The sequence below is a fragment of the Vicugna pacos genome, chromosome 16, assembly GCF_048564905.1.
Source record: "Vicugna pacos chromosome 16, VicPac4, whole genome shotgun sequence".
Lineage (NCBI taxonomy): Eukaryota > Metazoa > Chordata > Mammalia > Artiodactyla > Camelidae > Vicugna > Vicugna pacos.
The window spans coordinates 32253533-32541890 of record NC_133002.1 but is presented as its reverse complement, the minus strand read 5'-3'; the positions used below and the strand labels follow the sequence as shown (position 1 = coordinate 32541890).

Sequence of the window (288358 nt, the reverse complement as noted above, 5' to 3'; positions counted from 1 at the left end):
CAAATCACTAAGTTGTATACCTAAAACCAATAAAATATTGTAAATCAACTATACTTCAACAAAATAAAATAATCAAACTCATACAAGCAGACAGAATGGTGGTTGCCAGAGGGTGAGGAGAGGGTTAATCAGTGAGGTGGTATTTGTCAAAGGGTACAAAGTGTCAGTTACGCAGGATGAATGATTTCTGAAGATCTAATGTACAGTATAGTAATATAGTTAATAGTGATGTATTGTCTATTTGAAGTTTGCTAACAGTGGATCTTAAGTATTCTCACCAAGGAGAAGGAGGAGAGAAAGGAGGAGGAGGAAGAAGAAAGGGAAAAGGGGAAGGAGGACGAAATGGGAATTATGTGAGATTACAAATGTTAATTAGCTTGATTGTGATGATCATTTCACAATATATACCTATATCAGAACACCAAGTTGTATACCTTAAATATATATGATTTTTGTCAGTTAAACTTTAATGAAACTTTTTTTTTAAGACAGTAGGAAAAAGGTCAGTAAGAAACTACAGTATTAACATTATTCCAGCATCATTATTTTTTCCACATTCTTTAAATGGCCAGGTATTTTTAGGTTACCAGTATGTCTTAGGTTTCCTACACGCATCTGTCTTTAATAAACGGGGTCCTGTGGTAGACACCTGCTGGGAACCTGCCCACCTCCCAGTGATCCTTTAACTGGTCTCATGATCCTCAAGGTTATCTGTGGTGGCCACAGACTCCAATCCCCTGGCTATAGTTGACTGGATGGGGAGGTTATCACCTGACCTTCTTAGGCCAATTAGAGTCTCCCTCACGGGGCTCTGATTGGAACTAAATTCTGGCCCTGGACAGACTCTTAAAGGAAAGCGGTGTAGACTTGTGTGCTATGGGAAGGTTTTTTTTTTTTTTTCAACCAGAGAAGATGAGAAAGCTGGTCTCTCAGTCTGGATGGGTCCAAAAAGGAGAGAAAAACCACAAAGGAGCCTGAAAACGGAAGGTTTAGTAAAAAGAATTATTAACTATAACAGGGGATTGGAGAAATGAGGGACTGGCTGCTGGGGAGTGAAGAGAACACTAAAGAATATAGGAAGAGCAGAAATAAAAAACAGCTACCACCCACTGGACTGAGATGTAGTGCCTGACAAAGAGGCTCCTCCTGGGACTAAGACCCAGACCCTGTTGGCACTGCGTCACTTGATGGGAAAAGAAAAAAAGTTAACGTGGTTCCACACCAGCAGAACTTGCTGGAAACCTACTGTCTGTTCTCAGGGAGGTGTCTCACTGGAGGCACAATGCTATAAACCACCAGGCACTGGGGAAGGCGAGAAGCAGGTGTTTAAGGAGGGCATGGAGAGGACGCAACCACTGGCTGACCTGAGAGCTGGACACAGGAGACCAGAGGCTCCTCGCCTGACCTTGGCATGTGCACTCTGCCCCACCCGCCTTCTCCACACTGGAAGCTGCCTTGAGTAGACAGCCTTGAAATAGTAATGTGTAGCTGAGACCATCTGGATATACATGTCTGAACCAGTTAAGGGCTGTATATAAACTTTTTAAGATCCTGGCAGACAGGTGTAGAGATCTACTCGTCTGTGGCCGCCCAAGATAAACCTCGAGAGTAAGTCCCCTGGCTTATTAAACCCGCACCTACCAGTCTTAAGTGGTCTGCCTCTTTCTTCGGTCTCTCCTTGCCCTCCACGTACAGGGGGCCAGTTTCATATTTCATCTGAGAAACTTCCAAGGTGAGGAACCAGCAGGTGCAAGAAGAGGTTGCTGCTGGGAGAAGTTGCTGGCCACAGGGTGCTGCCAGCCCTCGTGCACCGCAGACCGGGGACGCTGGGGGAGCTGTGCGCACCGCAGACCTCAGGTCCCGGGAAAGCTTCCCGTGCGGCCGGAACCAGACCTGGGGCCATGCATCTGCCTACGCTTCAGGAGTTTGCCCAGTGAGGCTTCCCAGTTTCCGAAACTCGCACGGAAAACCAGAAACAAAACTCCTTTCCTCCTGCAGTGCCTCTCTTGCACCCTCTGCTGGCAAGGCTTAACATCGTGCCAGCTGGCAAAGGAAACATTTCAAGGACCCAGATTCAGTTCCTAGTTTAGGCAGTGAAGGGGAAAGGGTGCTGAGATCAGCCAGTCTTCAGGGAGAGAAAAAAGCGAAACAGAAAGCCATCACATATCCGAAAGGAAGAGACTGACAGCCCAATAGGAAGACAACATATACAGAGAAACAGAGAAATGCAGAGAACACAGGTGAGAGGCAAGAAACCTAACGAAATGACTTTGTTGTCTTTCTGGTGGCCTAGATGCATCCTTGTCCTTTGATTCTAAGAGGCACTTGTCTCTTTTTTTCTCTCATTTTATTTTTTTTTAACAGAAGCATAGTTTATTTACAATATCAGCTGTACAGCAAAGTGATTCAGTTATATTTTTCCAGACTATTTTCCATTATAGGTTAAGATATGGAATATAGTTTCCTGTGCTATACAGTAGGTTCTTGTTATTTATCTATTTTTTGTATAGACCCCTGTCTTTTTTTAATAAATGCCTCCTTTTTTGTCAGCTTAAACTAGTTTGAACCGGCCTCAAGCTCTGCAACGAACTCATCCTAAACAATATTAGGGAGCATTAAGTGGTCCCTGATTTAAAATCTTAGGTAATAATGTTATAATTGCTGAGTTGTTGTAATCGTGTACAGTTCTTTGTATCTGCTGGAATTTTATCCTTTCTAATTTCTGAAAATTCTCTTCCTTAGTAGAAAATGTTATCATTGAAGATGGTAAAATCCTTTTCCGTAACATACACTATTACAATAAGTAAAAGTATCTTTGATGAACACAGATGCAAAAATCCTTAACAAAATATTAGCAAAATGACTCTAACAATACATTAAAAGGAGCACATATACGATGATCAAGTAGGATTTATTCCAGGGATGCAAGGATTTTTCAATATCACAAATCAATCAAAGTGATAAACCACACTAACAAACTGAAGAATAAAAACCATCTCAACAGATGTAGAAAAAGCTTTTGACAACTCACCATCTACTTATAATAAGAACTCTCCAGAAAGTGGGTACAGAGGGACCATATCTCTACATAATAAGGGCCTTTATATGACAAACCCACAGCTAATATGATACTCAATGGTGAAAAGCTGAAAGTATTCCCTCCAAGATGAGAAACAAGACAAGGATATCCACTCTTGCCACTTTTATTCAACATAGTTCTGGAAGCCCTAGCCACAGCAATCAGACAAGAAAAAGAAGGAAAAGGAATCCAAATTGGAAAAGAGGAAGTAAAACTATCACTGTTTGCAGATAACATGATACTATACATAGAAATTCCTAGGCACCACCAGAAAATTACTAGAGCTCATCAATGAATTTGGTAAAGCTGTAGCTTACAAAATAAATACACAGAAATCTTTTCCATTTCTATACACAAACAACAAAATATCAAAAAGAGAAATTCAGGAAATTAAGGAAACAATCCCATTTACCATTCCATCAAAAAGAATAAAATACCTAGGAATAAACCTACTTAAGAAGGTAAAAGATCTGTATTCTGAAAACTATAAAACACTGTTGAAAGAAACTTAAGATGGCACAGATGGAAAGATACACTGTGGTCTTGGATTGGAAGAATCAATATTGTTAAAATGACCATACTACCCAAAGCGATCTACAGATTTGATGCAATCCCTACCAAAATACCAATGGCATTTTTCACAGAATTAGAACAAATAATTTAAAAATTTGTAATGAAACACAAAAGACCCCAAACAGCCAAAACAATCTTGAGGAAGAAGAACAGAGCTGGAGGAATTACACTCTATGACTTCAGACTATACTATAAAGCTGTAGTTATCAAAACAGTATGGTACTGGCACAAAAACACACATAAATCAATGGAACAGGACAGAAAGCCTAGAAATAAATGCAAGCACTTATGGTCAATTAATCTATAACAAAGGAGGAAAGAATACGCAATGGAGATAAGACAGTCTCTTCAATAAGCGGTGCTCGGAAAACTGGTCAGCTTCATGCAAAAGAATGAAATTAGAACATTTTCTAACACTATATACAAAATAAACTCAAAATGGATTAACGATCTAAATGTAAGACCGGATACTATAAAACTCCCAGAGGAAAACAAGAAGAACACTCTTTAACATAAATCATTTACTTTTTTGGATCAACCTCCTAAAGCAGAGGAAATAAAAGCAAATAAACAAATAGGAACCTAATAAATTTAAAAGCTTTTGCACACCAAAGACAACCTCCACAGAATAAAAAGATAAACTACTGAATGGAAGAAAATATTTGCAAATAATATGGCTATAAGGGGTTAATATCCAACATATAAAAAGAGCTCATATAACTGAACATCAAAGAAACAAACAACCCAATTAAAAAATGTGAAAGAACTAAATATAGAAAACCCTAAAAGGTCCACACAAAAACTACTAGAGCTGACTGAAGAATTCAGGAAGGTAGCAGGTTACAAAATTAATGTTCAAAAATCAGTTGCATTTCTTTACACTAACAATGAATCAACAGAAAAAGAAAGAAAAGATACAATCCCCTTTAAAATAGCACCCAAAGTAATTAAATATCTGGGAATAAATCTAACCAAGGAGGTGAAAGAATTATACACAGAAAACTATAAACCACTGATGAAGGAAATTAAAGAAGACTTTAAAAAATGGAAAGATATCCCATGCTCTTGGATTGGAAGAACCAATATTGTTAAAATGGTCACACTGCCAAAGGCAATCTATAGATTTAATGCAATCCCTATCAAAGTACCCAGGACATATTTCACAGAACTAGAACAAATCATAATAAAATTTATATGGAACCACCAAAGACCTAGAATTGCCAAAGCATTACTTAAGAGAAAGAAAGAGGCTGGAGGAATAACTCTCCCAGACTTCAGACAACACTATAGAGCTATAATCATCAAGACAGCATGGTATTGGTACAAAAACAGACGTATAGACCAATGGAAAAGAATAGAGAGCCCAGAAATGAACCCACAAACTTTTGGTAAACTAATCTTCGACAAAGGAGGCAAGAATATACAGTGGAATAAAGACAGTCTCTTCAGCAAATGGTGTTGGGAAAACTAGACAGCAGCATGTAAAACAATGAAGCTAGAACACTCCCTTATACCATATACAAAAATCAACTCAAAATGTATCAAAGACTTAAACATAAGATACAATAAACATCCTAGAGGGAAATATAGGCAAAACATTATCTGACATACATCTCAAAAATTTCCTCCTAGAAGAAATAAAAGCAAGAATAAACAAATGGGACCTAATGAAACTTACAAGCTTCTGCACAGCAAAGGAAACCATAAGTAAAACAAGACAACCTATGGAATGGGAGAAAATTTTTGCAAATGAAACCGACAAAGGCTTGATCTCCAGAATATATAAGCAGCTCATACAACTTAATAAGAAAAAAATAAACAACCCAATTCAAAAATGGACAGAAGACCTAAACAAGCGATTCTCCAAGGAAGAAATACAAATGATCAAAAAGCACATGAAAAAATGCTCAATATCACTAATTTTCAGAGAAATGCAAATCAAAACTACAATGAGGTATCACCTCACACCAGTCAGAATGGCCGTCATTCAAAAATCCACAAATGACAACTGCTGGAGAGGCTGTGGAGAAAAGGGTACCCTCCTACACTGCTGGTGGGAATGCAGGTTGGTGCAGCCACTGTGGAAAACAGTATGGAGATTCCTCAAAAGACTAGGAATAGACTTAACCGTATGATCCAGGAATCCCACTCCTGAGCATATATCCATAAGGGACCCTACTTCAGGATGACACCTGCACCCCAATGTTCATAGCAGCATTATTTACAATAGACAAGACATGGAAACAGCCTAAATGTTCATCAACGGATGACTGGATAAAGAAGATGTGGTATATTTATACAACGGAATACTACTCAGCCATAAAAACCTACACCATAACGCCATTTGCAGCAACATGGATGCTCCTGGAGAATGTCATTTTAAGTGAAGTAAGCCAGAAAGAGAAAGAAAAATACCGTATGAGATCGCTCATATGTGGAATCTAAAAAACAAACAAACAAAGCATAAATACAAAACAGAAATAGACTCACAGACACAGAATATAAACTTGTGGTTGCCAAGGGGGCGGGGGTGGGAAGGGATAGACTGGGATTTCAAAATTGTAGAATAGATAAACAAGATTATACTATATAGCACAGGGAAATATATACAAGATCTTATGGTAGCTCCCAGAGAATAAACATGTGACAATGAATATATACATGTTCATGTATAACTGAAAAACTGTGCTCTACATTGGAATTTGACACAACGTTGTAAAATGATTATAAATCAATAAAAAAAGTTAAAAAAAAAGAAAACTTTGCAAAAGAATATATATGGGAATGGGGGTGGGTTGCCTTTCCAGAAAAAAAAAAAAAAGACCAAGTAAGATAAGAACAAAAGGTAAGCTGACAGAGGAGGGGAAAAAGAGGAGCAGGAAAAATCACATAACTACAGAAATCACTGGACCAGAGACAGACTGCCATCAAATATAAAATGATTGTCATAATTAAATCATATTTCATATTTTTATAGTATCTCTTCCCCATTTTTTTAAATTGATCCCCTACCTAAGAAACTACACAATCAAAACAAAATCCAGACCACAGAATACCCCCTGACGGAACTGGACCTCGAATGAAGTGAACTTAAGCTTTCCCAAAACTGTCCAACAGAAATGTTCAAACGATTTCTATTTGCTCCACTACTGGCCTATGAGCCCAATAAACGCCACCTCACTTAGACTGGCTCTTTTTCTGACTAGGAAACTTGTCACACGGTTCAGCGTTTTCCCAGTCATATTTCTCTATCTCCCAACTAGATTCTGTAACCTCTCCCATAGGCACCCAAAGGTGGTCTGGCAATCCACTGATACTTCCTAGGTCCGCAGTCATTTACCAAACTGAGTATTCTCAGTAAGGCTATGCTTGGCAACCCTATGAAAAATTTCACAGGCCATACCTCTACACACACTTATCTCCCTTTCTCAAATGCCTTTTTTTCTCTCTCTCTTCAGCCCTTCACTAACAAACTTGAACTTTAACTTCTGCCTCTGCTATTAGAACATAACCTCCGAAACGGCAGGGATTTTTTTCAGTTTTCATCCATTTGTTTCTTTTCCAGCGACCAGAATAATGCCTGGGACTCCCCATTGTGGAAGAAAATCCAAGTATAAGATAAAAAAGAACAAAAAAGGGATCAAAAAACTTACAATCAATCACGCAGGGATTTCATTGCCAGGAATGAAATCTGGCACTAAGAAGGCTCACAAATATTTGTTGAACACAGTCGTTCTCAAAAGCTAACCAGTCAACTACTTTTGAGAGGCTATTAAAACACAGACTCCCAGGCCCGTGCCCACGAATTCTCATTCCACAAACCAAGTGGAACCTCTGAATCACGGCAATGTATTGAGGCAGGCAACAGAACGGCCAAAAGGGAAGAAACACTGAGCCTAGGGAGAAGACTGTGAGGTTGAGCTACGAAAAGATGCTCACAACTACATTTCGGTAAATAAATGTACTGAGCGCCTGCTGCATACGAGGTTTAGCCGCTCCCTCGGGGACGGAGAAAGGCGCGGCCTCCGCCCTCCGGAGACTTTTGATCTGGCACCCCTCGACGCCCGCGTTCCCGGCTCCCTCCCACCTGATTGCTCCCCGGCTCCGCAGGTCGCCCAGGCTCCGCCCCCGAAGGCCCACCGCTCACCGGGCGCCCGGGACGCGCGCCTCGGCCTCCCTCACCTGTGGGCCCTGCAGACGCCGCAGCAGCGCGTCCTCGCCTTCCTCAAGACCAGCTCCTCCAGGCACCGCTCCACGGCCCGCTTGTCCTTCTCCAGCGTCAGGCGGTTCCGCTGCCGGAGCCGTCTCCCCTCCGCCGCGACTGCCACCCAAGCGGCCGCTACCCGAGGCAGTGCCGGCGGTTTCCGCTGGGATGAAAGAGCAGGCTTTCGGGCCGGCCCGGCCGGCCCCACTCCTGCTCTCGGGTCCGGTCTCATTCCGCTTCTCCGTTTCAGCAGCATCCTCAGGTTGGAGAAGGAACGCAGGCGCTCACGTGGAACATCACTGCGCCTGCGCCGGGGCCCTGGCTTTCCGCTGTGGACGAAGCCGCGGGGTCGGGGGGAGCGGAAGGCGCCTGCGCAGTCCTTGAGCACGTGACCAGCACTCGCTTCCCTGCGTAACGCCCACTCCCCTCACGAGCCCCTCCCCGTGTGGGAGTTCCTCCGGCGGGACCAGTCTTCCAGGTGGAGGGGGAAGCGGCGTGACTGGAGTGGAAAATTTTTCCTAGCACAACTTCGCAGCTGTAACTGATTGAACGGAGCACGATAAAGCCAGGGTATAAACTGAGACGACAGGATGAAACTTCTACTCTTCTTCCTGACCCCTTAACCACTCGACTTACACGAGCCCCAGTTGCCTTCTCCACCCCTGCGTCTTGGTACGGCCCTTGGAGTACGGAGCCTGCAGAGGGTCCCACGCTGGAAGACAGATAGGAGGGTAAGTAGGGAAGTGGGCCAATCGGGGCGCGGGTCACGGCGCAGGCGCGTTGGGGAGGGAGGGCTATGCTAATGTTGTTGATATCCTGGGGCCACCCGAGTTAAAGGGGGGAAATCCGGGGGCTGCCGCAGCCGCCACCGGTCTGGGCCCAGCTGGGGCCCCCGTGTAGTCGCCGTAGTCCCAGGGAGAGGCGCCTGCCCCCAGCTCGGGGAGGGGGCGCCGCGAGCCCGGGGAGCACGGACAGCCCCTACCCATGAGGCCCTGATGGAAAACACAAAGGATCTGGTGAGAGCCGAGCGCGGCAGCTGCTTTGTGTGCCAGGTGGGGGGGTGGCGCCTGCAGCTCCCCGACCCCAGGAACCCCTGCAGCTCCCTGACCCTGCTCCCCGGCCTGCTTCTCCATCCCACGCCCCCTCAACCTCCGGACCCCCCCTCCCCCTGGCGGCCGTTAAACGATTGGGGGTTCCCCTCCCCCCACCCCCCTCACTCCTCGACTCATCGGGGTTCTCTTTATCCCTCCGACTTCTGAAGGAAAAATTTTAGAAGAAAGTTTTTCTCTTCGTCCCGCCTCCCCTCCCCCTTCAGCTCTGGCTGGGGGGAAAGGCTGGATTTGAGACTTCCTTTTTCGGCCGCCCAGGGTGGGGGAATGGAGTCCTCACTTCTCCCAAGGGGGCAGAGTTTTGGTGCTTTGCAGGGGAAGGCGCCTATCCGCTGTGGGGCGACTGCCGCGAGGCGTTTCGCACGTGGAGGTGGAAAAATGGAAAGGGGGCGGGGTGGGCACGTGTGGGAGGGAGAGGTGGGAGTGGTGTTTGGGAGGCAGCTGCCGGGGCCGCCTATTTAAAAGGATTTAAAGTCGGTGGGCTTTATGACCGTTGAGTTCTCTTTTGTGAAATAAGAATCCTGACATTTCAGAGTCGGAAGAGACATTAGAGGTCACCCAAAGCGGCCGTCCCCTCTGCAGCCTCTCTGACAAGTGGTAGGTAGCCTGGGCTTTGCCTAAACCCCTGCAAATACTGAGCGCTCACTGCTGCCCAAGGAAGCCCTTTCCGTTCAGCTGTTATGATTATTGTTTGCCTACCCTTACTGGACTCTCGTCTCATTCATGTCCTTGTTAAGTTGATTCCCTTTTTACTTCTCAAATTTTCTCTCACATCCTCCTCACCCACCCACCGCTCATTGGCCTATATTTTGTGTGCCAGGAAAGAACAGCAGGGAAGTGGAGGAAGGAGATTCTAAGAGATAGTGAGGGCCAGCTGAAAACTTTGCTGGATCTTTTCGAATGTGCTGGCTTCTATGTCTGAGGATGGTTGATATTTTTCTACAGGAAGCTTGGGAATTAAGGTCTGGGGAGTTCATGGCTGTCTTCTCCCACTAATGCATCTTTTTGAAGTTAGAAATTTCAGTATTATCTCTGTAGTACTCCTGTCTCAAAGCACATTTCTTGTTTTCCTTAATCAGTCTCCCTAAGAATGCCTAAAATTGTGTCCTGGAGATTGTATTGAAGCTGTTAGAAGCACCTCCTGGTAGAGGGACGATCAGAAGAACTGCACTACTACCCCCACCCCCTTTTGACATCTGCTTTTCTGTCTAGCTGGGCTTCCTTCTCAGTGCCCCTCCTTTGCAATGTTTTCATTTATTTTTCTTTTTTTTTTCCAACTTTTTTGTGAAAGTTGAAATTTTTGCAACACTTTATATTTGTTTAGAGTTTGCAGTATTTTTCATGATCCTTACATTACTGTGCACCTATAGTTATCACTCGGTAGTGGAGGCAATTCAGTCTTTTTGTTACTTAGTGTTTTTCCAATGTTCTTCTTCATTTGGTGAGCTATGGCGCTTCCAAAAGTAATTTTATTGGCATAGGAATCTTGGGGGCACATATTTTCCTCTTCCTAAAATGGTGAAGTGGGAGTTAAGACAACAGATAAAATGTGTAAGTGATGAATCTGGTATAAAAGCCAGAGAACAAATTTTATTTTAAACTTTCAGCCCCCTATTTAAAATGTTAGAGCACAGACTTTTTTTTTTCTTCCCCTGTTTTATGACTTTTGCTCTGCTCTGATGTGCTTACACTGTGCTTTTTTTTTCTTGTTTGTTTACCTCAACACCAATGAGTGTTTAGAAAGAAAATAGCTTTTTTTTTTTGCACCACCTCCTTCTCTGAATAACAAGTAGCTTCTATTTATATAGAACCCCATACTCCAGGCTTATGGGTGCCTTGCAAATTATAGCAAAAACTGTCTTGAATAAGTATCTGTTTATAAGTATCTTATGTTGGGCCATGTTTTTTAACTCTTCCAATTTTTAATTTTGCACAAACTTTGACATACGATATTTTCTGTAAATCTAGTCACTAAAGTTAAACATGAGAATGAATACTAGGTACTGGTAAAAGTTAATAGAGCTGTGTAATTGTCTGGACAGTTTTAATTAATGTGGAGTTCCAAATCCCTGCTCCCTTTAAACATAAACTGTAATGACTTAAGTTGATGGACTTCGGAGACATTTGCATTCTAAACATACTAGACAGGAATGACTGGTTTTATTTTTAAAGAGGACACTATTATATACTTTTATGGCCGGTTATATGTTGACCTGAATAGTGTCTAAACCTTAGATGTTCAGATGCTTTGAATCCTCAGTTACATTGGAAATTAAAATAAAATAATTTAAATTGTTTTAAACATAACATAGTAGCCAAAGGAAGGTAAAACTGTAGCTTAGAAGTGAAAACAACGTATTAATGTCATAAATACTAAACCACTAGGTTACTAAAAGCCAAGAGTGCTCAGTGCTTTGAGTGACCACATCCTAAATTAGACAAGTCACTCTTCTTTTGGTTACTCCTTGTTTCTCGATTTTTATCTTTAAAATGTTTGGTAAATAAGATTTAACTTTTTCACAATTAAAATGTTAAGATAAGCCATTTAAAAATACCATTAGTTTCAGTGTTTCAAATCCAAAAGAAAGATAAAAACATCAAGATAAAAGACGAGAAGAGACTTAATAATTAGTTAAAACAAGCTAAGATATGCTTCTTAACACTAGTGGATTCTTGACCATCAAAGGCTACTTTTAACCTTATACAAGAACTGCAGGTTGTCTTGGATTTAATCATGATTTCTAAATAAGTCTTTTTTTTAGGATTTTTTTCCCCACAAATTTATAATTTCTTGCTTTGCTGCAACCCATAAGATAGAGTGGAAAGAAAATAATTCCCAATTGAATTTTTAAAAATTTTTTTTAGAGGAGAGGTAAGTAGATGTATTATTTTTAAAAATTTTTTTCTCCTTGCCCTCCCATTGAATTTGGCGTGGGATGAAGTGATATAGTAAAGGGCACTGGCAGACTAGGTTAGCATTTCAATTCTGCCACTAACTAGCTTCACAACTCATGTTGAACGAGATCCTGTGCCTCAGTTTTCTCATCCTTCGAGTTGAAGGGCTGATATAGAATCACCATTGTCCAATAGAACTTTTTGTCATGCTGGAAATGTCCTTTATCTGTGCCATCTATATGGTGGCCACTAGCCACACGTGACTGTTGAGGGCCCAAAATGTAGCTAGTGACTGAGGCACCCAGTTTTTAATTTGATTTATTCAGTTTTGATTTAAATAACCACGATGTCTGCCACCTTGGACATGCAGATACAGAACAGTGTTTTCCAAGCTTAGCTAATCTCTTGAATCACCCCTTGGGACTCTTGTAAAAGTACGAAACATCTGTCAGAGGTTATCATTCAGTAGGTCTGCAGTGGAACCTAGGAATGCAGGCCTTAGAAAGGTTTTTATTAGGTTGGTTAGAGAAACACTGCATTAGATTTCTGAGCTCCCATCTAGTTCTCATTTTAGTATTGGTAACTTAAAATGTAATGTAGTAGAAATGAGCTCTGGACAAAGTTGGCAGACTGGCCAGCCTCTAGCTCTGGCACCTCCTGACTGTGAACTTAGGCAAGTTTGCCTAATTTCTTCAACTTTCATTTTCCTCATCTAAAATAAGGACCAAACATCAGCCCTGCCTTCTTCCCAAGGTTTCTGTAAACCTCCAGTCAGATGTGATGACCACTGTATAAGAAAATGTGAGCTGCTATAAATAACTAAAATGTTGAGATATCTTTCCAAGGTCCCCTTTTCCCCCTTTTCAGTGCATTATCTAATTCCTACTTATATTATAGAACTAGCTGTAGATAATACTCATTAATTAACTTCGTGATTTCTTGTCCTCCCAACTATTTGGCCATAGTTTGTAGTCTAGTTTTAGGACATGCATATTAAATGTAATATTTTTTTAAAATTTCTGGTACTTAGCATAATATTTGCATATATTGCTGAGTAAATATTGGGTAATGCCATTTATTACTTTACTTGTAGACTTCAAAACTTTAATTAGCTAGTTTCAGATTATTTTATACACCAGAAAAATAACCCCCTTGCATACACGTGTGTTCAACTGTATTTTAATTGTTCCAATATCAGTACCCTATAGTTATTATTATTCAGTGATTGTATATCTTTTGAGCAGCCAGCTTCAAATGTATTTTTTAAAGATAAACAACAAGAGAATATCATCACTTTACATCAATATTTTCAGGTTTATCAAGTCAACATGATGCTAAAAACCTATTTAAATTATTTTTTGACATTAACATTAATAAATGATTTTGCTTGTTTGCTCACATTACATTTATACTACAGTCCCAGCCACAGTATAAATTCTGTTATTTGGAGTAGAATTAATAGCTAATAGTGATGTTTAATGTAGCCCCTCTAGGCTACTACATTTCAGACTTAATTTTGACATGGTCATCTTATTTTTAATTAGCTTTTCAGGTTCATACTTAAGGATCATAGCTTTCTTCTCTGAAGAATTGAAATTGAAAGCCCATTCATGTGAATTATTTTATTTTGTCATACATCCTTCCTGTGTGGTAAGTGGTGTTTTCCTTATTTGGAGAGAGGGAAACAGAGTCCTAAGTAACTGTTGCATCCAAAATCCTAAATAATAGAACTAGACCTTGATCCCAAAGAGATGGAGGTTTGTATTTTTATATATATCAAAGCATAGCTTCCTTTTGCTCACTAATGTTTTCTGTAATGTTTCTCCTAGAGAAATTTATGCTTTTACTGGACCCTTTGGGTGATTATACAAGTAAATTAATGGTTATACCTTTTCAATTCATTTATGAATTTCACAAGAAGGAAGGTTCATCAGGGTGACAGTCACAGTAGGAAAATGAAATTCTACTGTGATTTATGACTCCTTCCTACATTTTGTCACCATAAAAACCTTTTTTGTTTTATTTTTCATTATAGAAGTGTTAACATATTTGCTTTAAAAAAAATGAAAAATATGGAACAGTTAAAATTATCCTTCCATCCCATTCTCACCATTAATGGTTTAGCTATTTATTCTTTCTAGGATCTTTCTAAATATATATATAAACAAACATAGATATATCAATCTGTGCATATACCAGCATATATTGTTTCTTTTAATAAAAAATGATTCATACTGTTCATATTTAGCAATTTACTTTTTTCACCTATTTTACCTGTTGCTAATCATTCCCCTACTTATGGCTAGATTGCTTTCAGTTTTTCACTTGCTACAAGAAGTATCCTTCCACATAGATTCTTGTGTCCCGTGAGTGTATCTGAAGCACAAATTCCTAAAAGTGAGATTGCCTGTTGGAAGCATACTTACTTTTTTCAAATTTTCGTTAAGTAATAGAAATTACTTTCCAAAAAGATGGCGTACATTTGCCTCCCTACCAACTGTGTATGAATGCTGTTTCTCCACATATAAATTTGCCAGTGCGAGATATCATCAATCTCTTAATTTTTACCAGTTTAATGAATTTTTAGAGGTAATTTATACTTTATAAAAATTCACGTTATGTTTACAAAAGTAATATATTCGCTTGATAGTACCATGTAACAATAATAAAAATACCCGAAAAGGGGATCCCTTACAGCAATCTTTTTTTCTCTTCCCACTATAACTTTCATGAAGACAGCTATTTTTTAATTCTTTCATCTTTTTAATCTACCTCCATAATTCTAAATATTAGGCTCATGTTACTTCATGTATGAATTTTAGACATTATCTTTGACTTACTCTGTAGTGGATGAGGAGTCACCATACATGCCCTAGTATTAGGTAAGATTTCCCCATCTACAATCATCCTATCACCTATATTCAAGGCCTTCAGGAGTCACTTAACATAATATTTCAGTTTTACTTTGAGAAAGTGTTCAAAAAGGCACACTACCTGAAAGTTTTACTTGATCTTTGATTTCTGTACTTAAAGAAGTTAGCTGATAAAACCGTAATTAAGAAAAAAAGAGAAAGGAGGTTAAAATTGAAGATAGATTTAAGATAATTTCCTTGACTCATATTGCTAGTGTTCGTTTTAGCTGTGTGACCTTGGGCAAATTACTTAGCCTGTTTGAACCTCTACTTCCTCATCTGTAAAATGGGAATAACAACAGTGTAAGGATTAAATGTATTACTACATATTAAGTGCTTAGAGTGTCCTTGGCACGTACAACATATCCTGTAAGTTGTATTATTTATATTAGTTGTAGTCCTAATTATAACAGGCTTTTTATAAATCGTTAGCAAAAATAGTTCTTAAGGCTATCATGAAATTTATAAATAAAACTCATGTAGGGTAAAATGTGTTTCTAAACCAAATTGGATGAAAATAAAGAAGACTTAGTCTGTAAAATTGTCAGGTGAATTTAATGTATGACAGATGAAGTGTTTCAGAAAATGGAAAAAACAGTATTTCTAAAATAATATATTCTGATATACTACTTAAATGTGTATGTGGGCAGCATCCAATCTAGCAGATAGAGAAGAGCTCTGAAGAGCTACATAAGATGAGACATTTTTGTAGACCAAAGTGAGCAGGAAGAACAAAAGAATTGTACTGGGCATTTGCTGATTTGTTACAGTGGGGTAACTTGTGTTGATAGATTGACCTAGGCCTGTCTCCAAATCTGGAGAACAGTGGCAGAAGCCTGATGCAATTTTCCCACTCACCTACTGATGAACCAAACAAATCAACAAAAAGCACATAGAAATCACACACCACCCCTGCCTTCAGCTTTAAGAAACAGATTACCACAACCTTCAGATTACCTGTAAGTAGAGAAATCAGATTCTGCCCATTCCTGTGGATATGAAGAGTAGGAAAGGGTAGGCTTAACAGGTTCATTAAAAGAATTTAGGGGCATGGAAGGCTTAGATGAAGCACAAAATACCACTTCCCAAAGAGAAAAATCCAACATTTTAAGTTCCAAAATAATGAATATGGTTTGAAATATGATAGATCACAGCTCTAGCCCCAGAGAAGTGCTTGAAAGTAAGCAATACCAGAATTGGTACCCTGAAATTATAAGTTGTACTTCATAGGGAAGGAGTGAAGACATGGAGACTTGGAGTCATGGCCGTAAAGAGAATGAAGGAAAAGGAAAAAATAATCTTTCACAAAAAGAGAAACGTTAGAGAATTCTTGAACTAGGAACTCTGACCATAAAATGAATAGAAATAGAAAAGATTGGACCACATCCATACAGAAATTCTATAAGAAAAAAACAAATAATATGAATAATATGAAGAGAAACGTTAGAGAATTCTTGAACTAGGAACTCTGACCATAAAATGAATAGAAATAGAAAAGATTGGACCACATCCATACAGAAATTCTATAAGAAAAAAACAAATAATATGAATCAAAGCATATCAGCTGATGAAAATCTGTCCCTCCCGCTGGATAAAGAAGAATGTGAGGCAGAAGAAAATTGACATATTAATACTGAAAATGAAATAAAGCATCCTCAAGCCAGTATTTGGATAGAAATAATGATTTAAAAAAAATGTCATTCAGAAATATAAAACAACAGAAAGGGACAAAAGACAGGAAGAAATAAAGTCAGATTAAACTGAGAAAAGAGAAGAAAAAAGTCATACCAGAAATAAAGTCTAAGTTACAAGTTTCCCAACAAACAACAGAATCAAATGCAAATATAGTAAAAGACATAGAAGGAAAACAGAATGAAAATGAAATTTATTCTTTTAAATTGACTTTAAATGAAAGATGAGTCTAAAAAGTCTTAAGTGTAATTGATGTCTCTCAAGAAGGAAAAGAATAAATCTGTAATATTTAAAACCATAATCTAAGAAAACTTTCTGGAATAAAAGATCTGACTCTTGAATTTCGAATACATGTAAAAGTTCATACCAGAAGACAAACTCCAGTATATATTTTAGTAAAGCTATTTAGCTTTAAAGATACAGAAAAATTCTCTGGGCCTCCAAGCAAAATAATGAAGTGACGTACAAGGACCAGATAATTAGAATGGTATTGGATTTCTCAAAAGCAGCGTACAAAGCAAGACTATAGTGGTGCAGCATAAGGAAAGAAAATGCTAACCTAAGATTTTATACCCAGTCACCTATCCTTCAAGACTATAAAATAACAGTTTTGGACATGCCAAGAAGTCAGAGAATACTGTACTCACTAGGCCCTTCCTGGGAAAATTATTGAAGGATGACCTCATCTAAGAGATGTTTGTGAAATTTTCTGCAAAAAGTAACAATATTTTACTTATATATCTTTTTAAACTAAGATTAAAACCAAGAGTAGGAACATAAGGTAAAAGAATAATGCATAAATGTTAAGGTTGTGACAGAGCAGAAAGATTGCAGCTAAAAAATATGGGTGGGTAAAGGGAAAAGAGAAAAATTAGAATAAAAGTGATGACTTTAGTTTGGCTATTACAAGAGACTCAGAATATTATCTGAAACTGAAAGAAACGTTGGGTAAGAAAAAAGAAACCTGGAGTGGTAAAAGATACTAATTCAAGGATAAGCATTAGAAAAAAGGATACAAACTCTTCGAAATACTGAAGGAATTTTTTTAAGACCAAGCAAAGAAAACCATCATGAAGGAAAAAAATACAGTAAATATTGTATAATGCACTCAAAAATTAGAACAAAATAATATGACAATTGAAAACAAATACCGGTCATATCAAGGAGGATTCTCTCACCAATTAAAAATATTTTCAGATAGGCTTAAAAATCACAACCCAACTTTATAACATACAAAAAGCCCTTAAAACAGCTAAAAATAAAAGGATGGATAAAGATATACTAAGCCAATAGAAATAAGAATGCAGAGTTGGCAATACTGATAACAAATTAGAAGTCAAACCAAAAAGCATTAAACAAGACAAAGGAGGACTGTTTAAATGCTAAAACTACAGTTCACAACAAAGATACAACAATTATCAGCAAGTCTATTTAAATCAGAAGCTGTAAAAATGGAAACAGTCAAAAGAAACACTAAAAATGGAGACTTAAATGCTCTTAGCACAAGGTAGGTATAGTAGACAAAATATCAGGGTATAAAATATCTAAACAACATAATAAAGCAGATCTTCAGGTATGTCCATCACTACATTCTAATAGAGAATATGCTTTCTTTCAAACACAGAATATTCACAAAAGTTATTGATAATTAGGAAGACATCATTTTAGATACCATTCAAGAAAACAAAAGCAAAACCAAAAAGCAAAAGGACACTACCTTGATATTTAGAAACCTTCTATTATATGTTAGAAAGCCCTGTACAAGCATATTGATAGCAGTTTTATTCATAGTAGTCAAATCTGGGTTGAGAATGGTTAGACTAATACATTGATAAAGTGCAGTATTACTCAGCAGTAAGAAGCAATGAACCATTATACATGCAGTAACATAAGATAAATCTCAAAAATACTATGCTGAGTGAAATAGATACAAAAATGTATGGTTTTATTCCATTTCTATAAGATCCTAGCTATATGCAAAATTAACTAGTACTAAAATGGGGGTGGGGAGGGAAAAACTGACTGGGAAAGGACGTGAGGGAGTTTTCTAGAGTGACAGAAAAGTTCTATATCTTGATGTGCATTCCGAATTATGCTTCAATTTAAAAAAATAAACAACTCTTGGGTAAAAGGGAAATGCAAACAAATTACAGTTTCTAAAAAATAATAATAATGAAAATACTGCATACACATCATAATCTGGAAAACATTTAAAGCATTAGCTGAGGAAAATTCATACTCCTGGATACCTATATTTTCAGTTGTAAAAGAAAAATAATAAATTTTATGTAAGATCTTTGGCTTTATCAGTGATTGATAAATTGGGCAGCATCCAATCTAGCAGATAGAGAAGAGCTCTGAAGAGCTACATAAGATGAGACATTTTTGTAGACCAAAGTGAGCAGGAGGAACAAAAGAATTGTACTGGGCATTTGCTGATTTGTTACAGTGGGGTAACTTGTGTTGATAGATTGACCTAGGCCTGTCTTTGGGAGAGCTGAGTGTAGAAACCTAGCTACTAAATTTTGATTTGCTGACATGGGACTTAGCATGAGCAACTCCATCTTGGGTCTAATCAGGTTACTTTAACATAGTAAAAATGAAAGAATGAAAACAATCTCCAACTCAGAAATGAACAACAAAGTAAGCAAGAAGAAAACACAAAAAAGAAAGTAATAGATAAAAGTAGAAATTAATGAGTTGAAGAACAGAAAAACTACATATCAAATTGCAAGTCAATTCTAGATTTTGGGGCGGGGGGATTCACAGAATGCATAAACCACTAGCTAGTTTAATCAAGGGGGAAAGGAGAAAGCACAAATTCGCAAAATAAGAAATGACAAGGGAAGTGATTAGAAGAAACTGAGGAAATCATACACAACTATTTTGCACACCTCTATGCAAGTAAATTTGAAAACCTAGATGAAATGGATTATTTCTTAGGAAAATACAGTTTAAGAAAATTGGCCTCACTAGGGATAAAAAGAAAAAAACTATTTCCGTTGAAGAAATAGAGAAATTTATCAAGGAGCTATCCCACAAAACATGAGGCCCAAATGATTTCACAAGGAAGTTCTACAAAACCTTTAGAGACCACATAGTTGCAATGCTACATGAATCATTTCACACCATAGAAAATGAAAGGGGGGAGGGTATATAGCTTAGTGGTAGAGTACATGCTTAGCATGCACAAGGTCCTGGGCTCAATCCCCAGTACTTCCTCTAAAAATGAGTAAGTAAACCTAATTACCTCCACCCCCCGCCCCCCAAAATAAAAAAAGTAGAGAAAATGAAAGAGAACTTCCTAATTATTTTATAAAGCAAGAGTTACAGTGATTTCTAAACCTGATAAAGATAGCACAAAAAATGGAAATTAGATATTTATGAATGTCAATGTAAAACCCTAAATATTGTACAGTCTAATACCATATTAAAATGCATTGTGATGAAGTGAGCTTTATAGTAGAAATACAAAGATGATTCAGTATTTGGAATTCTGCTGATACAATTTACCATATTAATAGCTCTAAGGAGAAAAATCATATTCTCTTTCTAGATGCTGGGAAAGTCTGTGACAAAATATACCACCTGTTCCTAATAAAAGCTTTTGAGAAAACAGGAATGGATAAATCCTTCCTTAACATGATTTTTGTAAATACGTACACACACCTTAATTCTAAAGCCAGCATCTTAATAGGGAAACACTAAGATCAAGAAATGAAGTAAGGGTGTCTGTTGTCTCCACCATTTAACATTGTGCCGAAAATATGAACCAACATAGGGAAAAAAAACATTTATAGGCATAAAGGAAAAAAGATGAAAAGTTTCTTTGCAAGTAACATGATAGTTTGCCTGGAATGCCCTAGAAATTCAGTGATACAACTTTCAAAATAATTTAGCAAGATTGCAGTATTTAAAATAATCTTAATGTATTCAGTAACCAAGTAGACAATATAACAAAAGGGGAAATTACATATACATTAGCAACAAAAAATAGATAAAATACTTAAGTTCATAAGGATTTGCTTTGAACAAGAAATATTTAGGGGGGAAGGTATAGCTCAGTGGTAGAGTGTGTGCTTAGTATGCACAAAGTCCTAGGTTCAATCCTCAGTACCCCCATTAAAAAAAAATATATATATATATATATATTTATATACACACACACACACGCACATCCACACCTAATTACCTCCCCACAAAAACTGTTTTTAAATTTTTTAAATTGCGTGGCAAAAAACTCCATAATCAAGATCAAAATTTGCCATATGTAACAGACAATGGTAAATTCAGGATAGGTTCCTAAATACAGAGAATTTTGAAAAAACATTTAAAGATTAAAAACACTAAAGAAAAAAGAGCAGAAGATAAGAACAGACAATTTCACACACATACACAAGAAGATACAAAAATGGTTCAGTGTAGGACTATATTGATTTTTAATAGTAGTCCCCACTGAAAAGGATGAGAGTTCCTTGGAGGAATGGTTGATTTCAGGGATGAAGCAGCAGAGGTATAAAATGATCCTGGAATTTCTTGATATCCCAGAAAATAAGGCATTACTCTAAAGTTGACCATGTCAAAATGATGTAGGAGCCAGTTCAAGGGGATGCTAGTTGCCAAATCTGAGATTATTTGAGCCCCCAAATAATTAAGGGTGGTAATGAGTTATACAACATTAGGGGGGTGGAATAGGAGTTAGCGAATTCATACTGATGATGAGTAAGTAGGTAGATATACAAGTGAAATGATGAGGGAGTTCCCTGCTGACTGGTAAATGAGCACTAGAATTAGAAATCATTTTGCAGCCATCACAGTAATGTTTGGTTTGGCAGAAGTTATTTGATCCCTAATTTAGGGATGAAGTGGGTGGGATTTCAGTGAGAAACAGAATATTTGTATTTTTTAAGTGTCCCCAAGTTTGCTTATTAGTTGCAAGGAGAAATATGGTAAGTATACAGTGGAAAACTGGGCAACACCTTGGCAGAGTGATCAAAGTGAACATCACTAGTGAGGGGCAGATACGCATCTTGTGCCTCTGGATGTAATACTCTGAGAGGGATACGTCACTTAGGTAGTATTATGGGGATATATAACCTGAACGTGAGGAAACTTCAGATGAACCCCATGTGAGAAGCATTCTTTTAGAAAAAGGGGAGGAGGCCTGCATTCTCCAAAATTAATCTTCCAGATTAAAGGAAACAAATACAACATGATCCTGAACTGGAGGGAAGAAATGCTATAAAGGACATTATTGGGTCCATTGGACTACGGATGGTAAATTAAGGCAAAATATTGTTAAATTCTGAAACTGATAACTATGCTATAGTTAGAAGAGAATGTTTATATTCTTAGGAAATGCACATTGAAATAGTTAGGGATAACGACACATTGTATGCAACTCTCAAATGGTTCAGAAAAAAATATATTTCAAAAGAAAAGTAAAACAAATGGGGCAAATTTTTAGTAATTGGTGAATCTGAGTAGAGTGTACAAAATTTCACTATACTATTTTTCCAACTTTTCTGAAAGTTTGAAGTTATTTCCAAGTAGGATGTTTTAAAAAAGAAAGACTGCTAACATACCATTTTCATCCAGCATATTGGCAAAAACAACAACAACAACAAAAAACACTACTGCTGGCACAAATGCAAAATGGTAAAATTTCCATGGAGAGGAATTGGACAATACCTAACAAAATTACATAGATATTCACCCTTCTACCCAGAAATTCCGCTTCTGAGAATATACCCTGAAAGTATACCTCAAGCAATTTATATGTGTGTGTGTGTACATTGCAGCAATATTTGTAATTACATAACATTGAAAACTACTAAATGTCCAAACGAGAGATTGGTTAAATAAACATACACAGAATGGAGTACAGTGTAGCTCAAAAAGGAATGAGGAGATGTCTTTGCACTGAAATAAAGTGATTTCCAGGACATATTTGTAAATTAATGAAAGGAAAGGACAGAGGAATTTAGTTTGTGGCTTTTTGTGTAAGAAAGAAGAGGAAATAAAGAAGCATAAATACACGTATTTACCTTTTCATAACATACACAAGATGAGCCAGAGAGTAATAAAATTGGTCACCCAAGAGTTGATGAGGTAGAGAAGGAAATAGCATTGCTCTAGGTTATACCTTATGGTATAGTTCTTTATACTTGAAAGCAGGGTGATTTTTTTTGATAGTCCAAAGAGACGAAATTAATTCAATAAGGATGTCAGAGGACACTAAAACCAAAAACAGACCAAACTGGACTTACTTCAAATGAGTAACATAACTGCATTGAAGGAGGGAGAAATAACTAATCCAAGAAACTCTTAAACTCAGTACTCCTTCCCTCAGTTTGGGGAGAAAAGACTTCAAAGAAAATCTGAATTCAAAAGTTTACTTTTGTATCAGTATGGATGCTGTGCTTCTGAAGCTAGTTAAATGTGTAAGAGGGTGGAGCAAATGAGTAAATGTTAATTTTGTTGGAAGCCGGGTTTTTCACTGGAAGAAGAGCGAGACATACAGATGTGGGAAGGTAAGGAAAAGCCCTGTGGGGATGAATTGGAATTGGAGGTGTAACTGTGAACTCATGATTTTCTAAAATATATTGTATATACATATGACACATGTCACATACATGTGTACATATATATTCCAACTCCATGCACTGAAGAGCTCCAGAAGCAATGAGATACCCAAGAAACAGCACATGGAGTACCTCAATCATTATTTGACATCCCCCAGAAAAGAAACCGAGGCTCTTTGGTTAAATGGTTGATTCCAGGACTGAGACAGGAAAAAGTGTAAGCCTAGAGTGTCTTGGTAGGCCAGAAAGTAAAGGATGACTCAAAAAATACTAGGGACATGTCAGAATGACATAGGAGTTGGCTTGAATGGGCTCCCACTGGCCAAATCTGGCATAATTTGAGCCCCCAAGTAATTAGGACAATAATGAATTATAAACAATTGAAAAGTAGGAATCCGTCAGTTAATACCCATTAGAGAAAAAAGAAGGATCTTCCTTACAGAAGAATGCCAGCTGATGAATATGGAAGGAATTCTGGGGTTGGAAAATGATAGTAAAAGATTGGGTAAGAATCATCATTGGATGCTGAATCTGGAGTGAAGTTTTGAGGAGGAGAATATTTGCATGGTCTTGAAGTGTCTCCCTGTAGATTGCTTATTGAAAGAGGGAAAATAGACTCCAATGGAGAACCAGACCAAAGCTAGACCAAGTCTTCAAACTTACCACCAGTAAGGGGCAGATGAGCATCATGTAATCTGGATGTGCTATCATGAGAAGGGTAGTGTCAGTGATGTAATATTGCTGTGTACAGTGAATCTAATGTTGAGAAAACTTCAAACACAAAAAGAGGAAATTTTTATCTTAGAAAAGGAAAAGAAGTCTGCATGAAAGAATTCCAAATAATTTGTGTAGATATTTCACCCTCAAGGAGCAGTGCATAATTCCCCATTCCTTAAGTGTGGGTTTCAAATAGTCGCTTTCTTCCAAAGAGTACAATATGGAGAGGGGTGAAGAGTAATTTTTAAGTAGAGAATCCTGATGGCTACTTCCTCAGGCAAGTGGTCAAGGTCACCGTCAATAGGGATAAGTTATGTTGACAAGATGTATCCTTGGTGTATGATATACTACAGAGGGCATTTTACCTCTGATTTTCATCCCCAAAACATAACCCCAGTCTGATCTTGAGGAAGTTACGAGACACATCCCAACAGTAGGGACATTCAGCAAAAATACCTGACCAGTACTCCTCAAAACTGTCAAGGTCATCAAAAACCAGGAAAACCTGAGAAATTATCACAGTCAAGAGGAGCTTACATTACACTAAATGTAATGTGGGATCTTGGAACAGGAAAAAAAAATTGGGTAAAAATGAAGGAAATCTAAATGAAGTACAGACTTAGTTAATGACAGTGTATCAATATTGGTTCATTAATTACAACAAGTGTACAATACCAATGTAAGATAGGGGAAACATTTTGGGTATAGGAAAAGTACTGTATCTTCAAATTTTCTGTAAATCTGTTGGAACTTAATATAAATGCTATAAATAACTTGTAAATAAAAATTAAATATTTTACAGTAAAAAATAGCTATTTACTATTACCTTCCTTAAAGAGAATAGGGAGGACATAATCTTATAATAAAGAATAGTCACTTACATTTAATAAATTAAGCTTTATGAAAAGACGTGTAACTCAGACAATAAATGTAAGTTGACATTTACTCTTTTATCTTCATCCTCCAAGCTTTTTATTCAAATTGATCAAAAAACTTGCTTCTGTTATTTTTAATGTCATTGAGAAATGAGGAATCACCATATCTTTATAGCTATCCACTTCATTTAAACATTAATGTTTGTATAATTATATGAATAGTGTTTACTGCTGCTCAGCCTAGTCATTGTACTGTGCTCCTTTTTTTAGTATAACTTTTTTCTTGGAGTTAATTGTATCTTTTTTTGCATTTAATCATTATTTAAAATATCTTTTCAAATCCTCCAACAAACTCTGTCAAACACAAAAATTCATTTTATCCTAGAGCCCCATCAACCTCCATCCTTCATCCTCCTTCTCTCATATAGTCTGCTTGCTTTCCAGCCTCCGGCACACCTGTCATCCAAGGGGCATCCCTTTGTCATTGTCTTGGTAATTACCTTTACTTCTGTCCGGTGTTAGATCTTCTTTCTTCATTACTTTGATGTTATAATGAAGCACATCTTCTAGTAATTTCTTGAGTAAAGTGAACATGGGAGCTAAGTTTTTTGAGAGTTGGCATTATCTGAAAATACCTTTATCCTACCATTATATTTGGTTGATAGATTGACAGGCTGTAGATTTTTTTTTAAACAGCTTTCTTGAAGTAAAACTGACATGAGATTAAAACTAGACATCTTTTTTTCTTTTTTATTGAAGTATAGTCAATTTACAATGTTGTGCCAGTTCCTGGTATACAAAATGTTTCAGTCATACATATACATGCATATATTCCTTTTTGGGTTCTCTTTTTCATTATAGGTTACTACAAGATACTGAGTATAGTTCCTTGTGCTATACAGGAGAAACTTGTTTATCTACTATGTATATATATAAATGTTTATATAATGTTTATTTGTAAATATATAAATACATATGTATTTGTAGGTAGTATCTGCAAATCTCCCACTTTATTCCTTCCCACCCCCTCCCCCCCCGGTAACTATAAGCTTGTTTTCTATGTCTGTGAGTCTAAAACTAGACACCTTTAAAGTATACAATTTAATAAAGTTTTAACAAATGTATATAACACTCATGAAGCCATCACTATAATCAAGATACAGAACCCAGAAGTTTCCTCTGCTCTATAACCTTTTTCTCACCCCCAGCCCCCATCCCTTCCTGGGAAACTACCTGTCTGCTTTCTGTCACTATACATGAGTTTGCATTTCCTAAAATTTTATATAAATGAAATCATACAGCATGTACTCTTTTTTTTGTAAGATTTTCTCTCATTGTTATTGAGATTTATTCCTGTTGTATCATTAATTCATTCTTTTTTATTGCTGAGTAGCAAAATGGAATCTTGGGCAAACCATAGTTTGTTTATTCATTTATTTGTTGATGGGCATTTAGGTGTTACCAGTTTTGAGCTATTATGATCAATTATATGTCTTTGTATGGACTTATGCTTTCATTTTTCTTATATAAATATCTAGGAGTGGAATGGATGGTAAGTGGTGTATGTATAGCATTTTAATAAACTACCTGTTTTCCGAAGTGCTCCTACCATTTTACATTCCCATCTGCAATGAATGAGAGTTCCATTTGCTGCACAGACCAGAGAGGGTTTTTTGGTTTTAGGGGTTTTTTTTTTGGTCATTCTAATAGATGCATAAGAGCATTTTGTGATTTTAGTTTGTATTTTGCTAATGACCAGTGATGTTGAGCATCTTTTCATGTCCTTATTTGCCATCCATATACCTTACTTGTGAATTGTCTTTTTAGATCTTTGCCTGTTTTCCTTTTACCTGGGTTGTTTCCATTACTGAGTTTTAGTAGTTCTTTATATATTCTAGATACAAATCTTTTATCAGATACATGATTTGCAAATACTGTTTTCCAGTCTGTGGCTTGTCTTATTCTCTCAGTGGTGCCTTTCAAAGACCAGAAGTTTTCAATTTTGATAAAGTCCAGTTTATCAGTTTTTTCCTTTAATGAATCATATTTTTGATACTTGTGTACCTAAATTAAGATTGTGAAAGTTTTCTCCAATATTTTTTCTGGATGTTTTATAGTTTTCGCTCTTACTTTTAGATTTATGATCCATTTTGAGTTAATTTTTGTTTATGATATAAGGTATAGATCAAAGTGGTTTTGTTGTTTGTTTTTTGCATATGGTTATCTACTTCTTCCAGCACATTTTGTTGAATGCTGTATTTTCTCCACTGAATTGCATTTTCACCCTTATCCAAAAAATCAAGTGACCATATATGTATGGGTCTATTTCTGGGCTCTGTTTCTGTTGATCTGTTTGTTTGTCTTTATGTCAAAATCCCACTGCCTAGATTAATGTAACTTCATCATACATCTTGAAGTCATGAAGCTTATGTCTTTGAACTTTCTTGTTCTCAAAATTTATTTTGGCTATTCTAGGTCCTTATGGTTCCATATGAATTTTAGAATCAGCTTGTCAATTTTTATCCCAAAATCTGCTGTATTTTGACTACATTGTGTTGAATCTGTAAGTCAATTTGGGAAGAATTGGCATTTTAACAATATTGATTCTTCTGATTCATGAACACAGTACATCTTTCCATTTTTTTTTTAGATCTTATACTCTTAGAACAACATCTAATAGTTTTCAAGGTGTCAGTCTTGCACATCTTTGCCAGATTTATCCCCAATTATTTCATGTTTTTGATGCTATTATAAATGGTATTTTTATTTCAATTTCTGTTTTTTTATTGCTAAGAAATAGAAATACACCTTATTTTTCTGTATTGCTATTGTGTCAGGTGTTCTTGCTAAACTCATTTATTAGCCCAGGTAGCTTTTTGGATGTTTCATCAGATTTTCTGCAGTGATGCATTATATCTGGGAATAAAGATTTATTTAAATTTCTTTCTTTCCAATCTGGATTCTTTTCTGTTTCTTTTTTTTTTTTCTTTTTGCATTGGCTAAATTTTCTAGTACAATATTGAATACAATTTAGTGGCAAAAGCATATATACTCATTTTGTTCCCAGTCTTAGAGGGAAAAAAATCCAGATTTTCACTATTAAATTTGATGCTATCTTTAGGATTTTCCTAAAAGCTCTGTATCAGGTGAGGAAATTCTCTTCTATTCCTAGTTTGCTGAGGTTTTTTAATCAGGAGTACCTCTTGGATTTTGTCAAATGCTTTTTCTGCGTCTCTTGATAATCATATGACTTCTTTTTTAGTCTATTAATGTGGTAAATGTTGATTTTCAATGTTGAATTAGCTTTGTATTCCAAACCCACTTGGCCATCCTGTGTTATTTTTATGTACTGTTCAATTCAGTCTGCTAAAAGTTAGTTAAGAGTGTTTGCATTCTATACTGATGAGTAAGTAGCGTTCTGTAGTTTTCCTGTAATGGCTTTGTCTGGTTTGGGGATCAGAGTAATGCTGGCCTTTTAGAATGAATAGGAAGCTATTTCATCCTCTTCGGTTCCTGGAAGAGCTGATGTAGAATCTGTAGTATTTCTTAAGTAGAATTCCCCAGTGAAGCCATTAGGGCCTTGTTGATGTGAAAGTTTTTAACTACAAATTTAGTTTCTTTACCTATTCAGATTATTATAGTTATTTACCTATTCAAGTAATGTGTTTCTTTATGTGTAAGATTTGGTTTCATGTCTTTCAAAGAATTTGTCCACTTCTTCTAAGTTGTCAAATTTATTAGCCTAAGGTTGTTGGTAGTATACTTACTGTCTTCTTACTATCTATAGAATCTGTAATGATGTCACCTCTCATTCATGATATTGGAAAGTTTGTATCTTTTCTCTTTTTTTCCTTGTCTCTGATTTGAGGTTACTCAGTCTTATTGATCTTATCAAAGAACCAACTTTTTCTTTTTCTTTTTTTTCTCTTTTTTTTTTTTTAACTGATTTTCACTTGGAGTTTTGAGTATAAATTTTCTGGTACGAATTTTTTTCCTTTAGAAGTTTGAAGGCATTGCTTTTATTAATCGTGTTATTAAGAAGCCCACTGGTCTCCTAATTCTCTTTTCTTTTAATGTGACATAGTGTTTTTCTTGAAGCTTTTAGTATGTCAGAGTTTTGTAATTTTTATAATGATGTACCTTGGTTTTTTTTTTTTTTAAGTCATTAAGCTGGTCTTTCATAGTCTCTCATTATAGAAACTGTCTTTTGATCCTGGAATTTTGTGGTTGTATTTTTTTTCCTTTTTTTCCTGTTTTCTTTCTTGAATTTCTCTAGTCTTTGGATTTTGTATCTTTTGGATATAACTTTTATCTTTTTTCTTTTATTATCTACTTGTCTTAATTTTTTTTTTGAAGTTTTCTTTTGCTCTCTGCATTATTTCTGTCTCCTATAGATTTTTTTTTTTAAGCTTTGTTTTGTTCTTTCACATTCTTCAGGATTGGTAATCCTTGCCTTGTCGCTATTTTCATGGTTAGTTACTAAACAGCTGATGGGACTGAATGTGCCTAAACTGGGCTTGTCGACTAGTGAGATTCACCATTGTGATTGGTTACTTTTTAAATCTTCTCTCTGGTCTGCACTTTCACTGTAATCTGTTTACGTGTGGCTATCTTTTTGTTGTGCTTAATATATATTGTAGTTCCATCTATGAATTCATGTTTTCCTTATTTTTTCAGAATTCTCAGCCAATATCTCATTCAGCTTTACCTTTCTCCGTTCTCCATGTTCTTTCTTCTCTTTGAGAGAATTCGTCGTGACATGTGTTATTGGATCTTTACATTTGGTGCTCTTTTAACCTCTTATTTTCTGTTTTTGTTGTCTTTTTGCTATTTTGGGTTCTTTCTTAATGTTTATCTTCCATTTCCCCAATTATTTTTTAGACATGTTTATAAACTACTGTTTATCCCATCCATTGAGGTTTTTGGGTGTTTATTTTTATAGCAGTTAGGTTTTTCATTTACAGAAATTTCGTTTGGTTCTTTTCAAATCTGCCTGATTGCTTTGTATTCTTTGTTCATTTTTCAATAATATTTTTATTTCTTCTTAGACAGTTTTTATATGGTTATTTTATATTCTGTCTCTGGTAGTTCCAGTGCCTAACTATTTGGGATTCCTAATCTATTTCTGCTGATACTTGAGGTGAATTGCTTATTGTGTGTTTGATACTTGATACTTGATAAAATCTGTGCGAATGCTGAAAGGTCTGAATTGTAGGTGATTATTTTCTGAAATTGTTTAGTATTGCTATTGCTGGGTATCTAGGGACACTGGTAGCCTGGAACCACTGTAATCTTTCAATGTGGGGATTTTCTGACCATCTCGGGTAGAATAAGTTATAATCTCAGAGGAATCCAGGAGGGTAGGGCTTTGATTGCCAAATCACAGAGAGGCCTCCACCCACAGCATAGGCAGAGGGGCTCTCTTACATATCCCCTTTGCATATAGTCAAATTTTTTTTCCCACCCATTTTGCAGCTCTCGTGGAAGTTGCAGCCCCCTTGTGGTTTTGGTCTGATGCAGGAGTTTACAGTTAAGCTCCTCACAGTAAATAAATGGTAGGTTTTTACATAGGATAAATTGATTACTGTTCATATATATAGTTCACTAGCATTCTATCCTAATAAAAGAAAAACTACTTCCCCAAGTAGAATACAGCTTCCTAACTAGCACATCTTGGGTTACGTGTATGTCAAGATACTCATTCCTGCAACACTTGCGGCAGTCAGAGGCCTCAAGCTGTGTGCATCCAGGGGCTTATTTCCCTTATGTTGTATAGAGGATCATTTTCTTTGTGTGCAGGGACTGTGGAAGATATCAGAGAGCATTTCTCTAGAAAATTAGTCCTTAAAAATGCTTTGGAAAAGGCTACATACATGTCCCTCTTAAATTGTTATAATGTTCATAAGCATATTAAAGGTTCAAAGAGGGCTTTGAAGTAAGGAAAATTTCCCATATGTATTTGACCATAATACTTTTTTTTAATGTTAACAGCCTATAATTATTGAAACCAAAATGTTCGTAATCATTGGCCCTGTGAAATTTTAGGGTTATATTCTTTAAGAAGTAGAATCAGAATAAGATAGTCTGTGTTGACATTTAAGGGTCAGTGAATATGTGTTAGCTGCTAACCAAGCTGGCTGATGAGCTTATGTGTATAAAAGAGCATCTCTGCATGGAGTTAGGATAGATGAATTTATTAGAGCTTAGAATTCTAGCCAGTGTTTAATAAATGTGTATTTCAGGCATTGTAATAGATATTTCATAGTGTCTTTACATTGCCCTTGAGACAAAAATATATCAAAATTTACCCTGACCTTCAAGGACCCTGGTGATCTGGCAAATGCATCCTCCTCCAACCTTCACCTCCCTCACCTCTCAGACTGGGCACCAGCCACACTGGCCTTTTAGTACACCAGGTGTATTCCAGCCTGAAAGCCTTTGCCTTGCTCTTCCCTTTGCCTAGAATATTCCAGCACCAAATATTCACGTGGCTGCTTTTTTGGTCCTCAGGGTCTTTCCTCACCACTGAATCTCAGTTGACTACCCCTGCCTTGTTACTTTGTTATCACATGGCCTTGCTTGGATTTCTCCCACTAGTAGGCTATATAACCTTTATGAGAACCGTGGATCTGGTCTGCTCTGAACACCTCCTTTCTTTAGCCCCCGTTACTGTGAAACACACAAATGCTTGATCAATAATTGTTGAATGTTGAATAAATAAGAGATAGAAACTCATTACTTGCCCAAATTCACGTAAATAAATGACAAAGCTGAGTCTCAAACCTCAGTATGTCAGAATTCTGTGCTGTTAGCACCACACTTTAAACAAGGACTACCCCATTCCCTGCCTCCCACCTTATCAGTTCAAAATATTATTAGACTTTTCCTTTTGAATTGCCTTCAGAGTCTCGTTTATTCTTTTGAAATCTCTTGAGTGGTAGCAGATTTTGATTCTTTGAAGTTATAACTGATTAATAGAAATAACTAAAAGTTACTCAGAACCAAATCTGCTAAATAATCAGACTAGGGAAAACTATAGTAGGAGGTGGGAGAATCATTCTAAAATGACCACGGACAGTAAGCTTTTCTTTTTTAAATTGGGTCTAAAAGAGAGCTCTAAAGGAAAAATACTAAAAGATAAAGTTAGAGGTTATGACAATATTAGTAGAATATGTGTAGAGCCTCTCAAGGGGGCATCTTAAAAGACTGTATTCGTGTGAGTATATAATAGTTCCACTGTGTGGACTAAGAGACCAGTTCTGTTGCTTTCGTAGTTATACCTGATGCAAGTGAAAATCTCAGTTTCCTGTCTCAATGCAAATGTTTAATACTAGCGTTTCTGAAAATGACAGTTTATTCAATAAAACTGAGAGATGCGTTTGGATGGTTTTGTCTTGTCAATCTTGGGACAGCAGAGTTCAGCTTTGTTATTGGTCATGTTAAGATGTTAAACTAACCAGAAAAGAAATTGTGCATAAAGTGTAAGATGATGCCAAAAAAAATATTAACTGAAGCAAAAGAATACAGATAGGTGCCAAACTCTAAAGGTTTTTTGGTTGACAGTTTTCACCCTGCTTGTAACTTACTGTATGTTTAGTGATGGTTTGGGATTTTTATTTCAGATATTCCTTTCTTTTTTCCCTTTGTTATTTCCTATATTATTTTGATTTTCTTCTCACTAAACTTGAAATTTAGAGATTTATTTCAGGAAAAATTGGAGTGGTGGTATCAGTTTAGGGGTGTTTGTGTAGCTTGAATGAGGGAACATGTGAACATTTTTTACCGGAACATATGAGTAGCATTCAATGAACATGATACATAGAATCTTTGTGCTTTTCTTTTGAAAGAGAAATGTTTAGCTTGAGATGACTGTTTTTTCTAACCATTTATGTTAAAGAAAAAAATGAAATATTGGTCATACAGAAATGCTGTCTTCTATAATTTTTGAAATAGCTAATACCTTAAAATTGTCTCTAAAGTTTTAAATTTTCCGTCCTTCCTGAACTCTTAACAGTGATTTTTAAAAGCATCTATGTATTTCCTACATGCTCTAAATTATAATAGAAATTTACAATTCTAGAGATGAGGCAAATTAAGAAATCATCTTAATTTGTTATGTGTATTTTACCACAGTTTTAAAAAAAGAGATCATCTGATCTTATCTCATTTTCACAGAGAAGTGATGTATCTAGTTTATGGCAAAACTGGAATTACATGGTCTTGTGATTTCTATTGGGTGTTTTTTCCATCATTATTGTTACTCTTCTTAGCTAACATGGTAGCTAGTAGATTTGTGCTTCATTGAAGTGGAGGGCTCCAATTTGACACAAACATTCAGCTTTTCATTATAAAATAAAAATACCATTTCTCAGGGCTAGACTTTCATTTTTCAAACCCTCACTTAACTAGAATTTGAACTAAGATCTTTTTGGTGGTATATATGAGTGCTACGTCATGTGTTACTGATGTCTTCTACTTTTAAGACTGAAAATTCTTCACGATCCAAAAGGAAAAGAAGAGACTCATTCGGGATGTTTGACGGTTATGATAGCTGCAGTGAGGACACAAGTAGCAGCTCCAGCTCTGAGGAGAGTGAAGAAGAAGTTGCTCCTTTACCTTCCAATCTCCCAATTATCAAAAACAATGGCCAAGTCTACACGTACCCAGATGGTAAATCTGGCATGGGTGAGTAGGAGTGCTTCAGCGTTTGGGTGAACAGCCTTCACCTGTTACACACCTTCGTATTTGAGGGTATGTTTTGATTGCATTTCTTCTGTCATTTCTCTTAAAATTTTTAAAGAACAGTTTAAAGAAACACTGTCTGAAACTTAGAGTTCTAGGTAAGATCACTGGGTTTGTGTTAGGTCTCTTTATTTTGCCTACCTACCACCTCCTAGTGGAAAGCAAGTAGAACAAAATGAAAACAAAAAAGGCTGTTGAGAAACTTAATGTAGACTTAAATTCTGTAATTAAATAATAAATCCCTGTATAACTTGAAGTGTGTAAGATAATGGACTTACAGAGTTGAGACTTTCAAGGTAAGTCTCCCTCTGTAACAGTTCCTTATAAGAAGTTTTCTGTTCTAACACTTCCAGTGATAGAGTATCTTTGATTACCAGAATATTCTTTATATTGAACCAGAATTATCCCTGCTCTCATTTTTGTCTTTTGGTCTTAATTTTGCTTTTTGAAGTACACAGAATAATTCCAATCCTTGTTACAATAACAACTCCTCTCTTCACACCAGAACACTTATTTCTAGTGTGTCTCTAGAGCACACTAACCCTCGTTGCTTCTACTGTTTCTCATAGTATCACAGTGATTTAATTCATCAATATCCTGTTCTTCTGGGGACACTTCAGATTATGTGTTAGTAGGGTGACAACTTGTCCTGATTTGCCCAAGAATGTCTTGATTTTAGGAATAAAAGTTCCACATCCTGGAAAAAATCTCAGGCAACTGGTTGGTCACCATATGTGACTAGGGCAGAAGATAGTTCATCTTTTACCTTCCTTTTTCAGGACACTGTGTTTCCATTCAGGCCACCAAAATTGCTTTAACTTTTTTGAAACTAATACTGAATTTGCAGATAACTAAAACCACATGACCTAAAACAATTTAAACCAACCTTGTGCTTTTGCAGTTGATTTTTTAAACCCAAAGCTTAAGACTTTAAAACTCTCCATGTAACATTTTTCTTACTAAACTTTGGTCTTAGAAATTTTTTATTCTTAATTCTGTCATGTAATGTTGAATGCAATGTCATCTGATCCTGATTAATATATTATCAAATATTGCAGATTTGATAATAATGCCCTGTTATATTCTAGTCTTTTGATTAAAAAATTGAGCAGCACAAGCCTGGTAGAGAGTCCTGCAGACCATAACAAAGAACTTAACTTTATTTATCAGGACCCACTAGGTGTGATCATCCAACCAGTTAAAACCTACCTTAGGTGTCTTCTACTTCAGCTTAAATTTCTCCATCGTTATTGACAGAACTGCATGAGAAATTATATCAAATGTGTTAACTCTCAGTAATACACATTTTGCCATGGTTTAGTTATGACATATTAATCTGGTAATCTTTTCACAAAAAGGAGCTTTATATGTGCCAGACTCTGTTTTAGATATTAGAAATACAGATGTGAATAGTATAGAATAAAGTTCCTGATGGAGTGCACATCCTAGTCATGGGAATTCTAGTTTGACATGTTCAATTTTTGACAAAGATATACTGTCCCCTTGGGATCACATTTTTTATAACCTAGTTAACAAACCTCCTTAATAATGTGTTCTAGAATTTTTACAACAGAAAATCACTCAGGTTTTTTTTCCCTTGGACACCTTTGTTTATCTCTAATCCCTTGAACACCTTTGTTTATCTCTAAACACCTTACATTTTTCTATGATTTGTTATAATTTATTATAAGTACTGGTTAAACTATCAGTTCCTCTAGTTTTAACTGTTTGGGTGGAGATTTGATCCCACTTAATGCAGTTATTTGCAATGCTGTCTTTTTCCCTCCAACTTTATTGGGTAATAATTGACCAGCATAATTGTATATGCTTAAAGTGTGCAGTGTGGTGATTTGATATACATATATACAGTGGAATGATTACCAGGATCAAGATAATGAACACATCAATCATCTCACAAAATTAACCATGTGTGTGTGTGTGAGAGATGTGAGCACAAGGTTTACTCTTAGCAACTTTCATGTATACAGTACTGTATTACTAACTATAATCACCATGCTGTACCTAAAATCCTCACAACTTAATTCTTTTTAAAATTGAAAATTTGTACCCTTTGACCTTCACCTCCCCATTTTTCCCTCTCCCCAACCCCTGGCAACCACCGTTCTATGAAATGGGCCTTTTTTTTTTTTCCTTTTAAGGATTCCATGTATAAGTGATACCATACACTTTGTCTCTCTCTTTCTGACTTACTTCACTTAGCATAATCCCCCCAGTTTCATCCATGTTGCCAGAAATGAGAAGATTTTCTTCTTTTTATGGCTGAATAATATTCCATTATATATATGTGTGTGTGTGTGTACACCACATTTTTAAAATCTACTTATCCATCAAAACACATGTAACGTGTTTCCATAACTTGGCTGTTGTGAATAATACAACAGTGAACATGGGAGGGCAGCTGTCTCTTTGAGATACTGATTTAGAGTCACCTAATTTTTGATAAGTGCGCCAAGAACACAGAATGGGGAAGGGATAGTCTTTTCAGTAAATGGTGTTGGAAAATTGGATATTCACATGCAGAGAATGAAACTGGACCCCTATCTTACACCACTTACAAAAATTAACTTGAAATGGATTCAAGTCTTAAATGGGAGACCTGAAACTGTAAAGCTCCTAGAAGAAAACAGGAAAAAAGCTTCTTGACATTGGTCTTGGCAGTGATGTCTTGGATAAGACACCAAAAGCACAGGCAACAAAAGCTAAAATGAACAGTGAGACTACCTCAAACTAAAGAGGACTGAACAGCAAAGGAAACAAATTGAAAAGGCAACCTACACAATGAAAGAAAATACTTGCAAACTATATATCTAATCAGGGGTTAATATCCAAAATATATAAAGAACTTATACGACTCAATAGTAAAAAAAAAAAAAAAAGCAAATAATCCAATTAAAAAAATGGGCAAAGGACCTGAATAGACATTTTTCCAAAGAATAGACATTTTTCCAAAGAAATGGCCAGTAGGTATATGAAAAGGTGCTCAACTCACTAATCATCAGGAAAATGAAGATCAAAACCACAGTGAACTATCACCTCACACCTGTTAGGATGGCTAGTGTCAAAAAGACAGGAGGTAACCTCAAATGTTGAGGATGTGGAGAAAAGGGAACTCACTCTCGGTGATAATGTAAATTGGTACAGCCGTTACTGAAAAACAGTATGGTGAGTCCTCAAAAATTTAACATGTGATTACCATATAAATCAGCCACCCCACAACCTATTTATCTTTTTTTGAGCTTCACTTCTTGTTACCCTTGTTCTTCTAATTCTGCCTTTCAGATTATTGTCCTTAATGCTAATTTACAAAAGAGAGACACGATACTAGTGAGTTTTGTTGCCTTCTTAATAATACAGCACCTACCTCAAGCTTTGAACCTATCTTTTTCTCTCCTGAACATAACCTGAAAGAATCTTCATGTTGCCTTTAGCATTTTTCCAATAGTTGGCTATTTTTATGTTTCAATCTTTGCAGTGTTTTAAAGGCCTTTGCTGTACTTTGTATTAATCTTCAGTAGTGTTGCACTTCTTTTCATATTTTGTTTACAATCCTTTCAAACATTGGCGCTTACAATGTCTGGCATGAGGTGAGCACGAAGGAAATGTTAGTTGAATCTAACTTACATATGTATGTGTGTCTTTTGACCCTTTTCAGACCTTAAGCTATTATCAGACCTTCTGGAACCTGTATCCACAGCAGCATACCAGTCTTTTCTCTAACTTTTGTGTAGGCTTTTCTGTCATTTATATAACATAAAAAAAATTTCTATCTGGTTTGAAGGAAATGTCTTAAAATCTTTAGATAATTGGAGAAATTATTAAACTGTTAGATAAAAATTGGTTTTATTATATGATTATAACAGCAATGTTTTTATTTTGTTAATTAGCTACCTGTGAAATGTGTGGGATGGTTGGTGTACGAGATGCTTTTTACTCTAAAACAAAGCGTTTCTGCAGTGTTTCATGTTCAAGAAGTTATTCGTCAAACTCCAAGAAGGCAAGCATTTTGGCCAGACTTCAGGTAACGGTACAGAAACCTTCTTATTCTTTGTATCTGTTATTTCTATGGCTTTCACCGTTTATCTGTCATTTGATTGTGATTCACTGCACTCCACCTTGGCCTGATTGGCCAGTTATCATTTTATACCCCACATGCTTAGGAAATACGTGAGCCCTAAAGTTTGTTCATTCATTCTGTAAAATTGATCAGCTGTTATAAATAGAGAAGGCATACTATCCAAAATAAACTATGAATTGTTTGTGTGAGTTATTTTCTAAATAACTATAAATATAATTAACATCTTTTTATAGACATAATTGAAGCCATTTTTTCCCCGTTTTCTTTTGAGTTAACATCAAGGTAGAAAGTTTCAGTGTTGGGGGTTTGATTTACCCTTTGGTTTTATTTTTCCATCATCTTTGGCTTGTACTTTTGATTGCAACCTATTTGATACCTTGACCAAGTGTATTTGGTTAATCCAACTAACCTTTTTGAGAACATTCATGATACAGAAAGAAAATCATCTTTCTTTAAATGTACATTAGTGCCTGCAAAATGCCTAGAAATTTGACCATTTGACTAAGTTATTACTATTGTATCATATAAACGACTTTTTAAAGGCATTACATATCTGACTTTTGCAATATATTTTATTTGAATGATCGCATTTTTCTTATTCTTTATCTTATGTGATCATTACATAGCACTGAGAGGATTATTTAAATTCCCCAAATTAAGGAAATACATCACTTAGATGTATTTCTATATTTCAGATAGACAGTACCTAAAGATCCTGAGCAATGGTCTGTACCCAAATGGATGGCAGTTTGTCACACTGTGAATTTGGCCCATGATCATTTTGTCATTGATCTTTTGCGTTAGCACTAAAGGTATAAACCTCAGTCACTTGCTCTTTAAACATTAAATTATCTTCTCTTATATAAATAGCAATGCTTGGCAGCCTGCATGAGTGAATAACCACTGGTTTTATCTAGTGTAAGAAGGAATCAAGTATCCACCACAGCCTATGTTTAACATCTTATGGGATATAATTTTTATTAACATATTAATTTGCATATTGCTATTTTAGTCTGTGCCAGCTCTGCTACCCATATTAGAAATCTACATTGTAGCAGAACTCCAGAAAACACTTCTCATGTTAAAATTCCTCATATGTTTCCTTTGCTTTAATAATTTTCTAAACCCTCAATGTTTACTTAAGCAGAATGAGTAGTATGTAATCAAGTTAGTTTTTGGTTTTGGGGGTAGGGGTTGAAAAAGAATCCTATTTACTTAACTCTTCTTGTTTTAGGGTAAGCCTCCAACAAAGAAAGCAAAAGTTCTTCAGAAACAACCTTTAGTTGCTAAACTAGCTGCATATGCTCAGTATCAAGCTACCTTGCAAAACCAAGCAAAGACTAAAGCAGGTAATGTGGGTGAATGCAGTGGAAGTGAAATACGTGGTACTGTTTCATTTAGTTTTAATTAGTGACATTTGAATCTTGAGTTCTGTTTAACTAATCTTATTCTGTGCCCATTATGACACTAGGCATCCTGATAGCAGTTTTCAATAAATTAGAAGAAAATAGTTGTGTTCACAAGTTATAGCGCTTGTGGCAATCTCCTTAATATATAGGTGTTTTATTTGGCTTATTATTTTTGTGTACTGATTCTCTATGCTGTGGAAGGTGGGGAATATTGTGGAGATAGTGAGCAAAGAAATACGACATTTAGTAAGCTTCAAAGGGATTGGGGAGAAGAAAGTAATGAGAGAAGGAAATTGAGAAAAGGACCATTTTTAGCAGAAGATTCTTAACAGGATTGCAAAGACCAGGAGGTAAGTAGGGAGTGAGGCAATGAAAGCAGGGAGTGAGACAATGGACAACCCTAGCGAAGATGTGATACTGGATAGAAATCTCGTGAAGTTCACAGTAAGAGCTGCGTGGGAATAAAACACAAAAGCAGCCATAGCAGTGCGTGTTGTCCTGAACGTCTCTGCTCTCAACTGTTCTTTGTTTCTTATAACTGGAGAGCTCTTATTTCACTTCCCAAAGAGCATATGTTATATATAGAAGAGTAAACTGCTGTTGTTGGCAAACATGATATATACTAAAGTTTGTGTTTACTTAGAGAAGCTCTATCTTTTACAGAAAGAAAACTCCCTATAAATTAATAAATAAGTTAATTTCAATTCACATTTTAAAATAATAGCCTTCTTACAAATCAGAGATTTGAGAACTGTGATACATCTAAGTTTATTCTGTTTCAGCAGCAGTCTCCATGGAAGGTTTCAGCTGGGGTAACTACATCAATAGCAATAGCTTTATAGCAGCTCCAGTTACCTGCTTTAAACATGTGAGTATGGAATTTCTCACCTCATATTGAAATGCTTAGTCATTGTTTAACTCTGAAGGCACAGTAACATTTAAGTGTCTTATCCTTAGAAGGTCTTTATTTTATACATTGTAATGGAAATGTTACTTTTTCATTAATTACTATACTTATTAATAGCTAAGTAACTTCTCTAAATTTTATAAGTAAAAGGTTTCTGAAAAGGGTGCAAGTTGAAATTATTTTAAACACAGAAAAGCACATCTCATCCAATTTTCGCATTTAGTTGAATCATATAAAATTGCTGGTTTTGTATATCAAAAATAGTTGTGTATCAGCAACACCATATAGTTCAACCTAAAAGAAACCATCCATCTATATGTTACCTAAATTTTTGTGATTTGACTTAATAATTCAGAAAAGGAAATCTTTCTCTGGTTTTGTTTTGTCTCCAAATGTAAAATCACAAAAACAAAGAAGGAACTATTAATAATATAATATTGTGGTCTGAAATAACCTTTTACAATATGTTCTTTTTAACAGGTAGGTTATTACAGAGCATCTGCAGTAATTCAGAATTGTGTTAAAAAAATGTCTCTAATGATAAATTCTTTTCTTCTGGTTTCATTCATTTTGATTTGATTATCTCTGGTTTATTCTAATACTTTTTTTTAACCTGAGTACAGGTTTGTATTTAAAGGTTTTATCTACTGACCATGTATAAGAATAAAACAGAATTTAGAAAGTTAATAAATGAAATTTTGTTTATATTTAACATTTTGTTAACTTGGGTCTTTACTGATAAATAATAGCATGTGAACAAAACAGAGCTTGAGTTCTTGCTGTGGTAATCCAAATGAATTTTCATTCATTCTTGGCCAATAAAGGATCTTGATGAAGGCCAAGCATTTTAATTCAGTGGTAGAAATATAAATTAAAGCCAAGTTGATTCATTTGTTCGTTTTCTTTCTTCAAAGTGTAGATGCTAAGCCCTTAGTTAGCGGCATGCTGACTATCTGAACCAGCCCAAGTGGAATCTCAGATACTTTATTTCAGTGTAAAATAGTGGTAATGTGATATTGTAATGTTGATAGTAGTGTCACATTTGTGAGATACGTTAAAGACATAACAACAGAAGCTCTCAGAGAACTACAAAGGAAATTTTTGACTTTCCTCTCTTGGGATAGTTCTTTTTGGTCCTAAGAAGCTCACAATTAGATTAAGTTCTCAGTTATAATAGCTCTTTCATCCCAGATTCCTGGAACATTTTTCTGTAGTCTCCTGAACAGACTTTATCTCTTTTCCTATCTTTGTTTTATTATTTTGTTTTTTATGTTTTAATATCATAAGCTGTGTCAAGCTATTTTATGTAAGTAGGATTTTTTAAATAGCATTTCAGAGTCCCAAAGTACAATATTTTATTATACTTTTTATTTGTATCATGTCCACATCTTTGAATAGTAATACTATATTAAAGTTCTTTGTTAGAAAATTTGTTATAATAATGAAATTGATTTTTGTTTTCAGCTTTGCTTTTTTAAAGTTAAAGTGTTCTGTCACATAGAACAGAGCAGCTAGCCATGGCTGTATTATTAATAATGATACCATGGAACCTCCTCTTTCTCACTCAGAAGCAAAGCATCTGTCACCCAATGCCTTCCTGTTTCACTTATCATCTTCCTTTACTGCATGCTTCTTATCAAATAGGAAACATTTTATACTGATAGTGTCTTACTATGTTTTAGCACAAAATAAGTTTGCTTTGTTGCCTTAACCAGCATCTTCATTTGAAGTCGTTTGGTTTAGGAAGTCAGACTTCATACTATACTTAGTTTTGTCCTTTGAAATCGGCTCTTCATGGTTCTTCCCCTCAGATAGCTTTCACGGTCTCCAAGGAGAGTTCCTGGCTTTAGCTTTAGAAAACCTATTGCCAGGAACAGCTGCAAGTGCAGGATCCTTCCTTGAATCATCAGTCTTCTAGTCTTCTGACACTTGATGTCTGTTCTAACACTGGTTCATCAGTAGGGCCCCTTCCTCCAGACTGCATCTGCCTTGTCTCCAACGTGAGCACAATTCAGGAGCCTTTCGCTGCTGCTGGGGGATTCTTTGTTCAAACAGAATTTTTTGAAACATTCAATGTGTAACATGGAAACAGAGCTGCTCTGATTGAACCAGGATTTGAGGGTGGGGACAGTGTCACAGCCTTGACTGCCTTGCTTCTTTAACATAACTCAAACTCTCTTTGGAGTAAGGACCCCAGGTAAACACTATATTTTTCCAGCACTTAAATATGATTATGATTAGTTCTAAAATCACAGAATTTCAACAAAAGAATTCCTCTTTTCCATGGTCTACCTTTAAATTTCTGGGGAGTTTCTGCAAAGTGTATCATGGAACCATATTCTCTTTGATTACTGCTGTTACTATGCATAGTGGTTTATAATCAGTCACAGTGTTTGACCTTTTTTATAATTAGCAATGGAAATGGAGCCCAGTTGTCACTAAATATGTCTACTTAAGAATCTGTATATTATGATTGCCCTATATGTAATACAGCTTTTATTTTATCTTGATGGTAGTTTTCAGACTTTTTTTTAAGCATTACAATTTCCCTTTCCCTAATAAACATAGCTAGGATGAGGGGCGGCTGCATTGATTGATCTGGCTGAAGTAGGGTGTATGGCCAGAGCCTTGGCCCCTGATCTTTGATTCCCTCTTCTTTGGCAGTCCTTGAGGTTGGAAACCATTGAATTAGATAATATCACTTTTAATTAATTCCAAATCATATGGTTACAAAGCTGTAAGGAATCTTAAAAATTACCTAGCTCATCTCCATCTCTTATTATAAATGAAGAAACTCTTGCTCCCTTTTTTAGTAGGTGGATAGAAATTCTCAACTTTGGGCTTTAACCTGCTGATGTAGTCTTTTTTAACATAGTTTGTATTAAATACCTATAGGAAGAACATTTCTGTGTTTCCCCGTTATTTACACACTCTACCACACAATACTTCTGATAACAAGGTGTGTGAGTTTTACAGCTATCAAGCAATTCTTTGACATCAGCTCGGTGTCTTACAATTCAGTTCAGTTCTAACAGTATCTATCTGGAGTTAGCATCAGATACCACAGTGAAGGGCTTAGTCCCACAAGATTGCCCCCACTTCAAACACCTGTTGCAAGTCCCACATTGTCACCAATACTTCTAATGAATCAGCTATAAATCAGGGCTCCTGTGACCCCTTCTGTGGGCTTGATAATTTGCTAGAATGGCTCACAGAATTCAGGGAAAAACTAGGTTTACTGGTTTATTATTGAGGATATAATGAAAGATACAGATGAGCCCCAGATGAAGAGATGTGGAGGGCAAGGTATGTGAGAAGGGGCACAGAGTTTCCATGCCCTCTCCAGGCGTGCTGCTCTCCTCGCACCTGTACTCGTTCACCAGCCCAGAAGCCCTCCAAACCTTCTGTACTGGGATTTTTATGGAGGCTTCATCACATAGGCTTGAAGGGTCATTAACTCAATGTCTAGTCCCTCTCCCTTTCCTGTCCTGGAGGATGAGGGATAGGGCTGAAAGTTCCAAGCATCTAATCATAGTTTGGTCTATTCCTATCCGGAATCTCTCTAGGGACTCACAAAGAGTTGCCTGATTAGAACAAAAGATACTCTTTTTTATTTTTTCAAAAAAAAATTTTTTTTATTGAAGTATAGTCAGTTTACAATGTTGCATCAATTTCTGATGTAGAGCGTGTTTCAGTCATACATATACATAGATATATTCTTTTTCATTGTAGGTTACTACAAGATACTGAATATTGTTCCCTGTGCTATACAGTATAAGCTTGTTTATCTGTTTTATATATAGTGCTTAGTATCTGCAAATTTCTAACTCCCAGTTTACCCTTCTCACCCTCTTTCCCCACTGGTAACCATAAGCTTGTTTTCTCTAAGAGAAAAGATACTCTCGTCACTGAATGAATTCCAAAGAATTTAGGAGCTCTGTGTCTGGAATCAGGGTCAAAGATCAAATCTTAGAAGAGAAGATACATCTAGTTCTCTTATCACTTAGGAGATTACGAAGGTTTTAAGAGCTCTGTGCCAGTAACAGGGGCAGAGACCAATACATATTTTTTCTATTATTTCACAGCTTCTGAAAGCAGTAACCTTATCTATACTAACTGGAAAATCTCCAAAATACCACGTGCCATTTAGGTACACTGGTATTAATGCATATAATTATACATTAATGAAATTCACAGATTTTTTTCTCCTATTAATGATTTATGTTTGAACCCAAGAGAGCCTCTCATTAATCTGTGTGTATGCAGAACATTTAGCTTTAAAGCAGTCTTAATTTTTTTAAGACTGTAGTCTTTTAAATTGAAGCACTTCTGCTTCTCATTAATTGCATTATAAAATGAAGTAAAATATTTCTTTCCTAAGCATTACAGCACGAGCCAAAATGTACTAGTATCAAGTGTACGTGAATCATACAAAAGCTAAAATCATACTCTTTTAGTTATGTATTTATAGACTTAAGATTTCTTTTGTTTGGTGCCTAGATTATATATTCTGGTATCTTATTGATACTGTCATTGCAAAAATCAGAAATGTAATCATCCTACTTTTTTCTCCTTTGAAAAAAATTATAGTTATGTTTTTTTAAAAAGATCCTTTGTACACATGCATGCTGCAACTTTAAAGCTGAGTGTACCGTACTGTTTCATCCTGCCTCCACAATGTTACTCATATGATACTTTCTTATCCTCTCTTTGGTACCTGACCTGTATGCCAGCTGTTTTGAGGGTATAAAGTTATCCATATTTCTTTGTAACATGTATTATTACAAGTATATTTCTGAATCTTTAAGGACAAAAACAAAGGCCCTTTTGTTTGCATTTGTGCAGTAACAATAGTTGATAGTGAAATTCATGATCTCTTTTTTGGGTCTGTGCTTATTAGTAAAATAGTCTGTTTTAGATAGAATCATTCTTTGTTTTTCCCTAGCCTTAACCATACACACACACTTAACCACAGTTCCATTGAAAATAGAGAATAAATACAACTTCACATCCATTTTAATTAAAGTTAGAATCTTCAGTATGTCATTGTAGATTGCAGAATTTCTTTCCAATGAAAATAAAATTAGTTTCTGGCACTTGGTAGTGCTCCATCTGATCTACCTGTTGTGAGCATAGCCACAAAATAGATGCTCTGCAGGAAAATTGTTTTTAAAAAATCACCTGTTTTAAAAGAAGCCTAAATAATCTAGATTATTTTCATTAAATTTTTTTAAGTGATGGACTGTTTCATGCCTTTCAAATTAGTAACCACTGCTTCCTATCTCTTCTACATACACTAGCAGTCTCTCATTCTTAGTCTTACTTTTACCTCAAGCGTCCCGCCTTCCTTTTGTACTCCCCTTGTACTCCCCTGTACTCCCTTCACTCCCTGCTGTCATCACCCCAAAAAGTAGAATCTGTTATCAAATCAAAAAGTGAGTGGACTTTCTGGAGAAAGAGGGAACAGTTTTTGTTGTTTCTACTTCCTGCCAATTCCAGCAGACAATATTTAAGAATTCTGGATTTCTTTCTAGTTAATTTCCTATAATGTTTTCTCCCCTTTTTGGCCAAATAACCGCTTATCTTTCTCTAGTAGATGCACTTTAGTGACTGTATGCCTATTAGTCAAAGTATTTTGATGGTGGCTTTTTGTGTATTTGCTATATTATTCTTGGAATCAACTTTTGGTTATCTCTGTGCAACTTCAGGGCTAACCTCTACCTGCTTAAATTCTTTGTTACTATTGAAGATAGTGTGTGAATATCAAAAGGTATAGGTTGTCAGCTCTATGGAGGGAAATCTGTATTTCTGCTCTAATGCATCCTGTGTACAGTGTGTCAGCCCTCTGAGAGTCTAAATACTAGACATCTGGGCTGTTGGACTATCTGAGAATGTTCCTGAAGTGCAGAAAAAATAAGACATTTCCCACCCAGTGTTATTTTCTTACAGACAGTCAGTCAGGTGGAGGTTATCATACATTTGTGTTGGGGAGCCCTCAGCATTTGGATTTGGTCATGTCCTGCAGGACCTGATGACAGCTTACCTTGCAGGAAAGGAGATTCGCTCCCAGATAGCCCTCACGAGTGGCCCTGGAGCAGGAAGTGGTGAAGCAGATCTTCCTGGTTTGGGAGGAACCTGAGGTGGACCTCTCGTCCTGAGTCTGGAAGGTAAATTTGTTGTTACCTGTAAATTATGGTTCTGCTAGTTCATGCTATGCCAATCCAGACTTTCAGAGGAATCCCTCCTGCCAGCAAGAGAAGACAGATGACTTGGATGAAGATGGCTCTCAAGCCCTGGGTCATTTAGTCTTCCACACTTAAGAATATTCATTAAACAAAAGGGCAGATATATCTATGAAATTACCTTTTAAACACATTGAGCACATACTATGCAATGACTATGGTGCTCTTTTTTGTTACTGTTTTTGTTCTTCATTCTTTTTCTTAGAGTGAACCATATGGATTGGTTTAAGAGGGCCTAGCAGAACCACAACCTTACAGGCAAGAACAAATGTCACTTTCTGCTACTTTCTCCTATACCAATCCAGACTGTAGGACCAAAACATAACATCTCCCACTAAAGTGAACATTAACTTTATTTTTAAGTGATCATATTGATAACGTGTCTTCTTTTAAAAATATGACAAAAAATTATTTTCTCCAAACAGTTGTTAAGACTTAAAAAAAAAAAAAGTCAGTATGACATTGTCATATCTAGCTTAAAAGGCAGTCAGTCTTGTGTCCAAATTCATTTAGTAGTGTGCCAACCTAACCCCCAGCTTGTCAGCATAATCATGCCTCTTCCTTCTCAACAAAAAATAAACCCATTCCACAAGATTTGGCAGCCAAACGAAGAGGGATAGATATCCTACCTTAATTTAATGCATATACTTCACTGCATCTGTCTGCTCTTTGGTTCATCCTCGCAGAAATTAATACATGGTCTTTGTGTTAATATGTGGTGGCTTAATCTATGTTACCTATCTTCCTTCCAGCCTCTCCTTTTCTGATCATATCTGCTGGCAATAGGGATGGCCCTACAGTCTAGAATGATATAGGGGAAGATAGCAGAACCGGAAGAGTCCATTCTTTCCATTTAAAAACAGAAAGAGGTAGTCATAATGGATGTAGTATTTTTTGCACAGCTCAGAAAGATAGTTATTTGTATCCTTCCAGAATCACAAATGATTGAGATCAGCTACTGTCTTCAAGTGACTGAAGTATATTCATTGCTCGCTACTTAAAGCAACAGCCATAAGTTGATCCTATGTTTGGTTTGACATTTTCTTCCTCTTCTTCAGAAATTCTGTAAACTGTTGAGAGCATAGGGGTTCAGTACTGTTTTAGGCTAATGCTCCTGTTGGGTTAGCATCCACCAAAGTATGGGCAGCGTTGCACGGAAGACATATTTGCCCAATATTTAGGGGCTGATTTGTGTAATTCATAGATATCTTTGTTTACTCATCTTTGAGCTTTGAAGCTATTTTGTCTTTTCCTGACTTATTCATATTATCAGGTCTTTTATAACCTTAACTAATCCTTTCTCTGTGATCAAGGTTCTAAATTGTAATTAATGAGGAGCCATTATCAAGGGCTGCAGAAACTGGTATTATCAGCTTAAATTCCTAAATTCACTTATGTGGTTTAATTAACCATTGCATAAATTCCAAATAGTTGTAAATTGCCTCAAATTTAAGGATTAAAATGTAATGGAAACTATAATTTGGGAACATATATTAGATTTTGAAAAAATCCCTTTATGATATTCGTTTAATCGGTTTTGAGTCCCCATCTTAACCATTTGTGTGGAGGCTAGTTATTACTAAATGATTTAACAATTTACCACATTGCAGTTCTCCAAAACTCTCTAGCTCCATCTTTTTAATGATTTTATCTGATGCTTTTGCCATGCGTCTGTTTTAACAGACTATTTCTATTCTACAAATTTAAGTTATGTTGAAAATATAAATAACTAAGTTTTGTTTCTCTATGTTTTTGGAAACCACATTGCTGGTTGGAATTATCTTTCTTTCTACTCTTTGACCAGATCGTTTAAAATTAGAGGTCAAGGTAAAGTATACTTATTCAGTTCATATTCAAAGTAGTGAATTTCTTAATTCTGTCAACTTTGTACAAAAATTGCTACTCAAGTCCTACATTAGGGCAGTATTGAATTTTGAAGTCAACATGGATCTGTTTTAATATATGTGAATTCTCTTCATCTTGAGTTTGTGCCTAACACTGGCTTTTTCCAAATACTCTGTGAAATGAGGAATAAATTATTTTTAGAGGAAAAATGAATGAATTAAATGGTATTTTTTGTTTAATAATTCCATGATTAATGGTTGTGCTCAATTTTGAATGATGTGTTTTATTTAGGCTTTGTTTAATAAGATGATAATTTAAAAATTTTTATATGACAGGCACCTATGGGGACCTGCTGGGGTGATATCTCAGAAAATGTGAGAGTAGAAGTTCCCAATACAGACTGCAGCCTACCTACCAAAGTCTTCTGGATTGCTGGGATTGTAAAACTAGCAGGTGAAAAGCATGCATAATAATTTACTGAAAATGCCTATTATATTTGTAACTTGTAAGAAAGCATATTTGCAAATTTCCAGTTATGCGAAATAAGTATGATACAGGGCAGAGGTTAGCAGATTTTTTTCTGTAAAAGACCAGACAGTAAATATTTTCAGGTTTGTGGACAAGGCAGTCTCTGTCACAGCCACTTAACTCTACTGTCATAGCACAAAAGCACCCAGAGCAATACACAAATGAATAGCATGACTGTGTTCTAGGAAAACTTTTATGTATGGGCACTGAAATGCACATTTGAATTTCATACTATTGTTATATATCATAAAATACTATTTTTTCCTTGATTTTTTTTTCAACCACTTAAAAATGTAAGAACTATTCTTAGATGACAGACTGAAAAAACATCATGCAGTAGGCCAGATGTGTGAGCCATGTATAGTTTAGCAACTCCTGGTATAAGGAAGTACTTTTGAAAGTAACAGAAAATTGAAATACTAAAAAAAAGTGATAGGGTCCATAATATCAAAAGTAAACTGTTGTTGAAAATTTCACCTGTTTTGGGTTCTGTCTTTTTCTTCATTCTCGCTGCTTCCATGTACCCCAGCCCTTGTTACCTCATTGTTCATGAAGTAAATGAGCGAGGTTTCTACTGTGGCACTGTGGGCAGGGGATGGGCAGACGTGTGAGATTTGGTTTCTTTCCAGCAAGTTCACATCTGCTAAATGTTGAATACATTTTACGACAGGGTGCTCAGTGAGTAGTGTGGTAGGACACTAATGCTTCAGAGGGGGAGCAGCCACTCAGATAATAAAAGTTGTCCTGAGATTACTGGAAGAGGTATCTTACTCATCCTACTCTTTCTAGTCTTACCTCCAGCCATTCTCCTCAAAACACCCTGCCTGTTGCCACCAGTGTACTGCTGATAGACCTAATTTACCTAAAAATTACCTTAATTCCATTTTTCTGCTCGAACATCTTTAGTGGCTTCTTTGTCCTTAAAGGATCAGGCTGATCCACGTTTACAGTTACTGATGAGTTGCACCATACACCGCTGACCAAATTTTTTGTTGTTCCCCAACATAAATGATCTATTCTACTGAGATTAGTTTCCCTCCTCCCTCGTCCAGTGTGTCCTGGGTCACTCCATGCCTTTATTCACTCTCTCAAGAGTGTCCCATGGTCTGTACTTAGCATACTTAACCAAGTTCAGTTCCCATCTTTTCCTTGAAATGTTTCCCCAGCTATATAAACACTCTCTAAATGCTTGTTGTCTACACCTTAATTACAGCAGCAGTATGCTGTTCCTGTCCTCGATGTTTCAGTCAGTTGCATTTAAATAACTCTTAAGATCAATGCATTTAATCCAAGAATTATTTCTGCCTTCCATCTCTGATTTTACATTTCTGTTTTTTATTTGATTGCAACATATGTCTCATTAAAGCCACTTTAATGACATTTTAGAAATGAACCTGATGTTAATTGTGAACCTTAGAGCTCAGCATCAGTTAGCAGACTCTCATGTTCTATGAATTATTGCTTATAATAGATATTAACACATGAAAATGCTAACTGAACTTAGCTCCCAGCCTGAAATAGAGGTTTATTGGGCCTTGTTTGTTGCACTAAAGTCCTTGTATTAAACCTATCATCAATATAAGGTTTATTAACTTATAAACAGGATATATCATGTACTATTTCCAGGAAATCAGTCTTCCTATTTAGTACATACAGATTTCAAGTGATCTCGCATACCTTTGTTTTTAATTTCACATACTTTTATTTGTATTTATTGAACTTTTTTACCTAGTATTTTCAAATCTTATTTCCAAATAAACAGGACAGAAAAAACTCTTGAAGTAGCCACATCCAAAATATCCAAGAATAATTTAGTCACTTGATCAGGTGGATAAAACGGTTTATTTGAAATGTACTTTAACTGGATTTCTGTGGCTTGTCAAGATTATACTAACTTACTACAATTTTCTTTGTTTTAAAAACTACACTTTCTAGTAGAACTTTCCCACCCTTGTTTTCACTGAGAATTTTTCAGAATTTAAGAAACTGTGGGTAAAGTTGAAATATATTCAGACAAGGAGACCATGCTCTGAAAGCAGTTAAACTACTTGTATTGTCCAAATAGTTTTCAAAATTTGATCCATACACCAGTAGTAGAGCAGCTCTGGGAACTTGTTAAAAATGCAGATTCTCTGATCTACTGAATCCGAACCTCTGGGGTATGGGGCCCAGTCGTTCGTCTGTTAATAGATCTGTTGCAGATGCTCACTAATGTATGACAGCCACTACTAGCGGCTGTATCCTGTTTTATTTCATTTGGTTTTCTTATTATGTGGTGATTGATTTGTTGGTTTCAGGTTACAATGCCCTTTTAAGATATGAAGGATTTGAAAATGACTCTGGTCTGGACTTCTGGTGCAATATATGTGGTTCTGATATCCATCCAGTTGGTTGGTGTGCAGCCAGTGGAAAACCTCTTGTCCCTCCTAGAAGTGAGTAGCTTCTTTACTCTTACTGTAATTTAAGTTTGTTCACTTTAATGCAGTTTCACACTTAGTAACATTAAAGTGATGTAGAAGTTAAAATAATATTTTTTGGTTTTTTGGTTGCTAGCAAGACACACTTGTTTTCCTATTTTTGTTACTCTTCTTCAGAACTTAAATTGCAGGGAATTTTGTTACTTTTTTTTTTTAATAAATAGCTTATGAAGCAGTTCTACTCTTTGCCAAAGTGTAACTGGTTATTTCTTTTGTTTTAGCTATTCAGCATAAGTATACAAACTGGAAAGCTTTTCTAGTGAAACGACTTACTGGTGCCAAAACACTTCCTCCTGATTTCTCACAAAAGGTAAAGACAGGATCTTAGACAGGACTGAAGTAGCAATTGAGAGCTCTAAAAAAATGGAGTAACTTTGAAGTTTATTAAGGAATTATTTTAACTTAGCGAGTCAGATGACCTATGTTAAATACCAAGTGCACTCAGTATTTTTATAGTACAATATTAAAATTATCTGTAGACTTTTGTCATGAATTCCCAACAGTTTTTCTGCTTTTGTTTCAAGGTTTCAGAGAGCATGCAGTATCCTTTCAAACCTTGCATGAGAGTAGAAGTGGTTGACAAGAGGCATTTGTGTCGAACACGAGTGGCGGTGGTGGAAAGTGTAATTGGAGGAAGACTAAGACTAGTGTATGAAGAGAGTGAAGATAGAACAGATGACTTTTGGTGCCATATGCACAGCCCGTTAATCCATCATATCGGCTGGTCTCGAAGCATAGGCCATCGATTCAAAAGATCTGGTAAGTACCTGTTACAATAACTCCTGTTGAAATTGTCATTGAGGCCAAATTGTACGACTTGGTTATTCTCTACAGAACAACATAGATCAAAAATAGCATTCTAGTTGCCTGGGTTGCTTATTCTGCCTTAATTAAGGAAGCTTCACACCAGAATATTAATGTCCTAACTAATTCCTTTATATCCCTTCCAATTGTGCTCAATTGAAAAATAATGCACTTTTGGTCACAACTACATTTGTTTTCTTACACATTTTTATACAGCCCATTTGAAAGATTGAAAGATAATGTTTCCATTTCCATTCATTTAGTCAGTTAATTTAATAGCAGGATTAAATGTGGTTAGACTTAGTACTAAACACATTAAACATACTACGAAAGTTGTAATTCCCTAACTGGGGAATTCCCAGCATTCTAATTGGCTGAATGTATTTAATAGCACAGGTACTCTGAAGAGAGAAAGACTTTTAAAGAATATTATTCACCATAAATGTAGAAGGCATGTATTTTGCCATGTTTTAGAATATACATACTCTGTGAGTTTGAAACCTTCAAAGAAACGTGGTTTTTGGTCTTCTCACAAATGCTGACAGATTAGTATGTAACTTTTCCTTGTAGATATTACAAAGAAACAGGATGGACATTTTGATACACCACCACATTTATTTGCTAAGGTAAGAAGTTTTTATAAGAACCCTCATTTGTAAATTAGGTTTGAAAGAGGGTTGTGGGTTTTTTCCTAAAATTTTAGAAATCACAATTACATATGTTCACCTAAAAGGATTAAGACCTTGTAATTCATATGTGTCACAACTATTGATTATTGTTCTTAAATTCTGTCTGTTTGCCTGAATTCTCTCTACTTCCTAATGGAAGTTTGAGTTATAATATTAGGTAGATAGGAGAAGGCATTTGGTATTTTCATCTGGTAACCCTTTTCAAATTGGTATTATTTTCATTATTAAGATGATAACACTTATAACAGTAGATGTGCTTTCATGTGATTCTTTAGGTGAAAGAAGTAGACCAGAGTGGGGAATGGTTCAAAGAAGGAATGAAATTGGAAGCTATAGACCCATTAAATCTTTCCACAATATGTGTTGCAACCATTAGAAAGGTAAGAGAATAGGTTTTAAAATATAAAAATGCAGTTGTAAGAACTGAGTTTAAGGTAATAGAAGAAGGAAGCCCCTAACATACTCATTTTGGCATCAAATATGTGCATTTGGGTCTTCACTGGGGAGAATGTTACTAGTCATTTCAAAATAAATTTGAATTCTCTTACCAGAAGTTCTCTTTTTATATATCTTGTTGTCAAGATTGTCATCTTGAGTTTGCTACCTTTATTTCATGGAAGCATATCCTTAAATTAGAGAAAGAATATTTAAGTTACTTCCTGTTCGAAGCTTGTCCAACACAGAATTGTAGTAAGGCTGAGTGTATCTTCAGTTTTCTGTTTGTGTTTTGTGCCTTTTTTCCCCTTTTGGTGTACTTTATTTCTTCTTTTCTCTCTTCTGAAACTGCTTTTATGAAAAGATATAGAAGAATGGTTCTCATTTTAAAGTCCCCAGGTGATTCTTAAGTACAACCAGGGTTAAGAGCCATAGATCCAGAATCTGCTTACATAAAGGTGTACCTAAATTGTGATTTGCATTTCAGTGCAGTTTAAAACCTTAAGCCAAAAACATTTTTAACAAATGGGATGGCTGCCATGTCCCAAGCAACCCCTTGTGTTCAAGGCCACACAGCTAGACAAGACTACCTCCTTGTTCTTGCTCTTCACCTGACTGGTGGTCAGAACCACCTAGTACTGTTCAAAGCATAGATTTCCATAATCTACTCCAGACCTAGTCAATCAGAATCACAAGAAATGTTGCCCAAACATTTGTATTTGTTTAAAAAAGAAAGAGAAGAAAAAGTTCTCTAGGTAATTCTGACAGTTAACCAGGCTTGGAAATCAGTGCCATTGTGCCATGCCCTATATGAAATGAAAATGAACCTTCATTGAAAAAATACTTAATGAACTCTTGCCATTACAGGTTCGGTTTGGACTCTAAAAAGTTTAGTCTTGTAGGACAAGGTAACATGAGTAAAAATAACTTTAATACGAGATCAACTATGATTTAAGAAAAGTGGAAAGTACTGTTGGCAGTTCAAATAAAAAGAGATCACATCTTCCCGGAGGAATCAGGGAAAGCTCTGGAAGAGAGCACATTCAAAAACTTCATCTTAAAGTATGGTAAAAACAGGACCAAGCAGAGATGCAGGAGGAAAGAGAACGTGCACAAAAGCATCAAGATGGGAAAAGTATGGGCCACAGTGAGGAAGTGGCGAGTGGTTCACACACAGTACACATCAGACAGGTTGCTTTGAATATTCTGGGCCAGGTGGTTTGTTTATAAGGAACAGAAAGCCATTCAAGTGAACTCTAGGAAAGTTGCACTAAGGACACAGTGGGTACTCTCACAGACATGCAAGGACACAGGGATGAGCATTGGAAAGGCTTCAACTTAGTGTTATTCTCCACCTCTCAGGGACCTCTTTGTTCCATCTCTGCTCTGCGTCTGTGGCACTTCCCTTTCACTCTCTCTTGACTGGTGTCCTCCTCACTCAGTCTGCACATAGTAGCTAGCTCCTAGCCCTGTTTTGTATCATAGCCTTTCATTGCCAGCTCCAACCCATGGCTTGACCACAGTCTCTGTTAATAGTAATTACTGAGACAGAATCCAAACAACAGAGTCCAGCCTTTGGCTCCGTGCCTGAAGTCTAGATACTAGCCCCTGGTCCAGTCAGTTGTATTTAGAAAGGGAGAAAAGAATCCTATGTGAGTTGGGGTAGTCCTTTCCAGAGGTCTTAGAGCTATTAAGATTAAAAAGAAAGTTAGTGTAGGTTTCCAATTAAGTTGAAATCACTAGGAGAGAGGAACTTGGGGGCAGAGACAGAAAGATGATGTGGAACCAGGTTGTTCAGTCTTGAATGCTTGGTTAGGCTGTCTGAGCTTTCTTTCATGAACAGGATAGGTTGGTACAGGTTTCTGGCATGAGCAGAGGTCATACAATAGGAAAGTTTAACTGTGTAAGAGGGGAGTGTCCATGGAGGAAAGCCGAAAGCAGTGAAATCAAACAACATAGTGGAGAGAGTGAATGGCAAGGATAGAGATGCTGAATGTTAGAAGGGAGTTATGATAGGACCTGGTGATTGATTGCTTTTTGTAAGGAGTGGGAGAAGGAGTTGTTGGTTTGATGCCCAATACTAACTCCCAGAGGATGTGTTCAGCATACAGGTAAAATGCAGGCCTGAGACTCTGGAGGGGAGACAAACCCATGATGAAACTTAAGTTGTTGGCATAAAAGTCAGTCATTGAAGCTTGGGTGTGGATGACATCACCCAAACAAAAGAAAAGGGCTAAAATCAGAAACAAGGTTTGGAGGGGAAAGGGTAGCCACCAAAAGAAATGTGGAAGGAATTTGAGAAGGCGAATCAGTAGGCTGTAATGTAATGAGAGTCTGGGAGAAAATGTTTCAGAAAATTAAGAGTACTCAACAGATATCAGATACTGTAGGGAGGCTGAAGTTTGAGGAGAGTTTGTTGGGGAAGAAACACTGGGCTTGAGAAACTAGGAGGTGGTTGGTGAATTTCGCAGTTTAGTAGGGGAAGGACAGTCAGACTGCGAGGAGTTACATGGTACATACCTTAAATTGGGACTCTGGGTGAAAAGTATGAGTTCATTATACTGTTCTTTGTACCTTTCCTGTAAGTGTAAACTGTTTCAAAATAAAACATTTTTAATGTAATGGAAATTGGGAGACATTAGAGTATAAGAGATGGTGTTTTAGGAGCAAGGTGTCAGTGACAGTAGGACAAGATGGAGAAGTGTGTCTTGAAGGGGAGGAAAGGACGATGACAGTCTGAGATGTGAAGGACGGACTGTGAGGCCCCTCATGTAGCTTCTGTCCTAGAGGAGCATGGGTGTCCGTAGTGTAAGAGAGGTACAGCTGGAGCCTGAGGAAGGAGAACTGTCTGTGATAAATCAGAAGGAAATAGGTAGAGGTATTAGCCATGACTAGGGATTTGAATAGTAAAGGAGCACTCAGCCCGTTTTCATGGCGCCACCGCAGCAGACAGCCATAGCCACTGGCAGAGGAGCTCTTTTCCCTGGACCTCTGAAATCACTTGTGTGTAACCATGCTTTTGTTTCTGGTACACACTAGGGTTACATAGTTTTTTTATTATTATTATAATTTTGGTTATTTAACATAATTCAATAAAGAAGCATTTTTCACTTTATATGATAAAGATTTCCCTTTCTTTTAAACTGTCACTTAATTTAAAGGATTGTTTGTATAATAGTGGTACCTAATTTTAAATACTTAATTTAAAAGGTGCTGGCTGATGGATTCCTGATGATTGGGATCGATGGCTCAGAAGCAGCAGATGGATCTGACTGGTTCTGTTATCATGCAACCTCCCCTTCTATTTTCCCTGTTGGTTTCTGTGAAATTAACATGATTGAACTTACTCCACCCAGAGGTACTTCTTCCTTACGTATATATATATATATTTCACCGTTGCTTTCTTTTTACCCGGTACATGTTTACAACATTTACCACAGCCCAAAATTTCTTGTTGTATGAATATCTAATATGTGGTGTGTACACATACAAACATACACACAAGAGCTGCGGGGTACTTTAAAAACATAAAGCACTGTATCCTAGCTAGTGTTAGTAAATTACGTTGGTATAAAATTTTTTCTAAGCATCTGTGCCCTTACCATTTGAATTGGTATTCTCAAGCTCTGTTGAGATGGTGATGTAATTTCAAAAGGCTATCGCATACACAGACTTTTTTAAAAATAAATACTTTAGCCTTTGAAGGAAAGCAAGTTTCCATCTTTAGATTACCACGTGACTTTTTAAAAAAAGAATGTATACCCTTAAATAGCTTTTATGGCCTAATCAGTAACTTTTCTAATTTCAGTATCTAAGCCTTGAGTTTTTCTCTGGAGAAGAAGAAAAATCAGAACAGAGAACTATAAAAATAGTGTTTGCTCAGCCTGTTTTCTTTCTTACAAAGAAAGAAAAATGTTACTGAGAAATATTAAATGTTAGACTGTTCTAAACCTAGGATTGAAAAAGCAAAAGCCTGAGCAGATGTAGAAAACAAACTTACGGTTACCAAAGGGGAAAGGGTTGGGGAGGGATAAATCAGGAGTTTGGGATTAGCAGATACGAACTACTACATACAAGATATAGGTCCTGTTGTATAGCACAGGGAACTATATTGAATATCTTATAATAACCTATAATGAAAAAGAATATGTATGACTGAATCACTGTGCTGTACACTAGAAACTAACACAACATTGTAAATCAACTCTACTTCAATTAAAAATAATAAAGTAAAAATTTTGTGAAAAGCAGAAGTCTGTAGTTGTTGTAGACAGAAGAGTCACTTTGGCGTTAGAGTAAGTGGGCACACCGGTGTCTGTCTAGAAAAGGAGGAAAATCTATAAAATGGAGAAACTACTGTAGGCAACAATATTAGAGCTTGAGTTAAAAGTTTATCATATAACATGAAATCTGAGATTGTAGTGAGTACTGAATTACTTTATATCTACATTTTAATATTATGCTAATTTTAAATGAACTGCTAGTTAAACCAGTTGTGTTTTTCAGGTTATACAAAACTTCCTTTTAAATGGTTTGACTACCTCAGGGAAACTGGCTCCATTGCAGCACCAGTAAAACTATTTAATAAGGTAAATTTAAATGATTACATGGAATTTTTTTGATGCCTCACAAATGCAAATCATCATTGAGCAGATCTTTGCCTTATGTTAGAATTTCTTGGTAGAAATTAATAGAAATAAATATATATTAGTAAAACAATGTATTATCTTTACCTAGAAATTGAAGCTTTTTTCCAAACTTTGTTTCATTTTTAATCTGAGTAAAATAGAAATGAATACAGTTCCTAACTAGTACTTACTTGCTTTACCTTCATATGTTTCAATAATTAAAGAATTATTTGGGATTTTTTGGTCTAAACTGTTAATTGCTTATGTTGCTTCTTTTCTTTTCTTTCTTAGTGTGGAGTTATACGTTTTTTTCACTAGTATTAATGTTTTGCTTCTCCATGTTAGGATGTTCCAAATCACGGATTTCGTGTAGGAATGAAGTTAGAAGCAGTAGATCTCATGGAGCCACGATTAATATGTGTAGCCACAGTAACTCGAATTATTCATCGTCTCTTGAGGATACATTTTGATGGATGGGAAGAAGAGTATGATCAGTGGGTAGACTGTGAGTCCCCTGACCTCTATCCTGTAGGGTGGTGTCAGTTAACTGGATATCAACTACAGCCTCCAGCATCACAGTGTAAGTTGGTATACAGAAAAGGTGTCCTTTTGTAAAAATCAGCAGTTCTCCGAGGACTATCTCACATAATCATCTTGTGAGCTCACAGGACAAGAATATACCTATGTCTGATTGGTTGCCAGGTAAGATCTTAAGACTCAACAACAATATCACAGAATCAGACCATGTGTACCATGGCAGTGTGAACTCAATAGTCAATTACATAATTACTGTAGAAACACAGCATTAAGACACTCACCAAATTAAACTAGACTTACTTTAATGAGTTTAAAATTATAGGCTAAAATTTGCTGGTGTGTAGGAAGTACTTTTTGAATAAATAGTGGAATCTGTCTGGTATTAAGGTTCATGGTTTTGCAGAAACAAATACTCTTATTTTCAAAGCATCATGTACTTTTACAAGCATAATGGTCTTGGTAAAGATAGTTCATCTAAGTGGTATCTAGAGTTGTAAGCAATTATCCTAGTACCAATTTTCCCTTTTATTTTTCAGCATCAAGAGAAAGCCAATCAGGTTCATCAAAACAGAAGAAAAAGGCTAAGTCCCAGCAATACAAAGGACATAAGAAAAGTGGGTCACCACATGGTGTTTATATCTATTTCCTGACTTGTTAACCAGTTGGGTCTTGGGATTCTTGCACAGAAATGACATCCCTTGTGAGAGCTGATAACTTTGCATTCTGTATTATGCTTAAAGGTGCAGTATGCCATAAAAGGCAAGCCTCTTCAATAAAGAGAAACACTTAAATTTTGATTGACAGGAAAAATTACCATAATATTTAATATATGGTAAAGAATAGAGTGTGTGGATGATTCTTAAAGTAATATGTAAACCTACTGAAAATTAGTCCTTTTCTTAAAATACCTTTATTAAAAAATTTTAAAAGCAGATGCTTGACTTGGAGCCTAGTAAACCCATTATTCTTATATAAACCAAAACTCTTTCTAGAATGATACTTAAGTTCAAGTTGATGGCTAACAAAATCAGGCTTAAGAAAATTTTTCCTAGTATGTTTTCTATATTATACTTTACCTTACAATGAAAAATAATTGGCAGTAATAGCCAAAAATCATGTAAAATATGTTGCTAGCTCTGTTTGATTCTTTTGAAATCTTTTTTCCCCCACCATAGAAAGCCAGATTTTTCTCTTCATGAAACTTGTGGAATATTTCATTCTGAAATAAGATTATTTTTACTTAAAGATATTTTTAAAAGTAAAAAGTACATTGAAGGGTTAAAACTAAAACATATTTTTCCAGCTGACTTGCTGTATGTTCAAATAAGTGCTGAACTGTCTCATTAACAGCCAAGAGACTGAAACAGCATGAAGAATCAAATATTCTCTTCCCTTTTTGAGCACAGCTGTTTGTTTATACTTTTTTAAGTGGGGAACTTCACTTGCAGCAGCCACTGCTGTGGTGCTCTAGTCTCCTCCCCACAGGAAACCCACGTCAGCCTCACAGCAGTGATAACCGTCCAGCGTCCAGCCTGGCTTTTACCCTCTCTTTGATGTCATAGACATGAACCGCCCATAGACAGAATTATTTTGATGCCTAGCTGCTTGCCGTATTTGATATTCACCTAAAAGAACTTCAGAGAATATTTTCAGACCAGGCAGACCAAAGTGATTTCCAGCTTATCCGGAAGTGATTAGCAAGAGTTCACATGGTAACTTCAAGTCAGCGGACTAATCATAGCAGACGTGATCACTGAGCTTTCTGTGAGGCTGACTAACATAGGCTGCTTCGGACTGTCTTTTCACTTTCTATTGGACAAGTCAAAGATTTCAGAATTTTCTTTCCAATGTGTTGAATTTTAAGAATGCTTTTTATTACTCAGGGACTGTATTACATATATTTTGAAGAAATAATTTCTGAGCATTGTACACAGTTCAAATACCTCCCTCAGTGTGACTTAACAGGGTTTAATGATTTTAAATTAATAGGCTAGGGACGTGGGAAGAAATATGAAATTAATGAAACTAATATCTATCCCAGTTTTTAGTGACATTTAACATTACACAGATTTCTGGATTCACTGAAAAATGAATTTAGCTATAAATATAACATTTTCTTTAACATTTTAATAGCTCTTAATATTATAACATCATCTTTAAGGCCTTTAAATTGTCCTCTGGGCATAGGGAAAAAAAGAACTGTGGACACACAGTCCTTTGTCAGAAATCTTTGAGGCCAAATGTATCTTGGAATTCAGAATTTTTCGAATTTTAGAAAAGAAGTAGTGTTTGTAGCATACATCATGTAACACCTCTTGCAGACTCTGGAGCATTTTCTGAAGTAAAATATATGTAAGTAGTAATAAATGGACCAAGTAAAGATTATAAATAGTACCACCAAATGAGGTCTGGTTCTGTTGCCAAAATTTTGCCCAAAAAACTTTGAATTTTGGAGTTGAGGATAAGGAATTGTGCTGTATGAATGAAGAAGCAGTCTTCATTGTAAGGGTACTATCTGTTCCTTTTATTTTTCGCATTACTCAGAAAATAGTTTATTAGAAAATTTTCCCACAACACTTTACTTACCAAAATAAGAAAGAATTTGGGGTCCAGGAACCTACTGCATGCAGATTTACATCAATCATTTAGGCCACAAAACCTTTTACTTGTTCTTAAGTTTGTCTTCAGATTATTATATTTTGACTCTGTTGTTTCATCTAATGGCTCTTTCGTCTTTTTGTACTTGAAATCGTCCATCAGTGTGTTCTTTGTAGTGCTTATCTTTTACAGAAATAGTTGTTTGACTTCATTGTTCTAGCTCGGTTTGTAATGAGCTGTGTTCACACTGTAAAGGGATAACTAGTGCTTGTGAAAAATAAGAGTAATGTTCTGTCAAGAGGATCACGTAGACTGTTGTGTGCATGTAATCTATCAATCTGAAAAGCCTTTTTTTTCTCAAGGTTTAGTAATTCTAGAGCAGGAAAACCTGCACTGATTTCTGTACCATCTATTGTAAGCAATAGAGAGTTGGAGATTCTCCTTGCATTTTTAGCTCCAAGTAGTACATTAGACTGTTTCATCTAAAGGATTGCTGCTGATGGTTTTGGTTTGGCATTTAGAGTTGAATGTGTACACATAGGAGCTTAGTTTCCAGATGATTTTACATAGGAATACTGACTTCAATTTGTCTTTTAGTCCTGATTTTGCAAAGCGTAATTTCTGATTGCTCTTGCCTGTGTCATTTGTAAGCTCTGGAGGAAAACAGATATAATTTATAGTCACAAAGATATGCAAGTATCCTTCAGCTTTCAACCTGATTAAGGTGGTATGATTGGTTGTTCAGTATCTGCAAAGTTTAGAGTATTTTTTTTGTTGGTGGTGAAAGCATTGTATAAGTCTTTGGGGGCTTATATTTGCTTATGAAACTATAACCGAAAGGTATTTCAAAAGAAGTTAGACTGCTTAAGAACTTGCAGGCAACAAACCTTTAAATTTTAGAAGAGCTTTTCAGTATAAGAATTATAAATGTTTTCTAAAAGAGTGGATTGTAAACCAAAAGTTAGGGGAGCACATTTCATATCAGTAAAATCCTGCCACTCGTATAATACATTTATTAAACTGTTTGATTTCTCCCTGGAAAGTGTTTGGGCTTATGTGGGCAGTGAAATGCTATCCTATAGGTAGGGTTTTGAAACCTCTCTCTTCCGTTGGATTTTCAATCCCCCTGAAATTTTTCTTAAAGGTAATTAGCCAGCTCTTCTCCACACTCAATGCTTTCTGTTGTTCATTTTGCTTTGTTTTATTTTAATTTGACTTGAGAGTCAGGAACCAGGATTACTAGACTCTCAGAGGCTAGAAATAATCTCCCCCATCATCCACTCCCTAACACACACACAGACACACACGCCTTGTTTTCAGAAATACGAACCTTGCATACTGGGTTCTCTTTTCAGAGTATCCTGTGCAACACATTTCCTAGTTATGATGCACTTTTCTTACCACGCATGCCAGTGAAAGCTTACTTTAGTTTGACTTGATGTTTAGAGAGGAAGATGCCAGTTGAGAAGAAGCCTGTCAGTTTGTCGAGCCTGCCCATGACAGGTGAGGTGCGGAGGAGCTTCTCTGGTGACGAAGAGTTGACTCCTCCTCCATATCGAACCCTTCCAGCACAGACAGCCCCGGAGGCCTTCCCACCTCCCCGCACTAGCCGAGAGTTCAGTCCCAGCCTCAAAACAGGTAATCAGTCACGTCAGCACCTCAGGTACTGCAAGGGGCTCAAAGTCTGGGTTAGGGTGGTGGGAGACAAAGCATGGTCTGGCATGACAGATGCTGATTCATTCAATTTTTCTTTTTCTTTCAACTAAAAAATTCATTTTCACTAGTCCTTGGTAGTAGTCACTTCACTAAGATGAATCATCAGGGGTGGATTTTTATTTTGTTATAAACCACTTCTGAGCTTCAAATTCAAGTAAAGCTATAATTTCGGTTTATGGAATTATGAGATAATTTGTACTATTTCGTGGTTTCATTAAAATGGTTGAACATTCTGCATTGCAGAATTCTGTGTGACTTGAGCTGGGGGAGAAACAGGCCAGGAGTGATCAATCTGATTAATCAGATCCAAAAATGAGGCTTTGTTCGTAGCATTCCATAGTGTCTCATTCATTAGAAAGGATATGTTTTGTGTTCCTGTGTAATGTTGGTTCTGGTAGTAGCATTTACCATAGTCTTAGTTGAATAACATGGACTTGGAAATACAAGTAACTGTATAATTTTGGTGTTGAATTTGAGTGAAATTTGTTTCTATAATTTTATGTTTACGTATGTTCAGTTATTAAGTAAATAAGTTATATTTAATTTGAATTGGTTAGACCAAGCTGATAGAGGGAAAGGAAGATTGCCCTTTGTAATTGCTAAGAACAAACATGTTGTCATTGAATATCAGAAAAGCTTTCCTTGCGTATGATGAATTTTAAGCGTAAGTACAGATCAAACAGCTTCAAAGCCATATATATTCTGCCATATTCTAACTATTGCTTTTAAACTAAGATTTAAAAAATCTAATTAGCATTCTTTAGAATGTCTTTTGTATGTTGTAAATCCCAATGGAACTTAGTTCCTAGCTGTTTTCCTCTCATTCCTCTATTTGCTAATATTTTTCCCCTGAAGTTGTCATCAACCTTTTTTTCCCCCATTTTAAGATGTGTCCTTTAGCTTTTGCCTTCTTAACAGTGTATTAAGTGATCTTGATCCTTCCCAGTCTATTTCTCTGAAGATCACTCTCATATCTTTATATCTAAAGAAAATAACTACCTCTTTTGTATAAGAAATACATTAGGACTGCAAATCCAAGTTTATCTGCCCTGCGATGGAGATAACCTTCAAAGTGTATCTAAATAGCATTTCAGCTTCTTCTCTTGTTTGCCTTTTTAACTTTTTCTTTTTGTAGTTGATATTATGAAAGTTCTCTGTAACCTAAGTAAGTATAAATATTGTGAGCTCTGAATATACTTGAATTTTTTTTAATTGTAGTTGTATTTTTTTTAAGCATTAGACTGATTTTGAAGGCGTGTGTCATGTTTTGAGAGAGAATTTGACTTTTAGGATTGGCAAAACCCAGGAACTTAAGAGTAGATGAACAGGGTGGAAACTACAAGGCCTCCTAAGTGACTTCCTTTTCCACTAGTGTCTGTTGTGTGTGTTTTCTGAGCAGGGGACACAACTTGTGGGACTTGGTGTGATTTTACTCTGGCAAATCTATGCAGGGACTGCGTTGCTGTCTTAACTATGTAAAAGTTACAGTTTGATTAGCTTTTGAGAGAGTTTACTATTTATGGACTTCTAACTAGGAAAATGTGATTTCTGTCAACTTATCTCCTGAAATATTAGTGATTAGAATCAGCAAAGTGACTTCCTTTTAAAAACAGAGCCAAGAAAATGCATTTATATAGAAAGTAACATGCAGCCACAGGACCTATTTAATTTTATCCATCGTTCATTAAGAATAAGGCCTGTAAAGGAGAAATGATTAGTGTGAAGATACCAGACAGGCTTTATCTTAGGTTCCATGAAAGCAATGAAACTTTGCATTAAAACATTCCACATCTGAGTGAGTGTTTCACCTTTCTCTTGAGTTACTTTTTTTTAAGCACATTGTTTCCATATTTCAACATGAGTAGAAGCATAATTCAGAAATTTGTTGTTCATAGTAAATACAAATAGTTTCAGGCTGTACTAATTTAGAATCTCAACTTACTTTTCTTACATTTAAAAACAAACATCTGTTTGAGTGGAACATATTTGGTCTGGAAGCACAGTAATTCTTTCCTCATTCATTTAGCCATCTGATCATCATACAACAGATACTGTTTTAATCAACCTTTTATTGTGGGTACTGCACCTTTAATGAAACTTGGAGTTTTTTCTGTTTCCATGTGTGTATTTTCACGGTATTATTCAAATGTCTTTAACAATTAATGCATGTTGGTTTGATTTGAAGGATAACCATTATATGCTTGATATCCTCCATAAAAGCTTTTTATTAAGTAATTTTTTAAAGAAAGCAAGCACAGTTATGTTTGCTTTATCTTTCAACAGTTTGGTGTTTGTTTTGCTATTATTATAGGCTTAATGTATTCACTTTTCTGTGTTTGGGCTATTAATTTTTTTAACACCATTACCAAAACAAGTACCAAAATAAAATGAATTAGCATATCTCAAAATTTTATTCTTTAAATTATTAAATAAGATGTCAAAGGCCTTTTTTTAAAGAAATTTTTAATTGAGATACTGGAGATTGAACCCACGACCTTGTGCATGCTAAGCATGAGCTCTACCACTGAGCTATACCCACTCCCAAGACCACTATTTTTGAAACTAATCTTTTGTAACTAAAATCGAGATGAAGTATTTTTCTATCACTATTTGACTGTTAAAGTGTAGCCATTTTAATACTGTTCCACATGGTGACACTGTCGAGTTATTGCTCATGAAAACTTAATTGGCTTACTGCTCATCTAAATACTCTGAGTCTTAATTCTTCTCATAAACTGACATTTTTTCTCATATGAGCAGTTCCCAATTTACATTCCATATATATCTTCTTCCTCTTGGTCCAATTGTAATGAAAAGATCCATAGTAAAGAAAAATAATTATTTTCACCTTTCCTTTGGAACCAATGCCTGCAGGAAGCAGACAAGTTGGTTGCTCAATGAGTAACACAGCCAGTGTGAGTGAGAGTCACACATCGTGAAGAGGGAGGTCTTAGCTACCCAGCCAGGGTGTGGCAGCCAGTCGGTTCCCACTATAATAGTCCTTCAAGAATGCTAGTCTCTTGTTAACAAGTCTCCCTACTTTTCAGGGCTTTTTATGAAATCTCTTGTTGCAAAATACTCAGTCAAGTTTAAAAGAACCACAGGGCCGAGGTGTGGGAGGGAAACGCAGAGTCTGTGACCTCTGATTTAGTAGATCTGTGTGCTTAAGAAATTGAAGAAGAAGGTTAGCATTACTCACCACAGGATCCCAGTGAGTACGCGAGCATAAAAGACCACTTGCTTTTGAGGGGAGGGGTATAGCTCAAGTGGTAGAGCACATACTTAGCACGCAAGAGGTCCTCCAAGCAGTGTTCAATCCCCAGTGTCCTCCAAGCAGAAATTAGTGAATAAACCTAATTACCTCCCCCTCATCAAACAATACAAAAGAGATCACTTGATCTTTAAATTATTTGAAACTTTACCAACTCGATTTTGGTTAAACAATAATTTCTTAAGAAACCTAAACACATTCTCTGAGAGTTGGCAGTTACTAAGACTAATGTTTCATACCTAGCTGAGATCATTTTCATTTAGAAAGTAGGGAAGTAGTTCTTTTGAAGGGAGGAGTTTTATAGGAAGTAGGGGGTGGGCTCCAGGGAAAGAACTTATGGGCAATCTGAAGTTACTAGCTAATTGTGTTAAGGGACAGTAACTGAGATTTATAAAAAGAGAGAGGAAAATCTCAGAATTAAACAGCCTAATTTTTTGTTAAGACCAGGGCTGGAACTAGCAAAGAAAGAATTCCTTTCTTTTCTTGCTTGCCCATGCATTAGAAAAGAGCCCTCCTGTCACTACAAATTCCAACTAGCATGACTTCAGTGGATACCAAGAAACCTAAACCCCGCTGAAAATACTAGAAACTGAAAAACAGTTGTCTGTAAAAATAAAGACTTACTGGAACGTGCCCTGAATAAACTGAGGACTGCCTATATTGTCATTTGTTTTCATTTAAAAAGAAGTCATCAGATAAGAACTCAGACAGGCAGTACTACTGTTATGTGATCTTATTGGTAAAGTTAGCCATTTTATACCAATGATTTTCACATTGCTGATGTCAATCAATTTTTATTTTACCCCAAATGATTACTTAAGTTTTTCTTGATTTTAATTTTAATATAGGTGCTTATCTAATATCAGATTTATTATTTTTATGAATATACAAATTGTTTATATATTTGCATTGTATTTATATTATAAGTAATATATTTATGTTATTTATAATACTATTTTAATATCAGATTTATATCTTTTTTTTCTGAAGAGTCTTTTAACAAAGGTACTCCTTGGAGATAATACATTTAACACATATTTATTATGTTACTTATCCTAGTTCAGAGCCATCTAAGAAATAATGTCATTGTAGACCTTGACATAAAAGTGAATACGTAATCAGAAGAAAAATTCTAATTATTCTAGTAAAATTAGTGATCACTATTACCTTGAACATTTCATTGACGAGGCCCTTCATTGACAAGGCCCATTGTGCAGTGTTCAATATGCAGTATTGTTCCTTTTCAGAACTTTGCTTAACTACTAATCTACTTTGAAAATTAGAGTTAATTAAATGCTCATACTTCAGGGAGGGGGTAATTTTAAAGAGTTATTGAAGACATGAAGAAACCTTATTAACTGTAAAGCTGATGGAACGTGAAGATTAAAAGCAGTCAATATTCATTCCGGAAAGGCTTAATAGCATCTTGTACATTTATCTCTTTCTTGCAGTGACTACATTGCAGCTAAAGGAGGAGTTGATAGATGGAGAGGATTATAATTTCCTCCAAGGAGCATCTGATCAGGAAAGCAATGGCTCTGCCAACTTCTACATCAAACAAGAGCCCTGAGGTGGCTCAGAAACTGAGGGTGGGAGGGAAAGAATTTTACACAGGACTGATTTATAATCAATCAAGCTGTACAGCGGGGCTATTCTACTGGGACATTTTGCTAAACATAGAAAATTTCAGTTCCAGATTTTTCAAGTGGGTGGGGAAACTATTTTAGCCGTGGGGGGAAATTTTTCAATTTATAAAGATGGACAATTTTTGTGTTGTATTTGAAGCTTTTGAAAGAATTTTGTAATATTTTCCAAGTTTGGATTTATGTGCATTGTTAACAAGAACTGAAATTCTAACTTTTTTGGTAAGATTAAAGTTTAGGTAGCAGGATTGAAGGAAACGATTTAAGAAGGATATAGTTGTAAATGCAAATGAACTGTCATTACAAATGAACCTTTTTGGTACCTGTTGGGAGATTTTGGGATTTTAGAAGTTAGGCCAGTCACATCTTCAGCTTCCTCTGCTGCAGAATATGCAACTGAACCCCCTCGTGGAGGGCTTGTCACCACATAGATCACGGAAGGGTAATTAATTCTGCTTGTTGGCATTTTATTGCAGCCCATTTTAAATATTTGTACAGAAATGTTTTTCATTCTGTGAAAATTTATTTAGAGTTCTTTATGAAACTGGATGAACTCTGGATACTTTTATATGTTCTCTTTTAATTAAAAAATGATTAAAATTATCCTAACACTAAAGTGTTAAACTGGAATGGTTGACAAGATATACAAGATCTCAGTCTACATGTTGAGGGGCTGGGGAAAATGCAATATTGTCCTAAGTTTGTCTTATTTTCCTTACTACAAAACGCCCCACAAAAGGGATTCTGATCAGTTCTCTGCCATTTCCCTTCATCTGTGAGATAATACTTGGTATGACCACACCCAAAAACACGTGTTCTGTATTACCGGGAGAATCAAATTAACACTTGTTTAAAGTCAAAGTAAGTTTAGATTTCAAAATCATTCCAGCTGTGCTTTTAACTATCCTGGATTTGTTAGAAAACTAATTTGAAAGAGAATCTAATTTTCTTAAAATTCCATATATATATTTACACATATACATGTAGCATAAATTGTCTTATTGTATTCAGGATTAATTTAAACGGTAATGACAATTTGGACCATTTTGAACATTCCCTATTTTAAAATTCACCTGGCTTCCTTTAAAAAAAAAAAAGGATATAAGGGTAAATTGGTGAAAGGTTTGCTCTCTGCATTTTTCTAACTTTCTGAGTTGTGACTGAATGAGAGAGCTGTAGCATTTACCAGTGAGGTTCATAAACTAAACTCTCAGGAATTAATTGCATCCGTTCTAGAAATGCTTCTGGGTCTTAGCCTGGCCTCTTCAGAGCGGTAATTCCATCTCCTCTGGAATACAGGTAGGGCTAATTAGAAATTAATCAAAATGATTAACCTCTACAGTCCTTCAGCCTATGGAATGCTTTAAAAGATGTTTATGGAAAGCCCCAGGAGACCATTTTAGGTAAGATTTTTGTTTGAATTTTAAAATGCATAGAACATTAAAAACCAGCAATTTATTTTCTAAAATATTGCTCTACTTTTGGGAATAATAGCATTGGTAATATGCACAAGTTTACCTCATTCTATGCAAGAGGGGTTAATATCATAAGGTTTTGTAGTTGCTACTGGAAGTAAAATTTGTTACTTTATAGTATAAGAATGTATGGAATCGCATGTCAACATTTCTTAATACTGACTCTTTAGGGGCAGAAATGCAGATCATATCAACGCCGAGTTGATTCTCATGTGTCAAATATATGTGAATTCAGCTGTTAAATTACTGGATATTTATCTTAACATTACTGAGAGGGACCTACTGTAAATGTGACATCCTCACACTTCCCAGATCTTTAACTTTTAAGAATCTTCCCATAAACTTAAAGCCTGGAAGACTTCCAAAGCAAGGGTTACAACAGTCTTTATTCTCAGGCTCAGTGAATTAAACCCAGGACTCTGATTCCATGATACGGGCACGAGAAGCCAGTTGTATCGAGTGCTCTAACAATAGCCTTGGCTTAGGGGCTCTGTGGGGAACTGAATAAACCAAGAGGGATTTGATTTGGAGCCTGGTAATTAGTTCTGTGAAATGCTCATTTGGAGCCAGGTTGTTAAGCTTCCAGTTCTACAGCAAAACCAGGTTCTGAGTGTTTTTTAATTTCCCACCTATTTATGAAGTGTTTCTGTCTTAATCCCGTGACCAACAGTTAAAGGTTGGTAAGGACTTCCTACAGTCTAAACACAATCTGAAGCCCTCTTCATTACTTCAGACTCTTTAACTCCTACTGCCGATGAACAGAAAATGAGTTGATGCAGAGGAGACATAGTATGTCTTAGCCACAACTCCAAGTGTACAACTCAGTAGCCCCATTCTCTTTTACGGTTCAAATGTACTGCTGACCTTCGGTTTGTTTGTTTTTTCCTATTAGGATTATTTGGGGATTTTTGGTAGTTTAAACTCTTTAACCTTTTCCTTGCTGTGTATGAGGAAAGCTAAAGCTATTATCAACTTCTTATTCTACGGATACTAACACGGGTTTTCAGTGTTTGTTTGTTTTTATTATTATTAATTTTGCGTGATGTGAATACCCTCTCCTGTCAATATTTGTATTATGGTGCTATATATTTGGTAATGATCCTTTACTATTGGGAAGGGATTTTAAAAATACTGTGATTAAACTGGGTTTCTTCCTTTGATTTTCATATTTTAAATGAAGCCACAGTCATTTATACAAAAGAAAAGCATCTGTCCCTGGGCAAATCTTTTGAGGACAGAGGTCAAAGTAAACTGCATAAGGTTTTTACATCATTTCTGTATGTATTTGATATGTAGATCAATATCTGTACAAATTTAATCTTTTATTTTCTTGGTAACTTGTGATCATTGAGAAAGTGTTTGAAACTTTCTCATGAAAGTGTATATAATGGCGTGAAAAATTCCTTTGGAAAAATTTATGTTCCTTTCATTTTTACCAAATTGCAAATTTTCAGCATGGATGTGAAAAGCATTAAAATTATAACTTTGTGTACAAGATGAAAATAACTCACTAAATTTGCCCTTTTTTACACAAAATAAAACGTTAAAGTTAAGCTGTATGTGAGCAGTTCTTTAATATGCTTTGGTATTTGAAGGGTTTCCTTTTTTATTCAAAATAGAGTGCCTTCTATAAGCAACCAAAGGAACTGACTTTCCTGGGAAAGTCAGACCAGTTCCTTCCACACAAAACTTGTACTCTCATAAGATAAAGCCAGCACGACTGAGGAGAAATTTACTATGGGACAAGGAAAGAAGAGAATATGGGGGGGATCTATGGCCATCGTTGCATTTGAGCCAGGATCTCACATAGAGGGAAGAGGCAGGAACCACGGCAGGAGCAGAAGTGAGTGCCGACCACTTGTGGGGAAATGAAATCACTTAAGTCAGAACAGAACGTGGTGTTTCAGGGTTGGCATGCTTGCTCTTTGTTTTTTTCAGCTCTCATAACCTCAGCAGCAGAGTTCACAGGTTGTAAATGAATTATCCCAGCTGGCTCTTGCTGTTTACATTAAGAGGGAATGCAAAGACACCCTCCTTCACCAACAGCTGATTCTGTGGAAGATGATTCAACTTTTACTGCAAAAGGACTTTGTAGAGAAATTTTATGGCTGTTAAGTAGTAATGAGATGGATTGGGTCTCTTCAGGGGTTAATTTCATTACACTTGAGAAAAATATAACACATTCCAAGTAAAAGAGAACCTCATTTCTGCCATGCTTCCTAAATGGCTTGAACGGTTGCCCTAGTAAATTGCAATTCCCAAGTTGGCCTCAATTACTAGCCCATGAGCTTTGACATGTATATTCTTCTTTAAACCATTGTGTGCCTCTTGGGAAACTAGTTTCCTAGCTTGCTTTACGCCCAGAATGTTTTAAGAGGAAGAAATGTCTCCGCCAGACAAATGACTTCCTAGCCCTGTCCTGTTTATCCAGCCTTGGGAGACAGAACAGTTAAACTGCTTCCTTTCTAGACTGTTACTGAGACTGGGTCTTTTTGGCCTGTTAAGAATTCCAAGCCTTACAAGCAGGCCAAAGTAGGGCTTGCCTGTTGACACCACTTATGTAAAAGTAATGCATTTTAAATAATGCACTTACTATGTGTTCAAGATACAGTTCTGTTGAAAGCATAAAAGATTCTAAATGAGTTGTCCACTTTCACACACCCAGCTGATGCATATAAGATTAGGTCCCAAAACCCAGCCTTACTCCAGAGTGCTCTCTCACCATGGTCTACCCTTCCTCTCAGTTCTCCCAAATTAGGTGCTAACTCCAACATCCTTCTTCTCAGCTCTCACCACTCCAAATTTGACTTCATTCACCCCCCAAACTCACAGCTTTATCACATCATTCAGAAAAGTATGAAGGCAGTAAAGCATCATGGCCAAGAGATAGTCTAAAGCCAGCTGCTTACATTGGAATCTTGTTAGCTCTGTAACTTGGCTGTTTGCTCAGTTGTGAAATGGGACACTAGTACCAGCCTCATCAAGAGTTGTGAAGACTGCCCTGGCAGAGTAAGCCTGTACATAACTACTGCTGCTGCTGGTCACAGGTACCTCAACCAGTGTGCAGGGGAATCATGCCCACCCTGGCATTAAAATGCAGATCCCTAGGCCTGCCCCAGAATCTCATTTTAATAACCAAACTTCTACTTAATGTAATGAAAGTACATAGCATAAACACGAAATTAATTTGAAACAAAAATAATTTAGAAAATGTTATGTCTGGCCAATTGCTGACATGAAACTAGAATACTGACCTTTTTTGGTACCAAGCTGTTGATATATTTCATTGTCTTATAGTACAGCAATACCCATCCAAAATGTAACGTTGAGTCTTATATGGAAGTGGCATAAAAAGCTTTCACCAGTTTCTGAACAGAAAACAGGTAATCACAAACCCACATACTCCTATCTCCAGTTTTTAAGCCAGACTCCAGGTGATGATCATTTATATTGATAGGTGTTACTGACATCATTTTACAACTGTGCCAATCCAGCAAAATTAACCTTAAAAGCAGACAATGTGGATTTCATAACCACTTACTGCTTCTAGCCTAGGAAACAGGCATGGTAAGCATCTCCTCCCAGGGAACAGTAAGGAGGGAGGGAGGGTTGCAGGGAGGATCTGTGTACCAGGTATGGGCCAGGCACTAGGTTAACTACGTTATACACGTTCTTTCATTTAATCCGATGGTACTAGCTTCACCTTACAGATGTCTTTGGGCTTCCACTTTCTCATGCATAACTTGCCCAATTTGCAGTCAATGAAAATGTAAATCTAGACAACTTGACTAGTTTGTTCCACTTTAGCAAGCTTCAGCAAATTCTTGGTACACAAACGTGCATTTCTACATCAACTAAATGGTTGGGATACTTACTATGTTCATTATTTCCTTATTAGTTACCTTAGATACACAACCAGTCCCATACTTGTCCTCTTCAGCCCACCTCTTTCTCTCCTAGAGTCTGGAAGTATACCAGGTGCTGAGAAGATCAGATCATCTTTCCCTAACAAGCAGGATTAATTAGTTCTGGATAATGCTACAGTAGCCAAGAAACCAAGTCACTGCTTCCAGCTTAATAACAAGTAATCATGGGAGGCTGCACCCAGTTTCCAAAGGCTTTATTGGTAAATACGCTTTAGGAAAGAAAGCTCCATCCTGTTGCTTCCAAGTCAGTGGAATGAAGAGCTGTGTCCAGGGACACATCAAGTGATGCCAAAGGGGACTGATGCTCTGTCCACCTCTTATTCATAGATCCAGTCAAAAGCAGAAGACTTGTACTCAACTAACTCTTCAGGCTTAAACCACAGACTGATTTCTTTCTCAGCACTTTTTACTGAGTCACTGCCGTGAATGATGTTCCTATGAAGAAGAATGCAAACATCTGTTTAATTCATATAACAGGGCAGTCACTGAAGATCTTTTCCGCTGACTGATTGCCCCTTGAAGCAGACCACCCCAAACTATTTCTTCTTAAAAGCAACTATAAAAGTACTTGATCCAAAACCATCCCTTGGTTCAGCTTGCTTCCAAGTTTTCAAAACAATGCTTGTACCCAAGATTGCTGTGCCACAGAAACATTCCTTCTCAAATTTTGAAAAATACAGCAATAGCCAGACCAAATCCCAGACTAGATGTGACATATTCATTAACAAGGGCCATTTCTGCTGCTTTTTATTTTTTTTTTTAATGTTTTTGGGGGTTTTGTGGGGGTGGGGAATCAGATTTATTTATTCACTTATCTTTTAATGGAGGTACTTGGGATTGAACCCAGGACCTTGTGCATGCTAAGGTTGTTATACCCTCCCCACGGCTGCATTTTCTTGTAACACTAATTTGCAAAGCCCAAACAAGACACTCGTGCTTACTAACATTCCACTCTAATCTCACAACTCTATAAAGTTTGACACAGATTTTGTATGACTGAGGGAACCAAAAAGTCTAAAAGTGACATACCCATGGACATAATGCCACAAAGGGCAGAGCTAAGGCTCAACCCCTTCCTTGCCCGCCCCCCATATTTTCTGCTCTGTCACACAGGACCTACCTACCACATGCAGCTCCCTTCTGCAATGTCTTGGTTAAAATTTGAAGTAGCCTAGGGAATTAATGATTTAAGAAAGCTTTCATCCAGTGGTAACTACCACCTAACTTAAAAGTCTAAATTTTGCTAAATTCGGATATGCCAAAAATGTTTGTTTTAAACCCAATTTTCGTGACTCTAAGGGAAAGTCAGTGTCCCTTGAGACTTACCTGCCAACTTGAATGCAGAAGTCCCCACGAATGGTGCCTGGCTTAGAATCTGCTGGATTGGTTTCCCCAAGCATTACTCGCCCGGTCTTCACCACATTGAGCCCCTCCCAGACCTTGACAACAGGAAGAAGGAATTGCATCATTTCTGCCATTCAGGACCATTAGAAACACTCACTCACCCTTACCTAACAGCACACATCAATCAGATCAATCAGTGACATGATTATCAGCTAACTCCAGTAGTAGTAAGGGCAAATATAAAATACTCCATCCCGAGGGTATTGTTAGGATAGAGAAAAAGTCTGCACAACTTGGGGACTTCCCAGTCTAGCTGAGATGAAGATTAACAAGACTAAAGAATCCTTATGCAGCTACAAACTCTAAGAAACAGTGATGAAAGGGTAAAGAAAAGTGACCAGAGTGAAACAGGATCAGGGAAAAGGGCATCCCAGAAGACTGCTAGAGCAAAACATGGCAAAGACTGACATGAAAGAGGAAAGTGTATTCCAGGGAAGAGCAGAAAGACAAGGTCATCCTCAGGGAACAGGAAGTAGGTCATCTTTCTCAACAATTTCACTGCTTCCCTATTGTACCCTCTACCTCTTTTCATTTGCAATTGGACATTAAGGCCACAGGAAGAAGACCCTCATTTCTAGCACAGGATTACAGAGAACTTTTTGTAAGTTCTGCTTCTTGCTTCCTTTTTCTTCCCAAGCTCCTAGTTGCTCTGTCAACTAACTCCAGCAGGCTCCACTTGTAAAACAAGGAATTTGGAGTATCTGGGGAAGATATCTAAAAAGGGACAGGCAGGAGAGCAAGGTGGGGAGGGGACTCAGAAGCCTGGGGCGCGGGAGGAGACGGGAAAACAGAGTCAAGTCACTTGTTTGAGATGGAAATAGTCGTGTCAGAGCCAGGTCTTCTGACTCCAGGTGCACCCAACATAATCACAAGAGCCTTAAAAGTGGAAGAGGGAAGACAGAGCAGAAAGACATCAGCATGAAAAGTATTTCATTTGATACTGCTGGTTTTGAAGATGGAAGAATAAGGCTATGAATCAAAGAATGCAGGAGGCCTCTAGAAACTGGAAAAGGCAAGAAACAGATTTTCTCCAAGAACATTTGTAAGGAATGCAGCCCTGCTAAAACCTTCATTTTAGCCCTGGAAGATTTTTGACTTCTGACCTCCAGAATTTTTCTGTTGTGTTGTTTTCACTAAATAAATAAAAAGATAAAAAAAGGCCATGCAGGCACTGAGCAAACCAGGTTACCTACTAGCCCTTATTTTCCTTGGTTCCCCCTCGTCCACCACAAGCACTTACCATGGCCACGACTGGCCCCGAGCCCATGTACTTCACCAGCCCGGGGTAGAATGGGCGGTCTTTCAGGTCTATGTAGTGCTCCTTCAGGAGTTCCTCAGAGGCCTGGCATTGAAAAGGTACCAATCAGGTAGTAAACGAAAGTTTCAAACAAAAACAATGGGTTCTCCCCAACCTCAGAACCCCCGTTAACATGGAAGGTTCTCTAAAAGTCCAGTTATGTATTTAGCCCACATTCATAAGGTGTGAATTTTTTTAAAATCCCATCCAAACCATGAAACTGATGCTATTTTAGCAGAAGGCGCGTTCTGATCATGAAGGCACCCTCACGTCAATGACGTTATGGGTATTACATTCCTAAGAGCAGGTGGTTTGAGGATCTAGAATTTTAGGAAGTTAAGCGTTGGCAGCAATCAAAGGACATGCCAGACAGAAGTCACATCAGATGCTTTGGCCCATTCACAATGCCGTTGTAAATATTTCAGACGTTAAATGAGAACAACCTCCTCTTCACTGATGAGCTTGACTTAAATTTCAGTTCTTAGACACCCTTAAAGGTCCAGATTGGTGCCCCAAATTTAGTGAGGAAAATAAAGTTACTGCCCTACGCCAAATGGAGTCTGCAGAGAAAGGCCAGAGGAAGGGACGCTCCACCTAAATCCTCAACCATTAAGCTAAAGCACAAAACGACTCTAGCCTGCATCCCGTGGCTGCGTGGCCCCGCGTGGGCCCGGGGCGCGGCCTTCCTCACTCCCTGCTGCCCCCCTGCGGCCCGCGGCCCCCACGCAGCGTAGGCAAGGAGGCGGCCCCGCAGCCCAGGTCACGTTACCGCCGCTTAACCTTCCAAGGACGTCTGTCAGCGGCCCGAGGCGCCCTGGGGAGGGGGCTCAGGGCTAAGGGGTTCTCGCGGGGGGAAAAAAGCTAAGGGGGACCCCGACTTGGAAGAGAGACGCGGGACCGCCGATGCTGGGAAGGCAACCACCCGCGACCGGGCTCTTCGTGGGGAGGGGAGTGGGGCGCGTCACCTGAAGCAGCTTCAGGGCGACGAGGCGGAATCCCTTCTGCTCGAAGCGCTTGATGATCTCGCCCACCAGGCTGCGCTGCACGCCGTCCGGCTTGACAGCGATGAAGGTGCGCTCGGTGTGGGCCATGGTCCTGCGGCCGCGCGACACGCGGGTCAGGGCCCCGCGCGCGCCCGCTCACAGACCACGCGGGGGCCCCGACCCTCGCCCAGAGGCCACGTGGCGTCCGCCTCCCCACCCCCCCGCGCGTTCCAACGCCGCCGCCGCCACCGCGGCCCCAAGGACACGTGGCCTCCCGGCCCCCGCCGTCCCTCCGCCGTCCCCGGGCGCCCGCGGTGGGGGGGGGGGGGCGGTGGGGGAGTGTGATGTGCGTGGAAGGGGCACCGGGGGAGCTCAGGGCCTGCGGGTTGTGGCACCCTGCCTGTGGCCGGGACCCGCCCGACACGGCGCGAGCAGGGAGAGGCCCCGAGGGCAGGAAGGGGACAGGGCGGCCGCCTTACCAGAAAGCAGGAGCGCAGCGGGCGGCAGTGCGACCGGGAGCCGAGACCTGAGCAGAGACCGGAGCGACCCCCGCGACCAGGAGCCCGCGGAGGAGGGGCCCGCGGCGGCCACACCCCGGAGGGCCCGCCGCCCAACCGGCGAGGCCGGACGCAGCCGGAAGACTGTGTCCACGCCCCGGCTTTTCGGGAGAAGCCAGTGAAGGCTAGGGGCAGGAAGTGGTTTTTTCTCCACTGGGATGTTCCTTGAGTAAAACTGCGCGGGTCCAGTCCGACTCCCCTCTTCAGTGCCTCCTATCACACGCGCGCTTGCACACTGCGGCCTCGCCTGGTCTCGAGTCGGGACCCTGGTCAATACCGTCTGCTTCGCCCCTCCACCGAACACCCAGAGCTAGGCTTATCTCTCCTCCCCCTCAAGCACCACAAGTCCTTATCCTACCTGTGAAATTCGGGTTTCCCCTCTCCCTCCCCACTGCTTGAGCCCTGCTTCGAGGCCTCCACCTCCCTCAACCGAACTGCCAGCCTCCCAACGCGCCTCAACCTCACCTCTCCCCGCAGAGAGCCTCTCTCAACAACCTCCGCACAGACTCGCATTCTTACTTTGATGACTCCCCCTTGTCCGGAGGATGTCATTCAACGCTAGTTTAGCAAAATACGCCATGCTTTCCACAGCATGCCCTGCACCCTCCTGCCTGTCTCCCCACCCACCTTGCCAGCCCAATTTAGCTGCCCTGTTGCCACCCTGAAATGAGACCTCTGCCCCCAGCACTGTGTGCGATCAGGTTATCGGGTTCAGCCTGAGACACACCCTTGACAAGATTCTAGATTGTCTCAGAAATCAGGCCCCTCAAACAGGATTGCAGACAATCCCTATCTTCTCTCTGCCTGGCAAATCACTAACCACCCTTCGGTGGTGCCCAGCATCCCCTCCTGTCAGTAAGCGTACTGAGTCCGGCGCTTGTAACCTGAGGCGGGCTCAGCCCGTCTTTCTCTCCTCAGGACAGTGAGCTGACCAGGGGAATCCTGTGTCATCGCCCTAGGCGATCTGGCACTGCACCGATAACCTGTAACTGTTAGATGACATGAAAGTCCTGGCCTCGATTACACTTTGTTGGCTTTCCAAACTTCTAGTTCAAAGCATTAAACCACAGTACATTGGCAGTCTTCATTCTGGAGCCAGGGACACCGAGTGTTCCCTTGGGCCTCAATCTGTAGTGCTTTTATCTGGGCTTCCTTTTCAGTGTTATCAAATGTCAACTGTGGGAAAGAGAGGGAATTTCACTGGATATTTCTCCTTAGAGCTGTTTGCCCCTTGGTCTGGTCACTAATAGCTCTTTGTGGTACAGCCAGTAGCAGCCCTCAGCCCTGCACCTCTCCTTTCCTTCCTCTGAAGACTGTCCTTCCTTGAGGAAGGTTTAACACTCCTGCCTCACTTTACACATACTAATTCCCCCGAAGTCCTGGTACTCTCTCACCCTCCAAAAGAGGCCATGCTTTGCCTGAAACAGAAACGCATCTAGTCCTCAGCTGCCCCCCAAAAAAGTGGCCCTGATGGGGGAAATCCTTTCACAATGTACACTTATATCATCATTATGTACACTTTAAATATCTTAACAATTTTGTCAATTATATCTAAAAAAAAAAATCCAAGCAGGTATGTTGGGGCTGGTGGTGGTGGTAAGGCTCAGATCTTTGAGGTGGTCCAGGGACTCAGTTCCCTCCAACCAGCCCAAGTTACCACTGCTATATCTGCCTTCTGGCAAGTTGGGAAGTATGAGTATCGCTTCCATTTAAGGGTAAAACCCTGAATTTACCACCTTCACTTTTTTTTTTTTACCTTTTTTTTCTTTTATTGAAGTAGTTAATTTACAATGTTGTATTAGTTTCAGGTGTACAGCAGTCATCTACATACCTTCTTTTTCAGATTCTTTTCCATTATAGGTTATCATAAGATTGAATATAGTTTCCTGTGCTATATAGTAAGTCTTTGCTGTTTATCTGTTTTATATATAGTAGTGTGTATATATTAATCCCAAACTCCTAATTTACCCCTCCTCCACCACCTTCACTTTTTTACATCTCTTTGCCCAAAACTTAGTTTTGCGGCTGTATCTAGGTACGAGCTAATATAATCAAGCTAAAAGCTCATTAACATAACCATCATTTCCCATAGTTACCATTTTCTTTCTTTTCCCTTTTTTTCTTTTGTTTGTGGTGAGAACACTTTTAAAATCTTAGCAAATTTCAAGTAAACAGTACAGTATTGTTACCTATAGTCAGTGTTCCACACTAGATCTCCAGTTTGAACTTTTAAATAAATGATAAGTAAATTTCCATCTTGTCTCTGTTAAAGCAACCAAATCAATAGTCTAACGAATCAAATCTACTTATAAGATATTTCTTGCTTCTTTTGAGGTCATCCCAGAAATCCAGGCCCACTAACCCCACAGCTTTTCTGTTTCAGAGTAGTTACAACTTCTCACATTCCCTTATCCTGAATCCCTGAGAGCATCTCAAGGGCAGGGAGGATATCTTTTATTTTCAGTGAATCCTCAGTGCATAGTACAGTCTGGCAACCTAGCAGATCCTGGACAGATGGCTGTTGACTGGCTCAGGGCCAAGAGTGGATGCAATGCAGAGGGTAAGAGAGGGACAGGCAAAGAATGTGTGTGTGTGACCTCTTGGGGCAATATAAGTACTTTACATAGTACTTACACTCTCTGTTAGCTCAGGTAAGCCAGAGTACTTGAAAAAGAAAAAAAGAATACAAAGCAATACTACAATACAAGGTAACCTACTCAATGACTCCTTCCTTGAGACGAAACATTTTAATCCGATGGTAGCACGTAACACTGTACAGGGAGCCTCACAGCTCCGAGTTTCCCTCCAGATGAAAAGGGAAGTTCTCAGAAATAACTAGATTTGCTATAGCCTGGTCCCCTGCCCATGGGAGGGAGGGAAAACGATGTGGGAGAAGCACTGTGGTTGGTCTGCCTTCATGTCACTCATAGATCCAGTTCTGAGCACAGCTCTTGTAATCTGCCAGTTCCTCAGGGTGAAACCACAAGCCAATCTCCTTCTCAGCACTCTCCACGGAATCGCTGCCATGGATAATGTTCCTGAATGGGGAAAGAGATGGCCACATTACCAAGAGCAGAAGGACCAAACTGCCCAGAGGCTCCCCTCATTCCCATTGCCAGAAAGCCTACAGCTGCTGGAACAGAAAAAGCCAGAGCTCCATGTACACTATTCCATGTCACCCATGACTGCCATTAATGTAAGGATGAAGAGTGCCCCCCACATCCAGCCCTCCTAGCAATACTGACACAAGCAGTGAGAGCCTTCAGGAAGGACTCTGGTCAGCAAAGGGAGTTGTACCCAGTTCTATCCTCTCAGCAGATGTGCAGACATAGTGATGTTAACAGCCAGAGGCAGAGAGAGCCTGCAAAGCCAAACACCAATTTAAGGAGGAAAACAGGAACTCTGATTACAGATTGATCTGTATATGGCACCATGTCTATTCCTAGCTTCAGAAACCCGTATTCTTGTGGCACCTAACTTGGATTTTTAGAAAAGCGTAAAATGCACCAACTCCTACCTGCCAACTTGGATGCAAAAGTCCCCACGGATGGTCCCAGGCTTGGAGTCTGCAGGGTTGGTCTCCCCGAGCATCACTCGGCCTGTCTTCACAACATTTAGCCCCTCCCAGACCTCCAAGGACAAAAGAAGATATGGTCAAGGAAGAAAACCAGTCTCAACAGAAACCTGAAAACTATTCATTCAAAAAAAGAGAAGAAGAAAAATCTTCCTTAAAATGACATTCGTTCATTGAACAAATATTTATGGAGCATCTACATGTTCTAGCACTGGAATCCTGGTCTCCCTGCCCCCATTCCTGCCTTTCTATAATCCATTCTTTTTTTAAAATTTATTTGTATTGTTACTATTATTTTCTAATTTTGCTGGGGGCGGGTAATTAGGTTTGTTGGCTTATTTATTTATTTTTTTCTTATTTAACGGAGGTACTGGGGATTGTACCCAGGACCTCATGCATTGCTAGGCATGCACTCTACCACTGAGCTATACCCTCCCCTCCTTATAATCCATTCTTGACACAGTAGCCAGAGTGGCCTTTTTAAAACACCAAGTGTAAAAACCTCCCATAGCCTCCCAGCCCTCATGAAGTACAACGGGCCAGCACAGCGCTACATGTTCTGGCCTCTGCCTGTGCCTCTGAACTCATCTCATGAAACTTTCTCTTCCACCCACCAGGCTTCAGCTATTCCAAATTTCTTTCTGTACTTCAAAAAGTCCCCCACTCCAGGCCCTTTTGCACATGCTACTTTTTTTTTTTTACATTTTTTATTGATTCATAATCATTTTACAGTGTTGTGTCAAATTCCAGTGTTCAGCACAATTTTTCAGTCATTCATGGACATATACACACTCATTGTCACATTTTTTTCTCTGTGATTTATCATAACATTTTGTGTATATTTCCCTGTGCTATACAGTGTAATCTTGTTTATCTATTCTACAATTTTGAAATCCCAGTCTATCCCTTCCCACCCTCTACCCCCCCCCAGTAACCACAAGTCTGTGTTCTCTGTCCATGAGTCTATTTCTGTCCTGTATTTATGCTTTGTTTTTGTTTGTTTTTGTTTTTTAGATTCCACATATGAGCGATCTCATATGGTATTTTTCTTTCTCTTTCTGGCTTACTTCACTGCTACTTTCTTGGTTGAGAATGCTCTTCACTGTGAATCTGTGCATGGCTGGCTCCTTCTCATTCAGATCTTAGGGTGAAAATCATGTTCCTTGACCACCCAATCAAATGTAGTTACTTGTTACCACATCATCCTATTTCATTTCTGTGCACATCACTAATCATGTATTTTTTGGTTTCTTTATCATCTGTCCATCCTCTCTTTCAGGATGTGTAGACAAGAAAAGCTATGAAAACAGTTACCTATGTTGTCTCACTCATGACTATATCCCCAGTGTCTGGAAAAGAGCCCAACACAAAGATGATAACCAATACGTACTCAGAGAAGAATTACTGCAATAAACATGAAACCATCTCCCTGCCCTCCAAGAGCTTACAGTCAGGTAGATCTCTCCTGATCTCTCCCAGATGAGTCTTCAGTTCAGCAAGCAAATGTATTTTGTCTTTGTTGAGCTAGAAATCTGACTCATGTCCTAACCATCCAGTGCCCCAACCTCTGTATCCTCTGCATCAATGAGGACCTGGCATCAGAAGCAGGAATCACAACATCCCCTCTTCCCTCCCAATTGAGTCATTCACATCAACATCCCACACATGTACACTCACCATGGCAACCACTGGCCCTGAGTGCATGTATTTCACCAGGCCAGCAAAGAACGGGCGGTCCTTCAGGTCGATGTAGTGCTCCTTGAGAAGGTCTTCAGAAGCCTATTCCACAGGACAGAGGATGAGAACTGATCCAAACACTTCCTAAAACCCAGGAATCTAGTTATTTCCCACTCACCCATCCTGCTGTGTAAAACATGAGCTCTCAGCTCACTAGTTCTGTTATAACCCAATTCACTCTTTATTTTTTTTTATTAAAAAAATTTTTTGTATATTTTGTTTTGCCTTTTAAAAAAAAAATTTAAAGTGGCAGTTTCTATTTATTTGTTTGTTTGTTTATTTATTGGGGGGGTAATTAGACTTATTTATTTATTTTTAATAGAGGTACCTGGGGATTGAACGCAGGACCTTGTGCATGCTAAGCATGTACTCTACCACTGAGCTATACCCTCTCTCCCCAACCCCCAGTTCACTCTTGACTTTACCAGAGGGAAGAAGTGACAGGGACTAAAAGTGCTTCAGCTTTGTACCAATTTTCCCCCTATTGGCCTTGATTGATCAGAATAAAATTACAGAACATTAGAATTGAATCCAGCCACCGCATTTTAGACAAGAAAACTGACAATACAATGAATTTTCATTCCCAAGCAAGCCTCAACTAAAATGTTAGAGGGAGGTGGTCTAAGCATTGAATGAGTAGCAAATTGAACCAGGCCATTTCTCAGGAATACTTCACATTTATTCAGAGGATAAAGGCCCAGTGTGGGGAACCATGCAATTCCCACAGGTATTTACAAACCACCCAAAAGTGTATGACATCTAGCAATAAGTAATGTTACTGAAGAATGTATTAGAATCTTTCACATTGCAAGCCTGGTATGTGGGAACAAATCAAGTTAGCTAGAGAGAAAACCCCCTGCTTAGCAATGCCAGCCTGACTCAGCTGTGTTCTCTCTTTGCCACCACATACATGCTTGCCAAGGGTCCAACGAGGTCCCTTAGTTTTCCCAGTTCTCTGGTACTGCATCCCATCATTCGGCCTCTGGTTGATCGTCACTAGCCAAAGCAAACTTACACAGCCGTGTGATCACTCCGTGTTAGAGTTCACCCTGCCCCGTCCTCTCAATCCACAGGACTTGTAGTGGCAGTCTCTTAACACACCCTGACGACCTGCCCTTACCAGAACACTTTTAATTCTATTCATTGGTTCTGGTTATCTTTCCTCTGCAAAAGAGATCACAGGCTTTTTCTTTTTTTTTTTTGGCAGCAGGAGGGCTCAAGTTTTCCCTTGCCTCCCTCCACATCAGACCTAAATAACCCTACAGGTTCACGGCAACAATCCCCTGCCCCATGCTTCACCACGTCCAAGTCCTTGATGGGAAACTCAGTGTAAAGGACAAAATGTACGCACTGAGGGGTCATAGAGACCCTGTTAAAACCCCAGTTGCCTCAGTGACTTGGTAATCACACATTACTTAACCTCTCCAAGTCCTAATTTCCTCATCGCCAACCAAGGGAATAGGAATAAGTACCTCTCTGGGTTGTCATGAGGGCTGGATTAGAAAACACATATGCCCAGAACATGATAAATACCTGATCAGCAATACTTTGATTCACTTTACCTTCAAAACCTAATTTAATATGCAAACTCTCTGGAAAGCACTGCCTGTCCAGCTAGAATCATTCCGCCATGCTCTCCCCTCAGCACAATCAGTCTACACCCTTTTATATTAAAAGTTTTTCTAAAACATTACATAGGACCTAAATTGCAAATCGAACTAAATTTAATGTAATTTTTTTGTGTGTGGGGCAGGTTACTAAGTATTTATTTATTTATTTTAACAGAGGTACTGGGTATTGAACCCAGGAACTTGTGCATGCTAAGCAGACACTCTACCACTAAGCTCTACCCTCCCCTCCCGAACTAAATTTAAATTGTACTAGGGAAGTCCAAAGCTGGCTCTTAATAGAAAAAAAGATGATCCCCTGGTTTATTTGCTTTGAGAATTTGAATTCTTCTTTCCCAGGTCTGTTTGAAGAAGGGTTCTTGGCCAGTCAATCCTTTGCATTTTTTGAAATAGTGCTTTGTAGGTGTCTGCAGGCGTGTCTGCTCTCTGCTGTCTCAGGTGGGCCTCCCCAAGGGCAAAACCACAATTTTCCCCTACTTGCCCTGTGGTGTGTAATATATGCTAGACACTAAGTGCGTGGTAAATAATGATGGAAAGATTTCCTTGCTGAAAAACAACCTGCCTCAAATGGGGGTTGAGTGGGGAGGGGGTAGTTCTCTAAAATGATCCACTCAGGAAACTCAAGACCAGGAGCTCAAATGTGCTCAGGACTTTGAGTCAGCAGTCACCGTGCTGCAGCAACACGTGGACCTTTACATTGCTAAGAGAAAAGGGAGAAGATTTCTGAAAGTCCCAGATAACTTGGTTTGTTCCAAGACTCAGTGGAGATGCTAGGCCACCAAGGAGTTTCCAGATTTCAAGATATTTGTGCTCACCCTAAATGGAAGTCTAAAAAGGAAGAGAGGGAGAAATGGAGAAGCTGACATGCAATGTTCCCCTGTACTATGAAATAACAAAAATAGCAAGAATTAAGTCCACTTACCTGCATGAGTTTCATAGCAACGAGGCGGAATCCCTTCTGCTCAAAACGTTTGATGATCTCTCCCACCAGCCCGCGCTGGACTCCATCTGGCTTGATGGCAATGAAGGTGCGCTCACTGTTGGCCATGGTCCTGGGGATAGACAGGTGGAGGGATGAAACAACACTGAATATCCTGCCCACATCATTATCCTTCTCAAGCAGATTACCCCATAAAGCTGGTTTAAATCTGTCACGTCAACTCCAAGACTCTAGTAAAAATCTAATTCCTCCTCAGTCCCCACATCTATGAACTAATATCACAGAGTGGCGAAGGGCCCAAAAGCAGGCGCTATCATTTCTATCCCATTTGATTCAATAAGTTTCTATTAAGCTGTTGAAGGAGGCAACCAAGAGGACACGACTGCCAGTTCACCCTCGAGCTGGACACAGGCAATCTAAGGCTCCTGTTTGTGGAATGTACACTCTGTACACTGTCCCCACAGTGGGAGCTGTTCCAAGGATGCAGCCTTAAGAGAGTCAGGTGCTGTTGAGACCACCTGGACTGGATACGTAACTGAACCCAGTTAAGGCCTCTGTGTAAACATTAAGATTCTGATGGGTGGGTACAGAGATCTACTTGTCTTCCTTTTTCTTCTCTTTCTTCTTTTTTTTTTCTTTCGCTTTTTTAATGGAGGTACAGGGGATTGAACCTCGTACCTCGTGCGTGCCAAGCATGTGCTCAACCACTGAGCTGTTATCCTCCTCCCAGATCTACCTGTCCTGCAGCCACCGAGACAAGCCTCATATATATGTGCCCTTGCTTATTAAAACTGCCACCTTCCAATCTGGAACAGTCCGCCTCTTTCTTTGGTCTCACTTTGCCCTCTGTGTACAGGGGCCAGTTTATGAACTGACAATTGTCTACGCAGTCAGGAGACGGAAGAGATGGACCTTGGGAAAGAGGCATCCATGGAAGAAATCCCAAGTTGGCCATCAACCTCCAAGCGGGGAGGGCCACCACATGAGAACAGAAATACCCTGAGAACCGTGGCTGCTTTAAGGCATTTGTTTGAGAAACTACGCAGAGCAGCAAAGAAGGGAAACGACTGGCTGCCGCAGTGGGCTGGCCTTCACTGTGGGCAGCGGATGCACAACTAGAAGCTGATGCTCAAGTGAGATAGCTGGAAGAAGAGCTGAAGTTAGAGAAGAACGTGCAGCTGTCCACTGCTCGGGGCTGGCAGACAGGAGAGCCAGATGACAAGTTGGAGACCTTACTTAGCATGCTGTTTTGCAAAGCTAGGAGAGCATAAGCCGTTGCAGATTAACATCCAAGCACTGTGACAAAGCCTGATTAAGTCGCTAAGAGAAAGAATCCTTGGGAAAGTGAGGAGCGCAAATGGGATGATGTTGTGGTGATTGACAAAGAAATGGATGGGGCGCCCCAGGCTGTCCAACTCCTAACACAAAACTTTAAGCAAGTAATTACCCTAGACTTGATATTAGAGAAATATACCCCAAAACTCCTAGAAGAAAACTTGCATTCTCTGCCCCTGGAAGTTGTAAATCTTGTGTCTTTGAACTGTAAACACCCCAGGAAATAACTAAAGCACTGCCCAGTGAAGAAAAAGGGGTGGAGGATGAAAACACAGACTTGCTATAGGAGCTGCCTCGCACAAAATCTCACGGCTTCCCTATTATTCATCAGGGGCAAATACAAATTTAAGTCTTCTCCACAAATATAAGTAAAAGGCTTTAGCCTTGTTAGTGGATACCTGATTCATTGCTAAAGTTTTGGAGTGAAAGCTATGGATTCTCTGTTTGTGTCTATCTGTATGTTCTTGTATGTCTACAGATATATGTTATGTACAGGTGATGTTTTTCTATCTCCAGAGGGTACTGCCAAAATTAATTTGTTAAAGAGCTCTACCTAGTTGGCCTAAAGAACAATAAGCTTTGATATCAATAGTGTATTTATGTAAAACTGAAACAAGTTTCTTTCATCTGCTCAAAGCACAAAGTTTTCTTGGACTATTAGTCTGTTTCTTATGGAGCTATGAAAGGTTTTTCTTTATCTTTTGAATAGCCTGCCTACTATTTCTTTATTCATTTTGGGGTTTTTCTGGGGGGTAATTAGGTTTATTTATTTATTTAATGAAGGCACTGGGGATTGAATCCAGGACCTTGTGCATGCTGAGAACACACTCTACCACTCTACATACTATACCCTACCCCCTGAGTAACCTGCCTAGAAAAGAAAGATTCTGTGTTTTATCAAAATAATTTCTTGTGTTTCATGTTGTCTTTATCACATCTTGGACTACTTAGGAAAACTGAGTCTTCTCTATTAAAAGAGCTAAGTTTTGTTTTGTTTTGTTTTTACAACTATGTAATTCTCTGTATTTGCCTTTGAAGTCTTTATTCCTTAGATTAAAAAGATTGCTAAGTATTATTTCACAGTGATCTAAGATCCTATTTAATCAAGTGTTTTAAAAATTTTTGTTATTTTCAGTAAGCTTCCTAAAAATCAAACTCTAAATGAAGTTTTGTTGAATTTGAACTAATTTGGGGATTTTCCAGAGGGCCCCTGTAACATCTCAAAAGACGTATTCTCTATCTTTATAAAAAAAAGATGTTAAACTAATTAGGCCTACTTGATATGTTAAATTATATGGGAAACACTGTCAAATAAGAAGTGATGTTCATACACCAGAAATTGGCCCAACACTGTAAACTAACTATACTTCAATTTAAAAAAAAAAGTGATGTTCAAAGGGAACTATATTCAGTATCTTATAATAGCCTATAATGAAAAAGAATATGAAAATATATATATGTGCACAACTGAGTCACTATTGTATACACTAGAAATTAACACAACATTATAAACCAAATATACTTCAATTAAAAAAAAGAAAAAAGAAGTGATGTTAAATTTTCTTTAGGGTATATTTGTATGAAATCCCTAAAAACCTGATATGTTATCAGTTATAATTTTATTTTTTTGTTTTTAAAATTTTTATTTATTTTCCGGGGGGGTAATTAGACTTACTTATTTATTAATTTTTTAGAGGAGGTACTGGGGATTGAAACCAGGACCTCGCATGCTAAGCATGTGCTCTCCCACCTCAGTTATAATTTTAAAATGCATATCACAGAATAATCAAATTTCCTTGTCAATTGTATTATGGTGAGCTCTCATCAGCTCTTTAACCAAGGCCATTGTAAAGTCTTTTGTCATCTACAGTCATTGTTTTACTCTGATGTTTTTGCAAAACTGTTCCTGTAAAAGTACCTCATCTTCAAGGAGATTCATGGAAAAACTCCGACAAGCATAGGTTTATGATAATTAAGATCAGTTTGCCTTCATGTGGCAGGGGCAGTAATGGACCTTTCAAGCTTCCCCAAGGCTGCCTGAACAGCCCACCACAGGTCATGAGTTGGGAGCCTGAGACCTGTCCCTATTAACCTTCTCCACATCAGTAAAACAGGCCCATTACGTGGATGATACAATGTTGACACGTGAAGACTTGCCCCTGCTGCAGGACACTCTGCAGGCTTTGCTGGAACATCTGTGAGGGAGAGAATAGGCGGTGATCCGCAGATAATTAAGTCAAGGCCCAGGCACCACAGTAAAGTTTTGGGGAGTCATTTGATGGGGTTAAGATGCACATGGTCCCACAAGCTGTGATTGATGAGGTATGAGCCTATCAACCCTAAGAATGTGAAAGAGGTGCAAGCTTTTGTCGTTTTTGGAGGACTGTTATTCCCACCTGGCACAGTGCCTCCATCCCTTATATGGCCTGGTAAAGAGACGGCATGTGCGGGACTAGCGGACAGAGCAGCAAACCACCTTTGAGAAGACAAAAATATTAGTGAAGCAGATCAAAGCTCTGGGCATCTCCCCAGCAGGGCTACCATTTGGGTTATATGCATGTGTGACTCTAGAAGGTATGGGTTGGGCACAGTGGCAGAGACAACAGGAGAGAGTATCCACAGGATTCTGCTCCCAGCTCTGGAAGAGGGCAGGAAACCAGTACACCCCTACAGAGCAACAGCTCCTAGCAGAGTCCACAGCACTCCTCCGGGAAGATCCTCTCACAAAGGAACAGCACATCATGGTAAGAATGTCCCTTCCTTTGGAGGGGTGGGAATATATTCCACTGACCCACCTCCGCTGTGGTTTAAGCCCCAGCACTGACTAAGCGGCACATCTATTTGCAGCAGAGGAGCACCCAGGCCTAATCCAAGCTTTCCCCTGTCGCCTCTCAAACCAGGCTGCCATCATCAGGGAAGCAGAGACCACATATGGATACTTTTGGTGAATAGACAGTGATGGGTGTTACATTTCAAAGGTCATGATGTGCAAAACTGGGCAAAAGAATATGACACTGAATGAAAGTTCCATCTCCCCTATAACCCACAAGCAGGAGGACTGGCAGAAAGGAAAAACAGAATATTAAACCAGCAAATTAAATTACTAACAGGTAAAAACCACCTTGGCCAGGTGGACTAAAGTACTGTCTGAGACTGATACATTTGCATTATCAACCAGTAGGGCCTGTTGCCCTGTATGCCCGACTGGAGACCCCTGCCCAGACATCCAATGCCATAAATATAAGGAAGTCTTGGGAAACAGCCATTTCCCGGACTTTGTGGATCAACATGCTGTGTTGCTGAGAACACCAAGCCCCACCATGCCTGGGAAAGGAGTCATCTACTGAAATTTGCAATGGGATGACCCACCGGGAATTAGTTCACACCCCGAGTAAGGTGGAATTACTTAATCTTCACTGGGATCCAGTTGTCCTGCTGGAAGCAGACCTGTTGAAATGTGCTATACCTGGAATGGAACACGCACCTCTGAAAGAAGGAAGGTGGGGGTCTTGGTCTGGTGCATCCCGTCCCCAGTCCAACTCCTCACCCCTGACAGTGCTGCCTCCTCCGGTCACCATGTATGGTACATAAAACCAAGTCAAGTTCCTAGTCGCCAACCTCCCTCTCCTCAAGGCCAGATGAGCACATTCTGTTTTCCACTGTACAATCATTTAGCCCCCCATCTTTGTCCCTCCATTGGTCTGGAGGATATTATAGCATACATAGAAGCTCTTAATAAATTCACCCAGCAATCCTTAAATAACAACCAGCAAAGTCTGTCTTTACCAACCATTGAAATATCTCTAATGAAATAAGCTGTCCTCCAAAACAGAACAGCCTTGGACATTATTACTGCCTTACTTACTTTAGTAACTATTGATGATTCGAATTATGGGACTCTATATATATAAACTTTTAAAATTCCAGTGGAGATCCATTTGTCTTGCAGCCACCCAAGATAAACTTCAACTTCCCTTGCTTATTACACCTGCCACCTACCAACCCGGAGTAGTCTGTCTTTCTTCAGTCTCTCCTTGCATTCTGTGTACAGGAGCCAGTTTGTGAACTAACATAAGCTTCTGCCCTGGGCCCAACACTGTGGCAGAGCTAAGGCAGGGGATGTAAAAATAAGACAATATCTGTCTCAGTTCTCCAGATGAAGGAAACTACGGTGATAATGTGAAAGTGACAACTGGTACAAGAAAGTATAAAATACAGTTTGACCTACTGCCACAATCATGGTATCAGAAATGGAAGGAGTTTTAGACATTATTTTATTACAATCCCCTTCTTTTACTAATGAGGAACTAGATCTAAACATCAGAATGAGGGCCCAAATCCGAATTTCCCAACCCTATGCAACTTATGCTACATCCTAATATGTAATGAATATTCTGACTAACCAATAAATGGTGTACTGTGGGAGAACCATTACCATTAAGAATATCTGATATGCAACATCATGCTGGAGGGATGCCTACAGAGCATCTGTTCCAGAGGTTTCCTTTTACAGAGAAGACCAGGCTCAGGACCTGCTCTGCTTCCACAAGATGAGAAAGAAGTGCCCTCACCTTGAAAGACAATCCCTAATGTGGATAGCAGCACCACCTCCTGTCTCTATCTTCCTGTACTTTTAGTTAACCTTTTATTACAGCACCTTAACAATATATTTGAATTTTCTGTTGATCTGCCTCTCCACTGGCAAGCGGCATCGCCATGTACAGGGGATGGTTTACTTCTGTTTCTGTCCTTGGTACCTAGCCACAGCGTAAGAGCAAAGAAAATGTCTTAAATGATAATCACCTTGCACCTCCAAAAAAAAGAGACAAAGCCCAAGAACTGGCGGAGAACTCCGAATGGACGCTCGAGATAAGCATGGATTCCCCAGGAGAAAATGCGGCCAAAGAGCTGCAGTCCCTGTAAGTGTCCTCTGCTTCATTCATTCAGCAAGAACTTACTAAGTGCCAATTCCAAGCCCAGGACTGCACTCAGAAACAAATAAGCCCCTATGATCGCGACCTGATGGGAAAGGTAGGCAGGGACAAAGGCGAGTCCACGTGGCGTGGGGCCTGCACCTGCAGGTTTGCACCTGACAGGCTCTCCCCTGCCCTTTCCTCCCACCCAATCCCCCTTGCCACATCTCAGAGCGGAACCCACCCGACCTCTTCACCTTCCCCTCAGCGGCCCCCTTCCTCTCCCTTTCCTTTCAGGACCCCGAACTCTTCTCACCCCTACGGCTACTTGGGCTTCAACTCCGTTTGCTGCTGCCGACACCGGAAACGCGCCCTCGCTCCTCGTGGTTCCAGACACCCGCGGGCCCGGAACGTTGCTGCCCAGATCCGCGGCGGGAGGGCCCATTTCAGATAGCACCACTCTCCTGCGCTTCCTCTTGGCAGTCGGGTGTCATTCCAGAAAGCAACTTTCCCAAGTTTCAACTTCCGGTAGTGCTTTTCCGGCTCTTCCGACAAGCTCCCGCCATCTCCCCACTCCACCGCCCCACCCTTACCCCCGCCTTAAGATTCTGTGACTCGCTTCCGTATTTGAAGAGCGAACTGGCTTCCGAGAGGTGGCGCTCACACTTTGCAGGAAATCTGAAGGAGCGCCTGACCCAGAAGTAGACAGTCGCCCTCATTTTACATTTACTCATTCTTTCCAGCCTGTCAAGCAGATTATTTATTGAGTACTTACTATGTGGCAGGCACTGTTTCAGCGTCTGGTGTATAGCAGAAACTTTCTTGGAGCTTCTTGAGGGGTTGTGAATGGGGACAAACAATAAACAAATGAGCAAATTAATATGTAATAAACATATCACAGTATGTGAATATTGTCAAGAAAAAGCAGGGCAAGGGGGATCGAAGGAGTAAACTAAAGGTTGATTGGAGAAATTTCTCACAAGAAGAAGCACTAGAATAGAGCTGCATGAAGGGAGGGAGCAATTCTGGTGATTATTGGAGGGCCCAGCATTACAGTGGGCATTGAGTGCCGAAAGATACCATTGGAGAGCGGCAAGATTATGTGGTGGTGGGAAGCCAAGGGAAGGGTTTTGAATAGTGCGATACATTATATTTTTAAAAAATCATACTGATGGCTGTAGGAGGAATGGATGGAGTAAGGTATAAAGTAGAATAGTAACCTTCTGAGGAAGCTGGAGCAATTGGACATCTAAAGGCATAAGAAGGAAGGAAGGAAAGAAAGAAAAAGGAACCTCTACCTAAACCTCCCACCTTAAATAAAAATTCACTCAAAATGGATCTTAGATTTAAATGCAAATGTAAAACTGTCACCAAACAAAAGTTCCTGTGCCCCATGCTCAGTGAAGCCAAACAAACCACTTTTGTAGGAGTTTGGACCTGTTATTGCAGGTCCAAGCAAGGATGAGAGGCAAAAAACTTCTCAAAAAACTGGAACTCCTGGACGGTTTTTGGGGAAAAGTACTTATAGGCAAAATTTGAGGTGAGGGCTACAGGGTGTGTGATTTTCTTCTGATTGGTTGCTGGTGAGGTAACAGGGCAGTGCCCCAGGAGTCTTGTGCTTAGCTTTAAATTGCTATCCTCCATCTGGGTGGGGGCCTTAGTTCCAGAAGAACTCAAAGATATTGTTATATATATTCCTTAAGGAGGAACCAGGACTCTGCCCCAAGGCTGCACAATTTCTTGACTGTCCCTCCCTTGTCTGGTTAGCAACTGTTTGAATCTGCCCTTTGGAACTCAGAGAAGGCCAAGGAGGCTGAATGAAGCCTAGGTCCTACTGAGAAGAAATGGGGGACATGGAAAGGATTTGTATCAGGGAGAACCCCACAGAGTCCTGTTCCTTTTCACAAATACAGCAGAAGAAAAATGCTGTCATTTCAGTAAACAAAGTTACCTGCCATCAAGCCATCAGCCACTGCAGCCTTCCCCAATGGTGTACCCTGAGGGGAGTTAAGATGCATATTAAAGGAATTGTTTCAATATGCATCTGATTTTCCCCCAATGCATCTTTTCTGTGTGTGATTAGCAGTAAATTTTGATGTTCCACTACATTTTTTTTTCAGCAGAAACTCCTATAAGTCCTTGCTCCTCACCTCTTTTGGAACAGTTTTTTAGAGCTGAGAGGCTGTCTCCCACACTATAGTCTTCAGTAATGTCGCCAAATAAAATATTAATCACAACTTTTAGGTTGTGCTTTTTTTTTTTCAGTCAACACTATAAAAAGTTTAGGAAAAAAAACACGATAAAAAAAAATTCTTCAGGACCAAGGGCTAGGCAGAGTTTTTAGACTTGCCACCAAAAGCACAATCCATAAAAGGAAAACACTGATAAATTGGATCTTTTTGAAATCAAAACCTTTGGCTCCTCAAAAGACCCTGAGAAGAGGATGAAAAACAAAGTATAGGGTGGGAGAAAATATTTGCGAGGCACATCATCAACATACCCTTGTATCTAGACTATATAAAGAATTCTCACAACTCAATTGAAAGAAAACCTAATTAGAAAATGAGCAAAAGATAAAAATAGACATTTCACTGAAGAGGATATACAGAGGGCCAATAAGCACATGAAAAGATAACAGCTTCTTTAGCCATTAGGGAAATGCAAATTTACACCACAATGAGATATCACTACTCACATATAATAGTTAAAATGAAAAAACAAAAAAACAAAAAAACTAGTAACAATACCAAATGCTGTCAAGGAAGTGGAGAAATTGGATCACTACTGGTAGGAATTTAAAATGGTACTGATGCAGGAAAAACGAATGTAGGGTGTGAGGAGGAACATGTCCCAGGTCTCGGTTGAGCCCTGGGAATGTGCCCTGCCAAGTGTGGGTACTTGGCTTCATGCAGGAAATTCAAAAGTGAGCCACAATTGAGTAAAGATAGATATATTTATAGATATACATACTGCATAGAGTGTAGGCTGTTTTAGAAGGCAAGAGAAAGGCCACGAGGTGTGGGGGTTGGATGCTCAGGATAAAGTAGAAGTAGGTACACACTCCATAGAGAGAGTGCGAGGGCAGTGTTGCCAGTTTTTATGGTCTCAGTAGCTTCACAGGCCTACAAGTGGGAGGACTATTCCAACTATCCTGAGGAAGGGGCTGGGATTCCGAGGAATTGGGCCACCACCCACTCTTTGACCTTTTATAGTTAGCCTTGAGATTGTCATGGTGCCGGGCAAAGGGGACTTATAGCAGGCTAGTGCCTTTAAAACTGTGAACCCACCTTGGGGGTGGGGTGGGGAGGTTATATATCCATAGCTCAAACAATAAAGCCCTGATAACAATCAACAGAATCATTTTTTCATCAGAAGACTTAGGATGGCGACATGATGCCTCCAGGCAACCAGTTCTATAGAGGCTAGACCTCTATCTCATAAGCACTCAAGATATGGTCTTCTTGCTAATTCAGGCTATTTTATAAGGTTACAGTTCTGTGACCTTCTCCTTGGAGAAGGACTCAGAGACAAAGCATGATTATTACTTTCAATTAATGGAAAAAAAGTTTGAAAATAAATATATGTGAATACATACATATATATGACTGAAGAAATATGCTGTACACCAGAAATTGACACAACATTGTAAACTGACTATACTTCAATTAAAAAAACTTCCTTGTACCTATTTTTTTCAACATCACTTGAATCTATAACTATTTCAAAAGTTTTAAAAATTTAAACAGAATTGGAAAAATTGGCTGAGACTATAGAGTAGTCCAAGTGGGAGATAATGGTGCTTTGTAATAGGTGGTGACAAAAGAGAAGACAAGTAGTTGGTTATAGGATATATATTTAAGTTTGAGCCCATAGGTCTTGCTGTTGGATAGGCATGAGAGAGAGAAAAAAAAGATGTTGACTTCTAGTTGTTTTTTTTTTTTTGTAGATGATACATTAAATACCAGTTCAATAGAGTTATTTTCAAAGCTCCTTTTTAGTATTTGGGGTGCACTGTACTACTGCTTCTAAAACCTCTATGTACAAATGAATCCCTGAGAATTTGTTAAAATGCAAATTCTCATTCAGTAGGTTCTGAGGTGGAGCCAGAGAGTTTGATGATTCCAATGCTGTTGATTGGTAGATTCTATGAGACCATGTCCTAGAGCCAGGTTCTTTTAAATTAAAAATTTAAGCTTTATTGGGTGGGGAGGGTCTTGCCTGGGCAGATGCTGGAGAAGGGGGATGGGCAGCAGAAAACAGGAAGATCTCATTTCTTCCTGAAAGCTGTCCTAATTACATGACTCACCCTAATCTTCTCTTCTCAGTCCCACACACAACTCCCCACGCTCCCACAGGTAAATATTTTCTGCAAACCAAATCAGAAAACAATACAAATTTAAAGCTGAAAAGTAATCTTAATGGGACATTGGATCAATCCTCTCACCAGAAACCCTAGTAAGATGTTTCAGTCTCTGCTTAAAACTTCCAAGAATGGGGAGGGGGGGGGAAGATGGTGGGAAGGGATAGACTGGGATTTCAAAATTGTAGAATAGATAAACAAGATTACACTCTATAGCACAGGGAAATATACACAAAATGTTATGATAAATCACAGAGAAAAAAATGTGACAATGAGTGTGTATATGTCCATGAATGACTGAAAAATTGTGCTGAACACTGGAATTTGACACAACACTGTAAAATGAGTATGAATCAATAAAAAATGTAAAAAAAAATTAGATTAAAAAAAAAAAACAAAAAAAACTTCCAAGAATGGGACTACCCTACCTCAGACATTAGATCATTGGCTTTCAACCTGCCCCTTGCTAAAAAAAAATTGCTAACCAAATGTAATCACCTCCCAAAATAATAATAAGAGTAATGTTTAGTGAACTATACTAATGATATCAACTATTGTGAAGAGAGAAAGAGTGGTCACCAGCCTGCCTTTGTGGAGTAGCGGCAAGATTTTATAGAGAAGGTAGGATTTGGATATACAAAAAGAAGATGGTAAATAGATAATATAGATGTAGGTACTGGGAGATCAGGAAAGTAGCCAAGAGGAAAGGATGTAAGCAGGGAAAAGTAGGAAATGTCTGAGAAACTGATTAGACACTGATAAAGTGCTAGTAGGGATAGAACCACCAAGATTAGTGACAATCCATGAATGCTAGTTTAAGAAGTTGAGACTTTAGGCTGTAGTTAATGGAAAGTCACTGCAGCTTTGGGGATAGGACAGTGACATGAGAAATATCTTAAAATTCTGTAACTCAAAAAAACTGTTAAGGCCATTCATTTACTTTACAGAGATACGAATAATCAACAGAGATGATGCCATATATGCAAGATTACTCTGGTACTTAGGGAGTGCTACATTTTATTTATTTTTTTATTTGATTTTGTGGGGGGAGGGTAATTAGATTTCCTTATTTATTTATAGAGGAGGTACTGGGGGTTGAATCCAGAACCTTGTGTAGGCTAAGTATATGCTCTACTGTTTAAGCTATATCTTCCCAGCAAGGGAGTGCTATGTTTTAGACAGCAAAGAATCTGGCTATGATTTAGAGGGTAGATTGGAGAGTAAGAAGAAGCAAAGAGACTCATTAGGAGGATAATCAAGGTATAAGGATTAAAGTGGTTAAAGGAATGTTCAGAAATCCTAGGATAAACTGATGGAATTGATTAGATAGAATTAAAAGGGATAGAGAGGAACTATGTTATCAGCAATGATAGTACTTAAGAACATGGCTCTGTTTTCAAAAGATTGGGGGGTGATTCTTGACTTATTAGTTATATGAACTTGGACAAATTATCCAACATCACTAAGCCTCAGTTTCTGTATTTGCTAAATCATCATAAGACTGTTGTGAGGGTTATATAAAGTAATCCAATAAAAATTTAACACAGCGTCTGACACATAAATAATAAATGTTAGCTGTTTGGGTTTTTTTATAGCTATGGGTGACAAAATTTTTACACCTAAGAAACTGTGACAATAATGATATTAACAGAAATGAAGAAGACCAGAGGGAGCCAGCTAGAGGAAGATGAGTTTGGTGCAATATTGAATCTGACAGAGAGTGACACAAGGGAGAAAATATATAGAAATCAGTTTACCTGGGGTTCAGAAGATGTACTAGGCCTAGGGAGAGACCTGTCAGAATTAACTGCATAAAAGTGATCTGTAGATCCATAAAGTATTTACAAAGGAGCAATAATTACCACTCATTTGTTATACAGAAATGAGTAATAACTGATGTTCATTGAAAGATTGCTCTGTGTCAGGCACAATGTGCTTTACTTACAGTGACTTGCTTAATCCATATAACCACTTAATGAGATAACTACTACTATTATTTTCATTCTTTAAGTGAGGAAACTGAGGCTCATGGAGGCTGAGTAACTTGCCCAAGCTCAGAGAGCTAGAAGAGGCAGAACCAGTCTGTGCAGCACCAGAGCCTGGGCTCTAAACCATGTGTGTGCTGCTTCACTCTGCTCACAGCTTTATTCCCAGGTCTTACCTTCACGGGGGAACTCACAATGGGGTGCAAAGAAAACATAATTCAAGACCAATACTCCAGTACTGCACAGAGAATAGAACTGATTCAGGTCGTGGCTGTCCTGTTATTAATGATTTACACAATCAGAGCAAGGGATGCATTATGACTGCATGTGAGAAACAAAAAAGCATCTAGGGATTCAGGGCAGAGAGAGAACATTTATAACAATAATTGGGAATGAGTCCCCAGGGAATCTTCACTGCCCATAATCAAGAATGAAGTAGGAACCCTCCTACCTTTGACTCCAGAGACAAACTACAAATCAAACAGCAGGATCATTTGGTGAAGGTAATTGCCTTTGTTTCACAAAAAAAGTATGCACAGATCATCTGTCTGCTTCTAGCTCTAGAGTATGAAAAGAAAACTATCTCAGTCTTCTAAGTGAGGCCTTTTCCCTAAGGGACGGAGCAGGAGAGGTTTTGGGGAATCCAGTATTATTTACTGACTGGGGAAGGAAGTTGTGAGGGTCTCCTCTCACAGTCTGATGCAACAGCTGTATGATCTGGGCACTATTCTAATTCCTGTCTTATAGATGGGGAAACAGAGGCACAGGAAATTTAAACAATTTACCCAAGTCCACAAAACTAACAAGTGTTAGAGTCGGGCTGTGAATCCATCTTGCTGTTGCTCCAGAGCTCATAAGCTTAACTACTATACTGTACCCCATAGAATATGATGTCCTCGGAAATCACAGACTTCCTTGGCCTAGTGAGACCTTAAGAGTCACAGTCCAACCCAAACAGCATCATTCATCTTTTTCTATTTCAGTTATATTGCCTTCCTTCGACACCCTTGCATTTTCTTTGGGTTTTTTGTTTGTTTGTTTGTTTGTTTGTTTGTTTTTGGTGGGGTGGAGGCAATTATGTTTACTTATCCCTGCATTTTCTGCTCTGGCCTACAACAACGACAATAATACAGTCGATCATTTCTCCATAAACTCCTCAATCCCATTTATTTTAACATTCTCTTAAAACTTTCCTCTTGTCTCCACTTTTTCCTTCTTTTTTTCCCTCTTGTCTCCACTTTCCAAGCCTAGGTATAATAAAGCCTTTAGCAAAAACATGGATTCTTTGTCTGTGTCAATCTCCCCACTTGCCTTGACCCTGGTCTGGTCTTTCAGACTAAAACTCTCTGGGGGAAGGACTAATGTAGCTGGAGAGGCTGTATATTCAGGAGCAGTGCTTTAGCATTAATCTCTTTCTTGCTTTCATGGCCTTTGACTCTCCAGAACCCCTACTGGGAGCCTTTACATGGGAATGGTATCTTTTGTCTTTACTGATGATTATTATGATACTAGACTGGTTCCATAATCTCTCTCCTTCCTCCCTTCAGCCTCTTCAGATTGGGACTGAATGTTATGTAGTCTGTGATTTCTATAATACGTTGGTTGTAGTGCCTTCTGTATTAGTCAGGATAAGCTGGGTTGCACTGCAGTAAAAAAAAAAAAAAATCAATCCCTAACTCTCTGTGGCTTCATTTCTTAGTCCATTCAGGCCACTATAACAAAAATACCATAGATTAGGTGGCTTGTAAACAATAAACATTTATTCTTCATAGTTCTGGGGACAGGGAAGTCCAGGATCCTGTTGCCAACAGATGTGGTGACTAATGAGAATCCCCTTCCTCACTGATAGCTGTCTTCTCACTGTAACCTCACACAATGGAAGCAGCAAGGAATCTCTCTGAGGTCGTTTTTATAAGGACACTAATCCCATTCATGAGGGCTCCACCCTCACGTCATCACCTTCCATAGGCCCCCACCTCCTAATACCATTATGGGAGAGGGATTAGGGTTTCAACATATGAATTTGAGGGGAAGAGAACATAAACATTTATTCTATTGCACTGAACAAAACCAAATTTTGTCACTCACTTAAAATCTGCTGCATGGCCAACATCCTCTGTGGTTAGTTCTCTCCTTGCAATAACTCTGGGAACCTGGTTCTTACTAACATGTTTCTGCCATCCCCATACAAAGCCTATGAGCGCCAAATGGGGCAGAGAGCACTAGAGGGTCGTGCAGTGGCCCTTGGATGGTTGGTTTGCCTTGGAGATGACACGCATCACTGCTCCTTCCATTGACTAGAACTAGTCAAATGGCCTTGCGTAACTGTAAGGCAACTGGGAAATAAGGATGAACAAAGGGCATTCTGTGAGCCTTCTTCTCATGAATGTATCCTACACTGCAATCTTGTCTCTTCCTTTCCCAGTCTAGTCACAGCCCACCCACTTGTACCTTGGACTTTAACCTTCTGCCTCTAAATCCACAAATTAGAGTTCAGAGTCTTTGTTCCGGCCAGATGATCCTGCCTCTGCTCTTTCCCTGGCATGTCTCACAGATGTAGTGTTTTCTCCTTCATTCCCATTCCTACTTTTACATCTAGTCATTTTCCAGGATCTACCCAGCTGAGAGTGGTCTAAAAAGACCCTTTAAACTTTCTGCAATTAAAATTGAAGTTATTAAGAGCAAGAAACACTCTTTCTCTGGTGTGAGGTAAAGAAAAGGAAGAGAGGAAACACTGAAGGGATAAAAGTAGGTTGAGTAAGACTTCTGGGAGCCAAGTCCAGGAGCCACCCTGGTCCACTATTTCCCTAGGACAGTTTAATACAGATCAGACAAAAAGACCTCTGGGAAAGGGCCCTAATGCTTTCTGGTAGAAATGGGTTTTCCACTTCCACAGTTCACTCATGTTCTGATCAGAATGAGCGTTAGTGTCACACTTCTGGTTTTAATTAAATGCACAAGGAAACTTTTAAGAAAGAAAAATCAATCCTACCAACCTGAAAATTACTGTTGTTTGCATACTACTTTCCAATCATAGGGGAAGAAAAAAAAATCTTTTCGTCTACCCTTCTTGGGGCTCTCCAGCTGGTACCCAATAAATTAGACTGACCAAAGACAGATTAACAAAAGACAAGCAGATGTTTAGTAACATGTGCATTGCACATGCGTATATGTGGGTACCCAGTGATGAGCAACCCAAGGCTAAACAAAGGAAAAGTTTGGGGCTTCTGGGCAGGAGAGGCAAGTTATGGAAAAGTGACCAGGAAAAGTATAGTAAACAAGGTTTGTGTAGTAAGGTTTGTTATGCAGATTTAAGTGGATGGCTTCTGGTTGGGGAGAGTGAGACACCTTTTACAAATGGAGGTTTTTTTTAGAAAAAGAAAACTTGTGCTTTGTTTTTAAAGCTTTTCTTTCCTGAGTCTGCTGATTTTTGATGGCCTTTAGCTCAAAATAATCCGTATGCCAAAGAAGCACATTTTGGGGTGGCGTATTCTGGTATCCTTCATAGTACCTGTTTATTTTTATATGTTTATGACTATACCAAACATAGAACTAGCAAACAAGTATCTCCTCTTAAAGAAATGTATCCCTGAGTCCCTGAGAAGAAGAGAACACATAAAGTGAATGACTTAGTCATTTATGTTTTAGTAAAAATTAGCTTGGGGAGGCTTTTTTTTTCCCTTTAGCAGCTGGTTGAGATTAGGACATTAAAGCTTGTTTCTAGAAGGAGCAGTAGGGGAGCTGCTGGGCCTGTGTGAAATACGTCAGTAAAAGACTTTGGGTAGCCCATAATAGCAAGCAATCACTGGGTCTTGGGGAATGGAGGGCCAATGGAGGCAGAATATTAGAATTAGAAAAAGCAGCAGAAAAGGGGAGTGGTTGGCTCCAAAAGCAATTTGCCAGCCTAATGATTTTAAGATCACAAATCTAGTGATCAGGATCTTGAAACTCACCTATCCCAATGTCCATCTTGTGTTTCCCTTGACCACATGCTGCCATGTGCTGCCAAAGCTGGGCTTGAACAACTCCAGTGCTGGGTACTCCCCTATTTCCCAAGCCCTCCTTAACCACTTTGGACAACTCTTACTTATTTTTCAATTTTTTAAAAAATTTCAGCCTTAGTAAGATTTTTTTTAATGTCTTATTTTGAGGAAAAAGAAACACACCACCTCATAGCTTTGATTATAATCTGCTCCCTAGTCCTCTCCCTACATGACATGCTACTTCAAAGGAGTTCCAGTGGGGAGGATATAGCTCAGTATGATAGCACATGCTTAGCATTCATGAAACCCTGGGTTCAATCCCAGTTTCTCTATTTAAAAAAATAAAAAATAAAATAAATGAACCTAATTATCCTCCCTCCTGAACCAAGAAAAAAGAGAGTTCAATAATCTCCTTGGAGGCTCTCTTAAAAAGGGTAATCATGTCCAGTTACATCAAGCATTTTTCTCATGTCAGTACTTCAGGTCCCATCTCCAACTGAGTCAGTTTCCCCAGAATATATCTGGCCTTTGTAGTTTTCAAGGGATAATATCACCCTGCATAAACCTTAAGAAGAAAGTGTAGAATTGTTCTGAGAGAATGGAGACACTGCTTCAGACGTGCTAAGTGTGATTTTGAAACAGTAACTTGTAGTAAGAAGACATCCCCATAGGACAAGGGAGGTGGGCTTGGCTCCTTGCTAGTAATTCTACATCAATTAATAATCTTAGCTTACATTTATTGAACATTTATGTGCCAGGCACTATTCTAAGTGCTTTATATGCATTATCTCATTGAACCTTCACAACAATCCTATGAGATGGCTCCTTATTCTTAACCTCATTTTACAGATGAGGAAACTGAGGTACAAAGAGTAACTTGCCCAAAATGTCACAGTTAGTAAGTGACAGAACCACAATTCAGACCCCAGCAGCTAACTCCAGACCCCTCGTATTCTCTTGATCATTCTTGTCTATTGCTTCATACTTGGCTGAGATTTTGAATTGTAAACATTTATACAAAACAGTAAAGAAAACATCCCTCTGAGTCTTGATTTACGCTAATTTGATAGTGAACAACAGAATGTTGTTCCTAAGTTATATACAACATATACATTACATCAGAACAGAACATCAGCCCAGGATATGAACTTTTCTTCCAGACTTTTGGTCTTAAATCAAACATACGATATTATTTGGTTTTTGACTTAGGAATGTGAAAAAAAAAAACCAAAAAACAAAAAGGATAATCAAATGGGTCACTGAGCTGAGAGTTCAGAGCTCTAGATACTAATTCCAACACAGCCATAACTTCACATGTAACTGTGGATGATGCCTCACTTGTAAAATGAAGGTATTAGACTCCAGTCTGCTCTGCCTAAGGAAACTTCTAATGCTGAAATCTCATGTCCAAAAGAATGACTTTCCCACCAGGAGTTTCCAGCACTGTGGCAGAAGGAAAGAACAAATATATATCTTGAAAAAGGCAGAGTCTCTGCTGCCCCTTGAGTGACACATATCAAATTGAAATGAATAAATAAGTATCTGTTCCTTGCTTCTGATGTGGAAAGCTGTTGATTGGCAATAGTTACTATGCTTAGGTTTTCAACTGGCTCTGTTGCCCCTACTAAAAATAAGTCACTGGTGTTAGGGCTGAGTCATTTCATATGTGAATATGTGGAGGAAATAAGTGACAAAGGTTATAAAGGATCCGTAGATTATTTCCCTTCAAACTAGACTCCACAACTTGCTGCCAACCAGCCCCTCATTTTCTGTTTTATTTCAGATGAGCTCTAGACCTTAAATAGAAAAGATATTCAACAGTGTGTTACTGTGTTTTATTTTGTTCATATCCTGTTTACTGCTTGTGGATGGGCCTTTTCCATAGAGCTGGGTTTTCCTACCTGGCTGAGGAATAGAGGTTGATGTTAACATATGTGACTGCACTTTACAGTTTACAAAATGATTACATATACATAGTTTCTTTTGAATAGTCAGCCACTTTCCCCTGCCCCACTCCCGTGATGTGGCAGTCTGAGAATAGGTTTCCAGCATACTCTCAAGATAGTAAAGTCTTATGAGGACAAGACTCATCCTGGGCAAATCTGTAAAGTAATTTTGCCTTTGTTTAAGGTGGGCTTCCTATTGAATTTTGGGGGATAAGTCCTCACCTTCTGGATCTCCATTCCCTACCCCCCATCCCTGTGGCCAGTGACCTCATTCTGCTTCCTACTCAAAGCTTCTCACTTTTTAAGCCTTAATCACCTTAGCTGAAAAATAAGAGGAAAGTTGGGGGAGGAAAACACTAAGTTGTTTCTTAATCTAACTTTTTCAAAATATGCCTTTCTAGGAAGCAGTAACAAATTCCAAAATTAGCTCAGGCTTCTTTCTCTTATCTAATAAAACTGCCCATTCCCTCAGGGTTGCTGATTTCAACTAGCTATTGGGTAGAAAACAATAGACTAAACAAAATATAAAGAGTGAATATTGGATCATGTATTTCAGAAAATAATGCTTCCTAGGAGTGTTACCCACAAACAAGACTTAACTACATTCATAAATTAATGAGTTGGAATGGTTTGTCCAACTACCATTTTTCTTTGCGATCCAGTCCAAAAATGTCCAAAATGAACTTACTATTTTATTTTAAAAAGCTACTTTCCTCCCTGAATTGACTCTCTTGATTGGTGGTACCACCATTTACCAAAACCAGAAAACTGTGAGTCCCTTTCTGTCATCCTCTAAATCTACCAAGTTCTGTCCATTGGATCTTTCAAATATTTCTCACACCACACCATTGCCATTACCTTAACATAAAGGATGGGGAGGCAGAGAAAGAGATTAGACGGATACAGGTGAAATGCAAAAAGAAAGATCTAAGTAAAATATACTAAAACATTAGCCTGGCAAACCAGACAGAGTCCATGATCTCTACCCATAACCCTCCACCTTCACCACCACTTACAGCATATCAGTAGCCTAGCCCTGAAGGGCTCCCAAAATGGAGAGAAAATGTCTACTCATTACTCAGATTTAATTGGGAGTTGAAGTTGAGTTGGAAAAAACATGGAGGAAGACAGTTTCACTTCTCAGACTGAAAGACTGGTAGCCTGGTGGCAAGGAGAACAAAAACAACAAGAATAAAACTACCAGATATGCATCCACATTTTTGGAAGTCCAGGCTTTGTCCCAGAGAGTAGGAGAAACCTTGAAGAAATGAAAATAACACTGAGGGCCCTACCCTCCTCTTATCTGGGACTCAGGAAGATGCTGCCCTGAAGACCACACCATATCAACCTAGGGAACAAATACATCAAGTTGGCTGTGTTGTGGGCTTAGGTGGTGGGAAGCTCAGAGGTTTAGCTTTCCAAATCTAACCAGGGAAGTTGGGGGTAGGGGTGGATGGTAGGCAGTAGGGAGCTCTGAGGTGAGGGCTGCAGGGAAGGCTACCGTCACAGCCAGACTCCGGAGATATCTCGTGTAACATCAGAGTCAAAGGAGGCCAAGTTAGATGTGGAGTGATGCCAAAAGAATGGACTCTGAGTTCCGTTAGCTCAAAACTTTGAAGGCCAGCTGGACAGCCAGAGAGACCAGGCAAAGCAAGGAATATTGCTTGCAGACCAGAAGACAAAAAGCAAAGGTCACTTCACGGATCCAAAGACCCCATTCATCTTTATCTACCTTGATCAAGTGGCTGAATAAATGCTTCTCCCTCATACTCTAAGTACTCTAAAAGGGAGGACCAGGAAGGGAACAGGTTAGCTGAAAAGACTCATCATTCTTTTTTTTTAAAAGTTGTTTTAGTGGGGAGGCAGTTAGGTTTACTTATTTATTTTAATGGAGGTACTGGGAATAGAACCCAGGACCTCATGCATGCTAAGCACGTGCTCTACCATGGAGCTATATTCTCCCCGCCCCACCAAGACTCATCCTTATCCAAGAGAGACTGCATATAACCTAAAGGGATGGTTTCATTAATCCCTTAGACCAAGCTTTCTTTTTAATTAGGTCTGTTCTGTGAATGAGGTTTTAGAAAGTAGGCCAGATTAGGTTGAGACAAAACAAATAAATCATTTTTCTCTGCTTAGTTGATTCTGGGGGTTAACCCCCAAACCAAGATTACCTTCCCCTTGGCAAAACCGTCCAGGAGGCCTTCACCTAAATAACCTCCAAACAAGGTTAACCATTCTTTCCTCTTTATCGTTGCACCTTAATACATGTTTAGATTGTTGTACTTGCACAGGATTCATGCATCCCAGGCCTGCCTCTCTCACTAGACTGCTTGCCTTGGGGGCAAATATTGTGCCCATCAAATCTTGATCTTGGCCTAGCACCTTCAACATGGGCCTAGCACAGGACCAGCACTTAACAGGCAACAAGTGCTGGCTGAATTGCACTGAGTTCTTAAAGATGGTGGATTTAATTGAGGCCTTCCCCAAATCATATACACAAAGTAATTGATATTTTGAAAAAACAGACACTGTCTTCTCATCTCCACTCCTTTCCCAGCATGACTATTAAAAATTGTGTCAAAATTAATTTCTAAACCAGAATGAATTTAGTGTCCTCCCCAGTGAGATCTGTTTAAAGACTCTTTTGGAAGTGGGCTCTGGGTTTTCCTGATGCTTCCTAAAATTCTAATCTATACCTTTCTTATCTGTTTACTTAGGAGACTCAAGTGAGGGAGTGAGGTCTGGGGACAAAATTCAGGTTCCTTGCTCCAGAGAAAGCAAGTTCTCTTGTACTTGACTTCTCTCCCACAAGGACAATGAAGTTTTCCTGGGTCACCTTACAGATTTCTAAATGTTTATCTTGAAGATGGGATTTTCTGGGTGGTTTTAAATTTCTTTGTGCTTTTCTGTATTTAGCAAATTTTCTATAGTGAGCGTGAATTTTGTCCATAATCAGGGAAAAAATCCAACTAACCCACTGTTTCAAAAACATGTCTTTTATTCCCAGAATAAACTTCGGCTCTATGTATAAAAAATATAATGAGAGGTGTGTGATGGGCCTCCTCTTCTTCCACTGAACCCAAGACATATGGAGGTGGGGAGAAAATAGGCCTGAACACATGACCAATATACCATCAAAAATAGCCTCAGACAGTATAGCTTAGTGGTAGAGCATGTGCTTAGCATGCACCAGGTCCTGGGTTCAATCCCCAGTACCTCTGTTAAAAATAAATTAAAAAACCTAATTACCTCATCCCCCTGCAAAAAAAAAATTAATAAAACAAACCAAGCAAACAAACAAAAAACAGCCTCAGACAATGGGATTCGTACTTCAGCCACACATTCAGCCTCCTCATTTTAGAAGCAATTTCTCATAGTCCAAAGTTCTAGGCAGAGGCTTGGTGAGGTGGAGGAGGGTGTTACAAGGGAGTAGCTCTCATCTAGAGGCCTTCTCGCAACCACAGCCTAGGCAGATTTAGCCATCTTATCCTGACACCTTAAAAGGCTTTCAAAGGAAAAACTGAGTGGGAAAAAAAAAGGAAAAACTGAGGGCTTAGAAAAGTCCTCTGGCACTTTTTAAGAGCCCTGAATTCCATAGCTGGACTGTCTCACCAAGCATGGTCTCGTTTGTAAGGGGTAATGAATGGGAAAATGCAGTTGGTGAAACTAGAGAAATTGATTCACATAGAAACAACTGTAAAAGTTCCAGAAGGCTAGACAAACAGCAAGACTAGTAATTTTGGTCTTCCAGTGATCATAGTAATTGAGTTTAGGAAGAAACTCCTCCCTTCCTTCCTTCATCAGCTCCTCCCTTCTGCTGCTCCCATTAGTGTCCTCACTATTTTTTCGAGACCAAAGAATCTCTTTAAAATGGAATTTCCTTCTTCTTAGGAATCAAAAGTAAACATTTAGTCTAATTCCACAACGTGACCTGTTTTCCTGAATGACTCTTAAGACTTTAACAATAATTTCAGCTTGTGGGGTTAGAGGTGGGTGCTGGGAATTTATCCAGGTGGTTGAATATAGGAGGTAGTATTACTGCCTACAGAATTAGGACTTGGCAGGGGTGGGAATAGGTCAGTGGTAGAGCGCATGCTTAGCATGCAGGAGGTCCCTGGGTTCAATCCTCAGTGCCTCCATTAAAAATACACAAACAAAAATTAGGACTTGACTAAAAGGACTCAATCTCAAGATCCACTCTCCTGGTCTTTCACTCCTACTTACAAATGAGAATAATAGGATTTTAGAGTTGCAAGAAATCTTTACAGATTCTGTAACACACCTTTTCATCATACAGATGAAGACGTTGAGAAACATAATCCTTATCACAGTGACTGGCATCTAGTAGGTACTCAGTAACCATTTCCTATTTTGTTTCTGGCCCAAGATTCAAAATGACCTGTCCATAGTAGAGTACAAGTTTCACAATTTAAAAAACTGTTTTCATTCCACCCTACACACTGTGGTCCATTGGGTTTCCTATAAAGTCATTATAGCCATAAATTTAACAGCTTTATTGAGATACAATTCCAATACCATATAATTCACCTATTTTAGTATATTCAGAGTCATTAATCTATCACCATAATCAATTTTAGAACATTTTCATTACCCCCAAAAGAAACCCATAACCATTAGTAGTCTTTCTTATTTTCTCTTGGTCCTCAAAACAGTCCTTAGGCAATCACTGATCTTTCATATGTGGTCCTTTGTGACGGCTTCTTTTAGTGTATTAACAAGGTTCAGCCATGTTGTAGTATGTACTTCATTTCTTTTTATTGTTGAATAATAAATATTCCATTACATGCATACACCATATTTCACTTCTCTATTCAACGGTTAATGGATATTTGGCAGAATTTTATTTTAAACAATTAAATGCGATCTCTGAGGTAGCAGAAGCTTAAAATTAAGACATAAGTATGTATCTCGTATCTTTCTACGTTGAATTTATACCTAAAGCAGCATACTTACTCTTAAGACTATTCTAATCTCATACTTGAAAATCAAAAATTTTTTCCTTTAAATTTTCTGATGTGTATGATAATACTGTGGAAAGTCAAAGTCAAGACTTGCCCTAAGCTTTCCTGCTCTTCTGACTCCCAGGAAAATAGAGGCATATATGTAGGTAGATTGCCTAAGTAAGCACCCTCAGGAAGAGAAAAAAAGGAGAGAAAAGAAAGGTCCGGAGCAAGACTTTTCACTGGTTTTCAAATGTGAGATTTAGAAAAGAAAGGATATTTAGGGCTCATTCCCAACCAGCAATAGGCCCAGATATATACACAATTTAAGGGTGACCACAGAGGCAGGGTGAGAAAGGGGAACAGTACAGGCAGCAAATTCAGTTACGTCTGACCTCCTAAGGCTTAGTACTTTCATTTCTGTCCTTCTGAGTATATAGGTTGGCCCTTGCCCAAACTGCATACTGCTTATGTGGGTCTTGTTGAGTCTAGATTGGAAGACTTTGGAGGACTAGTTCGTGCTTGGTAGGGAGAACTTCAACTCGTAAATACCAAGTTGAGGGTATTTATGATCCTGGGAGGTAGCCGATTCCCCCACTAAAGCCTTCTTCATCCAAGTCCTGTCTTCCCTGGTTCTATTCTTAGAGGAGTCGAGACCACAGTACTACTGAGTCACCTGCTCCGGAGATAGGGACTTTAGGGAGTGTCTTCTGCCCCATTTGCAGAGGCTAAAAGAGAACACCAGGAAGTGATCCTTGACTCAGCCCGCCTGAGGTTTGTGTGTTGTGTCATTCCCCACACGTGATTCTTTCCCAGGCGCCAGAGAACTCACATACCCTCAGACTTATTCAAGCCAGTGACACCACCTCTTTCCTCCTCCACTGCCCAACCCCCATAATACCCCGCCCCGCCCCGCTTCCAGAATAGAGGAAAGGAGGGTGGCTGGAGCCAGGAAATTCCAAGTTGCCAGGGAGAAGCAGAGAAACTGCGTTGTGCACGATGTGGCGTTAAGTTTTACCCTTCTCCAGGATACTTTGCACTTCCTGTTTAAGGCTACACTCTTTATTCCCAAATAATCCAATCCTATTCGAGAACACCTTATCACTGAGGCAGAGTTTGTTAAGGTTGCTTTCCCTCTCCCTCTGTTTTTCTCAAGAACTGATTTGAGTCCCTGATCCGTCTCCTTCCCGTTCTAGCTGCGTGACCTTGGGTGAACCGTAACTTCTCTAGGCCTACTTTTCCTCGTCTGAAACGAAGGCCAAACGTCTACCATACGAAGCCTGATGTGAGGAACAAATGAGAAAGCCCTTCGTGAGCTAAAAAAATAACAAAATTTTAGCTACGTTAATTCTAGACTACTAGTCACTGTTCCAGAACCCCTCCCTTTCCTTTGGGATCCGCCCAACAGATCCAGCCCGCGGCGGGCAGCTCTCGCCGCTCTCCTCTCGCAGTCTTTTCCATTGGTGTACGCAACGCCCGCGCGGCGCCGAATGTTGACGCCACGCCGCCTCCGCCGGCGCAGGGTGACGCATTGGCCCCGCCCCCGGCCGCGCCTTGCCTCCCGCGGAGCCCCGCCCAACGGGCCGATGCGACGCGGGTCCCGCCCCGCGGGTGACGTGTGGCGCGCGCGGCCCGGCTGCCCCGGCAGTTGGTGCAGCGGCGGTTGGGCTGAGTGCGCTCACTTTACCCCTCCCCTCCTCCGGCCCGGGCCCCCACCCCGCCGGGCCCAGCCCCAGCCCTAGCCCCAGCCCCAGCCCCAGCCCCAGCCGGGCCCGTCCCGTGCGGGCCGTGCCGCCCCCTCAGCCGGCGACGCCCCGGGCCGCCTGCCCGCCCGCCAACATGGAGCTGGAGGACGGTGTGGTGTATCAGGAGGAGCCCGGTGGTTCCGGGGCCGTGATGTCGGAGCGGGTGTCCGGCCTGGCTGGCTCCATCTACCGCGAGTTCGAGCGGCTCATCGGTCGCTACGACGAGGAGGTGGTCAAGGAGCTGATGCCACTGGTGGTGGCCGTGCTGGAGAACCTGGACTCGGTGTTCGCGCAGGACCAGGAGCACCAGGTGGAGCTGGAGCTGCTGCGGGACGACAACGAGCAGCTCATCACCCAGTACGAGCGAGAGAAGGCGCTGCGCAAGCACGCCGAGGAGGTGAGGGCCGGCCGACGGGCGGGGGGCCAGGGCCGCGACCCGGGCCCAAGGGCCGAGGTCGCGGTCCGGCTCGGGAGGAGAGGCGCGCTGGCTACCTGGGGGCAGGCCTGAGGCCGCGGCCCACCGGAATGAGCCCGGCGGCTGCGGGGTCCCGGGGCCCCCGGCCGGTGCTGGACACAGAGGCAAGCTAGCGAGTGTCCAGGAGAAGGGAGTGAGATGGGGGAGGCGAGGCCCGTGGAGGAAGCCACAGCCTGGCTTGAGGGCACCTGGGGTTGGCTGAAGGCGGAGATTTTAGGGTGTCTGCTTGCCTCTTGTGGTATTGGGAAGTTTCCCACCACCGTGGGATAGTCAGATGGCGGTTCAAACTTTTACCATGGGTAGGGGTTTGGGGGGGGACACACGCATTTAAACACTTCTGTCTTGGATATGTAACTTCCGCTGGTTCCAGTACCTTTCCTGAGGGTTACTGCTTTGGGAAGTTAGAGATCTCCCTCTTTCGGTCAGTTTCTTATTGACGTTTCAACCCTATTGAGAAAGAGGTTTTATTTTATGCTTCATGTGCCTTGGTTGACACTTTGTCAACACTTAGATGTTGTATAGCAAACAGTACTCTGTGAATATGGAGAGTATGGAGTTTGATTTTATTGGTATCCTACATCAAAGCATTCCCCCTTGTCAGGTGGTAACCTTGGACAGTTCCCTTAAAACCCCCTCCGTTTATTTATAAATCGGACGGGGGCGGGGTGGGGGCGGGTTGAGGAGGTGTAGGTGTCTGTTAGCAACCCTTTTCAAAGACTGCAGTTTACGGGTGCACTTGGTCGGCTTTTGATTTTAGCACCTCAGCAGTGTGACCTCGGTGCCCTCACCTTGAGTCTGTGAACCTTTTGAAGCTCTGGAGTGCAAGTGACTTCTTAAGACAGTCAAGGATTTTTAGCTTTCAGGGTGTGCTGGCATTATTTCTGTGGAACTTACCTAGTGCAGGCGAAGTGTTCTATTCATCTTTGTTTGCTGATCATCTAGCTCACCTGGCTAATACATGGTAATTGAAGGAAGCTAAGTAATTATCGAAGGAACGACATGTCTCAAAAACACTTGAAGTTTTTAGGATTTGTTTAGCAGCTCATTTTCTAACACTAAATGGTACCAACATTTGAACTTTTTGGCAAGTATACTTTTTTTTTTTTAACGTTTATACCGGGTCAAATAATGTTGTTTTTTTCTTTTTTAACCTTGACTGTAGTGATGATTTTTAATTCTGATTTTGTGATCTGTTTGTCTCAAAAATGCCTTTGATTTACCAAACAAAACTAACTTTATTTCAAGAGTATTTCCAAGTATATAGGGAAGGAAGGGTTGAAAAAAAACTGAGAATGGAATCACAATTTCCACTAGTTTATAAATTTTTACTTTTTTTGATGAGAGGAGGTAATTAGGTTTATTTACTTATTTATTTAACAGGGGCACTGGGGATTGAACCCAGGGCCTTGTGCATGCTAGGCTATACCCTCCCCAATTTCCACTAGTTTATTAGCACTGTTTATAGAACAGAGTTCATGTACTACTCTTGAGATGACATGTTATATGTCTTCAGGGCTCAGACAGATCCTTGCCAGTGTGTGGATGTATATGGAAAGACTGTGGAATTAACTAAGTATACATACAGGTGAGGAGCAGGCCCAGCATGACCTATCACCATGGGTAAAAGAAATGGCTCCCTTTGGCCTTAAACGCCTGTCAGTCCATGTAAACATGGGCAAAGTGCCAGAGTCACACGTGCCAAGAGAACCATCTGCCACAGGTTGCAGAATCAGAAAACAAAACTAACTTAAGCTGCTAGGCTCTGGATTGTATATTAATTTCTTAAGTAAATGACTTTTAAAAAACAGATTATCCAATGACTTTGTTTGTAATTTATGTCTTTTCAAATATGTCTACATAAATTCTCTATAATGAAACCTTTGGGCAAAGGGCCATAACTTTAGAATAGAGAACATTGATGAAATGCTAGATAGCCCAACTTCCAGACCACAAATGTAAAACCATCTTGTTATCAGTCCTCATGTAAGATTGTAAGCCAAATTTTATCCAGTACTTAGAAATTCAGTCTTAGGTCAATATGCAGAAGTGAATTCTGTGTTTAATTTTCTGTGAGTGCTTTGTTTGTGGCCTTTAATATGGAGACTAAGAGTCTGCTATTATAGCAAAAGTGCCTCAGGGTATTTACAGCAAGAGTATTTGCAAGCATGGAAATTGACCATCACCAGAAAGTGTAAAGTAAATCCTGAGCACTTTTGTGGAAATTCAGGAGGGTATATAAATGGTGAGAATATTTTAAGAGGTGTGAAGTGCTGTAATCTCTTGTTTGCAGGAACTCTCAGCAAGGAATCAGAAATTTAATCTTTATTATAATATTACTTAATTTGAATACTTTCTGTCTTTTTTCTTTGCTCTTATTTAAAATTTTTTGTGTGGAGTTTACCAGCCTACTTACTGGGTTTGTGAGTCTATAAAAATAACCCAGAGGGCTGATTTTAGATAGCTTTGTAACCAGTTTCAAATGCTAATCAAGAAATCTATCATTTTATTGCTTACCACTCTTCTCTTTGGGCTCCTTGCTGCTGCCGTATATATTTTTTTCCATTTCTTTACTAAGTCCTGTCTGATACCTTGGCCCATGCTGTTCCCTTGGCCTAGAATGCTTTTGCTCAGAGTTTCACTCTGGCTAGCTCCCCACTTTTGGCTTAGCTTAAATTTCACTTCTTCAGCCAGACTTTTCTTGTCTATTCTATTCAGAGTAAGCTTTGTGAATCTATGAACAATTCATCTGTACATCAGTGATTAAAAAAAAAATCTAGAGAGAAAATGATCTGGAGAGAGATGTTATTCTTGGAAAGAGTATACTAGTACTTTTTTATGTTTTTATTTACACAAGTTCTGATTCTTTTAAAATAGACATGATTTGCTTTGAGTGATTAAAAAAACGAAAAACCAAAAAACAACTTTCCAGAAGTAGGCAAATGAGTTAAAGGAACCTTTTTCTTAGGAATTTAGTTTTAAAGTGAGAGTTTATTGGGTGGAGGGAGATTGCACATAAAAATGAAGATGTGCCCTTTTCATCCTCCTCGCATGACAAGCATATATGAAGAAAATGGACTGAAGAGAGAATATCTTTACTGAGAAGATGTTGGGATTATGTGGTTTTGTGACTGCTTTTCTGTGGCTTTTTGTCTAAAAAAATTGAGGTGGTTAAATGCAGAGGTGAGAGATATTACTGAGAATTTTCTAATGAACTTTCTCCCAATGAATCAGCAGTTAAAGTAGTAACAAAATTGATTTTTTTTTTTTTATGAAGACAGCAATCAGGTTATTTTCTTTGGTAGTGTATGAACATGGGAGTGAGTGATAAGATTTGTGGTCAGGAAAGCAGGCATTGATACTCATTTTTGAAATTTGATGTTATAGTTCTCATTCATTCATAAAAATGTAATCAAAAGTGTTGAAGCTAATTTTGATTTATTTGCAAAATAATTTATAATGAAAGTTCATCTCTTTAATTATCACTTAAAAAGGAAAATTTGAAGTCTTTTTATTCTGTATAAAGGCAGGAGTGAAGAGTAGTTTTGCATATTTATAGCTTATATTTGTTGATTGTGGCTAATGAGGACTTAAGAAGTGGAAATTCCAGTTTTGCTTCAACATTAAGTTTATTTTGTGCCTTTAACACAGTTGTTGTTTAAATTAGTAATTATGATGATTCTTCAGATTTTTAGCCTTAATTCTGTTACTCTAGTGTCCTGTTGCTATTAAGTAGGTTTTATTTCACTAAAATGGAGTGGTAGTTTATTTATATGCGCAAATGATCTGTTAGTACAAGAGAACAAGTTGCTAGTTGACTACATTGGGTATTAACGATTGACATAAAGTTTTCAAATATTTTTAAAAAGTCAGGTCCCTCTGTAGCACCTGTTAAATGGTTTTTTAAACTGTTGTCTTGTGGAATCTTCAGTGAACTGAGAATTTTTGGTCCAAGGATTGACTCAGGTGTGCTGACTTAATTTCTCTCTTGGTTCAGCTGGAGCAAGAGTCAGTGGCTTTTTGGAATTTTTTTGGTCATAATTTCTTCACACCTGTTTCAGAATGCTTAAAATACACTTTAGAATGCTTAAAATACACTTTGTTGATCTCTGTATTACCTAAATTATTTTGTACATAAAACCAATACATTTTAAAACACTTAAAAATACATATTTTTATATTGGAAAAAATGCCATTATTTTTTCTTGCTGAACTATTTGAATAAGCTTCACTCTGCCCACAGAGAGAATAGATATGTCCTTGCCCCTAGTCATTCCCTGTTTCCAGACACTTTCTGAAATCAGCAATCTATTTTTTCTATAGGGGAGTGTGGGGGTGGTGGTGTGTGTCAGTGGGATAGTTGCATTTTGAAATTGTAATCAGTTAATTAACCATTGTTTAGTTATTAAGACAACTTAACCTTTGCTCTCAGAGATTTATGAATTTAGGTATCTAAGTGAGATACCATTTGTGTGTCCTTATGATAGTGACATTTCACATTTTTACTTAGTTAAAATCACAAAAGAGACTATCAAAATGGGGCAGGTACCAGGATGGATTTAGTAGAGCAAGGACTACTACCCACTAGATTACTGTAATGTATATGCCATAGGTCACTGATCCAGTTCTGTGCCTAAGTTTGGTTCCTGCGTGTTGGACTCCTTAGCCTACCTTTAACTACACACTGCGCACTTAACATGGAATCTTTGGTTCCCAAGAGAGGTAGTATAAGAATGTAGCCAAATATGTGTTCTTTTGTTCCATTGACTAATGGCTGAGTTATTTTAAAAACACCTTTTTAAAATTTTTTTGCTGTGCTCAGCACTCATAATACAACTGTTACCTAAATAATTAGGTTGAGATAAAAATATCAACATGGACGCAGTTTAGTAATATATGGGAAGTGTCTGTTCAAAAAGATGATATTTAGAAACGTGTGTAAATTTTTAATACATGCTGAAATTTTGGCTGGTGATATTTAGTTATTAGTTTGAATGCAAGACTGTAGAATGCACTTAGGAATTCTTGTGTCAAGTAGTTTGGCTTAGTTGGCCAAAACTGTTTGAACTAAACCATTAAGATTTACATATTAATCAGTACAGTAGAGAAGTTTCCAAGTTAAAGATGTAGAATTATTATTAGGAAGTTTAAAATATTTTTTAAAAGATCAGTAAACTTTTTCAGTAAATATGCCCCTCCCTTCCCCAGCTTTTTATTAGGAAAATATTTGAACATACAGAAAAATGAGGAGTATGTTGACTGTCTATATATCCATTACCTAGATTCATTCGTTACTTATCTACAGATACAGAAAATGAGAAACTACCTTATGTTTAATGTTTTCTGTAGTAACCTTTTTTTCAGTTTATTTATTTTTTCCAGGATACCTTGTTTCTGACTGCTTACCTACACCACTAAAATTATAGAGCCTGAGCATTTTTCCCTTGTAACTTCAGGTCCTGCTGGTAGGATTCCCTGCAGGGTATGGGTCTAGGATATTTGTGATTCTGAATTCTGTTATTGCCCTTTAAAATGTATATTTCCCTTGCTCTTCCTGCAGTTATTTTTTTAAGGGCTGAGAGGAAACTCCATGCTCTTCTAGTTCTACCCTATCCCAGTCCCCTAGATAGATAGAAGGATAAACAGGACTCATGAATGATCAGAAAAAACAAATACTTTCTATGCTAGGCACTGTTCTAGGCTCTGGGAATGTGGCCACAAATAAAGCATACAAAGAAAGGTAGCCCTTGCTTTCTTAGAGTTTATGCTGTAATAAAGAAGAAACAAACCTGCTAATAACAGATTGTGATAGATGTTACACAGGAAATAAAAAAGGTGATGTGGTAAAAAGTAAAGAGGCAGGCACTTTAAATGGAACAACAAGCTTATAAAAGGGTAAGGTGCCCATGCAGAAAATAGTTATCTCATAGGAGTAATTATTTAGACATGATACTTTATGCATAATAGTCAGAATTTCTCCTATTCATATTCTTGAAAATTCACGAAAGTCAGTAGCCCTCATAAATCCATTTCTTCTATTTTCTGACTTACTCCTTCTCATACTTCTGAACAACATTTGATTCTTGGTCACTCCTGTAAGAAGCATATTGTATTTTAGTTCTCTGACTTTGAAATCTCTTGGTTTTCCTCTTACTTATCTGACCACTCTGTGGATTCTTCTTACACTTGTTAGCTTTGGTGTTCCTTGGTGCTTTTTCTCAAATCCTCTTATGTTCTCACTCTGCACACTGCCTAGTTCATATTATCCATTCCTAACCGTTCAGTTACCATTTATTGACTATTTCAAAATGTATGTCTTACTCATTTAACAGATATTTATTGAGTGCCAGCTATGTACCTGATACTGTGTCTGTTGGGGATACAGTGGTGAGTAAAACAGACAAGATTCTTTCCTTCATGGAGCTGATGTCCTATTAAGAGCAGCCTCTTAAGGCCAGATCTCTCTCTGGAGTTTCTGTTGTTTACTGGACCTGAATGTCTCCCAGCATGTCCAAAACTGCACTTATCTCCCAAGCCTGCTCATCCCGTTTCCAGTCTTCGTGATACCACTACCTACCTGGCCAGATATGTGGTCACCATTCTTTTTTTTTTTTTTTTTGAGTAAAGGTAAATTTATTTAGAGAGATACATACTGCATAGAGTGTAGGCTGTTTCAAAAGGTGAGAGAAAGGCCATGAGGTTTGGGGGTTGGGTGCTCAGGTTAAAGTGAAAGTAGATACACACTCCATAGACAGAGTACGGGCCATCTCCGAAGATGAGGGAATGAGAGAGGTGGCCATGGTCACCATTCTTAATTCTTCTCTCTCCTTCATCCCAATTGCTACCTTCATTTGCTTCCAACTTTTAAATACATCTAGAATCTCTTTACTTCTTTCAAATCCATTTTATTAGTCTGAAAATCAGTTTTACTCCTGTGGGGGGCTGGAACTTTGTGTCATTCACACTGAATACCAGGTTTGGCATATAGGAAGTACCCATTGAATATTTCTGAATAAATGAATGGACAACTAAAACTGTTCCATAACTGGTCTATCTGCTTCCAGGATTGCCAGACTACAAACTTCTATCACACTGTACCCAGATCTCTCCAAAATGGAAATCTGATCAGATCATTTCCACACTTAAAAGCCTTTAGTGGCTCTTTCTAAAGTTCTTGAAAGGACTAAAGTTCCTAACATACAAAGCCTCATAATCTGGCTGCTGCTTATTTTATCAGATTAATTTTTTTCCCTTTAGAGCCATGCTGAACACTTCGAGTTCGTTATGCAAAAAACAGTCTTTCCAGGTCTTCTTAAAAGCTGCCTCTTTGCTTGGAATTCTCTTTCTCTTCTGTTGCCTGGCTAATAACATTACTCATCTTTCATATTTCAATGGATTGTACCCATTTTATGTCTTGCCACAGTTTACTGTCCTTCCCCTCTCTTTCACTTTCAATATTGTATAAAAACTAACCAATTGCTTTATTTAATTCTCCCACTAAACTACTGGGATGCAGTAGGTATTTAATAGATGTTTGTTGGTTGGACAGATGGATGGATAACTATGCTAAAGGGTAAGTATGCTAAAGGTCAAATTGCAAAGCCTAACTAAAATTCTCTTTTGTGCATTCAAGTTATTGCCCTTACTGTTGGTGCCAAGTTATTCTAAAACATCCAAAAAGTTCTTCTTTAAGTCCTATGACCTAGGCATATACAGAAAATCTGACTTCTTTTGAGTAGAGATATTGCAGACACTTAACTTACATTGTCCTATATATAGTAGATATCCTAGAATTATTTAGGCATTTAAAAATTGAAATATTAAGATCTTTGGGACTTTGGAACTATTGTCAAAAGTATGGTAGGGATTACTTCATGATTCTTGAATTGTTTTTGACATAATACTGGCTTTCTATTGTGTTTTTATTTTAGCCACAAATATTTGTTTCTCAGTTTTACTGGTTGAGAAATAAGTTTGTACATCTGAATAAATTTTCCGCACAAATGAAAGTGCCAAAGCTTAATTTTAATTATTTTCTTTACAATCTTTTGATAGACATTTCTAATTAATATATAGCAGTAGTACAGTAACAAATACAATGGTTAGTAAAGCAACATGATTTTTGAAGAAAAATTCATTCTGAAGAATAGTAAACATTTCTTAGGCATTGGAATCTATATTGATTAAAAGGCTCTTCTAGGTTATTATGATATAAATAAACTTTCTAATTTTAATTATCAAATCCTCAGTTTGAATTTTCTTTCAGTTACCTGCTGTCCTAGCCTCATTTTTTGTTAACTGCTACCTATTCAAGAACAAATACCTTTTAAAAAGTTAAAACAGGTTGCACAGAGGTGTGAAATCAAATAAATAGGCTTCTGTAAAACCAGAAAAGTAACTTTTTAAAAAGACTATTGTTTGTCTATGGTTCTTCTATGAAGATAGTCTACTTGTACTTGTTTGATGTGATTTGATTTGGGAAACATTTGACAGAAATTACCCACTCATTTGTTGCTCTGCTTAACAAGTAATGTATGTACAAGGTGCTAAGAAGCCTAACTCAACCTGTGGGACGCTTCAGAGGCAGGGTGGCGTTTAGCTGTGTCACTGAGCCAAAGTACGAGAGATTTGAAAGTGTGATGTATTCAGAGCATTACAAAATATAACATTTATTTTTAAGATTGAATAGCTAATCAGAAATCAGAAAGTAAAAGACTGTGTTGTAAAATGTGGCTTTTTATCTTGAAGGCATCAGACTATAACGTAGTATGGTTTATAATCATGATTCATATTGATTCAGAATGATGATTCTTACCAACAAAAGTTACGTTTTATTTGACACCACCATTCTGTCTCTGTTGGAATGAATTTATCTGTTCTAGGAATCTCACGTAAGTGAAATCATATATTATTTGCCCTTTTACGTCTGACCAATTTCACTTGGCATATTTTCAGGGCTCAACCATTTTGTAGCATGTATCATAATTTCATTCCTTTTTAAGGCTGAATATTCTATTATATGTGTATATGAGTCTCATCAGAGTTTTGATTTGTTAATATTTTCTCCCATTCTGTGCGTTGTCTTTTTACTTTCTTGTGAGAGGTGGTGGATTTATTTATTTGTTGAATTAGGCTTACCTACTTATTTTTAGAGGAGGCACGGGGGATTGAACCCAGTTCATGCATGCTAGGCATGCTGTCTACCAGTTGAGCTATATCTTCCCCTTCTCTTTTTACTTTCTTGATGATGTCTTTTGAAGCACAAAAGTTTTAAATTTTGATGAAGTTCAGTTTATTATTTTTCTTGATTGCCTGTGTTCTTGGTGTATATTTAAGAAACCATTGGCTAGTCCGATGTCACAAAAAATTTACACTCATTTTTCTTCTAAGAATGTTATAGTTTTAACTTTAAGTTTTATAGTTGTCAGAGGATACATTTTGCACTTTTTCAGTAAGATTTATTTCTAAATATTTTGTTCTTTTTGATGCTGTTGTAAATGGAATTGTTTCTTTAATTTCATTTTTTTTAATTGGAGTATAGTTGATTTACAATGCTGTGTTAGTTTCTTTTAATTTCATTTTCTGATTGTTCTTTGCAAGTGTTTAGAGTGCACTTCATTTTTGTATATTGATCTTGTATCCTGCAACTTAGTTCTAATATTTTTTTTCATGGATTTCTTAGAATTTTTTATATGCAATATCATATCTGTGAATACAGGTGGTTTTACTTCTTTCTTTTCAGTGCGAATGCCTTTTATTTCATTTTCTTGCCTAATTGCCCTGACTAGAACCTCCAGTACAATAATGAATAGACCTGGCAGGAGTGAAATTTTTGTTTTTTCTCCTGATCTTAGGGAGAAAGCATTCAGTCCTTAACTATTAAGTGTGATGTTCGTTGAGGGGTTTTTGTAGATGCTCTTTATTAGGTTGAAGGAGTTCCTTTCTGTTCTCGTTTGTAGAGTGTTTTCATTATGAAAGGATATTGAATTTTGTTGAATGCTTTTTTTCGTAACCATTCAGATAAACCATTGTTGTTCTGATACATTTTTATGTATGGGTATTTTGTTTGTTTGCTTGTTTATTTTTTTTTAACATTTGGAAATATTTTGCTTTTAACAAGACAGAATTCTTACTTTATAACTCAAGTTAAGTTTCAGTAGTATAAATTTAATCCTTAAAAAACTCACAATTAAAATTGTATGGGAAAAGCTAACGTAATGAGCCTATCCACTCTTTGATAGTATAGTCAGGAAATGCTACTGGGGACATGACATTTCAGTTGTGACATGAAAGTTGAGGAGACCACCAGAGAAGTGTTCTAGGCAAAGAAAATGAGGCTGTAAGGTAGGCAGTACTCTAAAATGAGGAGTCAGGCAGTCTAGAGGAAAGGGAGGGAATGAGGTAGGAGAGACATGGAGGAGCTGATCACTCACAGGGCCTTGTGGGCCAAGGTGGAGTTTGGGTTGTGACCTAAGATTGTATTTTAGTAGGAAGCCATTGATCTTCAGTCAAGGCAATAAGATGGTCATACACACATATCTATATATATTTAAAATGTATCTTTAATACATACTAATGTATTTATAATGCAGTCACATGATGCTGAGGTTTGTTATGGGGAAAGAGGAAGAGTACAAATAAAATAAGATTCATCATATACTGGTAATTGTTGAAATTTGGTGATGGTATGTTGGGGTTTTATTATATTATTCTCTCCATTTTTATGCATGTTTGAAAATTTCCTTTAAACATTAAAAAAAACTGGAAAGAAATGATTATCCATTTCTAAATTTTCTTCAATAATGTATTAGTTTTTTCCAGGATGACATTTTCTGAATTTTTTTATTAATAGAAGAACATTTTCATAACAGAGTCAGGTGTTGAAATAAACCACACTGTCAAGTTTAAGATCTGTAAATTAATGCCAGAAATGTAAAATATTGACCTATAGAAGCACAAAACTGTATGATGAAGTTAGTAAAGCATTACTTGGCTGATGCAGCTGACTTCATGGTTTTATACTTTTTCAGTCTTTATCAGTGTGGTAATCAGTTCCTGCTTGATAGCCTGCATCATAGGCCAGTGAGTTTCTCTTTCTTGTGTTTTTGGGTAAGGCAGTAGAAAATGAATTGTTCTCTGTTTGCTGTGGTGATCAGTCACAGGACTATAAGGAATATAAAATACACAGATGCAAGAATAGTGAAGCTCATGTTGAATAAATGGTCACATTCTTACTGCATTTATACAATTAGGGATGATATTTTGGGCAGTGAGTAAAATTCTTTCACATGCTGTACTTGTTTGGCTATTGTTTCATCTAATGGTTTTATTTGTTTTTATTTACTTATTTTTTCTTGTTTACAAAGTACATGCTCTTTGTGAAAAAAACAAAGCAAAAACAAAACAAAACAGAAGCATTGCCAAAATGCTTCTAGAATCCTGTCAGTTAGAGAGACCTCACAATTAATGGCTTTCATTACATTCTTTCAGATACCTTTTTGTATATGAGTATATTTTAAATTAATGAAATCATAACGTATGTAGTATGTTGTAGTATGGTTTTATTTTTAATTCGTAAGATGTCTTGGTTATCTTTCTTTGTCCGTATGAGCAGTTGGATCGTAACCACCTGTAGGTAGACGATAGTTAGGAATTGGCTTGAGGCCTCAAGGGGAGTTTGAAAGTCAGGACCCATCCTGGGTTCAGCTGCCCTTCCTGACTTCTCACTGCAGTAGAAAGTACTCTCAACCATCTGGGGGAGGGTTTCCAAATAATCAGTCTTTAAACCCTCCCACCCACACCCCTATAGATGTATTAGACTGGTTTGTAAGAAGTGCTGCTAGGTTGGGCCTATATATTTGGAAAAGACCTCTCAGGGTATTTGTGATTATGACATTCTCACTCTCCCCTCAATCCCAAGATGAAGAACCATTGCTTACAAGAAACTCAAACATATTTACTAGAAGCACAAGAACTTCATTAAAAAAAAAAAGATTAAGTAAAATAATAGAAGATTAGAGAGATTAATGTAAAAAATCCATCTACACATTACCCAGGGAAAATATTAGCAGTTTATTTCTACTTAAAATATTTACCTTAAGTAAAAGATACAGAACATCAGAGATAAAGGTAAAGTCACCTTCTGAGAGAGAAGCGGTAATAGAAGGTGACCTGGTCACAAAAAGGTGACGTGTCATTCTTCTATTTGGTGTCATTCTTCTATTGCTTAGTTTTAGACATTCAGTACATATATGTATATCTATAAACTATGTAGAATATTGCTTTGGAATCATTTTTGGGATAAATATTTGTTTTTAAATCCTATTGCATTTTCATATAATTTTGCAGTTTGCTTTGTCTACTCAGTTGTTTGTTTTACATCTATCCATGATGATATATACTTCTTTTGTTTTAACTGCTGTGTTCCATCATATGAATATATCATTAACCATTCTTCAAGTTGATGAATGTTTTGAGTTATTTCCTATATTTCCATTATGTACTACAAACTTTGAATAGTAGTAGCATTCAGTGCATGTCTAAGAGCTTCTCAAAGATATATGCTTTATTAATCTATTTTTTAATTTAAAAAGTTTCAAGTACACAGCATTATAGTTCAAGATCTGTATATACTTACAGAGTGATCACCACAAGTCTAGTTACCATTCATCACCATACAATTGACTCCCTTCACCCATTGCACCCACCTCCAATCTCCTTTCCTTCTAGTAACCATTAATCTGTTCTCTATTTCTATGAGTTTGTTTTTATTTTATTTTGCTTGTTCATTTGTTTTCATTTTAGATTCTACACATGAGTAAAATACAGTGTCTTTCTCTGTCTGACTTTATCGCACTTAGCATAATACCCTCAAAATCCATCTAAGTTGTTGTAAATGGCAGGATTTCATTCTTTTTTATGGCTAAGTAGTATTCCATTATATATACCACATCTTTTTTTACCCATTCCTCCATCGATGGACACTTAGGTTATTTCCATATCTTGGCTATTGTAAATAATGCTGCATCTATCTTTTCAAATTAGTGTTTTCATGTCCTTTGGATAAATACCCAGAAGTGGAATAACTAGGTTGTATGGTAGTTCTATTCTTAATTTTTTGAGGAATCTCCATACTGTTTTCTGTAGTGGCTGCATCAAAGATACATACTTTAGAAATAAAGATGCCAAGTTTTAATAAGATAAATATTTGTAAACTTAACTTAAACAAGCCACACTGCTTGTCAAAGGGGTTCAGTGATTTATATTGCCACTAGTAGTGTATAAGAGTTATTTTCCTCTATCTTTGCCAACATTTGATACTGTCAGACTTTCCGGTTTCTGTTGCTGGTCTGATGGGTATGAAATAACCTCTTGTTTTAATTTGCTTTTCTCATATTTCTAGTGTGGTTAGCTTATTTTCTTACATTTGCTGATAGTTCTTCTTTCCTTTCCTGTGAATTGCCTGTTCAATTTCATTACTCATAACTGGCAACAACCTCTGTCTGGTTAGATCTAAATTACGCTTTGTAATGACTTTATAGAATTCCCTTATAGGATCATCAATGGCTGCTAAGACCACTGGATGAAAAGAACTGGGGAACCTTTAGTTTGAAAGAGACCTAAGAGATGTATCATCCAAATGCAGCATAAGGAGTTTTTTTGGATCCTGCCTATGAAAGCATAAAGACAACCAGAAAATTCTGAATAGTGACTGGATATTCTCTGTTACTCCATGAAGGTTTGGGAAATGCTTCTAACTCAACTATTCATTCAGCATTTATTAATTTCATTTTTTTATAGAGGAAAACTTTCTCCTTATCAACTGTTTGGTTACCCTAAAGAAAGACAGGATAAGTGCTAGATTCTGTAATTCATACTTTCATAATTTCTAAGAACTCTTCCTCATTTTTGTTCTCCCTCCCCTCCACTTCTTTTTAAAAATAGTATAGTGTCTGGTTTCATGGAGGCAGTAACTTTTTTTTGGTCTCAGTATATTAATTTTAGCTTTTATTTGTTCCCTGCTTTGCCTATTTCCTCAGAGTACTGTCCCCACCCCACCCCACCCCACCCACCTTTTTTTAACCCTGATATTAGGTCTTTCTTTTTCAGGTTGGAGCTTCTGAGGGCAGGAACTGAAAGGGAGCTGCCAGTATTACTGTCTGGTGTACATATTTTCATTTAGTTCCTCTGTTTTCATTTGGCACCTGACTGTGCCTGACATCCCTCCCCTAGTCCAGAATCTCTCTTACTGAGTTTATTCAGAAAACAAACTTCCTATTTTCTGTATGGGTGGGCAGGGAGGGCCACCTGGCTGTTCTGTCCCCTACTAGGGACATTAATAACTAGTGCTTTTAAACTCCCAATCATCCCCCCTGTTTTCAGCTTACCCTCACTCCAGTTCTCTGATTACATAGTTTCTATAGCTTGATCTATCATAATTTACTTATCTGCTGTTGGTGGACATTGAAGTTATCTTCCAGTTTTGAACTGTTAAGAAATAACGCTTCACTGAATATCCTTGTACATGCCACTTTGTGCATATTTATTTGATTTTTAATGATAGGAAGTGCTTATTATAAAGTTTTGTCATATTACTTTAGATTTCCTAAATAATTCTATTTTGTTATTTATTACCTTTTTACTATGGAAATACTCAAATATTAAAGTAGAATATAATAACTCTCATGTAACCACAGTCAACTTTAATGGTTATCAGTATCAAGCCAATATTGTTTCATCTGTCCCTCCCCACTTCCCCTCAGCATCTCCTCTACCATAATTTTAAAGCAGATCAAAAGACTATATACCAGTGTGTCTCTAAAAAATAGAGTTTAAAAAAACCAAATATTATCATACTTAAAACCTATAAATGATTATTCCTTAATAATATTTAATATTTAATAAGTGTTCACATTTCCCCAGTTGTCTCATATATGTTTTATATCTGGTTGTTTCAATTAAGACTGAAATAAGATGGTCCATGTATTTATACTTGGTTTAATATGTCTCTTAGCATCTCTTAACCTGTAACTGTTCTTCTTTTCCCCCCATCTTTTTACTTAGTTTTGAAGAAACTGAATGATTTGTATTAGAAAGTGTTCTGCATTTTGGATTTGCGGGGGGTGGGGGGGGTGGAGGAATCACATACCTCAGAGATTGTTTAATAATATGGTTTGTCCTCCTCTTATTTCTTAAAAGATGCAATATTGAAAAACAGTTTCATTTAGCTGAGCTGAGTTTAACAGTTATTTAATATAATGGAGCATAGATGAGTGGAGAAGGAGAATATCTTGGTAGATGCTTAGCAGTAAGTCAGCCTTTTTTTGGTGGTATTTTTTAGACAGCTACTGTGTCAAAGTTACTATTTTAAAAGTTGTGTTTTTGTTTTCTTGTTTCTGTTTTTATTGTTTTCTGTCTCTTGGCATCTTTCTCCAGTAAGCAACAATCTATTGGTTTGTTTGTTTTTAACTTAGGAAGTTTATATTTTCAAAGTAATCATTTGTTTTTTTCCCCCAGAATAGTGGGGCAAAACAGCTCCTGGAAGCCATCTGGACTTGAAACCATTTTGCTTCATCACAAAGCTTGTTCTTTTTAGATCCTGACATGAGTCTGTATTGTTTACTGCTTTTTTTTTTTTTTTTTTTTTTTTTTCAGTGTCTAGTTGCTCCCAGGAGAATTTTGTCTGGAGAGTTACATTTGTTGATGGCTTATTAGTTATTGAGAGGGGGAAAGGGTTATCTAGTGAAGATGTATTTATAACACATGCTAAAAAAGCCCATTCATGGGCTCTTACCCCACTCTCCCAAGACTTTTTTTTAAACTTTATGTATTTATGTATTTATTTTACAATGTGATATTTTTTAAATTGAAATATAGTTGATGTATGATATTATATGTTACAGGTATACAATATACTGATTCACAATTTTTAAAGGTTATACTCCATTTATAGTTACTGTCAAATATTGGCTATATTCTCCATGTTGTGCAATACATCCTTGTAGCTCATTTTATACCTGAGAGTTTGTACCTCTTGGTTCTCCCACCTCCGTCTTGCCCCTCCTCCTTCCCTCTCCCCACTGGTAACCACTAGTTTCTTCTCTACATCTGTGAGTCTGTTTCTTTTCTATTATATTCACTAGTTTGTTGTATTTTTTTAGATTCCACATGTAAGTGCTATCTTACAGTATTTGTCTTTCTCTGTCTGACTTACTTCACTTAGCATAATGCCCTCCAAGTCCATTCATGCTGTACACCAGAAATACATTTTAAATCAACTGTAGTTCAGTTAAAAAGCAAACAAAGAAACAAACCATTTAAAATATGCGTAGAAGAACTGAACAGACATTTTTCAAAAAGAGGAAATGCAGATGGCCAACAGGAACAAGAAAAGCTGCCCAACATGACCAATATCAGGGAAATGCAAATTAAAATCACAATGAGGCACCATCTCACACCTATCAGCATGGCCATCATCAAAAAGAACCCAAATAACAAATGTTGGCAAGGATGTGGAGAAAAGGGAACCCTTGTACACTGTTGGTGGAAATGCAAATTGGTGCAGCCACCATGGAAAACAATATGGAGGTTTCTCAAAAACCCAAAGACAGAACCACCATATGGCTAAGCAATTCCACTCCTGGGCATATACCCGAGAAAAACAAAAACATTAATTCAAAAAGATATGGACACCCCACTATTAACAGCAGCATTATTAATCATTGCCAAGACATGGAAGCATCCCAAGTGCACATCAATAGATGAATAGATAAAGAAGATGTAGCATATATGTACAATGGAAAATACAACTCATCCATAAAAAAGAAGGATGTTCTGCCATTTGCACAGCCTTTCATTTCACCTTTTTTTTTTGTTTGCACTTTCAAAACCAGAATTTTATAACTGGCATAAACATTTCCATTGCATCAAAAACAACAAAATACCTAGAAATAAACTTACAAAGGAGGTTATCTGTACTCTGAAACCTGTAAAACACTGATGAAGGAAATTGAAGATGATACAAAGAAATGGAAGGATATCTTGTGCTCTTGGATTGAAAGAATCAATGTTATCAAAATGGCCATACTACCCAAAGCAATCTACAGATCCATTGCAAGCCCTGTCAAAATACTCACAACATTTTTTGCAGAACTGGAACAAACAATTCCAAAATTTATATGGAACAATAAAAGTCCGCGAATTGCCAAAGCAATCTTTTGTAGGCCTCCCCCCCCTTTCCTTTTTCTCTTTATTTATGGTTTGATGACTAGAGAAAGTCCTTTAACATTTTTTGTAAAGCTGGTTTGGTAGTGCTGAAATCTTTTAGCTTTTGTTTATCTGTGAAGCTTTTGGTTTCTCCTTTAAATCTGAATGAGAGCCTTGCTGGATAGAATATTCTTGGTTGTAGGTTTTTCCCTTTCATCACTAAATATATTGTGCCACTCCCTTCTGGCCTATAGAGTTTCTGCTGAAAAATTAGCTGATAACCTTATGGGAGTTCCCTTGTGTATTATTTGATGCTTTTCTCTTGCTGATTTTAATATTTTCTCCTTATCCTTAATGTTGGATGACTATGTGCCTTCGTGCGTTCCTCTTTGGGTTGATCCTGTGTGATACTCTGCACTTCCTGGACTTGGATGACTGTTTCCTTTCCCAATCGGGGAAGTTTTCAGTGATTATCTCTCCAAAAATTTTCTCACGTCCTTTCTGTCTCTCTCTTCTCTTTCTAGGATCCCTGTAATGTGAATATTAGTGCCCTTCATGTTGTCCCAGTGTTCTCTTAAACCATCCTAATTTCTTTTCATTCTTTTTTCTGTTCTGCAGTAGTGATTTCCACTAATCTGTCTTCTAGCTCACTGATCTGTTCTTCTGCCTCATTTAGTCTATCCTTGGTTCCTTCTAGTGTGTTATTCATTTCAGTGTTTTTATTCTTCAAATCTGGGTAATCTTTGTATTTTCCAACTCTTTGCTAAAAACTTCGCTCTGTGCATCTATATTCCTCTTGAGTTCTCAGAGTATCTTGGCCGTCATTATTTTAAACTCTTTCTTAGATAAATTGCCTATTTCCTTATCACTTATTTCTTCTCCTGGGATTTTATCTTTGTGCCTTGGCCTGGGAGATAATTCCTTTGTTGCCTCATATGGTCTGTTTTTTCTCTGTGTTTGTCGATTCCTTCCACAGGCTTTGGGATTGTTGTTTTCTTATTTCTAGTATCTGCCCCTGGTGGATGAGGCTGGACTAGAGGCTTATGCAGGTTTCCTGGCAGAAGAAGCTGGTGCCTGCCCACTGCTGGGTGAAGCTTGGTCCTGGACTTCTTGTGGGTATGGCCTGTCTAGAGGCCTTTGTGGCTTAGGAAGTCTACTGATGGGTGGGGCTGTGTTCCTGTGTTCCCACCCAGTATGTTGTTTGGCCTGAGGCTTCCCTACAGGCTGTTGGGCGGAGCTAGGTCTTGGTGCTAATGATCCAATCAAGACTTCAGCCTCCAGGAAAGCTCATGTAGATGAACACTCTGGAATGTCTGCCACTAGCTCTTTTGTGCCTTGGGTGAGCCGTAGCCATCCCCCTCATCCCCAGGAGACTCTCCAAATCCAGCAGGCAGGCCTGGCCTAGGTTCCTATGAAATCATTGCCTCTGCCCTTCGACCTGGTGCACACGAGATTCCGTGTATGCTTCCCAAGCGAATGGAGTCTCCCCTTCCCCCAGCCCCATGGGGCTTTTGGGGCCAAGCCCCGCTGACCTTCAAAACCAGATGGCCTGGGGTCTCCTTCTCCTCCCAATGCCGGAACCCAGTCCGTGGAGCCTGACATGGGGCTTAGAGCTTCACTCCTGTGGGAGGACCTCTGCAACTTAACTATTCTTCAGCTTGTGGGTTGCCCATCTAGGGAGTATGGGGCCCAATTATATTGTGAGCACACCCCTCCTGCTGTCCTGTTGTGATTCTCTCTTTATGTTTCTAGTGGCAGAGATCCTTTTTGCTAGATTCGAGTCTTTTTTCGATGGTGGTTTAGCATTCACTTGTGGTTTCATTGTAGTTGCAAGGAGAGGTGAACTCATGGTCCTACCACTCTGCCATCTTCACCAATTGATCCCCTTCCTTTATTATTTTAGAATGTGTAAATAATCCATATTTACTGTAAAAAGAAAAAAATCATTAACTTTAGACTGCTTAAGAATAAGGCTATTAAAAGATAAAATCATCTTAAATCTCACCACTGCTAAACAGTCATTTTAATATACACTTTCAGAGCTTTTTTTGCCTATTCCTCCAGTTTATAAAACTAGGATCACACTATATATAATGTTATATATCAAGACTTTTAAAGTATGATAAAAGTAACACTCTTTAAGGACTTTGATCCACATTGCTAACCTCCACGTGTGTTGTACCAGTTGCACTCCAAATAATGAGATACCTTATTTACAAATAAATATTACATAAGGTGCACTTGAGTACCTCACAGGTAGCTCGCTTTGGTATTAAAAATCAATTCAATTATATTACCCATACCTCTCCCCCATCTGTTTATGATGAGTAAGTGATACCACCATCCCACTCATTGGACATAGCAGAAATTTAGATTTTTCCCTTTGCTTTCCTTTTCTCCTCTCCTCTCCTTCATTCAGTCATCAGTCCTGTTTATTTTACCTCCAAGATATATTGATTTCATTCTCAACTCCCCATCCTTACTGCTACTACATGCAGTCATTTTTGGTTTGGGCTACTGTGGTAACCTTTGGTCTCCCTTCAAACACTGTTGTTCCTATCTCCACACAGTCCATTCTCCATATCCTCACAGTCTAAGCTTTTCAAAGTATGAGTGAAGTTCAGCATCCTTCATGTGATCAAGTTATCCTGTAAGGTCTTGTATGATTTATTCCTTGTCTATTTTTCATCCTCATCTCAGGCCATTCTCTCATGTCTTTAAGCTTGGTCATTCTGGACCTCTTTCACTTGATGAACTTTTCGCTCTTTACTTACAAACTTTTTTTTTTTTATCCTTCAGGTCTCAGTTTAAATGTCTCAGGAATGTCTTCGCTGAGTCATACCAAGTTAGTTCCCCATTAAACACTTTTCTGATATCTTGTGCTATTTCTTGTGTCATATGTGGTTTACACACATTACAGTGTGGTTGCATTGTGTGTGAACTTGAATGTGATTTTTAAGTCTCATTTTGTATTCAGAATCTGAAATGTTAACTCCTTTTTTAGGAAGGCCTTGCAACAATCACGTCATATACAAGTTTGAGACTGAGTTGTAAACCAAGGTTGTGTTGTTATCCCATGTTGGTGTCACTTAGGTAGTAACAAATACCAGCCATCCCTTATCAGCATTACCTCAGATCAAGCAACTATTGGGTTACTAATCTTTGCAAATCAATCTTTTGGTAGTTACCCATGTTTAATGTCTATTTTCTTCTACCAAATTTCAAGCAGTGGAGCATTGGAATCAGGGCAGTCTTGTAATCTACTACATTCCCAGCACCTTAGAATGATTAGAACAGTTGGGACTCAAGTTGTGTGTTGAAAGGATGGGCGAATGAATGGAATCTTATTTGCCCTCTTACTCCCTTTGTGAATCAAAGAAGAGATTCCCAATGTATTCTTTGGATAATGGTTTACCCTTAATATCATTTACTGACATTTCAATTCCAAATTGTATTTCCATGGGCATGCCATGATCTTTATGCCTCTGTGTCCGCATGTGCTGTTACCTTTGTGTGGACTGACTTTACCCCACCTCATCAGATAAACTGTTTCTTTTAGAGTCAGCTGAAATGGCTTTTCTTTTTTGAAAAAAGCACGTTTAATTACTTATTTTTCTATGTTTCTGCTGCCCCTTATGCTTGTTTCTGTTGTAACACTCAGCATGTTATGTTGATAACTGTTTATTGTGTTTCTTTGATGGCTGGCATGAAGTAAGTGCTTGGATTGCTTGGGTGTATAAAGAGTTTTAGTTTTTGGTTAATATGTTATTTAAGAGTATAGCTTATGAATGTCATTACTTAGTAATTTGTAATAGATATCTTTATACTATCTTCCTATTCTGTACTTCTGCTGGTGTCTGGAGAAGAGTCATTGTAAATAAGTGTGGTTTTATTTAATTTAATTGTGACAACCTTCTTTTTTTTTTTGATTAAAAAGTGACAGAATAAGATATGTTCCTATTATTATGTTATCTCAGTTTGTGTGTTAAGTTGAAAATACGGGAGTAGAAAGCGGACATACTTCTCTGAAGTAAATTAACAAGTCATTAAAACAGGAGCCGGACATGTCTGTAAACTACAAAGCTACAAAGAGATTCAGCAGTACTCATATGTGGTACTAGCTCACCTAGGATCTCTGAGCATAGAAGAGAAGTAGAAAGCCTTGTTGGAGAACTTTTTTTTTTTTAAGTATAATTCATACCACCTATTGCCTACTTATTTTCACTATAGTTTGAGAGGATTAGATACAGAAAAAAGAAATAGTTCTCACTAACTCCTTTATGTTCTACCCTTAACCCACATCTAGGAAAAAGGACTCCCCTATTAGGACCATGGATCCAAACCTTTTTCTGCCAACAGCTCTATTTTGGCATCTGATTGAATTTCATGGCACCTTCTCTGTTTCTATTCCAGTTTTCTTTTTCTTAAATTTTTATATCAGTATTTCTTACTTTCACATTGTTGTTAAGTGCCATATAGAATTAGGCCATTTTCTGAAGTTTTCTGTACTTATTATCAGTGTTCTGTTTCTGAGCTACTCTACCCTATAACAGCTTATGTTCCCAAGGTTATTTATGTTGTCAGGGATATTTCACAAAACAATGGCTCAGAATTAGCCTATTTGACAAATATTTTTCCTGGGTGTAACAATTTAGAAAATTTCAGTCATTTGTTACTTGTTCTTGATTACTCTTTGAAGGCTATTAAGAAGTATTTCTCCTCCTAGGCTCTCAGTGCCCTGTGTGATCTGTTAACATGCCTTATCATGCCTGAGGAAAATTTACTTTTGTTGTACCGTAGTGATTAGCATTTTAAATGAGGGCAGCATCTATACAATCCCAAACCAAGATTTAATACACATTTAAAACTGGGATTTTTCAAAAAAAACAAACAAACAAAAAAACCCTGGGATTTTTCTTAAACTCAAAATGGCTTAAAGACCTAAATGTAAGACCTGACTCTATAAAACTCCTAGAGGAAAAGATAGGTAGAACACTGGCATAAATTGCAGCAATATTTTTTTTGAGCCAACTCCTAGAGTAATGGAAATAAAAGCAAAAATAAACAAATGGGACCTAATTAAACTTAGAGTTTTCGCACAGCAAGGGAAACCATAAGCAAAACAAAAAGACAGCCTATTGAATGGGAGAAAATATTTGCAAATGATGCAGCTGACAAGGTATTAATTTCCAAAGTATACAAGCAGGTCACACAGCTCAATATCAAAAAAAAAACAAACAACCTAATCAAAAAATGGACGGGAAATCTAAATGACATTTCTCCAAAGAAGACATACAAATGGCCAACAGACACAAGAAAAGATCACAACACACAACATCACAAATTGTTCAAGAAATGCAGATCAAATCCACAGTGACGTGCCACTTCATACCAGTCAGAATGGCCATTATCAGAAAGTCTAAAAATAAATGCTGGAAAAGTTGTGGGGGAAAAAGGAACCCTCCTACACTTTTGGTGGAAATGTAAACTGGTGCAGCCATTCTAGGGAACAATATGGAGGTTCCTTACAAAACTAATGTATGATCCAGCAATCCCACTCCTGGGCATATAGCTGGAGAAGACTGTAATCCAAAAAGACACATGCACCCCAGTGTTCATAGGATCACTATTTACAATAACCAAGACATGGAAGCAACCTAAATGTACTTCAACAGAGGAATGGATGAAGAGAATGTGTGTCTGTATACACACACGTTCACACACAATGGAGCACTGCTGAGCCATAAAAAGAATTAAAATAATGTAATTTACAGCAACATGGATGGACCTAGAGATGGTCATACTAAGTGAAGTAAGTCAAACAGAGAAAGCCAAGTATCATATATCACTTATATGTGGAATCTTAAAAAAAAAAAAAAGACACAAACTTATTTACAAACAGAAAGAGAGCCATAGACATAGAAAACAAACTTATGGTTACCAGAGGAGAAAGGAGGGAGGGAGGGATAAACTGGGAGTTTCGTATTGGCTGATACAAACTACTGTGTACAGAATAGATAAACAGCAAGGTCCTATTGTATAGCACAGGGAACTATATTCAGTGGCCTGTAGTAACTGAATCACTATGCCGTATACCAGAAACTAATACAATGTTGTAAATCAAAAAAAAAAAACTAAATGAAGGGAAAAAAAAAAGAATATATAGCAGAAAAATGGAGGACAAAAGGCAGTTAATTAAAATAGTATTTTGTTTTTCTAAAAAAATAAATAAATAAATAAATAAATTGGGATTTTTCATGGGGGGGTGGGAGGGAAATAGCTCAGTGTGTATAATAGAGTGTGTATGCTCAGTACTCCTGGGTTCAATCCCCAACATCTCCATTACAAGATAATAAAATTGATATTTTTCAAGAACAGAGTTTTTAAAAATTATTTTTTAAAAAATCAAAATTTATAATTTCTGTAATGGAGGAAAATCATTTTTAAATTTCTTACAGAGTTTGAAGATGCACTGAAATTGAATGCATAGTTTGTTTCATGTATTTTTCTTCCTGGGAAAAGGTTTATTTTCATAAGATTCTCAAAGAAGTTTGATTCCAAAAAGCTTAAGATTCACTGTTTGGAAAAAAAAATCCCTTTTTCTTTTGGTCTATTTACTTAAGGTGATATTTGCTTAAGTCATAATAAAATGTGAAAAAAAATTGAACTGGGTGTAAGTCTGCTTGTGGAGTAAGCGTATAGGAGTGATTACTAAGTAGTTGTAGATTATTCATGCCCTTATGAAGCCAAACTGGGTCACTGAGAAACAAAACAGACATGAAGCTGTGTGACTGTGATGATATTTCTTCCATCATTCAGAAAGCAGTTCTGAAAAGGCAGGGAAAAAAAGTTGGATTTTGTCCTAATTTTATTGAGAAATAATTGGCATATAACATTGTGTAAGTTTAAGGTATACAATGTAATGATTTGAATAGTGTATATATTGCAAAATGATTACTACAAAAAGGTTACCACATTGTCATCACGTCAGATGCAGTTTTTTTTGGCGGGGGCAGGGTTATGGTAAGAACTGTAAAAATCTACTTTCTTAGCACCTTTCAAAAATATACAATACAGTAGTGTTGTTAACTGTAGTTATTACCATGTAGTTTGTTACACTCCCAGGACTTTGAAGGGGAAATCTGTACCCTTTGACTACCTTCACCTATTTTCTTCACCCCTTTCCCTTCCCCTTGGCAAGTGCCAGTTTGTTAGTGGTAAAAGTTTTTGTTAGGAGTTCAGTAGCACAGCATTTTAACTGTTACTTAGTAAACTCTGCTGTATATCCTTTAAAACAGCGTTTTGTCTGTAGCACACAAGCCTATTAACTTCTGGTTACTTGCCCAGATATGGCAGTTCAGTTGGCCAAGCAAGGGAGCATCATTTTCAAGGTAGGCTAAAAAATAATTACATTAAAAAATTAATTCTTAGTCTTTGCTTATATCCCCAGACAAAATATTGAAATAACTTACTCAGACTTTGTTAGTAACATCCTGTTATGTAGTGGTGCTTTTATGTACAGTGTATCCTTTGTATCATCTGCCTGCATTCAGTTTGTAGCCAGTCAACACTCTTGGAAGGCAGGGATAGTGTGGTACTCACAGTCATGTTGCATGTGCCTGGCACATAGTAAGTTGTCTAACTAAGTAGTCAGTACACATTTCCTGCATAAATGAATAAATGATTTGTCAAGTTAACCTCTTTTCTTATATTTACTATAACTTTTGTTCCTTCTTTATATGTTGTTTTTAGATTAATATTCTGTAAAATAAATAACTGAGGCTTCTCAGTAACCTCACAAAGATGAAAAATTTTCATAAAAAAGTAGAGGGCAAGAGTGCTAAATGTGCAGTTTGTGGAAGGTCTTAAAGGGTCTCTAAGCCCCTGAGAAAAACAGGCAGTATTTGAGGTGAGTGAGGACATTACTTCTGAAGAAACATGGTTATTGGTTGTATCAAATTCCCAAGCGGTCTATGAACTCCCAAATGATTAGGAATCAGTATTTCAGAGCTTGTAGGTTTCACGCTTCAAAGATAAAGAAAATACTGGCTGATAACATGAGGAAATCAAATGGCTCTTGAGGGAAAGTATATGAATATACTAGATTGCTTTTAGCTTCTGGTGATAGAAATCAACTCAAGCTCCTATCAAGTAGAATGTATTTGTTTGTGTAACTGAAAAAATAAAACAATTGGGAAATGCCTGCCTCAGTAACTACTGAATCTTGGACTCAAACAGTATCTTTAATTAGGGTTTTTTTTCCCCTCCTTGTCCTTTGTTTTACTTTACATTGGCTTTGTTCTCAGGCATGCTCTTTCTACATGTTAAAAAAAATGTCCCTCTGTATCTTAAACCCTCTAGATTCTTAGAGTTTGCAATTCCAGGGGAAGAGAGGTAGTATTCTTCCTAAAAACTGACAAACGTCCCAGAGAGGACTCTAACCACTACCACTCATACGCCCACCCCTAGGGAGATGGAGTCCTTACCAGTTGAATTGCATGGACATGATAGAATTAGCATGAAACTAGGAAAGTTCCTCAAAGGAAGATAGTGTGCAACCAAAAAACAATGTCTACTACAGTGATAAAACAGATAAAGTAGATAATTGAAAATTTCATATTAAAACTGAAAAACTAAGTTTGTGAACTGTACACTTTTCTATATGGATTTTAGGTTTTTACTCTGAAAGCTTTTTTCATTTATTTATTCATTCATTTATTTAACAAATATTTGAGTACTTGCTTATGTGTCATCTTCATTCTTTGCACTGGGAACACAACAACAAACCCCTGCCCTTATGGAACCTACATTCTGGTGAGACAAGGCAGATAATAAATAAGATAAATTACTAATATATAGTACATTAGATTGAGATAAGTGCTGTAGAGAAAAGCAGAAAGGAAGTAGGCAGTGGCCAATATGATGATTTAAGTATGATGGCCAAAGAAAGTGTTAGTAAGAAGCTGACATTTGAGCAAAGATGTTAAGGAGGTCAGGAGGGAACAAGCCATTTGGATATCTGCAGGAAGATAATTCCAGGCAGTAGGAAGCAAGTGCAAAGGCTTATGTTAGAGGAACTGCAAGGAGGCTTGAATCAGAGTATGTAAAAGAGGTGGGGGAGACAGGGAGGAAGAGTAGTAGAAGATGATGTCAGAGACGTTTGAGGATGGTAGATTGTATTGGTCCTGGAGGGCTATGGTAAGGACTTTGGGATAATGTAAGCATTCTGATTTTTTAAAAGAGTCACCCTAACTACTGCATGGAAAATACATTGTAGAGGGGCAAGGGTGGGGAGTAAGGAGACCAGTTAGGAGGCTATTGCTAATTGCATTCATCCAGGCACTAGATAATTGTGGCACAGACCAGGATGGACATGATAAAAAGTGGTCAGATCTGCAGGTAGATTTGCTGATGAATTGGTTATGAAGTATTAGAGAAAGAGTAGAGTGAGGGCTTACACCGAAGTTTTGGGCTTGAGCAACTGATCAGAGTAATATAATAAGTTAGGTAAGACCCCGAGGAGCTAGCTTTGACATGTTAAGTTTAAGGTTCTTATTAGATGGTCAAATGAAGTTGTCCAGGAAGCAGTTGGACATTATGAAACTGAAGTTCAGGTCTGAGCTAGAGATTGGGCTAGAAATTTGGAGGTATCCAGCATTTAGTTAGTATTTAAAGTTGTGAAACTAGGTAAGATCACCAGGGAATAAGAGTAAACAACAAACAAAAAATTGTCCAGGGACTGAGCTTGCTAATGTTAAGTAGTTGGAGACAAGAGGAAGAACCAACAAAGAAGACCAATAAGGAGCAGTTAGTCAAGTGGAAGGGAAACAAGGAAAAAACCAAATTGGAAAAAAAAAAAGCATTAAGGAGGAGTGAGTGGTCATTGTCAAACAATGCAGATAAAACAATTTTAAAAACAAGATTAGGAGTGACATTTAATGATTAGATTTAATGATAATCTCCATGATGAGAACAGTTTTAGTAAATTAAATTTGATTGGTGGAGATATTTCTGCAGTGTGCTTTTAGGAATTTAAACTCCGTGGTTCAGGTAATCTAGAAGACTGTTCATTAATCAAATAATCATTTAACATATATTTATTGATATTCCATTATTCTTTAGTTCTTTATTATACATGTTATATACAAAATTATGTAAAAATTGTATGTTAAACTTGGATGAATATGCAAGTATACTATTTGACTTAAAGGATTTATATATATGTATTTTCATTTGTTTCTTTTCACTTTTTATTCATTTATTTGTTATTTTTTATTTTAAGGATTTATATATTTGGAGTAGATATTTGTATTTTCTTTGGAATGCCTGTTTTATGATGTGGAAACACTTTAAACAAATTATTTTCTCACTTTTTCCTTCTATATTTGAAGATTTTAAAACTTTGTTTTTATAGAGAAAACTAAAAAATCAACCTAACTTCATGATTCTGAGATCTTTTTAGGTAGTTAATGCCTAATTTTAAAAATTTCATTTATCTAGTGCAAATAATATATTTTTCTTCTTTATTAGAAATTCATTGAATTTGAAGACTCTCAAGAACAGGAGAAAAAGGATTTACAAACCAGGGTGGAATCTTTAGAATCTCAAACAAGACAACTTGAACTCAAAGCAAAAAACTATGCTGACCAGAGTAAGTAAAGCATGTTAAAAAAATGGAATGACTCAAGCTGACATTTGACTAGGGTTTCAAATATATGCTTGGAATTGTCACCCCAGACTCAAGAATAAGACCTGGAAACGAGGTTGTGTTCTTTTTGTTCACATTTTCATGTGGTACCCATGTCTGCAGAAATGACTAAATCAGATACCTGTAAGACTCTCTTCTTCAATTTAGCCTCTCAAGCTTTTGTTTGTAATTTACATCATATAGTAGTTAACATTATGCTGTATCCATTATGCAGGATCTAGAGTGTGTTCATGTGGATTATTTCTTCTAATTTTGATCAGCTACGCAAAATTCCGTTGGTTCCGTAATGCTTTCAAATTTTAAAATGTAAGAGAAAGTCTAGCTTTGAAGTATGTATGAAAAAATAACTGAATTCTCCTTTTCATGCTTTTCTAGTGGAAAACTGTGGTGTTTAGGGAATAGAATGTCATTTTTTCAAAATCATTTCATTTTAAACATAATTTCGTATATTATTTTGATTCAAAAATACTTAATTGTTTCAAGTCCCAAGGATACTTTCCCCTTTTTGGCTAATGAAAGGGGACCTAATTAAGTCAAAATTCGAAACAGAAACTTCGTGACGTATTTTCATGTTTGATTCAGGCAGGCAAGTCACTCTCCAGTTTTCCATTCCAGGATTGTAAACTTTAGAATCCTTGGGAGCAAGAGATGGCCAGCAGTCACTCTTTCCACATCACACATTAAGGCTACATAGTGAGACCTGCTGTAAAGGGATTGGCATTTATGAAGGATAACCTTCACTACCGGGTTTAGAGTTTGTATGATAACTGACTGGTTCCCTTTAGGTCTCTGGAAGAGCCTAATGAAGCTAAACCTAGAAGCACTGGGAATCTGGAATTTATGCAGATGTCACAGAAGGGAGTTGAGGATAAGCCAACTAGAGTGAGACAGAATGAGCATGTGTCATGTCTTTGTTCTTTTTAGGCTTGTGGATAGCTAGAGTGCTGTATCTTCGGTTTTTTAACATTGGATACATTGAGTGATTTCTGATTCTACTGTAGAAATTTCAAGTCTTAGAGAGCTGTATGATGGACTCCACATTGTATACACTAACAAATTGTTGGAGTCACAGTACCCTGAGTACCACTCATCTAAGGACACCGTTTTGTAGCAGTTGCAAGCTTTTGGTACATTTCAAGAGTTGAGCATTCTCTACTCAAAGGATGAGAAAAAATAGCTATTGGAGATAATATTTTAATCCTAACATCATATCAGGGACTATGTAATATTTTACAACCAAGTACTAAAGGTGCGTTTGTGACAGAACCAACCTCTTATTATAGTTTTACCTTACTAAATTTACCGCTTGATTTCTGAGGAGTATCAAGTTTTGGATAAGGAAATTTTCTTTTATCTGAGAAAGGACTCCTTGTCTAGAATCTTCTTATGCATTTAATAAGCTGCCGATATAAAAGGAAGATATTAAAAGAAGAATTAACTTGTACTTGATATAGTAGTTTCTTAATTAAGATTGTTATCCAGTCCAGTGAGTCATAGCTACCTTTTTTGGAATTCTCATATTCTTTGGTATCCATTCTCTCAAATTATTGTTTTTCCATTTTAATTCAAAATAATTTTTAAAAATAAGGTGTCACTTTAAAAAATACAGAGGGGATGAGAAAATTTTTCACCAAGTATTAGATACGGTCTTGAGCTAAATTTGATCAGAAAACTTAATTTTTGTTATTAATATAATATCCCTCCAGGAATTTCTCCCAGTAGGTGCCTGCTATCCCATTTTGAAATAAATCTTGTTGTCTAAATAATGGTAAGAATTAAAAGCTGTGGTTAATCAAAATTGACCATTCAGATGCACAAAGCTGATGAATCTCTTGGTCCATGAGCTGAGGCTATTATGAGTCTCTTTTTATTAATAGTTTAGAACTTACTCCCTTCTCCTTTGATACCTTGGAATCTTTTTCCCTTTTCCATCTAATTGTTCTCTTCTCTCTTTACATCTAAAAAATTTGGCAGGGGTGAGGGAATAGTTTGACTTTTTTTTTTTTACTTTTTTCATTTTACTGCCTTAGGTTTTCCCTGCCCAAAATCTTTGGTGTGAATCAAAGCTTCTTATTTTTTTAAAAAGGTGGTAGTAGGAGATAATCTCTAAGAATCATCTATGCCCTATCCTATTGGAAAACTGAGACTAGGAATATATTTTTTTCCAGAGATGAGAACAAATTTAAATGGATATATGTCAGAATTTATTAATTCTTTTTTGTGTAATAGGAAGCAGTATCTGGACTGTTTAATACATATTTTAAAAAAAATTTTGGGTTTTATTTTGAGTGGGGGATTGGGTTTGTTCGGTTGTTTATTTTAATAGAGGTACTGGGGATTGAACCCAGGACCTAGTGCACGTTAAGCAATGCACTCTGCCACTGAGCTACCCTCCCCACATGGACTATTTAATCTTTTTTTTTTTTTAACATTTTTTATTGATTTATAATCATTTTACAATGTTGTGTCAAATTCCAGTGGACTATTTAATCTTAATTCTACTATTTTGTTTTTTAAAGACTAAATAGTGATTTTATTATAGTGACTGTAACCTAACATCTATTTTTTCAAACTTTTTAATTGTTTTAAGAGTGTTTTTTGGTGTTTCAAACATCTGTTTTTCAATAAGCATTTGTTTAAGGCCAAAGAAATTACTGATGATGGTACCTAGAGAGAGCAGGGATAGATGCAGTTTTTTCAGTTTAGTGCTATTTTGACTGCCATACGATGCCATATGACACAAAATCTTGTCTGATTTCCATGTTTTGTTTGTATAATATATTAAGAGTCTTTAATTTTAAAAAACTGTGGATTCTGATTGACATGGTTTAGGGCATATCCCTTTTAAAAAGTAGCCACAGTAAAAGTTCAAGTTCTGCTTTGAGACCACTTCTTATGTTAAAAGAGGAAATTTTGGTTGTAGTTACTTGCTATTTGAGAAAGAAGAAAAAGTCAAGAAATAGGAACTGAATTAAAAGGCATGCTATAGCGTTTGATAGTATGAAATCTATCAGATTGTGGTATGATTTCATAATGTTGAAAAATTGAGTCTATAAAAATTTTGTTTAAATTTTCTGATATTTTATTTTGGAGATTTCTGATTACTCTCTTCTCAAAATTTAAGCTACATAAGAAATATATTTGGCTTTGCAAACATGAATAAAGAATTTTGAAAGGTGCCACATATTATTTCTTTTCTGGGAATATTAGTAACACTGCTTGGTAGTTAACATCTTGTAAGCCTTGAGGAAGAATCTGAAATACATACAGAGTAGAATAAGGAACTTGTGGATTGAGAAAAGCCTGTTGGTGCTTTCAGCTATGTAAGGTGTCTATAATCAACCCTGCCATTCATATTGTGGCAGTAATGGGTCCTTTGTCAGAAAATATTTTTTATATTCATTATTTCTGTTATATATTGATTATTTCTATTCTTGTAAAGCCAAGTACTATCTCAATTAATTCAAGTAAATATAGACATTTTAATATAGTTAAAAATATTAGACTACTACTATCTGCCTAGTATTCAGCCTTGAGGTATGGCTTTGGCACAGAGGAATATGATATGGTCATTATTGTCAAAGAAATCATTGTTTTGTGTGTGGGAGGAAAGGTTTTGTGTATGACCTTCTAGTCTTTTCTGCATGTACTGTGCTTTTATATTACTGCAGTTAGAGTGTATATAAAATTTTGCATCCTTTTCTTAACATTATCAAAAGTATTTTACTTACTGTGTAGTGTAATCTCTAATTGTTATTTTTTAAATGTCTGCCTACACCCATCATCCAGAAGCTATGCCATCTTTTAACAATTCTTGTTTTCCCTGAGAAACTATGCTTTCTCCTTTTCTCTAGTGAGAATAGCCACTTCTCTTTTGACCTTGGCTACTCAGAAACCGAGAACAAACTTTGAAATACAGCTGTAACAACTGGTTGGGGCCTTACTTGGTTGTCATATTCATGTTTTTTTCCTTGATCCACATTTTACACATACATGATGAATTTTTATGATATGTTCTTATAAACTATATCAAATCCTTTGTGGAATGAAGGAATGAATATAGGTGAATTAAAAAAAAACCTCAAAAAACTTCTCTTGGTTGATTGGACATTTTTTCCAATGTAGTGAGTCATATTACAGTGAATATTTTTTCACACCTATGTACTTCCCTCTTTTGGTAATTTTCTTAGGGCATATTTATAGAAGTAGGTCAAGGAACGTGAACCTTTTTTTTTTAGTGGTTCTTGGTATTTAATAGTGTTTGGCCATTTTTAGTGAGAACAGAATTGGAGAAGTAAGAATTAGTAGCAAATTCCATTTTATTGATCATAACTTTAGAATTTGAATTGTTATTTACAATATATTAGCACTCAGAGCTGATATAGAACTATTTATTTGATTCTCTCTTGGGACAATTCTGTTGTCCTCAAGTTACTTGAGTTTATAAACAAGAGATGAACTTTTCTTGATTCCCTTGAATTGTAGAGAAGATGGCAAGATTTAGATGACAGTGATTTTAAGCTACTTAAATAATCTTCTCTTAATCTGCCTTTTGTTCCTTTGAATGAAAATCCATTTTTCAAAATTAAAGGAAAAAGATTTTTGACAACTGAAGACATTTGTGGTGGAGCCTTCTACTCTGATCTTTCTATTCTTCCCATCCCCTGTTATAACATTCATTTGCTTTTAAAATTTAGTATCAAGATTTTAGTCTAACAACAACAACAACAACAAAGATTTTAGTCTAGTAAAAGACCTTCAGGCCTTTACCTTGAAACACTTACTATTATTGGAAGGAAAAACTCTTCTTATTTCTTGGACGTAAGAAGTAGCATATCACTAGACAGAAAATATGGGAACATAGTATAATTATTAACATATTTTTAAATTTTAATTTTAAATGGATGGCTTAAAATAGACTTCAAATCTGGAAATAATTTACAAGCCAAATCTCTCTGTTACTAATATGGTTGGTAAATTGAGAATTTTCACAACATCGGAGAAAAACAATCTTTTTTAGTTACCATGTATGATTTCATACCAAAGTTAATAGTTGAGAGGGCCTAAATATTTTGTCACTGTTTTTTAAATCATTAAAAAAAAATACCTTCAGGCCAATAAAAAGCTTTATCAGTCCCTTTACTGTACTTTGAAATTTAGCAGAGAATGTTAATATTCTCAGAATTTCAGTAATACTCTAAGTGGTCACTTTTTCCCTTTTAATTATCTCGTCAATAAGCAGTCCCTTTTTACATTAATTTTAAAATGATGAAAATAGATAACTGATTTGTATCTTTTTGTTGAAAGCACATTTCTTAATAAGGCAGCTTTAGGAGTTTCAGATTTGTATCTCCTGATTTTTAAAAAAATGACAAAAATAAAATACATTGTATATAAACTAAGTTTTAGTTCATTTGACTTGAATCTGGTTCTTTGCAGTATTAAGAATATCTGTATATTTAATAAAGGGTTTTTTTAAAAAGCCTATATATGAGAGGGAAAGCAATTAGGCACAAGATAATTTATGCAAACACTAATATTTTATTAACTTATGCTCTATTAGGTAGTATCTCCGTGGTCTTCAGGTCTGTTTTATGTTTTATTATCTGTATTTAGACTCTTCATTTCTGTAGTCTAGTGTTGTCTTTTGAGAACCTTGAGGTTGTAGTTCATAATTAATACCTAGATCTAAAGGTTACAGGGAAAATTAATTTTATGGGTAAGGGTTAAAGGATTGATGGTGATTTAGCTTAGAGAACAGAATAAACATGAATGACGTGGTTACTCTTCAAACACAAAGGAATGAGTAAGGAAGATATCAAGTTGGTTTTCTGTAATTTTGGGAGAGCAAATCAGAAAATGAATTTGTTGGTTTTGGTTGATTATGCGGAAGTATTTCTTGACCATGAAGGTTGATACGCAGGAATATGTGCTGAGGGAAAGCTTGGACTCTTCCTACAGAGAGACTTTAGGTGGCATATAACATCTGTCATGGCGAAGACATGGTGAAGGACTTAATTGGCAGAGCAGAGGTTTTTATTATTGTTTTGATGTGGTTGTCTGAGATTTGTTTGCTCTTAAGTGAGCATTTGATTCTTGCTTACCTGTTGAGACTTTTGATGCTAAATTGTTTAAGGAAAAGATTCTGGAAGATAAATGTCAATCTTCGAGGCCAAGTACCGGTTGGATTATCTGCCTTCTTTGAATAGTAAGAACTGATGATTCCTTTTGAGAAGGCAAATAATGAGTTGGATATGGCATTCTAGCAGGTCTGTTTCTCTTTCTTCCCCCCGTAGGCCTATCAGCAGTCTGATGGGGCAGAAGACAGCAGAGATGGAAGGTGTTCCAAACTTGGCAAAGGCCATCAATCTAAGGAGGTAAGCTCTGATTTTGAGCAGGTAGAGCAGGTGGCTCTTCCTGCCTGAATCATATCCTCGTGCTCTTTGGAAGGATGAATGGAAAGAAAGAGCATTTAAAATGAGGCTGAAGTATCTTCATTAGCTATTACAAGGGGAACATTTTGAACATTTATTCTTTTGACTCTTCTTTTTTCTTGCCTTTCCTCTCCCTTTTTTCTCTTTTGATTCCTTGATTTGTTTGATTTTTTTTCTCCTCTAGAATATTAGCAGCTTAAAAAAATTGGCAGATTGGTTATCTGTTGTTTTGAGATAGGAAGGATGAACAGAATCTTGTTTATTTCAGGTAAACCTCAGGTTGTGGCTAGTTTGATGAGTAAAATGATACGATTTTAGGAGTTTTCCTGAGATCATTTTTGAGATTCAGTTTCACATGGGAACTATTAAACAAGAAACAATTTCTTGTTTAAACACTTCAGATATAAAACAGCAATGTAAGCATAGGTTAACTTTATGGTACTTGAGGTTTTTGGGGATGTCTATCATCTTTGCCCAGATGGGCCTTTTTCCCCCACTTTTCCCTTCCCTCTCTTTTTTCCCTGACTGATTACTTAGTGGCATTCTGAACTTTGAAGATACGGTTCTTCCCAGCATTTAAAGGTACTTTTAAGTTAAACACCATACCATCTTATGTGGCTTAGGCCTTGAGAATACTGAGGCAATTGACTATGCTGTTGTGCAGATGTAAGTAGTATTTTAAGAGAGGTTCTGAATTTGTGTTATATGATCTTGGTGGTTGACTCATATACCTAAAAAGATAATACTAATATTTGGAATCACAGTACAGATAAAGAAAACATGAAATATGTAAAGTTTCTGTCAAGGTACTTGCTGGAGATGTTATATTGGAGAGAATAATTGCCAAAATAATATTCAGAAAATCATACAGAATAACAAAAACATGTTTTTTTTTTAAGTTGAAATATAGTCAGTTTACAGTGTTGTGTCAAGACATAAACTGTTCTTAAGCAGCATGGAGTGACACACTTTTGATAATTTAGAATGCCTTTTAAGAGACTTTTAAATGCATGCTTATAAGCTAATATATGGTTAGCATACTTCTACTTACTGTGGCAGACAAACCACAAAAAACATATGTAATGACTCAAATGTTATGTTATTTCCTGTTCGTGTAAAGTTTAAATTGGATGTTTCTGATATATGGGTGGCTCCTTTGGAGACACAGGCCCTTTCCAACTTGCTCCTTGTTTCAAGTTTGTCATGTTCACCTACACTGAGTTGGAGGAAGGGAAAAGACAATGGAAGATTGTGTGTGGAAGCTCTTTATTGGACCAGGCCTAAGCATGCACACATAGCTTTGATTTCTACTTTATTGGCTATATAACCGAGTCAGAAGCTCACTTTTAGAGGCTGGGATATGTGGTCTAGCTCTGTGTCCCAAAATAAAGAGAAACTGCTTTGGTTAATATCTGGCCGGTGTTTGCCTCAGCTTAATAGTCTTAGTAGATGGTACACGATTTGCTCAAGTGGCGAGGGAGGGAATGTACCTAAAGCTTAGCAACCATCTGCCTAACCTTTTTCCTGTGAAGAATCTGAGGAAGAGAAGGTGAGGAGACTTTAATGAAAATAGAACATTTATGATTTGTACTCTCATTTGACTTTTAAATAACTTAAAGTTATTCTGGCTTAATTTTTATTATTGCTTTACAGCTCTTCACTGAATTGTCGTTCATTTATTCAACACACATTTACAAACATTAAGTGTTGAGATTTTCTTTTTGTTCTGTTGACTTCCTGACTTTCTTTTACAAAATAGGTTATTATTAAGGTGTAATTTTCTGATGCTTATGTTGAGATAAGTTTTGAATAACTCCCTGCTCCTTTAAAAAAAAATACAATTCACTCACCATAAAATCCAGCATTTTAGAGTATACAGTTCCATGGTTTTTAGTATATTCATAAAGTTGTACAACCATCACCACTCTCTAATTCCAGGACATTTTTATTATTCCAAAAAGAAGCACCATGCCTTTTAGCACTCATTTCTCATTCCTGATTTTCCCCCAGCCCCTGGCAACCACTCATCCACTTCCTGTCTCTATGAATTCACCTATAACTCGAATCATACAATATATGGTCTCTTGTGACCGGCTTTAACTTAGCATAAGGTTCATCCATGTTGCAGCATGCATCAGTACTTCATTCCTTTTTAAGGCTGAATTCCATTATGTGCATATACTATACTTTGTGAACACCCCCACCCCCCTTAATTGCCCATTTATCCTGCTGATTTCAGAATTAGAAACAGCCAAAACTCTAACCTGGTTGTCTGAAAGTCAGCATAGTTTTGTAGAGTTGAATATAATGAACAGCGACTTAGGGAAGATATCCGTTGTGTTTCTCATTGACATCCTGACTTGTTTAGTTACTAGTTCGTAAGTGGGGAAATGGATACCTTAACATTTGACTGTCTTTGAATCATATTCTTTTGAATAAGGTTGTCTACTAATAATTGGTAATATATTACTATTCTTATTTTGATTCATATAATACATCTGGGTATAACTATACAAAAGAACAAATCTGTTTAATTTTAACGTGATAGAGAAATAAATCATTTAAGAATCTCAAGTAAGTAGATTCAAGTAGTTGTACTGGAGTGGACAGAAAGATGGACTTGTACAATACTTATGCTAGAGAAGCTGATTATCATTTCTAAGATTTAAATCTCAAAAATAAAACGAAATAAAGTCGGTGGGTATAGCTCAGTGGGAGAGTGCATGCTTAGCATGCCCGAGGTTCTGGGTTCAATCCCCAGTACCTCCATTAAAAAAGTCCTGGGTCCAATCCCTAGTACCCAGTCATTAAAAAAAAAAAAATCTCATTTATATAGTCATTTTAACCACAAGATAATTGTCTGCTTTTTAAAAAAAACATTTTAACTTTAATTGTCTCAAAATATTATATTTGTTTCAGGTATACAGCATAATGATTTTATTTTTTTATATATCGTGAAATAATCACCACTATCAGTTGTCACTATACAAAATTGTTAAAATATTATTGATAGTATTCTCTGTGTTGTAATTACATCCCCGTGACTTACTTATTTTATAACTGGAAGTTTGTACCTCTTTCCCTTTCATCTATTTCACTCCTCCTTACTACCCTCCCGTCTGGCAACCAGTAGTTTTGTTCTCTGTATCTATGAGTGTATTTTTTTTTTAACATTTTTTATTGATTTATAATCATTTTACAATGTGTTAAATTCCAGTGTTCAGCACAATTTTTCAGTCATTCGTGGACATATACACACTCATTGTCACATTTTTTTCTCTGTGATTTATCATAACATTTTGTGTATATTTCCCTGTGCTATACAGTGTAATCTTGTTTATCTATTCTACAATTTTGAAATCCCAGTCTATCCCTTCCCACCCTCTACCCCCGAGTGTATTTTTTTAAAATTATTTTCTTTTGTTTCTGAGGGGTGTAGGTAATTAGGTTTGTTTGTTTGTTTGTTTATAATGAAGGTACTGGGAATTGAACCTAGTACCTCATGGTTGCTAAGCACACGCTCTTCTGCTTGAGTTATACCCTCCCCTTTCTATGAGTGTATTTCTATTTTGTTATATTTGTTTTGTTTTTTGGATTTCACGTATAAGTGAGATTATATGGTACTTGTCTTTCTCTGTCTGCCTTATTTCACTTAGCATAATAGCCTCATAGTTTTATCCATGTTGTCACAAATGACAAGACTTCATTCTTTTTATGGCTGAGCAATATTCCACTGTATATGTCTTGTCCGTCTGTCCGTCCTTTCTTTCTTTCTCTCTCTCTTTCTATTATACGTTCTTACATGTTCTTTATTCATTCATCTATGAGTTGAACACTTAGGTTGCTTCCGTATCTTGGCTATTGTAAATAATGCTCTGAATTAGTGCTTTCATTTTCTTCAGATGAATACCCAGAAGTGGATTACTGGATCATATGGTAGTTCTGTTTTTTTTATTTTTTGAGAAACCTCCATACTGTTTTCCATAGTGGCTGTACCAATTTACATTACCACCAATGGTACATGAGGGTTCCCCTTTCTCTACATCCCTCTCCAATACATGTTATTTCTTCTGTTTTTGATAATAGCCATTCTGACAGGTGTGAGATGATGTCTCACTGTGATTTTGATTTGCATTTCTGTGATGATTAGTGATGCTGAGCATCATTTCATGTGCCTTTTGACCATCAGTATGTCTTCTTTGGAAAAATGTCTGTTCAGGTCCTTAGCTCTTTTTTAAAATCAGATTGTTTGGGCTTTTGATGCTGTGTTATATGAGTTCTTTGTATTTTGGGTATTAACCCCTTATCTGCCATATCATTTGCAAATATCTTCTCCCATTCAGTAGCTTACCTTTTTGTTTTGTTGATGGTTTCCTTCCCTGTACAAAAGCTTTTTCAGTTTGATGTAGTTCCGTTTGCTAATTTATGCTTTTGTTGCCATTGTCTGAAGAGATAGATCCTCCCAAAATTGTTAAGATCAATGTCAAAGAGCATAGTGCCTGTGTTTTCTTCTAGGAGTTTTTTGGTTTCAGGTATTACAATTAAGTCTTTAAACCATGTTGAGTTAATTTTTGTATATGATGTAAGAAAATGTTCTAGTTTCACTTTTTTACATGTAGCTGTCCAGTTTTCCCAACATCATTTATTGAAGAGACTCCCTTTTCCCTGTTGCATATGCTTGGCTCCTTTGTCATAGGTTAGTGTTACTATATAAATGTGAATTAATTTCTGGGTTCTGTATTCTTTCTATTCTTTTGATCTATATGTTTCTGTGCTAGTACCATACTGTTTTGATTACTGTAGCTTTGTTGTATGGTTTGAACTTAGGGAACATGACACCTCAGCTTTATTATTCTTCCTCAAGATTGCTTTGGTTCTTTGGGATCTTATGTGGCTACATACAAATTTGAGGGTTATTTGTTCTAATCTGTGAAAAACACCATATTTTGATAGGGATTGCATTGAATCTGTAGATTATTTTGGGTAGTATGGACATTGTAACATTATTCTTCCAATCCACGAGCACAGTATATCTTTACATTTATTTGTGTTGTCTTCACATTCTTAGAGATTTCAGAGTACAGATCTTTTACCTTCTTGGTTAAATTTATTCCTAGGTATTTTATTATTTTTGATATGATTTTAAATGGGATTGTTTCTTAACTTCTCCTTCTGATAGTTCATTGTTAGTGTATTTCTGTTAGATTTCTATATATTAATTTTGTATCCTGCAACTTTACTGAATTCATTTATTCTCATAGTTTTTGGTGGGTTTTCTGTATATAGTATCATGCCATCTGCAAATACTGACAGTTTCACTTCTGCCAATTGGATGCCTTTCTTCCAAAAGAAGTTTCACTTCTTTGCAATTTGGATACCTTTTATTTCTTTTTCTTGTCTGATTGCTGTGACTAGGACTTCTAATACTACGTTGAATAAAAATGGTGAGAGTGGACATCCTTGTCTTGATCCTGATCTTAGAGGAAAGCCTTTCACCTTTACACCATCAAGTATGATGTTAGCTGTGGGTTTGTCATATATGGCCTTTATTGTGTTGAGGTATGTTTCCTCTATACCAACTGTGTTGACGGGTTTTTTTTTTTTTTTTGAAGTGAGTTATAGTCAGTTTACAATGTGTCAATTTCCCAGTGTGGAGCACAATTTTTCAGTTATACATGAACATACATATATTCATTGTCGCATTCTTTTTTGCTGTGAGCTACTGCAAGATCTTGTATATATTTCCCTGTGCTATACAGTATAATCTTGTTTATCTATTCTGCATATGCCTGTCAGTATCTACAAATTTCGTACTCCCAGTCTGTCCCTTCCCACCCCCCTCCCCCCGGCAACCACAAGTTTGTATTCTATGTCTATGAGTTTGTTTCTGTTTTGTATTTATGTTCTCTTGCTTTTTTTTTTTCTAGATTCCACATATGAGTGATTTCATATGGTATTTTTCTTTTTTTTCTGGCTAACTTCCCTTAGAATGACATTCTCCAGGGACATACATGCTGCTGTAAATGGTGTTATGTTGTCATTTTTTATGGCTGAATAGTATTCAATTGTATAAATATACGACGGTTTTTAATCATAAATGGATGTTGAATTTTGTCATGCTTTTTCTGCATCTAATGAGATGTGTCATGTGTTTTTATTGTTTTATTAATGTGATATATCACATTGATTGGTTTGTTTATATTGAACTGTCCTTGTATCCCTGGAATAAGTGTGGGTTAATCATTGTGTTTTTTTTTTTTTCTCAATTGTATTCTTGAGTTTGGTTTTTTAATATTTTGTTGAAGATTTCTGCATCTATGTTCATGAGGGATATTGTCCTATAGTTTTCTCTTTTTTTGTGGTGTGTTTGTCTTGTTTTGATGCCACAGTAATGCTGGTCTCATAGAATGAGTTTCAAAGCATTCCTTTCTCTTCAGTTTTTTGCAGCAGTTTGAGAAGGATTAGGTTATTAACTCTTCTCGAAATGTGTGGTAAAATTCCCCTGGGAAGCCATTTGGTCCTGGACTTTTTGTTTGTTGGAAGTTTTTAAATTACTGATTCAATTTCATTACTAGTAATTGGTCTGTTCAGATTTCCTAGTTCTTCCAGATTCAGTCTTGGAGGATTATATATTTCTAGGAATTTATCCATTTCTTATGGTTGTCTAACTTGTTGGTTTATAATTGTTTGTAATACTCACTTATGATTGTTTATCTTTCAGTGGTATCTGTTATAACTTCTGTTTCATTTCTGATTTTATTTGTTTGAGCCTTCTCTTTTGCTTGATGAGTCTGGCTAAAGCTTTATTATGTTTGTTTATCTTTTCAAAGAGCCAAGTTTTAGTTTCATTGATGTTTTCAATTTTTTTTTCTTTTTCATTTATTTCCACTCTGATCTTTATTTTTCCTTATTTCGCTCAATTTTCTTTTCTAGTTCCCTTAGGTGTAAAGTTAGATTTTTTTTTTTTGAGATTTTTCTTGTTCCTTGAATTTCCTTCTTAGAACTACTTTTGCTCTGTTCCATAGATTTTGGAACATTGTGTTTCCATTTTCATTTGTCTCAAGGTAATTTTTTAAATTTCTTCATTGGTCCATTGATTGCATAGTAGCATGTTGTTTAGCTTTCACATGTTTGTATTATTTGTAGTTTTTTTCTTGTAGTTGACTTCTAATCTCATAGTGTTGTGGTTGGAGAATATGCTTGATGTAATTTTAGTCTTAAATTTATTGAGACTTGTCTTGTGGCCTGGCCTGTGATCTGTCCTGGAGATTGTTTTATGTGCACTTGAAAAGATGTGTGTTCTGCAGTTTTTGGATAGAATGTTCTGTATATAACTAATAAGTTCATCTGATCAAATGTGTCAATTAAGCTCAATGTTTCCTCAGTAGGAATGGTCTGGATGACCTATTTTTTGTCTGGATAATCTATTCATTGATGTATATGGGATATTAAAGTCCCCTCTCTGCTTTTATTTTAAAATTTGGGATGGGTGGAGTGTTTTAAGTAGCTGTGACTGATGAATTATAGGATAGTACTCAGGCCTGATTAAAATACTTGCTAAGATTACATGAACAAAAAAATTTTTAAGAAGGTGATTAATAAAAACGTGTTGAAACTTCCTTTTTAGAAGGATGTCAATTTCTGACTGGTTAGGTTTTGCTAACATAGTATAGGTGTTTATGGGCTACAGGTCTTTTCTTGCCCAAGGAAAACCTGCAATTGGAATGAGACGTGGAACACGTAATACATTTTGGAGAGAGATTTTTTGCCGTCCAGATTTTATGAGTAAATTAAGTGTACTATTCTAGGAAAGACTCTGGTCTTGACTAAATAGTGCAGACATATAGGTCTATGATAATGATATAAAATATTTCTTAAATACAGCTGTTCCAGATTTTATTTTTGTACATTCACGAGACTCATTCCCAAGTTACATAGTAAATTTAATCACATCATATGGTAATTTGCCATAAACCTACTAAAAAAATCTTCTGTAGGTGTGTAAAATAGTGAAAATGAATGTGACAAGGAAATAAGCAATATATCATGTGTTTCACTTTTATGAAATAATAATATTGTCATGGGAAATGCCTTATGTAAAGTTATATTACTAGTTTGTTTTATTCATTAGTTTTCAGATGGTCAGTTGTCCTTTGTTAGTTGTCTTTCACTTATTTCCATCTCTTTTGGCTTTACCAGTTTAGTGTAATCAGATTTAAAACATTTCACACTAAAAAGGGAGTACTTGGAAGCATATAGAATGGGAAATAGAGATTTTATAGAGATTTTTCTATTGTGCTTTTAAAGAAAAATAGGTTCAAGAATAATCTGTTTTAAACAGTTTTATCTTTTTGCAAATGATTTCACTTCAGTGCAAATGTCTTTCAGTATTTGAGTGGTTGGTGTATTTGTGAAAATCTTTAAAATTATTATTTATTTTTAAGTGGTTGAGGGTTTTTACTTAGGTCTTAAAAAGCATAGTTGTAGAAGAGAGGTAAAAATCAGAGTACAATATGATGCATCATACTAATAAAAAATAATAGGCTACAGTAAACTACAGTGTTGTCATATATTTTGAGGTGAATATGTTCTATTTTTAGCCTGGATCTTTTGCTGCCTGAAAAAATAAAATACTACTGTATTAAATAGTGTAACAGGTAAAATATACAAAAAGCTGAGAGAGAGCTTGATTTAAGCATACTTGTGATTTATTTTGTATCAGAAACTGTAAAGATGGAAGTCATCTGTCAGCATAGAAATCTGTAATATTAGAAAAAAGAAATCTGTAATATAAAGCAATACTGAAAATATCTTAAAATCTCATTTTGTAGATTAGGAAAATTAACTTTAGTGCTTAGATGAGTTGATGAGCATTTAAGGCTTATAATTTTAAGACTGCAGCATTTATGAAAATAACAGGAATGAACTGTGATGTATTCATACAATGGAATATTATTCAGTGCTAAAAAACAGTAAGCTATCAAGCCATGGAAGGACACAGAGGAACCTCAAGTACATATTTCTAAGTAAGAGAAGCCAATCTGAAAAGGCTACATACATTGTGATTACAAATATGTGGTATTCTGAAAAAGGCAAAAGTATAGAGAAAGTAAAAAGATTAGTCCTTGCCATGGTTAAAAGGCAGGGAGGGATAATAGGTAGAGAACAGAGAATTTTTAAGAAAAATGAAACTACTCTGTATGAAACTACGATGGTGGATACATATTATTATATATTTGTCCAAATCTATAGAATATTCAACACCAAGATTTAATTCTAGTGTAAAATTTAGTGTTTGGGTGATAATGATGTGTCAACATAGGTTCATTGATTATAATATATGTACTACTCTGGTGTGGGATGTAGATAGTGGGGAACATGCTGGTGTGTGGGCAGAGGTATATGGAAACTCTGTACTTTTTCTCAGTTTTGATGTGAATCTCAAATTGCTCTAAAAATGAAATCTATTTAAAAAAATAACAGTAAGGGACAAGTCATGTGTAATCATATGTAGTTTGCATATGCTAAACGCCCTTTTTTGTATAATATGGGCTTGCTAAGAAATAATACAGTTATCTCATAGATAATTTCTGTGAGATTAATAAATATAATGTGAAAGGGGTGGTTTGAGAATAGATTGATAGTTTATCATATTTATTTTTGAGGCACAAATTGATGCTTTGATGCCAACTGGAAATAAGTAGAACATAAGTCTAATGGGTTAGAAAGCTGTGAATGGAGGGTTAAGGAATTATGGATAGAAATAATCCAACCTGCTTAAGGGAATAGAGTGATTAATAGAAATTTAAGAAATTTTTGTAGATAAGTCTAAGCCAGTTTGAACAATGGTCATGTTCATTTAGGTAAATGTAGAAATTTTTTGGCAGTTAGTGGTATTTTGGGGCTTTATCTTCTTTCCTACACTTTTGAGATTAAGTAGTACATTACAACAAAGCTACACAAACCCAGCATTGATTAGCAAGCTGTCATAAAGTCAGGGCCTGTTTCTTTTTTTTTTTTAAGTTTTTTTTTCTCCTTTTAATTTCTTTCTTCTTCTTTTTTTTAATGCAGGTACTGGGGATTGAACCCAGGACCTTGTGAATGCTAAGCAAGCCCTCTACCACTGAGCTATCAGCCACCCCAACACCTCCCCCTACCCCCACCCAGCAGGGCCTGTTTCTTTGTGCTACAAGCCCAGCTGTCTGTCCCAAGTCACTTGATAAACATCTTGTATAAAAGCTTCTTTCCAAGGTTAACTTAATGATACTTCTTGTGTTAGTCTGCTAAGGCTGCCATAACAAAATACCACAGACTTTCAGAAAAATTACAGAAATTGATTTTCTCACAGTTCTAAAGGCTGGAAAGTGCTGGTAGGTTTGGTTTCTTCTGAGACCTCTCTTCCTGGCTTGCCAGTGGCCGCCTTCTCTTTGTGTTCTCATACAACCTTTCCTCTTTGCCTGTCTGGGGAGAAAGAGTTCTGGTATCTCTTATAAAAGGACACTAGTCCTGTTGGATTAGGACCCCATCTTTATAATCTCATTTAATCTCAGTTACCGTCTTAAAGGCCCTTTCTACAAATACAGTTACATTGGTTAGGGCTTCAACATATGAATTTGGGGAGGACACAACTCAGTTCATAGCAGTTGAATCAGGAGACAGGAATTCTCCATGGGAACAAAGGGTGGTATGGCTTGACACATCAGATCTTGGAGGGTCTTATAGTCCATTCTAAGGATTCTTCCCTCTCTCCCTTCTTTCCTTCCTTCCTGCCTCCCTCACCATTGAAGGATTTTGAGCAGTCACTATCTGACTCCACCTAGGCTATTATTTTGAGAATACAGGGGAGCAAAGGCTAGAACAGAGACACCAGTCAGGAGATAATTGTAATAATCCAGGCAAGAGATGATGTCTTAGATCAAAGTGGGATTGATAGAGGTGGTAAAAAGTTGTCAGACTTGATTAACTTTGAAGGTAAAATGGACAGAATTTGTTGACAGATAGCAACATGGGTAAAAGAGAAGAGCAAAAAGATAACTGCAAGATTTCTGTGCGATTAAGATTATGGGAAAGAGCAGGTTTGGGAGAGAAAAATCAGTTCAGTTTTGGCTTTGTAGACATCGTATTGGCATCATATTATACATTACTTTATATTTTTTTATTTTCACATATAACAATATTCAGCATCCTTCCATTGAGTTGTAGGCACAATCATGTCAGTACATATAGCTAATACTGCATTCATGTTAACAGTAACTTTAATTGTTGTATTTGAAAAACATGTGTGTGCCAGGCTCTGTTCTACACCCTTTACAATCATTAACTCACCCTCAATCCTAATGTCACCTCTGATATTATAAGCATTATTCTTCAGTTATAAATAAGGAAACTGAAGCCGAGAGGGGTTAATGTACCCAAGATAACATAATTTAGAAGTAGCAAAGTCACTGTATTGTAGTCTACCATATGACTATTATAATTCACTTCATGAACTAGCTAATGACATATATGCAAGGAGTTTCCATTATATATGGAGTTATTATAAGATGCATTCCATAGAATATCCATTTTCATATCTTTTGGCATTGGTGTGTTTCTCTAGGATAAATAAGAATAGTAATAATCGGTCAAAGGATATACACATTGCTTATTTTAATATACTAACATGACCTTCAAAAGAATAATTCCAATTTATCCTCTGCTGATGCTAATCATTTTTTGTTTCTTTTTATAATTCCCCAGTCTGGTAACATTTTTGTTCATCTCCCTGTTCATTTTAATGATGAATCAGCACAGCTTATTTGTAGTGGTTCTAAATAGTCTGTTTAAATCCTGTGCTATATGTTGAATTCATAGGAATTGTTGGAGGAGATAAAGAATGATGAGTATTCAAGCCAAGGAAAGAGCTTGTGTGAATGGGCACACATTATGTTTGGACTGGGGGTGGGGCAGGCTGTATACTTAGTAAATTCATCAGGTCATGAACCCTCCCCAGAAGTAACCACTGTCCTGACTTCTAACACATTAGATTAGTTTAAAATTTGTCCTGTATGTATTTGAACTTTGTATTTTTTTGCTTCTGCTTCTTTTTTCTCGGTATCCTATTTGTGCGATTTGTTCATGATATTGTATGCAGCAATAATTTGTTCATTTTCATTTTTTATATAATATTCTGGCACAGGAATATTTATCCATTCTTCTGTTGATGAACATTTGGGTTTTTTCCAGGTTGGAGAACAAATAGTGGTGCTTTGAGTATTGTTTAAATGCCTTTTTGGTGGATACATATACATTTTTCCTGACAATGAACTTGTTTTGTCATAGGGTTGGCAAATAATCAACTTTATTAAATCTTGCCAGACTGTTTTCAAATTGGGTGTACCAATTTATACTCCTACCAGCAGTGTATGAAAATTCCTTACCAGCACTCGGTGTATCTGTTTTTCATTTTAGCTATTCTGACAGGTATGTAGTAGTGTTGCATTTTGGTTTTAATATGCATTTCATGATGATTATAAAAGTTGGGTACATGTTTTACTTGGCAGTTTGATACCTTTGAGTTGTTATCTGTGATTAGGTTTTTCCATAAAAACAGAGTTTTTTGTTTCAGGTAAAAAAAGAATAATACTCTCTATACTTTTTTTTCCCTGAATGAAATTTTGAGGTAGATTCCAATACATAAAACAAATTAAAAGGAGTATTTCTTGAGAGGCAGAGTAGCGTGGTAATTAAAAACAGATTCTGGGCCTAGGCTCCTAATTTTGCTATTTACTAGCTGTGTGGATTTGGGCAGGTTACTTAATCTCTATTTGCTTCATTTTCCTTATCTCTAAAATGAATATTATAAACTTTCATCATAAGAAGAATATCTGGCTCAAATTACTTTATATAAAGTACATAGGTCAGTGCATGGTATATAGCAGGTACCATATAATGTTAGCTGTTAATAATGGTGATGATGGTGATACAAATTTGTTTTATGAATTCATATAAACTCAGTTGACAAGAATAATTAGGCTCTACTGTTGAACACAAATTTGAAACTGAGAGTTGTGGATGATACTTGCAATTTTATTTTAGCCTCAGCCTTCAATTTTTTGTTTTGGTTCCACAGTGCCAAGAAAATCTTGATTCACACAGATGAACAATTAAAAATACTTAAAGTTCACCCAGTTGCTTTGGCATTATGCTTTTAGATTATTTTTACTGATAAGTAGTAGAAAATGTACATTTTGCAATTGTTTCTAAATATCTAAATTTCCTTGGATTTCTTGTTTTTAAATAAGAATCACAGAAGTGTCACTAAAAATTATTATGGCTTCAATATCTATTGTGTTACCACAAAACAGCTGCCTTGCAAGTTTGCTTTTTTACTGCTTACAGCCACAGGATAAGACGAGTGGAACATGTACTCAAGTCTTGCCTGGCACCATAAAGTATGGCTCTATGGGTGCGGTAGTGTGTTTATTCACTGTGGTAGATTTAATGAGCCAACACATAGGCTCAATTAGAAACAAATCAAAAGTCAGAGCTATAGTTTTCATGATTAATGGCATATTTTCAAGATATTTAAACAAAGGTGGCAAGTAAAACTACACAAGCCAAAGATGAGTTTACCAGGCAGCACAAGTTGTGTTAAGTGGTGTGGTGTCTGGTGTGTTAATATTAGGCATATGAAAACATTCATGTGTATGCTGTTCGTAGTAATTGCTTCTGTAGCCAGCCAACACTGTCATAGGCTGTCACTTACAAACACTTTGCCTGGCTTGTTTGTGGCTAGCTGACCCTTATAACCAAGAGAACATTTCCAGCTACTCTCCTGCTTTCAGGTGGACTTAAACGGTATCTTGACAAGCTCCTTTAGCAGCAGCCTTATTTCTCCCCAGCTGACTGTCTCCCACTGCTCCTTAGCCAGTATGGGCTCCTCCAGGCTGGCTGGTCTCCCCTCTGCCTCGCCACCTGCATGGTTTTGTGTTTCCTTCTCTGTGGTAACAGTGCCTGCTGTACTCATCACCATTTATCTGGGGTACTGTAGTTTCTTCGTGGTCCTGCTTGGATTCCATCTTGTCTCAGAATCATTCCTCTCTGATACCATTCTTTCCTGTGAAATTCTGTCGTGACATTCTGTATCTCAGGATCTAAAAACTGTGTTTTTCTAAAGAAAGCGTCATAAAGCTGTGCTCTGTGAGCACTACTCCAAATAAGTGCCACTCATAAACTCCATCAGCAGAGGGAGCTAAATAAAAGAAGATGAGTCCCTGAAAAGCAGAAAAAGTTACTTGGAAACTGACATTTTCACATACTGCTCAGTAGTGAAAAAGAGCTGGAATAATGTTAGAATCCAATGATTTGGGCCCCAATCCCAGGTTAAAACTTCTATGAGGTGATTTGTGAAGTGTTTTTTAAAGAGGTAATTTCATATCATGTTAAAAACCTGTTTTGGGGGAGATGACCTGATAAACCTATGCGTGTTAGGAGAAGCAATCAGATTTTTTTTTAATCCAGTTTATCCGCTCTCCAAAAGTTTTATTAAAGATGATGAAACGAGGTCACTAGCTTTGTGAAGAATTTCATATGGAGCAATGAGTCCTAAAGTTGCCCAGGATTATGGATGACCCATTCCAAGTTTTAAAGAGAATTTTCAAGTAAATTTCTTAGATTTTGTTTTGATTAAGTGTATGTATCTTAATTTCAGTTAGCAGACTTGAAGAAAGAGAAGCAGAACTGAAGAAGGAATATAATGCATTACATCAGAGACACACTGAGGTGGGTTTCTGGGTTGTTCTTACTATGCTAATGTTGAGATAAAGAAATTAACCGTATGTCTGACTTCTTTGAAACCAGCTGGTATAATTCTTGGGGATTATTTCCAGAAGATATTAAATTTCATGTGTCATTTACTTAATTACCAAATGTTGACTTTTAATGTCTTTTATCTGGAATTAACTTTTCATGTGGTAAATTAGTGTGCCACAGAATAATTATTAAGGCAGTTATTTCTTTGTCTGGTTAAGTAAAAGCTTATATGTGCATAATAAAAAGTGTACATGATTCTAATATGAGAGAATTGATTTATTTTGCTATCAGTTGGGAAATGATGGGTTGGTTAATTATTGGTCAGAATCTCTACGTATAATAAATAATACAGTATAAAGGACTTATTTGCATTAAGATCGTAACAAATAACAAACAAAAATTGTGTTAAAATGACTCTAAAACAGGTTTTCTGCATGAAATTTCAGTATTTTACTTATTTGTTTTGTTTTAGGGTGAGGTAATTAGGTTTATTTGTTTATTTAATTTTTTTATGGAGATTCTAGGGATTGAACTCAGGACCTTGTGCATGCTAAGCACATGCTCTACAACTGAGCTATACCCTCCCCAAATTTCACTATTTTAAATTAACAACTGTAGCACATAATCTCTCCAAAGCAAGTTAGAAGATGTACTTGAGGGTTTTTTAACCTTCTTTTTATGATTTTCTGTCTTTCTTTTATATGTTACCTTTGTTTCTTTCTCTCTCTTTAATGTGAAAATTGTTTTTGTGTATCATGGTCATTCTGGGGTTCATATACCTAAATAGACTTATGCATTATTTGTTACTAAAAAGATAATTGGTCTTTTTTCCCCTTTCTAGTCCAGTCTTTCCCACGATACAGATGGTTCTAGTCTTCAGCTTCCATTTTCCTTCCACTAATGTGGGTGATCTGTTATCCTGCCTCTGGTTGGGACCTGTATTGTTACTTTTAAGGAGTATAAAACCCCACTGTACTCAGTTTCACTTGCTTTGGAGAGTAATGTGCTTAACACTTTCTTGGGGAGTTGGAATTTCTTCCTGACATATGAGGTTTGGTTATTACTGTCTTAGCTTGCATAGCCACACAGGAAGCATGAATGGTATCACAGAATTGGCATTCAGTGATAGAGGAAAAAGGTTGGCCACAGAGTGCTGCTACCATAGAGCTCTGGGAAGACAGGAACAGCTTACACAGCAGCCCTTTCACTATGTAAAAAATAACCACATTTTAATAAGATGGTATTATGGTGGATATTAAGACTGTTAAAAAACAATTGATTGTTAAAAGCCTATAGTTGGTTCATTGATTTCAGTGCCTGAACTATGCCCTATTTTAATAGTGCTTATCAAGGCTGATTACAAACATGTTTTGGGGGGAATATGTTTATGTGCTGTAAATAATTGATAGTGATGAATAATGAATAATCATTTTGTTTTTTTTATTGACGTTTTAACCTTTGTAATAATTGAGGATTGTTAAATTATTGAAATATGTATAAAATATATGCGTTCTTTAAAAAATCATTGTAAAGTGAAATTTCATATTACTTCTCATATGTATTAGTCAAATGAATAAAGTAAAAATATGTTCCAACAGAAAAAAAAAAACCTGATGTCTTAATTTCGAATGAAGAGATATAATAATTTTTCTACTTCTGTGCCTTCTGAGAAGGACAGTCAAAGAAAGAAAAAAGATCTCAGGAAAATCTTAAATACGAAGTTAGAAAGTTGGGCCTGTCTAGTCATCAAGGCAGATCTTGCATGTAGCATTTTCATAGGATCTGCTCCCTCAGTCATAAGCAGCTTTTATCCTCTGCACTGATAGGCTCCCTCTTTCAGTCTGCCTCAAGGAAGGTTTTTATAACACAGATATGGCTGCTTTGAAATATGGGTCTGTTCTTTTCTAGCCCACATTTTTCTGTGTTTATACATCTGTACTAGAAATATAATTCAATTAGCAATTATAAATAGCCATCCAATGCTAAAGAACTAGGTGTCCTTTAAAGGTAAATTCTGAAAACCTTCAGGGAAAGGAAGCCTGAAGGATTTAACCTTAATCTTTCCACTATTGCTTCTGAGGTAACCTTTATTACAGGAATACAAAAAAGTTGTTTAAGTAGCACTTTTATCAATCATATTGTTTGCTGCTTAAGGGAAATCTCTGGCTCTTTTTGTAATGCGAATAACAGTTCTCTAATCAAATCCAAAATTTTATACACATTACTGAATTTGCTTAAAAGAAGACATACCTTAAGGAGGGCGGTGGAGGAAATATAAATATCAAGTAATTATTAGGGACTTTGTTCACATATGTACATATTCTTATATTAATCACCAAAACCTGAGCCCTGGTCTTACATCAGGGAGTGTTTAAGTGCATTCTCATCTCATTCTCTATCCAAACTCTTATCATCCACCCCCATTTTACAGGTGGAGGCTTAGAAAGAGAAGATGAAGTGATTTGTCCCATATGCCATGCTAGTATGTGACTTGTTTGAGCCTAGGTCTGCCTGATTCCGTTGCCTGAATTTTCAATAATGCTTTCAGGTTATGGAACACATGGGTGTTAAATGCACTGGAAAATACTCTGTGCCTGTTTGTTTTATGGCATCTCAGCCACTTTAAGAATAGTGGCTTTGCAGATAAACATACAGGATTCTTGAATCTTTCATATAGAAAGATTCAAGTCCCACACATAAAGAGATTCATGCCACTTGTCTCCAAAACCTCTATTTTTGCCTTGTTTTTCTAATAACTATTGCCTTTGCTTTTCAGTTCTAGACAAAGCTGACAGTCAACCTCTGCTGTGAAGATTTCTCTAGGGTGGGAGGGGAATTGGGACATTCCAAGCAGTATGCTTGGGATCCTTCTCTGTGACTCCAGCAATTTTTTCCTGAATTGGCTCCTGAATATGTGTGAATTAATGTACATACCTGAGAAAATTGAGAGTTGCAGTTTTGAGATCAGGAGGATTGGGGCTGATGGACCCAATAATAGACTGTCTAAAGCATGTCCTATTTTACCCTCTTACTTCTCTTTTGTGTCTGGCAGCACTGAACCTGCCCTCCTACTCACTTTTTTTTTTTTTTAAACCAGAGCTACTCTGTGAAGCCCTATAATTAAAATTTAGATTTTTATGTACAGTGTATTTTTTTCTACTTTTTTCATGTGTGTATAGAATATAGTGCATATTTTATTTCAGATGTCAGGAAATGCTTTAGGGTGTGGGGTTTTCTTGTGGGTGTGAGGAAGAAAGGACAAAGAGCCTATTGCCTGCCTCGAGAATTGACCAAAAGGGCAGACACACCATGAGTCCTTTAATGCTAAACTGCTCTGATGACTGAGTCAGATGGACCTGAGTTGTGGCCCCACAGCCAACTAACTAATGACAGTTAGAACACAGTTAATCATTAACTAGCTGGTCAAATTGGGCAAGTTATTTTAACCTCCTTAAGCTGGAGTTTATTTAGAAAAATCATAATATTGTTGTGAGGATTAAATAAAACAATAGCTGTACATGCATTGGCTGATTTGTAGTTGGTGCTTAATAAATATTAGCTGCCATTTTGTTGTTGTTATTCTCTCCTGTTAAGTGCTAGTTTAATTGGGTTGAAACCAATTTCATTATGTAGACCATTTTGGAAAGTCAGAATACTGTATCTGCAAATGTATTCAGATGACTTGGGGTCAGTGATTTGAAGAAGGTTTGGAATTCACCATTTCCTAAAGTTAAAAAAAATTGAATTTAATCATTTAAGACAAGAATGTATAAGATGAACTTTGGGGTAAAACCCATTCTGTATCTTTGCATTTTATTTATAATTCTTTTTATTCCTATATTGAATAAAGATTACTATAAAAGCATTCTAGAGGAAGTTTCTATTGATTTGAATGCTTAAAGAAACTTACATTCCTCCATTTGAACTAATCAAATTCATATTACTGAGAATTCAACTTAGATTTTCTAAAATCTTTAATTTAAAATTTGAAATATGTAAACTTAAAAAATTTTAAAATACTTTAACACACCATGTCCACGTGATTCTATGTTATCTGGGCTAGTTTTAATTGGGGAACAGCCTGATTGATTTTTTATGTTTGATTTGATATAGTTATCCATCTTAATTCATGCATCAGAGTTCAGCCTTTTATTTGAAGTAAATAACACTTTCAAGTTGATTTATATAACTCTTCATTTTTGTACATGCATCCATGCCAAGTAAAATTTTCACAAGAAAAGCATACTTTTAAAAAATAAATTTAGAATTTTTGTTGAAAACTTTGTTCATTTCAATAGTTTTCCCTTTTTTTGAATTTGCAAAATTACTCATTTAAAACCATTATTTATTTATTTTACAATGTCATATTTTTAAAATTGAAGTATAGTTGATGTACAATATTATATGTTATAGGTATACAATATAGTGATTCATGAAGTTTTAAAGGTTATACTCCATTTATAGTTATTCTAAAATATTGGCTGTATTCCCCTTGTTGTACAATACATCCTTGTAGCTTATTTTATACGTGATAGTTTGTACCTCTTAGTTCTCCCACCTCCGTCTTGTCCCTCCCCTCCCTTCTTCCCACTGGTAACCACTAATTCCTTCTCTACATCTATGAGTCTGTTTCTTTTCTGTTATATTCAGTAGTTTGTTGTATTTTTTTAGATTCCACATGTAAGTGCTATCTTACAGTATTCTTCTTCCTCTGTCTGACTTATTTCACTTAGCATAATGCCCTTCAAGTCCATCCATGCTGTACACCAGAAACTAATACAACATTTTAAATCAGCTGTACTTTAATTAAAAAGTAAACAACCAACCAAACCATTTAAAATATGGGCAGAAGAACTGAACAGACATTTTTCAAAAAGAGAAAATGCAGATGGCCAAACAGGAACAAGAAAAGTTGCCCAACATGACCAATATCAGGGAAATGCAAATCAGAATCACAGTGAGACACCATCTCACACCTGTCAGCATGGCTATCATCAAAAAGAACACAAATAACAAATGTCGACAAGAATGTGGAGAAAAGGGAACCCTTGTACATTGTCAAAAACCTAAAAATAGAACCACCATATGGCTAAGCAATTCCACTCCTGGGCATATACCCGAGAAAAACAAAAACATTAATTCAAAAAGATACATACACCCCAGTATTAACAGCAATAGTATTGATGATTGCCAAGATATGGAAGCATCCTTAAGTACACATCAATGGATGAATGTTCGATAAAGAAGATGTAGCGTATATATGCAATGAAATACAACTCACCCATAAAAAAGAAGGGTATTTTGTCATTTGCAGCCCTTCATTCACTTTTGTTTTCACTTCCAAAATCAGAATTTCATAACTGGCATAAACATTTCCGTTGCATCACAACAAAATACCTGGAAATAAACTTAACCAAGGAGTAGTTTTCCTTTTAATATGCTACAATACATATTTTAAGTTATATTGAGAGTAAAACCCATCTTCATACAACGAAAGTTTAGCGACCTTCAAGGCTATTCGATGCTATAGTTTTAAGACTTCAAGGAATAGTTCCAAGAAAGACAGTCACCTTTTCTTGCCTACTCTTGGTATTTACATTCCTTTAAATTGCTAACATAACCTCTCTTGTTTTTTCATATTCATATCATGTCAGTATTTAGCAAAGGCTTTTTGATTTTATGATTGAAACTTGTTGAATTTTAGATGTTTTAATGTCAGATTTAGGTTTCTTAAAAGTGAGACTTTAGATTATAAAAAATCAAATAGGACTGTAGAATTTCTTGTCTAGTTAATATTTTATTCGGTAAAATATTCTTTTACATGGAACTATCAAGTTTGTGTACTTGATATTTTTGAAGTTTTCGCTTCCACATTTAGCTTGGTCTGTCTTAAGTTTCCTTATCTAAGAGTCATTCAAAGTGCTCTGATTTTTCATTTGTTTTAATTTGCTACTATTATTATGTATGATTATATGAAATAATGATTCTAATAATTAACAGTCAAACAAAGGAGAGAATATTTTAGCATTCTTTCAACTAAATCTGTAGGTAAAAGAAATAAACATCTTGATATTAAATTAAATCTTAAATAATCTTAGTCTGTGGATCTTTCGTACAATGGAAAAAATTAAGGTATGGCTTCTTCTCAAGTTTCATGTTGATTTCTTTGTTGTTTCTCATTTTTGTAATGGATTTCTCAAATACCCTGCCACTTTTAGTAATTAGTAATCTCTTGTCAACTCCTTCACAATGTCTGTATCCTATTTTGTGTTATTTGTGTCAAAATTATTTAATAGCATCACATATTGTAGAAAAAAAAAGGTTTTTGCTATGCTAAGCAAGATATTGGCTAATTTTGCAGATATTAGCATGCTTAAATGTAAGCATTTGCATATTCCTTTGCCATTAAAGGAAAATTTCATTCTTAATATTCTTTTACATGAAACTATGGGTAGTCTGATAAATAAGGAAATTTATATTACAATATTTCCCTTGTTAAAATAGTATGTTTTTATTCCAGGTATTAGTCTTAAAATTTTGTATATTCTTTTCTTTCTTCAAAATAGATGATCCATAATTACATGGAACACTTAGAAAGAACAAAACTTCATCAGCTCTCAGGGAGTGATCAACTAGAGTCTGCAGCTCATAGTAGAATTAGGTAAGCTTTTTTTTTTAATTACGCATTTTTGCTTGGAGAAAAAGCGAAATAAATCATCTGTTTGTTTCTGGTTCTCCCTGTTCTTTAATCCTGGAACAATAGTTCGGCTGATTCAAAAGCTCTCTACTGTAGTTGGAATGCTATACGAGAGAATAGCATAGAAACACAGAACAGCCTTCACTATTGAAAAGGTAAATTGTGAGCCATGCCATATAAGCAACATATCGAGGTATTTTTATTGTTTCATAGTACTTAATGGAGATTACACTAGGTTTAAGTTTTTCTGATTTGTGAGGATGCTGAAAAATTTTCTTTTCTCCTGTATAATTGGTTTAAAGTCCTTTTGCTACAGAGAGGCACATTTGAAAGGGTTAGCTAGACTTCTGTTAGCTAGACTGCTGTAGGAGTGTGAATAAATTATGTAGATCTCCAAGCATTGTAGCCAATGAGCTAAGCCAGGACTCTTAGTGGAGAGGAAAATAGTTAATAGGCTGGCTGTCGCTCTGGATTGCTGCATAAATGCTAGGAGCAGCAGCTCTATGGTTATGAGGTGGGGAGAGCGGGATGACGCCATTGCTCCGGAGCTGCTGCAGGATGAAGTGGAAAGCTGCTGCTGATGGCATTGTTTTTGTGGCAGCAGCTGAATGACAGATCCTCACTACAAAGATACCCCTCTGGCCCCCGTGTAGGCCTCCTGGTCCGGGTGTTTCACCATGCCAGCACAGCGCCATGAGTCCTGGATGCATGCTGCTGTTTGTGTTTGGCTTTGTTGGCGGGGCGGTGGTCATTAATTCTGCTATCTTAGTATCTCTCTCTGTTTTGCTGCTTGTGCACTTTTCTATTTCTACCGGAGTGCCAGCTCTGACGCAGAACCTACCAAGGATACTCAGGTACTCCAGTCTCTCCTAGAAGTCCCTGTTTAGTTGGTTTTTCTTGAATTTTTAGCTTCACGGGTCTGCTTTGTAACCGTTTCTGTTGCAGATTGAGACAATGGAAAATGGCCTGAAACTAGGTTTTCTGTTCTTATTTATAGTAATTTATGGGCTGCCACTTAGGGATACGGCTTTGTGTTTGGAAATCACCGACTTAAGAAAAGGATTTTCAGATTGTACTTATACACAAGTACAAGGTCAGTGTGGTTTTAAGCAGCTTTCAAAGAGTAAAGGGAGAGCAGGATTAGAGAATCATATCCAAGTTTATACCACCCCTTCGTTTGGCATCTAAGCGTTTAGGAGCAAATATCTTTTATATTGGAACTTGTAGTTGATTAGACACAGGCCATAGGTGTTTGTTTTGTTCTAATTATCCTTTGACTGCTGGAGGTTTAGCCATCCTTTTTGCAGTTTTTGGTAGCAGCTTATGGAAACTGACAATTTAAATATTTTCCTCCTAAAACAAAATATATTTTAAAGTGAAAGGATTTAAACCTTTTAGGGCAAGGAATGCATTTCCCCCTATTATTTACACATCAAAGTTGTGAAAGCTCTGCAAAGCCTATTCACTATTGTTATGTCAGATGTTGCCCTTTCTTTGTAGACTTGGGTGACAAATACCCATGCCTGCTTGTGGGGGTAGTCATTAATCTTTGTAGCTTTTCTGCTGTTCACTCTCTTGCACGCTCTAAGAACCATCTTATACATTCTAGAGGTTGAAGGTTTTGGTTTCTTTTGTTTTCTAATTCATCAAACTATAACTGTCTTGATTTGTTGAGATTTTTGCTTTGTGCATGGTTTTAAGCGACGGTTCATAGTGTATAGCTTTTATTATTTAAATGTTTGCTTAAAATACTGAACTCCTAATTGTGAATTTAGATAAATTAAGATGAATTAAAGTAGTAAATTCACTCAGTGTGTTCTTTCTTATTTGTAGGTCTGTTCATGTTCAACATTAGTTTAAGATCTAGAAATTAAATTTCATCTATGGTCTAAAACTAGGTACTTGGTTATTTGTTTTCTTTCCTGGTTTTATAAAAATTGGGAGCAATCTTATTACTTCTATATATTTTAGTACATAAAAGATTTGTGTATATATTTGTAGATTTTTAGAAAATTAAAAATAGCTTAACTCAAGAACATATAGACTGTTAAAATAAGACTGATTTTAAAGGGCAGTCTTAGGTTTCAGTTCCATTTGAGAAGCCAGTGCCATGCTGTGCCATGCAGTGTTGTGCAGTGGATAAGAGGTTTGGAGTTGGTGGGCCTGGGTACAAATGCTCTGCCACAAGTCAGCTGTGGGACCTTTGGCAAGTTGCTTAATCTTCGTGCCCGAGTTTCTTCCTCTGAGGTTCTTATCCCATTGGGTCATTTTAAAAATCAAGTGAGGTGATTATTTTGTATTTAATCAGTTGCAAGATATATTGTATATTAAATGAGTAAATAATTTTCATAGTCACTTATATTTACCTCATTTTAGCAAAAACTATTTTAGCTCTAGCTATTTTATTAGTAAAAATAACTTATAATTAAGTTTTAAAAGTTCCTTGATATAAAAGTTGTTGTTGATCTGATTGAAGAAAGATAACAAAGTTTTCAGTATTAAGATTAAATTGTCAAGAAGTAGGTAGTTCCAAGTACATAGGTCTTAGAGTCAAACAGATCTAATTTTGAATCCCATCTCTGCTGATTACTAGTGCCCAAAGTCTCTGAGCATCACTTTTCCTAATCTGAAAACAGAGAAAATAAACCCTGTTTCCTTATGAAGATAAAGTGAGATAATGTAAATAAATCATCTCAATGCTTGCCATGTGGTAGGTGTTGAACAAATGTAATCTTTTTTACTGCCCTTTGTAATACACATATATAGTAGATTCTATGAATGACTATTTCTTTTAAATGGGAATACAACCAAAAAGCTGTTTCAAAACATATTTGTGAAATGATTTATGCACATAAGGTAACATTTAAATAACCAACTTAAAAATGGATATATGGAACTAAGACAATCAAAAAAATATATAACAAGGATTTTGACAGCTGGTGATAGCTTTGTTTCTAGACAGTAATAGCATATTGAAACACCTGAGGTTTAAATTTGCCACTTGATATTTTTCTACACGTATTTCATTCTTTGGTTTCTTCTGTGGGTTTTGCTGAAGCATTTACTATATAGAGGATCAAACATATGTACCAACGTAGTACAGGGCTGATGTTCTGTTTTTAGGGTCTCCTTTTGAAAGTAGGATTCTAATTAACTTGCATAATTATATGTCCTCTTCCCTTCCCCCATGTCTTATGTGTATAGTAATATTATTTTTCCAGAGTTGGAACAGTGTAACTGAGAGCACCATTGACCCTCTTGACAGATAGCTATGAGACTCTAATAAAGAAAATTTCCCTCCCTAGAGAGGAGTTTCTGAAGGATAAATAAAAACAGTATAAAGGTTTGAATTCTACTTATATTTTGGATTGTAGATTTACTAGTTAACAGGAGTTGGAAAGAAAAACTTGGATTCATGGCCAACTCCTTCCCTCAGTAGTCTTACACTTACTCAGTATTTGACATGTGTGAAAATGATTGTGTTGTCTTTCATAAAGGAAGATAATTCTCATGACTGGCCTGTATTTTGATTGCTGCTGGCACTGTGATGGATTTGAATAAAGTCTATATTATCTTTTCTTTGCCTTTTGAGTTAGAGAGCTTTTCACTAAATTCTATCTGATTGAATTCCTGGTCACTTTTTGGCTTAAGTCATTAAGATATGTTAAAAAGTAAGTAAGTAAACTCGTAGCTCTTAGACCGTTAGCTCTTCAGTTCCCAAAATATGTTCTTTCCAAATTGGGGGATAAACATTAGGTCAATAACTTCTTATTTTGTCATTTTCAAACATTAACAAAAAATCTAATTTTCAGTCATTGTCACCATCATTTGACGAAAGAAAGGGCATTTTAAAATCAAAGAAGCAGATTAAATGTAGGAAGTGTGAGTTATTCTCAAGAAAGAGCATGTTCTGTGATATGTGGAAACATGTTTGTGTATAATGTGTTCCATATTATCCAATAAGGATATAATAAATAATGCCTCTTTTTGCCATGGACTTATGGAAACTTTGCTGAACCAGCAGTTGGGAATAACGGTATTAACAGAATAGCTGACTACTTTGTTATTTGGTTGTTCTGGCAGCTTGTAGAAATAAACTTAGATTTGGTTTTAAAATCTAGCCTTTTGTTGAGCTGCTTCCCTGCATTTGAATTTTCCTCCCAAATCAAATAGGAAAAGTACCCCAAGTGTGAAGAAGTGATGAGTAATTACTGGTGATAGGGAAAAGTCCTATTCTGTTTCCTTTGTGCATACAACTTTAATAAAACCAACCCCTTTGCTTCACCTAATCTTTAAGAAGGTGTTTGACAGTTGTACTAATCCTTTCTGATAATTATTAAGCAATGAAAGCATGTACCCTTTGTGTTAAGTGAGGGCACATTTCAAAAGTAGCTTAAGTTTCTTGGTATAAAAATGAGCTTACACACCAAAAAAAAAAAAAAGGAGCTTACACAATAAAAGACTTATTTAGCAAAGCTTAATATTTTCCCACTTCTATTTATAACCTCAATGTTTCTCTTCTTACATTTTTACCAGTAGTGCTAAGGTTCCAGGAGGCCCTAAACCTTTGGTGTCTCTCCTTTCTTGCCAGTTTCCATTTGAATTAATGACCCAGGATGACCCGTTAGTAGGCTTGTTTCTACCCTCTAAAAATCCTTTGCATCAACAAAAGATTCTTGTTAAAATTCTATTATTATTAAAATTGAAACTCTTGTTCATTAAAATTTCCCACAAAGTATTGGAAACTACAGTCTTTCATAGAATTTTTTGGCCTCTGTGTTTGGAAAAACTGACAGTTGTTTTCTTATGTATTGTGATAGAAAGGAACTCATATGTTGGTTCTGTAGAAAAATACAGCTTTCCTACTTTAGGGGATAAAACTCTTGAGTTTGTTAACTGAAAAAACCTGTACAACCTAAAAGTTGAGAATTATGTTTTACTGGGGGACATTACTAAGGACCATAGCCCAAGAAGGCAGCCACTCAGATAGCTCTGAGGAACTGTTCCAAAGAGGTAAGGGAGGAACCAGGATGTATAGGAGTTTTTGATGAGTGGGGAAAAACCTATAATGAAACATCAAAAGATTACTGCTAATCACAAAAAACAGACATCTCAAGTTAATGATTTCAGTGCTTTTCTATGTATAGGAAGATGCAAGAATCTGGTTCATTGAAATTATTTCTGTGATATGCATCTTAACTATCTAGGGCCAGTTCCTGAATTCAGTTTCTCCATTCTGAATTCCCCTGAGGGCATACCATCAGGGTAGCTGCAGTGGCTGATGGCTTGATGGCTGGCAACATTTGTTTACTGGAATGGCAGGCAACATTTTTTGGTCCACATGTTCCTTTTACCATTTAATCAGCTCTAACTTAGATGATATTTTGATTTTCCTCTAGGCAGAAAAGACATACTCTGAAGAGGCTTGGGTAAATTCTTACTGGTGTGTGAGGAATTGGGAAGTCTATAAGCAGGGATTGGAGTCAGTTCTAAAGGAGGAGTTTGCAAGTTCCCCTAGGGCTGACCTAAGTTTGAGTGAAAACATAGCAGCTCTTCCTGCTGTGAAACCACACCACAGACTGCTTCTTGGGCAAGGAACTCTTCAGAACTTACAAGTTTCTTAAACTCTTTCTTACTACTTTTCTTAGTTGATTTTTTGGGGCTAATTTAACTTCTGAGACTCTGTGCTTTCTCTCTGATAAGTCTACTTGTTCAGATAGGCAAACAGTATTATTTAAGAATGATGATTCTAAAGCTGTCTAAAGAATGACAGCTCAGGCTTATTAATTACAGTCATGATAAATAAAAGTTAAAGATTAATTAATGCTTAATTTTTTCTCCCCTCCCCAAATAGAAAAGAACGCCCTATATCATTAGGCATTTTCCCGTTACCTGCTGGAGACGGACTGCTTACACCTGATACTCAGAAAGGCGGAGAGACCCCTGGATCAGAGCAATGGAAATTTCAGGAATTAAGTCAACCACGTTCTCATACCAGCCTGAAGGTAAGCTTTGTTCTCTGAAAATCTTTAATTTATGTTTTATAAGCTTTTTTATCCAAATTGAGGTACTAGACAACCAGAACATAATGAAATAGTATGTATACATTTTAGTTTATAAAACTAATGCCTTTTTTTAATTGGAAATGAGCTCATCCCAAAGAGTTTTAGTTTTTATTATTCTTTTTCAACTTATATAGGAAAACAAAGTCAAGCATTGTTATTTCTTGATTAGTATACTAATGATACTAATGACCAAAATTTCTATTTGATTTAGGCTACATTATAATGAATTTTAGATGGGGTGACCAGTGAAAGTAATTCTGTATTTTAAAATTGAAAATCATTGCCACTTGAAATTCCTACTTCCCTCTTGGAACCTTCACAATTTACTAGGACTTCACTTAAAAAAAAAAAAAGAACATGGTACCTTCCTCAAAAACCTTCATAAAGCAATATCCGAAAGTACATTGTGTTTAGCTAAAAAGGTCTGGCTCATTATAGATTATTTTCTTAACAAAGAACTTGTCATCAAATAAGTTATAAATATAAACAATAATATATTCTAAGAATGGAAATACACTAATAATTCAAAATATTTGAAGTTATAGTTTGTATCTTATAAGGTGTGGAATATTTATAAAGGAAATATTGATTATAAAAGAAACTTGTTACATTAGAAAGTCTGCTCTGTGGTAAAACAAACAGGCTGCCTACAGTGAATATAACTAAATTACTTACATCCTATCTCCTTTTTCTGCTTTCTTTTTTGCCAAAGTACTTATTATGGTTTAAGTACTTAAAGATAGCTCTTACGATACTTTTAAAATACTAAGTCATTTATTTCTTTATTTTGTCTTTTCCTTTCCATTAAGAACATAAAATCCATGTGGTTTATTTACTGCTGTATACGTAACACTTAGAAAAGTGCCTAGCATATAGTGGTCACTCAGAACATGTTTATTGAATAAATTATTTGTTTTAGATGTTAGACAGACTCTTTTGGGATAATATAAATGTTTCTGAGCTCTGGTAGGTAGAAGCATTTAGAATCATTCCACTGACCTTTGAAATGTGCTCGAAACAGTAAGGAGTCAATAAATATTTTATAGCTTTTCTCCCACTGAAAAGTATTTTTAACTCTAGTCTGACCTCACTTTTTTTCCCTTCTCCTTTCCTTTTGCTCAATTTAATAGAACATAATTATACAGCTGCTCATTGTCACTAGGAGATTCTCTCACTCTTTACTCCCACAGCCACACTGGCTTTTTTAGCCTGCCTGTTCGTATAATAGATCTTCTAAAACACCCATCCCTCAGTCGCCTACTTGCTGTGTCCCTTTCCCAAAACAAAATTAAGTAGGAGGGATACTTCTAATACGTTAAAAATGTATACCATATGGTAACTATATTTTAATCCACCCAAAAAGATACCTTAAAGAGAAGATTGTTACAATTCTCTTGTGATTTAATCCAGTGACATGCTGTGACAGAACTCTATTGATAAACTATAAACTGATTAACAGGTTATTAATATGGATTTAAACATGGAAGGTTTTTTTTTGTTTTCTCCCTACAAATACTAAGACAAATATTCCCCAGAGAGTTTTTTAAAAATAAAATCCAGTCTCTCTCTACTCTGGACATGGAGCTACTAATGAGATAAAGGCTCAAAGATAAAGATTTCTGGGAATGAAATAGTACATTACAGAATGGTAAAAGTCTTTTTTGTAAATTATGTCTTGTAATTAGGAAATATTTTACTATTTACCTAAGCCTTGTTATTAATCAGATATCTTTCTCTAACTTTACAAAAACAAACCTGGGAGTCGGGAGTTTAGAGTTTCCTTGGATTGCATTGTACATACACACTAATCTTGGTTTCCGTGTCTGATGGGAACTAGACTAGATGTCTAATGTAAGGTGTTCTTTAGTTTTCCCTTTTCTGGTAACTTTGAGGATGACCTAGCTATATTTAGAGTATGCTTTGCCTTTGTTATGAAACATTGAAGGTAAGAATTATAATTAATATTAATTTTACTAGCATAACTTTTCTGTGCAATAAGGTTAAGGTGAAAATGTGCTGTGAGAAAAGCACATGATGGGTTATAACCAAGAAACCAGAACTGTAGGACACTTTGGCAGAAGAATGGCAGTAAGGGGAATTTGCCAGTGATTGTAAAGTTGTGTACCCTCTCTGTTGCTTTCTTGCAGATTTCTCACTGTGAGAGAGTTGTAGTCAATAACGTTATTTCTTCTGGTATGCTATACCATTTTATAGAGATGACGAGCATCTGCGGATTTTGGTATCTGCAGGGGGTCCTAGAGCCAATCCCGTGCAGATACTGAGGGATAAATGGACTGCAAAATCTGCCAGGACTGATGCAACTAGAAAAATATAGGAGTAGTTCTTAAGAATAAGTATTTATACATATTATTCTTTTATTTATTGTATTCTTCTGGGGGGAAATGGACAAACAAACAGATGAAATCAGACTTTCAAGTACTATTATGTACTGTTTTTAAAAAGCAAAGGAAGGGGCTAGAGAGTAATTAGTAGGGAGGGGTGCTTATTTTAGAGTGATGAAGGAAGGCCTCTTGGAGGTGGTGACTTGTACCCTGACATGAAGTATGTACAGGTGCATGGAAAGGTCTAGAGGAATATGTGTTTCAGGGCGATCAAATAGCATTTGTAAAGACCCTGAGGTGGGGACAAACTTTGGCATGTTCGAGAGACATTTTTTTGTTTTTTTTCCCCCCTCTTCATCCAGTTCCTCTGAGGCTTTCAGTCCTTTGTACTGTACCAGTGTGTCTTCAGGGTCCAAAACTTCCATCTTTCTAAATATGATGGAAACTTCTCATTCCCACCTTACCTTGTAGCAGCATGTGACACATTTGAATACTTTCTGCTTCTTGAAATGCTTTCTTCAATTTGCTCCTAGGATCCTACTCTTTGTCTTTTTCTTTTTGTCTCTCTCTGTCTCTCCGACTCACTGGTTTTCTTCGAAGGTTCTTTTCCATTGCTGGTTTTGGATCTCTAAAAGTTAAGAGTTCTTTAGGCCTTAAAGTTGAACCCTCTACTTAATCTTAGTAGCTCAAGTTTCATGTCTGTAAATGCCAACCACCCATCAATGTTCACAAGTTTGAATCTCCAACCTTGACCCCTTTCCCGAACTCCACACCTTTACATCCAGTTGCTTTTCTATATAGTTTTCCCACATATGTATTTGTATCCTGCTTAGGTTACCACCTGTAAAAATACTCTCTTTCAAGGCCAATCTAAATACCACAGATTACATGAAGCCTCACCTGGTACCTTGTTAATGGTTCTCAAATTTAGTTTAGAGATCAGTTTAAGGCAGAGAGCAGAGGAGTTTTATATTGCATCATTAATAGAAAATTTTTACTGGGGGCTTCTAGTGAAATTGGTAAAAAAACAACTTATGTTAAATGACATTTTCTGTTGAAAGTATATTATAAAAATGCTCAGGCTGGAAATGAGCAAAAATGTTAAGGTAAGGTTGTTCATCCAGCTGAATTATATTCATGAACAAGCTGTAAATAAAGAAGAAATTGGAGGAAAAAAGGCCAAGAATAACACAACAGTCCTAAAGAACAATAAAAACAAGAACTTGGCCTGCTAGATAATGCATGACTTACTGTAACACTGTAATTATTAAGATGGTGTAGTATTGCATTATCTGCCCTTCCTCTTTCCTTTCTGCACATTTGAGTCCTAAAGCTGCTAGGTAGGGCAGAGCAAGGTGAGCATCCACAGGGTGGTATGGGGCGGGGTAAAGTAGGTATCACAACCTGAGCAAGGCTAGGAATGTATCTATGTGAGGATAGCCTGGTGTAGGAGAGTCAGGGCCTCAGCACTATTAAGGTCATCCTTGCAGAGGGGCATCTGGCTTAGGGGTGTCAGACTGAACAGACTGACGGAGGGCCTCCTTAAGGAAAGGTGCCAGGCATAGGATGTCAGAACCTTAGCAGGTGAGGAAGGCAGCATTGATATGGGGGTGAGGGGAACAATCTGGAATGGAGAGGCAGAAGATGTACAGGGAAAGAAGGGCCTTAGCTGGAGAGGAAGGGGTTATAGTGGCAGAGAGGAGAGATCAGCCCTGGAAGTCAAGCAGCAAAAGAGCTTTAGAATGGAAAGAGTTGTTAGCAGAGTCCGCTGGTATGGAGAAGTCAAGTAGGATGAGGACTGAATTTGTAAATTTGTAGGTGTAGGTTTGAGCAGTTTGAGTTGCAGGACCATTAACAGGAGTGAATGTGAATCATGAAAGGAGGAAACAAAGTGTAGATTACTCAAGAAAGGTGGTTATGGGAAAAAGTGAAAGGATATCTTGAGTTGGCAGGGTGAAGGGGAAAGTACTCTTAGAACGGGAGACACTGAGTTGTTTTAATGCTTAGAGGAAGGGTCTAGTAGAAAAAGAAACTGAAAGCAAGGGAGTGAAGAAAGATAAATGATACATCAGAATTGTAGAGGAAGTGCTGACGGAAAGGGATCACATATCCCACCTGCCATTAAAATCTGCTTTATTGATGAGATACTTCAGTTTTTCGTAGTCTTTTGCTATTATAAGCAACGCTGTGGTTAATAACCTTGTGCATAATTTTGTATGTGTTTATGATTCCTGTAAGTGGGATTGCTGGATTAAAGCATGTATTTAAGATTTTGATAGATTTGCCAAAGTTCTTGCCAAAGGGATGGTAGCTGTACAGTGTTGTATAAGTTCTTCATTGCTTTACAAGTTTAGAGTTCAGATATCTCTTCCTCGTGCCCAAATACGGAAAGAGAGAGAGCAGAGTGCTTTAAATATTATTTAAAATATCCGATACATAAAATTTTCATGCTGTCTTCTAGACCTTGGTTGGTATCACTTTGCAATGATTTCGTAGATTCCGTCTAGTTTCACATATACACATGTATATGTATATATATACACCTATGTGCATATATGCATGTATATGCACCTGCGCAAGTCACGTGTGTGAGTAGTGTATGCACATGCATGTATATATACTTCCCCAAAGCATTATTTTTTTCCTTTGAAGAGTCTCCTATGTTGTTGATTATAAGTAGAATGTGACTTTTAGAACTGAGGAAAAACAATTTTAGCTAAAAAAGCAATTGGATTGGTACTTGTGAAATTTTTAAAGAGTTTTTGAAACCATATGACTCGAAATACTTCAGTGGGACTTCTGTGAGGAGGTCTTGTTTGCAGGGTTTGGTATGTAAAGCCAGTGGTCAAAGTGTGCTGTATTCTTTAGGGGATGTGCTTAGCATACAGAACAGGAAATGTCTGAACCGAGCCAGCATTCTTGTTTAGAAGAATTTTCCATCCTCCTGCACTTGTGATTAAGTCTTAAATTGTTCCTGTTTCTTTAGCTTTCCCAAGCTTGAATCTCTGTAGTAGTTAATAAACCTTATTCCTGTATCTTCTGTAATTAAAGATCCCTATTATAAAATGCATGTATAATTTTAAACTTCAAAATAAAGCTCTCCATTTTTGGTTTTGTTTTTGCTTTTCATTTTGAAATATTTTAGACTTACAGGAAAGTTGTAAAAATAGTACAGAGGGAACTATACCCGTCACTCACCAATGTTAAGTAACAGTGGTAAAATTATCAAAACTAAGGAATTAACATAAACTATAGACTGGTATTCATATTTTGCCAGTTTTCCCACTACTGTTCTTTTTTTGTTCCAGGATCCAATCCAGGATCCCACATTGCATTGAATTATGTTTCCTCAGTCTATTCTAATAAGTGACAGTTCCTCAGCCTTTCCTTATCTTTAATGACCTTCAGGCTTGAAGAGTACTGGTAGTTATTTTGTAGAATCTCTCTCAGTGTTGGCTTCTCTGATGATTTCCCGTGATAAGATCGAGACTATATTTTTGGCAAGAATACTACAGAAGCAGTATGCCTTAGTGGTGATGCTAACCTTGCCTGCTTGGTTCAGCTGGTGTGTGTTGGATTTCTCCACTGTATAGTCACCATTTTCCCCTTTATAATTTAATTAATAAATATCTTGGTGGATATACTTTGCAACTGCAAATACCCTGTTTCTCCTCAAACTCTGATTCACTGATTTTAGTGTTCATCAGTGGATCTCACCAACAACTATTACTGTAGTGTTCTAATAGTTATTTTGTATTTTCCTCATCCTGCATCTACTAACTGAAATTCTTTTAGAAGGGAGAGCTATCTGCTCCCTCCCTCCCTTCCTTCCTTGTTTGACTCAAGGGTATTTATTTTATTCTGTAGGTTATCCTATCCAATGCTCTTACTTACTTTTTGTTCAACTTTTTCCAGCTTTGGCTCTCTTTTAGGAGTCATCCTATACCCTTTCGACATGCCCATACTCTTTTGCCTGCCTTCTGTCCTGGCACCCTCGGATGCTCTGGGCTCTTATATTTTCCTTGCCCCAGCTGTGTAATTGGTTCCATTTATTCAAGAAAGGTATTTAGGAACCTAGATCTAGGCACTAAATGTGCTTATTGCTTGGAGTGTGATTGCTTGTAAGCTCTTTCTTCTTTGATGCTTTTGTTGGTTTTTTCCATTGGTTTGTATTCTATATTACCTCCTTTTGGATTTTTATATTAGCGTTCATAGTAGGGTAAAATAAAAATAGAATTTTAAGAAAAATGGATTGTATTTTGTCATATTTTGCATTGTTTCTGCTTGTGACAGAGGATACGGAATTTCTTCTGTAACTTCAATTTTTATTTGTAAACCTTTCCCCTCACATATAGTCTCATCTGGTAACTTGAAGAATCATTCACAGGTGACTTTTGGGGTTTGAAGGGGAAAGGGAGTGAAGAGTTACTCTTCATAGTGTTTTGGTACTTTCCCATTCTCATTCATCTTTATTGAGGTGCAACTGACAAATGAAATGGTAAGGCATATACTTTCTCCCCTTTTAACTCTTGCTTGGAGAAAAGGAGCTGGAATTAGTTGTTTATTAGTGAGTAATTTATAAATGAGATTTTTTTTCCTTTTTGGCATATTTATTGGGTTGTGTTGACTGAGAGGCTATGTTCAAAATGAAAATTGGAAAACTTTAGATAAATAATACTATTTTAAAATGATGGTATTTGTAGCTTATATTTCTGATGTGACTTCTTTTGAAATAATTGGCAAATGAGTATTATGTACTGTTGATATTTAATGTTTAAACAAGCTCTTGGAATAGGTTAAAATAGCCTAAATATTTCCTGTTGAAGAAAAATTACCTTGCTTTTTGCATTAGAAAAACATTGATGCCTCCTGGATCAGGCACAATGCCAGATGATAGAGATGTTGTAAAGGTGCTCAGTCCATATATTTTATAAAGCAGGCTTAATGATTTCTTTAAAAATTATATTAATACTGTTTCACAATCATAATATCAAAGAATCTAGAGTAAAAAATGTAGGTTCTTCAACTCTAAATTCCATTCCTTCCTTCCCAGTCACTGTGAATAGTTGGTGTAACCTTCAGACCCTTTTCTTTACATATGCACAAAGATAGTACATACTCACGTATGTCTTTGTAGGATAATTGAGTTTATGCTCTAAGTATATCCTGCAGCTTGCTTTTCTTATTTAAAAATGTATGTTCATAATCTTTCATTTTTATTTAGAGAGTGCCATGCAGTAATTTACATAGCTTTGATGAAATGATAGTTGAGAAGAGTTAAAGATGAGAATCCTGGATCAAAGATCATATAAACAAATATTAAGTTAGAGGCCATTTGGTTTCTATAAAGTAAATTATGCTGTGGTATATTAAATGGAATATTACCCAACCACTAGAAAAGAATGAAATCTTGCCATTTATGACAACATGGATGGACCTCGAGGGTATTATGCTAAGTGAAATAAGTCAGAGAGGGAAAGACAAATAACCATATGACTTCACTTAAATGTGGAACCTAAAAAACAAAATGAACGAATATAACAAAACAGAAACAGACTCAGATACAGATAACAAATTGGTAGTTGCTGGGGGTGGTGAGTGGAGTGATGAGTGAAATAGGTGAGGGAGATTAAGAAGTACAGACTTAAAGCTCATAAAATAAAGAACTCACAGGGATGTAATATATAGCATAGGAAATATAGTTAATAATAATGTATGACTTCATACAGTAATTTTGAACTACTGGTATGGTAACATGATGGATGACAGATGGTACTCAAACTTACTGTGGTGATCATTTTGTAATGTATAAAAATATCGAACCACTATACCTGAAACTAGTATAATCTTGTAAATCAATTATATTTCAGTAAAAAGGAAGAAAAAAAATGAAATTATGCCTTGTTCATTTGTGGGAATTAACAGAGCTGGCAGCTGTATTTTAAACTTTCAAAAAGACTTTGATGAATTTCCAGACTAAGAATATTTAAAATTTGAAGTTGCTTTGTATTTAAGAGAAACACTTTTGTCTCAAAGGGGGTAAATGTAGAGAAAGAAAGAAAACTATGAGTAAGTAGATGTTTTTGTGAAAAAAAATCTAAATCTTGGTTACCCTTTGATTATTAGTGTTATCTAACAGTTTCAGAAATTAGATGGGGATGGGGAAGAAGGGTGCATTCAATGTTTCCAAGTATGCTAAACTGGAATATTTATCATGTTAATTATCCAAGATGATTGGGATAAATTTCAGGGAGATTTCACACAGCTGTGTGAATAGAAAAAAGGGTTAAGTGATGAGCTGCTTATTGATAAAGTATAAGGTAAGACAAAATCCAAGTGATGGCCTCTGATTCATGATACTGCTTAAAATAGAGGCTTAAAGGTGATGATTTTAAGTCAAAACAAAACAAAACCCCCAAACCTTCATTTTAACATAGTAGATAATAGAGAAATAGGTCTTGTTATCCTGAGAGATAGTACAAGTCAAAGGTACTTAGAAATTTGCTAACACCTAGTAAATACATGATTTTTTTTTCTTTTTTATAATCTTTCTTTCTTCCCAGTTCAGCAGTAGTCCTGAAGGCTATAGAATAGGAGATGAGAATGAGGTTAAAAAACATTTTGCAAAAAGTAGATGAAAGTGATTAACTTTTGGTTACTTCCTCAACTGCTATTCTCAAGACATCAGTGGCTCAGTTTAGAAGACTACTGATGTTATTCACTGATATGCAAAAGAAAATTATGTCTTCTACAGTGGTTGCTAGGGTTTACTGTAATCTTTTCTAAAGCCAGCAGTTTGAAATTAGAGAGAAAGTGTAAATAAATCCTATGGAAATTCAACCTATTTCCATTTATTCAGCTCTAAATAAGAAAGCCAGTATGTTTTGCACAAATGCCTTCCTCAGGGTAGAATGTATATAACGTGTATGTGTCCTGGAGACAGCCTAATATATATCATTTTACCATGGGCTGCCTCGCTAGTTGAACAGATTTCTTCAGCTCCAGTCAGGGCACCACTCAGCTTCATCAGCAAACATCTTTTGAGAGCCTACTTCATGTCAGGCTTGATAAGCTAAGCACTGGGGATATAAAGACTAAATAAGACTTTCTTCTACCCACTAGACCAGGGTTAAGCAGGTTAAGCCTTTCAGTAGATCTATGGCAGTGAAGCAGTGTTTTTTTTAGAAATATCCTTCAAGGTGGGACGTCCATGCCTCTCCTTTAATAGACTGAGTTTTTTTGGACCCACAGTATCTACACCTATTTCATCTAAATGTGTCTAGAGTAGTGGTTCCTAGTGTTTCTTTGGGTCACAGACTCTTCTAGGAATCAAATTATAGTTATGAAGCTCTCCAGAAATTACATGTACACAGAGAATATTGTGATTCTGTTATGCCATAGAGTTGTAAATCAGAAGAGTGTTAAAACTGCTTCTTTGAAAATTTAACTTTTACTTGGGGTGAAAGAAATGTAAGCAAAGAAATTAAAGTATAAGGTGATAAGTGTTATATGGGGGTTCCACGGGGCTAGTTACCTTCTGTAATTTTGTTTCCTTACATTAATTACATTAGTATGTAGTTACATTACATACAATCTTTGAAGCTAAAAGACAAATTTATGTAACACAGTTACTTACCCCGTTATTCAGTTTATTTCAGATGAAGTCAGGCAGGCTACTTAGGAAAAAACTACTTAGGAAAACACATTTCTAAGTTGTCCTTGAACTTACTTTATAGTTTATCTGAACGTAAATAGCAATGGGGCAATGCCAGATAACACATGACATGTGTATCTATACAAGGCTGAGCACATGAGGCTTTTGATGAATGGAACAACTGAAAGTCTTTTATAAAGGCGTACAGACTTCTAGCCTGATATCTGAAACCCGTAGGAAAACAGCACAAAGACCAGATTGTTTTTACTGTGGTATCTCAAGTGAAGCTAAAAGTAATGACACGTATTTCTCTTTTTGTCCAATTAAAAAAAAATAACATAAAATTTGCCATCTTAATCATTTTTTAAATGTACGGTTCAATAGTATTAAGAGTATTCACATTATGAAACAGATCTCTGTAACTTTTTTGTTTTGCACATCTGAAACTCTGTCCCCATTAAACAACAACTTCCCCTTTCTCCCTTCCCTTCAGCCTTGGTAACTACCACTTTGCTCAGTGTTTCTATGAATTTGATTACTTTAAATACCTCATACAAATGGAATCATAATATTTGTCTTATTGTGACTGACTTATTTCACTTAGCCTAATGTCCTCAAGGTTCATGTTGTAACACGTGACAGGATTTCTTTATTTTTAAGGCTGCATAAAATTCCATTGTACATATATACACCACATTTTGTTTATCCATCATCCCTTAATGGATATTTGGGTTGCTTCTACCTCTTGGCTATTATGAATAGTGCTGCTGTGGACATGGGTGTACAAATATCTCTTTGAATCCCTGCTTTCGAGTTGTTTGGTTAGATACCCCAAAAGGGGTAGTGCTAGATCATATAGTAGTTCTATTTTTAATTTTATAAGGAAACTCCATACTGTTTTCCTTAGCAGTTGCACCATTTTACAACCCCGCCAATGGTACACAAGGGTCCTAATTTCCCTCTACATCTCACCAGCCCTTGTTATTTTCTGTTTTGTTGCACAGGGGTGCCATTCCTTTGTACCTGTAGCACTGGATTCCCCAGTCATGTCCCTTGGTTTTGTGGGCATTCTCCAGCGATAGGCACAGCCTACAATCTGACCGTTTCTTAAAGAGTGAAGGGGTGAGAATGGGGTTACGAAATAAATAAGTTTGTCAGAAAGAAACTTGGCAATCATGTAAGTCTCCATGTTTGGCACCCACGAGTCTTCACCCATGTGAAGAGGATATCTTAATGACATCAGGCATTTGGAAATTGGTAGGCTAGTGGTCTTCAGATAAATAAGGCAGCATTTGTAGTCAAGACTGTTAGCCAAAACAGTACCCCAGTGCTGGGACATGACCAGCATAAAATAGGAGTTGGAGGTCTCCAGAAGCCACAGATTACATCTGGAATAATAGCATGTACCTCCCCTATAACTTTATGTTGAATAATTAATTCTTATAAATGCTTCCAGTTTCCATTTAGGGCCTAGTAAAGGTTTTCCCTTGTTCTGCACGTGGTGTCTTATGACCTTACTGTTGACCAAAAGTGATACATTTTATGTTTTAACAGGTTAATGTTTAGACTTGTCTTTCTTCCTTCTGCTTTAATTGGCGGCATTGTTAGTGAGAGAATTTCATACTTTCTTCCGTAGGAGATACAATGTAAGAATATTGTGCCCTCGGTCAAACACTATAGCAGAGACTTGATGTCTCAGTTACTTCCTCCTAATCTTAGGACATTTATGTCACCACTGCCTGGGAGACCAAGGAAAATACTTCTTTTGAAAACTAGTCCCTGAAATTCAGAGCTTTTCCTTCCTCAACTCTCATGCTCTATCCTGGGATCCAGTTGTCAAAAGTACAGCCCACACAGTGAGCTATTTCAATGTGTGTAAAATATTTTTATGTGGTAAAAGTATAAAAGGGAAACAAGTTACAGATCAGTAAATCTCATGTTATTTGGATAGCCTAGGACAAATTTTAAAATACCATCTTCTAAGCAGATACTAATTTACCACTTCATTGTAGCCCTAAACCTTGAGATCCCCTAAGGTGTCACAGTCCTTTTCCTGTTAGGTTCAGCTCTCTCCTCGTTACTTTATTTCAGATCCACAAGTGAATGTGGGGAAGAGGGCTTTTGCCAAACTCTTTATATTGTGAACTTTTAATTTATTAAGTAATAAATGGCAAGATCAAGATCAACCTCAAATTATTTGTTTTTCAAATACCTTCAGAGGTGTATCATTTAGTCATTGTAGATGAATGTGATATTCTCTGGGACTTTCTGAATCCATAGTCTTGATGGGTTTAAGTGCTGTCTATCAATACTATTCATCAGGAGCCTGGACTGTTTATTTTATATTAATTTTTAAATATAATTTATATTTTAAACCTTAAAAGGGTGAGAATTCATATATATGATAACATAAATATGAATTAACAAGGCTGGTAGACGAACCAAAATAATACACTTTATTTTTTCTATTAACCAGAGTACACATCAAAACAAAGACCAAGAGAGTGGTACTCAGGCTGATTTCGAGTTGTCTTCACTGTAGCTCTTTTTGGCTCCAGGAATGTTCTTGTTGGTTTTCCTGACTCAACTCCTAACAAGCTGGTTTGCTTGACTAAACTTTAATGAGCTACTTTTAAATTAGGTGCCAATCACCAGCTCAGGGTAATTAATAGTCAATAATTTTGTCTTTTAATATTAAGAGAAAAGGAGGTTACAGAGAACCGAACTATTTATGTTTATCTTTCTTCCCATTGGAAGTCAGTCCTGTATTTGAGATGCACAGAAGAAAATAGTTGGGTGTATAATTCGGCTAATTTTATTAGGAGTATGGAGATAGTGTATTGCACTGCAGGTAATCAATTTAAACACAAGCAATAAAGAATGGATAGTCTCAATCATAAATAGTATGAATGGTTTTCTTTTTCTCAAAACGTCCCAACAAATTGAAAGAAGTTCATCTAGTTATACAAATTCAAATTTGTTTAGATCTTATTTACCTTTTCCCTTTGTCATAAGAGTGGTACATGTCTACTGTTAAATTTGGAAACAGAAGAGTATTATAAACAGGAAAATTTTTTTTTACTACCATTTGTAGTCACTTTATATACTTAAAGAAATTGTTTTTGAGACCATACTTGATATATGGATTTATATTCTGATTTTTATAATTTCTTTCTGCTTAAAACCACCCACCCCCCCCCCCCACACACACACACACACACACACACACATATATTTTATGGAAGTACAGTCAATTACAGTGTGTCAGTTTCTGGTGTACTAAGCACAGTGTCCCAGTCATGCATATACATACATATATTCATTTTCATATTTTTTTATTAAAGATTATTACAAGATATTGAACATAGTTCTCTATGCTATATGAAAGAAACTTTTTAAAATCTATTTTTATATATAGTGACTAACATTTGTAAATCTCAAACTCCCGAATTTATCCCCTCCCACCCATACATATGTATATATTAAAAAAATGCTAACGAGGGCAAATTGAAAGTGAAAGTCACTCATTAACCATCTACCCATTGGCAGCCACTATTAAAATTGTCATGTAGGTCCTAACAGACCTTTTTCTAGCCGTATTTTTTAGTTGATTATACTGTATAGAACTGTATTGATCCCCAGTCTCTTTGCTAAATATTTTGAATATTTTCCATCTCAGTAGATATTCTTCTAAAATACAATTTTTTTTGGTTGCTGCATAGTATTTTGTTGTATAAATGTACTATAATTTACTTAATTTCCTATTTTGCAGCATTTAAGTTATTTTGCTGTTTTTTGCTGTTATAGATGATATCCTCTATACATCTCTGATTATTTCTTTAAAAAGTATGCATTTTTTTCCAATTTAATGTAGCATTTTCCTATGACATTGAAAATTCATTCTAAGTATTTTATGCTAACATGGATCTACTGTTTGTTTGTTTGTTTGTTTATTTATTTTGCTAGATTCAGAATCTCAAAGACTTGTTTTTAGTAAATGGATCATTATCTGTCATGGGAGATACATTATCTGTCATGGGAGATATATATATATTCTTATAATGATAATGAGCAATAAGTAATCAGTAGCCGACCAACCATTATACAAGTCCAAGTACAATATAAACTGTCAGAAAATGAGACTAGCAAAAATTTACTAGGATGAAGTTCTTCAGCAAACATTTGGGTTTTATCTATGTGTTAGAGCTCAAGCCCACAGTAGAGCTAGGCTCAAGACTTGTAATGAGTAATGCCATACTGGGTCACATTCTGTGACTTTATACATTCCTCATCATTAAAAACAAAAACAAAGGGGGAAAAAAAAACCCTGAAAGCCTAGGATAGAGACAAAGAGTGAATGGGGATGGGAGGACTATTTATTGAAGGAATAAAGAGCTCTCGATTTGCTGTAGCAAATATATATATTTTTTCCATAACCTGTGTTCTCATCTGATAATTGATTTGTATTAGTTCAGCCACTCTTGGTAGTGAAATTTGTGGTACATCAAAATATATGATAGTAAATTAAAATATTAAGAGAAGATAATGCTAGAGATGAAAACATTTTAATGTTGTAAAACCAAGTTTTAGTGATGGTTAAGTTCTCCAAGTATGGTTACTTTCATTGTAGTTGCTGTTCATCATAGCATGTGTAAGTTGACTATAAGCCAAAAAATGTTTTCTTACTCTTAAATAGAGTTTTAAACTTGAATTTGAACACCCTCTTACTTCTCAGCACTTAAAATAACCGAAATTTCTCAGTGTAAGATTGATATTGTGTTAGTTGTTTTTAATTGCTTGGATTCTATTCTATTATTTTTATAGCTATAATGTATTTTTAACAATGTTCTTTAAAAATTAAAAAATAAAAATTTACAGAGAGATGACAAATATCACTAAAATCATCTCCCACCATAGCACAACTTAGTATGTTTATATATATATTTTTTTGTCTTAGGCCAGAAGCATGCATTGTGAAATTTTCAAAGTTGTGCATAATGTATTGTTATAAATTGGAATAAATAGCCAACATTTTAAACAGTATGTGTGAACATGTTGCTATGTCTTTCTATAGAAAAGGTTAGAATAATGTAATGAATTAGGTGCCATTATCTCTGTTTTACAAATGAGATACAGATGTACAGATACACAGATATACAGATAGGTATAGAAAGAATATATAACTTATCCAAAATTATACATGTGGTAAATTCACTAAATTCTCCCTAGTCATCATTATCACCACCACCACCATCATCATTATTATTATTACTAGTAGTAAACATTTTGTCAGATTCTCTTTTTTGGAAGGTGGGTACTTTGCTCTAAAGAGCTGCCTCATATTGGTGGCCATTGGATAGCTGTTTTTAATTATTTTGGCGTCACAAACCCCTTTGAAAATCTGATAAAATTCGTAGATTCTTTTCCTAGAAAAATTCATTTTACAAAGATTTTTGCATAAATTTTCAGTCTGGGCATGTACTTCTCGAAGCCTATCTGTGGACCCTATAATAGTAGTTACCAAATTTTAATGAGTATATAAATCATCTGGATTGTTTGTTAAAATGCAGGTTTCCTGATCTTACTGCCTAAAGCCTGGACTTGGACTTAGAATCTGTCCTTTATATAAGCACTTCAAATGACCTGGATACCACATGTTTTAAGAACGCTGTTTACAAAACTCCACAATGAGATTAAGAATCTTATTTCATTGCTGTTTTAGAGTAGCTATGACACAGTACATTCTCTAGGTGTTTGAAATAGGTCTTTATTATCAAATGATTGTACAAATTAGAACTGTTGTTACGAACTCTGGTGACATTATTGTATACTTTTATTGCTAATACTGCCAATCTACTTTTTATCTTCAGATTTTCTATTTAGAAGAGTCCTATGTATGTTTGGAAAAATATGATTACTTAAACATTTCCCAATTACTTGAAAATAATCTGCAGAGATTATTTATTGATTTCCTTTGGTAATCACTGACTTTTTAAAAAAATAACATTTTCTCTCAAATTTATTTCTTAACCCATTTTAAAAATAATTTAAAATAAAGTACTCATTAAACATTTTTCCCTAATTACATTTATTTGTAGGATGAACTTTCTGATGTTAGCCAAGGAGGATCTAAAGCTACCACTCCAGCATCAACAGCTGCTTCAGATGTGGCAGCAATTCCTACTGATACTCCCTTAAATGAAGATAATGAAGGATTTGTAAAGGCTGCAGATACCCCAGAAAAGTCAGAGATCAGCAAGCACATTGAAGTACAGGTAGCCCAAGAAACTAGAAATGTGTCAACAGGTAAGTGACCCTAGTTCTTTATTTACTGGCAAAGTATTCAATAAATCCAGATGATGTGGGTGTGAGAAGATACATGTTTGGGGTGTTGTTGCTGTAGATTTATAAAATTGTACTCAATTTTAAATTAGCTTAGAAGAGGTGATGATTAAATAAAGTTTTGGAGAGAAAAATTGGGATGGGGGATTGGCAGGTTGGAATGCTTGAAAGACAGAAGGACAGTCCCTGCCTTAGGTCATTAGGCTATGTTTTTAATTTCTCTGTATTCCACACTTTAAATAGAATGAAAACAGTGAGTTATGGCTGGGGATAGCCAGAAAGAAGCAAAAATGAAAACTTTCTTTGGTTATTTATTAGTTTCTTGGATTTACTGTTAATTGTATATATGACATTTTATCTGTCTAAAATAATGTTTCCTAGAATCAAGTCTTTAAAAAAATTTTATGGTGAAATGATATATTTACAATCATAGAAGCAACAGGATTTTCATATGAGGGACAGTATGTGTTATGTGCATTATTTTTATGTCATTTTGTCATTTCCCAAGGCTCTGCTGAAAATGAAGAGAAGTCAGAAGTTCAGGCAATCATCGAGTCCACTCCTGAGTTGGATATGGACAAAGATCTCAGTGGATATAAAGGCTCAAGGTACTGTAAATGTTAGAAAGGACATCTTTTCCCTCTCCCAGAAGTACCCATTGTCTTCTGGTCTCTGACTAGACAAAATGCATTCAAATATTTTGCTGAAGAAATACTGATATTATATTTTGGTTTTGGAATCTTGAATCTGGATATTGTACATGCTTAAAATGTTTTATGAAATGTTACCTCTGTGGCATCAGGAACTAGGAGCATGTGGAAGGGTGCGGGGGAAAAAAAGATGGACAAAGAGTATTCCATACTTTCTTACAATTTAGAAAACATAGAAGCAAAATTGAGAAAAGTAATAATTTGAGCAAACTTTATTCCTTTCCCCAGATCAGGCAGAAGAGAATGTCTTCCCTTCAAAACTGTAATGATCTTATTATTGGAAGAAATTAGTCTCATTCCACATGGGTAGGCTGTTTAGTGTGAGAAGAGAATGGTTATTTGTCATCTTAATGAAGGCCATCTGAAATATATTGATGTTCAAGAATGTCACACAGGAGCTACTGCCTTTTAATTTCTAATAGAAATTTTTTTAAATTAATTAACAATGACCATAAAAATATGCCATTTATTGATCACTGCTAGACATTGTGCAGTATGCAATAGTGGTTAAAAAGCCTGAGCCTAGAATAAGACTGTGCGTTCAAATCCTGACTTGGATTTGAATCTGAGGTAAGTTTCCTCATCCATAAAAGGGAATTATAATACCTCAGATGGTTGTGAAGAATAAGTGTCTTAATACATGCTAAATCATTGGCAAGTGCCCGGTTCAATAAATGTTAGCTAATATTATTATCAACATTATTTTATATATAATTTTATCTTAATTATAACCTTGTTAGGTAGCTGTCTTCACCCCTGTTGGAAGGAAGCTCAGAATTGTATGGTAACTTGTCCAACATTACTGAACTAGCAGGAGGCGGAGCTGGGATTTAATCTAGGACTCTCTGATTTCAAAGGCTGTGTCCTATTAAAATATTTTTCCTTTATTGTTTGTTTAATAAATTAAACAAAGCAGAGTGTAGAAAGTGAAATTTGCTTTTTATCCATTCTCTCCTAAACCTAGGAGATACAGCTACTTACTATCATTTGTGTGCTTTTATCATTCTAAACCTCTTTTTAAAAATAAAAAACACTTATTAGACTAATGCATGTATGCACTGTTAAGGTCAAAGGCAATACAAAATATGAAGGGCAATACTAGTCCCTTGCCCCTACCAACATCTCACTCCCACTCCCAAGAGTCAGTCTCTATCACTTCTCAGTTCTCTTTGGGTATTTATCTTCAAGTATCTAAATCACATCCTTACACTTTTTCCCTTAGTCCCTCTCTTTCTCAGTTGGGATTTTATGAGTAAATTAAGTCCTAATGCCCTAAGGTGCCCCTTGTATATAATGAATTATCTCCACTCCTGTGCATTTAGAACAGTACTAGCTATGTACTTTCTTTGAGATAATTGAGAAAATAGTCACTCAAACCATCTTCTGTATTCTGAGGATCAAATGAGAAGCGCTGGTTTAAAAACATTGCAATACTAGCTGTTGACTTTATAATGGAAGACTTTATAGCCATGACAAGGATACAGTGCTTAAACCACCGCCTTTCCTTTCATCCTCCCAATATAATTATATCTGTTTTTGTTACATTAAGACCCACTGATTATATCGTTATGATTATGTAAATACTTAACAGCCTAGCCACAGAATATACTGATTACATTTCCTTTCTTTTACAACTTTGTTTTTCTTTAATTTAGTAAAGTCTCAGGGGTTTTTTGGTTGGTTTTGTTTGTTTGTTTTGCTTAGACTTCTACATACCTATCACTAATTCATTGACGGATGCCCTACAAATCATAAACATAAACATTCTCAAAATGGCCAAACATGAAACCAGTTTCCTGTCACACTCTCTCCTGATGTCTTCTATTCCTGTTCTCCAATCTAGACTTTATGATGTTTGCTCTGGTCCTGGAATTTGCTCTCACTTTCATCCTGGGGATTCTTTTCACCTCTGTCCTCTGTTCTGTCTTCTGTTTCCTGGACACATGTCATCTTGTTTCCTGATGAATGCCTTTGTTTTGACAGAACGTATTCTTTCTTTCTTGGCAAAGGCTGTATGAGAAGTAAGTTTTTGAGAACCTGAACGTGATAAATATCATATAAAGACATGATAGTTTAGCTGGGTACAGAATTCTAGGTTGTAAAGTCTGCAGAATTGTGAAGACATTGCTTCATCATCATGTTGAGTTTGGGGTGATGCCATTTGGGTTCTTGCTCTTTTTATATTCTCTTTCTAAGTTTTTAGGATTTCTCTTTATCCTTGTTCTGTTTTCCTTTTTAAAAATTCATGATGATGTGTTTGATATAGGGGTCTTCTTTTGTATCTGCATAAGTCCTTTTATCTGGAAATTCATACTTCCCAGTTCTAAATTTTCTTTTTATTTCTCCTTTTTGTTGTCTCTTCTTTCTCTGTGGAACACCGATTGAACATATTGAACATCCTGGACTAACCCTCATAATTCCCTGTTCCCCTTTTTCCCCTGTCTCTTCAGTTTTAGTTCTAATTTCTGGATGATTTCTTCAACTTTATCTTTCAACCCTCATTAATTTTTTTTTCCTAAAATCTTTTTATTTTTCTTGGATGGTTGCTTTTTATAACATCCTATAATTCTCTTATGGATGCAACATTTGTTATTTTAAAAAAAGTTGTTTTTTTTTTTTAAACTTTTTGCTGCTGTCTACAATCCTTGTCTCCTTTTACTCTGAGTGCCCCATCATAGTCCATTTGTTTTGGGCTCTTAATTTTATGATAGAGACATTCTTCGAATACCTAGTCCTCTGTGGCTGTTTTGCTCATACTTAAATAAATGATACTGATTCTTCAGTTTTCTGCCTACAACGTTTAACCTTGGCTTTCATTGTTCAGGGAGCAATGCTGGGAGAAGGGAGGTCTCACTGTTCTGGAGGATTGGATTTAGGTCTCATACTACTTCTTGTGCTATCTTTTCATCCCATCCCTCTATCTTATAGTCCCTCTTTCACACCTCTCTCTGCAGATTTCTGATTTCTTCAATTCGTGGGCCCTTCAGGGGTTCTGGCAGCATACTGACTTCCTCCTTACACACTAATGGCTTAAGTTTCAGCTTTTTCTTCTCTGTTGAATCAGTTTAATCAGTTTCTACTGTTTGTCCATCTGTTTTCCATCTTACAGAATTTTGTTCACATTTTATCTGCTTTCTTAGATCTTTTTCTATTCCCCATGTCTTTGTGGGCATATACCTTTATAATTCCTTTGCTGTCATTTTAGCTGCATTTCTGAATAATTGGGTGAAAAATGACTATGTCCAACATGTTTAACTGGAAATCCTGTGCAGATTTTTTGCTATTAATATAACATTAATATGCAAACATGTACATTTCCCCATTCTCCTCTACAACCCTGCAAAAAGGGCTTTTTTATACATACTGTATTGCAATTTGCCTTTTTTTGGTCATTTTTTAATAGACTTTATTCTTTTAGAGCAGTTTCAAGTTCACAACAGAATTGAGCAGAAAGTGCAGAGTTTGCACATAGCCCTCCCTACCCACACATATATACTACCCTACCCTCAACATCCCTCATCAGTGAGGGATATTTGGTACAATCGATGAACCAACATGGGCACATTATTATCAAACAAACTCCATAGTTTACATTAGGGTTCACTATTGATGTTGTACATTCTATGGGCTTTGACAAATGCATAATGACATATAGCCACCACTATAGTATCATACAGAATAATTTCATTGCCTTAAAAATCCCTTATGCTCCATCTATTCATTCCTCTCTCCCTCCCTCTCCCCAAACCCCTGGAAACCAGGATCTTTTTATTGTTTCTGTAGCTTTGCCTTTTCCAGAATGTCATTTGGTTGGAATCGTACAGTTTATAGCCTTTTCAGACTGGCTTCTGTCATTTAGTAATATGTCTTTTAAGTTTCTTCTATGTCTTTCATGACTTTATAGATTTTTTTTAACTGCACATATATTTTTTAACTTATATATATGTACTGTTCATTGTTTCTAAGAACGTTTAGAGCTTTAGCTTTTTGAACTTACATAGTTATCAAAGGTATAAAGCCAACCACAAAATAAGAATTAACTCAGAAAGATACATATACCCTGCTATTAACAGCAATGTTATTTATAATTACCAAGATATGGAAGCAACCTAAGTGCACATCAATAGTTGAATAGGTAATGGAGATGCAGCGTGTGTGTGTGTGTGTGTGTGTGTGTGTATTTACATATATATATATGTAAATAAATGTAATACAAGTCAACCATTAAAAGAAGGATATTTTGCCATTTGTAGCCCTTCATCTTTTTTTTTTTTTTTTTACTTCAAAACCCAGAATTTTATAACTGGCAGAGACATTTCCATTACATCAAAAACAACAAAATACTGAGAAATAAACTTAGCCAGGAGGTTACCTATACTCTGAAAACCAAAATGACACAAAGAAGTGGAAAGATTTCTTGTGCTCTTGGATTGGAAGAATCAACACTATCAAAATGGCTACACTACCCAAAGCAATCCACAGACCCAACGCAACCCCTATCAAAATACTTGTGACATTCTTCCCAGAACTAGAACAAGCAATTCCAAAATTTATAAGAAGCCACAAAAGACCCCAAACAGCCAAAGCAATCTTTTGTAGGTCTCTCTCTCTCTTTTCTCTTTCTTTGTTTTGTTCTCTTTTCTTATGGTTTGATGACTAGAGAAGGTTCTTTAGCATTTGTTGTAAAGCTGGTTTGGTGGTGCTGAAATCTTTTAGCTTTTGTTTATCTGTGAAATTTTGGTTTCTCCATCAAGTCTGAATGAGAGCCTTGCTGGATAGAGTATTCTTGGTTGTAAGTTTCCCCCTTGCATCACTTTAAATATATCGTGCCACTCCCTTCTGGCCTGTAGAGTTTGTGCTGAAAAATCAGCTGATAACCTTTTAGGAGTTCCCTTGTGTATTATTTGTCGCTTTTCTCTTGCTAATTTTAATATTTTCTTCTTATCCTTAGTTTTTGTCTGTTTGATGTCTGTGTATCTTGGTGTGTTCCTCTTTGGGTTGATTCTGTGTGGTACTGTCTGCTCTTCCAGGACTTGGGTGACTGTTTCCTTTCCCAAGTTGGGGAAGTTTTCAGTTCCTATCTCTCCCAAAATTTTCCCAGGTCTTTTCTCTCTCTCTCTTCTCTTTATGGGGCCCCTATAATGTGAATATAAGAGTGCTTCATGTTGTCCCAGCGTTCTCTTAAACTATCCTCATTCCTTTTTATTTTTTATTTTTTCTGTTCTGAAGTAGTGATTTCCACTAATCTGTCTTCTAGTTCACTGATCCGTTCTGCCTCATTTATTCTTCATTCCTTCCAGTATATTGTTCATTTCAGTGATTTTATTCTTCAGCTCTGTTTGGGTATTTATATTTTCCAACTCTTTGCTGAAAACTTCACTCTATGCATATATACTCTTCTTGAGTTCTTAAACATCTTGGCCATCATTACTTAAAAGTCTTTCTCAGGTAAATTTCCTATCTCCTCATCACTTATTTCTTCTTCTGGGATTTTATTTTGTGCCTTGGCCTGGGAAATATTCCTTTGCTGCCTCATATCGTCTATCTTTCTCTGTGTTTGTAGATTCCTTCCACAGGTTTTGGGATTGTTGTTTTCTTACTTCTAGTATCTGTCCCTGGTGGGTGAGGTTGGACTAAAGGCTTATGCAGGTTTCCTGGCAGGAGGAGCCAGTGCCTGCCCACTGCTGGGTGAAGCTTGGTCCTGGACCTCTGATGGGTAGGGCTGTGTCTAGAGGCCTTTGTGGCTTAGGAAGTCTGATGATGGGTGGGGCTGTGTTCCCACCCTGTATGTTGTTTGGCCTGAGGCTTCCCTGCTGCCTGTGGGGTGGGGCTAGGTCTTTGTGCTCATGATCCAATCAAGATGTCAGCCTCCTGGAAAGCTCATGTAGATTAACACTCCCAGAATGTCCGCCACCAGCTTTTATGTCCCCTGAGTGAGCCACAGCCATCCCCCACACCCCCAGGAGACCCTCCAAATCCAGCAGGCTGGTCTGGTGCAGGTTCCTATGAAATCACTGCCTCTGTGCTTGGTGCATGTGAGTTTCCGTGTACGCTTCTCAAGTGAATGGAGTCTGTTTCCTCCAGTCCTGTGGAGCTCCTGGAGCCAAGCCTTCAAAACCAGATATCTTGGTGTTCCCTTCTCTTCCCAATGCCAGAACCGGGTCTAGGGAGACTGATGTAGGGATTAGAGCTCTCACTCCTGTGGGAGGGCCTCTGCTTAACTTAACTGTTCTTCAGCTTGTGGGTTGCCCACCTGGGGGGTATGGGGCCCAATTATATCCTGAGCATGCCCCTCCTACTGTCCTGCTGTGGTTCCCTTTTTATGTTTCCAGTTGCAGAATATCTTTTCTGCTAGGTTCTAGTCTTTTTTTTGATGGTTGTTTGGCATTCAGTTGTGGTTTTGTTGTAGTTGCAAGGAGCGGCAAGCTCCTGGGCCTACCACTCCGCCGTCTTGACCAGAGCTCTGCAACTTGCCTTTTAAAATGCACTTTTTGTTTGTTTGTTTGGAAAGCTCTATTTTAATATTTTTAACTATAAAATTAAAATTTTAAACTTTTATTTATATCCATAACTTATTTCTTCTGCACCTTATTAATGATCACTTAGGTCGTTTCAACTTTTTGCTACTGTAAAAATACTGCTCTGACCATCATTTTACATACATAATTGCCTTCTTGTGACAGGATTTTTGTAGGGATTTTTTGGACATCAAATTCTTGGGTCAGTGGGTATTTACATATTAAATTTTAATAGATACCATGCCAATTTATACAGAGACAGTAAACACACACACACACACACACACACACACACACACACCCAGTAGTTAAGATTATGGATTCTGAAGCCTGGCTGCCTGGGTTTGAATTCTGCCTCTTTCACTCATTTGCAGGATGATCTTAGCAAATTCATCAGCCTTTTTAGTTTCCTCTTCTGTAAAATTTGGGATAATAGCAGCAACTGCGTTTTAGAGTAGGTATGAATGTTTTGTTTTATAAGGTAATCTGTGAAAGCACTTAGACTGCCTGATACAGTGCAGAGTTATGCTTTCTGTTAGCTGTCATTTATTCTTTGTGTTTGCTAGGATCTCACCACAAAAACATTCTGTAATTTCTTCACTTCTCTCTGGAGTGTAATGGAAGTTTCTTAGGAACCCTCTGAGAATTCTTGTTAAATAAGAATTTATATTAAATTTCAGGTAAAAAAATTCCTATGTAACTTAGCCTTTTGTATTGATTTTGCACTGATAAAAACATCTTTGTTATAGTTGTTGATTTGGTTTTGTTGTTTTTGTTGCATAGCACTCCCACCAAAGGCATAGAGAATAAAGCTTTTGATCGCAATACAGAATCTCTCTTTGAAGAACTGTCTTCAGCTGGTTCAGGCCTAATTGGAGATGTGGATGAAGGAGCAGATTTACTAGGTATGATAGTTCATCTGAAGTAGAATCATACTGTTTTAAAGAGAGGTTTTTTTTAAAATGATCTAATTGAAGATTTCTTTACAATGTCGCTGACTGCCCAGTGGTGCAGAGTTACTGCACTTTTAAGTAATTAATAGAAACGTATTCTTTGAGATCATGAAAGTTTTAAATGAAAGTGTTTTCACATATGATTGTGCCTAAAATTGAATTGCATTTTAATTTGTATTTTGAATTCATGTAACACAATTTATTGAATCCCTGTATTCTGAGAACAGTATTACACATGAGAAACACAATGATAACATTCAAAACAAACTTATGGGGGGTAGGGTATAGCTTAGTGGTAGAATGCACGCTTAGCATTCACGCGGCCCTGGATTCAATCCCCAGTATCTCCATTTAAAGAAGTAAATAAGTAAACCTTAACCACCTCCCCCAACAAATAAAAAATTAAATAAATTGATTTTAAAAAACAACAAAGATTGATAAAAGCAAGAATAAACAAATGGGACCTAATGAAACTTACAAGCTTCTGCACAGCAAAGGAAGCCATAAGTAAAAAAAACGACAGCCTACAGAAGGGGAGAAAATTTTTGCAAATGAAACCGACAAAGGCTTGATCTCCAGAATATATAAGCAGCTCATACGACTTAATAAGAAAAAGCAAACAACCTAATCCAAAAATGGGCAGAAGACCTAAACAAACAATTCTCCAAGGAAGACATACAAGTGATCAATAGGCACATGAAAAAATGCTCTGTGTCACTAATTATCAGAGAAATGCAAATCAAAACTACAATGAGGTATCACCTCACACCAGTCAGAATGGCCATCATTCAAAAGTCCACAAATGACAAATGCTGGAGAGGCTGTGGAGAAAAGGGTACCCTCCTACACTGCTGGTGGGAATGCAGTTTGGTGCAGCCACTGTGGAAAACAGTATGGAGATTCCTCAAAAGACTAGGATAGACTTACCATATAACTCAGGAATCCCGCTCTTGGGCATATATCCGGAAGGAACCCTACTTCAAAATGACACCTGCACCCCAATGTTCATAGCAGCCCTATTGACAATAGCCAAGACATGGAAATAGCCTAAACGTCCATCAACGGATGACTGGATAAAGAAGTGGTATATTTATACAATGGAATACTATTCAGCCATAAAAACCGACAACATAACGCCATTTGCAGCAACAAGGGTGTCCCTGAAGAATGTCATTCTAAGTGAAGTAAGCCAGAAACAGAAAGAAAAATATTGTATGAGATTGCTCATATGTGGAATCTTTAAAAAAAGAAAAAAAAACATAAATACAAAGCAGAAACAGACTCAAACATAGAATACAAACTTGTAGTTGTCAAGGGGGAGGAGGTTGGGAAGGGACAGACTGGGAGTTCAAAATTTGTAGATGCTGACAGGTATATGTAGAATAGATAAACAAGATTATACTGTATAGCACAGGGAAGTACATACAAAATCTTGTGGTAGCTCACAGTGAAAAAAAAATGTGACAATGAATATATGTATGTTCATGTATAACTGAAAAATTGTGCTCTACAGTGGAATTTGACACAACATTGTAAAATGACTATAACTAAATAAAAAATGTTTAAAAAATACATTTACTTATATCTATTACATATATTCACACACATATGTATATATATGTTGTACATTAAAACAAATAATAAAAGTGAATAAAATTCACGTGTTAAGGAAAACCCCAACAACAAAGATTGAAAATCTTTTACAAAAAGAAAGGAAGGGGAAAAAAAATAAACTTACAGTTACCAGGGGGAAAAGTGATGGAAAGGGATATAAATTGAGAGTTCAAGATTTGCAGATATTACCTACTATATATAAAATATATAAACAATAAGTTTATACTGTATAGCAGAGGGAACTATATTTGATATCTTGTAGTAGCGTATGGTGAAAAAGAATATGAAAATGAATATATGTATATTCATGTATGACTGAAGCATTGTGCTGTACACCAGAAATTGATACAACATTGTAAAACTGACTATACCTCAGTAATAAAATAGATTAAAAAAATCTGCAGATACTAACTACTGAATATAAAATATATAAACAACAAATTTATACTGTTTAGCACAGGGAATTATATTCAGTATCTTGTAACATATAGTGAAAAGAATATGAAAACAAGTAGGTGTGTATATATGTTTGACTGAAACGTGCTGTACACCAGAAATGGACACAATATTGTAAACTGACTATACTTCAGTTAAAAACAATAAAAAATTTTTTAAAGTTACAATTATATGATTAAAAAAAAGAAACACAGTTATTTTATATATATGTGTGTATATGTGTGTATGTGTAAATGTATAGGTATGGATTGATGGATTGCTACTTCATGGCTTAAATACATTTCATTAAATTCTTTTGACCTTAAATAAGAAATTACAACACTTGATTTTTCTGAGATTTCATAGAGCACTCTATGTTAACTCTTTGAGAAATGTAATCATTTTAGAGTTTGTGTTGTTGAAGAATACCTGGTTTGAAACAAATACTGCATTTACTCTTCCACTATTTATCTGGTGACCTTTGTCAAATAGTTTAACCTCTCTGGGCCTTAGTTTCTTTGTGTATAAAAAGAAAGAGTTCAGGTATTGGACACTGCAGCTTATGGACCAAATCCAGCTCACTTCCAATGTGTACAAATAAAGTTTTACTGGGACACAGCCACACTCATTTGTTTATATATTGTCTATAGTTACTTTTACACCACAACAGTAGAGTTAAGTTATCTGCACGGAGATCATGTGGTTTACAAAGCCTAAAATATTCACCATCTGGCCCTTTACAGAAAAAGTTTGCTCTTGCTCTAGGTGGTCTCTGAAGTTCCTTTCAACAATAATTACATGAATCTGACTTATGTCAGTTGCTTTGGTGTGCCTTTCTTATAACTTAAAACCTTATATAAATTGAAAAGTTCGTAGTATTAAATAATCTATGCCTTTGAAATAGATTCTGGTTTCCAAGCCTTTTTTAGTATCTCTTACTGTAATTATCATACAGACTACACTGTACTCAAAAGGTGCTGTTTGTCAGTTCTTGTGAATATAGAGAGGTGTTGCTTGCATTCATTTATGATAAATTTATTGATTACCAGTTAGGTCCTTGACAGAAGTATTTTTTGAAGGAAATACAAGTTCTGTGTAAATAGAGCTCAAACTCTTAATCCAAAGTAAGAGAGATTGAAAGTATATAAATAAAATTATTCTGAGTTAGACATAGACTCCCACCATTAAAGTCTAAATAAAACATTGGAAGCAATTGAATTAGTTTGCATTTCTCAAGAAAGGCTAAAAGATCTTAAGGAACACTCCATTTTTACATTTAAATTTATATTCTAACTTTGTTAACATTAAATTATGCATGAAAAGTTCCTTTAAAGATTTGCCAGACTCCCTGGCAAAACTGAGAGGCAAATGCAAAAAAATGTTAGAAATAAGTGAAGGGAGAAAATTTAGAGCCAAGAATATTCTATCCAGCAAGTTCTCATTCAGATTTGATGGAGAAAGCAAAAGTTTCACAAGTAAACAAAAGCGAAAAGAATTCAGCACCTCCAGATCAGCTTTACAACAAATGTTAAAGGAACTTCTCTAGTCATCAAAGCACAAGAAAAGAGAACAAAAAGAAAAAGGGGGTAGGGGGCAAGCTCTACAAAAACAAACTCAAAACAATTAACAAAAGGCAGTAAGAGCACACCTATCAATAATTACCTTAAATGTAAATGGATTAAATGCCCCAGCCAAAAGACACAGACTGGCTGAATGGGTAAAAAAAGCAAGACCCATATATATGCTGTCTACAAGAGACCCACTTCAGAGCTAGAGACACATGCAGGTTGAAAGTAAGGGGATGGAAAAAGATATTCCATGCAAATGGAAATCAAAAGAAAGCTGGAGTAGCAATACTTACATCAGACAAAATAGATTGTAAAATAAAGACTGTTTAAAGAGCCAAAGAAGGACACTACATAATGCTTCAGGGATTAATCCAAGAAGATAATGTAAGAATTGTAAATATATATGCACCCAACATAGAAGCACCTCAATATGTAAGATAATTGTTAACAGATGTAAAAAGAGAAATAGACAATAACTGTAATAGTGGGGGACCTTAACACCCCACTTACATCAATGGACAGATCATCCACACAGAAAATCAATAAGGAAATACAGGCCCTAAATAACACATTACACCAGATGGACCTAATTGATATCTATAGAGCATTCCATCTGAAAACAACAGAGTATACATTCTTCTCAGGTGCACATGGAACATTCTCCAGAATTGACCACATGCTGGCCCCTATAGCTAGCCTCAGGAATTTAAGAAAATTGGGATCATACCAAGGATCTTTTCCAACCACAATGCTATAAGGTTAGAAATCAACTATAAGAAAAAAAACCGCAAACATGTGAAGGCTAAACAGTATGCTACTAAACAACCAGTGGATCATGGAAGAAATCAAAGAGATAAAAAAAATACTTTGAGACAAATGAAAACGAAAGCACAATGATCCAAAACTTCTGGGACACAGCAAAAGCAGTTCTCAGAGGGAAGTTTATAGCAATACAAGCCTACCTCAGGAAACAAGAACAATCTCAAGTAAACAGCCTAACCTTACACCTAAAGCAGCCAGAGAAAGAAGAACAAACAAACCCCAAAGTTAGTAGAAGAAAAGAAATCATAAAAATTAGAGCAGAAATAAATGAAATAGAGACTAACAAACAATAGAAAAGATCAGTGAAACTAAAGGCTGATTCTTTGAAAAGATAAACAAAATTGATAAGCCTTTAGTCAGACTCATCAATAAAAAAAGGGAGAGGGCCCAAATTAATAAAATCAGAGGTGAAAAAGGAGAAATTACAACTGACACCACAGAAATACAAGGAATCATAAGAGGGTGTTATGAGCAAATACACACCAACAAAAAGGACAATGTAGAAGAAATGGACAATTTCTTAGAAAGGTACAATTTGCCAAGACTAAACCAGGAAGAAATGGACTATGTGAATAGACCAATTACCAGTACTGAAATTGAATCAGTAACTAAAACCTCCCAACAAACAGAAGTCCAGGACCAAGATGGCTTTACAGGTGAATTCTACCAAACATTTAGAGAAGAGTTAACACCTATCCTTCTGAAACTATTCGAAAAAAATTGCAGACGAAGGAACACTTCCAAACTCATTCTATGTGGCCATCATCATGCTGATACCAAAACCAGACAAAGATATCACCAAAAAGAAAATTATAGGCCAGTATCACTTATGAACATGGATGCAAAAATCTGCAACAAAATACTAGCAAATTGACTCCAACAATGCATTAAAAGGATTATACAGCATGATCAAGTAGAATTTATCCCAGGTATGCAGGGATTTTTCAGTATCCACAAATCAATAAACATGATACACCAATATTAAGAAACTGAAGAATAAAAACCATCTGATAATCTCAATAGATGCAGAAAAAGCTTTTTATAAAGTTCAACATCCATTTATGATCAAAACTCTCCAGAAAGTGGGCATAGATGCAACATACCTCAACATAATAAAGGCTATATATGACAAACCCACAGCTACCATCATATTTAATGGGGGAAAAGCTGAAAGCGTTTCCTCTAAGATCAGGAACAAGACAAGGATGCCCACTCTCACGACTTTTATTCAACATAATTTTTGAAGTCTTAGCCATCGCAATCAGTTAAGAAAAAGAAATAAAAGGAGTCCAAATTGGAAACGAAGAAGTAAAACTGTCACTGTTTCCAGATGACATAGAAAACCTTGAAGAAGTGAGCAGAAAACTACTAGAACTCATCAACGAATTTGGTAAAGTTGCAGGATACAAAATTAATATATAGGAATCAGTTACATTTCTATACACTAACAATGAAATAGCAGAAAGGAAAATTAAGGAAATAATACCATTTACCATTGCACCAAAAAGAATAAAATACCTACGTACAAACCTACCCAAGGAGGCATAAGACCTATGTACTGAAAACTATAAGACACTGATGAAGGAAATTGAAGATGACATAAACAAATGGAAAGATACACTGTGTTCTTGGATTGGAAAAATCAGTATTGTTAAAATGGCCATACCACCCAAGGCAATTTACAGATTCAATACAGTCCCTATCAAATTGCCAGTGACATTCTTCACAGAGCTGGAATAAAAATGTTAAAATTTGTATGGAAACACAGAAGACCCCAAATAGCCAAAACAATCTTGAAAAAGAAGAATGGAGCTAAGGGAATTACACTCCCTGACTTCAGACTATACTACAAAGCTGCAGTAATCAAAACAGTATGGTAATGCCACAAAAACAGACTCATATATCAATGTAACAGGATAAAAAGTCCAGAAATAAACCCACGCACTTATGGTCAATTAATCTGTGACAAAGGAGGCAAGAATATACAGTGGATAAAAGACAGTCTCTTCAATAAGTGGTGCTGGAAAAACTGGACAGGTACCTGTAAAAGATTGAAATTAGAACATTTTATAACACCATATACAAAAGTAAACTCAAAATGGATTAAAGACCTAAATTTGAGATGAGATACTATTAAACTTCTAGAGGAAAACATAGGCAGAACACTCACAGTTTTTGAACCAGCTCCTGGAGTAATGAAAATAAAAGCAAAAATGAAGAAATGGGATCTAATTAAACTGAAAAGCTTTTGTACAGCTAAGGATATCATCAACAAAACGAAAAGATAGCCTACAGAATGTGAGAAAATATTTGCAAATGATGCAGCTGACAAGGGACTAATTTCTAAAACATACAAACGGCTCATGCACCTTAATATCAAAAAAACAAGCAACCCAGTCCAAAAAGAGACATAAGAGCTAAACAAGCAATTCTCCAATGAAGACATACAATTGGCCAATAGGCACATGAAAAAATGCTCATCATTGCTAACTGCCAGAGAAATGCAGATCAAAACTATAGTGAGGTATCACCCTACACCAGCCAGAATGGCCATCGTTGAAACATCTACAAAGGAGAGATGCTGGAGAGGATGTGGAGAAAAGGGAGCCCTTCTACACTATTAGTGGGAGTGTAGATTGGTGCAGCCATAATGGAGGACAGTACAGAGGTTCCTTAAAAAACCAAAAATAGACTTACCATATGATCCAGCAATCCCACTCTTGGAAATATATCTGGAGAGTAATATAATTCAAAAAGATGCATGCACCCCAGTGTTCATAGCAGTACTATTTACAATAGCCAAGACATGGAAACAATCAAATGTCCATCAACACGTGACTGGATAAAGAAGTGGTACATACATACAGTGGAACGCTACTCAGCCATAAAAAAGAATAATACCATTTGCAGCAACATGAATGGACCTGAAGATCATCATTTAAGTGATGTGGGCTTTAGAGAGAAAGAAAAATGCCGTATGATATCACTTATAAGTGGAATCTAAAAAAAGATAATAAAAATAAGGACACAAATGAACTACTTATTATTTATAACTTAGATGATTAATTTCTTGAATATGTGTAAGCACATTTGACTGTCCTTTATAATTGGATTACCACATTCTGCTGATTCTTAGTGTTTGGGTTTATTGCTTTGACAACTATGTAAGTTTAAAAAGCTAAAGCTCTAATCTGTTCTTAGAAACAATGATCAGTATATATATGTAAACTAAAACAAAATGTGCAGTATATTGTATATATGTATTTACATGCAATATAATGTATATGTGCAGTCAAACTGTAATAATTATACCTAATAAAACTGAAACTGGGGAAAAAAAGAAAAAGAAGAACTTTCAAATGTTTAAACTTATATTCAAATTTATATACAGTAAAATTCACTCTTTTGGTGAATTCTTGGTTGTTTAACACCAGCAGAAGCAATATACATCATCCCCCCAAAATTCCTGCATGCATTCCCTTTGTATTTAACTAGAATGAAGTGCTTTTTAAATTTAGTTTGTATACTCTGCTGCCTTATCCAATATTGAATAATACCATTATTGATGTTGTTGGCCCCAAACTTTTTTGTAAAGCGTTAAGAAGCCACTTAGTACTTAGAAATCATTGTGTTCATTTAAATCAAATATTTTCTGAAAGCGTCCATTGTTTAAGTCAGAAAATTAAGCATAATAAATAGGTTAAAAGCAAAATTCTGATACTCTGGCTTCCTTTCCACTTTGAAAATAAGAAATAGATTGTAAACTACTGTCTTTTCCCTATTGCAGAATTTGATACATTTATCTCTAGAATGTTCCATATTAGATTTTAATATATTACATTAAGTATAGAGATTTATGCCTACATGAATATTTCTTGGTCAAAGATATTAAATGAAATCTCCAGGCATATAGTTGTCCCTTGGCTTCTCTTCTGTTCAGTTCACTGATAGCAATTGAGGTACAATACTCAAGAAATGGAAAGTAGTTAAACTAGCAAAATTGTTCCCCAACGTTCCTTAACTTATCTTTGGTTGATAAATAAGTACATAGTCTATTTCTATGAATTATTATATATTTTTCTAATTACTATGTTGTTGTAAAACTATTCTCTTGTTTTTGCAGTTGTACGTATACTCAGTATTTAGATTACTTTTTTCCAGTTTAATAATTTAAAAGAGATAACCCCCCACAGCTTGTCCTTTAACTTGATCAGCGTCTCATCCCTTGACTTTCTTGTTTTCAGTGATCTTTTTCTTTCTCTTGATTAAATTCTGTATTTTCAACTTCACTATTTTTGCTAACTTCTTCCTGTTACCATTTAAATATGTTCAGGTCACTTCCATTTAAAAAAAAAATACTTCCCACCTCTGACCCCGTATCTTTAGTACCTTCCCACTGTATATCACTCATTCTCCTCCCATTTCTAGTCATACTTTTATGCGGCAGTATCAACGAAGTAGTTGTCTGTTGTGTGCCTAGCACTATTTAGATACTTGTGATACACCAGTGGAAAAAAGACTTAAGTGTGGTTACTTTTAACTAGCAGGATTTCCACTGTCCCACTTGCACCTCTGCAGACTGCAGTCTGGCATTCTGCCCCGCACTAACCTTCCCTGAAGCAACCTTCTTATTTGCTATATCCGAAAGTTCCGCTCACTTATCTCACATGACTTTTCAAATATCATTTGTCTTTAAAACTATCTTTGCTGGGTTTCTGTGACTTCCCTGTATTCTTTCCTGCCTCTGACTATTCCTCTTTAGTCTTCTTTGCAAGATCTGCTTTCTCTGACTTATCTTTCAGATTTCCCTAGCTCAGGCCTTCTTCCATGTTTAGGAAATCTTAGCTCTTGTTTTTTGTTGCTTTCATGGCTAATTGCCCCAAAGATTTTTATCTCCATCCAAGATTTTTTTTCTGGATCCCCAGACTTCCAGACAGCCCACTAGACAACTCTAAGATGATTTGAAGAGCTTCATAGTTCATATACCTAAAGCTCAGTTTGTCAACATCTATGTTGTCCTGTCTTTCAAGGCTGTTCTTTACACCAACAGATAATAATTCAATGAATGACCTCACCATCAGCTCAGTTCTGCTGCTTAAATCTCTCTTCACAACCAGTCATGAAGGATTGTTTGCTTCTTTGCTTTAAAAAAAAGATAATGTATGTATCTCTGTTATCCCTTTCTTGTCTTTGATTAAGTGGCACAACCTCTCCCAGGAATTCTGCCTTGATCCCCTAGTTAAAGCTCAGTTGTCTAGAAATATATTCCCATGGCACTGCACCTTATTAGGCCACTCTTCATACTTCACTGTAATTTTTAATGTACCTGTCTCCTTGTAAGCTCAATGTGGTGAAGATAACTATGACTTTTGCTAACTGTGGAGTCTTGATGGCACTTAGCACAGCAACTAAGTGAATGGATTGCTCTAACAGTTTTGTTTCACCTCTAAATCTATGCTTCTTTATCTTTTGGAATTAAAACTCCTTTATAGGAGAATTTGTAAGAGACTAGTGTACTTTTGAAAAAACGTACCTACAGAAATAGATAAAATTGTGCATACTTTCTCAAGGAATTAACAGATAATTCAGAAGCCCATTTATGGGACCTAGCTTGAGAATCATTGCTAAAATGCAAATGAGATGCCTATTACTTTAAAAACTATCAGACAGGTTTTTGCTCATTAGACCTAAGTTTATCCTTAGTTGAATCTTGAATAGGAACAGGGCCACTTCATATTATGTTTTTCTTAACAGTTACCAGTTTTTATTGACACATTTCAAAGTGAAAATTTGAAGCAGTCCTATTGATCACGTTACATTTATACACTAGATTTTAAGAGAACGCCTCACTGGGAATGTGTAAACTTAAGAAACTACATCATAGGATATAATTTCCATAGAGTACATATTTCGGAAATTTTTTCCTGTTTATAATATACTGTATTGTGTTTGGTTTCTTTATATCTTTTCAATTTCATTGGCTTCTCTCTCTCATTTTGAAATAAATGAGTGTAGATCTTGCTTTCTGAAAACAATCTAATTGAGATTCTCATTCATGTTTTCTCTTGGGCTGCTTACCCAGGGGAATATTCTGGTGTGTATGCTTTTAAATACTTTATTATTACTGCCTTTTAAAGCTAGGTGTTCTTGGCCGCTGTTCTCATTTAATGCTTTCTCATTATTTTTTTCTGCTCAATTATTATTATTATTTTTTTGCCCTGCACATATTTTCAGCTTTTATGCTTATGTGCCTATGTGCTTGAGAGTTTAGCAAACATAGTCATTATATAAACTTTCTTTCAGCCAACCTCAACCCTGTTTCCTCTGACTCTATAGCTTTATTGAAAAGTTAACACTAATATTTAAAGTATTTCACGTATCTTGCCAAAATTCTTTTTTGAATTGAAATTTGGAAATTTTTTCAGTTTGTCTTTATTTTCAGTTTTTAGAGAATACATAGATAGATGATTAAATAAGCTACTGTCTCTGATATCTATTCTTCATGGTAGAAGTACCCTGTTCTTTGAGAATATTTGAGATAATTACAATTTATAATATATAAAATATGAGTCCGTGTGTGAGCATTGAGTTTTTAGCATTCCTAGATTGGTTTTGGTTTAAATTATCTTTAAGTCATCTGAAATATTACCTCTTTTTGAAAATAAGTGGACATGGTAACTCCTTTATCTTATGTTGTTTTCTTTTGAAATATTTTCTTCCCTTTTTAGGGGTGTGTTTTATGTATTACTTCTTTCATTGTATGTGATTTTCCAACATTAACCTATCTTACAGGACTCATTAAATTATTAGGCACAGTTCTATAAATTAACAACTAAACAGAGGTGGCAATTTGAAGAAACCTTATAGTATTGATCTGGGATTTTTCACTCTATATTCGATTTTATTTTGACAAAGTATTGGTAAAGCATTTGTTAAGGTATGACTTACCAGAGCATCCTTATGAATGAAAGACATCATCTTAATTTCTGTCTTTTGCACATCATTATGCCTTAAATCATAACATTGTGATTTCAGATGTTTTTCATATCATGCATAAAACTTACAGATTAATGATCAATTTTAGTGCTGTTTCTTATATAAAACATTTCTTGTTCTTTGTTTTTGCTTTACATGGAATGCATGGGCTTTAAGACCATAATTTCTTTGGTAAGGTTTCATCTGCATTGGAGTTCAGTCTTTCTTATTTCTGCCTGTTCTCTGTTAAGACCTAGTTTTTAGGCAAAGGCCTACCATATCAGATGTGATTTGAAAACAGTTTTTGATCTATATTAATGCTATTCTTTTTTCCCCATAAATACTGCTGCTTTTTAAAATATTTGGCAGAAAAGTCTTTATTCCTTTGAAATACTGTCTATGAGAAACAAAATACAGACTAACAGTTATAAAAAATTGGCTACGAAATCTTTAGCTTTGTTTTTGGTAGATAATTATAATTTTATAGTCCATACAATTAAATATGTCAAATGAAATTATAGACAAAATGAGATTACTAAAGGACAGGTAAAATTTATAAAATTAAGTTTGTGACTATAGCTTACTGTAAGTTTATATGATTTTGATAAATTTATTTTCAAACTTTTTAATCTTTTTTCTTTGATAGGAATGGGTCGTGAAGTTGAGAATCTTATATTAGAAAATACACAACTATTGGAAACCAAGTAAGTATTTACAAAATTTTAACAGTGAACAAATACTGAATTTTCTTCTCATCAAATCAGTGGCACTTCTTTAATTTAATACAGCACAAATGCAGTCTCACTACCCCATCTCCTTCCCCTTCTCTGCGTATGGGCTTGTATGTGCACACGTACACAAATAGTTAATGGGACCTTATCTCACTGATACGTATGTTTCATTGCTCTGTTTTTTTCAGAAACAGATTTTGATCTCCTTTTTACCCTACAAGTATCCATGCCTTTCTCTTAATCTTCTGGTTGTGTCCTTTGTGGTTTTTGCTCCCTCCAATGGGATTTCTATTTTCTTACCTCTCCTCTTGGGGCTTCTGTTATTTCTGTATAAATGTTTTGATCTATACCAGTCTTCCTGTTCAGCACTGTCCTCCACAGTTGCAGGGTCTCAGATGCAACTTGAGACGTCTTAGGCTCTCAAACACGCTGGAGTTTTGTTTAGTGTGATGCGGACTGAGTCACGTGGAAGAGCAGATCAGGCCCCTTTGTTAATTTGCTGAGTCAGAGCAGCTTTGGAACTTCTGTATATATCCAAAACAGAAGGCAGCTGTAATGAGGTCCTGTGCCCACTATACCCAGAAGGAACTAGATCTTGATTTTTTGTTTTCAAGTTTAGGCTTTTTTCTGATTAATTATTAAATGTAGAATCAAGGATTAATTTTACTTTATTGATTAGATAATATTTTTTAGAGCTTATTAACAACACTACCCTTATACTATTTGTTAAAGCTTTAATCTTTCTTAATTCTGACTTTTTTTATAATTAGGTGATCTGCCTTGCTTTATACATTTATTCTTTGATAAGTGGGAGGTGTAAAAACTTAGACCATTGCTTTGTGAATTTTTTTCTTTTTTACCTTTATCTACAAACAGCATCAGGTAGAATACCTTTAAAATATTTGATTATTATTTAGCTTTATGATTGTATAGTTCACTTTAGTCTACAAGAGAAGTAATCTGTGAGTTAGAATATTTTTTTGTAATGGTGCACTTGAACTATGTGTTTCTTAGAAATGCATTGAATGTAGTGAAGAATGATTTGATAGCAAAAGTGGATGAACTGACCTGTGAAAAAGACGTGCTGCAAGGGGAGCTGGAGGCTGTGAAACAAGCCAAAATGAAGCTAGAGGAAAAGAACAAAGAATTGGAGGAAGAGCTTAGGAAGTAAGTTTCCACTATGTTGTTCTAAACCAAGCAGTCTTTTCCATCATGCCACAGCAGTTAGACGTGTAACCCTGAGACTTGGGTGTAACCCAAGTCACAAAGGGCACAGAGCTGCCTAGGGTAGGGTGAACTGCCTGGCTGACTGCCTCCGCTGTGAGCAGACCCTTCCATTTATTGAATATTATAATTTTTTTGTGGATGTAATGATGTGAAAAAGTTAGAACTGTTCAAATATTGCTAATCAGGGAATTATAAACATTCATTATTTTCCTTTACCCAGCTTTAATACCTGTTTTTCTGAGAACAGTGCTATGATAACATTCCCCTAAATGAAGGCAGCTAAATACTCTCTTTGGAAAAAGAAAAGTAATCATTTCATGGTCGTTAAAATTTTTGACTTATTTTTTTATTTTTTAAAATGGTGAAATTAACTCAAGATAACATGTTTTGATTTTTTTCCCTCCACTAGAGCTCGTGCAGAAGCTGAAGATGCAAGGCAAAAAGCAAAAGAGGATGATGATGTAGGTTTATAATTTTGGACTTATTTTCTTGCCTTACCACATGTTAGTATTTCGGAGAAACCTTGTTAATTAGGCTTTAGCTATAGCATTATAAAGATGGGGGGGGGAGTCAAAATCATATTTGTAGTCACGAATAGGATAGGTCATGCTCCCACGTGGTATCCATATGCTAAGCTTTCTAGGTACATATGGTGTGCTCATTTTTCCTCCAGAGGAAACTATTCTCCTGTATTTATTGTTTTCTTAACTTAAAAAAATAAATTATCAGACCACACATACACATATCTTTACAAGGTATTTAATTTTCATTCTTTTTGTGTTTTCTGTGTATTTAGTCTTGGAGATTTGCTTCTTCTCAGTGTTAGGTTTTTGATGTTCACCTGTACTGTAGTACAGTGCTGTAGTTCCTTCATGTTCACTGCTTTGTAATATCCCATTACATGAATGTGCTACAATCTATGCATCTGTTTTCCTGTTAATGAATATTTAGGTTGTTTTCAGCTTTTTACTACCACAAACAATGCTGTTGTTTTGAACATTATAGTGCTAGGCTCTTGGTTTTTCCAGAGGATTTCCAGGGTTTTACAGGGAATCTAGTAGTGAGATTGTTGTGTTGCAAACTCAAAATCCTTTGATCTTTTGTTGTTTGAGTTTTTTTTTAAGGAGAGGTTAAATTCTGTGGCAGGAGGACGAAGGAGGAGACTGCTGAGGGCTAAGCTAAGTTCAGCCTTTTTCTTACAGTCTTGTGCCTTTCATCTTTGATTCAAAATGTGCATACTACACTCAGCAAAACGAAAGCCCTGCAGCTCAGCCAGCCTTTCCCTCCTGAACAGCCTATAGAAATCAGCAGTAGAAGGAACTTGACTTGAGCATTCCCTTTTGGGGTCTTACCATGCTTAACATCCCCATTCTCTCTAAGAATAATTCTGGTTAACACTGCTGTCACCGTCTTACATTTCTTTTGGTGTTTTAGTGATGCATAGCATTGAGTACCTTGGCCAGTAAGTTTACGCTTTACACTAATCTTGAGTGTGTATATGGATTGGTGTTTTTTTTTTTTAAACTCTTTCAATTTATTTATTGTTGAGGGGGAGGTAATTAGGTTTATTTGTTCATGTATTTCTTTTTAATGGTGGTGCTGGGGATTGAACCGAGGACCTCGTGCTCGCTTGGCATGCACTCTACCACTGTGCTGTACCCTCCCCCCCGGATTGGTAGTTTGAGATAAATGAACCTCTGCTGGTACTAACTTGTAACTAATTTCTGAATAACTAGCATTTGCTATAGAACATAAATTTAAAATACTGTTGTGAAAACAGCACTTCCAGGTGAGCATATTAAATCTGTGGAGATAACAGCTTTCTTGGTTATGTTCAAAATCTGCTCTGTTCTCTGTATTTCCTTTATATGTTCAAATTTGTGTATTTATATTCAGAAATTAAATTGTTTACTTCTTTTCACGCATAAGTAATTATTTAAATCTCTTTGTTGATTTTATTTTTATAAGGCTATCTTTAAGTTATCCATTAGATTACAAAAATTAAGGAATGTTAAAATCTTAAAGACTTTTGCTTAAGTCTGAGCTCTAACACTAAAACCGACATAGGCTCCCTGAGTGATCTGTAGCCTTCTTCTCATTATAGAGTGATATTCCCACAGCCCAGAGGAAGCGGTTTACTAGAGTAGAAATGGCCCGAGTTCTAATGGAGAGAAACCAGTATAAAGAGAGGCTGATGGAGCTTCAGGAAGCTGTTCGATGGACAGAGATGATTCGGTTTGTATGAGAAGTACCTCTGGTGTTTTTCTACTTATTGTTTCCTAGGTTTGAATAATTCTTCATTCAGAACTAGAGTCCTGTCTTGGGGATCCAAGGCCCTTGCCCTGTGTACTAGGAGAGATCTAAAGAAATACTGGCAGTTAATAACAGAGTGTGATCAAAGTGGGTGCCTTTTGAGCCAGTGGGGGCTCTTGGAGAATTGTCTGTCCCACAACCTCTAAAAAGCAATTGTTATTACTTAAATGCTGGCCTGTTGACAAAAATAATCAATAAACAATCTTAATAGGAACAGAAAAGGGTTTTATGTGAGCAAGACTGAAAACAGTACCTCAGGAGACAGCCTCTTAGATAACTCTGAGGAACTGCTCCAGAGAAGCATGGTTTTCAGCATAGTTTTATATCTTGTCAGAACAAAGAACATCAGACAAATGAGTGATACATTCCTTCAAGGTTTCAAAAAAACCCAGATCCATGTGTACACAGCAAGCCAGTATGGCTTTGGTACCTGGAAAGGGAAGTTTATCCATTGAAGGAGTACCAGCTTTGATGTCTTAGGAAAAGAAGGCATTTAACCTTTATTTTAAACATGGACATTCTTGACTTCTGGTCATTGCACCCTTTTGTTTAATAATTAAAGCAGATGTACAATATGTTTGATAGATCACAAACAGGCTTTAGTTAGCATAAAATTTGAGTTAAATTATGTTTAAACAAGAATGACTTCCCATAGTTCAACATGTGAAAATTTCTTTCAACAATTATTTTTCAAAGGAATGTAGAAATTGACACTACTTTTGCAATAATATCAGGAAGAGATAAAAATTTCGCATATTAAATAGGAAATCAGTCATTTTTACTCATTGTCTTCGTGTAAAATAACTCCTGATTTTTCCCCCTTTCTGACTATTCATGCAAAATGCAACTTCCATTGACATCTTTGTCAGTTGGATCTTAAATATCATGTAATGCTGCCATCTAACGGTCACATCCTCAGTAACAGCATGCCTTACTTTAATTTTAGAATTAAAATTACTTGAGAAATTTATGAATTAGATGCCCCCTAATTTGCCCATATTTTTGAGTTTGGATTGTCCCACCAGATCTACTAACAACAGAGCACAGTGACATACTGTTTTAAAGTTTATGAACATATTTTCTAACACCTAGCTTTTATTTCCTTATAATTAAATCATTTACTTAATACTAATGAATGAAACGTATTGCATAGCAAAGTTGCAGTATGTAAAAATTCTAATTGCTTATAGCTGCTAAGAAGGAAGATCAGTGTTCTAATATTTATTTGTTGGGCAAAGAAACTAATGTACTAATAAGTATATTCTTATTTCCAGCTTTTAAAGGATATTAAATAAATAATAAATATATTAAAAAATGAGGCATATAGGCAGGCTCCACTTTTAATTACTATTTTTAATTCTAGAAGCAAATGATAGTCCACAAGTGAAAAAAATGGGAGCTTTCTTTTAGCATTCTCCAGTGAATTAGAAGATGTTTTAAATTTAGTATTAAAAAAAATAAAAGATCTCTAAGGAGGACATACAAATGATCAATAGGCACATGAAAAAATGCTCTGTGTCACTAATTATCAGAGAAATGCAAATCAAAACTACAATAAGATATCACCTCACACCAGTCAGAATGGCCATCATTCAAAAATCCACAAATGACAAATTCTGGAGAGGCTGTGGAGAAAGGGGAACCCTCCTACACTGCTGGTGGGAATGCAGTTTGGTGCAACCACTGTGGAAAACAGTATGGAGATTCCTCAAAAGACTAGGAATAGACTTACTATATGACCCAGGAATCCCACTCCTGGGCATATATCCAGAAGGAACCCTACTTCAGGATGACACCTGCACCTCAATGTTCATAGCCGCACTATTTACAATAGCCAAGACATGGAGACAGCCTAAATGTCCATCAGCGGATGACTGGATAAAGAAGAAGTGGTATATTTATACAATGGAATACTACTCAGCCATAAAAACCGACAACATAACGCCATTTGCAGCAACATGGATGTCCCTGGAGAGTGTCATTCTAAGTGAAGTAAGCCAGAAAGAGAAAGAAAAATACCATATGAGATCGCTCATATGTGGAAATCTTAAAAAAAAAAAAAAAAACAGAAATAGACTCATAGACATAGAATACAATCTTGTGGTTGCCAAGGGGGCGGAGGGTGGGAAGAGATAGACTGGGATTTCAAAATTGTAGAATAGATAAACAAGATTATACTGTATAGCACAGGGAAATATATACAAGATCTTATGGTAGCTCACGGAGAAAAAAAACGTGACAATGAATATATATATATGTTCATGTATAACTGAAAAATTGTGCTTTACACTGGAATTTGATACAACATTGTAAAATGATTATAAATCAATAAAAAATGTTAAAAAAATAAAATAAAAAATTAAAGAAGTCAGAAGGGGGCTCTGATAGTGATGGCAAAATTCTTACAGTCTTACTAAATCAGTTTAGAATGCTTTACAGAAATTTTTTTTGTTGAATTACCTGTCAGTGCAGTTTATTTTTTATCCTGTTCAGCTTTCCAGTGATACAAAAATTTTAGTCCTGTGAAAAATGGCCCATCAGAACTAGTTTTTGAGATCTGGAAATGTTAGATGAATGACACCTTTATATAGAGACAAGGATTTATAAGGCAATATTTTGATAAAAGGGAGAGTTGAGGGATATCGCTTCAATAAAAAATTTGAATATTAATATTCAGGCTTGTTGGCTGGCTGTCCAGCACAGATGACAATCTTGTCTCTATCAATAGACTGTGCTCCTTGCAGGAGGGATGGTATTTATTTACATTAGTTGTTTTGGCCTTAATGGACTGACTGACACATGATAGATCAAAATAACTGAACTTGTTGCCTCTCCTCTGTGTGTTTCATGGACTTCTTGGGTCCCTTGTTCTTCAGGTAGAAAGCTGGAATGCCTCACTAATAACACATTTTTTTCCCTTCTTTCCCTCCCTCCCCCTTCTCTCTCTCTCCCCCTCCTCCTCCCCTTCCCTTCTCCCTCCCTATCTCTCCACCCCTGCTCTCCTTCCCTCTTTCCCTGTTTCCCTTTCCTTATAGAGCATCAAGAGAAAATCCAGCCATGCAGGAAAAAAAAAGGTCAAGCATTTGGCAGTTGTAAGTATCTAAAAACACATAATGACATTAGACAGTACTTTCAGACAAGAAGTTTAGAGTAAAATTTATTTTCAAGAATAATTTTGTGTCTTCTTACTTTCTTTCTTAAATTTAGGGTATATAGCTAAACTGAACTTTTTCTTTTTGGTATGTAGTGTGCCAGATCGGTAAGGCTGTTCTTGAGGACAAAAAAAATCATACTGTTGTAAGCTGCATCACGTTGCTTATGCATTTGGTGGAATCTTCTGCTAAATTAAATAAAATAATGGGGAATTATTCTTAGAGTTGTTAATTTCCTAGATTCCCCATTAAGTAAGTTACTGATTCACTGGTTGTGTGATTGTAAGGAGCTTTATAAAGTAAAGAATTAGTGTTTTTGTTTGTGGGGTTTGAGCAGTGTTTAAGTGTGTGTTTTGGACTTGAACTATGTTTGTGCCAGAAGTACTGTGCTTAAAACTTACCCCTCTTTGGTGAATCAGCTATTTAATAGAAACGATTTTTTTTTGAGTAAATGTAAAAATTGTTATTTAAATTAAGGTTTAAGAAAATGTATTAAGATGTGTGTTAAAATAGTAATAGATTTTCTTGTACTTTATTATGACAGTTTTTAGAATTGGCTTACTAAGCTTCTGTCCAAACTATGCAGCTATAACCTTGCTGTTTAACAACCACTGTTATATTGCACCAAGTAGGAGCTGGCTAAAGGAACCATCTTATTTTATTTCTTCATTACAAGAAGTTCCCTGTACTTAAGAGCTTCTTCCTTTCATTATGAGAATTGCTAATTAAAGAACAGGATCTGCCATTCTAAGCAATAGTTTCACTTTCTTGAATGTCTGAGTTTGGCTGTTTGTTACCGCTAAGGTTGTAGTGTGACTACAACCTTTTTGCCTGTCTCTCACTCATTGCCTTGTAAAAGCTCGCTGGAATTTGTAGAAAATTATAGATTGTTCTTCACTGTGCGTATAATACATACACACATGCACTCACGCACACATCCTCTTATTTTCATTTTAGCTTCAGCCGACTTTTCAGCTCCTCAAGTAACACTGCTAAGAAGCCCGAACCACCCGTTAATTTGAAATACAATGCACCCACTTCTCATGTTACTCCTTCAGTCAAGAAAAGAAGCAGCACCTTATCTCAACTCCCTGGGGATAAGTCCAAAGCCTTTGATTTCCTAAGTGAAGAGTAAGTATTTTTGAGACTAGGGTTTATGCCCCAAATAACTTAATAGTTCGGAATATTCTTACCCCTTATCAGATTAGCTGTGAGGGTTTGGATATGTCTATAAAGAAACTATTCCTGTAACTTGGCTACCTTGAAGTAAAGTAACATATCTCAGAGACATTAACATTAAATTATACAGTGTCTGTAAAGTGTCTGATGCCAAAGTAATGTTTTCTTGTTATTTTTGCTGTTTTAGCAGAGTGGGGGAGATGAGCTGATGTTATATTCACTTAACTAAAAAGGGAAATTTCCTTTCCTTTTAGAACTGAAGCTAGTTTAGCCTCGCGCAGAGAACAAAAGAGAGAACAGTATCGTCAGGTGAAGGCGCACGTTCAGAAGGCAGATGGTAGAGTGCAGGCTTTTGGCTGGAGTCTGCCTCAGAAGTACAAGCAGGTAACGTGTGAACACGGTAAGAGCATCTAGCAGGAGATGCAGGGGGAGCGGAGTGTGCCCGATCGTGAAAGACTCGAAATACACATCCGAAACCCGCTCATTTCAAGCTGCATGGATATGGCCCATGTTTAGAGAAGTGTTGAGGGCAGTGGTTTTCAGGCTGTTTTCTAGAGCCCTGCAGGTCAGAAGAAATGCCCCTGAGTCTGTGAGGAGGGAGAGGGGTCAATAGGAGGAGTGCATGGGGCTTGAGGTTATCCTGTTCTGTTTTAATATTTGAAGATTTCATTAAAAAAAAAAAGCATCTATTGTTTAAAATTTTTAAGACGCCATTGTCATGGAACCTTTCAAAGTTAACTTAAAGCTCAATTCAGGTCGTCAGGAACTTGGCTTGTGCATTCCGTGTTCCCTACCTCAGACACAGGCACGCGTGCCCACATACACTCACTCCCACAAACATACAGGCACTAACAGCTGCGTGAAGTAGTGTATCTTTTCTGAGCTCCCATAGCATCTTATTTTCTCTAATTGCCATTTGATTTTGTGCTTATTTTTCAAATAAGAATGACAAAATTAAATGGAACTTGATTTGAAAGAGTAAATATGTAACAGCACCGCTTGCCTATGTCTCAGTGGTTCTGTGAGTTCACTTCTGATGAGTCTTACCAGTGTGTCTTTCTCTCCCCTCCCCAATTGTTAGGTAACCAATGGACAAGGGGAAAATAAGATGAAAAATTTACCTGTGCCTGTCTATCTCAGACCTCTAGATGAAAAAGATACATCAATGAAGGTAAATTAATTTTGAAGTTAAAGGTAGTATTACTTAAACTGTGGTTCAATTTTTTTTAAAAAACCAAAAATATTTAAATTCTGTTTCTGTGGGCAAGGTTATTGTCCATTTTGTAGTTTTATACTAGAGCTCTTTGGACATTAGAGATCTCTATTTGTAATCATTAGATGTTTTTAAAGAAATGTGAAAACTTCTATATAGTTTTAGAAAGAAAATGACTTAACACCATTTTTCTGTTTAAACCCAAAAAAGCTGTGGTGTGCTGTTGGAGTCAATTTATCGGGTGGGAAGACTAGAGACGGCGGTTCTGTTGTTGGAGCAAGTGTATTTTACAAGGATGTCGCTGGTTTGGACATAGAAGGCACTAAACAGCGAAGTGCATCTCAGAGTAGTTTAGACAAGTTAGATCAGGAACTTAAGGTAAGTGTGTGCACTCACGTTTGACCTGGTTTCTGAGACTATTAGTTTAGCTCTTTCATCTAAAACTGACTTCTGGATCCATTACTTACTGTGCCTTTGCTTACTCCTCACCACCCTCCCCACCTTTTAAATCAGTTTACTGAGGTATATTTTACATATAATAAAGTGTACACTCGGAATAGGTATAATTCAGAGAGTTTTGACAAATGTATGCACCCAGGTAAGAGCCATCACAGTCAAGATATACAATGTTTTTTTTCACTGATGTGCTTTAACTGTTAGTTTTTAGTCTTCTAATTATTATTGAAAGCTGGTTATCTGGAAATAAACTTGGAATAGTATTGGCCTTTGCTGTAACAGCACAGCCATATAAATATTTATACATACATATCATTTTAAACATTCATTTTCCTTACTTTGCCTATGCAGGAACAGCAAAAAGAGTTAAAAAATCAAGAAGAATTATCTAGTCTGATCTGGATCTGTACCAGCACTCATTCAGCTACAAAAGTTATCATTATTGATGCTGTTCAACCAGGCAACATCCTAGACAGTTTCACTGTTTGCAACTCTCATGTACTGTGCATAGCAAGCGTACCAGGTAAGAGTGACCTGTGCTCCTCTCTTCCCACTGTCCACTTCTCCTTCCTGGCAGGAGCTGATTGGTTCCTGGTGATACAGTTGTGCACAGCTCTCTTGTGGAGTTGATGTTCTAATTGGTGAAGACCAAAAATAAAGTAGAAACAAATCACTAAGCTAGATATTTTCAGTTGCTGTGAAGAAAATAAAGCAATGGTAATGTGAGAAGATGCATAGGAGGCAGAGGGCAAGGGGCTATTTACATTGATTAGTAAGGTAAGGCCTTCTAAAGTTCTGGATTAAGTGTTATCTGATGTTAAAACATTGGTTTAAAAATTAAAGAGGTTTATGATATATCTACACATCCATAAGAAGGAAAGAGATTCTAATATATGCCATAATACAGATTAACCTTGCAAACATTTATGCGAAGCAGACTAACCCCGACAAATATTGTATGATTCTACTTATATGAGCTGTCTAGAGCAGATTCATAAAGACAGAAGTAAGTTAGAGACTACCAGAGGCAGGGGTTCGGGGAGCAGAGAGTTATTGTTTAATGGATGCAGGTTTTCTTGTGGGGTGATGGAAGAGTTTTGGACATAGATAGCTGTGATGGCTGCACAACTCTGTGAATGTAATTAATGCCACTGAATTGTACACTTAAAAATGGTTTTAAAATGGCAAATATTATGTAGTATATATGTATGTATATTTTACTGTAATAAAGTTTTTTATGTGATAAGAGTAAAAACAGCTTTCTAAATAAAGGGAACCGAAGAGATTTAACCTTTATATGGTAAATGCTTAGTTTTTAAATGTGTTAACTAATATCTTAAGGCACTGTATATACCTTGGGTGTATTAATTTTTAATAGTGGTGAAAGTTGATGTTTCAAATAGTAATCTTGATTATTAAACATTTTTTCACTGACTTGTCAGATATACTTAGATTTCGTTGTTTTTAACCTCAATTGGTGGCTGCTGAAGAGCTCATAGTGAGAAGAGAAGTGTCATTTCTGACATTTTCATGTTTACTTGTGCTTGCATTAATAAGAGTATTATCTTAATTTTTTAAGCTACTTTCTCAATTTGTGAATTGAAACTTAATTAGTTTAAATAAAATTTAAATTGACCATCTTGGCAGTATATTTGAATAGCTATGTGCCCTACATTCACACTCTTATTTCAAACCTATAGTTTTCTCCTATAGGAGAAAATGCTGTTGATAGGAGTTTACTTAGCTATTGAAAGAAGGTTTATCTTGTTTTTCAGGAGCACGAGAAACGGACTACCCTGCAGGAGAAGAGCTTTCAGAATCTGGACAGGTAGACAAAGCGTCTTTATGTGGAAGCATGACAAGTAATAGTTCAGCAGAGACAGACAGCCTGTTTGGAGGCATCACGGTGGTTGGTTGCTCTGCAGAAGGTGTGACAGCAGCTGCCACTTCCCCTAGTACCAATGGAACTTCTCCAGTGATGGAAAAACCACCAGGTATACCTGTCCTCCTTAGATACCATCTGTATAGAGCCTGCGCCTGTCCCAGATGCCTCATTAAGGACTTTACTTAGATCTTCAAGTAACAAGGATGAAAGAGGTTGAGAGAAGATGCTGTAATGAATGTTAAATGAAATCAAGAATTCTCAATTTCATTATATAGTGTGGAGAAGGGGTTGGTGGAGTGAAAGTTTTTAGAGGAGGGGTTTGTTTGGGGGAAATTATTGAGAGAAAAGCTCAAACTTGGAATAATTTGCATGTTTCATTTATTTTGTAGAAAAGGAAGCAGAAAATAGTGAGGTTGATGAAAATGTTCCAACAGCAGAAGAAGCAACTGAAGCCACAGAAGGCAATTCAGGGTCAGCTGAAGATACTGTGGACAGCGCCCAAGCTGGCGTGTACACGGAGCATGTTTTTACAGATCCTTTGGGAGTTCAAATCCCAGAAGACCTCTCACCAGTGTATCAGTCAAGGTATATACATGGGTTAACAACTTAGAAAACCAGATAAGTTCTCACATAAAAGGACCCATAATGATCTCGAGCAGCCAAAATATTCCCACTCATTGACATTGTTGTGGCGGATTTCGATGTTATTACTTATTTCCAGTAGGTCTTCATCTGTTTCTTCTACTGCATTCTCTCTGGACATATTTTCCCCTCATTTTTTCTTTACTCCTTCCAACTTAAAAAAAATCTTGCCTATGAAGTATATTAGTCAGAATCTTCCCAGTCACTTTCTTCTCTGGTATGATTTTAAAAAAATTGTTGCACTCACTGTCTTCCATTTTATGAATAACTCTTTGCCATTTTAACCCCTACCCTTACTCTCACTCCACACTGTCAGCAAAATTGGTTATTTAAGTTTCCCATGTGGGTTTGAATGACCTTTTGAATTCAGTTTTCCTACAAACATTTTATTAGAAAACAATTTGTCTTAGGCTTTTCCTTCAAAAAGTAGGTTAATCTAGGCCCATTTAGCAAATTCTTTAATAGTTTCTCTTGTCTTCTCTAGGCCTTATAGGAAGCTGACTGAGAATCTGTCTAAACTGGAGAATTTTGCAATTTAGTACTCTTCCTCATAGTGAAGAGAGCAACCAAGTGTTTATTAACATTTAAATGTTAATTTAAGAATAAAGTCATCTTTTTAGACTTACTGATTTGTTTGTTTTGAGTTTGATTGCCCACTTACATATTTTTCACTAAATGTCCTCTGGCAATCCAAAAGAAAGAATGTTTGGGATAGAGTACAATCATGTTTCAGCTCATTAACTTATTTTTGAAAATTCTTTATAATTCACCTTCCTTTATTCACAAAGGGGCCATCCTTCCTCCTCTCCTGTGGAAGAAACTCATAGAATTCAAAATAACTTTTAAGAGAGAACCTTAACTATAGTCTGGATATTAACTGCTATATTTCATTACCTTGCCTTAATTCCCTTACCTGTACCTTGGACCTCGTAGTATGTTGATAATTATTTCTGGTACAGTTGCTGAACTGTATATATATATTATCCATCCTTCCTTCCTTCCTTCCTTCCTTCCTTCCTTCCTTCCTTCCTTCCTTCCTTCCTTCCTTCCTTCTCTCTCTGTCTTGCCTGCCTGCCTGCCTTCCGTCTTTTCCTTTCTTGTTAAAATGTTTAATATAAGCATTTAACTTTGGCTTTATTGGAATTTTAGTGTTTTATTTTTAACTGTAAACTAAAATAAAGAAATGATCTATCCCTGAAAACTGTAACTAAACATATTAAGATTTTTTTCCCTTTTGTCCCACCTTTTCCAGTAATGACTCAGATGCATATAAAGATCAGTTATCAGTATTGCCAAATGAACAAGACCTGGTGAGGGAAGAAGCCCAGAAAATGAGTAGCCTTTTACCAACTATGTGGCTTGGAGCTCAGAATGGCTGGTAGGTACCAATCCTTTTAATATTAGAAATCTTATCTTTTACTTTTGCTTTTAAAATCAGAAGATACATAAAATGTGGTACATACAAATACAAGCGAAAAATGCCTATTAAAGCGAAGAATTTTATATATACACAATTCTGAGGTTATGTTGCAACTATGTCATAAGCTGGACTTGGACTTGCATTGGTTCTGAATGGTAAACCATGTGTTTGTCACAGAATGTTCCCTTTATATAATATTCTTGGAAGAAGAGGCAGAAAAAACTTTAAAATCTGGGTGATCTGGAAACAGGAGGTCCTGAACAACAAGAGACGGAGAATTACTGATGCATAGAAGGTTTATATAGGCTAAAGTATGTTCAAGGAATACCAGGGATTAAACTAACCCCTAGACTGCAAGAAGGCCCAATTTTAAATATGACTTCTTAGCAGAGTTATTAGGAAAACCAGCACAAATTACAGTCTGAAAGCTTAGGAGATGATAATGAACATTATATCTTTTGTTCACTTTGTAGTAATGTGGGGAGTCTTACAAAATTGTGTTTCCAAGGGTAAGCAGGGTCACTAGTGCATCTACAAAATGAATGTTTGGCAGACTTTTTCTGTGAAGGGTCAGATAAGAAACACGTTAGGCTTTGTGACCATATGATCTGTGTAGCAGCTCCTCAGCTTTGCTGTCGTGGTGCAGAAGCAGCCATTGCATTGGCAATATGTAAGTGAACTGGTGTGGCCATGTTCCAGTAAGACTTTATTTATGAACACTGAATTTCATATGACTCTATATGTCATGGAATATTCTTCTTTTGATTTTTACCAACCATTTATAAATGTGAAGACCGTTTTTACTTGTAGACTGTGCTAAGACAGGTAGATGGATGGGCTGTAGTTTGCCGATCCCTGATATAAACCACTCTTGTCTTTCAGAAAGTTCTAGATAGTGTAGTAGAAAAGTAAGCTTCTGAGGCGTGGGGTAACCTGAAACTAACCAACCATGCGCTGGTTCTGGCTCTTCACTCTTCGTGTGTTTGTTTGTAGCTTATTCCTCTGCCATAGGTCTCCCCTTACTCTGGTCGTCGTTTTTGCCTCAGATTTTTATGTTGCTCTTCTTTCCTCCTGAGGGAACTTTGTGTTCATTATTAGGTATAAGCAACTGCGTGATGTTCTCTATGCCTTACCAGTCTTGATTTTGTTCTTGCAGTTTGTATGTCCATTCATCTGTAGCCCAGTGGAGGAAATGTCTCCATTCTATTAAACTTAAAGATTCGATTCTCAGTATTGTGTAAGTTTTATTTTAGAAATTCTTCCTTTTAAAAATAAGTACTTTGGTATAAACTAGATTTTAAGACTATTAAGGTTAACATGTACTTCATGACTAAATCAATACTCAGATTTTTTTTTTTAACCCTCTTTATGAGTAAGATTGAAACTCTAACTGGAAAGTAAACCAGAGAACTTTAAATAGAAGAGAAAACTTGCCAGGTTGATTCCTCACCGTACGGAGACTACCTTGGGGGAGAAGCCTATTAATACTCAATAATTTATATTTGTTTTAAAATATGCCTTATACTTTGTGAATATGTTGACTAGGGCATTGATTTACTAGTTCTTTTCTACATGTTGACTATCAAAAGTCAGTTTGTCTCTTAAGTTCACAGAGCTGACTCTGTTAGTTCCACTCAAGGTGTGTGTCTCTGATCTGTGGACCTTTTGTTGACAGTCTGCGATGAGGGGAGGAACTTAGGCTAGAAAGTGAAACAGCTCAGTCATGTGCTGTTTATTTAGTTCAGCTACTATTTTCATAGCGAGACGTTCTCAGTGAAGAAAAGTGTGTGTCCACTTAGGTTCTTGTAAGCTCCTCACGTATCACGGACTGGCCTTCTAGGAACCTCTGAACTAGTTCAGTAGCATGTGGTGCCTTTCCTGTTCCCGAAAGGAGAGTTCTGAAATCCCTTTTCCTGTTTGCAGACACGTGAAAGGAATTGTGTTAGTGGCCCTGGCTGATGGTACCCTTGCAATCTTTCACAGAGGAGTTGGTGAGTTATGAACATATAATGTGCACTAAGTTGTTGCAAGAGCATTTTCAAGCAGGTTGGCTTCTTATGTTTTAAAGAAGTGATACTTAATAGGAGAAAGAATAAAGGTTTAAACTGAATACTAACCATGTATGATGTCAGTAAATATGTGAGTGCTGCCTGGAGCCATACATTAATAGTATACCTCAGTGAAAATCTGTTTACCATAATAAGCAAGTAGTCCTCATGGTCGTCTAAAATAATGTGATATGGAGGCATTTATTTTTCATTCATATACTTCTTCAATTAGAAGAAATTTAGTGAGAGGATATATTTTCTTCTGTCCAGCATTTAAAAAATAATTTGTATCCACTTACATTTGGAATATTTTTTAAAAGAATTTTTAATTGAGTAAGGTTTAATCATTTTCATGTCACATTATTTATATTTTTTCCCTTTAAATTAGTATTCCTACCATCTATAGACAGAAGGATGGTGATGTCAGAAAACTGCCTTGAATGAATTAAATTAAGGAAATTGAGCATGTTTCACTTCATTGCTGTTTGGTACATAGATCAACCAAAAGTGATACTTCCTTCCCTACCTACTAGGTTGATAGATCAGGGAAGATGATACTTAGGTGCCTAGACATTGCCGGTTAATGATTCCATAACAAAAAGAAAGGCCTGTGTTTTACCTTGTTTAGCCCCTTTACACATTTTATCTGAATTTAGGAGGGAAATTCTATTGTCATCCTCATTTATAGATGAGGAAACTGGGGCACAGAGTGTTTTAGTCACTTGTTTGTGGTTGCTCAGCTAGTGAGTATAAGAGCCTAGAAAAAATGGAATAATAAATGTTTTGATAAACTTAACCCAATGTTATATTGACAGAATAAAACAAGGTTAAATGTAAAGTCCTACATTTGAGTTCAGAAGAGTAGGGGGAGTAGATATGTCTGAAGAGTAAGAATTACCGAAAGGTTGATGTCAAATTCAGTATGAGTTAGTTAATGTCCAGAGCCTCATACAAATTAGTGTCAGAACAAGGCTGGTGATAACCCTGCTCCACTCTGGTAGAAAGACAATGTTAAATGGACCTGCACAAAACGGAGTTAGGGTGAAGGGTCCATAAATATGGTGTGTACAAAACACAGGCCAAGGATGCTTGGTTTTGAAAGGAGGAGACATAGGGCAGTAGCAATGAAGTGGGATTGGATTTATTCTGTGCTTCCATTGGGAAGACTATAGTCTGATGGGTGATTACATACAAGGAGGCAGACTAGATATGGGGAGTGTTTTTCAGATAATTAAAACTTTCTGAAAATGGAACAGCTGCTTTGTGAGACAGCATGTTTTCTCTCACTCAAATTGTTCAAGCAAAGCAGCTTCCAGTAGTTGGTTCTCCTTTGTATTTCTGTTATCACTAAAATTAGTATGTATAATTCCTAAACTGTGAGCAGTGAGTTGCCCCCGACTTTTACTCAGGAAAGTACATCAAAATGCAAGTGAGTGAGAGATTATCCCCCAAATAACCTCAAATCCATTCTAGTTCTTAAAATATTATAAACTGGTAGCTTATTACTGATTTATCACATCACTGCTGTTGAGAGCATGGAGGTCCAGGTACTGAGTGATAGGTTGGATCAGATGACCTTTGAGGTCTCTTCCAGCTTTGCAGTTTATAGAACAAGATAACTCAATCTCTGCAAATAAAGATAGACTGAATACATGGTATTTGAGAGTGCTTCATCAATAAATTTACTTACACACCCAAATAGAATGTTTCTTGAGTTAAGACTGAGTAAAGGGTGGTATGCATGAACTAATAATCTATTTCTTATTTTAAAGATGGGCAGTGGGATTTGTCAAACTATCACTTGCTAGATCTTGGACGACCTCACCATTCCATCCGATGCATGACTGTGGTACATGACAAAGTTTGGTGTGGCTATAGGAACAAAATCTATGTAGTTCAGCCGAAGGCTATGAAAATAGAGGCAAGTTAACCCATGTTTTCTGTACTTATTGAATTTGTATTACCTGAAGACTCTCAGACTAATTATTTTCAGCTTCTTCAGAAATTGTCTTCTGATTCTGTGTATTAAGGAAATTTCAGTGATACACTGACTTCTCAGCTTTCTGTGTTACTTTACCTCTCTTCCTGTTTTTGACGATGAGGATGGGAAGCAGTTGTTTTAGGGGGTTTTGGGGTTTTTTTTGTCTGTTGGTTTTTTTAAGGAAGGATTCACACATGAATGTCTAAATGTGTGTCGAAGTATCCATAGATGCATATTATTTGAACACGTCATTCTTGAAATGTTTAGTTATGTATAGATTGTTTAGGAGGACGACTCCCCAATTCTACCCCACTCCATATGTATCCAGGCAAATCCATATATGTGTTACAGATTGAGGAATAAGATTGCAGTGGGAATTTGTTGTAAAAACAGAAAACTCTTAGCATTGTTTTCTTAAAAAAAGTTATAATACGTAAATTTATTCTAGTTGTTTTTAAAAAGAAAAACATCAGGAAAACTTTAAGGTGAAAGTTCTTATCCCTTTGTCCTAAATCCTATTCCCAATCCTAGAAGCTCCAAAGTTAACCATTTAGTGTTTATTTTTCAGCTGTGTTTCTTACATGTATGTATGTGTGTGTGGTGTGTATAGTTCTTCATTTTGTTTTGCACTCTAGGATAATAGCAGTTGGGTACATAAGAGTAAACAATATTTAGGCTCCTCTTTTAATATATAATCTGTCAAATACTTATGTAAATTAGCACGGTTTTTAAACACAAACCCCAACATAATAAAGTTAACACTGTAATTGAACAATCTTTCCTAGAAATCATTTGATGCACACCCCCGGAAGGAAAGCCAAGTGCGGCAGCTTGCCTGGGTGGGTGATGGCGTGTGGGTCTCCATTCGTTTGGATTCCACACTTCGTCTCTATCATGCACACACTTATCAACATCTGCAGGATGTGGATATTGAGCCTTATGTAAGCAAAATGCTAGGTAAGCTTCCAAAGCATTTTATCTTTGTCAGCTAAAGAAAATGTTTTATTTTTAATGGTCTTAAATGCTGGGTGGAGCCAATGAATAAGTTGCCTCAGGAATAGTGAGCTTTTATCCCTAAAAGTGTCAGGCAGATGCTCCATCTACTATGTGGTTCTTGATGGGAACCTGGGATTGACACCTCTCTTATTCCCCACATCTGATCCATCACCAGGAACTGTCAAGTCTTCCCCTAAAATATGTTAAATCAGTTACATCTTTATCTCTACCACTATCCCTGTAGGCCAGGTCACCGTCCTTTCCCCAGCTGGATAACCATGAACCTCTTAATTGGTCTCCCTGTCTTCACTCCAATCAGTTTTCTGCATAGTAACCAGTGTGCAGATGTCACCGTGACATACTTCCACTTATGTAATGCCAGCCACTTTTAGAATATTTGTGCCTTTAGGTGAGGCGACATTTTGTGACATTACTAGAAGGGCTTAAATGGTCTGGACCACTCTCCTTGCTCACTGTATTCTGCCCACACTGACCGAAAACTCAAGTTCCTTCCCACTTCAAGGCCCTCACATGTGCTGTATCATCTGCCTGAGTTGTTCTTCTTAGTCCCTTTTTACTTAGCTTTCAGGTCATAGCTTACATGTCACATCCAGAAGAGACCTTTCCTGATCTCCCGGTTTGATTTAGGTCCTCTCATACTTTTTCTTCATGGGCTTATCATTACTGTGGTTGTACCAGCATCATGTGATTCTTGTTTACTGTCTTTCTCCTCCACAGACCTTACGCCCCAGGAAGGGCAGGAGCTATCTCTGGCTTGTGCCTTGCAGTGTCCTTGGCAATGTCCCAGTCCAGTGCTATATGACTGTTAGGGCTGTCATGAAGCATTTCTCTGTGAAGAGAAGTTGGACTACATCTGTGGTTTTTTAACCTTTTTAGAATTGTTGCCCTCAGAAAACCTGATGATAGCTATGTGACCTCTCCCTAGAATAAGAGATATATATACATAGTCACAAACTAATTTCAGCAGTATACTTTGACCATAGGTTAAAGATCTCTAGCTTAGACTGAATAGTATTTAAGGTTCCTTCTAACACTGTGATTCTATGGCCATACTCCCATTTCTGGTAAGTAGAACTTACGAGTGACTAAGTGCTCTTTGTCTTAAATCTGTTTTGCCTCTCAAATCCCTGAAAATAAGATCAGTTAAAAAATTCGCTTAAAATTAAAAAGTACCTTTATTCTCCCTAAATTGTATGCATATGGTATCCTAAAATTTCTAAATTGCTTTAGATCCAAATATGTAAACAAGGAAAGAGTGTAGGTTTTATTAGCAAATTCATTTCTTACCTATGCAAAGATATTTAAGGCAAGCCAGAAGAACTCTTTCAGCTTATCAAATGGAAGGACATTTGATTTCCCAATCTAGTAAAATTCTGTTTTTGTTGAGTTTTTTTGTTTGTTTTGGTTTGTTTGGTTTGGTTTTGCAGCTCCCTAACTAAATCCTCTGTATTTCCTGATCCATAGTATCTTCCTTCTGAATGATAATGTAATGCCAGCCACTTTTAGAATTTCCTTTTTTTGTTAACCTTGAATTGTCAGATAGGTGATAAAGCCAGATGAGAGTTTGCCTTGATTGATATGCACCTTCAGGAAATACCCATCTAGCTCTGGTCACATTTCCTATTTTATATTAATGCAGGTACTCTGAAGGGCTTGGAAGATAAATATCATCTACTCTAGTTTCTCAATAAAATGTTTTCTCTCCTGCTGTATAGGTACTGGAAAACTGGGCTTCTCTTTTGTGAGGATCACAGCTCTTATGGTGTCATGCAATCGATTGTGGGTGGGGACGGGAAATGGTGTCATTATCTCCATCCCATTGACAGAAAGTAAGTACATTTTTAGCTAACTGTCACAGTGCAAATAGGGGAGTTGTGGGGAATAATCATGTGTGGAATTCAGGTAGAAGGAGAAGTTTAGTTATTGGCAAATCTATGGTAATTCAGAAAATCAAGCTGATGGCAAAGAACTATTGTTCCTTCACTCTTTCTGTGAAACTTACAAACTCGAGCAAATGTATCAGGACCAATATTTATAATTTGTGAGAAACTCTTTTTTTCGTTTCAGGGATCACAGTCCTATTTCATCTTTTAAGTAATGGTTGAAGTCCATTTTTCTTTCAGCTTTATTATACCAGTATCTAGAAACACAACCTAATTACCCAGTAATTTTTCATTATCTCTGTGGCAGTTAGTTCAGGATATTCCGTTTGGCTTATTGAGGTTTGGAAAAAGTTGTGGGAGAAGTTTCTTAGGAAGTCAGCCAGCCCTTCCTTATGTTGGAGACAGGCTATCTATCCTGTATTTGAAAAGAGTGTGAACAAAATGTACATTGTATGTTTTTTATATTATGCTCCGCTATTATTCCTGTGAACAAAGTCTACATTACGTTTTTCATGTTATGTTCCATTACATTGATCATTCATTAAATAAGTGTTTCTGTGTTAAAAATTCATGGGCAGGGAATGGTCTGAAAACAAGTGCTGTAAGTTCATAAAATAAGTTAAACACCTCAGAATTTTTAGAGGGAAAGGGAAGAGGACTGGATGGTGGTATATCTGGAGCTTTTAAAGAACCTAAATTCTTAATCCCAGCTGTATTTTCTGCAGTTACTTACATATCTCTATGTGTAGGCTACTTCTTATCTCCTAAGAGATTCCAGGATCCTCAGAGTTCATTTCAGTTCTTTATAAAAGAGAGTTCCATTTTAGCATAGTTACTTGCGCAGGATTTAGGCAGTCCTCCCCAGTAAGTTCTTATTCACTGAATTGCTTTATAATTAGGAAAAACAAAATCACAGTAAAGAAAATTGTCCTTTTTGAGCACAGCTATTCTTCAGAGGCTTTGGTAGGAACTTTGTGTGTTACTTGGTATTAGACCCAGTTGGGTTTTGTTAATTTAGTTAGGAGCTTTGAGCTTCTGGCTTGCCAGATAGAAGATGCTGAGAGGAGTGGCTCATAGTAACCCTTCTCCTCCCTGTCATGCACCTCTCCATGTCCCCTTTCCTCCTTTCTCACTTTAGCCGTAATCCTTCACCAGGGACGTTTACTGGGGCTGAGGGGTAAGTGCAGATCCTGAACCAAACTCTTCTTCCTGGCTTCTCATGGCCCCCGTGAGGCCATTCTCACGTCTCTAGATACCCTCCTGAATGTTCCTAAATGTCATTCACTTGCAGTCACTGCATTGCCGCAGGTGTTTGTTTTTTTAATGTTTGTTACATGGCCACCAAACTACTGCTCAGCAGCTTAGTCTATTTATCATCCTTTGTTGCAGCTGAACTTTCTTTCAGACTTTTGTTTCCCCTCCAATAAAAAACACAAAACATCTCTGAAAACTGTCATTAATCTACATTATGTACTCTTATTACCAATCATGTTTCTTTCATTCACTTACTGGCTTATGGAATTGGGGATGTTTTGTGAGTCTGGTCATTCTAAAATAATTCAGCAAACCCATCAGTCTGGTGTAAATAAGAGCTCCTCAGTTGTACTTGCTGGATCCTTTTAAGCACAGCTTTTTACCATCTCTTAAGGGAGATACTCTTAAGACAGGAGAAAAATTGGAAGATAAGCTATAAAAATTTTACTTTAAAATATATCTATTTTTTTACTTTAAGCTCTATAACTGGTTGGTTTTCTAAAGTGAGGATTGAAAAATAAAACAGACATACCTAAGAAATCTGTTTTGTTAACTAAAAAATTTTTTTAAATTAATATGTGTGTTTAAAAAGTAAACTTAGTTATTGCTAGACTGGCAAAATCCCCTACTCCATTTACTGAGGTACTTAAAAATAACTAGCATGCTATGTATCTTTTTTTCCAGCTTTGTCTTGAATTGGCATTGCTGCCATTGTTTTATCTCAACTGGCTGTAGCTTTTAGATAATATAAGGATTAACCAGTAACCTCTTACATTATTACTGTTTTCTAGGGGATAATATTTAGTGTTTGGTTTTTCTGTTGCAGCAAATAAAACCTCAGGAGCATCGGGAAATCGTCCTGGAAGTGTCATCCGTGTATATGGTGATGAAAACAGTGATAAAGTAACACCAGGGACATTTATACCCTATTGTTCAATGGCACACGCACAGCTTTGCTTCCATGGGCACAGGGATGCTGTGAAATTCTTTGTGGCAGTTCCAGGTGAGTTAGTTTATTCTGTTGCATGTCCAGTTGATCTTTGAACTGCACGGATCCACTTATACACAGATTTTTTTTTCAGTAGTGAACACTGCTGTACTGCAAGATCCATGTTTGGTCGAATCCATGGATGCAGATTTATGAACACGAAGGAACCACGAATATGGAGGGCCAACTGTTAATTATTGTCAGATCAGATTTTTTTTAAACTAAATACTAGAATTACAGATAATTCCAAAGGAACGCATGAAATGCTCTATAAAGGAAATATGAATAAAGTGCTATAGTGATACCTGATTCAAGTTGTTTGGAATCTCTTTTCCAGCCCCAAAACAAACTTGATTTTTATTTAAGAGACTTCTTTACTTTGAAAAGCAATGGCATTATTTTGTCACTGCAGAATATCAAAAAATGATTTTGACCTAATAAAGGAGATCTCTAGAAAGAAGCCCCTTATCATCAAAGCTGTATTCAGGAGGAGATAGAAAGTGTGCTCTCGGACCTTTACCAGTGTTGTGGCAAAGAGCAGTGGACTAGGAGTCTGGGGATTTGGGTCTTGCCACTCGCCTTGTTGTCTCGAGCAGGTTGCTTAACCTCTGATACTCATTTCTTCATTTCCTAAGTAGATGTGATTAATATCTTCTCTACCGGCCTCATTTGTTGTGAAGACTAATGAAAATGCTTTGGGAACTATAAAGCACCATCTCGATGAAAGGTGGTAGTGGTGACGTCCAGTGAAAAATGTCTCATCCATTGAGACTACTAAAATGATATTACTGACGGTCTGTAAGCAGGACCTATGTTTTGAAACTTTCCCCCTGTAAGAGGCAAGTTTAGGAGTTAGACCAAGTTAAAATCTGGCTTTGCTACACCAACCGTGTGACACTGGACATCGTTGTATCTCAGTATATTAGTCAGGGTTCTACAGAAAAACAGAACCAATAGGGTGTGTATGTGTGTGAGATCAATTTAAGGAATTGGCTCATGTGATTATGGGGGCTGGCAAGTCTGAAATCTGCAGGGCAGGTTGGCAGGCTGGAGGCCAAGGGAAGAGCTGATGTTTGCACCTCGAGTCTAAAGGCAGCCTGGAGGCAGAATTCCCTTTTCCTTGGGGGACATATCTTTTTCTCTAAGGCCTTCAACTGATAGGCCCACCCACATTATGGAGAGCAATCTGCTTTGTTCGAAATCCAATTTCAGTGTTCATTGTGTCTTTTAAAAAACCCTTTATAGCAGTATCTGGGTTGGAGTTTGACTAAATGTCTGGGCACCATAGCCTAGCTGAGTTGACACATAAAATTAACCATCACTTCTGCAACTTGTTTCTTGTTTTTGAGATTTGTTAATATTTATACATAAAAGTCTAGTTCATTCACTTAACTGTGGTATTCTAATATCTGAATAAATGTGCTGTCTTTTATCCATTCTCCTGGGAATGGACCTCTGAGTCCCCCTGCTACCCCCTCCACCCACCGTGAAAAACAATACGGCAGTAGTCCTTCTTGTGCATATGGGAAAGTCTTTTCTGTTGGGTAAAATCTGGAAGTAGAATTGGCAGCATTGTTGTTTGTTGACCAGTTGGCCCTAAGGATTAAACCATTCAGGTTGATCTTATTTTCATATCACTGTGCTTTTGCTTCTGTGGCAGAACTAACTAGTCACTAACAGACGTTATCTCTAGCAGTCTTGATTTCCTCCAGCATGAGGCACTGTGGAAATAAATTAAACTGTCCTCTCCATGTCCAACATAAATTAATTTTTTATGAAGTGTATCACATCATGGGACTGTGTCCTGCTGTCTCGTAGAGGCATGATCTCTATAGTTTGACCAAAAGACAGCAGATCTGGCAAGGACAAACACTCCACACTCAAAGCTTTCTAAGAGGAATGTCATAGAGATTATTCTGTGAATAATATTTCAAGGTTTCTCTCTATCGATAATTTCATGCTCAAGAATTCCACCTTAGAATTTAAATGTTAGAACAAACGAAATAGTTACCAGTAACTTTTATTTGCATAATTAAATTAAAAATAAGATGTAGTTTTCTTAAATATGAGGAAGACCATGGATTTAAAATCAGTTCAAACATTAATTATGAATATCCAAACTTATAAGGCTTAAGCTTAGGACCCTTCTGTCTCTTTCCACAACACATTTACCCTTTTAGGGTAACACATTTACTCTTCCACTGTCCCTTAGATGAAACAAGGTAGATTATAATAGTCTGAAGCAAGCAGCTAAGACCAGCCTAGCCATATACAGACCTTGTACTGGATTCTGGACCTATTCCAGCTTTGGTACAAAAAAGACTTTACTTAAGTTTTCTGAGTGAGCTTTTGTGACCTTTATAGATGTTTTCTGATCATGCAGAACCTTCTAACATTGGTTGTATTAAAATATGCTCTTTTGTTTAGCTTTCTGAAAACATTCAGAAAAAAATGAGTCTTCCCCACCCCAGTCTGCGATAAGTAACAATCACCTCTGTTTCTATATAAATAGGTCAAGTCATCAGCCCACAAAGTGGCAGTAGTGGTGCAGATCTGACAGTTGACAAAGCAGGGCCATCTCCACAGGAGCCTGGCAACCAGACGCCCTTGAAGTCTATGCTTGTCATCAGTGGAGGAGAGGGCTACATTGACTTCCGAATGGGTAAGTCATTGGTTCTGGGAGCTCAGTTCTGTGGTGTGGATTTTCACCCACAGCAAACAAGAAACTCTGATAAGTCATTTCTAAGAGGTTTTCTATGAAGTCTTTTTTTTTTTTAACTTTTATTGAGTTATAGTCATTTTACAATATTGTGTCAAATTCTAGTGTAGAGCACAATTTTTCAGTTATATATGAACATATATATATTCAGTCATGTCTTTTTCACTATGAGCTACCACAAGATCTTGTTTATATTTCCCTGTGCTATACAGTATACTCTTGTTGATCTATTCTACATTTTAAAATCCCAATCTGTCCCTTCCCACCCCCCGCCCCCCTGGCAACCACAAGATTGTATTCTATGTCTGTGAGTCTGCTTCTGTTTTGTATTTATATTTTGCTTTGTTTTTTTTTTTTTGTTTTGTTTTTAGATTCCTCATATGAGTGATCTCATATGGTATTCTTCTTTCTCCTTCTGACTTACTTCACTTAGAATGACATTCTCCAGGAACATCCATGTTGCTGCTAATGGCGTTATGTTGTCAGTTTTTATGGCTGAATAGTACTCCATTGTATAAATATACCACATCTTCTTTACTCAATCTGTTGATGGACATTTAAGCTGTTTCCATGTCTTGGCTATTGTAAATAGTGTGGCTATGAACATTGGGGTGCAGGTGTCATCCTGAAGTAGGGTTACTTCTGGATGTATGCCCAGGAGTGGGATTCCTGGGTCATATGGTAAGTCTATTCCTAGTCTTTTGAGGAATCTCCATAATGTTTTCCACAGTGGCTTTCCTTGCTTCCCTCTCCCACTCTTAATGATTCAGATGTCTTCTTTTACAATTTTGTGTTTATTCTTTTTGTAATTCATGGCAGTTATCTCCTTTCCAGTTATGAGTTTCTCATTTTTGTAGCATCCTGCTTCTTTTCTGTGTAGAGTAGACCTGCCAATATTTCTTTTAGCATGGGTTTAGTGTTGCTAAACTCTTAGTTTTTGCTTGTCTGTGAAGTTCTTTATCTCTCCTTCTATTCTAAAGGATAGCCTTGCTGGATAGAGTATCCTAGGCTGCATCTTTTTTTCATTCAGGACTTTGAGTGTATCTTGCCACTCCCTTCTGGCCTGTAGTGTTTATGTAGAGAAATTAGCTGAGAGCCTTATGGGGGTTCCCTTGTAACTCACTCTTTGTTTTCCTCTTGCTGCCTTTAGGATCATTTCTTTATCCTTGACTCCAGGCATCTTGATTACAATGTCTTGGTGTGGGTCTGTTTGGGTTCTTCCTGTTTGGGACCCTCTGAGCCTCCTGTAGTTGGATATCTGAATCCTTTAGGTTTGGGAAGTTTTCAGTCATGATTTCTTCAAAGACCTTTTCAATTCCCTTTGTTCTTTCTTCCTCTTCTGGAACCCCTATTATGTGTAGATTGGCACGCTTTATATTACCCCATAGGTCCCTTATATTGTTTTAATTGTTTTTTATTTGTTTTTCTTTCAGCTGTTCTGATTGGGTGCTTTCTGTTGTCCTGTCTTCTAGGTCACTTATTTGTTCCTTTGCATTATCTAGCCTGCTTTGTACAGCCTTTAGGTCAGATCTCATCTCAGCAAATGAGTTTACTAATTCTACCTGGTTCTTCTTTATAGCTTCTGTTTCATTTTTACATATTTTATATCTCTAAACACTATTTCTTTTAGTTCCTTCAGTACTTTGATCAGTCCTTTTTTGAAATCTTGATCTAGTAGGCCATCAATGTCTATTTCCTTGATTGTACTTTCAGGGGATTTCTCTGGATCTTTTAATTGGGAGTGGTTCCTCTGCTTCTTCATATTGCTCATATCTCTCTGGCACTGTGGCTTAAGGAGTATCAGTTATCTAGTTCTGGAGACGGTGTGCTCTTAATGATTTTATAGAGAGGTCTTCGTGTCTTCACCCTGTTTCGCGAACTCAGCTTGCTGTTTCCAGAGGCCCTCTGTTGGCGCCCTCTTCTGTGCTGCTCCCAGTGGCTGTCGGCTAGCAGATCGCACCCCCTCCCAACACTGGATCAGGTGCTGAGCTCTTACAGGGTGGGCAGGCAGATCACTCCCCCTCCAGATGCCGCAGTCAGATGCTGCACTCGGGGGAGGCAGGTGGGTAGATCGTGCCCCCTCCCAGCACCATTGTCAGGTGCTGCGTTCCTGCCAGGAAAGCGGGTTGCTGCCCCCCCTTTCCCTGCGCTGGTCGTTTTGCTGCTTTGTGCCGCTGCCTGCTCTGCCTTGGGTTGGCGTTCTGAAGGCGGGCTCGGGAAGACCGAGGAACAGCCCCGTCTCTGCTCCGTGCCAAATCTCAGCTCCTTATTTGTCTTGGCAGTGCGAGTTCTCTGAGGGACCAGGGCAGAAAGATCCTATCTGCCTCAGGTTGTAAACAAGTCTCAGTCCTGTCTAGGAGGTTGCAGAGCCCCCGGGTGTGGATTCAGGTCTCGGCCCCGCCCCTGGCCGGGCGCTGCACACAGGAAGAGAGGGCGGCTGTGGCTGTGCCCCACCTCTCTTCTCGCGAGAAGTGCCAGTAATGGCGGCGCGGGTCCGAGGAGACAAAGGTTATGGTGCCCCTCCCCCCAGGCCACACTAGCCGTGTTGCCTTGCTTTTTTTGCAATTTATGTGGGACTGAGGTTGTTCTACTCCGTATCCCCTCCGAGCCACGGCGTGCAGCACCCTGTGGTCCCCTGGGGCTGCCTCAGTGCAGCCGCCCCAGTCCTCTGCCCAGCTCGGCCACCTGTCCTGGCCCCAGCTGCCAGCTCGCATCTCAGGCTGGGTGTCATGGGGACCCTTTGTGCCCGTTTAACTCAGTTCTGTCAGTCAAGGGGTGCTCAGGGCAGATCTGAGCCTTGGAGGCTCCCCCTCCATCCCGCTGGCCTCTCCGTTGGAGAGGGGAGCCCCAGCGAACGAACGCCAGTCCTCCTTTGCTGCTCCCTCCCCGCGGGATCGGTCCCGCACTGTTTTGCTTTTTCTTCTTTCTTTTTTCCTTTTCTCCTACCAGATTTTTGGCGTCTTTGCCTTTCGAAGAGGGAGATGTTCTATGGGAGTTCCACAGGTGCTCTGGTTGGCTGAGTGGGTCCGTAGATGTGAGTTTTGGTGTATTTGTGGGAGAGGGTGAGCTACAAGCGTCTTTCTACTCCACCATCTTGCTTCTCTCTCCCTTCTATGAACTCTTTACTTGGAAAATGACTTTTAATAAATTTCTCTTTTTTCCTGCTTTCATTTTTTTTTATACCAAGGTATATGTATTTGTTTGAATGAGCATCAGAAAATAGCAGAGTTTGGGCGTATATTGAGGTTTATGTCAAGAGAATAAAATATGGAGTCAGAAGGCCTTGGGCAAATCATTCAACCTCCCAGAACCTCAGTTTCCTCACTTGCTAAGTGGAGAAATAAAAAATACTTCATAAAGTGTTGTTTGTAACCAAATTGATTTCATTTGTTCATTTTCTCACTTTATAAACATTAATTAGCTACTCTGTGGCTGTCAGCCTTAAGCTTGAAATATAGAAACAAATCAAAGCTTCCCTCGAATAAATTACGGAACAGTACAGAGATAGAAAATGTTAATACATTATGGTGTTACAGGACTAGATAAGCAATATGATGGGGAATTGGTAACTAACAGACGAGAAATATGGACAGTTTACTCAGAAATAAGGACTACCAGAACGGAATCAACAGATCTGGAGGGAGAGGAATGAGATCTGTTGGACATACTGACCTTGAAGCCCATGGAAACTGGGAGTTACCTAGATGGGTGTCCACCGGGCTTTAGGGTCTAAGGGTTTTATATCTCAGGAGGGAGAGATTTGGAGGCTCTTGGCATGAAGTGGTGCTAAAATCCTCAAGGGTTGATGAGTTCACTCAAGGAGAATATATATGTAGGGACTAGAAGCAGAGGTTCTAGGATAGAACCCTGTTTTGATAGTCCATTTAAACAATCATTAGAGTTTATGACGGGATCTAAGAAGGAATGGTCAGAGATGATTCAAAGAAAACAGAGAATTGATGTTTATGAAAGTGTGGTGCTCTTTAAATGTAAAGCACTGTGATGTAAATTTATTTGCTGTAAATAAAGGGACCTTTTGGTCTGGCCTAAAATCACAGTGACTCAGAAAGTTTCTAAATAAAAGGCTTTGGAGAATATAATGTTGTAGATTGGTGACAAATATTTATTTATTTGTTTGTTTGTTTGTTTATTTAGACAAATACTTTAAAGCTTTGCTAAAAGAATATAAAATTTAGAGTCATGTAAATGACAGGGTGCCACGTGTAATCGGTATAAACTAAAATATCTGATGCAAAAGGCTCATTGACATTTTTAAGGCAGGGCTTTTAATGTTAAATTTAGGAATTGATTGATTCTGGTGTTAGCAGAAATGAAGTCACTTCAAAGTGTTTTAAATAATTGATTATTGTTGCCAAATTCCTTTATAGAAATGGATTTCACTTGGCTAGGGTGATTTTTGAAACTTTTTTTTTCGAGTACAGTGTGGCAGTTGGAACTATGCTAAGGAGTAATTTAATGAAACCTTTAAATGGTTTTTCCATTTCCACTAAAAATTCCTTCCATTGTGGATCCTAAAAATAACATAAAAATTGCTTAACCAGGTTTGTCAATAACTCTAGGTAATCCAGCCTGAAAAGCAGATTTGTCTTAAAGCGTAGGTTAATTTTATTTTTTTTAAGTTGAATTTGATCTTTTTTTGTTCTATTTCCGTTTTTATATCCTATAATAATTTTTAACAATGAGAAATTGATCCTCAGTAGTTCTTTTCAGAAGTTAAGCAGTGACGATTCTGACTCAAGGCATTTCTTTTACTGTGTTCTCTGAAACGGGTGTCAGACAAGTTTTATGCATACTGCTCGTGGACTAACCATGAGTCTGATGTACATCGGCTTGCATCTTCCGTGCTTAACCTAACCTGAGTCTCCTTATCATCTACCAGGTGATGAAGGTGGAGAATCAGAGCTTCTTGGAGAGGATCTTCCACTTGAACCCTCTGTCGCCAAAGCAGAAAGGAGTCACTTGATAGTGTGGCAAGTGATGTATGGTAGTGAGTGAACCCATAGGAAACAGGTGGTGACAGGGAACCATCTCTTCTGCATGGTTTATTTTCCCTTTTCCCCTTTATTTAATGCTCTCGTTGTGACATAAGTTTCACCACACAATGTGTGAGCATTTTTTTTCTGTTAACTTTATGCTACAGAATCTGTCTGACAGTAACAATACAGGAACTAGCACCAGTGTCATAGGCAATTTCAGTATGTCATGAACAAATCAAAGAATGTTTACTTTCTGCAAACTGGTGAATTATAGAAAGCAATCCAGATGTGGTTTACTTTGCCACAGCTAATGTCACTCACTTCATTTGATGGGGTCACTTTATAGCTGTCACTAATAATGGAATTAATGGAAACACTTGATAAATGAAACTGTACCATTAAGTAGAATAGTAGTTTTCCCCAATGTATTGTAAAATTGACACAAACTAATATCAGGTGGATTATTAAGATTTATCTAAATGTCCCAAGAGGGCTAAAAGCTAACTGTAAATTAACTTTCACTTTCAAATCTGACAAATCTTGTTTATATGGTATATAAAACTTTGTTTTCATCAGATTTTGCGGGGGGGTTTTATATTAAAGAAATTAAGACTACACTATTTAAATAAAAGTTTCTTGTTTCTGACTTATTAGAGCTCTAAGTTTGAGGCCTGCTTCTCTGAATATTGTTTGTTTTTTGTTTGTTTTGGAGACTAGTCTCACTCATTTTCACACTGACATGTTTGAATGGTTTATTATTTATAAGGCTTAGAAGATACACTTCTGCAAGGGGAGGTTTTTTCTTTGTGTTTTGTTTTGTTTTAAAAAATTGTGTTTTGGATTTCTCATACCAGTGGATGGTAGTCGTTGGATGAATTTTTTCCATGTAAAAATTAACTTGTTTACCACTTGTTCTTGGACTGCTCTTACCAGTAATAAGAGTTAAGCTGTAGTGGGGATGGAGTATGGCCTAGCGAACTGAATGAGAGATTTGATTAGAAACGCTATTTTCTCTTGTTCTGTATAAAACTGTACAACTACTAACACTTGATATTTTGTATGTAAATGGCATTTAAGCTTTTGTTCCCTTTTGAGATTAAAATGCCAGGAAAACTATGAAGGAGAAGACAAAGCCAAAATAGCATAAAGTAAAAGTTGACATTACATCTTTTCACTCACAATGCCCCTTAGAAAACAGAGTCTGGATTTAATTGATTTTCTTATTTAATAAGTTTTTAAGAGCCATTTTGCTGCAGTTTTTCCTTCTCAAACTTCTTAAAAATGTATAATTTACCATTTCTTATTCATTACTTTAAGCAAAGCTAAATATAAGTTTAAGTACTATTTTAAAGTATAAATTTATTGGATAAAGGCCTCCAGTCATCAGAAGGACTACTTCAGAAAAAGGAACCAACGAAGGTCTCAGATGTCTGAGCATCCTCAAGGACCAGGGACTTTTTTCCTGAACTGTCATGGAAAGATATTTGCAAAAAGTACTACCAGTATCTTTTAAACATATAAATGATTAGGCCTGATTATAAAATACACAGGATTTAATGTGTTGAATCTGCCTTTGGATCCACTTGACCAACATGTATCTATAAGCACATTGTGTACACAGTACAATTGTGGCCACTTCAGATGTCTAGAAGGAAAAAACTGTTTTGGTAAAAGCTGTATAAAAAGGATAATTTTTTGCTTGAGCTACTTAGTCACTTTTCTTCAGGGCACCGAAACTTAGGTCCCTTTTGCATAGCTTATAAGCTGTACTTTTATTTTATTTTAAATCTGAGTCATTTTCGGCAATATTTTAAGGAAAAAAACCCCACGTCATTAAACATTTTTGGGGAATGTTGTATAAATCCACAAAAGAGACACCAAAGTGTTTGGGAATTTTAATCCCAAGAGGTAAACATCCCAGAGTCAGGCCCCATTTGCTGTTCAGTCTTTTACATGTTTCTATGACAATGTAATTTAGGAGATCAGGTGTTAAACATGACAAATGCAAACATGTTACAATAGGTGTTTTATTGCTCTTTTTAAACTTACTGGCTTTAACTTAAGGAATATAGGTATGTAGTTATTTTATCTAAAGCTGTTAGATATCTGTGGCCCTGTTAATTAACTTCAGGGGCTAGAGAGAGTACAGAAATGCCTGTACGATTTGTTTTAAGGGCTTGTCTTTATATTTGTAATTTCAGTTAAATATTTTCTAAGATTGCTTTACCTTTTCCCCAATAGTAGGTTTATATTCTTGTAACATTCACTTTGGTCAAGGTGGTAACCTTGGGAAGAAAATGCCAAAATATAAGCTTCTTGCAAGCAGCAAGTAGTTGGTGGAATCTGCCGGTAGCTACCACTTCAGTAGTGAAGAGGCTTGAGTACCGTGGCTTGGTCTCTCCATGTTAAAAAAAAAAAAAATTACCCCTATTGGAAGAAATAAGGAATATTGAGAATTTTCTCATTTTGTTATGCTTGGGTTATGTATTATGTTGAACCATGTGAAATTGCTGATGTTCAACATTGCTGATCTACAGAAATGGCAGTGTCATATACATCAACCTAGTACTTACTGCTAAATGCAGGTTAGAATTCCTATGAGGCAAAGGGAGAATATTGTTTAGGAACTCAGTGTTGAGAGTGTCTTCCTCTAATTCGTGTGGATCTAAAATTTTTTAATAGAAATAAATATCTTAGTAGCTGCAGCTTGTTGAGAGTGTAAAACATTTTGAGCACAAAATTTGCAGCACATAACTTTTCAGATGAAGCATGTTTGCATAGAAAAGGTTAAAATACATTCTCTCAGTTGCTGTGTTGTTCATTTCTTGTAAAGGTCTACCTACGTTTGAGAATAGACCCTTTAACATAGGCTGCCTTAGTGACAAAACAAAGCAAAACGATTGTCTCATAATATAACTGTCCTAAAGAATGTGTGTCTTGCAAATGCTGTGGAACTGAATATTTGTTTTCTTGGAGTGTTATGACTGTTACCAAAGGACTCAACCAGATTTTGGGCTCTTCTTAATTGATCATGTTGAGAAAGGGACTTATCTTGGTCCCAGTTTGAAACAAGGGAAGAGTAGAGAGAATTAAATGTGGAAATCGTAAATGCTTTTCTAACAGGGTTATGCTATTTTGTAACACTAAATGTCTTTTTCTTTCTTTTAAAAAATTGTTTTTATTATTAATTTTGTCATACATTTCTCAATATTTGAATATATTTTAACCATTTTATGTTCTGAATTTTTTTGTCCTAGACATTTTATTCAGAGTTTTACTTGCCTCTATAATCTGAAAAATGGGTTCTAGAGTGTCTGTCCCACTTGCTGTCTCTTAGAGGCTGATGCTTCATTTCTGTGAGCAAAAATGCTCATTTAGCAATGTAGTTATTTCAGTATTTATTTCTTTTATGGAATCCCTGGGGTTCAGAATGTAACTTTGTACATGAAATATATATAAATATGTATATGAAACATGTATGAGGTTCAGTGTGTTTTGTTTTTGCCTTTCGTAGGGGTCTGAACTTGATTTTTACTTGAAAGTCCAGTAATCATTCCCTGTCAAACATGTCAATTCTGAGGGTCAGGACTGTCGCCATTTGGCATTGGCTAAAGGTGAGCAGTGAGGAATACACGAAGAACGTGTTTGCTTGGCTCACGTGTTTAAGTGAGATATGAGTAATAGACAGTAGGGCGTTCTAGAAATGTGGGTGTGCTGAGTAACAACCCACACATGATACCAAGTATACCATTTGCCAGATTACTCAGTAATAAGCGGCAGGCTGTAATGTAGATGTTAATAATATGGTGTGCTTATTTGTGATCCATTTGCTTGGGAGAGACTGGAAGGAAGGACGATTATAAGCCTGATCATGTGGTAGCACGGTGTGCATTCATGTTCAGCGCAGTGTGTTTAGTCTCATGCCGTGTATTTTGTTTACAGGAAGTGGGGTTCTGACGGGATAGTAATAGTAGCCCTGATTGGCATGTCAGTAGGGCAGTTCACTAGATGAAGGTCATAGCCAGTGAGGGTGGATGCTCCAGAAATGAGTTAATAGCCTGTCTCATTCCTACTTTGCAGGACCTTACCTAACTGCCCCTTGGAGTCCTTTGGGGCCTGCCAAGCCATTGCTTTAGAAACTGATTTTTTTTTTTTGAGGCTCATTTAGTTATATTCCTGATCCAGCCAGTCTCTAGTGAGAGACTAGGATAGCAGCACAGGACAGCAAATAATTCATTTTAATTTTCTTGGGGGAACAGGACAGGAGTCCTGTCCTCTTCACTGGAACTGTCACGCTCAGTCCCACCCAGTGGCGAAACTGCCTTTCCAACCTTAATGGAGCGATTCTGCCTAAGCCTCCAAGGTCTCCCTCATCCAGCCCCCAGGCCTCTCACACGCAGCGGAGGCAGGAGAGCCCTGGCAATCACGAAAGCATGGGCTCCACTTCGAGCAGTGGCCAGCTATTAGGAAAGGTCTTGCAGTTAAGGAACTCCTCAGAATGCCTTAAACATTCGTTAATCGATACAGTTCAGTTTTTAAACTGCCTTCCTTTACAGACGTAGTGGTAGCAGGCCAAGAAGGCAGTAGAAGACCTGAGCAGGCCCTGCCCCCTGGGCCCCTGGACCACTCACTTGGACATAGCACCCCAGAGCCACCCACAAAGGCATAAAACCACCCCAGACCTGTTGAACTGGCCGTGGGCGTCTGTGAAGTGTGGTGAGTGAGTGTAGCTCAGGTTGAGGACTGCTGCTTTAGCATCTTTGGACCTTAGTTCTCACATGTGTTAGACGAGGGTGGTTTACCCAGATGATCTTTAAAAAAATTCTAGCTCTAACCTTTTCTGGGTCTGTGACCCTGGTTCTACTTTGCCTTGGTGTGTTGTCTATACAGATACCAGCCCTACCTGCTTGCAGGTCCACGGTTGCCCCAGTCCCCCATGAGGCCCAGGGATCAGGCGGGTGGGATTGGATTACTTAGAAAATCCAATTTATCAGAACATCACTGGACAAAAGGAGCCAGATAGTGTGGGTCCTTGCTTTTATATCCAAGCAGAACATTGGCTCCCCACCAAAGACAAAAAGTAGTTAAGATTTGATTTGAGGCCTCAAGGGAGAAGAGGACCAGTAAGCCTCAGCTCACCGGGCAGCAACTTCATATAAAAGCCGCAGTTCTCAACAAGGCCAGGAGAGGGAGGTGTGGCCAGAATCACCAAGGAGCTAATTCCTGAAAGGGAATTACTGTTTCCTTCTTCCTCTCACCTCAGGAGTATCAGACTTTACTGGTGTGTTTGGAAGAACAGTTACCCTTGTGATTCTGGTCCTTCCATTGGGATCGGCTGCCTTATTAAGAGGAACTTGAGCAGCCCAGCTGGGTTCACAAACATCTCTTTTCCAGGAGCGCAAAGCTTCTTCCTTCTTAGCCACTTACTACCAGTACATGGTACTTTGAACTTACTGCTACATTAAACGCTTAAAGGGAATATTTCATCTCCATTCACTTAATAAGGCTATTTTTTTTCCATAGAAAAAAGCCATAACCTTTCAGTTGCTGTGACTAGCATGTATTTGCATAACATCTAATAATTTTCTCAAGGTCTTTACTCCATAAATTCACAGGTGACCCACAGAGCCACTCTGTGGTATATTATCTTCCTCAGGTGATCCAGAGGCCCGGCCACAGGAGGGGCCTCGCCTATTAGTGAACAGGTCTGGCCGAGGCGAGTAGAGGCCCAAGGTCCTCATGGGGAAGTATAACCAGATTAACTCCACACTGGAGGCTCCCACAGGTGTGTGGGCAAAAAGTACTGGATCTGAGGTCAGGAGAGCTGGGTTTGAAACCCTAGCCTACTGCTCCCTAATTTTGTGACCCTTCTCTAGTCACTTAACTATTCTGTTTACTGTAAAAGGCAAGTAACACTCCAGAGTGTTCTCATGGTGGCTAAATAGAGTAATGATGTGACAGCAACCAGCATATTGCCTGCCCCTGCTGGGCACTCAGCAGCTGGCTTTGGAGGCCCCTAGATGTCAGGGATGTGAAGATGAGTAAGACGCCCTCGAGGAGACTGGCTAAGAGAGGAAAGTAGACACAAAAGTGATAGAGTGGAGTCAAGTATTACTTGACTTGTCCATTAGAGGCATTAGCTGAACAAATGATGCTGGTGTGGTATGTGCTTTGGCTATTTCGTGGTATAAAAACAGGAAGAAAACTCTTCAGTGCTTATTTAATGCAGACTGTTCTTATTTCCAGCCTTTTTATCAGTGATCTAGACCTTGTTTGTCTTAAGAGAACTGTATTAGGAAGCAGAGTTACCTTGGGCCTGGTGGGCCTTTCAGAGAATGCCTGTCTTTCTCTGTTGCCCCACCCTCCCCGACTTAAGGAAGAGGAGTGTTCCTTGAAAATTAAACACAGAAGGAGACACGTACTTTTTCCATCTAAGAATTTATTTCATTCCTGTGCAGGCACACTGAGGGACATACTGAAGCATGAAAATAATGGTAAATTTGACATTTTTAGATGCCATCAACACATTTTTTTCAGTATCTTGCTCATAATGCTTTATGACAAGAATTAAACGAGTCACTGCATATAAACAAGTAGAATGAAGACATACAAAACTGAATAAAATTTTAACATCTGATGCACAACAGGGTGTGGTATGGTGGCAAGGAGGATTATATGCTTTCTACATGATTAAGATTAGCATCACTGCCCAAGCAAGAGGCAAACCTCCATCTATTAAGATTTTTGCTGACCATCTCAGGTGCAGAGACCCCCAGAGAGAGTGGAACAGTCTTTCAAAAGCTGGAATTTCATCATCAGGAGTGTTATAGTAATAGTATGTTATTCAGGGGATTGTTGGAAAGATTAAATGAGATAATGTAAAGTAGTACTACTCAGCAGTGAACAAATACTGTATCTTCCCCCACTGAGGCTTCAGTTTCTTTTCCTATTGTCCTTTCTCCTTAAGCTTTCTTTCCTTTACCTTTGACTAGCCTAGACAAAGTGACAAATCCTGGAGTGAATTTTCAGCTACTGGCCTTCTGTTGAGTTTTGGCCTGTTATGCTTCTGTGGAAACAGACTTTTATTCTGTAGGCAATCCACACTTCTGTCTTGGAGAGTTTGCTTGGGGCTGTAAATAAGGAACTAGGAGCAAAAGTTTGGCATCTTCTTCACTAGAAGACTCCTGTATTGATTCTTAGAGGCATCTCAACCATTTGCCCTTTCTGGAGAAGTCTGGCTGGAGATGAGCAGAAACTGGGCAGATGCCTCAGGGCAAGCCTTTGCTGATCTAGAGATCCCATCCTGGGCTTTACCCAGCTGAGGGTTTATCAGACCATTCCGCCCTATATTAAAGCCAATGTTTCTAGGGCCCCAAAGGGACAGTGCTTTCTTTCAGAGGCCCCCTCTAGTGTGATATGATGGGAGCCAGAAGTCAGCATCTTAAAACCAAGTCTCCATAAGGAAGCAAATGTCCTAGCCTCTCCCTGCCACTGATCTATCAAAAGTCTATCGTCTCTCTCTGGACCTTCAGTTTTCTTTATCTGTAAAAGCTGGAGCTTGTCTCAGATGAAGTCTTAAGTCTCCTAGGGTGAACTTCTTTGAGGCTAGGTCATGTGTGCCACGTGCAGTTTGAGTTGTGTGGGCCAGTAGCCTTCTGTCAGATCCTTAATGGAGAGAATTTGTGAAGCCTGCACCACTTGGTACAAAACAACTGTTTTGATGCACCAGTTAGTCCTTGAGGCATCAAGGCATCACTTCCATGAATGGAAGGCATATGTATTAATTAGGAAGGTAGACACTCTGAGCTCTCCAGGTCCTGCACTTCCCTTGGGTGTGTCCACCTTAGCCTTCCTAAACCTGGGGAAAGTTCTCAAAGTCTGCTGTAGAATGTCAGCTGAGCCTTCAGAGAGCTTCTCTCTAAGGCCCTTTTGGCATCACTTGGGGAAGAAAGGGAAGGGCTAAGAGGTGATGCTAACTTGATTAGGGAGGATCCTTGGCTTCCCAGTATCTGCCCCTCCCAGAGCAGAAAAGGGGTAGGGGAACAGGAAATGAACAAAAACTGCCTTGCTCCAGAGACACTGGGCTCCGCTCCCTTTCGAACACAAGGTGGCGCTGTGCTGGCATGAGCTTTCCAAAGACTGGCAGCCCCTTATTCCTCCCCTTCATCCTCACGGAGCTGTCCATGTGCAAGGCAGGCCAGACATGATCAAGGAGGGTGCCTATAGGGGGTCAGACTGTACAGGTAAGGCAGTAAATTCGTTCACTTTCCTAACAAGCCAGCTGAGGCCCGGAGCGGCTGTTATCCAACAGCAGAGATTGGACTAGAACTCTTCTGTTAGACTGCCTCTAGGTTCTCATAGCCCGGAGTTCTCATTCCATTCATTTGCCAGGGGCAGGGAAAATACCTTTTCTTAGCCTTCCCAGCCAAGCAGCCTAATAGCCCAGGAACCCAAGGGGAAGGCAGGTGGTCTAGAGCCTGGGACTCTGCTGAGGTGAGCAGGGGTTGCTATGGGGGAGAGAAACACTGGCCCAAAGGATTAAAGAAGGGAATTTTTCAAAGACTCCACATCACCAATTTCTGGTCTTTGAAGTTGCAGAGGAATTTCTGCTGCTGCCACTTCTGAGCAGGGCTAAAGGAAATGTCATGGAATCAGCTTAGTGAGTTGCTTCAATAGAAACCTTATCCAAGGCCGATAATAAATAGGAGTTACATAACTCAGCAGGTCACAGCGCTAACTAAGCCCTTTATAGGCCATCAATCCCCATCTATTTCCTGGATTTTATAACTGCTGCTGAAAAGGAGAAAAGGAGGGGGCGAAGATTAGAGGGAGAGAATTTGTGTGACTGGAGAAAACCTCTAGGCCCGCACACCACCGTGGTGGCTAACTCTCAGAGGGCTTGCTGAATTACATGGCAGCCAGAAGCTCTGGGCCTTGTGCCAGGGAACTCAGATCCCGTCCCAAGCTGCTCTGAGCAGCCATAATCTTTGGTCATTTTCTCTCCGGCCCTGTTTTCTAGTCTATATGATGATAAGGGACTGGATAAGGATCCCTTTCTGTCCCCGTGATTCTAAACATTAGGAGCAAAAGAGTGGGCGTTAGGGCTTGTTACCCCTCCCGCCACCACCACCACCAAAGTCACAAGAAGCTGTGGATCCTCTTGATGGGGAAGGAGCAGAGTGAGACGTTACTGCATTAATGGAGGCAGGCAAGGGCCCCACGGAGGAAGATGAGGCCGGCCAGCACTGGGGGGTGGAGGGCAGGGAGCCAGGGAGTGCACAGGGTAAAGGACCCTTGCCACCTCCTCCATGGCCTTCAGGTGCTGTAGACAGAGCCAGTGCTCCAGTCAGGACACACGTGGAGGGGATGGGAACAGGGGAGTGGCCACAGACCTGGAGAAGAGGGATACAGTTTCTGACCCTCACCCACCCTGGGGTCAGAGAGACAGCTCCCACCATCCACACAGCACTCGGAGCTTCTCCATGCTTGCCCAGCCTCCTGTGCAAAGCTACAGGCCAGACCCAGAGCACCCAGGGACACCCAGCGCACAGCTGGTTGAGGAAGGGAAGGGCCTGGGAGAGAAGCTTGGTTCTGGAGGTGAGGATGGCAGAAGGTTTGTGGCATCAGAAAGTGACAGGAAAGCTTGATGGAGGTTGGAACAGCCAGAGGATGAGGGTCCTTGGGAGGAACTTTTGGTGAGGGGCAGCCAAGGCCCGGCAGCAGTTTCATGATGGATTACGCCTCGGGCAGGGTGCCCGACAGGCCCGACTGTGCAGCCCCTGCAGGAGAAGATGGGCAGAAGGCAGGGTGGCCTGCAGTCTCTGAGCAGCCCTGGGAAGAAACCAAGTAAGGGGGCATGGGGAACTTGGTGGGGAGGTGGGCAGTCACAGTTTCCTTGGCTCACCCACAGCAAAGCTAAGCTTTAGAAGAAAAGGTAAAAGGTAGAATGTCACACATCAGGAAGAAATTTCCAATCAAGACAAAAATGTTTCCCCAGAAGAGATTCCTGTGGCAGGAGGCAGGCTCCTACCTGGAGACAAAGAACAGATCCTTTCATTAGGCTCTTGTCATTGTACTCCATCAGTCTGAAGTCCTTGGGTTTCCTCTTCCTCCTCCCTTCCCCCACGGCTGCTGCTTTCTTTTTGAGAACAGCTGCGTGTCTGGGCTTGTCCTGGAGCGGCTGGCTGGGTTTCCAGACACAGACAGAAACGCTACCCCGCCTCAGCCTATGGCCATCGCTGAGGTTTGGAAGGTGGTGGTCGTGTCCCCCAGATTCCCCAGAGCCCACAAATGAGCGATGCCAGAAAGGGGTCTCAGGGTCTTGTCTATGTCAGCTAACCTGACCGTCCCACCCGGCTCCGGGCCGTAATCGGATAATCGATTATACTTGAGCTGGGCAAACCAGCAAAGCAGAGCTCAGGGGCCAGGGCGGGGGTTCTGACCTGGGTTCACCAGGGGAGAAGGCGGAGACTTATCTGGGACCAGTTTTTGTAGAGAAGACACGACCCCATGGCTGCTATGCCGACCGAGGGCACGGCAGGGAGGGCTTGCAGGTCCTTGGCTCGGCCCGGGGCTGCGGCTGAGCCAGTCTTCCTGCCTGCCTGGGGGCTCCCTGCTGGGTCGGAGGTGTGTTTTGCCTCCTATCCTCTCCTCTCTCTGCCTCAAAGACTGGAGTGAAAGGGGTGGGTGGGCAGATCACAGGGAGACCTGAGGGAGACCGAGGGCCGGGAGGCGCAGAATGGCGAGCACTCGGGTTCCCGCAGAACTCAACTGTGGAGGCAGTGGCCTTCTCCTTCCATGGCCTGCCTTCTGTTCATTGAGAGGGCTGGTGAGTGAACACCAGATTGTTTTAGAAACTCCGCCCCAGGCTGGGTGGGGTAGAAACACCAAGATCAATTCAGGAAATTCTCACGAGACGGTCAGAATAAGTGCCCGCTCCACCTCTGCTAATGAGGTGTCCCAGGCCAAACAAAGGCCTCAGCAAAGATGGGTCCCTTGCAGACGTGGAGCACGAGCTTGGCCCGGTTCTGGGCTCCTCACGGGCATCGCTTCCCTGAACCTTCAAGGCAGCTCTGAGGCAGGGGTTCCCTGTACCGGACAGATGGCTCTTAGACCAGGGTTTCTCAACCCAGGCACTGTTGACATTGGGCTGGACAATTCCTTGTTGTGTGGCCTGTGCTGTGCATTGTGGGATATTTAGCACTGTCCTTGGCCTCTACCCACTAAATGCCGGGAGGGCACGCACAACACACACATCCCTGCGAGTCATAACAACCACAGATGTCTCGAGGCTTTGCAAACGTCCTTGGGAGCAAAACTATCCCTGTTCCAGAGCCACTGTCTTAGACAGTAGGTGTCCAGGGGCCTTAGGATAGGCCCATTTTTGAACCTGGATCATCTGCTTTTCTTGCTGCTGCTGCAGCTTTGTGGGGAAAAGTCCCTTTGAAAATCTCTTCCCAGAACAAGGCTCCCACCCTCAATTTCCATGAGGTTGTGGGCTCCAGGTGCTCACTGGTGGAACGACTATTAGGCACATCTGCCTGGACGGGAAACCAGCTGAATCAGCCTGCCTGCCTCCCTCTGACCCCTATGTGAAGTCCCGGGACTGGAGGTGGGGTGAGTGTGAGTGGAGAGATATGTGAGGGCGGGGTTGTCACGGGAGGAGGCGCCTGCCCTCTTTGGGCATCTGCCGAGCGGGCCGCACAGCCCTGTACTCCCAGCAGCCCGGAGGCAGGCAGCTGTGCCAGGCCAACATGCCGGACGTCACTCATCACCTTGCAGATGGGTGGCCCTGATTCACAGCAACTGGATGTGACCTGCAGTTGTCTCATCCCAGAAAGTATTTGCTGTGGCTCCATGACCCCAACACTTATCCAGGCATACCTGCCCCTGAAGGAGGCAGATGGGCCCAGTGAACTCAGGAGGTGACCTTTTGGTTCCGGGTTTAGAAAATGATGATGGGGGTGGTGGTGGAGGAGTCCCAAGACTCCAGGAACTTCCGCTCCCTCTGCTCTGTAGCAAGTTGCAGAGAGGACACCTGGAGCTCGATGCCAGACATTGGCTCTCATTCCAGCCTCTGGGCCTCAATTTACTTGTTTAAATTGGAGGAGTTGGACTCTCTAATGATTCATGTGCATTGAGCATATACTATGTGACGGGGTCTTTATGTGCATTCTATCATTTAATTCATGTGCTTTATGAAGTGGGGATTATAATTATTATCCTTATTTTACAGCTGAGGAAGCTGAGCTCAGAGAAGATAAGTAACTTGCCCAAGGTCACACAGTGAATAAATGGAGGGGGCCGGTCACGTACCCAGATCTGACCCTGCGGCATTGTTGAGGATGGCAGTGGCTCGAGAGAGAGGCTGACTAACTGGGGCAGGGGCAATGTGTACCAGGGGCACAGATGCTGGGGTGACCTGCAGGCTAAGGAGTGGCAGGACAGGACCCAGCCCAGTGTGGAGAGGAGTGGAAGATGACTCGGAGGCTGAGAGCTTGCGGGACTGGGAGGGTGGTGGTGCTATTAATAGAATCAGGGAAGTCCAGAGGAGGGGCAGGTTCAGGGCTAGCAGATGAGTGCATTCTTAGACATGCTGAAGCTGATTTACCAATAGTGGGACCTTTAGGCCAAGATCCAGACTCAGTTCAATTAGGAAAAATCAGCTCATACAAAAATACCTCCAAAATGTCAACAGCCCTCTTAGCGAAAGCAAATCCCTAAACCTTGTGCACCCCAGAGTCCCCTAGCCATTATCCTGGGCTGAGGCTTCAGTGTTGGGTCTGCAGGAGCCCAAGTTGAAGTCCCGCACTGACCGCTGGGGGTCACCACTGGCGCACAGACTACGGGGCAGCTGCTCAGGGCTTGCTGCCGCAGGGTTGACCTAGGGGGACACACAGCGAATCTGAGGGAGCTGGCCCCCTGGTGGAGGGGAGCAGAGGTTTCTTCCCCCTTTGTAGGGGTGGGAGGGGGAGAGGCTCACAGATGCTGAGCTGCTGCTTCTCCCCAGCCCCCAGGCTTCGGCCACGCCATCTCACGGGAATTTCTGATTAACCTCCAATCAAATACTGTTGACCTTAGAACCGGGAAGAGGGACGGCGGTGAAGCCCCCTTCCCCAAGAGTGCGGGGAATGGCCAGCTCTCTGGGCCTGGCCTGGGGGGCGCTGTGTCCAGGGTGCTGGGGCGGCAGAGCCCGGGGAGCAGGATCCCAGCTGTTCCAAACCGCATGTCTCCCCTGACATTTGCGTCAGCAGCTCTGCCCTTTGACTTTTAATTCCCGGGAGTGGAGGGTGGAGGCTGCCTTAGCGATCAGGACTAATTATTTGCAGTTCGATTGAATGAGCAGTTTATTGGGGTTTGGCCTGGCTGCCTGCCCTCTTTTCTGCCTCCCACCCCCGGGTTTATGGCGTTGGTCTCCTTCGGAAGCTGGGAAGAACAGAGGGCAGGGGTGCTTCTGCCTGGGAGGCACCCTGCTTGCTCTGTGTCCTGAGTCTCCTGACCTCAGGAGCAACCTATGGGAAGTGACACTTGTAAAAGCGCTGTGAGACCCCCACACAGAGGCGGCGTCTCCATGCTCGCGCCCGGCCCAGGCCCGGCGCCCCTTGGGCCCACCTCCAGCTCCAGTCTCGACTTGTTGGGACACATCCCTAGCACGGCCAAGCCAGAAGACACTGGCCTCCCAGCTGCCCAGGTTTAGGGGGTGCAGGGCTCAGAATGGGAGGGTGAAGGGTAGGCACCTTGAAGCCGGCTCAGCTCCCCAGGCCCTGAGTCCCCCATCAGTGTCCTGTGTCCCTCTATATTTGGCCTTGGCATTACCAACGTGCCCTCTCTGAGGGGCAGGCAGCCAGCCAGACCCATGACGTCTCCTCCAGGGCCCAGGCTATTTTGGAGCCGGCCTTGAGGGGGCTGGGGAAGGCAGGGGTGAGGTTTAAGTGAACATTTGCCCCTGGCTCAGGGTCACAGAAGAGGCTGAGGGTGTGTGGTCCTGAGGCCTTTCTCAGAATTCCCTGTACGGTTACTCAAATGTTCCTTCCGCTCAGGTTTCCTGGGGATGCCTGGGCTGTGGGGCTGTGGGGCTGAGTCTGTGCAGGAACCCCGCCCAACCCCGTCTCTCCCTGGGTTTTCCCAGCTGTTCAGATATCATCCCTCAGTTAAAAAACAACCTCTATGCCAGGTCCCACCAAGGGCTGGGAGCTAGCTAAGTGGCTCCCAGTCTTCGGATTTCTCGGGTCACTAACATTGCCAAAGGAACCATTCAGGATGTGACATGGTCACCAGTTTTTCATTGTGCTGAGTTAAAGACATTAAAAGGAAATGTCAAAGGAAAAGTCCTTTTAAACACACAAACTTGAAAATACACAACTCAGGTGAGAGGACAGTCTTCAGACTGAGTAGATCTAACTTGATGAAAACTTTACCATATTGTCTTTTTTTTCTCATTTTGCCATAAGCGAGTGAGAACATGGCAACAGCAGGCTCTGGGCACCCGGCCGACGGGCTGATGTTCCAGGAACTGCTGGTCCCTCCTCTCCACTGCTGGGCCCAGTGCCAAGGGGAGTGGGACCCTCCCCAGCACCTGTCTCAGCACCTGTCTCCAGCTCCCTCCTGCAGTGTCACTTTGCTTCCTGACATCTTCCTCACCATCCAAGCCCCCCGCCCCCGTGTTTGCGGAGGGGAGGATGGGGAACAGTCTTCACACAGCCCTGGTTGACGAGAGCGGACTGTCTGCTCTCACTGAGGGTGACACGGGCTTGCCCTGGGGAAGTTGGACAGTCACTGCACTCCTCGGGGAAGGGCTGCTGCCGTGGAAGGAGTGGGTCTGGACAGGGGCTCAGGAAGGCTGGGCGGCTGCTACTTCCTGGGCATGTAATCTGAGACTAGTTGCAGAGCCTCCCTCCTGTGCTTCAGTTTCAGGTTCTATAAAATGGGTATATTAACTCCGCATCACAGCACAGGTGTGAGGTTAAATCAGAGAATGTTTGTGAAAGTACTCTGTGAACTATAAAGCTTAGGCAGGGGTAGTTATTATTATTATTATTATTATGAGAAACTAGTAAATGGCTAAAGAAATAGCACCCCAAAATTGATCTCAGTTTCTGGGAGCAAAGACAGTGCTCACGCCCACCCCAGGGCCTGTGATCTTGGGGCCTCTCCAGTCCCACAAAAGAGCATTGCGAGGCTGATCCCCGTAAGTCAGGCAGCCTGGCCTGGACCAAGGCATTCTGCTCGAAATAGGGCCCAGTCTCTGGCCTGTGCTCAGAGAAAGTCTTCTGTTTACTTGTGGTGGCCCTACTTCATGGCTATTGATGCCTACTGCCCCCCCCCCCCAGATTGTAGAGAAACGTGGAGGGGCTCCCAGAAGGAGGTCCTTTAGGGTGGAATGAGAAGCTTCAGGTCTGAAGATTCAGAGAAGGTCAAATGCCTAAACTTCGAGGCCTTTGCTGAGGAGTGGTTTTAAGGGCCCTAACCCTAACCCTGCCACCATCCCCTGCCGCTGTGGGGTGCAGTGGGAAATGCACCAACCCGTGTTTCCAGGCCAGATCCAGACAAGTCCATCCCTTTGCCTTTCTGAGAGGTGAAGTTCTCACCTCATGAGGTTGCTGTGAGCTTACGGGATTGCACGTGAAAGCCCTGGAGGGTGTTCAGAGCTCCAAAGCACCCCTGCCCACCTTGCGGTGAGGCCCCCACAAAGGGAGCCACAGGCCCCGGGGAGCATGAGCCTGGGGCTGGGCTGCTGCCCCCACCCGGAGTGTGTCCTCAGGCCTGGCCCCAGACAGGGGCCAGTGGGGCAGGTTTCCTCCCCTAGCCGCCTCGGCTCCCCACTCCTCCCCAGCAGCCAGTTGTCATAAAGTCACTGCCATCTTCCCCAGCCCGCACCCCCCCATTCCTGCCCTGCCTCCGTGCTGACATCTCATTTGGCAAAGAGGTTGGAAAAGCCGCTGACTCTTCCAGACCCTGAGTTCATTGACTGGTCAGGGCCCATAGGTCACAGGCTGACCATGTGGGCAGAGGGGGTTTGCAGAGTGAGGGAGAGGCCCCTCCAGGTCTTTATCCAACACCTCAGGCTAAGCCAGGGCCCTGACACTCCTTTAACACAACACACTGCCCTCCATATACACACCTGGGCCTACACAGTGACCCCCCCAACACACTCACTCCATACTTGCAAACACACCAACCCCTCTCCACTCTCACATAAGCACACCAAGATGTACACTCCCTCCTGCGCACAGGTTTTATACAGCCATCAGCCCACAAAGTCACACTCCTGTACACACGCGGCTACAAGCGTGTCTTACACACTCACACAGGCAACATGTGTGCACAGCCCTCCCTCCCACGCCGGCGTGGGCGGCCGGACACCACTGGCTATGCACAGCCACTTGGCCACTCCTGACTCCACCGCCGGCCTGCGCCCTGGGCTTCACTGGGCAAGGGGAACACTCGCAGGCTGAACCCAGCCCAGAGTGGAGGAACTCTGAGTCCCTAGAACAGGACTCCAGGCAGCCAGACCCCAGAGAGGACAGGGGACAGTCAAATCACACAGCTGAAGTTTTCCAAGTGCTTCCAAGTGTGTGAGAGCATGGCAGGAAAGGCAGGCAGCATCCAGAGCATGCCCTCCCTCCCTGCCGGCCTCCTCAAACTCCTGCCTCAGCACCTCCCTGCCCCTCACTAGTCCTAGGCCCCCAGGAAGACCACCACGACTGGGTGCAGTGTGAGGCCTCACCCTCTGCTCTGGGTGTCAGGTCATTTGAAGCTAGGGGGTGGGGCTCCCACTGAGGAGACAAAGCCTTCACCAGCTTGGGGTGTTAGACTCACTTGGCCTTGGTTGCCTGCAGCAAATGCTCAGCCCAAGGCTGCAGTCCCACAGCACGCCCTTGGCCTGGCCCTCTCACACTCTGACTCAGTCTCCCGCCTTGGGTTAGCTGCCTGGACTATGGCTCCACTGAGGGACCCCAGGCTCTGGTGAGTCAGTGATTCTGTCCGTTGGACTATCTATCGCTCCATCAGGTGAGGATTTCTGACTGGACCGGTGTCTGGCACCTAGTAAGCACTCAGCAAAAATGTGTTGAATGAATGGGCCAATCTCTCCATCCCCAGCCTCCTTTTACAATGGCTCCTCTGGGCCATAATCAGGAGGTCTGACATTCAGGTACTTCCCCATCAGTAGGGGACCTGCCACGGATGGCTGTGTGACCTTGGACCAGTTACTTCTACCTCTGAGCTTCAGTTGCCATCTAGGAAGGAGGAGCCACTGCTGGGAAGAATGCAGTTTGTTTTGTGCGATTCCCAGGACCACACAAGGGGGAGGGGGTCCAGTCACAAGTGCCGTCTCTTTCCCACTGGCTTTGGAGAGGGCACACCTCTGGGCAGCCCCAGGCTGGGGAGCCCTGTATTGTAAACAAAACTGCCACCCAGAGTAGACCAACATTCTCAACCTGGGAAGCAATGGAACAAGGGAAGTTCTGAGTCTTTCTCACACCTTCTTCTTAACTCACACGTGGCTGGGTTTGACCGAGGGAGCCAGGGGCGCCTGACTCTGGGTCAACATCTTGCTTTCTGCAGGCCCTGTTTGGAGGCCCAGTGCCCCAGAAACACACAGAGGCTATTTGTTCGCAGTGGGCGGCCGGGAGATGCTAATCACTGTGGATCTCTAGGCCCCAGCTGGAAGTCGGGAGGTAATGTGACCCACGGTTATAAATAACCTCGCCCGCCCGGCCATGGCGGAGGGCACTGCTGGATTTGAGCTCCTTGCCACCCCAGGGTGAGGACTGATTACTGCCCTCTGCCGTCCCCCGTCCCAGACTGGGGCAACCCAAATCCCTAGAGCCCTGGTGCGGTGACCACAGGGAACAAAGTGCAAGGTCAGGTGAGGCCCCTGGGCTTCCCTTGCCCTTGAGTGCAGGGGAAGCAGGTGTCTGGCTCTCTGTCCTCTGCTGGGGGTGGGGGTTGGGATGGGGACACTGCAGTATAGACAGCCCCACCTGCCAGCCTGCTCCTCACAGGGGTGGGCGGGTGCTGAGAGGCAGCCAGACAGAACTCAGGGACCCAGACATTCTGTACTGCTGCACTGTGACCTCCCACACCAAGCCTGGCCCCTGCCCTCATCCCTGCTTCACAGCTGGTGGCTGGTGGCAAAGAGGCCCAGAGGAACAAGGCCAGAGGGACAGCCAGTAGCCCCCCAGACGCCTTCTTCTAGGTCCTAAATTGTGATGGTGGGATTTACCTTGGGAGCTGACCCCAGAGCTCTGGGCATTCTCTAGGCTTGATGGAAACAGACTCTCTGAGTCTGAGAGGTTGGCATCTCAAGAGACTGGGGAGGGACTCTGGTGGTGCCGATGAGAGGTAAACACACCAGAGACCCCAGCACCTGTATTCCACCTCCCTTTGGACAGAAAAGAGAAGTGGATTTAACCTGCTCCAGGATACATTCCTTCCCCCCACCCCTTAACTTTTTAATTGGAGTTAAACATACAGACAGAAAATTGCGAAAATCAAAGGTGTACAGCTGGCTGAATTTGCACAAGCCGAGCAAGCTATGGAACCAGCACTCAGATGGAAAAATAGCACATCACCAGCTCCCAGAAGCCCCCTTGGGACACTTTTACTCACTGTCCCCAGAGTTAAACTTTCTCCTGACTCCTAGCCCTGTAGGGCTGCTTCTAAACTGTAATAGTAACTATCCACAGACAGAGCCCTACAGCATGTGCCATTTTGTGTCTGGTTTCTTTTGCTCAATATTATGTTTTATTTAAGTATATATGAGATTAGCTCATAAATAGGGCAGTTGTCCTCACTGTGGGCAGCTCCACACCGAGTGACTCCATCACAATGTTTTCACCTATTCTGCTGTTGGTGGACATTTGGGTAGGTTCCAGCTCCTGGCTATCACGAACATTCTCGTCCTGGTCTATTGTGACCACAGGGACACGTTTCTGTACGCCCATGGGAGGGATTCCAGGATGCGGGGTATGCATTGCTTCAGCTTTGGAAAGTACAGGAAGTGTCACTTTTTAATCAACATTTTAATAAGAATGATTTTTCAAGGTTAGTTTTTGTTTTTCCTTCTAAAACTGAGGGATGGACCTTCTTTTTACAAATTGAAAAATTCAGAAATGTAGAAAAGAAAAAAAGCAGTTAGAGCTACTACTTAGAGTCAACCATTCAACCAGACAGTTAGTGGATGTTCCCTAAGAGGCTCTTCCATGTCAGGCTTGGACCAGAGACCCAGGTCCTCCTCATGGAGCCAGGTTGGCAATGGTGGTGCCCAGGGATAGACTTTGGAGATCTCAGCAGCCTTGGTGATCTTCCTGGCCACCCCTCCCCACCCCGAGCTGCTCCCAGTGAACCTCAAACATCGGAGCAGGGAAGCAGGCTGGCAGTGCAACCAGGACTCAAGACAGAGCCCTGAGAACTCAAAGCGGGAAGTCAGGATGGCAGTTCCACAATTAACTGCAGTTATTCAAGAAGGCTGGAGAGAGGAGGAGGGGTGTGAGGGCAGCATGGGGAGGCGCCGGTGTTGGGGCTGAGACCACCCCCAACAGGAGCTCAAAGGAATGAGATGCTGGGGGGCAAGGCTGGAGAAGAGGTGGGGCCAGAGGGAGACGAGTTCAGACTTTGACTTTATCCTGAGGACCGTAGAAGGAATTTAAAAGCAGAGAAGACTCTGTGGGAAATGGCTTGTAACACAAGATCAAAGGTTCTCAGCTTCGGAGGTTTTGAGCTGATAAGCAAGGGGGCAGTGAGGCGGGACAAGAGGCGGGCTGAGGAGGGGTTTGAGAGATGAGCTGATGGATCTGGGGCTTGGCTGGCTCCGGCGGAAGGCGGATGGGGTGGGGTAGGAAGCTCCAGGAAGGTCTGAGGTTTCAGGCCTTGGGGGCTGGGCGTGGAAGATTTGCAGGAGGGTGCAACTGACTTTGCTGAGGTTTTGGTGAATTTCCTTCCCAACTTTAGCAGGTTCTACTTAGAAGTTCTAAGGCGGGAAGCCCCATAAGAAGACTCGCAGGACCCCCAAGCAGAACCACTACTCTCCTGCCAGCACCATCCAGTTCCCTGGCCCAGAGGCTCTATCTCACTTTTTGCCTCTGAAACGGCGTACTTACCCCTAAAATTCTATTGGTTCCCTGAGCTCACTTCTGATTGGTTATTTCCTTCATTCCTGATTGGTTATTGCTCTCACTTCTGATTGGTCCACTTCCCTGACTTCTGATTGGCCCACTTCCCTGACTTCTGATTGGTCCATTTGTAGTACTTCGTTTGCATGGAGCTCACTCCTGATTGGTTATTTCTCTCACTTCTGATTGGCCCATTCCCCTCACTCCTGATTGGTTATTTCTCTCACTCCTGATTGGTCTATTTCTACAAAGCTTGTTCCTGGCTGGTCAACTTCTGTTATACTTTATTTGCATATGATGTTGCAAAGTGTAAAACTGGCAGCCTATAAAGGCCTGTTTAAAGCTGCAGGAAAGTTTCAGAGTTTGGAGTCAACTTCTCTGGGTCTGCTGCTGTAATAAATCTGAGTTCTCCAACTGTGGGAGCGCTGTTTGGTCTCTCGTGAGGTTCCAGGTTGCTGTCACACCTGAGGTGTAACACATTTTTCCACAACACTTCTACTTCTGAGAGCCAAGTTGTTGGAACCAAGGATGGCCTGAGCCAGCCGTAGGGGACTCTAGGAGTTGAGAGGTGGCCATTAGTTTATTTGACAAATATTTATAAAGCATTTACTTGTCCGGGGGTTGTTCCAGGTGCTAGGGATCCATTGGTGGACAAAACAATTCTTGCGGGGAGACTTAAATTTAAATATACATAAAACCCAGTGAAGAGAATTAAGAACAACTAAGCTGGATAAGGGGGAGGTGAGTGATGGTAGAAAGTGGTCAGGGAAGGCCTGTCTGATGAGGTGATATCTGGGCTGAGACTTGAAGAGGGGGTGGTGTTAGCAGACAGAGCTGGAGGGAGGGAAGTGGTCTAGCCAGCAGAGGGCACAGCAAGTGCAGAGGCCTTGAGGCAGGCGTGTGCGTGTGCGTGAGTGTGTGTGTCTGTCTGTGAGGCGGGAGGTCCCTGCTGTGTTGGGCTCACTGAGGCGGCCAGTGTGAGGGGACAGGAGGGAGGATGGGAGAGTGGAGAGGGCTGAGCAGGGCTGAGGGGAGGCCTTTCCCTTCCAGGGGGTGGAAGTGGAAGCCTGTGAGGGGTGTGAAGGGATGGTGTGATCTTGTTTTGTTTAGAAGGTTCATTCTGGCTGCTCTGAGGAGGAGGTACAGTAGACGCAAACACAGAAGGAAGCTCTCATAGAGGCGCAAACCCAAGAAAGTGGTGGGCTGGACCAGGGTGGAGGCAGGGACGGGGGAGAAGTGGTCTGACTATGTGCCCATCGAGAAGGTGAAGCCCACAGCGTTCACGGACGGGGAGGAGGGCGGTGAGAGCAGGGGAGGGGCAGGGATGCCTTCCAGCGGTTGCCTGCTCACCAAGCTGTGGAGTCCAGAGAGGCAAGGGCTGCCAGCCTCCCCATTTCTACTCTCCTTCCCACCACTTCCTCTCTTCCTCCCCTTCTGCCCTCTCCATCCCTCCTGTTTCAGGTGTCCAGCTACTTCTTGCTGTCACCTCCTGGCAGGCCGGAGCTGCTGTCCTCAAGAGTATGTCCTTCATTCACTCAGTGATTCTGATGACTGGCTGGGGGCCCAGAGGCTAGGTGCTGAGGAAAAAGGAAATTTGGCTCCCAAGGCCCACCCTGGGGAGCATCCATCTGGAGAGAAAGCTCATTCCCACTTTGGGGCATTTCCATGTCCGGAGCCCCGGATGTGCGTGGTAAATCCTGGTCTAAAGCAAAGGCAAGGGTTCTTTGCGAGCCGACCAAATCCTTGCCGGGATCTGGGGCCGCTTTCCTCAGGGCCTCCTCCACCCCTGCATGGTCGAGGTCTGGCTCCTCCTCCTGCGTTCAGCGCGGGACTGACGGCATCAGTCCGAACAGGCCCAAATCCATGGCCTGAGGCTCCAAGCGGCTAAAATCAGTGAGCATCTCAGTGCAGGCCTTGTTCATATGTCATGTCTCCAGTCCACCCCGCCCCTGCACTCCAGTTTGGACGGATGGCGTTTTAAACTAATGTGTCCAAAAGGTGAGCTCCTTAAACCCCACGAAACCTGAGGCTCCTCCAGCTTCCACGCAGCGGGGCAAATCGCAGCCGCCGCCTTCGAGATGATCAGGCTCTGAGCTCTTACCCTACATCCAATTTGTCAGGAAATGCTGTCAGCTGTGCTTGGGAACCTGAGCCCTCCCCCCATCTCCATTGCTACTACCTGATCTAGCAGCATCACCGCTCATTGGACTTTTACAGTAGTGTCGACCGACTCCCTTCATTCTATTCGGAGTACAGCAGCCAGAGTGATCTTATTAAAAAATAACGGATCGTGTCACTTGTCCACTCACCTGTCAACCTGAGGAAAGCCACAGCCCTTAGGATGGCTCCTAAACTGGCTACACCTCCCCCGGCTCTCCCACATCATCTCCCACAACTCTCATCTGGCTGTAGCCATGCTGGCCTCCTTGTTCCTTCCATACACATGCCTGCCTCGGGGCCTTTGCATTTGCAGTTCCTCTTCCTGGAGTACTTCCTCCCCCAGTATCTCCATGGCTTGTTCTCACCTTCTTCACTCACATACCACCTTCTCTGAGAAGCTTTCATTAACCACTACATTAAAAATTACAGATCAAACCTAGCACCCAGATCTCAGTTACTAGCACCATTCCACAACAAAGGATCCAGGGTTTCTTGGAGAGATGGCTGATTCTGGGACTGGGGCAGGAAGTACACAGGATGAGCCTGGAGCACCCTGTAGTGCCAAAAAGGAAATGCTAAAAAAAAAATTTTAAAAGGTGAGGGGTGTGTCAAAGGGCCACAGGAGCCAGCGAAAGGGCTCACAACAGCCAAAGCTGGAACAATTTGAGCAACAAAATAAAATGGTATTGGATTACAACCCAAATGTAAAATAAATACCTGTAAGTCCATTATAAAGGTGTTGGCTCAATTAATAAATGGGGGAGAAGAGACCAATCTCTCATTCAGAAGAATTCCAAATAATTTACGTTGATACATCACCTAAATGGGGGAGGGGAAGCATAACTTTCACTCCTAAAGTGTGGGCTGTGCCCAGCGACGTCCTTCCCAAGAGGTCAGTATGGAACATGGGCAGAGCGGGGAGTAGCTTTTACAGTCGAGAAACCTGACAAAATCTTACAGTCAGCCGGGTGACCAAGGTCAACAGCAAGAGCCATAAATCAAGTTTACGTAGTATGTTCCCTTGATGCGACATAGGTTGGAAAGGGCACTTGACCTGTGTGGTCCTGCTCCTGGAAACCCACAGCCCTAGCCTGATCGTGAGAAAAGCATGAGGCAAATCCCAACACAATATACCTGACCAGGACTCCGTAGTTCTGTCAAGGTCCTCAAAAACAAAGTAAGAAATTGTCACAGCCAAGAGGAGCTTAGAGACAAAAAAAACCTGAGTATAATGTGGTGTCCTGATGGATCCTGGAGCTGAAAATGAAAATCAGGTAAACTAAGGCACTCTGAATGAACAATAGACTTTAGTTAATAATAATGTTGGTTTATTAATTAATCGTTACAAACGCACCCTTCTAATCTAATCTGTCAATAACGGGGTAACATGCCTACAGGGGGAGGGATTTGGGGAACGCTGTACTATCTTAATTTTTCTGTAAGTCTAAAACTATTTAAAACATAAAATCTATTAAACATTGCAGCTCCTCAATGCCCCATATCTCCTCTTCTTGCCCTCTTCCCAGTGCTATGTGAAGCTAAGTTGTTTGTTATTGTCTGCTAACTCTCAAGAATGTAAGATCCTAAGGGTTTTGTCTCTTTACTGTTATAACTCCAGCACCTGGAACAATCTGACAAATAGTAGGTGCTAAGCAAATATTTGTGGAATGATAAATTTCTAAAGACAATGATCTTTGTTCCAGTTTTTTCCTCTACCTAAATACACTTAACACTGTTTTAAAATAGACACAAGGTCATAATGTTTTGCTTATCTGCTAAGCTCACTTAATAGCTCCTGATTATTTTTCCTTGCTATTATTCTTTTTCAACATCATTTTTTAGAAGGTGCTGATGTTTGCTGGCCCAGCGTGAAGCAAACGGTTGTGATTCACAAGGCAAGGCTTTGGGGCTCCTCTCTCTGTCGGCTCCACCACGCTCCTGTAGGCAGGCAGGATGGAGCTCTGCCAGGACCGCCCTCTGACATCAGATCCGTGGGCACTAGATCCTGCTTGGTGGCGAACCAGGTGCGTCAGGACCCAGGGATTCAATAGCTTTCGAAATCCACCAGCTCATCTGTGACCAGCCAGAGGGCCAGGGCACATGCCCAGACCTCCTGCCAGCTCAGGAATAGTGGAAAACACCATCCATGCCTACATTTGGGGGACTAGGGGGGTGCCTCCCGCAGTCAGCCACAGCCCAGGCCCAAGGCTGGCGGTCAGGCCCAAGTGCTCTGGAGAGCTGAGCTCCTGAGAGCGGGGCTGGGTTGGGGCGGGGGCTGGCAGACCCTCTCTCTAGGCACCCGCGTTGGGGCTGTGGAATCTGCCCTGCTAGCTGTTTTCCCAGTGGTAAGGGGGCAGCCTGGGCAGGCTTCTGGGGAACCCAGTTGGTTGGGGGAGAGCAGGCTGTGAGGCGGGGGTGTGGGGGAGCAAGGGGGTATCCTTTCTCTGCAGCCAGAGGCCATCTGCTTTGAAATCCATCCACTCATCCTCCTTCCTGGTCGCACTGCTGAGCCACCCAGACTCTGCTAGACATGAGTGCTGAAGATAAAAATACTCGAAGGACATATGCTTCTGTGAACTGCTTTGCTAAATGCACTTTAGGAGTCCTTCAGCTTCCCTCTAAAGCACAATTTTCCCTCCACCCCCGCTGGCCCCACTTACTTGAAGAAGCAGGGAGCCTGTTACGGACTTAAAAGCCACCGTGTGTGTGAGGGCACAAGTGTGCGGATGCAAGTGTGTCCTCTGGGTACAGGCCGCCCGAGTGGCTCCAGGTGGCCGGCATACTCATTCACCTGCACATTCACCCCGGTGTGTGTATGAGTGGGTGACGGTGTGCAAAGTGCTACACTCGTGGGTGGGGCATATGTGCCCCATTTGCGCCTTGGTGTTTTTTGTGTGCTTGCCTTCTTGTGTGTGCGCTCCTGTGGGCACGAGGGTTTGTGCGGGTGTGTACCTGGGTGTGTGCATGGACATGCACTCTTCTAGTGTGCTGAGCCTGCTTGTGCGAGAGGTGGCGTGTGGGAGGGTGCATGGGTGGGCGTGCTCACGTGAGGAGCTGTGCAGTACAAGCCTGTACTTGAGCTTGTGATGTGTGTGCACCCTTGGGTTCATGCACGCACGGGGTTGTGCAGGGAGTCACGCTCTGAGAAAAGAGATTAACATTGGCCCCCGCGCCTACCCTGGCAGGCACGCCCCCCACTGGCAGGACTGGCTTTTTTAATCTCTCACAGATGAGGTGGGCTCCATCTCCCCCCACATCCCTACACTTAACCATCCTCCTCCTGGCTTTCCCCAAACTGTGCGGGTGCACCTCCTGCCTGACTCCTGCCCTCACTAGCTAGTCGGTTTGAAGTGCTCTAGGCCCCTGAGAGGCTCTGGAAGGAAAGGACTCCTGAGTCACTTATTTCTGGTAAAAGTACACCTGGTGGAGAGGCTCCGTGTGCCTGTGCAGATGAAAGGCCCAGAGAAGTCCCGAAGTAAAGAAACATGATTAAGTTAGTCCCACACAGGTTTTCCAGGACTGATGTGGAACCTGAAATGATAACATAACACCTTGCTGGTGGAATCAGTGCACACTTGGGGATGCCTGTTGTGTCCTTGCTGCTTCTTCGGGGATGGTGTGGATGCCTCCGGCTCATTGGTGCTGTGCAGACACAGCCTGGGCCTGTCTTAGGCCTAGGAAACACATCCTGCCCTCTGCATCTGGGGCCACAGGGAGCCCAGGCTTTTCCCGGAGAAGCCAAGCTGGGGGACATTTCTCCAGAAGTGGCTGAGGCCTCACAGTCAGCTCCAAGCCTCAGAGCTGGTGGCCAGGTCGTTACACTTTCTTCCCACCCAGCCGCGGCCTGGCCATCAGGGCAGCGGACGCCAGAGCAGCAGGCAGAAGGGAGACCAGGGCATCCAGTCAATCCTCCAGGACTAGAAGCTATTTCTGATTCCCGGTCCAGTGCTCTGCCCCTCAGCATTTGCTCTGCCAGTCCAGATGCCCATCTGGTCCTCAGCCCCAAGACTTCCAGGACCCAAGACCTCAGAGCACAATGGTCAGACATCCTGAAGCCCCAGCCAGGGGCGGGCAGAGAGCAGAGGCTTTCCAGCCAGTCCCACTCCTGATCCGACCACTGCTTCCAGAGATGGAGTCAGGGAAGCTCCCTGCTCTTCTCCCCCTCTCCCCCATAATATTGAAAACAATTATTTGAAAGTGTGTGCTAATACACAGTCTCTTTCTATGATTCTAAAACTACAGAAATAAAATAAAACCCAGAAATCTCTTTCACCTCCCCGTCCCCAACGTCAGTCTCCACCCCGGAAGTGACCACCTTAACAGCCCAACGTAGCCTTCCCTTTCCACACTGATGACTTAAAAAAAACTCAACAAAACACAAGTAGAAGTTGCCTTTTTAAATTTAATTTTAATTTAATCGAATCCACATCAATACAGGTTGATCTTCCCATTATTTTTTTTTATCAGCTATCGAAGTTCCCCTCATTTACTAGATCGATCCCCGCTGACAGAAACGTTGTTTCCAATTTTTCGCTATTCCGGAATAAACAGTAGCGCAACAAACATCTTTCAACAGATCTCTGGGTGAAGGCACAGGCGGGAAAGATGATGCCTGCGCCTGCGCACAGGAATCAAAGCCGGAGAAAAAAAAGACCAGAGAGGAGGCTGAGGTTCCGAGAGGACCCCAGGCGGCTGCGACAAGAACGTCCCCTGCGTCTGCAGGCGCCCCAGGCCCTTGCGGCGCTGCCCCGCTTCCTCCCGGGGCGTCCCAGCCCCTCCCGGCTCCGGGCGGTCCCGCGGCCTCTCCCGCCTGCGGCCCCCGCGGCTGCAGAGCTGCCCGCGCCTCGGAGGAACCAAAAAAAGCTGGCGCGTGGTGCGCGCGCGAGCGGCGCGGGGCGCTGGTGCTGCCGTTTTTAGAGTGCCTGGAGCCCAGAATACAGATTTAGTCACCCCCAGGAAACGCGGCCATAATATTTTTGGTTGCATAAGCAAACTAAATTAGAAATCTGGAGCGCGTTCAAGACCCTTAGACGCGAGCTCTCGGCGAGCGCGGGGGACCAGGGGAGAGACAGATGGGGATTAGGCAAGTTGAGCATCAGGAGAATAATTTCCTCTTTTAATTTGGGTTCCACCGACCAGGAAAGCAGCATTAACGGCCCAGTTACGTAACCGCGCCAGAGCCTGGCCGGGGAGCGCCGCCGCCAGCCGTCCGACTGGCCCTCCTGCCTCCGCGGCCGCCTGCCCGGAGGAGGCGGGCGCTGTGTTCGTCGGCTCCACCCTGAGTTCTCAGAGTCTAACTGAGGCGTCCCAGGCCACACAACTCCGTATTGCACTTAGGATTTGAAGTGTGTTTGCCTGGAAAGAGCCTCTCCGCATCCCTGGGCAGAGATGGAGTGTTCCACAGCCCCATGAGCCGGCCCACCCCCCCCCCCCCCCCCGCACCAAGCACAGCCCCAGGACGTCCATTGCAAGATTGCATGAAATAATAGAGACTGGAAACTACCAACATGTTTGACAATAGGAGAACGGGCAAATGGACTACGGAGCCTTCACACTGTGGCACATTCTAGACTCATACTCAGACACTGAAAGATGTCAGAGACACAGAATTACATGAAAAAGAGCAAGTTGCAGAACAACATGAACAGTAAGGTCTCATTTGTGTTAAAAGGAAAAACACCACATATCCCCAGCAAGGCTATCTCTGCATCTTTGATGTAAAGGGAAGTAGATGCCTTTAAAGGGTCACGAAGATGGGCCCCGCACTCATGGGGGTGGTCCCCTTCTCAGGGAGGCAGGGCCTAAAGGAAGGTCATGGGGAAGTTCATATCTTACTCTGTATATTTCTGCACTGTTTGAATTTCTCACACCAGAATGTACTGTGTGTGTGCCTGTGTTGTTTAGAAACAAACCCCAAAAATGTAAAGGCTGGGAGCAGCCTTGGGGATGGAGGCTGGACTCCACCTCCAGTCACCTTCTCAGAAAGCAAGAGGGAAAGTCTGAATGTGTTTAAAGTTAGAGCAGAGAGGGTCTTAGTGAATATGTGGCCCAGCATCTTGTTATCTGAGCAGAGAAACTGAAGTCCAGGACTGGACAGGGACTGGCCCCACCATTTCCCACCAGCTGGCAACCGGCCTGAGGCCACAGGAGCCGTGGGTTTTTAGCGGTTGGCCCTCTTATCACCAGGCTGCTCTGCCCTGCTAGTTCTCATACATGCTGGGGTCATGGTGGTACAGGAGAAGGAGGAAGGAAAGAAAGAACTAAGTACCCATAGGACAGAACAGGTGGGGAGCAATTTGGCATTCATCCACCCAACCATCCCTCTAACAAGTATGTTGAGCGTTATGTTGGATTTAAAGCATGTCTGCGAGTTCTTCAACACTATCCCCTTGCAAGGTGGGGCCTCTGTCTTTTCCCCTTGAATCTAGGCTGTCCTTAGTGACACTACCTGACTTCCAAGGCTGGATCAGAAAAGGCCATGCAGCTTTCTTCTGGCTCTCTTGGGATGCTAGCTCTAGGGGAAGAGGTCTAACTACCCAGAGACTGCCAGGCTGGAGAGGCTACATGTAGCACATTAGTCAAAAGCTCAGCAGAGCCCTCAGCCAACCGCCAGTATCAGCTGTAGCTGTGTGTGTACAGCATCTTGTGCATCCAGCCTAGTGGGACCTTGGCGTGACTGCAGCCCACGGCAGACCCCAAGTGAGAACTGCCTGGCTGAGACCTTTCCAAATTCCAGCTCCACAAAACCATGAACAAAATAAAATAGCAATTTTAAGCCACTAAATTGTGGGGTGATTTGTTACAAAGCAATTGTATCTGAAAAGAGGGTTACTCTCTGACAGGCACTGTGCAGAGAAGAGTAGCATGCTGAATAAGCATGATCTTTGCCCCCAACATACTAACAATTTAATGGCAAAGCTGGACACGTAAGCAGATAATTATAAAATAATGTCATAAGCACACCGATGGAGTCATGCACTGGTAATATGGGAACAGAGCTGGATCTGTAATCTTGGCTGGGTGGGGTCTGAAAAGCTTTCCTGGAGGAGGTGACATTGAACTGGCTTTGAAAGGTGAGTAAGGGTTTCCCAGGTAAGAGATGAGATGAGGAAGGAAAGGCTGTCCAGGCAGAAGAGTAGCACGAATGATCCTCGGAGGTGAGAAACAGAATGATGTCAGCAGGGGACCTCCCACTCCCACCCCAACCCCCAAGTGAAGCAGGAGACAGAGAGGGAAGGACATGAGGCTGGGCAGGTGGCAGGGACTGGGGATTATGGGAGCCTTGAAGGACAGGAGAGCAACTGGGAGGCACTGAAGGTGGAGGCAGGAGATGGAGCCTCTGGAGGCAGCAGCCTGAGGATGGAGGAGAGGAAGAGAAGTCGGGGGTGGACAGACTGGTAAGGAGACAAGAATGTAGGAAAGAGAACCCGGGGATCCCAAAGCTAGAAAAGGCTGGGAGGGATGAGATGTGAGACATGTTGAGAAAATAAATTGTCAGGCCTGGGAGCCTGGCTGGGAGTGTCATGGGTAGCTCCAGGTTTCTGTCTTGGGGGGCTAGGTGGGCAGGGGCATCAGCATCTGGGAGAGCCCTGGAGGAGAAGTGGGTGTGATGTGGCCTTTTTGCAGCATTGTGGCAGGTCCATGGAGGGATGTCCAGCAACTCATCAGATGTCCAATCCAAAATTTAGGGAGAGGTCTGGGGAGGATGGGTGATGATTACAGACACTCCATAAAATGTGTTAGATGAATGAGTGAATGAATGTGCACCAGGTGGTCCTTGAGTCCAATAGGTTAGATGGGGTGCCGAGGGGATGTGGGAAAAACCCTGGGGCCTGGCTCCTACTGCTGAGATTGGCTGGGGAAGCATGGGTGGGAGCCAAGTATGATAACCTGGTGACCCATGTCAGAGTTCTGGGAATGTGTCCCACCAGGGGGGCCACAAGAAAGGACAAGGGGGAAAGCACAGATGCCCAGGGAGTCAGGAGACTCAGACCCAACAAACATTAATGTAGCACCTGTTGTGTACCTGGTTCTATGTTCCACATGTATTATTCAATTTAATCCTTAGGCCAACCCATTCATTGAGTCAACAAATATTTGTTGAATACCTACTATGTGCCAGGCACTGGACTAGGTTCTGGGTATGTACAGGTGAATAAACACTGTCCCTGCCCTCATGGAGCTTAGGGTCTAGTGGAGGTTATTATTTTCATTTGACAAAATCTCAGAGAGATTCAAAGTCACACAGCTGGTGAGGGGTGGGCTGTCTGGCTCCGTGCCTAGGATGCGTCAGGGCACAGAGACAGGGCAGCAAGCACAGGAAAGAGTAGGGCTGGGCTTAAGGGTGGAGGTCAGCCTGATTCCAGGGGCCTCGGTCTGCAGGGAAGATGAGGAACCATCCAGGTGAACCCATTTTAGGGAACTTAGGCTCAGTAGGAACCTAAGAGGGCAGTGGGATCCCAGTTATCAGGAGATGCAACTTGGGGCTGGGACTGAGATTTCAGGGGATGAACAGGACCCAGGGTACAACCTAAACACCCCCTCCTGATGATGGTGACGATGGTAACGATGGTGGTGGTGGTGACTCTCAGTACCTACCACACACAGGGCTCTGTGCTCCCTCCTGCAGCTGTTTGCTCCTCACAGCAACCTGTTACTAGCCCATTTACGTGAGAGAACACTGAGACTCTGGGAGGTTAGGGAACCTGCCCAAGGCCTCACAGCCAGGGAGGCGGCAGAGTCACAGGAATGGCCGTTTGGCTACCCAAGGTGCCTCACATTAGAGTTGGTATGGGATCTGAGCCGGCCTGAGCCCACAGACGGGGACCCAGAGAGCCCAGCTTGGGGGAACAGGGGATGGTATAGGCCTGTGGTGAGACAGGCACAAGCCACTACTGCCCAGCCCACAGCCAGGGCCCAGCCATCTCTCCTCCTTGGGCCTCCCCCGCCTCTCAGTTCGTGGCTGTAGGACTCAGACAGTCTCCTCTCCAGCTCCTAGAGTGGGAAGGACCCAGGGTGTCAGCAAGTCTCACATTCTCATCTTGCAGGTGAGGAAACTGAGGCACAGGTAGAGGTTGTTCGCTGTCAAGGGTCACCCTGCAAGTTGGTGACAGAGCTGGGATTAAATTCTGGGTCTCCTGCGTTTCAGTCTAGTTCCCTCTATGCCCCGATTTTCCAGGCTAAGAGCAGGACCCAATCTCATTCCCCAACAGCCAACACACACCCAAAAGACACACACACCCAAAAGACACACACACACACACACACACACACACACACAGCCTCTCCCCAGGCTTCCTGTCTCCAGTGGAAGGTACCAATTTAGGTTCCCACCCCCAGATCACCTGTCCACTCACACCTGCCCACTAACAGGGGAGGGGTATAAATGGCTCTAAGTATCTAAAATCAATGGGTATCTGAGGCCAAGAAAAGCTGGCATGCTAGGAAGTGATGGGAACTGTGGCTGGCAAGCAGTGCCCATCTGAAACGGTGGCTGTGCCCAGCTCCAGCCAGACACTGCCACGTGCCCAGATGCTTGCCCAGGGGAACCAGAAGGCTTAGTTTTATGACATCTCCTGATTTAAACATGGGTAATAGGCTTACACATTTTTTCCAGCATTAGCAAACCGTTTACTTGGTTTCAAAGAAACAGATATGGAAGTAAGGTTGCAGAGGACAGTTTCCCTTTGACCCTCAGAGACCCAGTGCCTGTTAGGCCCCGAGCTAAGACAACAAAGGAGGTTTGTCCATGAAAGCCAAGGAGCCTTAATCACGTCTGGTGGCTTTTGCCATAAATCTCTGGTGGTTCTCAATCTTGTCAGGACATTAGAATCACGGGTGGGGGTGTAGGGGAGGCTTTGATAATCCTGCCACTCAAGCTGTACCCAGAGTCCTGGGGAGGGCCCAGGAACCAGCATTTTAAAAAGCACCTTGAGTCATCCTCAGGTGCATCAGCTCACCAGCATCACAGGGAGCTTGTTAGAAATGCAAGCTGGAGCCACACCCTAGACCAGCTGGCTCAGCACCTTTGGGCTGGGGCCTGGTGATCTGTGGTTTAACCTACCCTCGAGGTGATTCTGATTCTCCATAAACTTTGAAGCTCATCATTTCAGACTGAGGTGTGAGGCACACAGGGTACCCACCAGTAACTTGACAACTAAAAGCAAGCAGCTTAACAAGACACCTTCAATCTAAAGATGCTTTAAAAAAACTCTTACTCTGGTTTATTCATTCTCAAGGTTCAGGGAACACGGCAGGTTGGGCTGTTCTCCCTTGGAAATCTTCCCCATTCGAACCTCAGAATTGCTAAACATCCGCTCCTTTGAAGTCTGGGGCCAGGAGCCCTCCTCATTCCTCAGAGTCCCCAAAGCTGGCATATAGTAGGTGCTCACTTAAATGTCAGTGTCTTTCTTTCCCCTCTCCTCTTGGAATTCATAAGCAGTGGCTGACACATGTCCTACTGCTGTTTTGACTTATGTTGAAGTTAGTCTCATCGCCTAAGTGCCCTATGTGAGGGTGGCCAGCCGGCCAGGGATTATGAAATACTGGGTCTCATCGAGTCCAGGCTGCTTGTCCTTACTTTAAAACGTTTTGCTGATGCTGAGAGATCTACGGAGAAGTGAACAGAATGAGAGGCAAATCACATAGATGATTTTAAACGACCTATCTTATTTCCTTGATTCTAGGACACAAGAGTTTTACCGAGCTTTTTTGGATCCCCCCCCAAATACAGGCACATTATGTGTGTACATCAATTATAAAATGCATTTATATTTTAGAAAAGTGGAAAAAAGCGTATCTCATAGGCAATGAAATAGGATTTTCCTCCGAATAATGATTGGAAGGAAGCATGGAAATACAACAGATGTTTGTGCGTTATGGATTATCTTTTGGAGTTCTTGTCATGGATAATAACATGGGGTTTGTGTAATGATTACAAAATAAAATTCGCAAAGGGAAAGAAATCCCACTGGCCACGATGGGTACAAAGTCTCCTGGGTGAGACATGACAGGACCCGGCGTTTGGGAAATCTGCTATAACATGGTCCAAGTTCCTATGGCTTGAACTGAGTGCCTTGGCAACCTCTCGTAAATCATTCCACGGGCCTCAATTACTTCACTTGCAATGGGAATCACCATCATCTCTCCCTGGCCTCGTTCAAGGTTGGTTAGAGAATCAAATGGAGGGATTCTTGAAGGGAAGAGCAGGTGCAAACCCTAATCTACTCAGTTTGGGGAGGGGGCATTTCTGTGACCCCCTCCCCCAGAATGATAAGCCCACAACCTGGCAATGAACCCTTCTCTGCAAATGCAGGGCACAGCTCATATCTTCTTTCAGAGAGGCCCCCACCTATTTTGCTGGTAAAACTCAATGCCTCAGACTATTGCCAAAATCTCAAATCCACTAGAGCCTGAAAATGCACTGGGGGAGACAGGGTCAGTCAGCACAGGACACATGGATGCCTGTGTGACCCCAGGACAGCAATGTCTATGGTCTCCTCTTTTAGAGGAACTTATTCCCCAGAAAGACCCTAAATAAATGCAAATATGTCATTTTAGCAAGATTAACGCTGAAATTGAAAATACAGATTGTAGCCTACAGCTGAACTTCTTTTGGCCTTCACAGGGTTTTTTAAATGCTTGAATTCCCCACAAAACATCCATAATCCCTTTCATTCCTGTGGTCGCTGCTTGGGGTGTGGTGGGACTGGACGTGGCAGTCCTGACAGAGATGCCTGGGCCCTGGGACGCTGGGAGAACTTCCAGGGAGCCGGATACCACTACAGCGTCAGCCTTGAATTTTCTGCTGCAGCCCATGCTGGAGAATGTGGGGTGCAGGGGCGGGAGGACTTCTCGCCCAGATTATAAAAGTCTTACAACTTCAAAGTCAAAGTAGGGAGGTTTCCAACCCAATAAAGGAGAACAGCCAGCCTGTGCATTCTTTCACGTCTTCTGCAGCACCCACTCACTACCTACTACGCACCAGGTGCCCTTCAGGTGTTGTCAAAATATATGTTACAGCTTAGTGTTACAGCTCAGTTGTGACTGTCACTGGATCCGCCGGAGAAACCGAGCAGCACTCAAAGAGTTAGAGAACTCACGTTTATTACTCCAGCATGCCTAAAAGACCTAGCACTCCAAGCTCAATCCTGTCTGTGGGTTTACACAGGCCTTTATAGGCTGCCAGTTTTACACTTTGCAACATCATATGCAAATAAAGTATAACAGAAGTTGACCAACCAGAAACAAGCTTTGTAGAAATAGGCCAATCAGGAGTGAGAGAAGTAACCAATCAGGAGTGAAGGAAATAACCAATCAGAAGTGAGCTCAGAGAACCAATAGAATTTTAGCAGTAAGTAAGCTGTTTCAGAAGCAAAAAGTGACATAGAGCCTCTGGGCCTGGGAACCGGATGGTGCTGGCAAGAGAGTAGTGGCCCTGCTTGGGGGTCCTGCCAGTCTTTTTATGGGGCTTCCCGCCTCACAGGTACCTGTGGGCCAATTATCTCATCAAATTCCCCCAAGAGCAAGAGGTACTGTTGTCCCCATTTATAGATGACTAAACTGAGGCTGGGAGAGGCCAGGTCACATCGGTGGCTCTCCCCTTCAGGAAAGCTGTACCCCTCTCTCCTCTCTGCTCCCCTGGCCCAGGGAGGAGGTTAAGAGGCCTGTGGTAGGAGTTGCCCACTCATTGTCCCCTGGTGCTTTGGCTCTGCACTCTCTGGCTGAGGTCAGAATCTCAGCCCAGGCAGCCCCACCCTCCCTGCAGAGGTGGGGCTGGGGAAGCTTATCCACTTGCCGTGAGAAGGGATGGACCACTTGACCTCTGACCCCCCCTCCAGACCCAGAGATTGTAAATGGCGTGTTCTTAATAGGATCCCAAGAAACACGTTTGCTGGGGCAACTTTGCTTACATAACTTACATCTTAGAGAGCAGAGTTTGGAAAACATGTCAAAGGCGTTAAAAATCACCCACGATGCCACCAGCTAAAGATGACCTTTGTTAGTATTTAGAGGTATCTTTCCCTTCTGTCCCAAAGTGATGTTAAACATGAACTACAACTAGACTGTACTCTTCAGGGGGCAGGGATCACAGGTGTTTAGTTGTTCAGACTTTTTAAAATTCCCTTCATTCTTTTTTGGCTTGTATGGGTTTTTTTTTTTTTTAATTCTTCCTAGTACGTAGCACAGACTTCAGGAAATACTCGTTCAATGAAAGAATGACAAGCAGAGCCCAGTAATAGTTGGGGCCGGAACACTGGCTGGCTGTCGGCGCACCCAGCACGGGGCTGAGAAGTTCCCAGCACCATTCACCATACAGCAATTTCTGGCATTCCTGGCGTGTGGTCAGCCTTCATCCAACATCACTGGTGTTTGTTGATCCTCAATACAGGAGATGCAGGTGAGGAGGAGGAGCACCCAAACCCAGGGGCTGTGATGTCAGTCAGGGTCTCAGCCTCCTCCCAGAGTTACCAGCAGAATAGAACCCAAGGACCAAAGTGCAAGGTTCCTTCCCTTTGAGTACCCTGAGAGGTTGTTAAGAAAGAGACAGACAAGGCTGGGGGAGCCCATATTCAAAGAGAGCAGAAGGGGTGGAGGTTGGACATAGGAAGGCAAAGGTCACGGAGTTTCTGTTCCTGGAGACTTCCAATAAGGGGGCATCTCTGTGGAGTGTGTCAGTGGCCACCCACCCCAGGGCAGGGGGAGGGACCAGGGACTTCAGGAGTCCTTCAAGAGAGCAAGGAGACCCGCGCAGACAATGGGACAGAGGAGGGTGTGGCGGAAGGGCTGAGACGGGGAGAGCGTGGTTTTCCTCACTGGGCAGGACAGCCACAGATGCAGGAGGGGAGGCACCAGCTTTGTGGTTCTCTGCTGGCTCAAGGCCCTTTTAGATCCGGGAGTGGAGGCTTCAGACAGAGCTGGCCCACTCTACAAAGGTACTTTAGGATTCTTCCTGGAAAACCAGTAGGAGACGGAAGCTACCAATGCCAGGCTGCTGACTTGTGCCATCAGCCCAGGCCAACCGGAAGGCCGCAGGGTAGGGCCTTGGACCCTTGGGTTTGAATCTAGACTCTGCCACGTTCAAGCTGGGTGATGGTGGGCAGGCAAGAGATTGAACCTCTCTGAGTTTTAGTGTCTTCCACTGTGAAATCTGGATTTAAAAAGACCCACCAAAAACCCATTTCCTCTCGTCACCTTCCCATCTCAGGGTTGGCAAGAGGATTATGCAAAATAAATTAGGCAAAAGGCCTGACATAGCTAGGTCCTCAGTAAACTTATTCTTTCTTAAATGGTAGTTCTCAGAATTGACTGTACACCCGAGTATTTTCCACCCCCGGCCGAGCAGGTCTGCAGTGGCCCTGGGATTTGCCTTTTCACAAGACTCTGGCCCAGGTGACCCTGAAGTGGCAGGACCCCAGTGCAGCACTATACATGCTAAAAGGCTATTGCCAGGCCAGACCCCAAGCAGGGGTGCAAGGCCTGCCCCCACCACCTTCATGGCCTTGGCCACCAGCCCAAGGCCCTAGACCGCAGCCCCTCCCTCCTGAGGGCGCCGTGGGCCGAGTTGCTGGGATGCAGTGTGCGTTTGTCTGCCTTCCCCACCCCATGCCAACCCGCCCAGCAGGCCCCACTGCCTTGGCAACGCATTGCAAAGTCCACACAAAGGGAAACTGCGCAGGGAAGGCTGGTCCTGCCCGACGCCAGGGGAGGGGTTTCCATGGCAACACTGACATCACCAGGCTCAGCCGACTGCAAAGCCAAGCCCTGAATGGAGGTGCCTGGGTGTTCATGCTGCAGCCCCACAGCGAAGGGCAACCCAGGGGCTCCGCATGATGCTGGGTTGGACCCTCCCCAGTCCCAGGCCCCATGCAGCTTTAGGTTCAAAACCCAACCCTGCCCCTGACTTGCTAGGTGGCTTTGAGCAAGCCACGGGGCCTGAGACTCAGTCTTCTCATCTGTAAAATAGAGCTAACAATATTTACCTTGCAGTGAAGATGAAAGGGAATCACAGAAAACAGATAGGTGCATGGTAAACTGTGAAAAACTATCCAAGTGGTGAGTGGCAACTTCAGGTGCTTCCAGGGGAGCTCCCTGACTGCCAGGCCCCTGGATGTGGGATCCAGGAGAGGAGCCTGGAAAATGGGGAGAAAGCACAGTTATCCATCGACTCCCCTTGGGTGACGGAAGGTAAGGGGTGGTACTGGTGAGGAAGGTCATGGATGGGGAGGCTGTAGGGTCTGGAGGGCGGCTCAAGGGTGTTCTGGTCTCACACCTCAGTCAGCAGACAAGGATTTAGAGGCCCAGGAAGTAGGTGGGACTGGCCCAATCATACCCTGGGTTATGATGGAAAAGCAACAACAGCAAGTCAGGAGCATAAGGCGGGAGAAGGTGTGACTTTCTGAGATGGTGGAGCTGTGGGCTGGAGTCCACGCTCGGTGAGCCAGGGCAGCAGGGGCTGAGAAAGGTCGGGTTTCCTCTTTGTCACCTCCTCCTCGGGGGCTGTTGGCAGGGGCCAGGCAGCATGTTCAGAAGGTGCCCTAGGCCATTTCCTTTCCCAAGCTCTGGCCAGGGGGATGGCCTGTTCTCCAGCAGTGCCACCCCAGCATACAGGGTAAGGGCCTCCCTGGGTGTCAGCCACATGGCTGAGGGCAATTCTGGGAATAGGCCTTGGGCCCCACAGAGCTTGCTGCCTGTCCAGCACATCCCCCACTGGCTTTCCCCCCTCAGCCTGCTCCCTGTGGGGTCTAGGACCTGCCTCAGGCTCTCAGTCTCCAAGGAAATGGCTGGGGCCTGTCCCCCGACAGTGGTTCAGCCTGTTCTCTGGACTCCATTCTGCCGACTTTACTCAGCTTCCACCTGGACACCTGTGCCCGGGCACCTTCTAGCCCAGGGGACCTCTCAGGGCTCTCGGCTCCCTTAGGGGGAGGGCAGACCTCTCACAGCACCAGGGGCCACTTCAGGGAGTCCTAGACAGCCAGTCGGACTCAAATGCTCCTCCTTCACATTAGAAAGGCCTCAGTCCCTCACTCTGTTCCCTCTCCTTCACCTCCCAGGGCCAGGGAGAGGAAGGTGTGTGCTGCCCAGCAGCCATGAAGGGGTCACAAGGAAGAGAAAGGACCCTTGGGTCACTTTGTGAGGACACACGTAGTCCCTGTAGCCCAGGGGAGGATGGGGGGAGCTTGCCGCACACACGTCATGGTCTGCCCTTGGGTCCCTACGGAACCTTTGCCTTTCTTGGCCTTGAACTGATTTGTGCTCACCCACTGTAGCCCCCTGCTCAACTGGGATGCAACAAGCCACTGTTTGGCTTCAAACCGGTTCTGTAAGAGCAACCCCAGTCTAGTGTCCAAGGAGTGGGAGAGCCCCCCATCGGGGTGCCCTGGAGGAGGTGAGTATCTGGGTGCAGGAGGTCCAGAAGGCACAGGGAGAAGGGACGCCCCTTCCAAGACAGAGGTCTAAGCACCCACCGGCACTTAAGTGACACTCTCTCAGCAGACGGGAACTGCCTGACCCCGTTCTGGGTAGTGGCCAGACTTGGGCCCCTGGAAAACCAACCACATCCTCTCCCAGTCTGGCTCTCCTGAAGGAAGAGAAAGTGGGTCAAAGTATGAAAGCACCTGGCAGGAGGGTTTCTTCTCCCAAACCAGGTGATGGGCTTTCCAGGCTGCGTCCTTCGGCCTAGCCTCCCTCTCCCAGAACACACTGGGGAAGGGCCCAGCTTCCCAGGTCACTGGCTCTGGCCTTAGCGAGGCTCCGAGAGCGGGCTAAATGATGATCCTCGCTGAGCCAGGCCTTTGGACAGCCTTGGGGCTCAGTTCCCAGCTCAGACTTGAGTGTACTCAACCCAGCACCTATTTGTATCACATGGTTTTGCAGGAGGAAACCCATCAGCCTTCAGTGCAAGGAGAGCCCCAGCTGAGGCATGCCCTGGGCAGCCATCCTTGGTCCACCTGTCCTGTGACCCTGGGTCCTGCCTGCCACTGACCTCTGCAGATTCCTCAGCAAAACCTCTGGCCCCAGCATGGCAGCATGTGGCCTTGATGAAGCAGAAGCCAACCGCTGAGTGTGAGGACACCATGCTCCCTCCTGGGGAAATCCTGGGGCCTCCCGCTCCTCGGAGGCTGAAATCACCACAGAGATGCCCAGGAGCTGTGGGCGAGGAGGCTGCTTGGCTTGCACTGGGTGCTCGGCCCGCCTGAGGCTGTTTCACACACCTTACGTCACTGCACCTCCACAAGACCTGCTGAGGAAGGTAATGTCTTGTCCAGGGAACCAAGAAGGAAAAGGAGTCATGGCTCATACCCTGCAGAGCCAGGATGACCCGGGCCTCTGTCCTCTGTTGCACACAATCACTGACTGGGGAGCACTGTCCACCCTGGGCACCCTAGGGCTCACACAGACTCTCTGGGAGTTGGTGCCTATCTCCCCAGGGTCTCCAAAAGCTGGAGAGAAGTCCCTCTGCCCGCCTGCGACTGAGTGCCAGGGATGAGGGTCCTCCTTCTCCCTTCTTCCCACTAAAATGTTGATACCAGGTGAACACCCGGCGACAGGTGGGACCTTACATGGGAAATAGCCAGGGCAACACGAGTAAGCCCTGGGAACACCAATGCCCATGGAGTCAGCAGACAGACTGTCTCAGGGCCGAGACAGGCCAACCCAGCTGGAAAGAGGGAAATGGCAGCCTCCTCTCAAAGTGACTGTCCGCTCTAAGACAGACCCCTGTGGGCCCCAGCCCTCCCCCTCCCTCCACTTAGGCCAGAAACACTGTGCCTGAGGTCCTTTCTCTGGAGGCAGAGGCAGGCCTGGCACAAGTCTGGGAGCCACAGACAAGCCTGCATCCCAGGCTGGCGCCTGGAGGCCTGGTCTCCCTCGGGCTGACCGGCTGCAATACTTTGAACAAGGGCCCTAATCTTGCTGACTCTTGGTGTCCTCGTTGGCAAAACCGGCCCTGCCTGCAAAGGCTGTTGTGGGGGCAGATGAGATCCGTGTGCCCAGCTCTGTAATCAGGCGGGCGCTGAACAAAAGGAAGACTGTGGCCCCACCCCCTGACCACACAAACAGAGGGGTCGAAGGCTGGCAAGGACAGTTGGCCCTGCTGGAAGAACCAGAGAGTATAAGGTGGAGTCAACCCCCAGCCAGACTGCTCTGCCTCTTGGCTCCTACCACACTGAGCCAGGGAGGCCCGTGACTCATAGTGACCTCACTCTGCTTGGCCTTTGTTGCTCCTTCTGAAAAATGGGCACAGCGGCATTGGTGAAGCAATCTCCCTATGAAAGTCCTTGGGTGACTGTGGAACTCTGTCATTACCATCACTACTCCTCCTTGCTCTTACTCATCTAGGAGAATGTATGAAAGGCGGAGAGTCCATAAAAGAGAAAAAAATAAAGAAGCTTCCCTCATAGTGCAGCGCCCAGAGCTTGCTGGCCTCACACTGCTCCTCGTCCGAGCTGGAGGCTCCTTCTCTGTTACTTTTCCACAAACAGCCAAAGACAAGTTACCATTTAACCAGCCCATGGGAATTGGGGCCAAACTCTCCAAATGGCAAACCAGCAGGACCTGTTTGCTGGAATGAAATAACCCCACAGGCCCGGGTACATGGCTGCCCTCCCACAACCCTCTGCCTCCCCCAGGCGCAGCCCAGCCAGGTGATCTTGGCAAGTTTCCTAACCCATGTGGAGGGGGGAGGGGCTGCTGGGAGGAGCCGGAGCCCAGGCTTTAGGGGAGAACACAGATATTCAAAGGAGTGAGCCAGGGGTGTCCCCCAGAGTTGACTGGATGAGTCCAGAGAAATCCACAGTGCACTGGAGTGGCCAGCTGCGATTGGAGGGGGAGTTTCAGTGAGAACTGGAGAGGGGGCTCCCCCAAATCTACAGACTGGGAACCACGGGAGCCAGGGAGGGGGCAGATCCCGGCCTCTTTCCTCAGCCCTCCCACCTCCAGCACCTAGGCCAGGTCTCTCAGGCTCCTCTTGAACCGGGGTCAGGTCTTAATCACCCCAAGAGCCTCCACATATCTGATATCCATAGGTACACTCATTGCTTATGGAATAACTGCTTGGCTCTGGTCCTTCTTTCCAGGACCCCAACCCTTGGTCAATTCAGCACCTGGATTCCTGGGCCATCTGAGCAGGAAGGGTGGAGGGGGTCTTAGGGATAATGGGGGGGGGTGGAGGGACTTACATTTTACTTTACTATTTGAAAAAAATTATTTGCTTTAATAACATTAGATTATATATTTTTACCCTCCTTAAAGTTTTAAATAAATTTAAATTATAAAATATTTCCAACAGAGAAGTACAGGGTAATATTTTTGATAGCCACACATCCACTACTAAGCTTGAACAAATGTTAACATTTTGCTGTATTTTATTTTCTTTAGATCTCCTTTGGTCAAAAAGTTAAATGTTGACAATAGAACCAAAGTGCCATTCCTAGCCCATCTCCTTCCTCCTGCTTCAGAGGAAGCCACTGACTAGAGATATGCATTTTCCCATGTGTGTTTTTATATTTTTACTGTATAGATGGGACCACAAGCAACCTACAGGGTAGTTTTACATGTTTATAAGATGCTATGTGACATGTGAGTGGCAGACTGTTGGTAGAGTTTTCCTCCTTGGTACTCTGGGGCCTGGCCAAGGAGTTACCTCCAAGGCGAAGCCGGGAGGAAACAGGGCCCAAGCCCCACAACCTCTTCAAACAGCGAGAGCAGTGGCTCTCTCCTCTGTGTATACATTGGGCTCCTGCATAAAATTAACTTTGGAAAACCCACTGCTTGAAAGTCGAGAGTCTAATGGAAACCCCCACCTGACAGAAGATCAGAGAGGGAAGGCGACACAGCAGACTGAGTGGCAGAACCTTCTGATGCCCAGGCCAGGGCTCTCGGCTTCCCTGCCACCCTCCCTTGTTAAACAAAGGAAAGAGAGATGTGCGCCTAGACCCAAAGGCTGATTTGCCTCTGGATCAGGGAAAGGTAAAAGGGCCTGGAGCTGGGGACTCTGAGGAGGCCAAGCTACTAACCCTGAGGGGAGTGGCAGGGCACAAGGAGAGCCCTAGGCCAGGGCTGCCCAGCGTGGCAGGCACGAGCCCCCATAGCCCCTGGGCCCTGGGATGGAGCTAGTCCACACCAATAGGTGCTGCAAGAGTGAACTACACACTTGATTTTGGAGACATTACAGAAAAAGAATTCATAAAATCTCATTAATTTTTATGTTGATTACACACAGAAACTATAACATTCTGGCTCTGTTGGGTTAAGCAAATTTATTCTTAAAATTAATTTTACCTGTTTCTTTTGCACTTTCCCAGAGGTGGCTATAGAAAAATTCTAAGTTATATGTGTGCTGGCATATATCTGCTGGACAGAGCTGTCCGAGGCCCATGTTCAGCAGCAAAAGGCAGAGCCACAAGATCATAAGAGTGAGGCCAGGCCTGGAGGAGGATGGTGTCCAGGAGCAGGGGGCTGGGGGTTCTTTCATGGGCCACATCTGGGTGCTAGTGGGGAGGGGATGAAACAGGCAGATGCCTCCCCTACCCGATTGTCAGGGGCTCCTCTCTCTGAGGCCCTCCCACCCTGGTCCTCCAGGATCCAAGTTTGCCCTTGTCTCTGGTCTTGAAGACCAAGTCTGACTCAGAGTAATCCATCTCCACCTGGCATTTCATCCTCCGCCTGCAGGTCCCTGGTGTGCACAGACCCCAGGGAGGCAGGACAGCAGAAGCACCCTCTCCCAAACTTCTGGCCTCCCTTTTCTGTAATGACGACAGGAGCCTTTGCTGCCCCACCCGCACCTGCATTGGAGTCGAGGGCGGAGGCCTGGCTTTTCTTCCTGCACTCCTTCCACCACAAACATACAACCTGACCTTGGGAGAAGGGGTCTTTGGGTCCGGTGTGGGGTGCAGAGACTCTCCTATGGGTCAGCAGGCACACGCTAGGGCTCTCGGAGGTAAGAGGGGTGGCTGAAGGGCCTGATGCAATGCCGCTGGTCTGACATCGTGGAAGACGCCCAGCCCGCCTCTGGCGAGCCTTCCCCCAACCAGCTCTGTTTTCTCTTGCACCATCGCCCAGGTCTGTGATCCCAGCCAATTACTCTGCCTTTCCCAGAGTTGGCAAAGCATGACACTTCCCTGTTGGAAATTTTCAGCTATCACCCGGTGTAGCTGGGGGCTGTCAGCCAGCAGATTTTCTCTGTTGAGGTAGGGATGAGGAGTAGCGGGAGGGTGCTGCACCGCCGATCCGAAAATGAGAAAAATGTCAGGTGCTTAAGTGCATATGACAGAGCAAGCTTTTCTCCCTGTGGGGGAAATAGAATCCTGACTGTAACAACATTGGAGTTTTCAATGTATTGGGAAAAATAGCACCCTCCACTACTACAAAATAATACAAATGCACATAGTAGAATATTCAAATAATACAAAAGCCCCCAGAGGTTTTAAAACATTGACACATAATTCATCTTTCATCACCAGCCCCTGCAGATCCCGAGGTGGGCGCTGATGGGAAGCTGGGACTCTCCCTCTACCCTGCCCCACCGCGCTCTGGGGAGTCAAAGTAACTGAATTTTATAAGACGCTTTCCTGGAAATGTGCCTTTTTTAATTTAGAAAAAGTTGTCAGCAGAGGACTGTGCTCCAGAAACCACAGACTATGAAGAATGAGCATACATGTGGAGAGTTCACTGTTTTAATCAAATAAAACCTACAACAAAGTTAATGTGACACAGAGTTAATGAGATAATCATTGTTGCGCTTGGTGGGAATTAGGCCTTAATGGGAAGAACTTTTTATAAATGATGGTAATTATACTGTTGCCTTTACTCAGCCAAAATTTCAAAGTTTTTTCTTCTTGTTTTGTTACTTCCCTTGCCTATGCTGTCAGTCTCTGTGGTGAAGCTTCCTGTGGGTTTCGGTGCCGTTTCGTCACTGTCCCCTCCTCACCCTGCCCCCACCCAGGTCACAGGCGACAACAAGGTTTTCTGGAGCACCTACCATGGACCACTGTGCAAAGCACTCAGCTTGGATTACCTTGTTTAATCCTCAGAAGAATCCCCAGAAACAGGTTCATAAGAGAGAAAATGGAGGTTCAGGCTGGTCACAGAAGCAGGGATGAGCTGGCCCGGGTGGTCTGCCCTCATCCCTGGAGCAAAGCCCCTCACCCTCGTGCCTGGCTGGCCTCCGCTCCCCGGGGACATCGCGTGCTGGGCAGTTGAGGGCTGCAGAAGTGTCGGGCTCTGTGTCTGCTCAGGGGGATGCAGCCTGATCTCCAGGCTGCAGCATGTGGAAAGGGGGTCAAGGAAGCCACGGGGATCAAAGTTCAAACCCCAGCAGTTCACTGAGCCCCTCTGCACCTCAGAGTTTTCATCCATCAGACAGGGAGGAGAGTTCAGGGCTCCTGTGCCAATCAAGAGAGCTGATGTCCGTGAAGGCCTGCGGCAGGCCCAGCGCACAGGAGGGGGTGAAAGTGAACAGGCCCGTCCTGGGGGCCACAGGGGTGGTGGCAGGGACAGGAGGCTGTGCAGCCCTGTATCTGGGAGCCTTGGCATAGAGCCTCGGAGCCAGTGAGGGAGACAAGAGACAGAGAACACCGTCCCACTGAACTTTGTGACTGGGGGCCCTGGAGGGGCAAAAAAAGTCACAGGCTCTGTGTGGAATGAGCTGTAGGTCAGCCCGGGTTCCTGGAGCAGAGCAGAAAGCCCACCTTCGCTCCCAGTCTCCCCAAAAGCCTCACGTTCCCTCAGCCACTCCAGGTTATAAAAGAGTTAAACCCCAGTATCCAGTCTGCAGCAAGGGGAGGGGTTCAGCCAGCAGGAAACCCCAAGTGGAAAGAGAATAGAACAGAGAGGCTGCAAACACCGTCCAAGACAAACTTCTGCCACCTTACCATTTCCCCCTGGGCCTGCGCTCTTTGCTGTCACCAGCAGGGGACAAAGAGAGGTTGTGTGCAAAGGAACTTTGTGTTCCTGTGGCAGGGGGCCAGCGGGGAACTCTTGTCACCTGGCTGGGCTGAGGATTCCAGGGCAGGATCTGAACCACCAGGGTCAGCTGCAAAGCAGGCCTGAGTGGAGCCTGTTGTGACATTGGTGGGGCCTCCGTCCCTAGGCCCTGGACCACAGGTGTCGCTGAAGCTCGGAAGGCCACCTGGGGCCCTCAACAGTTTCTCATCTGGCCCAGGTGCACCATCATCCGGGCGGCAGACGGAGCACAGAGACCAAGAGTCATGGGGCTGCACCTCAGCCTTCGAATCAGCTACACGGGGGTTGAGTTCCAGTGCTGCCACCTTTCAGCAGTGAGAACCAGGACAAGTCCCTTATGTGTCTTCTGAGGCTTGGTCTCCCCACCTGTGAAATGGGACTAATTTTGGAGATAATCATTCTGAGGCCTGAATGTGCCCTGACTCGTATGCTGAGCCCAGTGGCTTATTCAAATAAAGGCTCTGTCAACACCAGCCATTTACAATGGCAATATAAATATCATGACAATTCATTCCAGAAATACCTGTTGAGGACCTGCAACAGTCCAGGCACTGTGCAGGGTGCTCTTAGGGATATGAAGGTAGGAAATTGAGTCCCACTCCTCCAAGGGGACACACACAGGAATAATTCTAACCTAAGTCTGAGAGTACTGAGTGACATGGAGAGAGGTGTGCCAGGGCTGGCATTCAGGGAAGGCTTCCTGGAGGAGGCAGCATTTCAGCTGGGCTTGGGCAGCTGGCTAACTCGAAATGGGGGAAGAGAAGAAGGGCATGACTGCATGAGGAAGGAAACAGAGGTGTCAAAGAGTGTGCAAGGTTAGGGCACATGGAAGCTCCCGTATCCACTGGGGCCAGTGGGGCCAGTGGGGAGGGGTGGTGGTCAGCTTCCCTGGTGAGAGAGAATGTTACTGTCCCCTGAACATGCCACTCTGCCTCTGCCCTGCTGAGGGACCTTGAGCCAGGTCCTCCTCATCTCTGAGTCTGATGAATGGCTTCCCATTCCCCTCCAAGAAGTTTAGTTTTCCCTTTCACTTCTCCCTGTTCTGCCTCCTGCACATAAGTGGAGTCTTTGTATGACCAAATCACTCAGAGTGGTGAGTGATCAGTCACAGATAAAGTGAACGGGCACCCTCTGCCTCCAGTGTCGGGCTAGGGGAGGCTGGGAGGACCATCCCTGTGGTCTAGGAGGGCTACCATGAGGCCTGGGCTGAGGGGGGTGATGAGCAGCTGGCTGGTGGGTTCTTTGGGTCAGAAGGCAGAGCCTTGGGTGAGTGGTGGCCAGGTGCACAGCTGTGGAGCCCAGCCAGAGGGGCAACCCTCCTACCAAAGGGGGATTAGTGGGTTGGGGTGAGCAGGTTGAATTTGAGGCATCTTTAAGACATCAGGTGGAGGGTCCACTAGGGACAGAGTTAGGAGCAGGTGCTATAGACCCAGAAGTCACTAGATGGGGCCCAGACTTACCCCATCCAGCTCAGCCCCTTTGACCTATTCCATAGGAGTCCAGGATGCAGGGGTAGGTGGGGGACAGAGGGAAAAAGAGAATGACAAGGAAGCAGTACTCCAGGTCCTCAGTTTGCCCATGGGTGGAATGAGAGGAGGGCCAAGGGAACTGGCTCTCCTTGCATCTTTGCTTTAAACTCCTTGGTATGGTCTGGGGAACAGCCTCCTTGACAAGGCACCTGGACTCTTTCCCTTGGGAAAATCCTGATGACTGTGGCTTTTCCCTGCTTCCACTGTCACTCCTCTGAATTCTAAGTTTACCTCTGGGTTGGGCTGGCAGGTGAGGAGCAGAGGGGCTTGTTGCTGGGGGCGGGTCTTGGGGTCCAAGCCCTGTCCTGTTGGCCATTTTCTTTGTTATCTGATGGGAGGCCAGGCATTGGTAGGCAGGACCAATGGGACTGGTGCCTAATGAGTGACTGATGTGCTAGCCAATGAGACACAGTTGGGCCTACTACTCCAGCAATACAAGGGGTCTTAAAGATACCTACCCTTGGCTCCCCACTTTCCACCCCAGATCTGAAAAGAGAGGGGAGGAAGAGACCTGGAGCTGATTTTTATTTTTCAAAAAGCCAAGCAGAAATAGAACATTTGTCTGTGTGAAGGCTTAACTAAAATGTCAAGTTTCTTTGCTGGAATTATAATGGAGAACATGATAAATGCACATTTATTCAGTAATTACTAATTCAGGATTCTGTTTTATATGAAAAACACCACGACATGCTGCTCAGAAGATTTGGTTGGTTTTGTTTCATACAAAATCTACTCCTATATTAATAGCTACTAAAAAATGTGATTTGATAGCCCTAAACTTTAAAAAAAATGGAGTGTGTGTGTGTGTTTGTATGTGTATTGGAGGGTGGTGCAGAGCTGGGATAGTAAAAAGGTAAGATGCTTTCATTTTACAGATGATAAAACTGAGGTGCAGGAGGCAAGGGCCCAGCTCATGGTCACATGGTGTGGCAGGGGTCACACAGCAGTGAAGGCCAGACCCCAGACCTCCTAAGCTCTGACCCGGGGCTGTCCTCAGTGCTCTGCTGCTGGTGGTGCACTGGAAGTCCTGGGGGTGGGGGGAGAGGAAGAGTTAACTAATTCTGTACCTCCAGGCCAAGGCCAACAGCTGCCAAGAAGATAAGGGGAGGGGACCCTGGGAATAAACAGCCTGTGGATTGGAGAGACTGAGCAAGGCAGGAAAAACAGGTGCAGGTGACAACAGGGAATAGGGGAGGGGAGGCAAAGGCAGAGAATGACAGAGACAGAGACAAGGAGACAGACATGGAACCAGACAGAGCAGAGGAGGTGGGGCTCCCGGACTCCTGAGGTCCTTGTGTGGTCCAGAAGGCCAGATCCCACAGCGAACAGAATCAGGTGCCAGGCCCACCGTCTCTGCGATTCCCATGGAGGATTAGATGGGCGCCAAGGGCCCTGAACTGCACAATTGGGAGGGCCTGAAGGGAGAACCTTGAGCTCAGCAGCTGGGCAAAGGCAACATGTACACCTGGGGGCCAGCTGCCCTTTGACAAACCAGCAGTGGCCCCCGCTCCCTGAGGGCACCAGCCAGCGCAGCAGACAGTCCCTTTGTTTTGTAGGCCTTGCCCTGGAGAATGCTTATTCAGAACAAGCCCCATTTAAAAACCCGCCCCCAGCAAGTAACTGGGAGCCCAGTCTGAGGTGGGGAAAGGGCACTGGACCAAGAGGTCAAAGTCCACAACTCCAGGCCCTGTCCTCCCACGACTCCTTGACCCTCTCTGAGGGCTGTTAGACCATCCCCACTCAGAGTAAAGTTCTCTCTGACTCTCAGACTTCCTGGCCCAGAGTTTGACTGGAGAGTCGGGTGAGCGCTGGGGCGCTGCTTCCTTCCCCTGTGAGCTTGCTCTGTAGCCAGAGGCCCTGCCATCACAGGTCACAGGCGGTGGGGCAGAGGATGGGCTGGGCATCTGCCGCTTCCCTCCTCTGCCTCCAGCAAGGCTGCAGGGACCTGCCAGGGCCCTCGGGCCCCAGGCGCAGGCCGTCACCTGTGTGAGGAGTGGCCAGGCGTCCTGCCTGGAGCTGAGGAGAAGCTGCTGGGGACTGGGCCCAGGCCTTCTTGTTCAGCCAGAAATTCCAGCCTTCTAAGGATCAAGGGCCAGAGAGGAGCCTTCTCCAAGGCACCAGGGAGCCGTTTTTCCAGCTTGGCAGTATCACCAGGCCTTGAGGGAGACTTGCCTGATCTTTGGGCTTTCTGGAAAGACATTTGCCTGCTCGTAGTAAGACTG

At 39.4% G+C, this 288358-nt stretch overlaps 4 protein-coding genes across 22 annotated transcripts; 2 read left to right on the top strand and 2 right to left on the bottom strand.

The window, feature by feature from the left end:
* The first annotated feature begins 8445 nt into the window (after window positions 1-8445).
* Window positions 8446-70235, top strand: MBTD1 (mbt domain containing 1). Of its 11 annotated transcripts, none has more exons than XM_072938703.1 (18): window positions 8446-8587; window positions 9499-9562; window positions 13405-13510; window positions 33124-33325; window positions 37288-37427; window positions 38713-38827; window positions 39673-39755; window positions 48217-48334; window positions 50707-50841; window positions 51108-51196; window positions 51411-51645; window positions 52261-52316; window positions 52655-52759; window positions 56025-56172; window positions 57321-57403; window positions 57788-58022; window positions 58516-58593; window positions 67016-70235. In XM_072938703.1, the coding sequence occupies exons 4-18, from the start codon at window positions 33172-33174 to the stop codon at window positions 67132-67134; spliced, it is 1893 nt and encodes a 630-aa protein (XP_072794804.1). In that variant the 5' UTR covers window positions 8446-8587; window positions 9499-9562; window positions 13405-13510; window positions 33124-33171; the 3' UTR covers window positions 67135-70235. The 11 variants fall into 11 exon arrangements, with proteins under 11 accessions (XP_072794804.1, XP_072794805.1, XP_072794802.1 ...); XM_072938701.1 differs by lacking the exon at window positions 8446-8587 and adding an exon at window positions 8630-8872 and having other exon boundaries at window positions 33150-33325; XM_072938700.1 differs by lacking the exon at window positions 8446-8587 and adding an exon at window positions 8630-8872.
* A 2551-nt stretch (window positions 70236-72786) lies between these two features.
* Window positions 72787-76929, bottom strand: LOC102534579 (nucleoside diphosphate kinase B). Its single transcript, XM_031676321.2, has 5 exons — window positions 76772-76929; window positions 76275-76404; window positions 75253-75354; window positions 73935-74047; window positions 72787-73043 (listed from the first exon to the last, which is right to left on the bottom strand). Exons 2-5 carry the CDS (start codon window positions 76398-76400, stop codon window positions 72926-72928), a joined length of 459 nt encoding a protein of 152 aa, XP_031532181.1. The 5' UTR covers window positions 76401-76404; window positions 76772-76929; the 3' UTR covers window positions 72787-72925.
* Window positions 76930-79577: 2648 nt separating this feature from the next.
* NME1 (NME/NM23 nucleoside diphosphate kinase 1) lies at window positions 79578-91471 on the bottom strand. Of its 3 annotated transcripts, none has more exons than XM_072938660.1 (5): window positions 91234-91471; window positions 84711-84840; window positions 82101-82202; window positions 80367-80479; window positions 79578-79887 (listed from the first exon to the last, which is right to left on the bottom strand). In XM_072938660.1, exons 1-5 carry the CDS (start codon window positions 91419-91421, stop codon window positions 79770-79772), a joined length of 651 nt encoding a protein of 216 aa, XP_072794761.1. In that variant the 5' UTR covers window positions 91422-91471; the 3' UTR covers window positions 79578-79769. The 3 variants fall into 3 exon arrangements, with proteins under 3 accessions (XP_072794761.1, XP_006218472.1, XP_072794762.1); XM_006218410.4 differs by having other exon boundaries at window positions 91293-91431; XM_072938661.1 differs by lacking the exon at window positions 91234-91471 and adding an exon at window positions 90867-90980.
* An 18394-nt stretch (window positions 91472-109865) lies between these two features.
* Window positions 109866-242848, top strand: SPAG9 (sperm associated antigen 9). Of its 7 annotated transcripts, XM_072938686.1 has the most exons (30): window positions 109866-110356; window positions 138167-138287; window positions 159471-159541; window positions 166138-166232; window positions 172123-172273; window positions 188428-188635; window positions 189180-189279; window positions 196683-196804; window positions 208913-208970; window positions 210012-210164; window positions 210634-210685; window positions 212329-212459; window positions 215573-215629; window positions 216647-216820; window positions 217123-217252; window positions 217950-218039; window positions 218292-218459; window positions 218889-219060; window positions 220313-220531; window positions 220812-221007; window positions 222317-222442; window positions 223641-223721; window positions 224408-224475; window positions 226305-226453; window positions 227299-227470; window positions 229246-229359; window positions 230552-230590; window positions 231494-231670; window positions 234168-234317; window positions 239275-242848. In XM_072938686.1, the coding sequence occupies exons 1-30, from the start codon at window positions 110054-110056 to the stop codon at window positions 239388-239390; spliced, it is 3963 nt and encodes a 1320-aa protein (XP_072794787.1). In that variant the 5' UTR covers window positions 109866-110053; the 3' UTR covers window positions 239391-242848. The 7 variants fall into 7 exon arrangements, with proteins under 7 accessions (XP_072794787.1, XP_072794788.1, XP_072794789.1 ...); XM_072938687.1 differs by lacking the exon at window positions 230552-230590; XM_072938688.1 differs by lacking the exons at window positions 234168-234317; window positions 239275-242848 and adding an exon at window positions 231750-231964.
* Window positions 242849-288358: the final 45510 nt, after the last annotated feature.

What these genes read in the sequence shown, in the direction of transcription:
- MBTD1 (XM_072938696.1), top strand. Translation starts at nt 9,233, where the DNA reads ATGGAGTCCTCACTTCTCCCAAGGGGGCAGAGTTTTGGTGCTTTGCAG. An exon ending in AGATGGTAAATCTGGCATGG is followed by an intron (nt 33,326 to 37,287) that starts GTGAGTAGGAGT and finishes TTTGTTAATTAG; the next exon opens with CTACCTGTGAAATGTGTGGG. An exon ending in CAGTTACCTGCTTTAAACAT is followed by an intron (nt 39,756 to 48,216) that starts GTGAGTATGGAA and finishes TTTATATGACAG; the next exon opens with GCACCTATGGGGACCTGCTG.
- LOC102534579 (XM_031676321.2), bottom strand. Translation starts at nt 76,400, where the DNA reads ATGGCCCACACCGAGCGCACCTTCATCGCTGTCAAGCCGGACGGCGTG. An exon ending in TCGCCCTGAAGCTGCTTCAG is followed by an intron (nt 75,355 to 76,274) that starts GTGACGCGCCCC and finishes TTTCAATGCCAG; the next exon opens with GCCTCTGAGGAACTCCTGAA. An exon ending in TTCTGCATTCAAGTTGGCAG is followed by an intron (nt 73,044 to 73,934) that starts GTAAGTCTCAAG and finishes TCTTCTTCATAG; the next exon opens with GAACATCATTCACGGCAGTG.
- NME1 (XM_072938660.1), bottom strand. Translation starts at nt 91,421, where the DNA reads ATGGGCCCTCCCGCCGCGGATCTGGGCAGCAACGTTCCGGGCCCGCGG. An exon ending in AGGGGGCCGCTGAGGGGAAG is followed by an intron (nt 84,841 to 91,233) that starts GTGAAGAGGTCG and finishes GTCTATCCCCAG; the next exon opens with GACCATGGCCAACAGTGAGC. An exon ending in TTTTGCATCCAAGTTGGCAG is followed by an intron (nt 79,888 to 80,366) that starts GTAGGAGTTGGT and finishes TTCCCCATTCAG; the next exon opens with GAACATTATCCATGGCAGCG.
- SPAG9 (XM_072938686.1), top strand. Translation starts at nt 110,054, where the DNA reads ATGGAGCTGGAGGACGGTGTGGTGTATCAGGAGGAGCCCGGTGGTTCC. An exon ending in TGCGCAAGCACGCCGAGGAG is followed by an intron (nt 110,357 to 138,166) that starts GTGAGGGCCGGC and finishes CTTCTTTATTAG; the next exon opens with AAATTCATTGAATTTGAAGA. An exon ending in ATTCTTTGTGGCAGTTCCAG is followed by an intron (nt 231,671 to 234,167) that starts GTGAGTTAGTTT and finishes CTATATAAATAG; the next exon opens with GTCAAGTCATCAGCCCACAA.